This window comes from Balearica regulorum, chromosome 12 (genome assembly GCF_011004875.1).
Source record: "Balearica regulorum gibbericeps isolate bBalReg1 chromosome 12, bBalReg1.pri, whole genome shotgun sequence".
Classification (NCBI taxonomy): Eukaryota; Metazoa; Chordata; class Aves; order Gruiformes; family Gruidae; genus Balearica; species Balearica regulorum.
Window position 1 is genome coordinate 2,470,793 of NC_046195.1, and position 239,089 is coordinate 2,709,881.

The following is a 239,089-nucleotide window of genomic DNA, read 5'->3' on the forward strand; positions in this document are numbered from 1 at the left end:
CAAATAAAGTTCAGCACCGCTCCCAAAATCCATCCCCGACGTCAAAGCATCGCCGTGCCCGCCCCAGCTCCCGGCAAAAGGTTACCAGGAGGGTTCCGCACCCACGAGGACCCACCGCCGCTATTTCTACCCATCTCTGCAGGCAGCGGGCGGTGAGGAAAATAAAAAAATAAATAAATAAACCCTTCCATGGGTTTTTCCAGTGGGAATTCGCCCGGTTTCTTGCTCCTGATGGTACCAACCGGCGGCGGGAGCAGCAAAACCCAGGGTTGCTGCTGGAGAGGAGGAGAAGACACGGAAGAGGGTGGGGGGACCTCTTGGTTGTGGGTGAAGAAGGGCAGGGGAGACCCCAGCCACGGCAGCAGCCTCCCGCGGCTCCTGCTGAGAAACCCAGCACTCGCCTGCTCTTTTCCATTCTTTATTTCAACAATCACATTCTCACTTTGGTTTTTTTTTTTTATTTTGTTGGTTTTTTTTTTTTCTTTTGGTAGCTGTCGTGTTGTTGGTTTTTTCCTCCCTCTAATTTGAGCCCGTTTATCTATAATATTATAAAATTATACAAGTGCAGTAATCACCAGTCGATAATAAATAGGTATTTGTTAGTTCACAAAGTTAAAGTGCTTTGAGAAGGGATTTCAGAAGCTCTATCCTAGACTGAGGGTTGGGGGTTTTTGGAAATGTAGTGCAGTAGGAAGCTCTGGCCGGTTGTCCGTAGTCTGCGGTCGCGAGAGGGACATGGCATCTCTCCCCCTAGCCAAAAAAAGACCCCTCGGGCACTCCTGAGCGTCTCCGAGCAGGCACGAAGCAGGAGCTGTGCCGCTGCGACAGGTTAGCGGAAGCGTGAGATACTGTGCCCCCCCCTCCCGTTACCCGGCCCGAGGCTGGGGCGTTCCGGCGGGCAAGAGGGCTGGGAAAGGCTCCGGCCAAGGCTCGGGATCGCCCCTCGCCCCCAGGCGCGGGGACAGCATCCCCTTTTTCACAGTTTAGTCTTGCTCCGAGACCTCAAAGCCCAAGGGAATCAACCTTGGGCCTCCCTCTGTCCCCTCACCGCAAGGGAGAGGGAGGCTGATCTGCTCCGGGCGGTGGAGACAGGTCACAGCCCCCCTCCGAGCCCGCGGGCATCGCCCTGAGATCGGCAGCCTGCCGCCGCTTGCCCTGAGGAAGCCGGGTCCCTCTCGCCGAGGAGAGGTGCTGGGAGCAGGGGCTGCCCGCTGCCCACAGATAAATGCCCTTAGCTGCCTGCAAAGGATTTGTGCGTTTAAAACTTCTTCCCAGGGCCTCCTCCAGGGTTCGGTTTGGGTTCTGCTTCCACCTTCCCTTCCCCACACCCCAAATCTAGTCACCTTCCGAGGCTTTTCCATGCAAAATGCTAACTTGGTGCCTGCCCTTGCCTTGCAGGTTTCCAGCCCTAGTTTCCCCGATCTCCCTCCCATGTCAAAGCCAGCTGTAAAAAAAAAAACAACAAAACAACCACAACTGCCAAACCAAAACCAGTAAACCAAACCCTAAAATCCTTCCAGAGCCCCATTCTCCAACCTAGAAGGGGACTCATATGTGACCCCGGGAGCGTTCCGGCTGCTTGCCAACCCAGACATTAGCCACTGAAAGCTTGGGAGGCATCGGTCCCTGCGCTCTCTCGGAGCGAAGCACGGATCAACCACTTAGAAAGACAAAGGGCTGGCTCCTCCTCTTCATCACATGCACGTTCCCAAAGAGAGGAGTCATCGTGCCCCGAGGATCAGTGCATGCACATCGGCAGAAGTCCGCACCCGGGGTGGGCTCAGGCCGATAACCGGTACCGGAGCTACCGGCGTGGGCTCGGGGAGAGGCCGACACCGCTCCCCCTCTCTGTGTCCCTGGGTACAGCGAACGTCCCCCGCGCGTTAGGGTACCCCCTTCCCTCCCCGTCCCCAAACCCTGCTCCATCTTGGCCCTGCAGTTGCTCCCTCCTCACCACGACTCTTCCACCAAGGCCGCAGATGGAGGGATTGCTGCCCAGGAGCCCTTTCGGGACAAGTCAAAGATTAAAGTCCAAGGAATGAGAAAGAGAACGGGGATCTCGCCTCAGGAGCCGGGACAGCAAGTGCAGGAAGAGCGGCAGCAGCCAGGATGGTGGGAACACAGTCCTGTCTTGTTCAGTGGAAGAGCTCCACCAAAATCACCATGAGGAGCAGCTGGAGCCCAGAGCCAAACGTCATGGTGGCCTGACCCTTCTGGGGCATGAACGTGAACTGGTTCACCAAGCGTTCCTTCACCAGAGCCTGCTTGAAGCCGTCCTCCTCCGAGACGCAGACGTAGCGGCCGTAGTGAACGTGGCTCACGTTCTGGATGAAGTGGAAGCAGTTCTGCTGGGGGTGGGTGGTGTTGCAGGTCTTGATGAGGCTGCTGTTGTGGTACCAGTTGTAGGTGGCATAGTGGGACTCGATGGGACAGTTGAGGTAGTAGCGGGAGAAAGGGACAACTGCGATGTTCTGATAGTCATCCACTGGAAGAGATTGAGAAGGGGAGGGTGAGACAGGCATCTCCAGGAACCGCAGATCCCCCCCCAAAAAGTCTGGAGGGAAGAAGGGTTGGGTTCGTGGGGATACGTTACACGGGCATATTATGACAATGGCAGGACCTGACCCACGCCCGAGTGAAGTCCCTGGGATTCTTCTCCCTGGACATCAGCAACCGCAGAGTTTGAGCTCCCTCCCCCACTCCAAGCAGAGACTTGCTTGGTGCCTTGGTCTCATTAACAGTCTCGTCACGGTGATTCCCAGTTGCCCGGCGATGAGTTGCAACACCTTCCACAACCCATACCAAGACCTGAGAATCAGCTACCCTGCCCCGAACGTCCCCTGGACGCATGGCCTACAGCTCAAAACCTTCACATACCTTCTTTAACATCCTTCTTTTGGCATTTTCCTTGCCACGGGTCCAGGTTCAGGTTCTGGCGCACCTCCCTAGCAGATGGGAATAAGCATTAACGTGAGGGAAGTGGCGCTTCAGGGCTAGGAAAGGAACTGCGCATAAAAAATGTGGTGGGTCAGATAGGGAAGGAAGTTTAAACACCTGTTATCTGGGTAGGGGAAAAAAAAACAACCCCACACCCCCACGTAGGAGGTTGCTGGAGGACAAACACGAGACTCGGCAACTCATCACAATCAAGTGCTCTACACAGCACCCCAACCAGCAGAGCTACACCATTTCTAACAGCAAAAAAGCAGCTGCGTGCTCCAAACGCATCGAGCGCTCCCTCCCCAGAGCAGGGGTGCTGCGGGAGGGACGGATCCCTGCAGAGGCACCGTTTTTGGGGACAGCACAGACGTGCGTGCCCTTACTGCCGGGACACGACGGGCTCATTTCTCTCCGTGATGGGAAGATGGGATCAAACCCACGCGCGGCCCTGGCCGGGAAGGGGAAATACTGAGGGTCTGGGTATTTCTCCCGTGGAAACAACCGGCTGAAGGTGATGGAGAAACAACAAGCTGTCAGCGCCACGCACCGGTTCAGATAAACGGACTGACAACTCCCATTGAACCACCCGCAGTACGGGTCCCTCGCCAGCAAGCAGCTGTCACAGTTGTTGCGATACAGCCTGCACATGTCCATGGGTATCTCCACGACTTTTTTTGTTGAGCCGACGTAGAGCATCGCCTGCAGGAGGGAAACAGAGGGGCTGATCGTCTTGGCATTGCGTCCTGGTGTCACCCTACGAGTGTCTAGCACTTCTCCTGCAGCTTCACTGTGACACCGAGGGGGAATTTCACCAGTGGGGTTGGTAGGTCTCCAGGCAATGCAGTCCTGTGTCCCTATCGTGGGACAAGCAGCCATCCTTCCCCCGCCAGCCCTGCGTATCAATCGGTTTGCTCCATCGGTGACAGCAGCGTTGTCACCTCCAGGACAGAGCACCAGCACTGTCTGACAGCTCATCTGTTGGACAACGAGAGGGCAAACTGCGGGGGAAGGAGAACACTGCGCTGGGATTTGGCCCAGGGAGCAAGCAGCCTCGGTCTTCCCTCGCCTCCAGACGAGAGGAGGTGTCTGAAAAACTCCGTTGCCCACTGAGCACTGCGAGCTCACCCAGAGGCTACCTTCGGATCCAGGGGCTGTCATTAAAGCATCTGTCCCTGCCTAACCTGCTGCCTGCTTTTAAAGCTACAACCCCACTGTTTTCCTTTCTACGGAGCAGGCAGAGACTCACCCTCTCGTGGTCCAGGATCATGGACTGGATCGGGTCCTTCTTTGGGAAGACCTGGAGCTCCATGATGTTCTGCACCCCGCCCGGCAGCTCCACGATCTTGTGGATGGATCCCTTGTCTAGAAAAAAAGAAAGTAGAGCCCTGATGAAGCCGGCTGAGAGCAGAAAGGCAAGGCAGAGGGGCTGCGGGCAGGGGTGGGGAAGCCAGGCAGAGAACCAGCAGACAATACCTGCTCTGCAGAGCCAGGCTTGACTGGATTCCTAAAACCAGCCACCCAGAGAAGACAGGACCCTTCCTGCTTGCTCTGCTAGGCAATCGCCCCCGGACAGTAGCGTTTCCCACAGCAGTTGTCATCCTCCCAGCCAAAGAGCCATGAGGAACTCATTTCCCATCGCCCTTCGGGACCCGGCTGCGCCTGTGCTTTGATCAGCTGCGCTGTAACGGCCTCCGTAAGAAAACCCAACCGCTCTCCAGCTTCGCTTTGATCCCTGGCCTGTTCTTGCGGGAGCCTCATCTCACTGCTCGCCTCGGGCTGAAACTTGGGGGTTTGCCTTTCTGTTTTTCTAATTAAATTGACTCCCCTCCCTAGTTAAACAACTCCAAACTGATGATTTAAGAAAAAAGGAGTCAGTTCGGTGGAGGGGTGGAAAGACGGGTGCTGAGGGAACAAGGAAACCTCATTGTTTACCCTCTTTTAGTACTTGCATGGTTTCCCCTTCCCAAACGGTCGCTCCCTTCTCCACCATCAAACCAGGGGAAGGTGACAGATGCGACCCCGGGTCAGGAAGGGATTAGGACCCCCCACTCAGGTGCTGGCTTTTGCCTCCATGCCTGCCCCAGCAAGGGTGGGCAGCTGCCCTGCCAAGCCCTGCATCTTGGAGCAAGCTCCCTGGCAGGACTCTGCAAGGCGTTAACTGCATTTAAGCTAAGGGTTTTGGCAAGATACGAACAATCTGAGCACGCGTGGGCCCTAATCCAACCCAGGCCACCTACTGAGAGCTGTCTGCAGCTTTTTTTTTTTTCATCACAGATTAGGAAACAAAAGCCCCAGGCAGTCCCTCCACAAGCACCAGTGAACAAACCCCAGCAGAAAAAAAGGATGGGCACGGCTGCAGGGAGCAAACCCGGGGAGGTAGGCAAGGCAAGAGAGAGAAGCGCCGGGTCAGACACCTTTGTACCTTCCGGAATGCAGGCAGCTGCCTGAGCTCACCAACCTTTGGCTTTCCATCCCCTTTCACCTGCAGCTGAATTGCCTTGGCCCAGCTCTGCAGCATCTCCGGCTGCCCCAGGACCAGCAGCAGCTGTGATCAGCTGGCCGTGTCTCCAGCCGGCATCACTGGCCTCGCAGGAAATCCGCGCTGCTGCGCTAGAGCGAGCAGGGACAGGAGATGACAGAGTGGGTCCCTTGGCAAAGGATTTCTGCTTGACTGTGTAAAGCTGCACCTGGGGAGAGCTGCGCTAGCCTGCACTTGCCCTAAAAACACTTGGCTTGAGACCTACCACAGCCCAACTGGGTAAATCCCATGCAGTGGGATTCTGCTTTCAGCCTGTCTTTGCCTATGCAGCCAAATTGGATGTATTTAGCCATACCGGGACTTGGCAGCTCTTTTCTGCTTGACAAACATATGCCAAGCTGGGAACACAGCCCCCTTCCTTCGCTCTGCACTGCGGGGGGGGGTGGGGTGGGGGGGGTGTGTCTCGTCTGCTTTCCTTGCGTTCCCTGCCCTCGAGGGGAAAGCAAACTCTGGGGAAATCCAAAGGGAATTCTTCCCAATACCTGTTGCCAGATAAAGCACGTTGTAGCGGCGTCCGTCACTCGCAAAGACCTCGTGCACCCCGATCTTCTGGTAGCGGTGCTTGTTGTGGAATAAGGGGCTCTTGGTGGGGGAGAGGGGTTCCACCCGGTCCTCCACCTCCGGGTGGCTGTCGGCTATCTTGAAGGTCTCGCTCGGGGTGTGCTGGCCGGAGGAAACGCACTGCACCGAGAGGGGACAAAAGCCACCATCAGATGCGTCACTAGGGATGAGGCTCGAGGGCAGGAGAACAAGGCAGGGCACAGCACAGATACCTCAGCCCCGAGGAGGATGTTCCTCCCCGCCCCTGCTCTCACCCGGCTGCTCAGCGGTGGGACCGTCCCCTCACCTGCCCCAGGGCAGGGACAAGCTCTCCCGGCCTCGGGAGGCCTCTCCACTGCACGCGAGCATCTTTCATCGCTCACTCACCTGCCCAGGCTTGATGTCTGGGTTGGGTCCGTTATAGCCTTTGAGTCTGGATGTCCGAAACACGTTGTCGATGTCCCCAAAGGAATAGACACAAACAGCAGAGCTTCCCCTGAGGACAACGAGACAAAGAGAGGGTCAGGAAGAGATCGGCCATCACCCCTACGCCAGGGACAGGGCTGCGGGCATCGCGCCTTCGCTGACCACGCCTGCTCTGGCTGTTTTCTACTCGCGTGCCTGCCAGAGAGATTAAAGGGCTGAACGAAAGGATTTGGCCCATGGGACAGGACATCCCCCCTGCTTTGCAAAGACCCTCACCAGGTGTTTGTGAAGAGCCCGTAGACTTTGGAGTGTCGCCAGTTATGTGCACGGACAAAGAAGACATCTTGCAACCAGTTGAAGTTGCCCTTGGTGACCGGGTCGACGCAAATCAAGCTGGCCTTCAGGAAGGTGGTCCATTTGGAAGCAGAGAGCGAACTGGTTCCCCCTTTATCTTCCTGGGGGAGAGGGAAAGCAGGGAGTCAGAGTTTAGCAGAGAGGAACACAAGTTTTCCACCCCCTTGTCCAGTATCTTGGATGGATAATTGGGGGATGATTTGGAGGTATATTTGATGCTGGTCGCTGCAACAATTGTGTACCTCTCTAATATCCCAGCAAGACAGAACAGGGATTTCTCTCCCCTGCAGGCAAGATGGGAGCCAGAGGACGGGAAGGCCAAAGGACGTGGCCTCACCCCACATAAACTCCATGGCAGAGGCAAGAATTGAGCCGGAGGGGCCAAACTGTGTGCCGGTAACACCAGGGGAGCTGGCATGTCCGTTTGCCACCCCTGTGATACTCTTGCCTCCCCGCCAGACACTGTTCTCATGGTACCTTACACAGCTGGGCCACTCGGGAGATGTTTCTAGGGGCCTCGGGACTCTTATCCGGATTGTCTTCACGAAAGAAGTAGTAAATCTTGTCCTGGTGAGGCTCTTCGTGCCTTAATGTGATGGCTTTGACAAACTGAGGGTCTGAAAAGGGAAGCGGGCCATCAGAAAACCTTGGCCTGAACACACACGTTTCATCTGAAATCCAAACCAGCGTGCTCTGCCGCTAACCGTTCACCCTCAGACACGACGAGGAAACGCAAACACCAGCTGTGCTCCAGGCAAAGGACAGGTCCCAGCCCAACCTCTCCACCCGGCTGGTGCATCGCACTAACAACTGCTCTTCACGTGCCGCCTTCCCAGCGGGTTTCCCTTCCTCTCCAACTCCATGCACCCGTTCCCTTGAAGGCCAAATCCCCAGAGCCCGGCGAAGCCTCGGCTGCTTAGCAGCAAAGGAAACCCGTTCTCCCTTCTTGCGCAGCAGAGCTATTACCGCAGAGGAAAGCTCCCTCGGTGGGAGCAAGCGGCGCTGGTGTTTGCGTTTGCTGCGGAAAACCCAGTGATGCTGTTCCTATTAAAACATCACTGCCATAAAAGGCATCCCTGGCAGCGTCCCTCCGGGCATCGTTAGCTGGCATCCCCACGGCAGGGACTTCTGTGTAAGCGCGGGATCAGCCTGGCAGCTCTGGGTCTCTCAGGTTTGTTTGCTGGTTGCCCCCTGCAGAAGTTCTGTTTTGCCCTGGTGTCATTTTGATTTGATTTTTCATTTGGCCAGGGGTTCAACAACCTCCCATTTCCCAGTGTCCCTGGCGAGGCTTGGCAGAAGGCAACGTAATAAGCTCCTGGAAATTGAGGAGGGTCCTGTCTATTCCCCACCCTGTCCCACGTACAGCCCCGCGTGTTCCTGCCTCAAGGTCTCACCCTGGCTGGGGATTTGGAAGGAGTTACTGCCCGGTGTGGAAGTTGTTCTTCTTGTTTCCACCACTGCACAGCAGACACCTTTACACAACCATATCTCCTTCAGCATCTCACGGGGAACTTGCCACCTATTTCTCTCCATTTCCCTATCTCCTCACCCCGAGCAAGAGGAACTCCCTCATCAGTTGTTTTGCCCCAGAAGCAGAGAGGTGAAATTCCCCCAAGCTGGCAGCGAGAGAGCTGGGTCCCTCCTCACCGGCACCGCAGATGAGGACAGCACCAGTCCTCTCCACAGCCCTAGAGGTGACCGAACCCAAACAAGAAGCTCTGGAGCTACACCCCAGCCGGGCAGAGAGGACATATCCCTCCAAGCTGTGCTATGTACCTTCAGTATCTCCTCTGTACTTACTTTGCATCACTGTGTCGCTTGTGTAGAGCTCTCCACCCCCTCTCACTCGACGGAAACGGGGTATCTTGCCGTTCTGTTGGCTCTTCTTGATGGTGGAGTAGATGTCATGACCTGTGGGATAGGAAGACTCATTTGTAGCGGGCTGTTTCCAGAGGGGCCAAAAGGGTTTGTGAGAAGAAAACAAAGAACCGAGAACTCTCTGGGCACGAGGACTGACAGAGATGGTGGATACAGGTCAAGAAACCCAGTCCTCACTGCCTAGCACTGAGCAGGCCTGGCAGGACTCCCCCAGTCCTTTTCCTCAAAGAGTAGCAGGGACAGATTCTTGCTCTCCCTCTGGGAAGGATCCTCATCTGTCCCTCTGCCAGGTCCAGAGCAGCGGAGCTACCGCAGGTCCCTCCTTCCCCCGCCGTTTCCATTGCGCTCTACCCTCCCGCACAGAGACTCAACCCCCATACCCTGGACAGGAATAAACAACCTCGTGCTGTGCTCTGTCCTAGACGGCAAAAGCAAGAAGCACCAAGGCTAGAGCAGAGGGACGAAGCCCTCGGAGCAGCCTCAGGGTGCCCCACTTTGTTACAGAGAGCCCAGCCTTCCCGCACAGCGCTACGACCGAAAATAGGTGAGCAGTCAGACTTACCGTCAACGACGACGAGGGTATTCGAGTCAGGGGTGAAAGGAGCAATACCTCTCCCATCCCACGACGTGCGCTCTTTTTTCTGCGTCTGGGTGAGGACAGAAACAGTCCCTAAGTGTGATCAGTTCAGGGATATGATAAGCAGCCCAAGGGAGCTGGCATTTGGGAATTTCAGAGGACTCTGAGGAAGTGGGGAAAGGGATGGAGATTGCACAAAACAAAACAGCAATTGCTTTGCTCTAGTCCCATCACAGGTAGCCACAACATACCAAGTTCCAGCAGGTAGGAGCGCAGGCGCCGGTCCCACACACTAACATCCCGTCTCCATACTTCTCCACTAATGTGAGGTAATTTTTATTGTCCTCCTGCAAGGAAAAGAAGAGGAGCATGAGCAGTTGCGAATGGCAGAGCAGAGTCCCGCAGCTGTATGAATTCCTAGCTTTTTCATGGGTCTTAAACCCAGAGGAGGAAATCGGTATCATCTCATCCGACCTCCTGCTCCACAGGCGCTGGAGGTCTTCACCCAGAGAGAGCACATGAGGAGCAAACACAGTTCCTACCCCAGCAGTCCTCCAACCCTCACCCAGCCAGCTGTTCCACCACAGGTAGGACCTACCAAACTCCCCGGCATCACGCACTGTCCTTCATTTTTCACTGGGAAGTCTTCCTAGGATAAAAGAGAAAGCAATACGATTTAATTCCTTCCCTCTAAAAGCCAACTGAGGCGGGCTCAGCCCCGCACACTACACGCTAGTCGCTCTCTTCACAAGAGGCAAAGCAAGCGCGTCGGCGAGAAGGTCGTTAAACACCGCAACAGCGTTTGCAAACCCTTGGGGAGGCTGAGCTGGATCTCTCAGGCCCTCAAGGTGATGGGGAGAAGCGGGGATGCAGGGCCAAAGCGGTAGGGATGACTGGCAGCCAGCCCCGGGCCGCTCTCCGAAGGGTTTTGGGAGAGGATCTGTCATTGCGGGGAACGCAATAGCGGGTGGTGGTGTCCGAGGGTTGGGACACAGGAACCACGCTGTTCCTGGGAACAGGAAGGGAACTTTCTGGGTCCAAACTTCAGCAACCACCTTGTTTGAGAAGTAGACAAAGGGGTTATGAGCAAGCCAACCGGGGGGTTTTCCTGCTGTGTTAACTCCATGCCCAGCCAATCCAGAACTTCCTGCTTTTGAGGAAAAACAGCCTGGGCTCCGATAACGGAAAGGGACAGGCCCGTAGCTTTTTCCCAGTGACACGAGTCTGAGCATCCCTTCTCACGCTAAAAAAAAAGGGTCCCACACTGGAAAAATCCCCCCTCTGGGGCAGCAAAGGCCCCAGGAGGATCACAGCCTGGGAAGAACCCACCCACAACTAGCATAGCAGATTTCCCCCTTGCTACAGCCTTTCATCACGCTGACAACGCAGCTTCCCAGATGGATGGGGCAGGAACCAGACTCTTCCAGGCTTGACTTCGCTGCTGGCAGAGATACAGAGCAAGGTATCTAGCTTTTGGGCTGCGAGGCGGACGCTGGACACTTTCTTCTAGGGCTCTGGAGCCACGCTCGTTAGCAAAGCATCCTTACCGTGTAGTTCTCATAGGTTGCAAAGTCGTAGTAATAAAGCTTTCCCTCTCCCCCGATATAGATGGCCGAGCTGTTCTCTTTATGATAGAAGACCGGGTATTTCTCGCTCCTGGGAAACACATATTCTTTCGCACCTAGGAACAGCACAGGGAGACACGCGTCAGGGGAACCGCAGCCGATGTCGGAGAGCACCCGCAGCCAGCTCAGGCTGATCAACTCCCTTTTTCCCCTCTCCTCATGTGCAGAGCGATGAGAAAAACAAGGACGCAGGGCTGGGGGCCCTCTGGGATGGCTGGTCCAGCGCCATGCAGGCGGGGAAAGGCAGCTCCCAGGCTCAGAGCTGAGCTATTGTCCCCTTGGCCCGGGGGGGGGGACACGACGGGACAGGAGAGCTGCGCTCCTGCCTGGCTGGCAATGGAGGAGGAGGAGGAGGAAGGCAAACTTTGCTGCAGGAGCTCTTGTAGGAGAGGATAAGCTCAGAGATCCTCAGGACTGGCTCTGCAGCAGCCAGGTGAGTGCCTCCTGCCTCCCGGCTTTGAGACGCAGGGCTCCCTACCCTCTCCAGCCATCCTCTGACAATCACTCCAGGCAACTGTCTAGTAGATTAGGCTCCTGAACCCTCTTGCATTTGACATGCCTGCAGCTTTTTGCATCCCGCTTTGGGACTCTGCACATGCTTAATTGGAGCTCTGAGTTCTTATCTGGTTGAACAGGAGAGGAGCTGCTGCGCTGCCTTGCAGCTGAGGGTCAACGTCCCCGTGCCCACGGTGCAGATCATCTCCTACAGGCCAGCATCACACCTCTCCAGCCGCACTGTCAGCATCTTCCCCCCGCCCCCGGGGACCAGGAGGGAGGGACAGGGCTTGGAGCTCCCAGGTCAGAGCACACACATGTCAGGGGAAGGGTGCAAAGCTGCAGCTTGGCTCTGCACCCCAGACGTGAACGAGAAGTGAATTGCAAGACCATGTCACAACTGGTTGCTGCAGATGGGAAGTTTTCTGGGCCCAACCAGGAGAAAGAACTGCCTGTCCTCCCCTCTTTCCTTCCTCTTTCACCTTTCTGGCTTTTCCAGCTCCTCTTTCCTAAAAACATCCTCCCTTCCTCTCCGTGTTGCCCAACTCAGGCGTGGCAGGCTGATCCCGCACCACAGCGCTGCTGTGAGCCTCCTCCCCTGGGGATTTTGCTGTCCCTCGTTGGGGTCCGCTGGTCCTGCATCCCCTCCGGGATGGCGCGGGGCTCGGCTCCACGACAGGGTGCGACACACGTGGCACACATCCCCTGCTATAGTTTGCAGCAACGACACGAGAGGGATTGCTCCTCTGACAGAGAAAAGCCTCGGATCAGGGCTGACCTCTGCTTAGCGCGACAGGGCACTCTGTTTTCATCTCTTTCCCGTTCCCAAAGAAGAGGGGGGCCCCTCTCCTGGCAAGTGCTGCTGCTCCCAGCGGCCAGACAAAGGCTGCGTCCGCCTCAGGAGCTGGCTGCCTGCACAGACAGGCAATTAATCAGCGGCACGTGTCCCTTTCTATTTATAGGGGCACTTGGCAGGACAGGCAAAGGACGATCTTTGCACAGCCCAGCGCTCCCCCTCTGCCCAGAGGACACCGTGCAGGGGTCCCACCAAAGCTCCGCAGAGCCAAAAGTAAAAAAAGATTTATTAGAGGTCGCTGGGGCTACCGAACGACCGCTTGATTTGTGGTTTTCTTCCTCTCCACTTCAGCACCAGCATCACCTCCTCGGGGTCTCTAAACTCCGCGGGGTTAAGCGGTACCCAGCCAGCAAGACTTTCCCATCACCGGCCACTGTTTCACAAGTGCGCCTCAGCCACCGGGGTACAGAAACCGTCGCTGCCCTCCAGCCCGCAGCTTCCCGCTAACGCAACACCTCCGGGCTGCCCTTCCCCTGCACCCCAGGACGGAGGCCGTGGGGCTGCACGGCAGCGGCGGGGTTTGGGGGGACCCCGCAGCCACAAAAGCCCAGCTGGATGACGGTCTCTGCCCGCTCTCTGTTCCCCTCCCCAGCCCTACAGTCTCTTCTCAGTCCAAGGACTCAGAGAAACTCCTGAGCACGTGGCTTTGTCTGCTGAAGAAGCTGGCATCGAGTCTTTTCCGAGTGACTGCGCAACATTTGCCTAAGTGGCCCTACAAGCGGGAAGCCAGTCAGGCATGCCAACTAGCCCGGGAAATCTCAGCCACAGACTCAGCCTAAGCGTGCCAGGATGGACTAATCCTACCACACGGGAGCCCCCAAAGCCCTTCTGCCCCGTCCAGCTACCAGCACAACCCATCATTAACGTGCCACAAGCAGGTCTGGCCGGACTTCAGCAAACTTTGCTCTTGTTTTCAAACCTCCAGCCTAAATTTGCTGCTAATCCAGGAACGTATGCACCCGCAGCCATCCCCCACTCCTCTTCCTCCACCTCACCCTTTTGCACACTTCAGCCCCACGCGATCCTATTACCTTTGGTTTCGTTTTGCGGGGTTTTTTTTTCTGCAAACACTACCTCTTTCTTAAGCTCAAGTTCTGAGAGCTGTGCAAATGTGAAAGGACACAACTTCTCTTTGAATTCAGAAACAAACAAGCCTAAAACAATAACTTGGTTGGCGCCAACGTATTATTTATCCTACTGCTCCCCAGGGACTGCAGTGACTCACTAAACTGAGTAAACAGCTCTGCTGGCCAGGGCTCAGAGGTACGTTTGTGGCTTCAGCGTTAACTTGACCTGGAAGGGAGCTTTTTAAAGGTGTTTCCGTGAATGGGGTGCCTCAGCCCTTTGGCTGACCTGCAAAGCTGGCTTTCAGTCCCCGCTCTGCCTTAAACAGTTTGATCCCCTTTGCTTCTCATCCAGCAGCAATCAGCGACGGGGTGGGGGAGCAACCCTGCACCCCCAGGCTGGAGTATAAACAGCTTTATAAGGCAAGGATGAGGAGGCAGAGGGCATCTCATGGCCCTCGCTACATCCCCGAAGAAGGGGACGTGCCTCTCCTAGCAAGTCCAAGGCTACTTTTGACGCTTGCAAAGAAAGGCTGGCCCCCCTGGAAGGGGGAAGGCACTGACCCTGCCACCACCCTCCCTCTGAAATCAAGTCTGGAGCTTCAGAAGACACTGGGCTCATTTCCAGAGCACAGCTAACCCCATCGAGCCCCTTTGCCTGGCATTTACTGCAAACCCCACCGTCAGCACGCATATCAATGGCACAATTGTCAATTGAAATGCTAACCCCGGGTCCCGAGGAATAAATGGGAGAAAGAGAGGCTTTGTGCTTTGCAGGCGAGATGGGGAGTACCGCACCAGATTGAAGAAGAAGAATAATATTAAACGAGGGAGAAGGAGGGAGCCCGGTGCATCTTGGAAGGATGCCTGAGGGGTGAGGTAATGGAGGAGGAGGGAAAGGAAGAGGGAGATGCTCTGGATGGCTCTCTGGCTCCCTTCGGGTCCAGGAGCCCCCCTCAGAAAGGTACCCAGAGCCCGGGCAGAGCCTGGCCCTCCCCAGTACCACGGCAAGGTCCAGTTCCCAGAACATCCCAGAGCTTCGTGCAAGGGGGGGGGAACATGCCCCCCACCTCCAGAACAGCTGTCCAACTAGAGAAGCAGCGTGGGCACGCAGCCTCGTTGCGGGCAAACTCAATAACTCAGCTCTCATCCCGGCTGGAGGGCTGACTCAGCTACGGCGAGTCCCTCTCCCCTCCGCACTCCACCACTCCCCGGTCTGGCAGCTGGCTCCGGCATCCCAGACACTCAGCTTAGTCACCGGCTTGCACAGCTCCCAGCACCGGCAGCGGGGAAGTCTTTGTGGGTCTACAATTCACTGATGGTGGGGGAATGGACGCTTAGCTTTTGCTAAGCCGCCCGCACTCTCGCAAGCTCTCCCGCTGCTGCCGTAGGACGGGGACACGGGGCTGGGCCACCCACCAGAATCGCTAAGTGGCAAAACAGGATTTACGCTGGTACGGTGCCGAAGCTCACCACCGCGGCGAACGCAGCCAAGTCTCCGGCGCCGCCGTGCTCCCTGACGCCCAGGCAATCCACCCAGCAGCCCCGGGGACTCTTCTCGCTGTAACACGGTACAACACTGTCAGTCGTTGCCGTCACACGTCCTACCCTCCCCGGCACGCTGCCGATGACACCGCCACCTGCTCTGCTGCCTGTGGGTCTGACAGTGAGCACGCTTCCTGCCTGAATCACGGCACTGGCCGGATCCGTTCCCGGTACCTTCCTTTTCCAATTTCTCATTTCCCAGGTTTTAATTTCTTCCTTCCTTTTTGAATAGACTGAAAGGATTACGACCTTGCTAACAGCACGTTTCTGCTGCAATCCAACTGGGATTGGTTCTGATGGCAGAAGGAAACGCTGCCTTCTCGATGCTGACACACAGACCGGGAGCCCTCATCCCCCAGCAATGCGGCCCGGCCGTGAGTCAGGGCTGACTCTGTGCTCCGGGCTCCCGCACATCACCCTGCTTTTGGGAACATGAGAGCCGTCTCGATTCGATGACATCGATCCCTCTTCCACTCCCCCACAGCGCGTGCAGGATGCAGGACGAGCAGCCAAGCATGGGCAAATCAACTGATTTCCTTGAAAGGTCGGGAATGTGATTCAGGCACAATGCCTTAGTCACCCGCTTTGGAGTCAGGACCCCCGCTCCCAGTTGACATCACTCCCCAGTACAGTTCCAGTTTCACTATTCCCCCAAGCGAAACAGGGAGAACAATCCCTGGATTTCCTACTTGCTTGGCCAGATACCAGCCCCAAGAGCCCCACCAGATGACAGTCCCCTCTCTAAGGGAAGCATGAGAAGTCAGAGCACCCACCCCAGAGGGATGGGAGACACCCCACGGAGCTGCCATGGGTCCCCTCCGTCCCTGGGAGAAGGTCTGGACTGAACCACACTGCTCCCATCCAAGAGCCACGCGCCGTCTGTCTCCCCCGCTCCGCCATGGATGCCGGCAAGAAGCCAAGCTGCAATTTTTCTTTTTTTTTTTTTTTCAGATGATCTATAAATTCCCAAGTTGAGACATTTCAAACAGAGGAATTATGCCTCGTGGGAGCTGCTGTGCTCATGGAGCAGCCAGGTTTTCCTTCCCCCGTGACTTTGCCCAAAGGGAGCAATGTGACACAAGGAAACCACAGTCAAGTCAGGGTGGTGCAGATCCTGCAGCAACATGGTTTTTTTTGGGTTGTGGTTTTTTTTTTTTTAATAGGAACAATTTGTGTCTAGATGAGACTACCCAAGGAGGGACACTCTGGGGGGTTTGCTCTGACCTGCCACGGAATAACTGAAGGGCTGTGAACTGCAAAGTCTCCAACATAACACCAGCCGACACGTCTCGTGGAAAGTTATATACTTTGCAATAGGGGTTTCTGAGAAAGGGGTGAAGAGGCAGGAAACCACTTCTTTCTATATTGCTCACGATAAAACCTGGCCTGTTGTTCCTTCCTTCCACTGGCTTACGACCCCAGCACGCTGCCAAGGGCATTAGCTGTACCCCTGGGAGCTGGGATCCTCACAGGCACCTCTCGGCACTGGGGAAGCGGAGGCAGAGGCTGAAGGATCACCCCTCGGTGCGCGGGGCAGACCCACGGCATTTTGGTTCAAACTATGCTCCAACATCAGTCATTTCTCAAAGAGAGCAAATGAAAAAAAAGAGCAAAACCAGTACAGTCCCATCCCCTAAAGATTTCTAGCCCAGAGCCTTAAGAGCTCCCTCCAGAGCCCTCCCAGGGCCAAATATCGTCCTTGTCCCCCTCTCACGCCCTCCTATTCAGCTTGGAACGACGTAGCAGACTGGCAACAATAAGAAACCAGAAAGAGTACTAAAAATGTTTCTTGCTGAAGCGGGACCACAGACACATGTGTTTCCTGTTCCTTTAAGCCTTGCGTGCTCTCCCAGTGACCACGCAGCTCCCTGCCACAAGGAAAAACCCTCAGCTCACACCCGTGCCCACCCTGAGAGCCTTACACGGCGTCCACGCTGCTTAAATCTCTCCTCTCCTTGCCTTGAGCAGGAATACCAGTGATGAAACACACATCTACTCATTGCTAATACCAACCCCCAGAGTCTGAGAGCGCTCACCGGCTGCGACCAGCAGCTCTAAAAGGGCAGGGGTGGAAAAGCAGCCCAAACAAGCCCTGTTGCAGGCATCAGTCATCTCCTACGCATTTCATAACAGACACAGCCTCTCCCATCAGGGCAGGAAGGTCAAAGCCTTTGCTTTAGCCAGACACTCCCATAGATGCATCCCAAAAGCATGTGTGTGTCTAGAAAGGATACAGTAAATAAAATCGTTTCCCAGTAAAGGCGAAGGGCTTTCTCATCAGCCCAGGGCAGGTAAAAGTCCTGATCGCAATTTTCCCGTGCCCTCCATCCTGCAGGAAGCATTTGCGGTTCGGTTCCCAAAAGCAGCACAGCTGAGAGCAAAGGCTCAGGCTGTGCGCTGCTCCCCTCTTCGTTTTCCATCCCTGACCGTCGTCCTTCACACAGAGAAGCAGCAAGCCCTGCGTTGGGCAGCGCAGGCAACCCGCAGGAGGTTGGAGAGCATTGAGAGGCGACGTGCAATCCTGACCCTTTTGCTAAGGGGTCCGTGCGCTTGTGGGAAATTCAGAAGACAGAGAGGTGTGAAAACACAGAGCGAAGACACGCAGCTGGGAAAGCCAACGCTACTCAAACCAGACCTGACCACCTTACACATTTCATGCCTGTGTTTTATTTTAAGTTTACTGTAATGGGTTTGTCCTGTTCGGTATTTCTCATCCTGTTTCTCCCGCAAGACAATTTAGAGAAAGGCAGTATTTAATCATCTGCCAAGAAACCTCACGCTATCTTTTTTCACAATCCCCCCTGCTTCCGACTCCCCCTAAGCACCCCTCCAAAGGAAAGGGCAAGGCCAAGGATACACCACTAACACCTACATCCTCTCCGTAGCAGGACTTTTCCACCCTTGGCCAAGCTCCATTCCCGGTTGCCACCATACGCCGCCCGCTTGCCTTTTCTTCAGCTTCTTCCCCAAGCGCTTCTGAAGACCCTGCCATCACGGGGTGCTCGTGCGGCTGCCCTCGAGAGATCCGTCTCTGCCATCAATAGCAAAATGATGCTCTGGAGCAGAGGAAACAATTCAGTCTGCATTATCGGGGATATACCCTACAAAAGCTCTCAGCCTGCGTGCAATCCAAATGCCTGGGAGGGCCGCACTAGCGCAGAGGAAAGAGTACACTCTAATAGACAAATATGCTTTTTTAGAGTTACACTACAGAAGGCAAATATTCTGGTGCATTAATGATTCCCACTCTATTTCTGGTAAGCTCTGGAGCATCTTGGCAGCATTATTCAGTGCAGGGGTGAGCTGGGGCAGGAAAAAAGAGGGGGGGAAAAAAAAATCCTCTCGGTTTGGTAACCCAGCTGCTGGGTATAGGCATGCCTGCTCAAAAGCTCTTCTGAGAGCTATGCAGCTTCTATCCCCTTCGCTCGGGGCCTCCAAGCCAGAGCCAGCAGTGGTCCCAAACGCCCACTTAGCAAACAACAAAAGAGACCCCTAACCTACAGCTGGGAAGGAACAAGCCTTGAATTCAAAGCCTCTGCAATCAGGCAGGGCTTCGCTTACCCTCCGAAGGCTCCAACCAGAGCGGTTCACCCTCCGGGAAAGACAGGTTTCTCCTTTTTAAACACAAAATGACTGTATGACAGGCACGGCAGCGTTTTCTATGCGTGCTAACACATTACTGATATCCCCTGCCCGCTCACCCCCCCAAAATTATGCAGCACTGAAGCCTGTGCCTCTGCAAGATGAGTCCAGAGCCTTTGATTTCACATGCAGCAAGGCTTGTCATCTAGCAGGTACATTTTTCCCTACCGGCCCTGAAGCCAGGCTGCGGGCTGCACCCTACGGATTGCGGGTGCTAAATTTAGAGCCAGGTTTTGTTACTTTCCGAAAAGGCGCTCTCTGTAATGACGGTCCCGAGCTGTGCCGTGTTCCTGCTGGAAGCTGGGGAACTTTGGGCTGTGATTATGGTATTTTATTATACGGTCACTGGAACAGCAGAACAACAAAAGGATGCTTTTAGCAGAAGAGCTGCTATCTGGAGAGCATGGCTACCCCTCCCACTAGAAAGATCAGTTTCCAGAGACTGATTTATCTTAAAAAGCCTTCCAGAATAAAAATTACCCTGAGCACCTCTATGAGAATCCACCAGCAAAACAGCCACTTTACCTTTTAGCTTAATTGGCAGCCATCTCCCACCTCCCTGCAGCTGAGAAACCCTTCTCAGGCTTCTTGCCCTCTTCTCCCAGCCCAGGGGTGACTAGCCAGGAGGTGGGATGCAGGGTAAGGGGACCTGTGCAGTCCCCCATGGAGCCTCCAGCCTCTGCAGAGGTTTAAAGGTGGGAAGAAAGATCTGCAGCTCTGGAATGAGGACAAAGTTTCAGTTCCCTACAGAAAACAGAAGAGATTATGCCCACAGCAAGGGGACTTTCTCACTAGATTGGGAAGGGCCCTGTCATGCTCTTTGCAGCCCTCCTACCTGCTGCTGTAGGTGAACCACCTCTGTAATGAGTATCAGTTAGGTCTCAGCCCTGCAGCCTTCTGGGTTTGTGTCAGGGAAGGCCACGCAGACCTTCCCAGCATCCCCTGTCTGCCCGCTTGACCCCCACCAGGGAGAACACACAATATCCATTCTTCTCACATCCATCTTTGGCTGCAGCACCACATTACTCAGACTTGGAAGGCCAAACCACCGCGTTACATTTGAAAACAAGACACTCAAATCAGACTTTCCAAAACTTGCGTTATCCAAAATACGAGCAAACCCCATGGCCACGGTTGTTGTGAACAGCCAAAGGGCAGGTGTCTGGCTAGGACTGGTCACGCATTCCTCAAGGAAACTCCTACAGCTCCTTAAACTTGGAATGCCCTCTCCCTCCCAGTCCACACACGCCTGATAATGGAGAATGATTTAAGCCAAGTGGGTAATTAGATTGTGGAGTCATCGCTGCAGGAGGATGCCGATGCCGGTTAACAGGGTTCAAACTGAGAACTGAAGAGTTAGAGCACCACAGAACCAGCACTGTCATTGAGGGCAATAGGAGGTTTATTATACGAAGCCTGTTACTCCAGACTTAAGCTGCTCTAAAATTAGTAGAGACAGGAGATGCTTCCGCATCCAGCTCCTGTGGCACTCCTCCAGAATTTCTGTCACACCAGAAACCGGACGCAGTTAGACACAGCCTACTACAGCGGGTGGAGCTGGGATTGAAAAGAAAAGAGTGCCCAACAGGAGGAACAAGTCCTATTCTTGGAGCAACCGTGAATAGCTGCACATCATAGGATGTAACTCAACAGGAGAGAGCTGACTGCAAAACAAGCAATTTCCTCTCTCCAGCTCACCTTGCAGCCTTTTTCTGGATACAAGCTTCTTTAAAAAGCATCTTGTACTCAGTACTCAGATTTAGTTTGTACTCAGGCTAAGATTTAGTTTGTCCTGCTATAAGGCACCGAAACAGACAGCATCAACTACAGAAAACCTTCCCAGGCCACATTTTCTGCAATTTTGATTCTGATTCAGCCCGAGGACCAGCACAGAGCCGGGCAGTGGGTCAGCAATTTGAATCTGACTCCTCTTTCCCAGCCCTGAGCATCTGAGTGAAGCAGCCACAACTTCTATTAGTTCGTCCACGCTTGTTTTTCTGTCATGCTCTTGCAACAGGAGGTGGTTGTGATTCACTCACTTGCTTTGTTTGGTTTGGTTTTTCTTTTTTCCAATCTGCACAGATCAAAAAATATTTTCAACCAACATTTTATGATACCAGCATCACCCACCCTGTGAAAATGAGCCGTCTGCAGAAAATAGCGTTTGCTGGGAAAGTGAGAAGCTTTCTCCTGGGAATGTTGATGCTCCGACAGCTTCATGCAAAACTGTCCTACAAAGATGTTTCACACCCGCGGAGCCGTGGCTCCTAAGAAAAGTACCACCGTCACTGAGGAGTAAAAGCTGGTGCCAGCACCACAAGCTCTCATTTTGCCACGACTGCCAAGCAGTACAGGTTCAGCCTCATCTCTGGTCAGCTCTGCTCCTCCTTTGCTAGCTAACGCAGCACCGGTGGGCATGAAGAGCTCCTAGAAGAGCTCTTACAGCACTTGGAGGTGCTTGCTGGCACGGTTTTCCCACAGCAAGGAGAAGCAGCTGAGCTTGGCAGTGTGCGCAATTTCCAGGAATTGCCATTTTGACTCCCCTCCCCGTGACCTATGGCAGGCTAGAGTCAGTTTATCCAGTCGAGGCAGCCAAGGTCAAGCATATAATCCTTGTCCCCTGTGGGACCTGCTTATCTCCTGAGAGCCACACACCAGCTCAGAACCTGTCCCCTCCAGCTTCCAGCCTCATCTGTTAATGAGAAAGAGGGGAATAATTAAACATTCAGACCCCATCCCTACCCCAAGGTGTGAATGCAGCTGTGAATTTGTCTCAGGTCTACACACATGTGAGCAAACAGGGACAAGACCACCTTAAGCACGGCAGTAGCTAAAAATGATTCCTGTTCTGCACCAAAGGCTACAAGAGCCTGACCCAGCCTTCAGGCTCCTTTTGTTGTCCTCACTGCACTCCCGATGCTCGGTGACTTTCCGGTCATGAGACAGCCAGCCTGGGATGTCACCCTCCCGCTCCGTACAGAGGGGCTGGATCTGCCCGCTCTGTCACCCGGACAGCTCTGCCCAGCCTCGGGACACAGCGGTCTCCGTCTCTACGGATGGATCAAAAGAGTAAACACAATATCCGCGCTGACAAGGAAAAGCTCAGCGTGGGATGTGAACGCACCTTTTTCAAAGCAAAGCCCAGCTGGTCAGTGTTTAGTTAGAAAAATTCATGGAGGCAGGGGGAGGACAGAAATAAAAGGGAAGATAAGCAAGGCTGAAGCACTTGCTTCTGCACAAGCCCTGCTAAAGCTGAACTCACTCCCACTCTGCAAATCTCCACAAATAGGGAACTTGCTATTTAAAGTCTTCCTTCGTTAGGAGACCGGGGAGGGGAACAGCCAGAAAAGACCCTGACCCGTCCATGTGCTGATCAGCTGCAAAGGGGAAGAGGGGGAAAATGCCCTCATCAGTAAAAAGGATCTTAAGCACTTTAAATATGACTAGCAGACTGGAACTGACCTCAGCCCTTTGCTCCGAGTGTGTTTTCCTCAAGAGGAACAAATCCTGCAGAGTCAGATGTGCTTTTAAATAACTGCTTACCCAGTCAGACCCAGAACTGGTGCCACCTGTACCAGCTGCTGGGAGGGACCCCTCACCCCGCCTTCGGTGGCAAACACTCCCAAAAGCACATGTTGAAACACGGCTGGTCTTTAGGAAAAGCGTGCCCCTTCCTTACCCCCTCCTGCACCGTGCTGCGGCATCAGGGAGGGAAAACGAAGGCAGAACAGCGGCCGAGGCCTCAGGGCTGGCTTTATACGCGCTGCATTCACGGAAAGGCAGATCTGCAGAACGCTGTGCTCCAGCCACCCACCGCCCTGGCCTGACACCGCAAGCCCAAGTCCCCAGGACTGCAAAATCACTTAAATCCAAGAGCTGCAAGCACCGAGACAGGCCAATTCTGTTTCTTTGTCTTCAGATCTGACCTTGGGACCAAGCCACCTAAGCCCAGCTATTTTTTTTCCCAGCTCGCAACATCCCCTCGCCTATTTCTCGCTACGAAACCAGACGATGAGGGACTGCAGGGCAAAACAGCAGAGTAGCTCAGGCTGCCTGCAGTGAGGCCAGGGCTCTCTTCCCGGGTCTGGCTGGGTCAGCACTGGCAAGGGGAGCAAGGCTGAGAGATGAAAGGGCAGCTGCAGCTTTGCCCAGCACCTATTTCCTCCTTTCCCCTCCCAGCACCTTAGCCCAGGGAAGGATCCCACACACGTACTCTTCCCTTCTGGAGAGACCCAAGCTCCGGCCAGCACCAGGAATCTCCTCCTTCACCTGCAAGGCTGTAACATATCTAAGTGTCTTTGCTGAGGCAGCCATACCTGGTGGTAGTGATGGGCTGTGGCGTGTAAGAAATTTAATTAGGTGAAGAGCTGCCAGCTCCCGCAGAGCCCAGGGCTGAGGCCAACGCTGCACCACTGCAAGCGCAGCTTGGCCCAGTCCCGGCACAAACACCCAGGCAAACGTCCCGCACCACTGCTCTTCTCCGTCCCGCTCCCAGCCTCCGGGACCGGGGCTCGAGCCGCAAATCGAGCCCTGGAACACGGTAAAGCCCCCAGCGAAGAGACAAGCCTCTATTTGTGGATGCAAATAGCAGCAGTGTGCTGAACTGCAGGTTTTACTAAAGATGCTGCGTTTGCCTTTCACTGTGCCTGAGGCACTGGGGAAGTTAGCAGGCTCCCTGCCACCCACCATGTCCCCTTTGCCCCCGTCTCATTTCTTCACCCTCCTCCAGAGCCTCCTCTCCATCCTCCTCCTCACCCACAGACTCATTTCCTAAAGGGCAGAGGTTATGCCAAGCCAAACGCAATCCATTAAATAGGACACGAGTGACTCTTAACGAGCATGCCGCACAGGTACCTCCAATACCTCCCTCACTGAAATCCCTCGGCCTGTGTCCCAGCTAAGCTCTCAAAAAAAAAAAAGAAACAGGGATAAGTACAAGCTGATCCCCTTGCAGGGAAGTATCCTAACACTAATTGCCTCTGATGTTTGTTGGTGACAGATCCTCACTGTGTACAACGCAGGGAAAGCCTGACAGATCTGACAGATGCAGGGAAAGGCCAAATGACTGTACCGCATGTGCACGCCCAGCACAGCCCAGCGAGACAGGTGGCAATCAGCCGCCCGAGCCTGCTCTGCCCCCTCAGCACAGTTTTACTCCAGGACAGGCATTTCCAAACACTCCAGACCCCAGCAACTCAACTTTTGCCCTTCCTCCTCCCCTAAGTGGTGCAGGGGAAACGTCTAGAGAAATACGTGACCCCATCCTCTGTTCAGTCTCGGGCTTTGTGCTTTCTCCCCCACCTCCATCCTCTTTTCTGAGCAGTTTCATTTCCCAGTGAATAAGAGAATTGACACAATACTATTTCAGAGCAACCTTTCGCTGCCCTCCCTGCCCACGTCTCTCCCCTTTGTGCGACGAGGGACGAGGCAGGCAGAGGCCACCTCCGAGCCACGCATCTATCGCCCTTCCCTCTGCTCCTGGCCCTTCATCCGCAGGCAGCCGTGGGCCTGAGGAGGAAGGAGGAGGGCATAATAAATAACGGCAGAAGTATAACAGATGGTGCAGAATAAACCACGGGAAATTCGTGTCCTCTGAAGTTGTCAGTGAGTAGGAAACACAGAGGAGCTGTTGTACTGCAGAGCAGCATGAGATCCGCAGCTCTGAACCCGCCGGCTTAGCCAAACACCAGAACCGCCGGGGAAAAGACGGGGTCTTTTGTTAAAGCCTCCCTGGAGGGTATCAATCAAAAAGCTTGGAAGACACACGATAAAAGCAGTAAACGTTAGTCTGCTCTTTTTGACACACGAAGCTCGGGCTGTGCTCTAAGCTTGCTCCTTGAAAACATTTCTTTGTTCAGTTTCTGCTAAGAGCAGATCTGATTCTAAGTCCTTGCGTGCCGTTTCAGACGTATATATTTTCTCAGAGAACAGAGATCTTCCGCAAATATTTACTCACAGAACTCATTTGCAGCTAGCAGGGTAAGTACATCAGATGGATAAGAAAATTAACTGTATTGTGCAAACACTTCCCTGTGAGTTAGGGGAAACAGTTACTGTTCCAGGGCTTTTCAACAGCCTTTAATACACCCAGCTTGTAGAAAAATGTTTTTAGGCTATTATAAAGGAAAGGAGTTGGCAAGAAGAGAGATCTAAAAACTCATTTAAAAGCAATCAAGGAAACCAGAAGCCCCTTCCTGAGATCACAGGAGGTTTAGCTCATTTTAACAAGAGCCAAAAAGTCTTCCCAAAGAGACAAAAGAAATAAAAAAAAAAAAAGACCAAAGCTTCTCAAAAGACAAGACCTAGGTAGAAAATACACGGTGCAGGAAGTAGCTGTCAGCTGCAGACACTGCTGCTGCTGCATCTCAAGGTTGCAGCCGACCGGGGACTTACCTTGCGGAGCTGTGATGATCCTGGGGTTCACCTTGCAGCGCCCCGCTGCCCGCACGCCCAGCTGGCTGGCCCACAGGGCCACGAAGAGGGCAAGGAGTGATCTCCTATCCATGTCTACTTATTCAGCAAGCGGCGATCGTGAGCTTGTGAAGCCGACAGCTGCATTGCTTCTATAAAAAAAGGGGTAGGCAGCACTCAGCACAGCCAATACCGGAACAGTGGGTGGGACTACAGGGTGGTTTTTTTTTTTATTTCATCAAAATGGAAAAGCTATCTCAATTTAGCACTTGATCTTCAGGAGTTAGTACCTGCAGGCTTTGCTGGAATTTTTGGTCCTTTTCCACCCACCCCCAAGGGGAAGGTAGGAGTCTGCTGGTTTTCTCACCTTCAGCCCCTTGGAAAGCTGCAGCCGACAAGCCTTGCGATCAACTTATCACAGAGACTTGTAAGAGGAATATTAAGGTCGATACAAATGAAATAAGAATGAAAATGTGTGCGCCAGAACACACATGAAGCAACAACAGACCGAGGGCACAGAGACCGATAACAAAGGACGCCGCTCCCGGCTGCTTCAATAGAGGGACGTGTCGAGGCCAGAAAGCCGCGCTCGGATAACGCGGCAGCAGGAACAGCTCGCTAACAGAAGACATCGGGAGGATGCGGCAAGGCTGCAGCATCTCTCGTGTGCCAGCCCTATTCCTGCTAGTGCTACAATTAGCTATTAGCAAAGGGTTACTCCTAGCAAAATAAAACCTTCCCCAAAAACTCATTCCTCATCACAAGTCAGGAAGACGACGAGACGAATATGCGGAGACATGACGACAACTCAGCTGTGTCCCTCATCCTGTGTCACACACCCCCTCACCAGACCAGTCAAACTCGCATCGTGGAGCTCACAAGCATGTGGGTGCAAGTGTAGGAGGGAGTAACATCTTGGAGCACACGTGGAATATCCACTGGGAACTGGGGTGAAGGAATACTCCCTTCCCTAAGATCCTGCCCTTACTTTTGTGATGCTAATGTTCTCCGCAAGGACGGGATTCTGAGCAACATCCCGCTCACGGGGCTGTGGCACAACCTTTAGGAAGTCACTTTGCTTTGCCAAACAAACCTCTCCATTCTCCCAATTCCCCTCTCGGGAGGCCAGGAAGGACTGACGGTCTTTGTGAAGCGCTGTGAGGTTTGTTAATGAGAAGAACAGGGCGCTACGTGCAAGGAAAGCGAGGTCGGACGTGATCAGAATAGGAGAGCCCCACGGGGAACTCACAAGGATGAGAGACACAGCTGTGCTCTTGAAAGTTAGTATTGAAGCTAGAACCAGGACTGCTCTGCTCCTGAAGGAGATGAACAAGCGGCAGGGCAAGGAGGGGGCATTTTGGAGGAAGCAAAAAATTAATGAGCCAGCTAATGGTGAATTTTAAGGACCCACAGGAATTTCCCACCAACCCTAAGCATGGGGTTTCACCTTTCTCTTTAACCAAATATCTGCTAGGGTAGTTACAGTATGCTAACACATAGATCATTCTGGTCTTTCACTTTTAGACATGACGATTCCCAGTAATGAACCATTTTGCATTCCGGCTCACCTGGAAACAACTGCCCATTCTGCCCCCCTGAGGCAACTGTATTTCTCTACCTGCCCCATTGCTCCCAGACATGCTAAACCCTGTTATCGCTTGTTTTCTAGCGGAGAAGGCTTCCCGAAAAACATCTAATTCATTAAGACTCTTCCACGCAGTCAGGAGTGAAAAAGAACCATCCTTTTTCATCCTGTAAATCAACAGCCAAACGACCCATGCTGGCTCCTTAATAAACACGGGGACTCGGCATTTTGCACGCACCCCAAATTTGGGCTACGCTACCAGTCACACACATTATCTGCCTTGCCTCTTAGGACACGACGCAGCTGGCGGGCTAGGAATCTGGCTTTCAACTCCCACTCTTGATAAAGTTGCCAACTGGAAACACAGAAGGGTTCTGATCAGAGATGAACGAGGAGAGTTTTTGCCTTATTAGGCTAGTAAATCCTTTGCTTTTCCCTTTTCCTTGCCCCTAACACACACAGCTGGGTACTCTGCATGGATAGCTTTTAGGTTTCTTGCCACCTACAGCTAAAAACAATGCTCCTGTGTATAAAATTCAGCTTCAAATCCCCCCCAAGAGTTTGGGAATGATCAGTTCCGGGCACTTTCTACTTCAACACAATACCCACTCCATCTCCTAGACCGTGAGCTAAGCCACCCCATGAACATGACTGTATTGTGGTCCTGGATTCAGAATGATGGTGTAGAACATTTTACTTTTACTAAGCAAGGGACTCAGCTCGGTGTGTATCAATTAAATACAAAGCTGTGCCAGCTCACCAAAGCAGCCTGCAGCAGAAGAGCAAAAAGTGACAGTGGTGGAACAGACAAGAATACACGAGCATCCCACCCAAAATGCTGGTTACAGCTCTTTGAATGAACGGTTTTCATTAAAACCCAAATGCCTTTGCTCCCTCCAGAAGCTACAGCTCCCCTTAGCAGGCACAAACTCCCTGCTCAGCCTTCTCCTGCGGAGGTTCCTGTCTGCTTCAAAACTTCCACGGTGCAAATTATGTGCAGGTTTTTTTTCCAGATCATGCTACTCCGTTCCAACACGGATCAGAAGGCAGCTTCCCCCAAGTATCTTGTAAAAATCATAAAGCACAGATTTTCCTTAAGAGGAACAATTTTATTTTCTCCACTGCAGAGGAGACAGACTGCTTGAACGTTTGCAGCCCAGGCAGTCTAACAGTTAAGAAACCTCCCGGGTTTGTTGGCATCTTTTAATTAGGTAAGAGCAGGTATGTTAGAACATTATTCACAAGAACATGTCAACTAGCTTCTGCTAACCCCAGGTGTCCCGGTTTCAGCAGCAACAGAGTTATTTTCCTTCCTAGCAGCTGGTTAGTGCTGTGTTTGGGACTTTAGATGATAATAATGTTGATAACACACTAATATTTTAGTTGTTGCTAAGCAGTCAAGAACTCTTCGGCTTCTCATACCGGCCTGCCAACAAGAAGCAGGGGGAAAAGGGGGGTAAAATTAGGAAATATATACAGCTGGGACAGTTTGGACATAACCAAAGGGATATTGCATACTTACAATGTCATGCTCCATATATATCTGGGGATGGGCCAAGAGACAGAATGGCTCAGGAATCATTTATATTATTGTTGTCTTCCTTTTCTCCCTATTAAACTGTCTTTATCTCAACCCACGAGTTTTACCTCTTTTTTTCTTTTCAATTCTCTCCCCCATCCCACTGCAGGGGGAGCGAGCAAAGGGCCATGCAGCTGTTTCACCTGCCTGCGGGGTGAAATCACAACACCATGGCAGGAATGTGACCCTGAAAAACAGCCAGTAGGCGTAATGGGTTTGAACACAGACGAGCCTTCCACGGAAAAAAATATCAACACCACAAACGTTCTTGCTCTTGAGAAAGCCAGGCAAGATCTCTCTGCTTGTGTCATCTCTTCCAGAAGCTTGGTGAGTGCATCTCAATCTCCGGCTGTTATCAGCCACAGAAGCGTCACAGCAGTACAAAGAGGGATCTTTTTGAACATGGCACAAGGGGCTGAAGATGTTCACCGGGTCCGTTACGCCACACACGTACAGGTGTTGCCACAGGCCCTCCCAAGGTGAGGCTGGGAGACTGCCTGTTTTGATACAGAGCATGGGAAATCCTGTTTAACCCTGCCTGTGCAGGGACCCTGCTGCAGGACAGACTGATGTCCTGTGAGGCTGGGACACAGGTATACATTACCATTGCAAAGCTCTATAAGACCAAAGTTTAAATTTCTTACCCCTTGCATTTTGCCTTTAGGAGCAAGTAGGCTTATAGGCCTAGATTTTGAGAGGGAAAACAGTGAAATTCCACTCACTGTTTCTTTGGCACTGACCAACAGGTCTTTCGTTCTTCAGATTACAAAGTGAGGTAGGAAGGAAGCAAAGCAGATCATTCTTCCAGCTGCTGCATTCTGCTTTCAACACACAAATCCTCCCCCAACTCTCATTCCTCACAGACAGCTACCAAAACCTCAAGCATCCCCTCCTAAAGTCACAGCCCTGCCACGGCTGTCGACCCTTCAGCCTCCCCAAGCACCCTGCTTTAATGCAAGCTCATCTCCATCGGTCATTTAAGCTGGACTGAGTCTGGGGAGAGTTGATCAGTTGGTTCCCCCCTCTCAGTTCTGCCATGATGCTGAAGGACAGCACAGTAAATTTACTACCCCAAGAAGTGTCACCAAAGGGGTCAGGAGCCCCTGCATACTAAATGCCACTCTGAGGGCTTTAAAAATCAATCAGGGAAGGGGAGAAGGAACCACATTCCCCAGGACATCTTTCTTGAGTAGATCAAGCCCTCTGACTTGCCAAAGGAAGCCTGTGCCAGAGCAGTTTCACACTCAACTCCTCAGAGAGCTGCACAAAACCCTTAGCTGGGACTCCCCTTCTTCAGTGCTTTCCCCTCTGCTGCTGAGGAAACCCCTGGGGTTCACCCTCCAGACCAGTCCAGAGCTTCACGACACGATTCACTGATCCCAGTAGCTTGCAAAGGTCCTGCGTGGGGACTAGCCACAAACTCAGCTCATGTAGATACCCCGAAAATGCAACTCACCCTTTTCATGACAAACCCCATTTGGCTGGCAAATGAGTTTCAGCCGAACGCTCGTCACACTAACGAGCAGCACCATTGACAGCTATTCAATGAGAACTCACTGACAGACCAGAAAAGGAGATAAAACAGATACATACCTATGACAAACTGCCAAGAGCATGCGCACCCCTTAGCCATGCCGAAGGCTTTAGAGTAAATAAAGCCCAATGCAGAGACCTTCCCAATTAAAAGTTAAAACAATAAGGACAGAAACAAGTTGCTCTGTTGAGCTCCATCTGCCACGCTCCCACCACAAGAACCACACGTTGATATATTAATGCCGCACAGCGCATCAGCTCTGTCTTCCTACAAGGGCCCAGCAGGCCAGACTGCATTTTGTTTACCTGAAAGTTTTTTTTTTTAGTTTAACTGCTGTGTTCCTCTGCTCCCTGGCAGGGCCTGCAGCACTGCCACGTGCTGCAGAGCAGCCACCACGCTCTCCTGCAGGAAGGGATAGGTTTCAGCAGTTGGCAAAGCAGCAGTACGGATTTCCATGTCTGCCAGCTGCTCTGAACAGCCTAGGAAGGGTCCGGCACCTACCATCCCATAAACAAGCTTACAGCCCCCCTTTATCAGCTCCATTAAACCCACAAAGTCCTGTTAACACACAAGTTAAGGTTCACTCTCCACAATCTGCTCTCCCATCCCCTGCTGTAATACGGGTTGGAATTCAAGTCCACATTTTTCTCCGGGGAATCAAAGGAAGTCACCTGGTTCCCAAGAAGTCACTTCAAACTGCTGCTGGAAAAACGCCAGAGTCTCTTACAAGCTGACCAGACACATAAGTGGAAGCTGCTCAGGAATGTTAACTTATTGAAAGATATTAAGTTGACCCTGTAGCATTCAAATACTTCCAGTGGTGCTGTCTTGCCAGGAAGGGAGAGACATCTAAGAAGCAGTCTATCTCCTGTTCCTCCTTCCTATTTTGTCCAGCCCTGGGCCAAATGACGCACAAGGTAGAAGTGTCTGCAGTTCGGCACTGTCCTTGACTATAAATTCAAAGCCTGCCTGGTGACACAAAGGCTCGGCACCACAGATGCACTGGTTTCTCTTTCCATCAGATGTGGGAAGCCCGCCATCTCTTCCAGCAGGAGAGTGGGAACAGCTCAGGATCTCACCATGTGCTGGACCCGTTTCACTCATTTTTCTCTGTGACCTGTCAAAACTCTTCAAAGGGACACTAGCCTGGGCAGGGAAGAATTCCTCTTTCTTCCTGCCTCCCATCTGCCCTTGTAGATTCCTGTCACCTGGCTATGTGTCCACATAGCTCCCACATGGCTCATTTGGGAAACCAACTGCAGGAAGCCATAAGCAAATAAGAATAAAAAAATGAGGTGGAGGATAATGGACATGAGCTCATGAGAGCAGACACCAGCTGGCAGGATCCATGGGATGATTAAATTATGCGTAACTAAGGATCAAAGCATTTAATGCTGGGGAGCTACACCTCAGAAAGGAAGCCTCTGGGGACAGGGCGGTCAGAACTCCTTCCCCAGAACAGGGCTGTGTGCAAACAACCCAATTAAGACAAAGGGGTCTGCTCTGCAGGACATCAGGGCAGCACGCTGAGGGATTACAGAGCTCTGCTGTCATTAGCAACCCCTTTCTGCTTCGGAGAGATTCAGCGACAATTTTCTACCTGACTGTCCGACTCTCCCAGCTATCTCCATCACCTGTTGTCACTTCAGTGGCCACAGCAGTCCCAGGCACCCAAAAATTAAACCTCAGAGCTTGACTGGGACCACCGCCACCCGTTTAGCATGCCATCCCAGAAATTACCTGTGCCACCAGTCCCACAGCCGCATCTCATCTCCTCCTTGCAGCTCCTGAACACTCTTGCAAGTCACAGACTTCGAACCTGGGGCTAAACTGCAGGACTCCTCGCTGTGGGGCAGCACAGCGGCTACAAATTTATCTGCATTTAAAGAAAAAAAGTTGTGTGGGGTCTGTTATCTATTAACATTCCATATCTAGCTCTAAAAGTCCCTAAACTTCAGACAACTGGATGCTGGAAAAAAAAAATCTATTAGAGATGGATCTTTCTCTACTTGCCCCGTTCTTAAGTATTTCTGCAGCATCTGTCAGTGGCCACTGCAGGAAGACAGGACACTGGCTCGGATCCTACAGAACCCATTTGATGCTTTTACCACGCCTGGAGTGAAACTCTCCAGCTCTCCAGCTTCTCCCTCAAACTCAACACCTAAACTAACACACCCTGCTGAACAGGTGGACCATGCTCTTACATCAGCAAGGTATTTGTTTCAGTTTTAAAGTAAAAATAAAAGCGTCAAATTGATTTTGGGAACTGTTTGGCTTCCTGGCAGCGTGGAATTCCCAGAAGTCAGTTAGAGAAACTGGGTAGTCAGAAACACTCCCCAAAATCCCTGGTCTCCCCTTAAGAGCATTGGGTGGGGTTTTTTTTTTTTGTTTTCTTTAAAGTCTCCAGGCTCAGTTCAAGAGGGCAAGAGCCAGGAAGCTTCATATTCAAAGCCAGTGGCTCAGCCACAGTCTTGACTTCAAAAAGATCTCAGGATGTTTATCATCTTCCCTCTGAACTTTCCTTTTGCTTACCATGCTCTTAAACTCAAGCATCCTTGTATGGCCAAACTAGAACTACATGCACTACCATAAATAAAAGGGTTATTCATAACCACTGCTATTTATAAATATTAAATACTATAGAGGGGAAATAGTAGGAAACAAAAAGTTTCAGTGTGACATTCAGTATATATTTTCTTCACCAAGTTAAAATAGAGTCAGCTGCCTTAAAATCACACTGTTTCCCAGCTAGCATCACATGGACTCTTAGCTGTGCAAAGCACAGTTCCTTAAAAGGATGCTTTTATGACTTAAGTCAGAGTTTCGTCACTTCTAAGAAAAAATGGTTGTTCCTGCTAGAAGGGGACCAAGTCCCACAGGACACAGGCTGCTGGGAAGCTGCACTGCATCACCTGCCCTGATTTTTGGGCTCTCACCTTATTCTCAAATCAGTTGTCCCAGCATCAGTAAAACTTTGGTCCTTCCTTGAAAGTTTCCCTGAGAAAGAGTAAGACCAAGATTTTATCATCGCCAAGGAAATGCCACCAGGTCCCGCTGCCCCCTCTTTCCTTTGCCCTGGCAACTAGCCTGTCCCCCACAGCGAGACCCTTCAGCTCTCCGAACCAGCACAAAGTTAAAAGAAGAAAAATTCAAAATAATTACTTGTTTCCTGACACTCTGACATTCCCCACAAGGACAAAGCTGAAAGCAGCCAGGAAACCACCGAGTCCTTTACAAAATGAAAGCAAACCAATGGGCAAGGGGACTGCTGCTGTTCACAACATGGATATATCCTGTCAGGCTGCCCAAACTTACTCCTGACTTACTCCGCCGCATCCTGGAGCAGGTCGCCTTTGCCAGTCTCCTCAATTAACATGCCAGAGAAGACCTGGGCAGAAGACAAGGTGTGTAACCCCACGTTGCGCTGGGGGAAGAGAGAACGATGTTCCCCCAGCTCAGGCAGACACCTATGATGAGCAGGGGCATTGCAATGGTTAGTCCTCTGGCTCCCGTTTGTGGATAGAGCTGGGCAAAACAAACACTGGTTTAAGGTGCTCTGCTGCCTTGGCCAGATGGGGAATTGGTTCCTGTACAAACAAGGGACACTCAGAGCCTCTGTTTGGCTGGGGGAACAAGGAAGAAACATTTATTCTGAAATACTAGAGACCTGGAAGAGGATGAGGGGAAATGTCTCCAACACTAGTCATTTGAAGTCAGAAATCAAGGCTGAAGAGCTCGAAACTTTAGCGGTTTACAATCTGATCCAAACACACCCACACCAGAGTGACTGCATCCGCACGAAAGTAATTAATACCTCAAACATCAACCTTTGCTCCTGGGACAGATCTTGCCGGTTGCATTCACTTTCGCACATGGGAAGGCTCCAGCATCATTGCAAAAGCTGAGGAAGACGGAGGTGGGCAATCACACAAGCTGAGGTACTGCAAAAGCCATCAAGGGAAGTGAAGCCTGGGAGATTGGGTCTCCATTTCACCCTTTTGCTGGAAAATTACCCACTCACCCCAACGTCACTTTGCTCTTCATGGAGACAGTCAGCTCAGGACTGGCTTCGGCAGAAAGAGACAAGGCGGAAACGATGAAAAAGCCATCAAAGTGGCCAAAGTAGGAAAGCTGAGTACATACGGCGAGAAGGCTAGATCCCAGCCAAACTGCCAACCCCTGCAGGTGTCCACAGTGACAGTCAAGCACCAGAACAAACAACAAAATTACCGAAAACACTGGAGAACAAACAGCTGCTGCCACTACTACTGAAAACACCCACTGCTACTGCTTCCCTTGTCAGCTCTACTACAGGCAAAAAAAAGGAACTGAATCAAAATTCCTGTCAAAAGCAGAAAGTCCCCACTGAAAGCAGGGGAAACCACAGTCTGACCTCCACCTCTTCCAAAGGGTCAGCCAAGCATCTGCCTGTCAGGTCAGAGAGTGGTAGAGATTGGGCACACAGGCAGGATACGGATAAACCCAGACCCAACGAGAGCGGATGGACCTCTAATGCAAGCGTGGAAGTAGCAAGGAGGAGGGGAAGGTGTCAGGGCAGCAAGGATGGAGCTTTCTCTGCGCACAGATGTGGCTGCCTGCATGGCTTTCGGCTCAAAGCTGGGAGGCAGGAGGCACACGGCCATTAGAGCAGGAAGGCAGCACTCACCTGGCTGCTGCAGAGCCAGTTCTGAGGATCTCTGAGCTTCTGCTCTCCTACAAGAGCTCCTGCATCAAAGTTTCTCCTCCTCCTCCTCCTGCATCGCCAGCCCTGCAGGTGCCAGGCAGAGCCTCTCTTCCCATCCTTGCATCTCTAAATTTGCCTGGTTGCTGAGCACGTCTATTCTAGGCAGCCAAAGGCAGGCGAGATGAGGGAAGCGAAGCGCACGCATCAGTCGCGTCGTGAACGACATCGGTGCCAAGTTCTTCTCCGCTATAGCCAGTTCAGACAGAGAACACGTCTGATGCGGAACTCCAAGCCAAGTAACACAATTTGCAAAAGAATTCAGGGAAAAAGTTATTTCTGTACAAAACCACCAAGTAAATCTCCTATCCAAGGACATAGGGAAAAACAGAAGTACCAGAAAGAACTACCTAATATAAAGCATGGGTCAACGGAGTGATCAAATCAGGAAAGCAAGGCCAGGACAGAAAAGAAATACCATTTTGGGACACTGAGAACCCCAAGCTGGCCTAAGCTGAGAATCGACACAGTACAGCAAAGTAAACTAGTCACCCTGGTCCCAAAGCGAGTCCTGCTAGCCCTGAGCAGGTCCGGGAGAGCCTGCAAAAAGCTTTTCAGCTCTGGGAAGCAGCATCTGTGATACAGCTAATCCTCAGTTAGCCCAGGAGGATTGAGGGCTGACAGCAGGGCTTGTCTCCACAACGGGGAAGGGAGGGAGGACACTGCGCATGTGCTATCCGCTCCCCCAGCGAAGGAAAGAGCAAAGGCACCAGGGATAGGAACAAGTTAATCAGTTTTCGTGCACATAAAATCACAGCCATCATCAGGATTGGGTTGCCAAAGCAGGTAATGAGGGCAGTAACCCTGGAGGGTGTATCAAGTCAGGAAAGCCGGTTATGCTCCTCATATCTTATCTCCTACATATCGAAAAACAGTCCCTCCCCCTGAGAGACTTAATCCTCTAGACAGGATTAAAGGCTATCAGTCAATGGGCTACCCTGGAGAGAACAATCCAGCGTTTGCTGGGTGATAGCCGAGATCCTATCAGCAAGCCATCCTAGTGCTTGGAGAAGAATTAGAGGGGAACACAGGCAGCCTGAAGGTAGGAAAGCATTTTCTGCTTTTAGCTTCCCTGCTAACGCAGGGTGGCATTTCAGGCAAACCAGCTCTCATTTTCATGCCTCGTTAATCTCAATGGTACAATCGGAGAGAAGCCAAGCCCAGCTCTGGTTCTGGCTTCTCTCAGCTCCCAGTTGACTCTAATTACAGGTAAATGCCTTTGATTGTCTTTGCAGTTCAGGTCTTAGGCACCTCGTACGTGGCACCCAGGATCAGAAAACACTTTGGAAAACACTGGCTGCAGCCAGACTAACCTGTGTCAGAGACAAGGCGCTTCTCCCAAGCCATGTGGCAGCACCTCACTCTCTCCAATAACTGCCTCAACCCTTGGGCTTGTCTTTTTTTTTTTTACTGTCACCTTGTGGTGGCCACGAACTCCTGCAGCCGTACCCTTGTTCTTGTCTGCTACCAGCCTGACCCAACATGACAGAACAAATAGGTTTCTACAAAGAAGGAGGCGGCAATGCTTCTGTGCAGCACCTTCTCAGAGAATAGAGCACAAATAGTTCTTTTGTATCGGCCTAACTCGGGGCAGGATGGCTGCGCAGGTCAGCTACAGCCAAAATGCTACTCTCCTAACAGATAACAGCTTTGCTCTGGAAGAGGAGTGCCCTCTGCCGAAATAACAACAGTCCTACAACAGGCAAAGCATATTCTCCGGTTTCCTTCACACAATCGGCAAGTTGCATCGCGGATCTGGAACACAAGCCGGGACAGATCACAACCCAAACGACAGGCAAGTGAATACAGTCCATTTAATACAGTCAAACACAGAGGGACCACAACAGCAAAACAAGACGGACTGAGGCGCGTCAGGCAGGCATGAAACAGGAAAGAGAATCTCTCCAACACACAGAGCCACCTCTTATTCTGTGCTGGACAAAGTTCTGAGGTCTTGTCTGTGGTGGCCAGGAGGAGGAAGCTGGAGAAAAGAGAGGTATCCAGAGCCGGAGGAGCTGCCCTGGGCACGGTCAGTGCTCTCAAACAGGAGCGCGTTGCCCACCCGCGAGGAAAGGAGCGCCCACCCCAATGGCTTTGTGCCCCAGGGAGGAACCCCAGCGCAGAGACGAGTTTCAGGGCTCAGTCCCAGACCGAGGAATGTCACGGTTGCCTCAGTGCGACTCACCAGTCCAGCCTCTCCTGCCCAAAAAAGCTAGGGAGCCCCACCAGCAAAGATGAGCTCCAGGGCAGCCTGAATGTCCCCTCCAGTGGCTTGTAGGGCCCGGAGACTTAGCTCATCGTCGTGTATGCCCATGTCTCGCAGCTGCTGAAGCTGTGGCTGCCACTGGCTCTACGGACAGAAAACAAAAGCAGCTAAGGGTAGGTGCGAGAGTCCAAGCAGGAACAAAACAGCCTTCTCCACAGCCCGCTCTTCCACGCTGCATTCTCCCACCTCTGTCTAGCTCACAAGTGCAACACCAAGCATGCAAACAGACCTCGAAATCTCAAAATCTTGCTGCAAACTCCCCAAATCCACGAGCTCACCCCTTCTGCTTCCACCCAGTACTTTTGCATCAGTCTACCGTGCCTCCCGCAAGCACCGCTTCTCCAGCGATGCCCCTTCCAGCTTAATGTCCTGCCACAGGAGGTGGCTGGAAGAACCACCTCCACCCTGAAACGCTCACTGCAATACAGGGCTTTCCCTGGGCTCCCAAAGGAAGAGGCTGCGACACTGACCTGCAGGCTGGGCTGCCCCGAGGCCTGCAGGGCATGCTGCAAGGCCTGGCTGAAGAGATCGTTGGTGATGGGTGTTCCTGACTGGACACTGGATGACATCGGGGAGGTCCCAGAGGAGTGACCCTGGGAGGAAATAAATTGTATATGCATCAGGAGAACTTATCCCGGGAATTAAAGCCAGCACAGGGCAACACCTGCTGTACCCCCACTATCCTGCCTCCCCAAACCACTGTGGAGGAGAGCCCAGCGATAAAAAAAAATAAACCAGCAAGGGCTCCCAGATCCGAACAGGGCTTATGCTCGGTCAGGTGTTGGTTTTATGGCTCAGGAGTATCTCCCCAGCTGCTGCGCTGCGGTTGTACCTGGGTGCCAGGGGTGGGCGTGTGGGAGCTGCTCTCGGGGGTGCTCGCCAGCGCCAGCGCGGTTGCCAGCTCGCTCTGGGTGATCGGCCGGGGTCCAGCAGCCCCGGCGTAGCCGAGGGAAGCCGGGCGGGAACCAGAAGTGCTGCTGGATGGTGTAGATCTTGTGCTCTGCACAGAGGGAAAAAAAAAACCAAAACCACCACCTCTGAGGTTGGTCTCTGTGTCCCGGTAAAATCCAGCTCATGTGCTCATCCCCAGGGATCCCTTGCCTACAATACTTACAACTCAAGTGCAGAACTTTTAAGAAATAAACATGACAGAAGCAAATGTGCTTTTTTCCACAAACTCAGCTTTTACAAAGCTGTGGAAACTGGTAGTAAGCCTTTCAATATATCATCCACCAGTTTAAAAACAACGCATTATTAGCCTGTAACAAAAGAATTCACTATTGACAAGCACTTTTTTTGCTTAAACACGTAATTTTTCTTTACAAAAGACTCTGGAGAGAGGAAAAACTCCCTACATTGCAGAAGAAGGGCAGGGACCAACACTCCCATGCTTCTCGGCCACACTTATTGCACACAACTCTGGCTCTGCATCAGTTTGACTCTGAAGGTGTTTACTCTGAGGACAAGCGCTGCTGTGAGTTGTGCTTCTGCATTCTTCTGTTGTGGCCCCACCCCAGCACTCAAGAAAATCTTAACACAAATGGCATCCCAGCACACCACAATCCACATGTTTTGTCTCCACAATACCTCTAAGAGCCAGAGCGGCTCTGAAGAGAGAAACTTTTGGGAGTTAACCCTAAACTACAAGTCCAAAACAGCCCTTCCACCCAGTCTGGCCACTTACCTGGTGGAAGTCATCTTCATCATCAGAGAGACCTTCAAACAGAAAGCCACCTGCAACAGAAAGGAGAACCTACAGATGCAGAAAACCAGGTGCTGGCAGGAATTAGGCACCAGATGAGAATCCCATGGAGTCCTCGGCCGCTCAGCCCCAGCTAAGGCACTGGTCAGGACAGAGGCCTCCGCACCACCAAGTTCACGTGCAGCAGGTCAGCGGAAGACAGGTCAGGCCCATCATTTGCACAAAACAGAGGCCGCGGCACTCTGCTCCCAACAGTCATTACACATGCTTGGCTGGGAGAGGCCCTGAGGCCAAAGGGCCCCGGATGAGTATCACATAGTGCAAAAAAAAAAATCTATCAAACTCCAGCACGTGTTTCTAGCTCAGGAACCCAAACCTCTCTTCCTTCCAGCCTGACGAAAACCTTGTCAGTACAGCCTACAAATCCTGCAGCACATCATCTCTGCAGGTTCCCCGCTCATCTGTGTGGCTGAAGGTACCTGGCATGTCCCGGTAGGAGCCAGAGGACATGCCCCGGGAGGACGTCTCCGGGGCTGGGAGCGGGGTGCTGCCAGCCACTGAGTGCAGAACAAGGACGATGGCGTTCACGAGCGCGGGGTGGGCTGGGATTAGCCTGGAGAGAAAAGAGTGGCAGAATAAATGATGTACGCAGGGAAACTAAAAAGCAGCAGCTCGATACCAGCAAAGAATTTAGGTCAGGAATGGCAGGGCTGTACCAGCAGGCAAGAGCAGAACTCTCTCACACCCAGAGAGAAGCAGTCTTGCACAACAAAGGCATTGCTCAGTCGTTGCACCAGCTTGCGTGAACTTACGTGTCCAGCATGTTGGGGTCCGCAAACACTGAAAAGAGATCCTTGTCCTGCAGGACTCCTGGGAGGCACCAGGAAACACGACGAGCAAAAGACAGGATACAAGAAACAGGAGCCAGTCAAACAAAAGCCATGGGAAAAAGCAAAAGAATTAATTGTTTTGCAGGAACTGAGTCACTAGCAGACACCATAAATACTCTATTATTGTTCTCTCCAAAGCCTTTTGCGTCCTTCTGGAGAGACTCTGGATGATCACAGCCACACACTCAAGGGATGGGGCTTTCCCAGCAGATCCCACAGCTGCACCTTAAGGGCAGGATGAAGTGTGGCACCCAGCTCAATCCAGCCATCCCGTAGGCCACCTGTCTCACAGCAACATGCCAAAAAGGCAAGTAACTTCCCGGGCCAGAACAAGCACATTAGATTTAATGAACATTTTTGTAAGGCTTTGCAGCAGGGAGAAAGCATCTACTCCCCGCTGCTGTCCTTTGGGCTCCATCCTTTTGAAGCCAGAGTCCATCCCCAAATATTACCAACGGATCACAAGTCTGACACCTGAGCAGGGACTGAAAAAAGGCGCTTTTTCCAGAGAAGGGGAACTGTCCCTTCCCCGTGTCAGGAATTAAACACAGACTATCTTTACTTGGCTTTCCTCAGATCCTCTGGATCACATCTGGACTCACCCAAAGCAACAGGGTCACTGCTGAGGCCGGGAGTAGCTACAATGATCTGATCCAGTGACTCCTTGTTCCCCAGCATTTTGAAGACCTGCCAGAGAAATCGGAGCAGATCAACAGCGTCGCACGACGAGGCTCCGCTCCGGGACTCTCTTCACAGAGAGGGGACAGACAAAAGACACCCAGACAGCAAAGCGTGAAGCCCTACTCACTGCATCTCTGTAGGCAGGACTGCTGTGCAGGGCAGTGTGAAGGACCCGGAACTCCCGTACTGCCGCCACCTTATCCACAGGCTCTGCGGGAGGGAAAAATAACAGAAACATGGTTCTCCCTCTGTCAGCTTTACACACCACTGCTACTTACACAACAGCAGCGGTGATTCTTCAACATCCCTAGATTCAACTAACCCAGAGAGGAAGGGTACAGGCTGTTGATTGTGATTGTCTCGGTACAGTTACCACAGCACACTCAGCTTCCAGACACACAACCCATATATAGCCGTATCCTCCTACACGTACAAAAGGAGCTGTATTAAAGTAACCCCTCTAAACTAACCCTTCTTATCACACAGTCAGGCAGACTAAGAACACACACAAGCCTGCTCATCCCTCAGGCCGAGTAACCAACCGTTTTGCTCTCCAGTTCTCTGGCAACACCCTAAAATTGGTCACAATCGGTTAAGGAAAGAACATTTGCTCTCCACGTTCCTTAACTCTCCCATCAGCAAGAAAACATAACACCCATTTGCCGCTGTTAGAGGTGGAAAGTTCCCAAAGAAAAGTATCAATCAATTCCTCCTCCAGACCTTGCATCAGGCTCCCAGAAACAAATCACAAGAGAAGTTGTTCCTCAGTCACAAGAGACCCGTGCCAAACACATCCCGAGGAGACTGAAGGGGTAGTACTGCACTCTGTCTCCTCCTCACCTGGTTTCTGATCAGGCTCAGGCCAGGACTTGCGCAGGACATGAACAGTGGAGCCAGACTGGATGCCATAAAAATCAAGCGTCTGGTCATCCCTCAGCTTACGGCCACAGTAGATCAGATCTAGGAGAGAAACGTCTGAAGATAAATATCTACGGCATGCTCAGAAAGGGCCGGGGGGTCTCCTTAAGAACTGCAGACTGCCTGGGGGGTTATCGCTCTGCCAGTGTAGCTGCTTCATCTGGTCAGCAGCACAGGGAAATCACGGAGCCGAGGTTCCCAGACCATTACTTTGCCACCTCCTTTAGAAGCACCGACTTCTCAGTTCTTGTAAGAGATCTCACAAGGACAGGTGTCAAAAGATTTCTTAACAAGGGCATCAACGCTGCAGGAGCTCTGTGATCCCAAGCAAACACAGAACAAACTACCCAAATCACAAGGCACTGAGACCACTGCAGTGCAGCAGAGTCCCCGGAGCCATCTTTGAGCCCCCACGCCACACCCTCTGGTTGTGCCGAGTCTTCCCACAGCCCAACACCACCGACGGTAGGATGTTCGTCCCCTGCCCGCAGCAGAGAGAGGAAGAGAGTGGTCCCAAGTAGTGGGACTTCCACACGATGCACGTAGGCAGGCACCTACCGATGAGCTCGGGGTCTGGGACGGACTCCTGCAGTTTACCGGTGATGAGCTGCTTGAGGTAGGAGATGCTGCACCCACCGAGCGGGCATTCTCCCAGCTCTGTCTCCGGTAAACGTAAGATGGATTTAGGAGCCAGCGGCTGATCCGCCAGCTTCACCGCTATGTGCCACTCCGGCAGGGACATTTCAGCCTTCTCGCTGAACAGAGCCAAGACCCGCAAAGCTCTGGAAAGGGAGGAAAACAAATCCAAGTGAGACTCTCCCCCAACCAGACAGACAACTCATAAATTCACAGGCCTCACCCTTGCGGGAAGCACTCAGGAGGCCTGACCAACGCACAGCCGTGCTTTTTAGCTTCCTACCTCAGCCTTAAGCCATATCTGAAGCTGCAGGGAAGGCAGAAATCCCTCTACCAGCCTCAACGCTCAGCCGAGGAAGAAGAGAAGCCAAGAGCAAGGCCCGGCCCCCCGAAACCCCCGTTTCCCGGCACGGAGACGATGGAGCAGAGGGGTAGGCGTAGCAAGGAGCCCGCGACCGCTCAGCGAGGGGTCTCAGCAGTGCCAACCCCCCCCCCCCCCCCGGGTCCGGCGACCCTAAACCGAGACGCCGGCCCGGCACCCCCCCGCCTCAGCTCCGCTCCACCCGCATCTCCGGGCCTCACCGGAAGCGGAAGTGCTACCGGGATGCGCGGCGCACCCTGGGAAACCGAGTCCGCCAGAGGAGGCGGTGCTTAACGCTAGGTGGGGAAGCCGCCGATTGGCTGGCCTTGTAGCGACGGGGCGGAACGAGCCAATAGGCGGCGGGCTGAGGGTTTAAAGGCGGGAGGGAGCCGCAGGGCAATGGCGCCCGCAGGCAGCAGCTCCCACACCAGCCGCCGCTTCGTCTCCTCACCCTCTCCCAAAAAAGGAGAGGGAAAAAGAAAAAAAAGGAGAAGCCGCTGCTCCTCCGGTCACTGAAACCTGCGCCAAGGCGCCGGCTTTTTCCGACAAGAAGAGCTGTTTGCCTTCTAAAAAAAGCCAAGTTACCATGAAAGTACAGGGAGGCGGCAAGGGCCACATACCAGCCAAGCCAACGGCTCTTAAAATGGTCTGCGCAGCGCCAGGCAGCTGTAAAAAGGCATCCTCACACTATTTCTGGAGTGTTTCACCCCAAATTCTGTACTCTAAGATTTAAACGGGCAGCTACGGGCCAGGTTTGAGTCCAAAACCACATATCAGACAATAATCCCTTGTAGCAAGGGGATCAAGAACCCACCCTGGGGGGGGAAAAAAAGCCAGATAACCTCTTCTAGTTTTTAAGCCTAAGAAGTTTATTCGTTTTCCTACAAAGGAGTCAGTTGTGACAAACCTAAAGGTGACAAGCCTAACTACCAGTGTTACATCAGAGAAGCGAACAAGCCTCCATCTACCACCAAGCCCCAAGGGGCCAGGAGGAAGAGGAGCAGCTAGCCAGCCACAGAACTACAGCCTAAGGGGCCATTAAAACGCACAGGTCACTACTCAGTACCTCAACAAGTTAATTAAAACATAAAATTAGTAACAGTCGAACAATTCTGGTCCAGGAGGAGAAGGAGGACACCCCAGCACGGCCCTCGGGTGACTGCCAGCAGTCCCTCTAGAAGCACTTGCGGTGGACAATGGAGGGGCCGGACTCGTCGTACTCCTGCTTGCTGATCCACATCTGCTGGAAGGTGGAGAGAGACGCCAGGATGGAACCGCCGATCCAGACAGAATATTTACGTTCCGGAGGAGCGATAATCTTAATTTTCATGGTGCTGGGTGCCAGGGCAGTGATTTCTTTCTGCATCCTGTCAGCGATGCCAGGGTACATGGTGGTACCCCCGGAGAGCACGGTGTTGGCATACAGATCCTTCCGGATGTCCACATCACACTTCATGATGGAGTTGAAAGTTGTCTCGTGGATGCCGCAGGACTCCATGCCCAGGAAGGAAGGTTGGAAGATGGCCTCCGGGCATCGGAAACGCTCGTTCCCGATGGTGATCACCTGCCCGTCGGGCAGCTCGTAGCTCTTCTCCAGGGACGAGGAGGAGGCAGCGGTGGCCATCTCCTGCTCAAAGTCCAGAGCAACGTAGCAGAGCTTCTCCTTTATGTCCCTCACAATCTCTCTCTCTGCCGTGGTGGTGAAGCTGTAGCCTCGCTCCGTGAGGATCTTCATGAGGTAGTCGGTCAGGTCACGGCCAGCCAAATCTAGACGCAGGATAGCATGGGGCAGCGCGTAGCCTTCATAGATGGGCACGGTGTGGGTGACGCCGTCCCCCGAGTCCATGACGATGCCGGTGGTGCGGCCGGAGGCATAGAGGGACAGCACGGCCTGGATGGCTACGTACATCGCTGGGGTGTTGAAGGTCTCGAACATGATCTGGGTCATCTTCTCCCGGTTGGCCTTGGGGTTCAGGGGGGCCTCAGTGAGCAGGACAGGGTGCTCCTCTGGGGCAACGCGCAGCTCATTGTAGAAGGTATGGTGCCAGATCTTCTCCATGTCATCCCAGTTGGTGACGATGCCGTGCTCGATGGGGTACTTCAGCGTGAGGATGCCCCTCTTGCTCTGGGCCTCATCCCCCACATAGCTGTCCTTCTGCCCCATGCCCACCATGACGCCCTGATGCCGGGGACGTCCCACAATGGAGGGAAACACGGCACGGGGGGCATCGTCCCCTGCAAAGCCTGCCTTGCACATGCCAGAGCCATTGTCCACCACAAGGGCAGCGATCTCCTCATCTGCCATGCTGACCGGGCCTGAGGTGAGCAGGGACATGGAGGTGTCACAGAGTCCCTCCTCAGAGGGAACAGAGCAGGAACATCAAAGAGCCCTGATATTTGCCCCCATGCACTAGAAACCTAAAAGGATTTAACATGCCAGGGAGCCCCAACAACAGTGCTGAAGGATCTAAGGTGAGAAGAAATATTGAGGAGCCCTGAAGGTGTGTCCTACAGAGCCCTCGGGACCTAAGGGGAGAGGAGACACTAGGGAACCACAGCATCTATTTATTCCCCCCAAAACACGCACATATATCCAGCCCTAAGAAGACAAGCACAGGCCCTCCCCTCTCCCTCCCCAGGGAATCCCCCAACACAAAGCCCCATGCACACCTGAGGGAACAAAGAAGATCCCCGACATAAAGCCCTTCCCCTCGGGGAGCTAAAGGATCAGCAGACACCCCCTAACCCCCCTTAAGAGCCAAGGGAAAGGGAACGAGGAGCCCGGGGAGGAGCCCTCACCTCAGCCCTCACCTGCGCGCGCTCCCTCTCCCCACCGCGGCGCCTCCTCAGCGACTGGCCGGCCCAGCCCCGCGCGGCCCTTTTATCCCCTCCGGAACCGGAAGCCTTCACTCGTCTCGCTATTTAATTGGCTCCCGGCCGCTCGCAGCCCCACCCATTGCCCCCTCCCTTTCCCTTCCTCTCTCTTAAGGCGTTTCCGGGTGTGAGAGCGCTCGCGCTCGCCCTTCCGTTGCCGGGCCCGTACCCGGAAGTAGGGTGGGTGCTTCCGTTAGTGGGCGCCGCCTTCGCCGCCCCGTTTCCGCCTCGGTCGAGGAGGGGCGGTGCGGGGTGGGGAGGGGGGGGGAACAGGGGGGAGAGGAGAAAAAAAAAAAAGGGAGGAAAGAGGTTACGCTGAGGTGGCCGCGTACGGGCCGGCGGCGACCCGCTCCGGGGCCTGTGGGAGGTAACGGCCCCGGTTCTCCCGGGGAGGGGGGCGCGGAGGAGGGGAGGGGGGGTTGAGGAGGGGAGGGGGGCTCCTGGGGGTAAAAGGGCGGGGGGGGGTGTTACCGGTTCCCGGGCCAGGCCCGTACGGACCGCCGGTCCCGAAAGCGGGAGGGGTTGTGCTCGAAGCCCGGCGGGTGTACAGGCGGCTTTTCCCCCCTCGGGAGGTGCTTTAGCGGTGGGTTTGGGGACACGGGAGGTCTCCGGTAGAACCGGGGGGTGGCGGGGGTTGGTGTTTACCGGCCCGGGGGACCTCTCCCCTCTGGCCTGGGCCGCTCTGCCGCCCGCTTTAACTCTTTTCAGGTGGTTTCCACTCAGAAAACGGGCTTCCCGAGTGCTCTTGGCTGGGAGACGGGGCGTTTTCCCTGATTATGCTGTAAATAGAGCTAGTTAAAAATGGAAATCAGGGGGCTTTTTAATTAAAAGGGCTCTCCTAGGGCATTAAAAGCCATACAAAGGCTGGGGAGCGAGGAGCTGGAGGTTAAACTGACTCCTTTCGCTGCCTCGCTGGGCAGAGACACAAAAAAATCAGCGACTGTCTGTGCTGAGGGGGTAAAATGGATGTTAAAACCTGGAACGATTCGATTTTATTAGTCTAGTTGCAGTTGTTTTCTCGAACTCTGTCCTGATACCGTGACTTAATTATTTGCTGCGAGCAGTGCATCTCCTCCTTGGCTTAAAACTCGCCGTAAAGTTGGCTGCCTCTCCGCAATATCGTCGATACTCGCTGTATCCAAAATTCATCTTTTTTTGGAAGCCGGATTCCGATGAAAACCCTCGGCAGCCGCCCGTAAATCCTGCCGTAACCTGTCACGCGCTATTGTACCTGAACTCCGGGAAATACTCGGGCGCCGCATACCAGGGTGTTGCTGCTCCCGAGGCGTGTTTGCTCGGCGCGTTAATCGAGTATCAGGTCATTTATTATCGCCAGCCTACCCGAGGCGTGTATTAACCGCGCGCCCCGCTGAATTACCTCCCGGGGTGACGCCTCTCCGTGCCTCAGGTGTAACGATATACAACAAGGTGTGGGGCTGTAGGTTCTCTAGCCTGGTTTACGGTTGTTGTTACAACACCCGCACCAGTTCATTGTTGCTTTACTGGAGGAGTTTGTGTGTGTGGAGCTAGGCCAGATGGTGTATTGTGCCTTCGGAAGGAGCCTAAGACTCTTTTCAGCTGCCAGGTAATGCATTATTGCTCCTGACATTCAAACCGCTAATCCACTTAATATTGTTTCGTTTGCAAGCTAAAGCTATGCTGCTGCCTGCTAGATAAAAATGCAAATGCACCGGCCGGGCTTTTTCATTTTGCTGATGGGTTGTTATTTAGCGCAGGGAAGAGTTTGGAGAGGAAAAATGAGCTGGGCACCGGAGCTCGCCGGCACTCTGTACGAGAGACGGGGTCTGACCACCTTAGAGGAAGACTTGGAGTTGCGCTAGGGCTACTGGAAGTTGTCTTTCCCTTTTAAAAAGTGGTGTCTGGTAGGTTATTTGTTGTTTCAGAACAGATCTGTGGCTGGTTTGAAAAGGTGCGTTAGCAAAGTAGTCTCTTTTTTTTTTCAAGCGTGCGGCTTGAATAGCACAGGGCTGGTTGTAAACAGGGTGGTGGGAGGTGGCCAGGAGACTCTGCAGCTTGTTTGTAGTTGGCCTTTCCTTTGTTTCTCCAAGCTGACTGTATTTTGATATCAATGAACCTTGAAGGGCAGCAAGTGGGATCCGTTTAAGCATCTTTTTAGGTTAAAAAAAAAAAAACAACCCCGAGGAGGACGATCTTTGTCAGCAGGTCTGGTTTGTGACACAAAGTTCAAAATACACATGCTGATTTTAATGGTTGGGGATTAAAGGCGTAGTCGTCTTTCTAGGATTTGCTCTAGATCAGAGCTGTGTTTCCCACTGCCGTCTGTTCTCCCGGTCCTTGCTCAAGAGGAGGCTAGTGCTGGCTCAGCACGGGCTTGCTGCAGGTCAAAATGGAGAGCTAGGAAAGATTTCGGGTCCTTTGGCTGGGAAAATCGAAGGGAGGCAACGGCCGGGGCTTGAGATGCTTGGGGAACCAGAGGCAGGAGTTGCTCGGCGCTCAGCAGTTTGTTTCAGGCTACAGCAATCTTTGCTTTGCTCTTGTCTCTCTCTCCTTGGGAAAATAATGGCTAAACATTGTTGTTTTTTTTAAAGAAAGATGTTTAAAGTGTAAAGAATTTGCTAATGTAACAAAAGTGTAAAAGAATCGAGAGACAACTGGTGTGCAACAAACTCCTGCCTGTTTTTTTAATAGAAATATGGTCAAGCTTATCATCGTCACTATCTCCTTTTAAGGTAGTGTTTTCAGAAGCACCAAACCCTAGATGTTAAAGCTAACGTTTCAAAAGTAATTATTTAGGAAGCGGGGAAAGCTTCTGACCAAAAAATGAGCTGCTGGGACAGTGGACAAAGGCATTTCAGATGCTGTCTTTGGGGTATACGAAACTGAGGTTATAGCAAATGTGTTCAGCTTGAAAATACAATTAAACAGTCTGAAAATTGAATGCAAGTTTGAGCCTGAGGCTGTTAAACATGAAGCTGATTGTTTCACGGTCTCCTGCACAGGAAAGAGTATTGGCTTTGCACTCTATTTATCCTCTTCCTGGGGAAAAAGATGAAAGCATTTTATATTCATACAGACAAATATTTGTCTATCTTTCAGATTCTGCCAATCTCCCAAGGTCGGGGCTTGAACCCTGCCAGATAAAGTCAAAACCGCCCCCCCTCTTTTTCCCAGCCATGCAAACTGCGGGATGAAGCTGGAAGCTGTGGTCGAGCAGCTGCAGAAGCAGCAGCAGAAGCAACAAACGCCTCTGCAGATGGATTCCAGGGAGAGACAGCAGAGGCAGATGAGAGAAGCCCAGCTGCTCTACACTCAGCAGCTGGCCGTGCAGCAGGCTGTCCTAGCAGCCACATCTGGCAGGGCTTCGGGCGGCTCTGCCGTTGGTCCCTTGGCCAGAGGCCCACCTGCGGCCGGAGCTACGCGGGCTTTCGATCAGAGCAGCATGAATTCGGAGCCAGAAGAGGAGGAGGAGGAAGAGGAGGAGGAAGAAGAGGAGGAGGAGGAAGAAGAGGAAGAAGGGGGTTTGGAAGGTGGCGATCTTGAGGATGGCGCTGATGTGACTGGAAAAGAAACCTGCTCTGCTCTGAAATATTTTCATGCTCCCAAAGTTGCCCATCATAACCAAAGAGTGGCCTCTACCTCTAATCCTCTTCCAGCTCCGGGGCACCAGCGGGGACAGCAGGGCAAAGAAGAACAGGGTAAAGACACTACTAAACAACCGTATTCCGGTTCCCCGTCTGGACGCCAGAACTGGCGGTTGGACGAGCAGCTCAAGCAGGTCAGTGTTAACGTTACTTCCTCCTGAATAAGAATGCCCGCGTTCAGTCGGACCGAGCATTTCTTTAGCCCGATGTCTTGTTACAGCAAGCACCGGCTGTTCGCAAGTGCTTTGGAAGGAGTGCAAGAGCCGGGCACGTGCAGAGCGATGCTTCCCTGCCGTCCTCTTCCTGGTTTATTCTTTCATAGAGAGATTTCACAAGAACTTGATTTGCTTTACAGATTTCCAGCTAATGAGATAGAACCCCTCCCTCAATCTGTAAGAACCTTTGTGGGGAGGTAGAGGTTGGATCTTTGGCTCGTTTCTCTTCTCTCTCACCGCTGCTGCGCCATTCAGAATGGAACAGGCTGGTGTTATATTTATTTTTGGTGCAGACACTTGCCTGCTAATGCCTTGCTCAAGTTATTTCATGTCCGACATCTATAACTCCTTTGTGTAAGTCCTCTGGGAGATGCAGCAGCTTTGCCTGGATTTTTGGTGTGGGCAGGCAGGGAACAGTGCGTGTCCTGCCACTGATCCCGTCAGAGAGCAGAGCAGCTCTATATTTCTATATATGTGTGGGAAGGAAGGAGCCGACTTGCTCCTCCTTGGTTTTGCTTGGTAGGAGGTTAATTCTATGTTTGAATGAAGAATTACAACTCCTTGTAGATAAATCAAGAATTCTTGTCTTTGTTGTATTTCAGTTAATATAGCGCTTGTGGGCTGTATTGTTACAGAGCTAACCTGAACGTTTCAGAGACACAGCATTTATGTGTACTGAAGTTGAGCCAAAGGACTGCACGGTTTAAATAAAGAAAAAAAAAGTTGGACTTAATTGTCCTTTTCTGCCGATGTTAGCCTGCGTGTGACAAGAGTTAGGTTTTCCTTCAGAGAGAGTTCTTTGAGCTAAGAAACCTTGTATGGACTAAACCAGATCTGTTTTTTCCTTCCCACCTGCAAACCCTATGAAGTAAGAAAAGCTGGAGCTGCTTCGGGGTGGCCGGTGAACCGTAGGTGTTGGAAAGTTTGCGGGTGTTTAGGGCAGGCTCTCCCTTTAGCTGTCAGTTGCACGCACAAGATTATTCGGTTTATGCTGCCCCTGTTTGAGGAGGAACCGCTCTAAAGCTCAGCAAGCTTTCTTTCTCTTTCCCATTCCATTTAATCTGGCCTGTAGGCTCCTGCCGAGTTGCTCCTGCAAAACTCTACCAGTTTGATGCTTCCACACCAATGCACGTGGCAGGAACTCCTCTAAGTTGCCAAGTGAATTCACATTTGTGACTATCGGGGCTATAAAGCGTGCTGGTGAAGTAACAGGCGAGTGGTTGCTGCTGTGTTTTTTCCGTGCTTGCTTCTCAAGAGGGCTTGGGGTGAAAAAGGAGTTGCACAAGCTGTTGTAGGGAAATGAGGTGGGTATGTCGGTCAGGGGACGGTCGCTGGAGAAATTGCTTCAGAATTTACTGGAGTGGCTGGTGAAAACTTCCTCTTTCAGGTCTCTGGGTAGAGAATAGTAGGCAGGACTCTAGTTCTAGGGGAATAAAAAACCCAATAAACTTAGCATTAGTCTTTAGCTGTGCTAACAAGTATGTCATTGTGCTTCTTCCCAGTACTTGCTTATCTTGTGAGAGTCCTATGAATCCTACTGAATTAATAGGCTTGATTCCTAGGTTGTTTGTCCTGTTCTGGGAAGACAAATGACCGTAAGTATGCCAGATCTGGTCTTAGCTGATGTGGAATAACAAAAAAAAACCCCACACCCAAAACATTTTACAATTGGCATGCTGTGCACTAATACTGATTCAGTTACTTTGGCCCATTCCAGCTGTAATCAAGTGTTTTGGTAGCAGGTTTCAGCTTAGTCTGATTTCAGGCCAACTTACTCTGAAAGCACAGTTTCACCATGAAGCAAAATGAAAAGAAAAACTCTCTTGTCGCTGTGTTAATCTTTGTCAGTGCTGGGGATGCAGACAATACAAAGCAAGGAATTAGAGAAATTCATGGACATCGAGTTAAGGAATGGATTATAAAGGAATATCAGGGATGCGCTGTGCTACAAGAGTTCTGGATGGTGGGAAAGCGTGGCAGAAAGCGGGCAGGTTCATGTCTTGTCCCGAAATACTGTCTCCTGGTACTGTCAGTGAAGATGGAGTACTGGGCTAGATGCTCTGTCCCAGCGAGGCATGGCTTAGATTCGTAATCGTGCTGGTGAAAGATGTCATTAAGGTGCTGTGGCGTGCTCAAAAGACCAAATTGAAGTGCCTGGTATTAATGATGTTGGTGCAGTATATTCACCTTGAGTAGGGTAAATATTGCAGATCAACTTGTTTGCATTCACCAGCGGAGTCTGCATACCAGGGAGTAAAAATTTAACTGCAGTATAGCAGCTCGGAGCTGGGGAGCGGGGAGCTGCGTGGAGGTAGGAATAAATTGTGGGGGGGGGGTGCAGGCAAGAACTGTTAGCTGGCATGACAGCAAAGGGGGAGAAATGCAGGTGCGACTGTGGACTGAGAGCGTAATTCTGTATGCTAAATGGTAGCCCCAACGTGAGCCTTGCTTGATGTTTTTCGTTTCAAAGGCATAATTTAAAGATCCTGGGCTTTTTTCTTTTGTCTTTGTCTAAAATGGTTCTTTTAGGCAGAAAAACCCCCCAGGATCAAATGCAGAAGTGCCTGTGTTCTCCAGTTTGTTTTCGAAATGATTCCTGAACTTGTCTTTTTTTAGCTTCTGTTGAGATGGAGGCTAATAACCAGTCAGTACGCACTGCTTGCTTGCAGCTAGTATTTGTGGTATGCATAATGGCTGTTGCTTGCGGAAGAGGAGGGGAAAAGTCACTTCTATTTCTACACTCAAATGTGGATTGTTCTTCTGAAAGTGATGCCCTTGGAGAAAAAAGTACCTTGAAAGCGTAAAGCTAAGATTGCCTGGAAAACGTGGCGTGAGGATGGCAGAAAGATGGAAACTACCAGCGAGACGAAGCCCCGTTCTGTTCGGTCCTGGATGACCAAGTAAATAATTGTAGAACAAGCCGGCAGACAAAAGAGCTGGCTCAGCTTATGACACAGGGGCGGTGGGAATCCTGTCAGCACAAAGCAACAAGGGAGTGGAGTTGCTTGTCGGGGAGTTGCAGTCCCGAAAGAAGAGCCTGGGGGGGGGGGGGGGGGGGGGGGGTGCGCTCAACTCGCTCCTCCGACTTGCTCGAATCCCCTGCAAATCCATCACTGCTCCCGCAGCCATCCTGGAAAAGGGCGTTGTGGGTTGCCTGTCTTGGAAAGAAAAATGAGCTTTTAATTCCGCGGGTGGGAAAAAAAAATACAACAAACCACCGTTGCTTTTTAGCAGATGGTTGGGTGCGGGTTCCTGGTTCCCGTGGGTTCTCGCATTGCTGGGCGATGTCTCTGGTTACCAGGGAGAGCCGGGTAGGAAAGGCAGGACCGCGGCCGCCGTCTCGCTCGTGCCGCTTGCTCCTCTTCCACGCGAGGTTAGCGCGCAGCATTAGCGTGAGCGGTTTTTCTCAAGCTGTTGCTACAGCACGCACATTACTACGGGCATTCCTTCGCGGAATGTAAAACTAAAGCCAAGGGTTTCAGGCATCAGCTGATGCTTAATGCCTTCTTAAATGCAGCAAGGTAAGTCTCCGTAAAGCAGCTGCCTGACTTTCAAGAGGGTGGTTTGTGGTCTGGTTTTTTGGGATGTCTCGTGTTAGATTCTCAGCAATCACCCAGTCACTCCTGAAAATCCTGACCTAAACTTTTACAAAGGTCACGGTGTTTCTTAAGATAAGTCAGCTTAAAATAATTACTTTGCTTTTGCTCTAGGGTCTAGGAATGAGTGGCTGAGATTCCATAACCTTAAGTATGTGCCTCAAGTGTTGTGCGTATCGAGGTATTGCTCAGGAGATACTCATTAATCCAGAGGGGGTGAAGGTCCCAGGAATAAAAAAAGTTGCATTTCACATGGTGCATTTTTTTTTGCCTCCGCCTTATTTCAGACCTCCAGGGCCCAATTCAAGGGTTGGATTTCTAATTCCTTATGCAGGTCACTGGGTGTTTTTCTTTTTATGATGTAATGGGAGGAGAATTCTTCATTAACAGCTGATGTCAGATATTTGGGTTCTCTTTTACTGAAAGCTGTTTTCCGTGAGAACAGATTTTAATTCTTAAATTACCAATTGCTGCTTCTCTTGAAATTCATGGTTTAGGTTTGTTTTGATGAAGTCTTCATCCCTGTGCCGCTCTGCCGTAGCACCGAACTTGGTGTTCCTACTGATAATGTAACTTGAAGTGCAGCATCAAGGGCCAGAGCAGGATCTTGGTTAAAAAAAAAAAGTCACCTTTTAGTTTAATAACCAAGCAACTGCTTGCAATAATGACTTATACGTAGCAGCCTACAAACAACTTGTCTCGGGCACCAGAGAATTCCCCCAGATCTTCATCTCAAGGAGCGATGCCATAGATTTCATCAAGGTTACGCTATATAGCAGCGACTGTGCTATATCTGGAGGCAGAGCAAAGGGGCAGAGCGAGGAGCTCATTTATATCCTGGGGAAGATAGGGCTCGTTTTAGGATTTGTTCGGGCGCTAAATTTATCTTTAGGAATAGTTGCAGCTTGTCTCCTTTGGTGCCAATGTATAGAAATTCTAGCTAACACTGGAGACGGTAGGTGGAAAGAGCTTGAATGTGTTGTGTTCTTACGCTGCTGTTTTTCTCACTTCAGGGTAAATCTGAGTGAGAATTTCTCTTCCCACAGCCATATAGCGCTGAAGAAATCTTCTTGTCACTTAATGTTTTAGTGAATTCCTCTGAGTATTTGTGAATAGGAGTCATTCACAGAGTCTCCAACTTTTCCTTAAGGATAAGGAAGCAAGATTCCTGTTTTGCAAAGAATTGTGTTCGTGCTGCAGCCACTAGGTCATGGGAGCACAAAAAAGAAACTTAATTAAAAAAAAAGGGAATTAATCTGTTAACTTTAGTCCATTCTTTTTTCTTTCCTTCCCCATCCTCCCTGCCATTCCTGAAATCACTCAAATGTTTTCAAAACCCGTCTTTGAAGCTTGTAGATATTGAATTGAGCTCTGTTATTAGTAAGACCGGGAAGGATTTATTCCAATTTCAGCAGAGCTTTACCAGGCAGCTTGTGCACGCAGTAATTATAACTTGGTTCTCCATGCTTGAGAACTTGCAGCTCAGGGCAGTAGTCCTGATCTTATCAGCATTTTGTAGTACAACAGTTTTCTTTATAATAGCATCTGTTTCACTTCCTAAGGCTTAACTCTACCCACAAAAGGAATTTCTGCGGATTCTCTGATAATCCTGAAATTGCTGCCCCTGTACCTTTTCATTGACTCAGTGCTTTCAGTTAACCCATGGGGTAGGGGAGGGGCTTTCCTTTTCACCATAACATTTAGTCTTGTCCCTGAGAGGATATTTCAGATTTCTGGCCTAAAACCTCGGTCAAAACTGCAGGTCTGCAGTAAGGAGGTGCAGAATGATTTTGAGTTTCATGCCAGCAGGTTTTTTTTCCTCTTTTCTTGTACGTATTAAAGCTTTAGTGGGTTCTCTCCAGTCCAGAGTTTGCTGTTTGAATACAATTTTGTAGTCCGGTAAAAACTCACTGGGCTTTAGCTTAGCCCCTCTAACAGCTGTAGGAAAGTGGGGTGTGGGAAAAGGGAATGACCTGGAAAAAAAAGTTTCCAATTTCTCATCAATGTCCCTGTTTGCACATTAATTGCAGGCAAAACTGGAGGAGCGGATGAGCCTTAATGATGTTTGCCTTAATACTTTTTTTATCGAGCGCAGAGTTTTGATTATTTCTCCAGGAGGGACAGACATGAGATGGTAATATTTTGAGTGGTAGGTGTCCTGCAGGGAGGGGTTGAGGTTGTCTGTCTGTAAGGTTTTTCTGCTCGAAAGAATGGGCTGGATGGAGCAGGAAAGTGTTTGCCATCTCCTTTTTCTGTCTGCTTGGCAACTCAGGGTTAACTCTGGCTTTTGAATGTGGGATTGGAAACCAAAATTGCTCTGGACATCTGAGCTTCCCTCTAATAAGATATTCCAGGTGGTTAGGGAGTAATCCCAAAATAGCTCCAGATATAATTGCTTCTGAAGCCAGGCCCGCAGCCTCTTGAGGAGGGGATGGTCCGGGGGGAGGCTCCGATGGCCTCGGAGGTGTCTGCAGCGCAAGGAAGGCTCCCCAGCTCTGCTGGCAGCCCGTGAAGGTGGCCAGCCCTTCCCAACACCTCCGCCTTCCCACCCAGGCTTTGCATCAGGGGCTCAAGCACAGCCAGTGCTGCTTCCACCACCTTTTTCTGCAAGAAACCGGATAAATTCTTGCCTGTGGTAAGGCTGTTTGTCAAACATCAGCAAATTCCCTTGATGCAGACGGGTGGAGGGAGAGGCAGGACTCCCTCCAGAGAATGACCTGCTTTCTGAACAGTGTTTTTTCCTTCCTGCTACTATTGCCTGACTTATACAAAGGTCTTTTAATGACTTGTGAGGATATATTGATTTCTCAGGTTCCTGCTGTTCATACGGAGGAGGGCTTCTCAGCATAGGGTAACTTTGTTTTCCTAGGAGGAATGGAAAGGAAGCTTGACACCAAAGCTCCCGCTGAGCGCTCTTGCTGTGCAAAACGTAGTTTATTCTGCATATGGAGCACCTCTTGCTTCGTGGGGCTCTGTACCGATTTAACCTGTTCCGGTTGTGCTCGGGTCGCTGCTCTGACCGCTGTCGATATTTCGTAGCTTTGGCACGGACCCAAAGGTTTTGGTGAGCGGGAATAGTCCCTCAAGATCAAAGCTGAGGCCTGGGAAAGTGCCTGTCGGTGCCTGTACTCTGTTCTCTGAATAAATAAGGCTTTATTCCCTGGCTGCTGAGCTGACATTTCATGCTAACCCGAGACTTTGCCAACTCCGCTACCCAAAACAAACCTGTGCTCTGTCCTCTGGGCTCCGCAGCCCAGTGCGTCGTTTCGGTGCACCCTTGCTGATTTACACTGAGGTGGATGAGAAGCGCTCTCCTTATCTCTTCCGATAGCTTAACGTGGGGGAGCGGTAACTGGTTTTAAACCTTTCCAGCTACGGTGGGAGGAAATGCTAATGCTGTCCTCTGTCTCTCACCTCGGATCACTCCGTGTCACGCCAGGTGATACCCAGCTCTGCCAATTTTCTGGACATATGGCAAAACGCGGATGGCTTCAGCTAGCTTTAAGCTCCTTTTCACTGGTGAGGTGTGGGGGACCGTTACTTCTGTGCTCTTGAGCATCTCGGGAAGTAAGGTGGATACATTCTGGGGTTTTTTCCTCTGTATCGAACTTCAACCTTATTTATTTTACCCTATTACCCTTTTTCTTCAGAGAAAACAAGTAAAATAACTTCAAAATAATATTTAATCCCACGGAAAGTTTTGTTCCGGGAAATTTTATCAAGTTCAAACCCATATGCAGCAGTAAAGCATTGTATCTCCTTTAAGCCCTCTTCTCTTTCCTGTCCTCAAATGTAGTGGAATAAGCTCTCAGCATGACCAAAGTTCCCTGTGAAAGCAAGTGTTTTGCTTCTTGGAGCACCCAAGTTAATGCCACAAACGGTTTTGCGCTCTGGATTTATAACCAAGTCCAAACTTCTTGGGAAGACAAGCAGCTCAGCCCTCTACAGATCGTTTTACCTCGGAGTGTGTAAAGTTGAGGATGGGGAAATAGCTGCTGCCTTCTGAAGAACTGGCTTGTCTCTTATTCACCTAGGTTTGTTGATCTGAGTTAACATTCAGTGAGGTTTTAGGAGCAGCTGGATGTTACTGTAATTAGCAAAAAAAAAAACAAACCCCAAACCAACAACCCTGTGTTTTTAATCTCTGCTAGCAAGGACACCCAGTTGAATCCTCCTGTGAACAAAACTGGTCTTCAGACCTCTTCCTAGAGAGGGCTGGGAATTGATCTGCTGTAATAAACAGCTGACATAACAGAAGTGGCAATAATCCCCCATTAAATATCTTTCAGTTGATGGGACTCACTGGATAATTGACTTTCCAGCAGGAATTACTGGCTCAAACTAAATCAGCAGGCATTAGGGCAGCTCACTGCAGTGTTTTTTAGAGGGGGAAATGTAGCTTTGCCTGGCCTTGACAAGAGCTATTCATCTTTCTAATTTAATGTATGTGTCACAACCAGATGACTCCAAGATTTCAGATATTGGACTACCTCTCTAATTTGCATGCCTTTTTTTTTTTGTGCTGAAACCTCTTACTATCCTCAGTCCTTTTCTATCTGTGTTAGGATGCTGTGTGTTTATCAGGACAGGGTGGTCCAAGCTACCTTGCTGGGTGGATTTGGCTGTTCTCTTTCCTTGAGTGGCTCTGGAGCACTTGCTACGTTGGAGTTTTAAGAAGTTTATGGTGCTTGAACAGTTTTTTTTATCCAGAATCATTCTTCTGGTCTCGGTCCTGCCGTGCAGCCCGAAGCTGCCTCTGCCTGTTGCCAACCTTGGGGATCGTTTCAGGATGATGATCTACCAAGTAGAGTTGGCCTAACTAGAGTAATCCTTTTAATGCCTAAGAAGAATGAACCTTAATCCAGCAAAGCTGAGCTTTCCATTTCTGTGGGGGAAAAACCACAGCCAGGAGCTTCCAGGAGTAAGGGTTCTGGGTTGGCAAGAAGCTTTCCAGTGGGATTATTGCCCTTTTTCTTTGGAATACTCTGGTTTTGTAGGCAAGCAGAGGGGGCACAGAAAGGAAGGAAGGAAGGACACCTGCACCTTTCACCAGGGGCTTTAGGATGTGAGTTTGGTTTAAAATGGACGTGGAGAGCAAAACCAGCACCTCTCTAGATGCTGGACCTCATTACAGCAAAGCACCTGCTACAGGGGATTTAGTGGACTTCTGTTCAGCAGATGAAGGCAGGTAGGGTGGAGGTGTTGAGGACTTCCCCTAGAATGGTTTTCCCTGGCATCAAGATAACTTTTTTTATACGAATTTCTGCGGTGGGGGGGGATGAATCTTAGAGCTGAAAAACTTCCCCTACCTTCACTAGTTGTCTGGAAGGTGAAATGTCGCTTCCCATTTTGGGCTGAGTGTCAGAGGTTCCAGGAAAGCGTGCTGTAACAAATACCAAATGTCCCCCATCTTTCTAGTTGTCTTAGACTAAGCCAGCAGCTGCTTTTGCATGTGTTTGTTCCCCCAAAAAATGCACATTTACAAGCTTTTGGGAATTGTCCGCAAAGCCTTTCCCTGGTGATCCTTTCACCCCTTCATTTTTCTCTCTTCCCTAGAACGGCAACGTGACCTGGAGCGATGAAGGCGATGGATGCCGAGGAAGAGAAATTTCCCGAGACTTTGCCAAGGTCAGTCTGATCACCGGGATTTGGGGGAATTCTTCCTGTTGTCCTGTAGCCCTCTGCCTCCAAACCTGCTATTTTTGTGGTTTATTTAGAGCCCAAAGCTGAGCTGGTTTGTTGCCTTTTGTTGCTGGAATATAATTTGAACTAAGACTTCATAACCAAACTTCTGAAGTTTAAATCTTAGTCAATACTTTCTCCAGCTGGGAGAAGAGTATTTAATTTCTTGAACCTGATTGCTTGATGTCTTGAACCTGTGGTCGTGGAGCTGAATGTGGCAGCTGTATGTCACATCAGCCAGAGGAATTCATTTTAAACGAAGCTGGCCCTTTCTGAAAGAGTGCAGCTAATTGCTCTGCAAACACACTGGTTTTTTTTTTCTCCCAGAGCTCACTGTGTGAGAAAGCACAGAGCCTCACAGGAAATGAGCCCAAAAAAGCCCCTCTTCTTTTGGGCTAGATGAATACCAAGTAGCTAACAGCACCTACAGAGAGGCTGAAATACATTTTTCCCTGCTGAATCTTTGCTTTTCCCTTGAGCTGCTCCACATGAGTAGCTACAACCAGCAAAAAAATTCCCTGGAGTGATGCAGGATTCTTCCTCAGTGGAAACGAGACAAGGAATTGAATTCTACTTTGTGTACAGCGTCGTCTTCTGTCTTGTTCTGTATCCTCTCGTTTCTCAGAGACTGACTTCAGCCCTTCCAACCTGTCACTTTGTGGCCTCACAGGATTCTTGATAGGTGAAAATTGGATTTTTCTGTTTGAGAGGTAGTTGCAAGAGGTGATGCTCTTGTGCCTGCCCCCCCTGTTGAAAAATCGGTGGATAGCGCTACCATACAGTGCTTCACCCTTGGAATAGGCTGTCTGTGGACTTTTGTTTTAAATGCTTGGGGGTTTTAAGCCTTTTGGTAGAATTTCTGCAGCAAATTGATTCCAGGCTGGTTTCTCATATTTTTCAAGGCTTTTTGACTGACTTTAAAGGAGCCTTTCCTGCCAGGCACTAGTAGTTACAGGAAAGCTCTATCCTTTCATCTCCTCCTTCAAGGGACTTGGAGTTTGTCACTTAAGTGACAAACCCTGAAGGAGGGAATGATGAGGCTAGGAGAAGCTGCGGAGAAGTTTACCTCCCTGGTACCTCAAAGCTACTGACGAGTAATCCTCCCTGAACCAGTCGCCTTCCTCTTGGTTGTCTCATCTTTCTTTCCAGCTTGTCCTAACAGTTTCTCTCCCCTTTCTCTCTGGAGCAGTGCTGTTAACTATGCTGAATCCTGTTCCTTTCAGGGATCGCTGGATGAGTGACCGAGAAGCCGTAAAGAGGGTCCTCAGACTATTGCTGCAGCCTTGTCCGCTTGTCTCTTTGCCCGTGGCTGCCTTTCCCTCAGTAAAAAACACCAGAAAACCCACTGGAAGAAGCTAACATTACTACTTTCTCTGTCTCCTTGTGGATTGTGCCTTCATTATTATTTTTTTTCCCCCCAGCTCTATGAACTGGATAGCGACCCTGAACGGAAAGAGTTCCTGGATGACCTCTTCATCTTTATGCAGAAGAGGGGTGAGTGAGCACTTGTTTGAACTTGATAGGGTAAAAAAGGGGTAGAGGGGTGCTGCTGCAGGTGGAATTCTTCCCTTCTGAGTTTGAAAGAACAGATCCAGCCCTTGAACTTGCAGATCTGGTGGAAGAGCAGTGCTAAGATATTTGCCTCTGGAGATAAGGAGCTCAGTAGGAGAGAACTCTTCTGCCCTGTAACTTAATTTCACAGACACTTTCTCTACTCTCACTCCTACCTAATACTCTGGTTGTCTTTGCACTGAAGAGCCTGAGAATTGTTGAAAAAGGACTGAGTACCACTGGGGATTCTCTGCTCTCCCCTTCAGGTGGCATGATCACACATCTTCTCCTGTTTGATTTCAGTGGCATGTGGAAGCTGAGTGTGAATCCCTTCACAGTCTGCATAGAGTAGTGGCGTGCAATCTGGGGACTGGGAAAATAGACACCAAGCCACATTTTTCTGTAGATTCACGCTGTGTCAGCTCTCCGTTTAGTAATTTTGTGTAACTGAGTGCAGGAGCGCGCAGTTTCTCACATTCCTCCCTGTGCTGTCACCAACTTGCATCTCTCCTTGCTATGGGAGCGGTGCTGCATGTGTGAAGTAGCTCAGCTGGGATGTCACAAAAGTCTCTTTCTCTCCCCTAGTTATCAAAGTTTGGTTCCCTCATTACGAGCTATTCATAATAAAAATGTACCTATATGTGGTATTGTATAAAACGCCGAACACTTGTGGGAAATCCTTTGCGGTGCTCTCTTCCTTTACCCCTCCAAGCGTGCCAGGCCAGACAGACTCTTTCAGCAAAGATGCTTCTGACAAAAAGTGTTAAATTGTGCTGCAGACCTTTTCATTGTTTCCAAAAAATCTGCTGAAGGTAGGTGTGAAGAGCAGACAGAAAAAGAACCTTTTTGCTCCCCTGTGGCATAATACTCTGAGTGTGCTGGACCAAACCAACCAGGTTGTGCTTATTTGGAAGGGGGGGCTGTCCCCAGCAACATTGTGCCCTGAGAGTCTAATAAAGCATAAATATGCAACATTTTATTTGAAAATTATCTGTTTGCTGCGTTGGAGCTACAGTTTTATTTCCAGTTGTCTTTTGAACCGTGCGTTTTCAGGTGCATCTCCCTCTGGATGATCACAAGCAGAGGAAAGGCTATCCAAAACACAGCTATTGCAGTTGCTCTTCGTAGCCGGGTCCGTTTTACCTGGCGTGGCTGGAGCTGACAGCTGACCTGTGTGAATTTTCCCTCTCCAGCAGTATGACGTTATGCTTCCAAGTCAGTTAAAAATTAGAGCTGATATTTTTTGCTTTTGTGTGCAGAGGCATAACCGGGCTTAATTAGTTTACTTGCCAATGTTAACCTGAGCTCACATGTCAGTGTAAGGGCTGGGATGACTGACAGACAAGACAATAATCCAAAGGGTGTGATTGGCAGCAATAGAAACCTCCAGATACCTAGAGAGAAATCTGCTTAATACTTCAGTGTCTCCTTCCTATTACCTTTTAATTATTTATAATTGACGTGTTCCCGGTGCAGGGGCTGAGCTGGTCACCAGCTGGTTGCTGTAGGAGTTGAGCTTTTAATCATCTGGGCATTTCCAAGTGTATTTGTTTTCTGGAGACTCCCTTGTTTTCTTGCTTGCTAGGAGGCTGAAAATGAAACAGAAGAGCCCCAGCACCGTTGTGGGGGGGAGATGGAGTGAACTGCCAGAGGGGCTAGAAGGTTTTTTTGCCTTTGCTCTGTGGAACTGGCTAGATTGCAAGGTATGAGGCAGTTGTGGGCTTGTTTTCGGTGTCCCCAAAAGAAATAGGCAGAAGGACTCCGGGGAGCTCAGTTTCTTCAGATTGATAGAACCAAACAGTGTACATTGAGCTACAGGCGGCAGCTCCTCTCCTGTCATTAATCTGAGCTGCTGTGTCCTACTGCGAAGGAAATTTTTGACTTGGCAGGGTTTTTCAGAAGCTGTGCTGTCCATTTTCCCATGCCTGCTCTCCCCACTGCTATCTACAGCAGGGCTTTGGCTTTCTAGTGAGTATGTGGGACTTGCCCGTGGCATCCTAATCGGGGATCTTCAAAAATCTGGGATCTTCTACAGCAAAGTTGTGCTAGGATACCATTCAGGCTTTCATTTCTCCTCCCCTTGCTTTATGTGCCAAACAAGCATCCTAAACCAAACAAAGCTGAACAGCTGCCTTGTTCTGAAAGTTCCTGAAGATGGATACAACTGAGGGCTCATTGCACCTGAGAGCAAAGTGCTGTGTTTCTTAGCTACTATGTGTGAAGAGCTGGTTCGTTTGCACCTCGGGTCTGAAGGGAATGGAAGGAGCTGGAGAAGTGCTGGCCCTTGTTTGGGGCTGGTGGATTTGGGGCACAGATTGCTAACTGATGCTGAATGAAAAAAAAAATAAATAAAGCCTGATGTGAAAGATAAATGACAGATTTCACAGGAGCTACTGAGCGGTTGGAGGGATGAAAAGATTTGGTTGTTGGTGCTGCTGTTAGGAATGTACCTAGAAATGTGAAGCCATGAAACAGGCTTAATGCAGATCAAATGTGGAGGTCTCATCTGCCTCTGAGCACAGCAGGTTGTCACTGAATGACCACAGCTGCAAGTGATAAAATGGCCCTTCAGTGGCAATAATGATGGAAGAGGGAGATGAGAGGAAAGCTGTAACTCTTCCTTTGTTGGATGGTTTATTCCTTCTATGTGTTTAGGTGAATGGGTCCCACCACGGCTGCGATTGAAGGGGCAGATGAGAGGAATTAGTGCGCAGGACTAACTTTGAACCAGGCCTAAACCAGGACGGACCTGCTGCAGCTCGGCAGGGGTGATGCTAAGCTGCTGCTTTCCCCTTTCTCAGCTTTTCTGCAGTCTCAAACCAAAGGTTGTCTGTCCTCGGACTGAGCAGGAATAAGCAGCTTCAGCAGTGGCTTCCCTGCATCTCCAGTGCTCACCTGGTGTCTTGTGACAAGCTGAGCCTTCATCTCTTGAGGTCTGCTTTCTCAGAACCTCCTGCTGCATGAGGAGCTGCTCTGGGGGCAAGTCTGGAGTTTGGGGCGTTTTTTTAAGGGCACGGGCTGAGGCTTCTCGGCTAGTGCACTGTGGAGTGGGCTGCGTGGAGGCAGGGAGGCTGGATTTGTGCTGCCCGCACTGTGGGCAGGAGCAATTTGCATCCATTACAATAACTCAGGGTACTCTTGTGTTCTCCCATCTTTCGTTTTACTGAAATGTCTGTAGCCCACATGGGCAAGTTCATTTACTCAGGTGGGACTCGGTTTTAGAGATGATGACATCTTCCACTTTTCAGGTCTTTCTCACCCTGTGAACATACCCTGAAGCTAAATTTTCTCTCTGTCTTTTTTTTTTTTGTGTGTGATAGAAGGCACAGGTATGAGGAGCAGTAGAAGAATGTAGCTGTAAGCCCTGTAGCGTGGCCAGACTGCTTTTTGTCCCCAGATAGCAAAGGACTGTTAGTAGCATGACTCCTACGGCCGCTGAGGCAGCCACAGATAATCGAGCCGATTGTCATTCCACTAGCGCAGGTCGGGAGAGATTCGGGAGTAGTGGGACCGTTTCATCCCCTGGAAGGATCAGCAGTGTTCGTGCAAGACGTTCCTCTTGGGAGAACGTTTGGTGGGGAAGAGATCTGACTGCGTGCTATGGTGTGTTAGGAAAGGCTCCCTTTCAAGGGAAGCTGTTTTGTTCATTTGAAGTGTACTGCCTTTGTGAAGACCTCATAAAATGTCTCCAATTGTACAGCTCTACTAATTTTGTTCAAGGTTTCTGCCTGACCTTGGTTTTCCCAGATGGCTTGACCATTCTGGGTTTTTTATGTGTATATACATAGAAGGGGCTTTGTAAGTCTGACCGTGTGGTTTTAATGTTTTCCTGCTGTTGTATGCTCTGCCTGTGCATTTTAGATGTGGAAATACAACAAATCCAGGGTATTGACAAAAGCATTTGCTGATGGATTCTTTTATCTGTCGGCCAAGTGGTGTTTATGAAATGTTTGTTCAGGGAATACGCTTCGTTCTTCTACTGATTCAATTTTGCAGGTTTCTTCTTTTGATCCTCCGGAGATATTTTTGAATCTGAATTAAGCAATGTAGCTCTCTAAATGAGACGTCAATAGACATAAATTCTCGGCATCCTTTGCTCGTCCTACCTGCTTAATGCTGAGCCACAGCAAATGCTTCCCTAAATAGCAGATGATGTTCTGCAGTGGAAAATTCTCACTCGAGGCACTGCGGAGGTCCCTTCTGGATGCTCCAAATCAACCAGGCAAGGGCCTCTTCCCAGTTAGACCCTTGGATTTGTACACAGCTCCTTTAAATAACCTCCTCTTTGGTCAACTGTTCTGACGTAGCCCCAGGAAAAATGGTGACTAGTGTCTTGTGTGAATGGTAAGTGGCTAGGATCAGTGAAATATTTTAGTTTTTACTTTTATATTGTTAGAAAGAAGCAAAAGAATGACTTTTCCTTAAGTTGTAGGGGAAACAGGCATTCTGGTTTACGTTTCTTTGTATTCCTTAAGTGGTTTGAGCCTTTCAGAACAGGGAACAGAAGGCACTACCCCACGTACTTAAACACTTCCAAGCAATGCTGGGATAAAACCAGGTGTGAAGCAAAGTGCTTGGGATCTCCGAACAGCTTGAATCCTGCTCCTCAGAGGATGTGTAGTCCCGTACCTGAGGTAGGGTTCTCTGTAGCACCCAGAACACTCTCGCAGGGAAGGTCTTCCTCATCAACTTTAGGTACCTAAAAGTCTCCACCACAGACAAGTTGATATTTTGGGGGGGTTTACCTGGGCCAATTTGTAAAACTTGCAAATAAATAACTTGGAGCAGTTATCGGCAGGTCTTTCCCATAAAAACCAAACTTTCCCTTCCTTCTGTTTTTCATACAGCAAAACATTCATTGCAGACAGAGACATGAGAATTTTTTCTCTGATTTGGAAAAGGCCTGGAAGTTTTCCTTTGCAAAGATCTAAAAAAAAACTTTTCTGGGGAAAATACCCGGTACAATTCAAATAATTACTATCCTTTGGTTTTAAGCAACTGAAAAATGGTAGTTTAGAGTGAATATTGCTTTGGCTCCAAAGACAAATCATATTGGAAGCTGCAATTTTAATGGGAAAATAGTATTAGGAGTTTACTTGGTTCTAGCTTACAGGAGATTTATTTGAAATGTAGCAAGCATGAAGAATGTTGGAGTGGCTTAAATGTTTTGAGCTGGCTTGGCACTGGACAGGGTACAGAAGAAGTTAATTTGAAATTATTTTTTGCTTTGCATGAACCTGTCTGTAGCTTATTTGATACCAGTCTGCTCTGGTGATTATCAGCTGAGGATCTCTGAGTCCCGGTGCTCCTTCCTGGGTATCCGCAATTGAGTGAGGGACTCAAAGGTGTGGTTTTTCCTCGCTTCCCCTGAAGACCGAGATGTTAAATTGCCACATGTTTCTCCAGCATCTCAAAGACTTGGGTGTTTGTGTCTCAAGTCCTGGTTTTCTCGAGCTCTTTCTTAGATTGGTACTTCTTCTTCGCTATGGGTGTTCTTGGCCGCCTCCCTGCTAAATTTAACAGCGTTTTTCAATGATTAATGAACCCCTGTACTCAAGCGGCAGAGGTGGCTCAGCACTGAAGAGATGACCCTGTAGATACCCAGCTGGATGGAAGAAGGTGGAACCATTTGACATGAAGACGCTCCAATTTTCGACTTTGTGCTGCCTGCCTGACCTACCTTCATCCTCCCCAGCTGTTTCTTTCTGTATTTGCACCTCTTTTCGCCTACAGAAGAAGGTTTTGTCCGTTCGGAGGCCATACGTATGGAAACCCACCACCAGTTGCGTGGCTCTCTGACATCTGGTGCAGAAATATATAGGACCCAGCCGCGTCGGTAGTTAAGCCGGGTACAAGAGAGGAAATCTCCGTGGGATCTCGGTTTCGGGGATGGAGGAACAGCCTGTGTGGGGCACTGGATGCCAGTTAGGCTGCCTCCGGTTCAGCAGCCAAAATCTGATAAGGGGCTGCTGTCAGCCTCGCTTATTGAGGAGGGAAGCAGAAAACGATGGCGTTTCGAGGGGTGCAGATAAGCGGGCCTCCTGTCAAATAGAGCATGATTAATTACCCTCTATCCCGGCTCCCGCTTTGATAGGAGTGTCTAATGGTCTGCAGGCTTGCGGATCAGGTGGTGACATTCCGGTTGGGAGGTGAGAATGCCTGCTGTGGAAATGCCATGCGTGGGGAGAGATTACATCAACCGTGGCACAGGCAGAGAGAGGTTGTTTCCCTTCTTGTATACCTTTGCTTTTTATTTTAATATTGAGCACTTGGGACAGACTCAAATACAACTTTGGTGTGAGGCCAGCCAGGGTTTGTCCTGGGAGAGGAATTCAAGCAAACCGGGAACTGAGACGGCACAGGGTTTGAGTTGATTTACTCATATCCTACACTGCTGATTTTCTGTTGAACTGATTTTTTTACCTCTGTTTAGCCTGGGAGGGCGGGGAGATTGTTCATTCTGAGTGATTACTCTGTTTCCCTTCAAAGAAATGTGAAGAGCTTTTCAAGATTTGGTTCAAAATTATTATAAATCACTGCGGGCTTCCCCAGTCTGCTCGGGAAAACTTGTTCCTTTTGGCTGGCTGATACTGTTTCTCTTCTGAACATATTTAGGGTGGAAGGTGGAAAGAGCAGCTCTTTCCTTACCCATACAGGTTGTGGCTTAAAAATACCTTCTCTATGCTTGTTTTTCACTCCAGAAGGTGCTTTATTGCGCTTTAAATGTTGCTCTGCAGAATAAATATTTGGGATTCTCACCTCCTTTGTTCCTTACTAAAAAATGGACACTTCTGCAAGTAAATTGGATAGGGAAAAAAAAAAAGGGAGGTGATTGAAAAAGTACTGCTCCAGGCTGGGTATAATTAACTGCTCTTTGTCTCTTGCATGCGGGACAAGTCATGGCTTAGGCTGTTTGATGGTGGGGAACTCCCTGCAGTGGGCATGGCTCAGCAGGAGGAGAGGAGAGTGGCAGGGGATCCCCATGGTGGAGAACTCCCAAAGCCAAGCAAATCCCTGCAAAATGAGGGGACTTATTTCCTACGATTCACTTAAAGAACGGTCTTAGGGGCGGTTTTCTTTGTTTAACATCAGTCTGCATCTATGGAATTAAGTGGAAATCTGAAGTCTGGTTGAGATAGGACGAAGAGCAGGGGAAAGCCCACCTTGGGCAGCATGTTTGGGTGGGTGAGGAAGACGACGGTCCAAAGCTTAGGTCCCTTGTCAACAAGCAGGAGGGCTGAGCCCCGGCACCGAGCGAGGGGCTGTCGCAGGAGCGGAGCCTGTGTGTGCCGATGGCTCAGCCAGCACCCCCAGATACTGGTTCTGTGTTGATAGATGTTAAAAAAAAAGTCATTCAAAGATTATCTGGGGTTTACAGCTTCCTCAGACCCTTCTTAAAGAGCTCTTGAAGGACAAAAATCAAACAGTTGCTCCTTCTGCCTCCCTGGCACGAGGGACATAGGGGACATTCAAGCCTATCCTTCTAAGCCCTTTAGGCTTCTGTTACGTCTGCCTGGAACAGAAGAGGCTTTTGAACGGGGAGAAACAGCTTGGTGGAGGGGGCTGCTTATTTCCCCTCGAAGGACAGAGATGTTTATAGCTACAGTGAGGCTTCCTCCAGGGGAAACTCTATTTCAGAAATCTGAATTACAGTTAAACTTAGTTTACAGCTGTCTTTTCCTTCAGAAAAGCCGTGGGATGATTCCAACTACACATCGTCCTTTTTCCAGTGGAAACAGATTCTTTGTCCCCCGCCTTTGGTCGATTCCTTGCAGGAATGGTCTGTGCTTGTGTAGCTGGGGTTATACTAAAAGGAAGAAAAGGCGTTTACCAGGAAAACTGAGGAGCAAGTCATCTTCCTCGCCCTCTTCTCGAGTCGGGCAAGGCTTCTGGCTCTTTGCAAGCACGGTATGTACAGCGTTTCTGAGAGCCGGCGGAATAGAGAGGCTTGAAAGTACAGTAAAATGAGTTTGCCATCAAAAGGCAACAAGTCTTATGCTGTGCCCCCGGCTGCTGACCTTTCCCTCTGGAATTCTCCCCTCTGACCTCCGGATCATTAATCCTGATGCTGCCAGATGACAGTAATCCATCATGGCCCCTGACAAGCCTTGCAGCCGCCTGTGAAAGGATCCGCTCGGCTTCAGCATCCAATCGTCCCATGATACTCGTTTTTCAGCCTTTCCTGTTTGAGCGCTGGGGGTTTTCCAATAAAGACTTTTATCGCCTCGCTTTTCCTCGGAGAGGGGCTGGGGGGAGGAGAGGGCTGCGAGAGCAGCCTTTCCCTGCTTCTTGGCTCTTTTGCAGTCAGATCCCATGACAAATGCAGAGCCCGGGCTTGTTTGGTGAGGGTTACAGTTAATTTATCAGGTCCAAAACCCAAATCACTCTTTGCTAGCTGTGGGGGATATTACTTGGGAGTGGTACTAGGAGAAAGCCTGGGAGGAAAATGATTGCAGCTCCACGCTGGAGTGGTGGAAGTAGTTTTGTCCCTGCTGTAAAGTTTCTCAGCCTGAATAAAGAAATTTTAGGGTGAGAAAGCCAAAAAGCTATAGGTTTTAGCTTAGGTTCTAAAGGTACTAATTACATTTCAGGGCGATTTGGTCTGTGTCTCTTGCTTAAAAGCAAACTTTAGGAGGGGAAGGTGTCGAAGGGGTGGTAACATGCGGTGGGGAGGTCGGATCTGATTGCTGTTTCTACTCTAGCTATGAGCCAGCTCTTTGGAAATATATTTAAGGTGTTATTTCCCCCTGCTGTAGATAACGTTTGTCCCTTTCACAGGAGCATTTGGATAAATATCTTTGTGTTCTTTTGCAAATGCTGAGATGGGAGAATCTAGAGCAGAATAAAACTTGTGTTTAGGATAAATGCAGTATATTAAAAAGTCGCTATTTCCTTGTACTTCTGTATTAGCGGCTTGTTTGCCTGAGGAGCCTTATCCCTGACCCTTCCCTTTCACTCTCCATCTGGTCACTGGCCAAGGAGAGCCGGATGAAAGTCCCTTCTGGACAAGTTAATGCTATTCCCTAAATTGGATTGGGGAAAAGCTGGGGGGGGGGGCTTTGAGTGGGGGAGAGGGGTTTCATCCCGCCCCGGCGGAGCAAAGGCTTTGCTGGCAATGCGCTGCCCCTTAGGACGCCCCAACTTCCCTTGCTGCTGGGGCAGAAATGCCGACCTGTTAACGCAGGGGTGTTTTGGGGTGGCAAAACCCACCCCTGGCTCTTCCTAGAGATCTCAGAGAGAAATATTTCCCTGCTTTTCATTTGGGTGTGAGCGGTTACTGTGGTTCAGCTGATGAATGATAACTTAAGGCCGGTAACACGATCGCTCCCAAGCCTCTGTGCGTCTGAAATGACGCTGTTAGTCTGCTCTTAATCTTTGCAATAACACACCGAGACAAAATGGTGGCTGAGGAAAAACCGGAACAAATTGAGGATTGCCTTTACACAAGCTGGCTTTTTTGGGAGGGACTGGCTCCCGGTTTGGGGTGGCCAGCTGGGATGGATGGAGCCACAGTGAGTTTAAACAGTTTGGAACTGTCTCTTGTCTCTCAGCTCCCCGAGGGAACTGGCATCTCTGAAATGCAGGAAGAGGATCTGATGCAGTTTGTGAAATTATTGCTTTGGGGACTTTTGTGTTGTGGCCAGGGAAGGGTTTGTTTAGACAAGGCAAGGAAAAGAGGATATGATGGATATAAAATGATGGAGCCTGAGCAGGTTGCTCATTATGTTTTCTTACAATTTAGGAGTTAGTAACTTCAGGAGCCCTTTTAAAGCTGAAAAACTTTACGTTTTCTATCCAACATCTCATTAACCTGTGGGAATTGGTACCCTGAGTAATGCACAACAGGCTTCAAAAAGAAAAGAGAGAGGGGGGGGGGAAAAAAATTACACTTACATGTATAATGAGGACATCTGCAGAGCTGAGCTGAACTCCTTTTCACTAAACAGAATAAAACCCATTTATAAGGGCCATAAACTGCTCTGCTTCGGGGCATTAACCGAGTCGCTGGCTGATGAGCAGTGGCAGAAGTCTCCCCTGTGGGTCGGGTATTCCATAATTGTCCATTACAGCCCTTCGCAGGCTTTCCTGTAAGGGCTGCTCCTCGCCATTGTGGTAGACAGGATACTGACCTCAGATGGATGGCTCTTTGATCCAGGACAGTATTTCCTATGCAAAATAAAAGGTTTGCTACATCAGCTTTTTTTTTTTCCCCCCTCCCTTCTTCCTTTCCTTGCCTAAATCTCATTAGTTTGACTTTTTCAAACCCTGCACACCTTATCACTTTAAGGTGCTGCTAAAAGGTTAAAAATCCGCTTTTCTTGCCTCTGTTAACCCACAAGATGACAAAACCAAACGGGAAGGCTAGAGCTGGTTCCCTGCCTCTGCCCCGTGCTCCCAGGAATAGAGCAGGACCTCGTGTCGGGCTCCAAAAATCGCTCGTTTTGGGAAAAGCTTGTAAGCAAAATGTTACACACGTGCTGGGGAGGGAGGGAGGGAGGTGCTCTCAAGCATCACAGACCCTTTTCTGTCGCTGTTCCCAAGCAATACACGATGGCACATCCTGGGGAGGGAGGGAGCCGAATCCCAGCGTACGAATAGCTCGAGCTGCCTGGCTGCTCAGCCCCTTCCTGAGCAGAAACGATCCAGATTTTTATCTGCCATTGCCCTGGGAGCTCATAAGAAATGATTCCTCTGCACTGCTCCCTCGCCCCTAGGATTGAATAGTCCCTACTTCCCCTCTTTCTATTTTAGAAGTTGCTCTTAGCTGCAGGTTATTATTTGTCTGATAATTGCTTTTGCCTACAGGAAAGGATTTTTCACGGAAAGGACGTGCCGTGTAGCTACACTTCTCTGGCTCATTTACTCGCCCATCGAGAGGCCTCAAGTCAGGCTACAAATAGAGTTGCCTGAATTTCCTATTAGAAAGAAAATCGATAGCCTCCAACCTGCCGGTTCCCTTGGCCTCATTTTCTCTCTGACTCCGCGTTTCCTTCCCTGCTGTTTCCCTGCAGGAACTCCCATCAATCGGATCCCTATCATGGCAAAGCAGATCCTGGATCTCTATATGCTCTACAAGCTGGTGACCGAAAAAGGAGGGCTGGTGGAAATCATCAACAAGAAGATCTGGCGAGAGATCACCAAAGGCCTTAACCTGCCCACCTCCATCACCAGTGCCGCGTTCACGCTTCGAACCCAGTAAGTCTGGAAGGTCTAAGAGCGTGGGTGTGATCGCAGACTGGGATTTACTGGGGTGGAAAAACTGAAAGACTAAATTCCGCTCTGTGACCAGAGAGGAGCCAATACATTGCTTTACTTATATAGGTTTTTTTTCCTTTCTGTTCCTTCTCCTCTCGTTTTTCTTAGCTCGTTCCCCTTCCACCCTTACGATCCCAGCACCAACGCGCCATCGCCTTGTTTGCTGCACTCTGCGCCTCTCTCCGTCCCCTGCCTTTCTTGCCTCTTCAGAGCTTCAGCTCCTCAGGGCAAGGAGGGTCTTATTCTGTCTCTGAAGAGCTCTTGGCCCAGCCAGGAGGGAGGGAGGCCTGATTAGTAGGCATCGAGTATGAACTCCATCATTACTCCATCATTTCACGTCTGTTATCGCTACTAAATTGTGGAAATTTAGCACCAACTTACTGTGAGGATTGCTTTTCTGACCTGCAGTACCTCACATTGATTAGGTAGGAAGAAAAAGTAGAATAAGCAGAGGAAAAAGAATTGTGAAAGTAAAGCTACTGTAAAATTTAAGCAAGAAGGTGAAGCTATGCTTTAGTGGCTCAAGGGTGGCTCTGGGAATCCACACCCAGCTCTTACGCAGACTCGGTTTTCTTGGACGTTATTAGAGCCCCTAAGAGGGAAGCTCCTTGCCATCTCTACCGCCTTTGGTACAAACGGGCTGTCTCCTGCAAACCCGCGTGCCAGAATTCGGCAAAAGCAGTAAGGTTTGATGCTGCCCGATACAAACAACTCGGACAAGGGTAATTCCTCTTAACTTCCATCCTTGCCTTAAGTGTTGGAGTCCAAGATCTTAATTCTTACAATTTTAGATGGTTTCTCAGTGGTAAAGGAATTCTGGACGATTCTTTTCTGCCCTTGTGGGCGCAGCAGTACGTGACTACATCCTTCCCTACAGACACTGAGTAAAGTCAGAGTTTCTTTGCGAGGGCTGTGCTTCACACCCAAACCGCTCAACGCTTACAAACCGAGCGCAGCACTGGTCGCGATACGCAGACAGAGACTCCAGATTTGCGGAGGACCTTGGTCTGAATGTAACGCTCGTTGCTGCAGCCTGTAATTTCGTGTTCTGTCGAGAAACCTGCCTGAGTTTCCTTGTGCTCGCCTCTCTCCCAGGTATATGAAGTACCTATACGCCTACGAATGCGAGAAGAAATCCCTCAGCTCTCCTGCCGAGCTTCAGGCCGCGATCGATGGCAACAGGCGGGAAGGCAGGCGGCCCAGCTACAGCTCCTCTTTGTTCAGCTACTCGCCCACCACCACGGGGCCTCCTTCCCTCCTGTCTCCCCCAAAGATCCGCTTCCCCATCATCGGCGTCGCGCCAGGCAGCGGGACCAGCAATCCTCGGGTGTCTCCAGCAGCGGCTGTCAGAAAAGGTTAGCTACTTTTACTCGCGGCAGAGAGAACGGCTGGGTTAAGAGGCACCAAAACGCTTCAAAATTTTCCATTTTATCCACCCGGATTGCTTCGGACTTGAGAGCAGCGGGACGTGGGTGGCTCAGGGTTTGCAGAATATTCTGCATTGCGGTTTAAACCTTTGCGCGCTTGCTTCAGGAAGGGACTAAGCAACTTTTTCCTTTTCTAGGTGACGGCGTGCCCTTGACTGTGTCTATGCCAAATCGTATTGCCGTGCCAGTGACCTTGGCCAGCCAGCAAGCAAGCGTGGCAGCGAGAACGGCCACCCTAGAGCAGCTGAGGGAGAGACTGGAGTCAGGAGAGCCTCCGGAGAAGAAGGTCTCGCGGATGACGGAGGAGGAGCAGCGGCTCGTCCAGCAGGCTCTTCAACGCAACCTGTTCAGCATGGCGCGGCAGATCCCCATGAAGATCAAAATCAATGGCAAGGGTAAGCGGCACCTCTAGGTCTTTGCGGACTGCAGCAGGGGGGAGGGAAACTGCTCCCAGTCTGGGATGTTAAACGCCTTTTTACGCACGGGCTTGACTGTCTCTCTGGGTACCAGGCAGAGGTCACTGCCAAGAAGCTGTTAGAACGGAGCGCAATACCTGCAAAGCGAAACCGTAGCAATATTTTGTTAGGTTTTACTGACCGCTGCTGGTTTTAGTCAATTCTTGTTGACGCGTAATCCAGCGTCATCTGAATCCAACCTGGATTCAGAAGCGCCCTAGCTGTGTTCAGAAAGCTCTGCCTCGAAGCTGAATAAAACCCCGTACAAGACGACCCTCGCTCCAAGCTTACGACCTCTGATCGCAGTGAGATCGCTTCAGGACTCAAACCGTTGAGAGAAAACTTGCTCGCAGAACTTGTGCTGCGGGGAATGACCCGTTTCAGTCCTTGCAGCCGTGCTCTGTTGCATGCTGTAAGCGTGTTCCTTTCTTTGTGGGAAGCGCGTGGGGCGGCTGAAATGGCTTTGGGCCGCATATCTGACCCCCTCGTGTTTAATACCTGGTGTACTTCAGATCCGAGAGCGCGGTTCGGCCTCGCCAAAGGCAGTGCTGCCATTCTGCCGTCAGTAAGGTGACTTTCGGAGGGGAAGCCCTGCTCAGCTTTCCTCTGCTCTCATCTGAGCCCTGTGCCAGCGTTGCACCGCAGGGAACGATGATTTTTCTGTCCTTTCCTGGTCAGGAACCCTTTTAATTGATCGTGGAGGTAACAGCTTTTTCCCCAGGGGTAGCAGGAGACGGGGCAGAGATGCGCCCAGTTTTTAGGAATCCTTTGTCAGGTGTGAGGAGCCCACAAAGACCCGTGTATCTGCAGGGGGGGTGTCCCCTACGCATCCCAAGGGCTTTTAGCAAATCAGGTGATGTCTACCAACATCTGCCGCAACCCTACACGCAGCCTCCAGGCAAAGAACTCTTGGCAAGGCTGGGTTAGAAGGTCACGTATAAGCAGCATTCGTGGCCTGGGAAAAGCGCTCCTGAAATGCTTTGTAAAAGGGGAGTCACCCTGGTAAAGGTCACGTTGTCAGAATCGATACCGAATCAAAAGCTGATGAAGTGCCGTGGCTCCCTTACCTGTCCCGGGGGCTGCACTTTACCGGACAGCAAAGCCTCAGAAAATTTTCACTTCCAACAGCTGCTTCCTCCAAACCCTTTTGATCCATTAAAATTAAAGGTCTCGGACCCCCTTTTAATTGTGCATTTGGATGTAGGCGCAAGGCCGGGCACGTTTGGCAGGGCTTAGAAGAAAGGGAAGGAAGAGTTGTTCCTGAGGCATTGCTAGTGATGCTGGTAAAAGCTTTATGTACCTGGCAAAGGGTCAAAGCAGGTTCCCCTTCAAACAGTAGCAGCTTGCGGAGTTAAATGGGATTGGGACTTCACTGGCATCCACCTAAATTTCACATTCACTGTGCAAACCGTAAGCAGGCATTCACAAGCGCAGAGAAGCGATCACACCCAAATTTCGCAGGATTTCGCACACGGCATTCCTGGGTTTGAGGCAAACGCAGCCGCAGTCTGGCTGCTTTAAATACCGCCTTGTCTCATGTGCTGGCAGCCTTTTTCCTTGGAGGGGATGATAATTTGGCCCTGCAGCGTACGAGTCGGGGAGTGATTTGCAAATGCCGGTGGGATCCGAGCCCGTACTCAGCACTGAAACACCTTTGTAGATTTATCTTATTTATAACAGGACTGGAAGCAGACATGGTGTGGGGATTTCCTCGCCAAAGAAGAGCTAAAAGGAGGGCTGTGTACACCTTTGATCATCTCTGGATAGCGCGGGAAACGGGATAGTTACTCTCTAACTCTGCATCTTTTCTTTCTTGAAAGAAGATAAACCGGACTCGGCAGCAGCGGCGGCACTGAATTTGTCACCTAACGGCATTGGGAGTATTAACATGTCGGTGGAGATTAACGGCACAATTTATGCTGGTGAGAAAGAACCGCTCCCGGGGATGGGTGGAGAGCTGGGCTGGCGGCGCAGGGAAGGACGTGGGGAGGGTGGCGTGCTCCCGGGGCTGCTCTCTGCCGAAGCACCGGGCACACAGACCGTCCGGCTTGGGAAGTTCAGTAGGAGATGATTTCTTTTTCTCTCTTTTTCCCTTTGGTCCCAGGCAGACAAGATGAATGCCTCTTCTTTGTCGTGGTTGTTAGCGTTTTTAAAATTGAAGGGAAGGGACTTGTATTGAAGCGTTGGCAGGAAGGAGTATTATCCCTCTCCTGCCGAGAGCGGCTTTACTCAGCTTTTCCTCGCACCCGTTGTCCCCTGTGCTCTGCTCAAGCCGTTTCGCTTCTGCAGGCCGCAAACACGTCCTTGGAGAAACCTCCAAAGGTGTTGGAGCTATTTGGGATCTTTCAGTCCTCTGTAAGCACAACATCCCTGTGACAGAGGCTGCCAGAACAAGTCCCGGGGGACCCCTTCTTGTATCGTGGTGTTCATTGCCCCTCTGATCTGTCTCCAAGCCTGCTTGTCTTACACCGAGCCTTTCTGTTGAGATCTTTGGGCTGGGATAGACTGCTCTTTGCTCTGTACCCCGTCCTCCTCAGCCATGCCTCCCCGTAGCCCCAGTAACCCTTCTCTTTGCCTCCCCGTGCCTTCCAGGAGTGCTTTTTGCCCAGAAGCCAGTCGTCCATCTCATCGCAGGCTCCGGCACTCAAAGTTCCTGCAGCAGCAGCAGCAGCTCCCACTGCTCTCCCAGCCCTACCTCATCCCGGGGGACCCCCAGCGCAGAGCCCTCCACCAGCTGGTCTCTCTGACGGCCGGGCGAGCCTGCTGTCTCTCACACTGGCCCCCGGCAGCTCTTCTTCCTCCCTGCGTTCAGTGGGGAGCGAGCCGGGACGGAGTCGCACAGATTACCTCATCTCAAGGAACCTGCTTTTGTGGTTGGCCAACGGCAAGATGATGATGATGCTGAATCCTTTCCATGCCAGCGAGTTTTTCTTCATCGTCTGTTTGTCCAACCTTTTTCTTTGTTCTCCCCTTTCTTCCTCCCTTCTGCTTTTTGTTTTCTTCCTCCTCCTCCTCCTCCTCCCAGGGTTTGCTGTGTTCCTGTTGGGGGGTGGGACGTGGAGGGGGGGCACGCCTGGCGTTTTTCAATCAGGGATCGTCTCTAGGAGCTGCAGGTTGAGAGATGGCTGAGACGTCACCAAGGCAGGTGGAAAGAGCTGGAGTTGGGGCAGGGCGACTCGGTTCTCCTCGAACCGGTAGCCACAAGGACTCTTCCCACAAAACAACTCCGTGTATCGACAATCCTAAGAGCCGGCGGGGTGCCTTGCCCCTGTCCTCCCTTGGCTTCCTTGCTTTTCTTCTTCGGGCTCTGTCGTGGTCCGGTGTTCCTATGTCCTCCCCTAGAACTTGGCTTGTGAGCCTCCTTCCCTCTCTCCGAGGCCTTGGCAAGAGGGGAAGGGCTTTCTCACCGCTACGTTTGACCCGTAGACACATTCAAAACCTCTCAATCAGCTGCTTCGTTCTCCTGCCTGGTGCTGGGCCCCTTCCCTACTGTTGCCTTCAGGCTTTCAGCCAAGTTTTAAATGCCCTCGACCTTGTCTCTCTCTCCCCTCGAGGAACTCATCCCACTGACATTTACCCTGACAGCCTGAACTTAATTTTGGCTTGGTGTTGTGATCCTCGGCCCCCTCAACACAAAAGGGCTGTCATTGAGGTTGATCCAGGCTTCCTGGAGCGACTTCCTTCTCGTCAGGTGTCTTTCAGTAGCCCCTGGAAGCTCTCCACATCCGTACGCTGAGAAAATAGAAGGCGATATTTGAAATCTTAATTCCGTGGGGCTGTGGATGGGGTGTAGGCGTTGCGGGTAACGTTAGGAGGTCTTTTCCTCGGTCTCTGAACAAGCCTACGGACACCCGGTCCCCTTCAAATTGCACGTGAGCAAAAAGAAAGTGGCGCGCTCTTGGTTGCGAGAGACCTTTTTGCTGTCCTGGGTGGAAGCAGAGAGAAGGAAACCGAGCCCTTCCTTGCCCTTTCCCCGCAAAGCTCCGGTTTAAAGCAAGCGAGGGTTGGCCACGGCTCTCCCGCAGAGCCGACCGAGCTGGCTTAGTGGCTACCTCGGCTCCGGCTCGGGTGGCCTCGCTCTGTCCTCTCGTCCTGCTGGCCTTTCCCACGCGTGCTTTCCCCAGCACCATCCATCCTGCCCTGGTGACGTCCTTCCCATCCTCTGGGCCCAAGTCAGGTTTTTTTGAGCAGATGAAATACCTCAGATATGTTCTTGTTGTTGGGATTGGGGGTTTTTTTTTGTTTGTTTTGGGTTGGTTTTTTTTTTTAACCTCTTCAGGAAGTATTGGCATATCTTATCGCTTGTTTTTTATATGTGGTTTTGCTGACATTGTGTTTTATTTTATTTTTTATTTTTAATGGTATCACCAAAGACAGAAAAGCCGAGCAAGCAGCAGTGGCTTCCCCCCATCCTTCAGGCTAGCAGGAGATGAGCCGAACAGCATTGTCCCAGGACATGTGCATGACACAGGAGGACAGGGGGGAGGTAGGAAAAGAGGGCGAGAGCCGCCGCTGACTTAAAGATCCGTCCTTCGTATTGGACACGAGGGTGTCTCCAAAGTCCCTGTTATTTTTCCAAGCTCCAGGATCTGTGCTTAACATCCCTGTGCTGCCAGAAGCCGTTTACTTTATACTACTGAAAAGAGCATGGCTTTACAAAACACCGGGCCAAACATCACCCCAGCAAAAGCCCCATCAGCAGCTGGAGGATTGGGCTTAAAACGTACATCGACAACTAAATGAATAATCCTTCTAAACTCTCAAACGTCAGGTTCTCCTTTTTAATCCCCCAGCACCGCTCGGCTGGGCTGCTGCTTTCTCCTCCAGAGCTTGTGCAAGCCGCAGGCGCGGGACCTCGTTGCAAGAGGCTCTTTGCTCGCTATACGTTAAGTTTATACACTATGATTTGAGTTATCGCAGCGCGAGGACTTGGTGGGAGGAAGAGTGCTGGTGGCTGTGAGTGCACGTGTCCTGAGAGAGATGCTGCTCGGAGAGGTCGCCTCTCCGGTTGCTTTTAGCTGGAGGAAGGACCACGGGGAAGCCGAGCTGCTCCTCGGCTGCGGGGCGTTTGCTCGGCAGATCCCGCAGGCCTCCACGGCATTTCATCCTCGCAGAGGATTTTCCAAGCTCATTCAGATCATTTTTCTTTTGTTTGGTTTTTTTTTTCTGTTGTTGTTTTTTTTTTATTTTTCTTTTGGTTGGTTTGTTTTTTATTTGGGGGTGGGTTTGGGGGCTGTTTCCTCCAAGTGGGACTGGGGCACTTTTTTTTTTTGCTTTTCCTTACGCTTTCTTCTCTGGTCCTGGGGAGCAGAGGTTAGTAATGGGTGGTTTTGCTTACGTATCACATGCTAACATTGTGTTTTCTTGCACAGAAAGGCACTCGAATCACTGAACTGCTAAACAGCTTTGACACTACTAGAGTATTAATGTTTATAAGCTTTACACAACTAGACTGGAACTAGACAGGGACTAACAGATTGTTTTGTATCCAATTCAGGGAAAGAATCAAGTCGGGATGCGTAACAGATACCTCAGTAAAAAAAATAAGCTGCAACATTAAGCTGGTCCTTTCTCAGTACGTGATGACGAGGACCAGCCATTCAGACTGTGAAGAGAGTAACCCTTTCCCTAAGCCCGGCTTTGATACTGGTAGCTGGCTTAATCTGAGCTCCAGATCTCCTGCTGAGCTGCCAGGTTTTGGGGACAGGGTTATGGAAACCAGCAGCAGAGATGGGACAGAGGAACTGGGGAAGGCTGAGGAAAAGGGGTGGTGGATCCCCCCCCCCCCCGCCCCACTCCAAATCTCTCCCCGGCTCCGTTTCATTTCACTCGACCGTGTTCGATTGTATAGTACTCAGGGGTTTTGATACTGCGGGTAGGACTGTTCCTCGGGTGAAGTGCTCCGCTTTGCAGTGCGGCTAATAAAATACTCTTTCAACTCCAGACCAGCGAAGGTTTCACAGCGAGCAGCCAAGAAAAAAAATAAAATAAAAAAAAAAACAAACTAAATAGCCCCCAGCTTGCTTCCAGGCAGCCTTGAACCTCCTGTTTCAGGGGGAGATTTTGCCAGCTGGGTGAGGGGGGGGGTGGGAAAAACCCCCTCAAAACCCCCACTAGAACCTGTTTGTCCTCTCCCAGTTGATGCTGGGAAGGCACAAAGATGGTGAGCTGGGGAAGGGGGGAGGCTGCGCGCCCGCTCGGCTCCCAACGTTGAGCGTGAACGTGTCACGCCAAGTCCTTTTGGCCGCTGCGTGTGTGTGTGTGCGCTCCAAATGGATTCGGATCAGAAGATGTTTTCACCAAACAGCTGCAGCAGCCTTGCTACTAGTTTTCTTACCTATTTAAAAAAAAAAAAAAATAATAAAAAGAAATAAATAAAAAAAAAAGAAATGTGATAGCCTAGGCGGTGGATAAATACCTCAACGTCTCCTTCCAACAAGTGTCTGTATATGTTGTTGTTGGGTTTTTTCTATCTTACATGTTATCTGAATGTTTATATTCCAATAAACTTCTACCTCTTCACACGGTGACCCCGCAAGCCTGATTTGTGGCCGCGCCATTTTGCTGAAATGGGAGTTTAAAGATTGCCAGGCCCTTTCTTCATCCCAGGAAAATAGTTAAAAAAAAAAAAAAAAAAGACATTTAATGCTTCCCAAGGGTTTTGCTGTTTATGCAGCACCTGACGTTGTTTTTCCAGTCGTTGGACCAGTTGGAGAGGAACTGGTTTCCAGCCCTTTTCGTACCAGCGCACCCCGGTGTCTGCGTTTGCTTTGGCCGGCAGCCCGTCCAAGGGCGCTGGGACGGAGCCCGACGTGCTCCTGCCAACTTCTCCATCCTTCTGCCCAACTCGCCCCATCCCCAGCATCCCTGTGTCTCCCCTCCTGCCCGCACCCTGCCCACGCTGCCTGCGGGCCCTTCTGTCGGCACCTGGCCGCCTCGGAGATCCGCGCACGGCCATAAAACATCCATCCCAAGGCGATGGATGTGCCAGGGCTGCGGCACACGCCGGCACGGCCTCCCCTGGGCTCCCTCGCCATGGTCGGGATGCTGTAAAACAGCGAGTCGCGAGCGCTTTGAGCATCCCTGCTGCCTCTCTGCGGAGGATGGACGAGCCTCTTGCTGCTGGATGAGTGCAGGAACCCCAAAAGCTGACACGGAAACGCAAAGAACCTGCTTTTTCCTCCTCCCTTTGAAAGCCAGGCAAGTCCCTGAGCGCGTGTCATGGGTCCGGCCCGCCGGATGCCTCCGCTGCAGGGCTGCAAATTTCGGCTGCCTGCTGGTGTGTCTGCCGATTTCTGCTGTGCCAGAAGAGCCATGCCTGTGGTTTACAGCCATGCCTGTGGTTTACAGCCCTGCCGCCAGCCCGAGGATCCTGGTTATCGGAGGAGAGCCGGCTGGCGAAGCTGCCTGCCTCGCCTGGGCTCCGGTCCCAACCTATCCGAGCAGTGGGCAGGTGAAGGCAGAGCCTTTCCCCCCGCGTTTCCTCCCCTTCTGCCCACCGACGCATTCGGCTTTTCTCAGCTCCGACTTTTCCCCACATAAGCTCAGCTCAGACGGCTCGAGGACTCGCATTCCCTCGCCACTCGCCTTAAAAACCAGATGTCCGAAGCAGGTAAGGCGGGTTCTGGAAACCCGAGGGGGAAGCAAACACCCTCAGTACGCACTGCCGTGGGGTTTAGCCACCGGCAACCGTAAAAATCAGAGGTGGGAAGGTGCCCGTGCAAGTTCACATCCCAACTCCCCTCTCTCCATCCCCGCTCAGCCGCCAGGGAGCCCAAAACCCCGCGGGCATCCCCGCCGGGAGGGATAAAGCCCAGCTCATCGCCTGCTGGACACCGGTCCTCTGGGCACAGCTTGGGGAGGAGGTTCCCTCACTTTTGGGGCCAGGCTTGGGTATGTAACACCTTGGGGACCGCTGCAGCTCAGACGCCCCCAAATCCCCCGCCCCTTTGCAGGTGTCCCCGCTCCCCTCCAGCGGCACCGGTGCTTCCCCGCACGTTTCGTGCCCCCGCCAAGCAAGCGGCTAATGGTCAGTCGTGCCCAACCTGCGTCAGCCTGGCAGCGGGGCTGATAAAAGCCGATTTTTCCATAATCCTTATCGTCCCCGGGGTGAGGCCGGGTTTGTTTTAGCCTCCCCAGAGCCAGACCGATGGCGGGCTGCCTGCGTCCGCAGATGCCGAGCCTCCTCTCCCACCTTCTGGTTTTTGAGATGCTCCAGTTGAACCCCAGCTTGCGAAGATGAGGGTGGGGAGGTGGGCGCCCAGGTCTTGCTCTCCTCCGTTGCTCCATCGCACCGTGCTGATGGTGCCCATCTCCCTCTCTCTCCTCAGTGCGTTTGCAGGTTTTCCTCGGCACGGGGCTGGCCCTGCTCTGCCTCAGCGTCCTCCTGGGCTGCGCCGTGTGCTGGCGGCACCGCCGGCGCCTGAGCCCCCGCCTCGGCTGGGAGCGGGCGACGGTGGAGCTGGGACCCGCTCTGCCCGCCGTAACAGTGCCGGTGCCGGTCCAGCAACACTACGAGGAGGTGGCAGGAGAGGTGCTGGGTGCCCGGGCGGAGGAGAGTCCCCCAGCATCGCTTGCATCCCACAGGGGTTTCCTCCACGGCAGAGCTTCCTTGCCCAGCCTCCCCTTCTCCCCAAAGCCGGCGGGAGCATGGCAGCGCCGCTGCACCATCTCCAGAGCCAACCTCCTCTGTAACGATGAAGGCTCGACGGTCCACCCCATCCCGGGACCCCCAACGCCGCTGCCCTCCGGCACCGGCCCCAAGCAGCATCCCCGGCTCCACTGCGACTTGTTCTACTCGCCGGCCGAGGCCACGCTCGCTGTGATGGTCCTCGGCATCTCCCACTTGCCCAAGGAGCTGCGGGGCAGCCGGGGTTCCTACATCAAGGTGTACCTGCTGCCGCGGCTCCCGGCATCCCGGCGCGTGGCATTGCAACGCGGCAACCTCCGCCCTGCCCGATGGGAGCCGTGCCGGTTCGGCCAGTACAGCCTGGAGGAGGTGAGGAGCTTCACCCTCCGCTTCGCCGTCTATGCCAAGTTCCGCAGCCTCAAGGACTCCTTCGTGGGAGAGGTCCTCTTCCCCTGCGCCCAGGCCACCTGGGACCCCCGGGTGTCTTCTAGCTACAGCTGGGAGCTGTCGAGCACCAAAACCAAGATCGGAAAGGTCAGGAAGGCAGCAGTCCCCAACTGGGGGGGGTTGTCCTCATGTTTTGACTGAGGTCCGCTTGGTCTCAGAGCCCTAAAACTCCCCGGCGAGAACCGGAGCCTCCTCCAAGAATCACCCGGTGGGAGGCAGAAGGAGGGACTGAAGGTGTTGAGCTTCCCCGTCCCCGTGGTGTCCTCCCTTCTGGTGCAGGTTCATCACCTGCCCATAATTAATATCCATCAACCGTAGCGACTGGCAGCATCTCTGCTTGGGGGGGGGGTCCTCTGAAGATGGGGGTGCTGGGGGTGGCAGTGTTAAAGGCAGAGCTGGCACCATCCTTACGGTGCCAGTAAGCAGCAAATTCACCTTCTTGACTCATTTTTGCCCATTCTTGACCCGGGGCATAGGCGGGAGACAAGCATCCCCGAGCTGGAGGGGCTGGATGAGGTCGGGGAACGTCTCCCGCCGTCTCCCACTCTCTCATCTCATTGCAGCGTCTCGGCGGCCACGACGCGAGCCGCAGCGTCCTCTCCTCCCCACCCGAACCCCTCGGCTGGATCTTCCTTCTCCTCCAGTACCAAGCTCTGGCCAGCCGCATCAAGGTGCTGGTCCGTAAGGCAGAGCACCTGGGCCGGCTCTCGCGCGTGCCGGGCACGCCAGGTAGGGCACGGGGCATGGACCGGGGGGCAAGAGGTAGCCCAGGTGGGCACGGGGAATGGCTTCCTCTCCTTTTGCTTGGCAGATGATACTCTTATTTCCTCTTGGATTTCTCTTTTCTAAGCAAAATTAGTACAGGTAGAACAGCTAGGATCTAGATATCTCCGATATGGCCCCAAAATGCTTAAATTATACATATTTATGGGGAAAAAAAAATAACGTGTGGCTTTCTGTCCTGCTGGTTGTCATCCCCTTTGGCTCCCCCAGCTCATGCAAAGCCTGGGATGCGGGCAGGGATGCGAGCTGAGGACTTTGGAGGTCCTTACTCCCGACCAGGGAGGGGTCGGTGCAATCAAGATGGACGGGACCTGTCCGTCCTCTCCCCACAGCTCCGCAGAGCCCCACGGAGGTCTTGTACACCCCCCGGGGAACCCCAATTTAACTGACCGCAGCGTGCAGGAATCTGGCTGGAGAACCTCCAGCCTCCTTCCCTGGTTCAGGTCCCTCTCACCAAGGCTCTGTCTCCATTTCCAGGCCACTACGTCATCATCCACCTTTACCACAATGGCCGCGTCATCGACACCAAGGAAACCAAGTCCATCAGCGGTTACAACCCCGTCTGGAACGTGCCCTTCCTCTTCAACCTCCCCGCTGGGGACATCCAGCAGCAAGAGCTGTCCTTGGAGTTCACCGTCATGCAGGTGAGCGCGACGGAGGTGACCATGGCCAAGAAGGTGGCTTGGATCAGCCACGCTCAGGAGCCTCTCCTGAACCCGGGGGAGTCTCAGCCCCCCCACTCGTGGGAGCGGGTACAACAAGCCCGGAGGAGCTGTTTCGTGCTGTCCGCAGGAGACTGCCGGGGTGGGATCGCTCTTCTTGGGGCAACGGGGGCTTCTAGCTCTGCTTGAAGGCCACCAACCACGTCCCCGTCCCGTCACAGGCTCGCATCTACACCCGCAGCTCCCCGCTGGGCCGCGTGCAGGTGGGTCCCCGCGCCCCCGGGGCCGGGCTGCTGCACTGGAAGGAGATGTGCAACCGGGGACAGCTGGAGTCGGCGCGGTGGCACCGGATCCAGCCCGACGTCCTCAGACCCTCACCTCGCAAGGCTTGCCCGGGACTCAGGCACCCGCGGGACTGAGTGACGGGGGGGGGTCTCCGAGCCTCGCAGAGGTGAGGTCTCAGCCTGCACGTCGCCGCACGTGGGCACGAGCCCCGGAGGGGAACGAGCCCATCTGAGGTGGCTTTGGCGTCGGGCAGAGGAGAAGAGGAACCTTTCTCTGCCACCGTCCACCGCGAGCGAACCCTGAAACCTTGGCCGTGCTAGGAGATGGGCGGGATGAGCGCCCAACTGGGACAGCAGCCCCGTCACCGCCACGGTGGGGGTATCTCCCGTCCCTTCCGACCCACCGACACCAGCCCACCCTTCCCTCGGCAGCCCAGACCCTTCCCCGTCCCCGGGAGTTGGGATGCTCCCCTCCGTGCGAGAAGAAAAACGCGAGGACTCACCCATATACCCCCCACCCCATCCCGCGCCAGCGCTAAAGGCGTTCGTCAGCGTTTTTAATTAATCGCTGGCCTGGGTTGAGCGGCGGATAATTAAATGAAGGGCTCGAGCGCCATGGCGTGATTGGAGTTCTTCCCCATCCCGGTGCTGGGGGGGCCGGTTTTAGGAGCAAGAACTGCAAGAGGGAGCAAAACCCCACTCGTGGCCGCGCTGCGCGGTGCTAATTAGTAAATAAACGGGATCGACACCCCCCACCCCCCCCCCGGGGATTAACGGGAGCCTGAACCATCCCCACGCCCGCGGGCAGGTCTCCCGTGGGTGGGGGGGACAAGCGTGGGTTCTCAGCCCCGTGGAAGGAGAGGGAGGTGCGGGGGCGGCGGGGATGGTGTGTGTCCCGTCCCGTCCCGTGTCCCCCGCCCCATCCCCGGCCCACGCCCGTTAATACCGGCGGACCCCGCAAGGGTTAACGGCGCGACCTCCGGGCCATAGAGAGGCGGCGGGAGCGGCGCGGGGCGGAGCCGCTCTAGGCGGCCGGGAGGGGCGTGGCGTGGCTGAGCCGTACCGGAAGCGGAAGTGGCGGTGCTGGGCCGGTGGGACCGGGCCGCAGCCGCCGAGCACGGCGCGGAGGACGGGGGCAGCGGGGAGGGGGGGGCGCGGAGGGACGGTGAGCCCGCGGGGTGCGGAACGGGGCCGGGGGTGCTCGGCGGGGGAAGGGGGAAGAGAGGGAGGGATGGCGTGGGGCCCGGGCCCCGGGGTCGTTACATCGCGTCTCGGGCGCGGGCGGCGGTGCCTCGGTGGGAGCGGTTTGGTGAGGGGCAGCGGGGAAATAACCCGCCCGTGGCCGAGGGGAGGCCTCCAGCTTAAAATCGTTGGGGTTGGCGGAGCTCCGGTCCTGACGGCTCGGCCCGCGGCCGTTAGCCGCCCAGCCGGGGGTGGTGTCCGTGGGTCGGGAGCGAAACGCGGGTGGGCTGAGCGGGCGGCTGCGTTGTGTCCGCAGATGCATCACTGTAAGCGGTACCGGTCCCCGGAGCAGGAGAGCTACCTGGATCACCGGTGGAAGAGGAAGAGATCTCGCAGCAGAGACTACGAGGGGAGGCTGCGATACCCGGCCCGGAGGGATCTCTCGAGGAGATCGCGATCGAGAAGGTGGGAGCGGGTTTGGGGAGGGTTAGCTGAGAAACCCACCGCCCCGATTCGGGCGGCGGTTCAGAGCGAGCGCCGAGGCGGTGGCAGCTTTCATTTCCTGACGGCGGATCGGCCTTAAACCTCTAAATCCCGGGGCCGGGAGGAAAGGGTTTAATTGCCTGCGCCTTCCCTAACGGGTTTCGGCCTCTGTAGCTAAGCAAAAGTTCTTCCCAAAGCGGCGTCTTCACCGTTAACGCGGGAGAAGAGTTTCCAGTTAACGCTGGAATCGCGTTTCCCAGTTCTAATGCATTAAAATCTTTCCCGACAGCCCCTTTCCTTCCGAAATCATTACAAATCAGATTTTAAATTAACAGTGCTTTTCCCTCCCCTACGCCGTCGGAAAGGATCTGAGCATCGCTAACTGATCTTTCCCGCCTCGGCTCTGGATTTTACCTTTGATCCTCTCTTTGTTCAGCGTTTCCACGGGGACAATTAGGTGCTGGAAACGAGGTGGACGAGGCCTTCGCTTAATGGGAGCTGCGGCGAGGGTTCCGGAACAGAGGCGGGAGCCGTGTGCTGACACGTCGACCGAAATAAGCTGCCGGTCCTCGCTGGTACCGGAGCTGGGGCTGTTCCGCAGGTTGAACAGGGCAGGTGCAGTCAGAAGGGAGCTGAGTTCAGCTTTAAATTCCTGAAACGTTCCTACAGCTTAATTTCTCTCCCAAGCCTGGCTTTTGTTCGCTTGAAGGAACCGGGTTGTGAAATACAGCTGACGCACACGATGGCCTTTTCCGTTCTTTCACCCGACGTAGGACGGATTGGGATGAAAACGGGCTTTCGCCCGGTGAAAACCACCTCGCCCCGTTAGTCTCAGACCGTCAGCCTCTCGCGGGTTCGCTGGGCTCTGGATTTGAGGAGATTGTTTTGGCAACGATTAGCGCTCTCGCTGACGCGGGGACGCAGAAATAACAGAGAGGCGCAAACAACAAAAGTTCCTGTTTCCGGACTGAAGCAGCTGCGGCGAGGTCTCGGTTGGAGAAGCCGTTGCTCTCGGTGTCGGCTAGGTGACATCATCGACCTGGCCCCGGCGTGTGCCCAGAGCGTTGCTGTTTATGGTTTTTATTCCTGCATCGCGACGTCTTCTACCTAAAACGCGGCTTCTCGCTCAACGACGTGGGGCAGGGAGAGCTGCTCTCGTCGTTAATGTGCGCACGCGGTACCTAACGCTGCCTGTGCGACCCCAGGTGATGAATACTCGCGCAGGGGAGCGTTGTCTGATGTCTTGTGGCCCTTCCCGGGGCAGAAATTGAGCTTGGCCGATTCCCTTGCGTGTGGTTGTCACTAGAGGCGTGGGAGCTTGACTATACCGCGGAGACCAAGTTTTCCTTCTGGCTCTTGTTAACGATCTGAGCTGGCGCGCGCGTGTACAGCGAAGGCTCGGTGTTTAGGGGACTCCAGTCCCCGCTGGGGTGGTGACTGGGGCATCACTGCTGCCTTCAGACCTCGTTTGCTCAAGAACTAATGAGACACCTTCCTGAGGGAGAAGGAACGATGTTAGAAAAACACTTGCGGAGGTGGCCTAGATGAGGCAGGCAGCTCAGATCCAGCTCTGAGCTCTGGTTTGCCCTCCCCGGCTCCTTGAAAGGCGAGGTTGCCACGCCGTTTTCTCTTGTGAACCTTCTCGAGGTTCTTATCCGAGAGACTCGGCTGGGAAAGATCAGTGTTTGAGCCGCAGCGGAGGGGCGGTTTGAAGCTAGGACGCTTACTGTTGTTTCCCTGCCACCAGGCAGCGGGAGCAAGAGCGCTTTGTTTCAGCGGGATTCTGCCTTTCGTGCTGTTCCAGGCTTATAAACGCGTTTTTGTTTGTGCTGCAGCCATGACAGGATGCCTTATCACAGGAGATACAGACGGGACAGCGACGCCTACAGATTTGAAGACCGAAGCCCGTCTTTCGGAGAGGACTATTACTCGACCCGCTCGCGAAACTGGCGGCGATCCAGAGGCAGAGAGCAGCACCGTCCCAAGAAACATCAGCACCACTGCCGGAAACGCAGGACCAGGTCTTGTAGCAGTGCCTCCTCGGTGAGTAGCATCCAGAACGAGTTCAGGATTGTTCAGGGTTTTAATTGTTCTTCCCTCCTTTCAGCTCTGAACACTCTGGGTGAGTACCTCTGATCCCCTATTTTATTTTTTTTGGTGTTTGTTTTCATTACGTGGAACGTATAGTCCAAAAATCTGTGTCTTGTTAAGCGGGAAGCGCTTGTAGCCCTTGGTTCTTACTAGTCCAGCCCCTGCAGCCTTAATACGTGAGGAAATTAAGCTGGATTCTTTACGGCCGGGGAGGGGATCAGGGAAAGCTTCCAATGGCGCACGCGTGATAGGGCGAGCCTTGGCCGCGGGCCAGCCCGGCTGCTGGGGATCCGTCATCGTTCAGGTTTACACACGGCCAGGGCTTCGCTTCCGCGTCCTGCCGCTGGTTTTAGGGTGGTTTTGGTAGGCGGCGGCGGTACGGAGCGCTCCCGTGAAGGCACGATGGGATGGATGGGCCTGGTTCTCCCCGAGTTGTTAGCCCTGTGGCTATTAGCCCCCGTCCCGCCGTACTTAGGGAAGGGCTACGCGCATGTCCTCTTTGCCTGTTTCCACATGAGTGTCTGTCTTTGGATTTCAGTTTCTTTGAAAACTTCCCCGTTTTTCCACCCTGAAACCTAGTATTCCTCTGAAGGATTAACGGGGAATATTTGGCTCTGGGCAGGGAGGCTGGTCCCGGGACCAGGAATACCCTGGAAGTGTTGTGAGGTATCAGGCCACGTGTCTCTGCTTCACTGCCTCTCTCCCGTCAGGAACCTTCCCATCTTTCACAAATTTGTTGCTTTTAAACATTATTACAATTAAATGACCGAGTCCCGACCCCTGCAGTTGAAGTTGGATATCTGCATGGCTGGGAACTTCTGACGGTCTGTTGCTTTCCTCCTTTTATTTCTTTCCAGTTGCCTTTTTTTAATTTTACTTTCCGAAAGAGCCAGGGTTATGCCAAAAACTCTACAGTGCGGTTTGCTTGTGCGTGCGTGCGGTGATGACAGCGTGTGGGTTTGGGCTGGCGCGATCTAAATCCTTTGAATTCTCACGGCTGTCTCAACTGTCCTCTTTACCTTCCCTCCCTTTCAGCTGATCTTTTGGGGTGTGAGTGTAGCTCGCTATTTTGGACTAGCTGGGGAGGGCGAGGGGCAACCGAAGTCCGATAGAAGCTCGGGCGTGGAAATGCAGAGCTTTGTATTAATTTCTTTGGTTGTAGAGGTTGTGACTATTTTTTAAGGCTAAATAGGAAAAAAAGATCAGGAATTAGGGCAGCTTGCTTTGTGGAGCCCGGGTCCTTTTGGGAACGTTCGGCTGGTTTTCCAGTAGAAGCTAGCAGTAGCAGGAGTGAACGCGACCTCATACCGTTAGCGGACACCTGAAGCGGAACGAAACGCTCCCTGGGGGATTAATTTAACTGTCCCGATTCCTAAAGTTCTCTCAGGCTTAAAACCGCGTCCTAAGGCCGATACGCAACACCGGGTCTGTTTTGCAGCCAGGCGAGCGTGTGGATTTAAGATCGGCGTGGTAGTTGGCTCTGTCAAGAGGGGAAGGGCTGGTTCGTAGCCGGGGACGGACACGGCTCTGGCGATCTGTTAACCGAGGTAGAAAAGAGCAGGCTACGCAGAGGGAGAACTGCTACGCTGGCTTCTACTGGACAGCTTGTCCAAACTGACAGCTCGTATTCCCTTCGTCACGTTTGCCAGCGGAGAAAATGACATTGTTCTGGCAAAGCCCTCCTTCTTCTCGCGCCTCTGGCGGCATCCTCCGGTGCCGCGGAGGAAGCCGCTTCTCTTTGGGGAACGGCGGTGCCGTGCCGAGCCGCCTTAACCCTGGAGCTTCCCAGCTGCTGCTTCCCTTCAGAGAAGAGGGGGGAATTTTCCTGCCTAAGAGGCGGCGGCACCAGAAGCCGTAGCCAATGAGTTGTGGTTGGTTTTTTGGTTTTTTTGTTTTTTTTTTTTTCTTTTCTTCACATACCTGTAGCTGTTGATTACTTTTCTGTTTTGAAGTTAGTTTGTGTCTTGACGTGTCCCTTGCAATATCCCTATCGTTATATATGCTGTGTGCCTTATGAAATGCTGGGATCTGGAAAATCCAACCACCGACGCACCGTCATCTTCACCTTTGAATGACAACACAATCCTGCCGCTCGGTCGTATGCCGTTTCGGGGGGCGGTGTGTACAGAGAAGCCAACAGAGCAGTAAGCGCAGCAGGAGCGTGGAAGATGACAAGGAAGGCCACCTGGTGTGCAGGATCGGCGATTGGCTTCAAGAGCGATGTACAGCCACCTTTCGTAAAACTTTACCTCTCTACTTTCTATCCCCGTGTTAGACGAGATCTCTCGTATTGTACTCGAGGGGTCTCTAGTGTTTTATTGCTTATAAATGGACTGACCAGTAAATTGCCTGAGGCAGACAATAGACACTTGAGTTTTAAAGAGCGTAGCAGCGAGAGACACTTTTTTTTTTTTTTTTTTTTTTGCTTTGACGTTTTATTGCTGTGAAATTGCAGGACCTCAGCTCCGGCCAAGCCCCTGAAGTTCACATCCACTCCTGTTTTCTCTCCTAGATGAAATTGTCGGCAGCCTGGGTGAAGGCACTTTTGGCAAAGTGGTGGAATGCGTGGACCACGCCAGGTAAGCGTCTTTCCCTTCTTCCCCATAACTCCTCTGTCCCTTGTCTCACGGGCAGGATTAACGCTGCTGGTTTCACCTGGGGCTCCGCTGGACCAAACTGTTGTCGCCTTCCTTGCTTGTCGCAATGGTAGAAATTATTTCTCAGAGCGAATGGAAAGGGTTCACGCCTCAGTCCCCCGAGTTTGCAGGCCGAGGGAGGCAGGGGAGTTTGTCCAGTGGCTGAGGCTGTTCTACTGTAGTGAACTCTGAGGGAAAGCGACCTCTTAATCTGCCTCTACGTCTCTTTTTTTTCCTCTTTTTTTTTTTTTCATATTTTAAGTTCTCCTGTGATTACACTTGACCCCTGTCTCTTCCTGACCTTTTGTCTGGCTCCGAGCCACAGGGTCAGCTTAGTAGAGGAGCCGCTGAGATCTCCTGCCTCCTCAGAAATCTCTCTGGCACGGTTGGGAGAGGGGAGGTGGCTGCTGGAGGGACAGTGACCTTAGGGACTGCTGAGTCAAGAAAGGGCGCGCTCCCAGAGCTGGCTGCGGCTCTCTTTGGAACATTACCCAGTAAATAGCCTCTTAATGCATGAAAAACTGACTGGAGTAACTGGGACCTGCTCTTGCTGTGGACTGTAAATAAGCTTATTTCTCCGATTCCATCCTTTTCTCTCTTCCCTTACAGAGGCAAATCTCAGGTGGCGCTGAAAATCATAAAAAATGTTGGAAAGTACCGAGAAGCAGCCAGGCTGGAAATTAACGTCCTGAAAAAAATCAAAGAGAAGGACAAGGAGAACAAATTGTAAGTTCCTACAAGACTGCGGGGCAGTCAGTACTCCGTCCTTAGAGACAAGTAGTCTGCTTGGGCGACGGCCAAAGAACTAGAATACCTGCTACTCGCCTCCTGCGTGGGGGGGAACCCGTCTCAGTCCTCTGTGTTTTGGAAGAAGAGAGTCTGTCTCTAGTTCTACTGAACACTTGTTTACTTAAAACTCTTAACAGCTGACGTGCCAGGTCATAGTGGGGAAAAATTAACGAAAAGTTTTCTAACCACCAGAGCTTTTGCTCACTGACCACTTCTGAAGTAGCCAGAGGAGAAGGACTGTTGTGTCGCGTCCCTGGATGACAATTAATCCTCTCATCTTTCTCTCCGCCCAGCTTGTGCGTCCTGATGTCAGACTGGTTCAACTTCCATGGCCACATGTGCATTGCCTTCGAGCTTCTGGGCAAGAACACTTTCGAGTTCCTGAAGGAGAATAACTTCCAGCCATACCCTCTCCCTCAGATCCGGCACATGGCCTACCAGCTCTGCCATGCCTTGAGATGTAAGCCTGGCTGGGCGACAGTGTCTCACTGGAAAGGGGCTGGGAGGAAGCTGAGGAAGGGTTGGCTTGACACTTTGATGGGCAGACTTGGATGGATGCTTCTTTATATATATTTTTATATATATATTTTTTTTTATTTTTTTTTTCCTCTCTCCTCTTCACGACCTGTGCAGTTTTACATGACAACCAGCTGACTCACACTGACCTCAAGCCAGAAAACATCTTGTTTGTCAACTCGGATTTTGACACTCTGTACAACGAGAAGAAGGTGGGTTACGTCCAAAAGAGAGGTAAATAGATGAGGAACAGCCTGCCTTTCTCTCCCTGTTCTGTACACTTGGTGGGAATACACGGGAATTAGGGCCTCTTCTTTCTCCTTTGTCTTCTGAAAGCCTTAAGACTGCTTCGGTGGCTCCAGTCCGTGAAGCAGAGTGTTCAGTGGCTTTCCTTAATGCTCAGCTGAGATGAGAAGGGCTCAGAGCTTCACAGTTATAATCCTTCTGATTAGTCCAGACCTGGCAGTTCTGGGGTCAGAGGGCTCCTCTCAAAGCCCAGCTTAATCCTGAATCAGCCATCAGAAGCACTGAGGTCTTGGTGTTTGCTTGCAGAGCTGCGAGGAGAAATCCATCCGGAACACGAGCATTCGCGTGGCGGACTTCGGAAGCGCCACCTTCGATCACGAGCACCACACCACTATCGTGGCTACCCGGCACTACCGTCCACCAGAAGTGATTTTGGGTGAGTACTGCTGGGATTTCGGGAATCTCGGACGGGTGGAGAACACTTGCCCCAGGGATGCTGTAGGATGATGCCGTCTAGAGGAAAAGCAGGACTTCTGTCAGTGTGCAGCACTGGAAAGTGCATAGATAACTTCTGGGTCTTGTGTAATCCTTGCAGTTTCAACAAGGAACTAGTAGAAATCTGGTGGGACTTGTTGAGACCACAAAGGTAACTTGATTCTCTTTGCAGAGCTGGGCTGGGCACAGCCATGTGATGTCTGGAGTACCGGCTGCATTCTGTTTGAGTATTACCGCGGCTTCACGCTCTTCCAGGTACGATTCTCGCACTGCGCCCTAAGAATCCTAAATAGTTCAAATTTAGGTGAAGGGACACGCAGATCAGGCACTAAAAATCAGAAGCTGTGTTTGAAAATAAGCCCAGGAAAACTCAGGATTTGAGGACTTGTGCCTTGCTGGAAGGTTCAGATCACTTCTGGTTTCTTCACTGTGCCTGTGACGACTAGAAAAACCAAGAGCGGAGGCAGAGGTGGAGAGGAGCCGCAGCGTTCCTGACGGAGCCTCGTCTCTTCCTCCCCTGTACTTGCATGGGGGACAAACCTTTCGTTGTCACATCTCTCAGTAACGCACCGTTGCTCTCTTCCTCTGCAGACCCATGAGAACCGTGAGCATCTCGTCATGATGGAAAAAATCCTCGGGCCAATTCCATCTCACATGATCCACAAAACCCGGTAAGAACCTCTTCCGGATCTCAGACAGTCTGGTCAACTGTTTGCGGCTAATTCTCTGTCCTCACACAGCTTCTCTCCCTGGGAGAGATGTGCTGGAAGTACATCCCACGAGTAGCCTTACGGAACACCACCTTTTCTCTTCAGGAAGCAAAAATATTTCCACAATGGGAACCTGGTATGGGATGAGAACACGTCCGATGGGAGATACGTCCAAGAGAACTGCAAGCCCCTGCGGGTAGGTGCTGCTCTGTGGAGGGCTGGCTGGGTTGTTCCCTTTTCCAGATCAGCAGCACGGGGCTTAGGGATGGGAATTTACCTTAAAAACTGGCTTTTACACAGCCCCAAACTCCCACCCGCAGGACAGGTACTGAGGAATCAGGATGGGAGACAGCCCTTACCTCGCTGTACATCACAAAACGAGGGCCGAGGCTTCAGTCCCCGTCCCTCCCTCTGCCCCCTGCCCTTCTCTTTCAGACATACATGCTGCACGACTCGCTGGAGCACGCACAGCTCTTCGATTTGATGAGGAGGATGTTAGAATTCGACCCTTCCCGGAGGATCACGTTCTCAGAAGCCCTCCTACATCCTTTCTTTGCTGGCCTCTCCGCAGAGGAGAGGATGCTGTGCGGTCGAGGCCGGGACCTGAGCAGATGACGGCCGGGAAGGGTGCGATGCCTGCTGGATTTGTACATACGGGATCGGTCCAGCCTCTGCAGTTCAGCCCCAGGCACTCTCTCAGAGTTCAGAGGGGCTTGGGGCACTGCGACAAGGACACTAGGGAGGGGAAGAAAAGCTCCATTGGAAAGCACAGATTTGTCTATTTATATGTTGTAAAGTTAAAATAAAGTGTTTCTTATTGTTTGATACTTCCCTTGTAGGCAGGTGTAGGGTTCTCTTGCTCCCAGCTTTGCCTTTTCTGCAAAGGAAGACAGAGATGTTGAAAAAAAAAAAAATTTAACTGGAAACTAAACAGCGGGAATCTTTGCTTCACTGGAGGGTAAAAAGACTGAACTCTCCCTGGTCTCTGCCCTTGCTCCTCTGATGGGCACGGAGCGGCAGGAAGACTTGTTCCAGCTGTGGTGTCAGGCTCTAGAACAATAGCAGAGAAATAAATGGCTGCACACAAATAGCACGCATGAATAGTTGCACTTTATTTCAGGACATCCCCCAGTAGCGGCAGGAATTAGTCGTTACAAACATTAGGTCACAAATGGAGTATCAAGCAGTGACATAAGTGCAGTGATCTTCACATGTTAGTGACCAGAGCAGCACTCGTGGGCAGTTCCTATGATGGTGGTTAAGGTTGTGGGTAGAAACTAGCTCAAACACAGACCAAGAAAAATAAAAAAGTGTTCCATTCTTTGAATTAACTCAGGGAAAGGGGAAGAAGGAACCCAGACCTCTTTTCTGGGTCTCAAGTGCTCCAGAAGAGCTCACACCTGCACATAAGATGCATTTTGTGGGGGCAAGGCCAGTACTTCCTCAAGTAAGCCTTTGCATCTGAGGCAAAGTACAGCCAGAGCCCCAAATCTAGTCTCACCTCCAGAAAGCGAGCACGCTGTACAGTTTAACTGTGCCAAACGCAGCCCAAAGCTGCCTGCTGTGCCCTAAACACTGTGCAGGTAGAGTTGGGGAATCCCTTCCTTATGGGAGGGTGCGTACCCTCCTGGTGGGCAACACTGCTCGCTTTATTCTTTTTTTTTTTTTGCTTAAAGACGGGGAACCGTATTGCTCCCCGGGGCCTTAGCGCTTCCTGGAGCTAGGCAGCAGCGAGTAGAGACCTGATCCCAGCTGCCATCCCCGCAAAAACAGCCTGAGCTGGTTCAGCACCCTCTCAGGCATGTAACTCCAGCCAGTGGCACAGGACCCCGCACCGAAGCCTCAAATATTTCTACGCGGTGACTGCTCAGCGCGTACAATCTATAGTTTTAATAGCCAAACCCAGAAGGGGCGAGAAAAGCAGAAATTGAAAGAGCAGGTTCTTTTATCGAGCGTCTTGAGCAAGGAAAAGTGAAAAGAAGGGGGCTAAAGCTAACACTGTGCTACAGCAATGACCAGGGGATGGCCATCCACCTTTTTTTAACCCAGCTGCAGCTCCTCCGCCTGGCTGAAAGAGCCAAAGAAACAAGAAAGGCATTCAGTCGTCCAACCCTCAGCGGGGAAAAGAAGCTCGGGGGAATACCAGGCAGGGGTCTAGACACCGAGAGGGGCAGAGCCCTTCGTCCTGCTGAGGTAGATTCGGCAAGGTGCAGGCGGTTTGGCAGGGGGAGAGCCCTCAGGCGAGCCCAGCGCTCACCAGCACCCTTGTCCTTAGGTGCCACTCCCCACTTCCAGGCAATATTAATTACTTCTTTTTTCAATGGGGGAAGTCTCTTCCCTCCTCCTTTGATACACTCGGCCTTTGTTCTAAGCAGATGAAGAGACAAGCGCCAGGCTGCAAATCCTCACCCCTCGGAGCACAAGTGGATCAATGCATTTGCTAAGCAGAGCACAGCAACAGCTGAAACAGTAGGTGACCGTGTCCCACGCATCCCTGCGCTTCAGCCTCAAGAAGGGATCCAGCTCCCCTGGGGAAAAAAGCTCTGTTTGAAGCTCTGAAGTTCTCCCAGCTGCAAGGTTTAGGTACCAGAGGAGGAGCAGAGCTTCAAGCGCTGCCCGCGCTCCCGGCCCAGGGAGCAAGCAGAGCGCTGAGCGCCTCTTTGCAAGAGCAGAGCCCCGACTGTGCACCTGCCTGGTTCCCCCGACGGAACAGCTCGCCTTTACTGCACCTCCTGCATCGCTCCAGGTTCACGGGAAGCCAGCGCAGCACAAGAGCAGTTAGAGCGACCCAGGGCAGATCCCCAACAGTAATTCACACAAGAACCTCTTGCTGTACCCCTCCAGGAGGGCAGCAGCTCTCACCACACCATCTCCTGCAGGCAAACAGGACCCAAATCCTTCCTCGAGCTGGTTCCCGGCACACAGACACACGCACAGAGCCAGCCATATACACAGCCTTCGAGCCCGAAGGGAACGAACGGGATCCATGACCTACTTCCCAAACCCCACCGAGCGTAGGAGGGATACTGGAAGCGCTGGGAGAACTCACCCAAACATCACCTGCACCATACACCACGCAACAAAACTCAGGGTGACGCTGCCCTGCTTCGCTATCCTTTCCCTGATTCAGCCCCTCACCGTGCCAGAAAGAAAGAAAAAAAATAAACGCAACTATCCTGGAAAAGTTCTTTCCCAAAACACGCCTCGTTCCCATAGACCTGGGCTTCACCCACTAAGTGAACGAACAAAAAAGCCAACAGAGTATATAAGCAAGTAAGGCCTAGCCGGGGACATCGGTGTTCCCAGAGCATGTGCGACCCGAGAGCGTCCGGCTCTTGACACAAGCTTTCCGAAAGAGGGAACGCTCTCCTTGAGGGGCTGGAGGGTCCAGGAGGGACAGCGAGCTTCGACTGCCTTCAGGAACGTAAAAAAAAAAAAAAAAAAAAAAAAAAAACCAAAAACGAGGGAGGGGGAAGTCAAAAAGAACAACGGAACAAAACCAAATCCTCCCTCCTGGTACGACTGCAACAGAAGGTATTTCTACATAATCAAGGGGTGCTGTTCCCACCGGGGTGCCCTTCCTGGGTCGATCTGCCCAGAAGGACCAAGAAACACGTCCCAAATCTCCAAACCGCCCATCCCTCGTACCACCTTCACGCACACCCCGTCATTAAACAGCTTCCCGGCCGGGCCCGGACAGCAGCGGCTGCCTTCGCCAGGGACAGACAGCATCTTCCTGCGTGTTCCTTCATACAATGGCACAAGAGAATGAAAACAGCTTTGCAGGAACATTCGCTTCCTCCTTTTTTTTTGTTTCATTTTACGATTATTTCTTTTTTTTTTTTTTTCTTTTTTTTTTCTTTTTCTAAATACACAATGTTTCTTCTGGAATGAAAACTCTCCAGAACTTCACATCCTTAAGGCGTCACGAGTTTACTAGTCAGGATCCACTGGACAGCTTATTTGACAGACCTCCTCCCTTCTCTCTTCGCTCCCTTCGGAGCCGTCTGGCTGGCTGGGCTCTAAGTAGAGTGCAGGGGGATGACAAATTTGCAGCCGAAGGGCGAGTGGTAATTTATTCCCACTTCTTGAAAGACCTTCTGGGGAATGCCAATGTCACAGAGATACACGCGCCCTGCCCTCTCGCCCAGGGGCAAGGGCAGGCCCAAGGCCAGCGACCACTTGGCGTCGATGCCCTGCTCCATTTCGTTTATCGGAGGGTCTATGCTGAGGACGGGTGCCCGGTTCTGGTTGGCCCAGTCCACAACCGCTTTGTACCAAGGCTGATCTCTCAAAAAGGCATTTTCGTGACAATCCAGGCAGTTGATCACAAGGTCAACGGGGGTATCGGGGAGATCTGAAAGAAACACGAACACCGTTGAGCGCTGAGGATCGGCCTGAAACCAGGAACAGGAGTTCCTTAGCCTTCCCGCCTCGCACTGCCCGGCAGATAATTCTTCTCCCCCCCCGCCCTCCAGCACCCACAGTCTCACTGCAAACAGTCCGGCCTTACCTGTTGTTATTGCCGTCCTTCTGCAAAAAGACACCGACATTTAAAAATCTCTTTTTAGCATTCTGGAGGACATTCACAGACTCTCAGGTACAAAATTTCATCAAGCGGTCAGCACTTGAGCAGCCCGAGATGCCGCCGCTGAGCTGGCTCGCCAGTCCAGGCAGCCCAGGGAAGCAGCGGCGCTCTCTCTTCATTATAAAAGGATTATTTTATATTCCGCAAGCTGAAAAAAAAGGCCTATTTCTTCTGGAAGACGCCGACTACCTCCGCTATGGAAAGGCAACTCGTGTGCTGCACTGAGCTCCGTCGGTCTCACTGCGCTCCCCTGCTCTGTACCACATCTGCCACGTTCCTCTTACCTGACAGACCACAAAGTCCTCGGCACAAGGACTCCTCTTTTATAACGGGCAAGTAGCTCAACCAGCGCAGCCCCCCCCTCCCTGCCACAACGCAAACCATCGTGCAGTGCCCCGATTCCCAGGTTTGTTTCTCCCAAGAAGTTTAGATTAAACAGGTTTGAAAATACCACTGGTGAAACGACAAACAGAAGGCAGCTGTCTCACAGATGAGCATCGGTTTATTCTGAGAGATCTGAATTTTGACAGCTGCTGGGGCTAGTTCAGCAAAGCTGCCTGCTTGGTTTGAAGCAGATGCTCATTTCCTTGCAGTTTCGATACGCTGAACAACGACGGCCCTTATCCTAAGAGCACGGCCGGTCTGACTCAGATCCATACAGCAGCTCTTCCGTATTTGTTCATACAGGAAACATCTGTACCAGCACAACCGCTCCACTGTTGAACCTCTCCAGTCTCTGCCGTCCTGACCAGCCACCTCCCTATGGCAGTGCCACTAGATGGTGCCACCGGACCGGGCTGGCACTGGGGAACCGAGCTGCGCAGGTCTCTGCGAGGCGCGAAGACGGCCGAGAGCAGATCTGCTCTTCGCTCACTCACCTTTGACGCTGGACACTTGCTGGCCTTGCGTCTTGCTGAAAAGGTTCAGCTCGTTGGTGATGGATTCCAACATCTTGACGAAGTTGGGAAGGAAAAGGATGACGTGGACGTCGTGGTTGGAGAGGTGCCGGCCGCAGCTGATCCCCTGGGCCCCCTTCACGTGAGGGCCACACAGCAGGGCTACCGTGGGCCGCTGATGCACGTTCTTCGGGTTCAGCCTAAAACACAGAGAAAAGGAGACTTAATAAACTCAAGAATCTCCTACCTTCTTCCTGTAAGCGGAAAAAAAAAAAATTTAAAAAAAAAAAAAATCAGTAAAATGCAAATTTACAGGTGTTTTGCAAATCTTCCGTTGCCTCCGAGAAGGAACCCACATCCTTTTGTAGCGCTGACACAGAGAGCTGCTCTGCCTGCAGGTTCCCTTCAAGACTTCCTTGCACCCGCAGCAGAAATCACAAGGTCCCGGTCTGTCCTGGCTCATCACGCAGCCACTTGTACTTGCAAAGCAGGGGGCAAGCCTGAATCCAGTGCAATTTCACTTTTAGGAGGCTTTTTTTCTCTACCCCTCTGATTTTAGAAGAAAGCTAACTATAGAACCTTAAAAATATGGGGTGAATTACCCCCCTCAGCAGAGCCACAGTTAAAAAAAAAAAAAAAAAAAAGAAGAAAAATAATTTCAACTCCCTAAGCCTCATCGACTGCAAAATAACGCCTATTTATTTAAATGCAAGCCATCAAGGGTGGCTTACAGTAGGATTTTTCAGCTGATAGGATCAGTGCTGCCTGGTACGTCACCACTTACTGCTCTCAATCGAATGATCGGGTCCTGGTAAATAAACCTCAGAATAAACAGATGGAGACTTAAGGCTTACCTTCCATTTCAAAAGCAAATAATTTGAAGCCTCTAGCGACAACATAAAAATCCACGTGCAACTGTCCGCCCACATCAAGAACTACGGTAAGCGCAGGCATAGGGCGGACCTCGTCAAAAGAGTCAGCACGTATCTTCCTGGGAAGAGCAGTAAGGGCTCTCCAAACCTGCTTGCAAATCGGGCCCTCCAAAAGAGGAGGATATTCTCGGTTTAGGTGTAGATGCCTGAAACCTAATTTAGCATTGTGAAAAGCTACGCAGCACCTTTTTTAATGCCATTAAAGTATAACACGTAAAAACCACAGGGGAAGGTTTGCTTATTTGCAAAAACGAGCAGCTCGACAGAAATTCTGCAATGGTTTCATTTGCCTTGGGTTACACCTTGTGCAAAGCTCGATTCCCTGAAAAAACTCCCAGTAAGTGAAGGGGAAAATTCTCAGCTCTGCCTGTTTTGTCTTTGACTCAAGAGATACTTCTGCAACTGGGACACAGGGAGCCAAAAAGAAGCCCTTAGTACATCATTCATCCAAGACGGTGCGTTCAGCCAGCCCTCTCCTAGAGTGCTAGGGAGGGGGGGGGAAAGCAGTGTGAACACTGAAGCCTACTGTAAAGCTTCCTCCTGCTTCAGGAGCCCAAGCCTCACGCTTTTTTTCCATGATTACTTGGAAACAGGCTGATGCATGAGCTACGACAGAGGTCTGCACGGCATTGGGATGAGGTTTTTTTTTTTTTTGCTTTTAGAGGCAAGGAAGGCAGAGAGGTGACAGCTGCCTCCAGCTGCCGGAGCACTGAGGGACCAGCGCAATTTTTGATTTACCTCAAAAATAACCTCACCTCTCAGCCTCTTTTACCTCAGCCCCACTTCGAACGAGAAAAGCTGAGCTCTGCTTAGAGGGAGCAAACCCACAGCAGAGCAAAAAGGGAAGAGCTTTACCTGTTGGGTCCCCCGAGGAGGCTCAGGGCCATCTGACTCGCACACACTCCCGTCATCTCCAGCCTCCGCTCCAGAGTCAGCCCGTGTTTCTCCGCGACCGAGAGCAGCTTTTTGTGAAGCTCGTAAGACACGCTTGGAACAACCAGCCCGGAGTCTAGGGTTCAAAGACAGGGGAGGGAGGGAGACAGAAACAGGTAAAATTCAGAGACTTTTCCAGAATGCTGCAGACTAGTAAGGTTTTTTACGACAGCACTTAAGAAACGATGACAGGAAAAAGGGTTATTTGTTGTTACCATGGGTCTGCTCAACCCAGTAATCCAGGTTCCTTCCGAGACCATCAGATGAATCCAAACTAGTGCATCAGAGTCACCTTACTCTGAGTGAAGCACTGACAGCTAAACACAACTGCTGGGCTTAAAATAATATATATATTTCTGTGCAAATCCACCAGGCAGCTGGCAGTTTTAGGAACAGAGAAGGCCTTTTTGACTTACACATTGAATATTCTTTCATAGTGGCCTCCAGTGCTTTAACCCACACTTATGCCCAAACATATATAAGTGTTCCTAATCACTGTGAAAAAAAAATAAAAAAAAAATCACAAGAGGCAAAACACGATACGCTGAGGCAGCAGGGGAACGATGCGGCTGAAAGGATAAAGTCTGTAGAAAAATACTTCCCAGACGTTTTTGACAGCCCGATCTGTGAGCCAGGAAATGCTCTAGCATGTGGATCAAGGGAAAACAAACAAGAGAGGTTTTGTTAAGCGCTGAGAACAGCGCCTGCAGTAGGCAGCAATATAATCCTTCCCACTCGCTTCTACAGCAAAGTTGCCTGGAATCAGCAGGTAAGAGAAACACAGACCTGACTGACTATTTGGACTAATTCTTTGTATGTTCCTTCTCAAAGCAGGCCAAGCTGGCACTGACTTCACAGAAATAAACCCTGCAGTAACATCTGTAAACTCTCCTGGAAATAAATACGGAGGATTTCTTGCCACCAAAAGGCAGCTCGCTCTGAAGGGAGCCACAGCAATTTTTTGACGGCGTGTTGAATTGTGGAGGACAAGGAAACAGAGTAATTACTCACGGTAGAATCAGAAACACATGCTATCCTTCCCTTGACACATTCTCCCGCAAGGCCTGGATATCCTTAACTGTCTCCCACCTAAGGGACAGCACAGCTTCATTCCCTCCCCATACAGGATGGCCACACAGCTGGCAGCAAGAAGAGCTCTCGCCTCCTTTTGTTCACATAGCTCACAAGCACCGCTCCGAGCTAAACGGAGCCATCCCAGCAGACTTGGGCTGAATTTACCGGGAAATACGCTGTTAGTTCCCACTCCGTGGGATGGGCAGGTGAGGTCCACAACGGGTCAGAAAGGTTCAGGACTCAAACCAACTCAAACCGACGCCTGCTACAGCTCAGGCACAAAGTCAAATGTCAGTCCAAAGTGTGAACACGGTCTTCTGTTGCGTTCAACAGCCAGCAGCCCCGACTCACCTTCACGCTCCCATCAGCCGCTCAACTTGGGGCGACAGCAACCAGCCGGGTGCTCGTCGCAGCCCAGCGGCACGGCAGGGCTCGGACTGCCTGGGAAAAGAGTCATGGGAACGTGACACGGCCCAGCGAAAGAGCTCTGCGGCGATATGAGCTCAAAGGGGAACAGCCACAGAGTACACATCCGCTCAGAGAGGAAACCTAACAGTTACTCGTGGGCTCGGGCTCTTTTGCGGATTAAAAAAAACCATATAACAAGAACCAGTTATAACAAGCAAGTGCCATATTCAAATGAGGACAGCAGCGTGTATTTTAATTGTGAGGAATTATTTGTACTGCCACATTTCCCCAGGGTGCCCCAGTCACAAACCACTAAGTCAGGTTATGGCGGAAACGGCAGGTTTTGTACACCTTAAGGTTTTCAGAGTCAAAACGGAGGCATTCCTGCAAGGTAACAGTAAAATGTTGTGCAGTAGATCCTGCTGAATCCTTCCAGCCTTCACTTCTGAACTCACTGGCCAGTGCTTTGCAGATCCATAGGGCCCAAAACGTGTTCAAACACTTGACCTTGCATGCTAACTGCCGATTAAGCTACCTCCGCTAACAGTCTTTCATTCCATGCAGCAAGCATGCGCGTTATCAAAGTCATTTCAGACTCCTGATAGCAGCCGCTGAACATTTGGAGTCATAAGCCACTAATAATCCTAAACCCATCGCACTAGTCACGCACCTGCCCTGCGTTCACACACCCTCTTTTCCTCCGGAGTCACGCAAGGCTCGGCTCTGCCTCCTTCCCATTCAGATTTTTCCTACTTCATCAGGTCTCATTTTTCAAGCTTGAAGGAGGACTTAGAATGAGTGACCCGAGGTCAGGATCTCTCCAGTTTGACGGGACACATCCTCTGCTACAATCCCCCAAACAGAAGGGTTCCCAACCTGGCCACAAATTCTCCGCTTAAATTTGGCACAAACTCCCCAAACTAGAGGGGTGAGACAACCAATCCGTACTCTGTATCTACCCAATTTAGTCTGGCTGTTGCCGACGTCTTCTCTGTAACCGTTTACATCTTTCCCTCAACCACTTCCCCCAGACCGCGAGCTTTAGTAAGCCCGCTTTTACCATCAGCTAGATGCAACCCAGTGCCCAGTGGGTTAATGCAAATGGGGTTACTGGGAGGCAGCGGAGGCACGAGATGAACTTGCACTTAGCATGCCAGTGCTACACTTTGTCCTAATTGCTCCCTCTCAAGAGCAGGCTTAAGTGCCAAGAGAACTTCCCTTCTTCGCACTCACGCAAGGTCCAACCAGTCAGACTGGCTTATCAAAACCAGGCCGAGGGAGTTAAATAAACTCTGGCAGAAAGCAATCAAGGAGGCGAGGGGTAAAGCCACAAACAATAACACCGACTGCAACAGAACTGAACTCCTGCCAACTTTAATTATGTTTGGGTTGGACAGTGCATCTTTATTGTTTGGTAATGAAGGTAATAAAATAAATTAGCTCAGGTCTTTTAATATTAAATAAATGTATTTTACAACTGCCTGGCAAAAAAAAAAAAAAAAAAAAAAAAAAAGAGGCAGATATAGACTAAACAGGTTTGTGACAAGCAGAGTATTGCTGAAGCCTGATTAAACACAAAGTATTCGTTTACGAGGCACACTCTGTCCTGGGCACTACCACTGCAAACAATTTAATTCATCAAGCTTCACTATGCAATGTTACACACATACTGGTTGGCTTAAAATGCCCTATGCCAGCAGAAGGCCTGAGCTAACTCTCTACAAGTTCACGAAATAAGAGTTTTTCCCCAAACAAGCCCAGACCAACGTTACTGTCGGAAGTCCAAACGCCTCCCATGCGTTGCAAGGAAAAAGAAAAAAAAAAAAAAGGGTTGCTGCTAGAGTTGCTAAAATACAGGCAAGCTGCAGGAATGGATGAGATGGAACTGGACTTAGGATCTCCTCAAAGCTGTACGTAAAGCCTTTAACTCTGTCCTTCAGCAATAACGAACTCCAGGTGCCAGAGCCGCACAGCTCGTGGTCTAAGATGCAGTTACAGGAAGCGGGTATGAGTCTTGTCCAGTGTAGGCAGATGGGACGTTACTTGCTGTCTTTTGCTGGTTGTAAAGCTGGAGCAACCTGCCTGCAGACTCAGCCACACAAGATTACTTGCGCCACAAATAGGAACGATTTTCTCCACAACCTTAAGGGTTAGATTTTGTTTTGTTTAAATCATCATTATTTTTAATTAAGACAAGATCTGGCTGACGTTCCAATGTTAGCCTCTCCCAGCAAAAAAAAAAAAAAAACCATCTGTCTGAGGGACAAAGAGACTTTGCCCCACGAGCACTTTATTTTCTCCTGCGGTTGGATAAAGTGAACTTAACTTGCACTCGACTCAAAGATCCCAGAAAACACTTCACACATTCAATACACACCATTGCTGTAAGGCAGCCATCCATAGACTGAAGAGCTAAAAGCTAGAGAGTAGATGTCAGTCAAGGATGCACAAAAAAAGCCACACTGTCTGCATCATCCTCACAGAACAGACTCAGCCTTAGTTTTGCAGTCCGACCCTGACACATGAACTCTGCCTGCTGCATTGCTTTACTCTTAAGTGTGTGTTTTCTTTCACTATCTCCTTACTGCGGGGGGAAAAAAAGTTTCTTGAAGGGCAGGTTTGAAGCCTGGTTAGGGAAAGCACAGAGAAATAAGCATCGACGCTTAGTCCGATGATTTGAACGCAGTCCTGCTTTCACTTGACAAGTGGCTATCTCAAGTTTCCGTAGCAGCTGAGTTTGAAAAATCCCACTTAGTTTCCAGAAGAGACACTGGATGGGAACAGCATATTTTCTATACTAACCGCATTAACGAGAAGACAACCTACTTAGGACAAAGCCTTACTTCTAAAACACGTGCTAATATACCTACTCGACAGCCTGGCTCCATAAAATTAGCTTGCAGAAAAGCATCCCGGTGGACCAAAGCGTTTATCAGGCTTCGCTTACATCCTGCACGGATCAACTTATTTTAGTCAGCAATAAAAACACAAACTGGAAGCCCTGCAGATTAGTCTTTTGGAGAATTGGCATCAGCAGTTTGCTGGTTTTACTGCCGCGCAAGCCTGGTTATTTCCTAGCTCCGTGGAAGAAACATGACATAAAAGAGCATGCAAGGATTCACAGACTGCTTCCTCTCTCGCAGCGACAAGAGCTGGATATCAGCTCACTGTCAATCACCAGCATGGCTTTGTTTGTGCTATTATAGCAGACAGAATAATCGTTCCATCAGCCAGAGCTCTTAAGACGATCATCTTCAAGATCAGCCTAGGGAAAAAAATTATAAAGTACTTATTTCTCCTATAACTAGGAAGCCCTTTTTGCAAGTCGAGATCCCCTTAGGAGTCCAGGAACAACTCTGTAGGGGGAATTCAGAAGCAGAAAGAGAATTCCTGCTGCAGACATACCCAAAATCATGGCTTTCAGGGCTATTGGCGCACTCATTTCATTTCAGCAGCTGCTGCTCTTTGAACTACTAAGAGAGACAGGCTGCCTGCAGCTCAGCATCCTCCTTCCAGTTGCTAAACAAAAGAGATCGGGATTTTTTTTTTTTTTTTCCAAATGACAGTCATTACTCCAAGCACACTGAATATCTTTCTGTCCCTCGGAGGACTGACTCACTACAAAACCTGCTAGACTGAATGCCAGAAACAGCAGGCAAGTTACAAGTGTTTACAAGAGCTTTCGCTAGATAGGCATTAGCATTTCCCAAGCAAAAGTAAACTTCCTCAGCGGACACAAAGGAAGTCACCTTCTGTGGGAAAAACATCTAGAGAGACACAGCACTGGGACACTTTTCTCATCATTCACAGGAGTGTGAATGTGCCCTTGCTCGGCACAGGCGACAGGGAACTGTAGTTGTCAACCCCCTGCCTGTTGTGTGACACGACAGCTTTTCTTCCAAACAAATCCAGAATTCCGTACGGGAGACTAATCACCCAACAGTAGCTAATGAGGCTAGCGAGACCCCGCAACTACAGAAGGGGGTAGCCTGCCACCCTCCCTGTGCTGCCTTGCCAAGAATAAAACAAGAAAACAGCAGGCCTTTCACTGGGCTGCTCCCTTCAGCACGCTGCAGCCGGGGAGCCAAGAGTTTCCATAGCAAAGGACGGATGGAGTTTAGCAAAAAACACGACTTCATTTTCATCCCCTGAATTTACTTACTGATGCTTGCTGCTTATTGCATGTCGGAGTTTCCCTCCCAGGAATCGTACCGCTAGAATACCGTGTTAGCCATCCTTCTCAAATTGGCAGCTAACAGTAGGTTAGCTTTTGTTTCGGACGAGACATACATAGAGGCCCTGTCTCCTCTCAAACAAGCCAACTGGAAGATGAATTGACAAGTAGTAGATTTTTTAAAAAAAAAAAAAAAAAGAGAGAGTAAATCACATAAGAAAATGAAGTGCTTATTCACACAGGCAGTCAGTGGAGCTTCTTGCAACAGGACACTGTATAGATACTGAAAACTTAGATTTAAAAAGAAATAGGTTAAAGTAAGCAGCAGAAAAAAAAACACTCAGCAAAAGTTATTAATACTGAACTACCACTTCTGCTTCAGGAAGTGTTAAAGCTGTGAAAGACAAAGCACTCAGGGGAAAGTCTCACTGCCTGTTTATTCTGTTCTTTCACTTTTCCTTAAGTATCCTTGGAAACACAGTACTGAGCTGGACACGTTCTGATATGACCCAGTATGTTTTTATCTCATTCGAGAGCAGAACAGATCAATAGGAAGATGGAAGACACAAATGGAAAACTAAGATATCGTCGTATGGCAGAACTTTTTTTTAAAAAATTGAAAAGCAGCAAATCATTGCAAACAAATCCGTTTCCTTCTGTGAAGTGTTTCACACCCCAGCTGGAGTTGCTGGGCAGAGAAAAGAATGACAGATCAAGGACCCGATCACACTTCTGCTCGGTGGCCAGACCACCAGGATATTAGCTATTTAGTGTCTCTCTACATAAAGATCTGCAGTTTGATTTTATTCTGATGTGGCAAAGAAGTGTTCCTGGAATGCCAAAGTTCCTTCACTTCTATGTTTTGCAAGTGCTACAAAGCCTGCAAACCGAAGGCGGGACACCGCAACTAAAGTTACAGGGAATTTGCACCTAACTGTAGCAGAAAATACATACACACGCTCTGAAGTACAGCATATGTACAGGAACAAAAAGATTCCTTACAGTAAAATCCATTTGCATACGTAACCTGGTGCTTGGCCAAAAAAAAAAATAATAAAATACTACTGAGCACGAAATGAAACCAATCCTACCTTTCCCCAGAGCCATGGATTAGGAGCTGAACAATCATTCTCTGCATTTGGATTTTTGGAGCCCTGCCTCCTCGCAGCCAGGCAGCTCACTGATCCACCCTGCTACCTTCCCCTCCATCTCAAGAGGGTACTTAGCGGCAGCAAGGACCAAAAATCAGACTTGGAGGAGAACATCTAGCACCAGGGAGCTGAACTAGTTTCCCCTGATGATACACTGGACACATACTTCAACTCAGACATTTGCCTAGAAGGTTTTCTTTCCTTTTACAATTAAGAGTAAGGTAAAGCAAAGGAAAGGCACAGCTTGCTCTCAGAACACACGCTTTACATGCACGTCAATGCTGTGTTTATCCAGCTTTCTGGGGCTCGATCTTTCACACAGCAGCACTGGACAGTAAGTGGGAGGGCAGAACGTCACATAAAAAGCCTTTTGTATAATAAATGTTTGGAATTATGGATGGGAAGAGGCAGAACGGTTTCTTTTTATACCAATGACATTTAAAGTTCTGCAAAACAATGCAGAAATATATACCTACCACCCAAGGAGTATCAGAAACACACAAAATCTCCCACCTTTTACCAAGAAAGCACAAATTACGACATGCTACCGTGATCCTGAGACCATCCTTCCCTCTCAAGAGCCAGCAATCAAGTCCACGCAGGTTTGTCATGCTACCGAAATCAAAGCGCGGATTAAAACGGCTCCTATTCAGTTCCCATTCTTGTTATTCAACCATCAGTTTTATTCCCTACTGCAAAAAACTACTTACCTTATTGCCCCACCTGAATATTTTTTTTATCTGGAAAACATTGCAAATAAAGATTGGATCTGTGCCTCGTATCTACGTACAATCTTATATAAACAAATACCCTTGCCCGTACCACATTAAGCTGGTAGACAGCCCTTGGGGAAAACAATGCACCACATGTACCCCAGAAATGTGGCAGAGTTTGCATCCTTATCAGTAAGGGACGTGGCATACCCGTGCAGAATTCTTTGTTAGCGTTCTGGGGTACGACAATCCTTCTGTAGACGATGGGCTCCGATTCCAAGATGTTCTCATCGTGCCGATAGCGAGCTGGTTTCTCGTTTGGGGTGCCCCGGGAACGAGTGCCGCTCCTCCTCTCATAAGTTTCAATCTCTTCAAACACAGCTGCCTTGTCAAAAAGGGCCAGGTTCCCTTCAAAATCAAAATCTGTGTCTGGGATTTCGTCAATGTCATCCCCAAAGCACTCGTCATCTTTGCTCTTCATTTGCCCATTCTTCAGGCCACTTTTCTTTGGAGTTACTTGGTTCGGATGACGGCTACTGGATGACCCTAAACAAAAATAAAAGCAAGTTGAAAGTGTGTCATAAATGGGAAAAACCACGTTTGCTCATACACTTTCTCAGCAAATTTAGTAAGGGGGGGGGAAGTTACGCTTCCAGTCTACCGACTCAAGGGATACTCGCTTCCCAAAAAAGCTGCAGACCTCGTCTTTGGCGTACTCACGCTAACACCAGCTAACAGACAACAGAGCAAGAGTGTCAGGAGAAGGACTTTCAGGGACTTTCCACTGGCAAGGTTAGAAAAACAGGCTCGATCTCAGTAGCAAAGTGTTTCTCTACGATTTATTTAATTCAAGGTAGTGTCACATTAGTGATAAGATAATAAGCTAGCCGTGAGGTAGGACAGTTTTCCTCCTACGCTGAGCTCATGTTTGGGCAGGCATGCGGCCCAAGACCTTCTTTGGAATTTCCCTAAATTTTAGAGACTAATGTGGGTGTTTTCTTTCATAACAGACCGGCCACCTAATTAATGATCTTTAAAGGAGAATTTAAAACCCTGAATATAAAGCATTCCTTTTCCTGCTCACTTACTATCAATAGGTACGCATTTTTGCACCGATATAAAGTCCTTTGCCTTATTCCTATTGCATTATTCTACTTATTCATCGTCTTGCATGTTTAAATATGCTTCTTTCCAATCACAAGTAATTGTGAAAGCCTGGTTTCTCCCGAGTGAGATGGATGAAAGCGTCCTCATTCCCAGTTTGTGGCTGGAGATCACCAGGACCGATACAAAACCACCGTGCAATTACGAGGTCAACATATCCCTCTACTGACTTATTTTTTACATTGTTCTCCAGGTCGCCCATACAAACTCAGGGGTCCAGATAACATTAATCTGTTTGTTATATCCATTGTTAAACTTGCAATTACTAGAAAATATTTCTGGCCAGTTCTAGCAGTTACAGGTACCGCCTACAGCGTCCAACGGATGGAGTAAGAGTTATCACACCAAAACTGCTCGCTCTACTATTTCTCATAGTTTAAGACATCACCTTTGCAAGTACTTTATAGATATTTATCGACAGAATCCATTTGATAACACAGAAACAAATTACCACAATGATGTGTGCTCTTTCTATACCTCCTCCCTAAGTGAAAAAGCAGCTTTTTGTGGTCTTTACACATTATTGCCAATCAGCGAGAGAAGACGGGAAGAATTTCAAGTCATCCAAGGATCTGTAGAAAGCATCCCAAAAAGATTTGCAACAGGCGCAACCTTCACAACCTCCCGTGAAAGTTACTCATCACATTTCTAAGTGCAGACAAGTCTGGTTTGGTCTTGGCAAATCCCTCCTTCCCCCTGCCTGGAAAAGCTTATGTGTAACCTCAGGTCAGAATGGAGCCGCAAGCTGCCTAACAAACTTGAGCTCTAATTTCCCACATTTCCAAAGCGTGAAATCCATTTTTCCCCCCTATATTCTAGGCAGCATGTCACCTTTTTTTTTTTCTCCTAGAGAACTGTTTAAGTGACTAACCCGAAAGGAAGGAAGCTCTGTGAAATGCTCAGCAGCTCCTTCTCTGGTGTCTTAAGTACTTGAGCTAAACAAAACAGACCTGACCACCCTATAGCACTCCCTCTCAAAGCTGCTGCAGCTCCTGTCTCCTATTACACCATAATTCACAAGTCCAGCAACAGCAAAACAGTGTACAGAGTATGTCCAGTATTTCCCACCTTGAAAAGCAGGAGATAAGATCTCAAATCTTCAAGGCTTTGTGGAATCATCAAGCAAAATCCCTCACCATGAGCATTTTCCTAATGTGAGAAATTTGTTGTTCTGGTGGGGTTTTTGTTTTAAACACGAGCTCGAGCGCTCTAGTTATACCAATTTAAAACCAGTTTTGCCCAAGCGTGCCTAGCAAGCACTGAAGAGATTGGAAGGATCAACTTTCAGCTGGTCTAATGAAAGATGTTGGCTTTTCCCTCTCTTCTCCAACACCGTTCTGTCGTTACGGCGACAGCACTGTTAACGTTGAATAAAATATCTTGAAGGGCATCTACAAAGTTAAGACAGCTAACAGCGTAAGTCTCTCGCAGCAACGCAGCTACTCTGCCTACTGGATTTACTCTAACCTGGCTGTGTCGTGAGTGACACAAAGCACAAAGCCATTTACCTCTTCCAAACAGCGGTATTGGTAAAAGAGCCAGCACGCAATATTTATTCTGCACGTAGCGGAGCAACTGAAACTAGCCATACAGCGTTCTGTGGTCAGCATCACCACACTTTGACAATACTCTCTATTTATAGAGTCTCTATTTATATTACTTTAAAATTACTACTAAGAACAGTAGTTCATTTTCAGACACAGTGATTTTCAAGCTGCTGGAGACGTCAAGGAGTTTTTATAAATAACTGGGTGAGAGCACGCTACTGTAGTATACCTTTTGCCAAGAAGCCACTGAAGGACAGATAGCAGAATTCAAGACAAATTTTGTCACCAAAGCTGGTGACAAAACGCCATACAGGAGAGAGAAAGGATAAGCCTTGAGGCAAGGAGAATTCCAGTACATAAGCCGCGACCATTTACATGCATGGTTTTGAGAGAAAGGACAAGCTTTTTAGTAACACACGACTTCCAAAATTTGACATATAAACAGCTCCAAAGCTGTAGATGACCGGCAACTGCCACTACTAACAAGGGAATCGTGCCCAACGCTGCTGCTGTCAGCCACACAAGAAATGAAAACCCAGAGCAACACAACAGGCTGAGAGTTCTCTAGACGTTCACAAACTCCAGGTCGAAGCAATGGTCAAGGGACAATCAGAGTTCAGAGGAATAAGCTGAATACAATGAACACGATGGCAAAACAAGCTTGCTTCTTGTGTCAACGTCAAGTGTTACGGCAACTCAGTCTGTCCCTGTTACCCAACAAGAGTTTTTACACTCATTGCCAGATTCTTTTGCAAACAACTCCACGCTACCCTCAGCTGACCTGAAAAGCAAATTGTGAGAATAGATGCACCGCCGTGCAGCGGATCCAGGGGACAGAAGCCGCTGATGTGAGCAGTGTGTAAATGCTGATGGAATAAAAAGCTGCACTAGAAAAGCTGCGGGAACAATGGGTGGAAAGCTCCGCAGGCTCCCCTGCAGACACAATGAACGGGAGCCAAGACTGTACCTCATCAAAACGAGACGTGCCGGCATTGTCGTGGGCAGCTCTCTAATCCATACCGATGGATGCCAACTCTGACATACTGCTGACCCACAGAACCGGCTGTCTTTTCACGGACTGCGTTGCAACCCCGTAACAGAAGTTGCAGAGAACACCGCAGAGGCCTCCTACGAACTCCGAGCAAAGTTACGTGGCGTTCCTCTTCGAGCGTCTCCATCTAGACAGGCAAGAAGACTGGCAGTTGATGCTGTTCAGGGAAAAGAGGAGAAGAGCCTAAAAAGAGGGCAGGGGGAGGGAAGGGAAAAACTCAGGCAGAAGAATCGGAGATAAGGCTAACAGGAGAAATGTCCACTGCCTTCCAGGGCACTAGTGTGGCACACCAGACGAAGCCATTGCTGAAAGCCACTATTCACAGCTCTGCTTGCTTCCACGGCCTCATCCGGTTCTCTGCCAAGTGGCTACAGAAATCCAGCCTAGCTCCTTTCAGAGCGCAACCTCCAGCGCCTCTGCCCTGTGCATGCGTGAAGCTTAAGGAGAACAGCACATGGCTCCATGTCAAGTTGGCAGCTTGACGCCGCACAGAAAAGCGCCTCCCTCAAAAGATAAACAATACTTCCCAGGCTTTTTTTGTTTCTTAGGAAAAAAAAAAACCCAAAAAAACAACTTTCACGTACAGCACACAAGCAAACATAGTCTCTAGCGAGCTGGCCGCCTTCCTGCGAGATCCCTGTGGGAGCTTTTGCTGCCAGCCCTGGCATGAACGAGCCCGGTGCCAGCACGGCACTGAAGCCATTGTTGTGAAACCTGCGCTGATATTTGTGGTTTATTGATTTCTGTCACACAAGTAGTCCAAAGGGGAAACTTTGTCCCTGACTTGGCACGCTAAAGGGCATCAAGAGGTCAACTTTCAGCTGTACTAAACCCTACGTGACTTAAGTTCTAGATGACATCTCAACCCGTTCTTCCGCAGACGCCTGTTCCCACCACCTCCACAGAGCCAGGACCTCTTCCGCCCCCCTCCCTAGATTCACACATCATTTGCCCTACTCTCCAAACGCACACGTTTCAGAGGGTAAAAAGTTCACTCTTCTACTTCATTTATCCTAAAACGAATCCAAGCTACATCAAGCACCTTGCTCAACTTGTTTCAGACAAAGCCTGTAAAAGAAAATCCAACCTGTTGTTGTGATTATGTAGAACTGACGCAAACTATCTGTGGGTTGAAGTGGTTTGAAGCACTCGCTGCGTACCCCAGACCTACCAGACACTGGCAAAACAGCATTAAGTGAGGTCATGCTCCTACACACTCCATCCAGCCAGAATAAAGCCAAGCAGAAGTTACTTTAGACATTTAGGCAGCTGACGCTGAAGCTCCAAAGTTTTCCTCAAACCAAGCAAAGTAACACGCTCAAACAACTAATTGGAATTTAGGAAGAGTCACAGAATAAAACAAAAAAACCAATAAATCAACCTTAAGGAACCACAGCTCTCTTCCTACAGCAAGTACTACAGTGTTTAGGCCCGAGTAGAAGTAAAACATTCAAAACCAAGCAGGCTTGGAGATGGTTGGGTCACCAAGGAGTGCGTGCCTCCCCCTCCACATCACTCTGGCCTTCCCCCTCCCATCAACCCTGTTTGGCAATTGTTTAAAGAAAAAAAAAAAATGAATATGAAAAGAGTTTCAACCCTTTCAGAAAATAATACAGCTGTTGGTGGAGGAGGAAGACTTCAGAGGTCCAGGAACCTCTCCACATAAATACAGCCTTTAATCTCCCTGTTTAATTGGTCTCACCCACCTTGGTTTTGTTTCTTGTCTAAAAAACAAAAGCAAGGGAAAAAATGAAGTCATGGAAATAATGCTGGATAGATACTGATGTTTCACCAATTAAGTCATAGAAATAGGCTGGATATACAGGGATGCATGACGAAGATCTGGAAAGGAGCATAGCCCAGGGGGCTTTGAGGGAAAAAAAAAGAACATACCCAATTTTGGCACAGCGTGAGAGCTGGCTGAAGATTTTATGAACAGAAAAAAAATAACGAATGCTTGACTTTGAGATGCGCTGATTGTATCTTTACATCATCCTCATTAGAGCCCGTTAATTTGTATTTTTAACAACACAGCAAATAACATTCGTAATTACTTGCAGGGTGATGTTGTAATCGGCTATGGTTATACAAGCTTTCAATAGAAAAATTTTTTAATATTGCAGTTGGTTTCCAGTTCCTTTTAGGGGAAATATGGAGGCTGGCAATTGGGCAATTTTCAAATAGGAAAGACAGCAGGAACGAGGAAATCGCCGTAACCAGCGTTATCCAGCTCTACATTTTCTAACATTTGATGCTGGTGAAGCAGAATAATACACAGGGTGGGACAGAGAATATCTCCCCTTCGCTAATTCAATTTGAATATTCACTTCAACAACAACAAAAAAATTGATAAAGAGCTATTTGCTTTTTACGTCAATAGGCGTCAACCACGCTTCTCTCGGAAACGCAGCAGTCAAGACCGGTATGTTGCTCTTCACGTACTCAAGATTATGGACGAGGCTGCGTCGTCATCTAATTCTAACAGATTTAAAGATAAGTACCAGACATTTGGAAGACCTATACTTCTAATACTTTGATGCACAGCTTGTGAGGTCTTTCTCCTCACTGTTTAACTTCCTCTCCTCCAGACCTTCAGGTGGCAACACAAGCATAAAAGCAAACAAAACAAAAGTTTCCAGCACCGTTTGAAACGTTCTTGCTGAAAAAAGGGAGATGTTGCAGCGGTAACTCAGGCAGGCAAAAAGGATGGTTGCAGGACAACACGTATACTCACAGGAATTGTGCCTACGACGGAAGCCTTTGGATTGAGTCAACGTTTCCACATGTCGATCCATGTAGCTCTTGGAGCACTGTTGCTGTGGAGAGATGATAATATCTTGATTCTTCACGTCCGTTCTCCTTGGGATATTTTGCGGGGCGCTGCTGGAAATGGGCTTCTTTAACACTTTCCCAGTGCCGTTCTGACTGGGACCCACTTGGCATCCAACACCAGGGATGCCCGATTCTGTCTGCTGCAGGTCCCCACATTGTCTGCTGTCCCCTGGCCCTGGGATCTCCAGAATTTTCAGCTCAGTAATGTCACCTGCCCTAAAAACAGGAAAAGACAAACAGACATTCAGGAATTTATCATTTAAGGTACATTTACAAAAAACAAACCCCTAAAGAAAAACACGCACCATTGTACAGCGGGTTTTTTCCATTGTCGTTATCAATAGAAACGAGGGGAGGAAAAAAGGAGTTTAATACTCAAACACACAGGATATTTCCACAGATATGAATACATTAAACTGAAATGGCACGAATCTTCAAAATAACAACTTGAGTATTTCTACACTGCACCTGGACTTTGTCTGAAAGGTTCTGTTCCTAGCTGAAACAGGAATCGGTCAAGCAGGAAATGGAAGCAACTGGCACAGACCTCTGCAAAAATCTGCACTAATTTAACAGTTTCTGGATAATATCATTAATCTCAGCCTCGAAGCTACTATTACTTTTAATCCGTTTCTACAGAAAGCTACCCTTAGATTAGTGCGATTCATGCTCAGCCAAGGATGGCGCTTCCAGTTTCCTCAGAACAAGGATAGAGAAAAGTAATGTAGCACTGGGCACAAGCCAAAATGAAACAGAGAAGTGGTTACAAAGACCTCCCCTTGCACTGATTGCAAGAAATAAATCAGAAGTTAGGGTCTTCTTTTTAAACTTTGTAAGTATTTGTCCAACTGGGATATAAAAGTAGGGAGAGCTTGCTACAGACACATCTCCTGGAAGGATATGGTTGTCATCTCTGCCCGCTCTCTCTTCATAATCCAAGAGAAAAAAAAAAAAAAAAAGAAAATTGACTTCAGGGAATCTTATTTAAAAATCAGTGACTCAGAGTCTTAACTATTGTAATATGCCAGGTAACAGGAAAACGTCCAGTGATGAGTAACTCTTACTTATTCTTTTTAAGCACAGCGTTATCAGGAGCTGGTGGGAAAGAACTCCTGAGGGCTACAGTACCACTGCATCCATTCAGCCACAAAATAATCTCCTGCCCACAAACACGAGAGGCACTTCTTGTCCAAACACGCTCAGTACCAGTAGGGAGATTTTAAGGCAAAGAGCTCACTTCTGGGGAAAAACAAACCACAACAGCCAAACCACCACAGACTTTGCCTGGAAAAGGGCAAGAGGTGGGGGGGGTGGGAAAAAAGATGGACACTAACCTGAAGGTGACTTCTGGCACGAGGCACTTGACCCCATTATGGAAGGGCCGCGTCAGGGAAATGGTCTGGCTGACCTGATCCACAGCAGACACTCGTCCTTGGTAGACTCCCAAGCTTTCTCCACAATTAATTGACACAATGCTCCCGAGCCAGTCCGTAGCCATATTTCCGGCACACAATCGCTGTAAAGAGACACAGGCCTGGCTGTAACAAGATGCAGAAACTGACAACCTGAATCAGCATCAACTGCATCCCCCGGCCCAAAATCCTGGCTCCCACCCAGGCTCCGGCTTTGTCAGCCTCTCTCTTCTTTGTGGGGCGGAAATAAAATCCGTAGAGACACCGAGGATCACAGCGAGCGTGTAAATCCCTGGACGGGGCTTTGCCTATACGATTGTTTGTAACGCAGATCACTGTTTGCATTGTTAAGGAAATAATTTTCTAACTGAAGTCAAGCCTAACAGCTTCCAACAGCAATATTCAGTATTTAGTTCTGTCTGCAGACATTCGCCCACTATTTACCTTCCCTTTTTGAAATTTTGGCGTACGAACACTGGGGCAGAACAGCTTTTGTGAATACTCATCAGTGAGAAGATCGATCTCTGTGCACACAAAAACCAACACCTTGAAGAGGACAGATTCAGAAGCGGGGGGGCAAAAACCCAACACTGGAGCCCAGGACAAAAATCTTCACGCTATCCAGAGCCAGGAGCGTTAGTATTACTGCCACTAATTAGATAAATGGAAAAAAAAAACCCAACACAAAAAAAAACCCAGAAAAAAAGTTGCATTCCTTTCCAGCATTGAGTTCTACCAGAAAACAGGGGGGAAAACGCACTTTGTTTAGTCAGATGTTCAGTCCCACGTAATTCCCTCAGTTTTGATGCTTGACTGAACTTGTATCAGCACACTTTGAAGCAGCTAAGTACATCTTTTGATATGACATTTCTTCCTCCAAAGAACACAGGAAGATGACAGGCTCACTACCATCACGGCAGCGCAAAAGAGCTGACAAGCTCATAAATGAAAATGACTCCCGTACATATTTGCCTTTTACGCAGCAATCAGCAGTAAGAGGGAGAACACTTGAGATTTACTGTAAGGAACACAAAGACAAAAAACACAGGAGATAACCCAGGAAGATTAACATCAATGTATAAACCACGTTTCTGTGAGAGTCATTTTAATTCTCTTCGAGCCTTTCCCGTCCCGAGGTTCTTGGAAAAAGATGCAAGGAAAAAAAAAACCAACCTTGAAATAACTAGGATGCATGCATGCTACCAGAGCGGACTCACTTCCCCCAACTTTCGGGGGACTGAAAACAGGGGATGCTTCAAAGGGAAGCGAACGCTAAATTGGGTCACTAAGCCATAAATTTGTCAGGAACAGGCTCCTCTCTTTCCTGTTTCTGTGTATTTACGTTAACCCATGATAACAATGTCTGGATTCCGAGATGACGGCTGATAAAAAGCACTTTCAAAACACAGATAACACATCCCCGAGTATCTCCAGTAAAAGGAAAATTTAGTTCCTTTTCCTGCTTTTTGTATCTCTTTTTGAAAAGAGGGAAGAGAGTTCAGTACGTATCACCATCTTACAAGGATCCCTTTCAAAAAGTAAGAGCCTCCTTTTACCAACAACAACAACAAAAAAAAAGCACACATAAAATCTCTGTTTGTGCGCAAACATAAACCAAAACAAGGGAAACTCATCTCAAAGGATCTCATCCTACTACTTTATGTTCAAATCCTTTAGAAGAGGGAATGAACTGCACATGCAGTGAATGATTTGCTTCATCACATGTGGCAAACACAAGCACATTTTTTTGTTTACGTACACCTGGAAATTCACACCTCCTGTCTAACAGTCTGTCTCATATTCCAATTTTTTGTCATACAAGTCGTAGATATCTCATACTCCCCCACATGTCTTATTCCAAGTGTATGCTACTGATAGTCCTGCAAGTTTTAAATGAAACTCAAGTCACACAGCTTACCCAAACACGCATGCAGCACTTAATAAACAGTTTGTAAGCGATAACTCTGCACGTGATGAGTCTATAGCTTTGCTGCTTGACCAGGCACTGCTGCTTGACAAGAAAAATCCCACTACATATATTCTCCCTATCTGTAAGATGACTTAGCGCGGAGATGCTCTCACTCATTTACAAGGAAAGCAGCCACCGAGCCCACCCGCTCTGTACCCAAGAAACAAGCTGACGTGGGATATATTCTCCCAGCAGGCCTCGTCTCCCTGGGCGGCATCGGGGTGGGCTGCCTCCAGCCTGATCCGCACAGCCAAGGCCGGGGCCCTCACAGTCCGAGGCCCGGGGCTCCCCACAGTGCGAGGCCCGGGGCCCCTCACAGTCCGAGGCCCGGGGCCCCCCACAGTCCGAGGCCCGGGGCCCCCCACAGTCCGAGGCCCAAAGCTCGGACCCCAGCAACAAGCGGCCTGCTGAGGCCTGGAGCCCAGGGAAGGGAGGCGCTCAGCCCTGCCCCCCCCCGCCTCCTCACGACGGCCCCGGGCAGGCCGGGGGAGGGCCTGACGCCACGGCCGCGCCTCACGGGAGAGGCGGGCGAGGCCCGGCCCAGCCCACCGCCGAAGGCCCCGGCTCGGCCCCGCCGGCCCGCCCGGGGCGAGGAGACGGGGTGGGGGGGTGGGGGGGTGGGGGGGTGTCACCCCCGCCTCACCTGCACCCGCCGCTCGCTCCCCGCCTCACCCGCGACCCCTCCGCCTCAGCGACGCTCGGCGCTTCCGTCACTTCCTGCCTCGCGCCCCGCCCGGCAGCGGCGCTCAAGCCACCGGCGGGCGATCATAGAGAGGAGCGGAGGAATTGCCGCTCGGCGCATGCGCGGGAAAGCAGCCTGGAGCCGCCGGGTGCGCTCTACGCATGCGCGGCGGGCACCGGGCACTCGGTGTGCAGCGCCGAGCACCGCCGGGCGCATGCGCAGTGCTCCCGCCGGTCCCACCCGTGTCACCCAGCCGCCGGGGCTGTCCCGCCCCCGTCACCCCATCGGCCCTCCACCCCTGCTGCCACGTGCCTCCTGTCACGCCTCCGTCACTCCTGTTGCTGCCGCCACGTCTTCTTGGGCACCTCCGGCACCTCCGGCACCCCTCCATCACCCTTCCATCATCACCCTGCCATCACCCCGCCATCACCTCTCCATCACCTCCATCACCTCCATCACCCCTCCTTCACACCTGTATCACCTTCATCACCCCTCCACCTCCATCACCATCACACCTTCATCACCCTCCATCATCCCCCATCATCTCCATCACCCCTCCACCACCTCCATCACCCCTCCATCACACCTTATCACCCCTCCATCACCTCCATTACCTCTCCACCTCCATCATCCCTTCATCACCTCCATCATCTCCATCACCTCCATCACACCTCCATCATCCCTTCATCACCTCGCCATCACCCCTCCATCTTCTCCATCACCCCTCCATCACCTCACCATCTTCTCCATCACCCCTCCATCTTCTCCATCACCCCCTCCATCATCTCCATCACCCCCTCCATCATCTCCATCACCCCCCATCACCCCTCCATCTTCTCCATCATCTCCATCACCCCCTCCATCATCTCGCCATCTTCTCCATCACCCCTCCATCATCTCCGTCACCCCCTCCATCATCTCGCCATCTTCTCCATCACCCCCCCACCCAACCCACGGGCACATTTATCTCCCGCTTTCTCCTCAGCTCCATTAAACCCCGCTTTTCAGCAGCAGAATGAATTTTGCCAAGCTGCCTGAGATCACACCCCCATTGTCCCGCCAATTTAACATTTATTGCCTTTTTTTCAGGGAAGTTACGCCGAGCCTGGGGAATAATCATGCTCTCAAGCCCGGAGCCCAAAGCATCCCTCCGTGGATCGTCTCCCTGAGGGTTATGAAAGGCTGTTTTCAAGATACTGATTTATTTTTCTTTTTTTCCTCAGGGATAGAAGACTTAGTCCTGATTTTTATCGAAAAGAAAACCTAGTCCTGATTTTTATCGAAATCCTGAGCCGGAGCTCAGCGTCACCTCTCCGCAAATCTCAGCTGGGAGAAAGAGATCCAGCACCCAGGAGGATTAAAACCTCCTTCTAACGCCACCTGACACTAAATCTGACACCCAAGTCAGATTTTTAAGGATAATTTAAAAAAAAAAAATAAACAGGTGTGAGAGAGGGGTTCCCCCCCCCCCCCCCAAAAAAATAATAATCTTTTCCCAATGGAATAAAAGAAACTTCAGCAACTTTCATTAAGAATTATTTATTGGGTTAGAAATGCTGCGCAGTTTCTATCCCGGCACACGGGTGCGTTCCGGGCAGGGTACAAACAGGAATCGCTGCTCCATTTGCCGGGAAAATTCACCTTCGCGCTGGCTAAAGCGGACCGTAACGCAAGGCGGTGCATCTCCCGCGGTCCTCAAACCTTTGCTGCTTTGAGTAGGCTGAGTATAGAAATCTACTGCTTGCTAAAATATAAAAATATTAGTTTAAAAAAGAAAAAAAACCCAAACACACAACAAAAACCCAAACAGGAAATACATCGTCCGAAAGCCAGAAGTGTTGTCCGTGCTTCTTACTGTTTCTTATTTTCAGTCCTTTGATATTTTCCAGGCGGCTTCTTGTTAGGGGTTTAGCTAACAATATCCCAATTGGCCAACAGCACTACTTACGGATTTTTTTTATTATTTATATTTTTTATTTTTATTCCCCCCCCCCCAGCAGGCTGTCACTAAGGATTGGTAGAAACCCACGGGATTCAGTTCGCGGCTTTTTTCTCTTCAGGGAATTTAGCTGCGCCCAGAACGGGTCCCCTCTCCGGGATGGCTCCGACATCCGCATCCCCTCGAGACCCCCCCGGTCGCCGGCCCCTTCCCCGGGAGCCGAAGGTTTTTCCCGACAGCTCCAAAAGACTTTCGCCCCGTGGGGGGGGGGAGGGAAAAGACTTTATCCCTTCCCGCTCGCCTTTACGGGAGACGACCTCAACGACGGCGAGCGCGGGGCTGCGTTGGCTTCGAGAGCAAGCGTTGGGGAGCAAGCGGGCTGAGCGCCCGACGCCGAGAGCTGCCTTTCCTTCTGCGAAGCGACGCCTACGGGGAACTCTTCGTGGGGAAACGCTTCTTCATCTGGAAGCGCTCGCATTTCTTGTATTTCATCGTCAGTCCGTACTGAGGAGTGATGTCCACCTCCTCGCCGGGGCGGAGGCTGAACTCCAGTTGCTGCAGCATGGTGGTCAAGAAGAGGAAGACCTCCCACCGGCCGATGGACTCCCCGATGCAGCGCCTCTTCCCCAAGCCGAAAACCATCACTTTCTCGCTCTCCGTCCTGTTTATTTCGGTCCCCGCGGCGTTGAGGAACCGCTCGGGGTTGAAGGTTGAGGGATCCTTCCAAAGCTTCCTGGAGCAGAAAGGAGACACCCCTGAGAAAGACATTTTCACCCACGGGGACAGCGATCCAAAAAAAAAAAAAAAAACCCCACCAAAAAAAACCCCCCCATCTCCTCGCAGAGAGAAGCATTGCGATGCTTTTTCATTCCACCATCCAAAAAAAAAAAAAAAAGCTTTGGCAACCTCTATCCCTGATCTAAAAGGCCAACTACGTGTCAGACCCCATCAGCTCAGTCTATTGAAATCTCCGATTCAAACCCCGACTGCGTTTGCTCGTGCAGACACCGGGGATGGATTTAATTCAGCGTGCAAGAGCTCGAGATCCTGCAGTTTCAGCCGAAAGGAGGGGAAAAAAAATAATTTAAAAAAAAAAACACGGTGCAGAGAAATCAGTCGGGACATCTTAAAAAAAAAAAACACCAAAAAAAACCCAAAACCAGGGGCTGCTTGGCAGGAGGATTTACCGATTCCTGATTATCCGGCAGGCAAAGCTGCCGACCCTCGCACGGACGTGGAAAGTCCGGTGCATCGAGGCCGTCACCACGTCACTGCGCGTCAGTTGGGCAAGCCCTGACGTTGGGGACTTGCTGACCGAGTCAACCTAGAGTTGTTCCACACCCAGGAGACCCGAGGCTGGGCTCAGCATCAAACCCACACGATTTTTGGTCCGATCTGCCTTTTCCTCCCTCCCCGACCCCGTCGGCTTTTGGCACGTTGCTCGAAAGGATCAGGTGAGCACGGGGAGATTTGATCTACTCACTCGTCGTGGTTGACTTGCCACTGGTTGATAAAGACGCAGGTATCCTTGGGGATGTAATAGCCGTTCAACGCCGTCGCTTTTGTCGTACTGAAAGAAATACGGGCGGAGGGGAAGAGAAGTTAAGAGGAGACCCGCAGCTTCGCGGCAAAAACCCAGGGGCGTTTCATTTTCAATGCCCTATATTCTTAGGACCGGCTAGGAAATAACCGGGAATATTTAGTCTCCCGAATACAAATCGGGGTAACGCTCTTCCTCAAGCGGAAAGATTCCAGTTTCGGGAAGCTGGATGAGTTGTGCTGTGGTTTCTCCCCACGCAAGGGGAACTATGAACCCAAGGGTGTTAGCCGTGACCCGCCATCCCTCCACCAGCAAAGAGCGAAACTGCCCTCAAAGCGAAGGTGCCTAAACGGCACCTCCCAGAAAATTGCTCCAAAAAAAAAAAAGAAAAAAAGAAAAAACCCCAAAATATCATGTCGGCTGCTCCAGCCCATACCTGTGCGGGATGGTGAAGGGCAGGAAGGAGGAATGCCTGAACATCTCCAGGATAAAGGCTTCCGTGTAGGGCAGCGTGCCTCGGTCCGACAGCCTCGGTCTCCTCTCCCGGCCGATGGTTCGGTCTGCGGGAGGTCGAGAGGAGGGAGGAGGTTGAGGTCAGCCCTGGCCAGAGAAGTTTTGGCCCCAGAGAAAACAGGTTCATGGACTCACCTAGTTCTTCCTGGATCTTCTTCTGGATGTCGGGGTACAAGGCGACGTACATGAGGCTCCAGGATAAGGCAGTTGCTACAGTGTCAAAGCCTGGATGGACGTGAAAAAGGCATTTAGTTACCGAAAGAGGATGGGCGAGCGGGTATTTGCAGATCCCGTCACTCTAGATGTTTGCCTTGGAGGGGTTCCCCCATCAGCTGTCACTGAAGAGCCATTTGCTCTGGTCACTGCTCAGGAGGGCACTCGAGAGGTCAGAAGCAGCTCCGAACACCCGAGCGTGGCCAGGATCTCACCCCACCAGCTCCAGCTCGCCCACCCAGCCTCCCAGCAGGAAGGCTTTACCCTCAGAAAGGTTCTCACCTGCCCCAAAGAGGTCATAGACGATGCTGATGATCTTGTCGTTGGAGAGCGGGACACGGGCATCCTCCCCTACACTCTTGTCCTGGCAGTGCTCGATCAGCGAGTCCGTGATGTCCCGGATGTGCTCCTGGGGAAGAGTCAGTGGGTCACAGACATCATAGACACTCAGGGCTGGGGAAACATCTCCTCCCCCGGCCAGTGTCGGCTTCTGGGGGGATTAACTGCAGCTTGGAGAGCTCCAAGGAGCTTTCCTGGGCAGAGGTGGGGAGACAAGGGAGGATCCTCTTCCCCCCCATTGCCTTGCAGGCAGCACCTCTGACAACTGTAGGCATCTCTACCCACATCCTAGAGCATCCGAGCTCTTACCTTATCAAAGCTGGTGTAATGCTCCTGGACAATTTTTTGCACAAAGAAGTTGAACCGCCTGTTGATGTCCTTAAAGAGCTGCATGGTGCGGCTGGGAAGGTACTGGAGCACGGGGATGAAGTCAGCGGGGTTGCCAGAAGCAGCCGCATCCCCAAATTCATTGCTGAGGTTCACTATGTTGAGCAGCTCTTGGTCGTTGTGGTCGTAACGCTTGCCAAAGCAGATGGCGCAGATGACGTTGGCCACAGAGACCACCAGGTACTGGTTAAGGTCAAAGCTCTTCCCCTCCTCCATCAGCCGCAGGAACTTGGTGACCAGGTAGCTGGCCTCCTTGGAGACGTGCTCCTCCAGGAGGCAGGTGGAAGAGGAGGTGGGGCTGGGGGCGATGGAGAAGGTCTTCAGGGCGTTCTGGGCCAGCTTTCTGCGGGCTTTCCACACCTCCCCCGAGTCGGGGCTGAAGGCCAGGCTCTGCCCATTTGAAATGTATTGGAAGCTGTAGAGGTCCGGGCGCCCCATGAAGTCCTCTCCCTGCTTCACCAAGGCTTTCCTGATGGTCTCCAGCCCGCTCAGCACCAGCACGGGCCGGGTGCCGATCCTGACCTCCATCACGTCCCCGTACTTCTGGCTCAGCCTGGTGAGGGCCAGGTGCGTGTCCTTCCTCAGCTCCAGCACGTTGCCGAGGATGGGGTAGCCCCTGGGCCCCGGGGGGCTCTTCAGCCCCTTGGGCACGTGCTGCCGGAGGGACTGGACGAGCAGGAGGACCAGGCAGAAGACGGCAGCCGCGAGGAGGACCTCGGTGGCCGAGACAACGCCTTGGCTTCCCACCAGCGACATTGCAGCCTTCATCGCTGCCGGCATGTAGGAACCTTAGTAATAAACCAAAGGGGCATTATGAAGGAGGGAAGGTCCATGGAGCACCTCTAGCTGGAGATACTCTTAGCAGCAACTGCGGGCAGGAAAGCTGGGTTTAACTTCTGATCCAGAGCCGCATCGTTTTCCGCACTTTAGGAAACTGCTTGCACTTAAAAGTAGTTTTTTGCTAGCCTGGAGGGAAAGGAACAATTCCCACGGCTTTTTCTCTGCATGCCAGAGGTAGATAATGCGTTCCCTTAACTACAGGACCTCTCTTTTATACTGCAAAGTCTTTTCCAGAGCGCTTGACCATGGGAGAGCTGAATCCTCCTGATTGGAGTCATCTGGTTGCTCGTGCTGAGCCACCGCTCGCCAGCAAATTAAATACGGCATTGCCACAAATCTTCCTAAAGATGGGTGGCCACGAGAGGTAGCCGTGGCTGTAGCGTGGGCACCCTGCTCCATCAGAAATGCCTGAGCCAGGGGTAGGAAGAGGCTGGCTATGGAATCCCACCTCTCCTCGGGTTTGGCAAGGAGCCTGCACCCTCCTGTGGGACACCCGGGTCCCATGGGGTGAGGAGTCTTGGGGGGGCTGCTGGGATCCCAGCGGGTGCAGCCTGGCTAGGACCCCCTCCAAGCCCAAGGCTGCGGATCGTGGCCACCCCAGGGCAAAAAGGAGCCTTGACACCCCCCCCCCAAAAAAAAAACCCACCTTCCGACAGCTCCGGGAGGGATGCTACGAGACATTTGGGGAGCCCACCCCACAACGGGCCACCCGTTGGCTTTCCATCCCTCCAGGCTCCCCGGGGGGGAGCTGGAAGTACCCGCCACCCCTCTCCAGCCCCCGGGCAGAGGGCCGTACGTCGCGGCGGGCAGCCCCGACGGTACCCACCTGCGGAGCGGGAGCGGCCGGGGGCCCGATCCTGGCGGCAGGTACCCCGCTCGCCCTTCGCTCCTGCTTTATATGCATCGCCGCTCGCCCTGATTGGCCCGCCAACCTGCCGTCACGTGACCGAAGGCTAATCAAAGCTGACGCGCGTCCAAATTCTCAAATAACTAACCCGGACACCCCACCCCACCCCCCCCACGTCCCGGAGGTGGTGGGACAGGGGCCACGCAGCACCCCCCCCCCTCCTTCCCACGCGTGGGCCGTGGGATCCCCGCTCCTTCGCGTGTCCTCCGCGGCGAGGCGGGGGATGAAGAAGTTGGGGGGGGTCCCGATGGGTCGGAGTGGGGGTGTCGGTACCGTCCGTGGGTTTCAGACTCGGGGGGGGGGAGCATCGCGTGAGAAGCGGGCGGGATGTTTGGGCAACCCGCGCCGCCCCGGTCACTCCAGTCACGCTACCGGCAGGATCTTAAAGGCGCCGGTACCGCGCCCCGGTTCTCCCCCCCCACACACACCCACCCACGACCCCCCCCCCCCCCCCCCCCCCCTTTTCCCCAGCCCTCTCTCCCCATCCAGCCCCCCCCCCCCTCCCCGCCGGTACCCCCAGCCCCGGGCTGTCCCCGGTGTCCGCAACCGCGGGGAGAGCGGGAGCGTGGGAAACTACCGCCGGTGTGCGCCGTGCCGGGCAGGAGGGGGGAATCACACACACACACACACACACCCCCACCCCACGGGGATCCGCGAACACGCGGGGATGAGCGTGGATCAACCCTCCCCACCGCGATTGCCCCCTCCGCGTCCCGCTGGCCGGCGTGGGGGTTTGCCGGTCCCTCCGTCTCTCTCCCCCCCCCGCCCCACGCTGCGTGGCCGTTCTGCTGGCCCACAGCCCGGATCGGGTCCCCGTGGGGAAGAGGGTGGCGGGGGGCAGCTCCGGGGGGGGTGTGGGGTCTGTGGGGTGTGTGGGGGGGGGGTCACGGCGCTGGTTGCCCCGGCCCGGTTAAAGATTGTCCAGGTTCGCGTGAGAAGCGGCCGTGGCCTCTGTCACCTCCTGGCCCTGGGGACAGAGCGGCCCCGGGGGGGGGGGGGGGGGGGAGGCGGGGATGGGGGGGGGCACATGGCGGGGGGATGCCCGGGGGGGACCAGGTAGAGTTTGCAGATCCAGCTCCCCCATCCTCGGGGGGGGGTCGGTGTCCCAGGGGTGGCGTTGGGGACATCGCGTGCGAAGGGGCTCCGGACAGACCAGTCACGCTATGGGTGGGGGGGGGGGGGGAAATGGCTTTTAAAGGACCAGGGCGGTGGCCCCACGTCCAGCAGCCTGGCCCGGGGTCAAGACGGCGCCGGAGCGGCTCAGGCTCAGTCCGTGTGTGGGCCCCCCCCCCCCCCCGCCCCGGCTGGCTGGGGTCACGGGGGGTCCCCGGCACCGGGTACGCCGTCGGCTCGGTCCCCTCTGCCAGGAGATGCTGCCGTCACCTGCGAGGGCACGGCAGCCCCCCCCGCCCCCGCCACGCGTGTCCCCCTCGCCGGGAGCCAGGCGTCCCAGCCCTCTCCCCCCACGGGGGAAGGGTACAGAGGGTGGTTTCCCACGGCGCGAAGAGTGTGTGTGTGTGGGGGGGGGGTCTCAGTCGTGCCACCGCGAACGTCCCCTTTAGGGTCCAGGGGACACGGAACGGTGCGGCCGGCTGCTCCCCAGGGGACCGCACTGTGCAAATGTCACCCCCCCCCACGCCGCCTGTCCCCGTGGCTCAGGAGAAGGGCTGCTCGGGACACACGGACCACGCGGGTCCGTAAAGCCCAGGCGGAGATGGCTCCGCGCACGCTCTCACACGCACCGCGGCACCTCGTGAAACACGCGCGGGCGCCCAACACCCGCGCCTCCCGGCGAACCCACGTCCCTCCTGCCGCGCGTGAGGCCGGTGTACGTGCGTTCGCCCCATCTATACGTACGCCTGTACGGGCGCGTCGCTGCACACACGGACTACACGCGTGGGTCGCGCATCCGTGCTCTCCTGCCGCGCACGCGTGCACGTTTTAACACACGCCTGGTCCAATGCACACAAACATTTGATATGTTTCTTATACATGCGTAAATAGCTCGCCTGCCTCCAAATGCACAGCACATTTATGCTCTCGCATGTACATATTTGCACGTGTTCATGGACACGCGTGTTCTGCCCTACGTGTGCGCGCCTGCAGGCGCCCTCGTCCTCTCGCTTGCATCTATCCTTGCACACGCACGCGGCCGGGATCCTCCCCGGAGCCGTGACCCACGGAGGGAAGCAAGGTGCATCCGTGTGCTCTCGCACGCGTGTGTGAGCCCTGCCAAGGGCAGTGGACCATCAGTGGCCCTCCGGCTACCGCCCCGGCCAGCTCTGGGGAGCCGAGGGCTCAGCGAGGGGCGGTGGCCGGGGTGGGAGCTGGGTGAGGATGTGTTTGGGGCGTGAGGCTGCCTGGCACGCAAGGCAGCGGCTCTTAACGCTGTTCTCATCAGGAGGCACCCTGCCCTCGCAGGGCTTGGCACCCGGCACCGAGCAGCCTTGGGGGAGGCAGGAAAGGGGATTTGGGGAGGTGGAAGCGGGGTAGGTGGGTCCTGTGCACCCCCCTGTGGCCCCAGGACCCTCCCCGGCTTCTCCGGCGCTTTGGGAGAGGCTGGTGCGGGTTCCCCATCAGTGCAAGGCTACCCAGGGGCGAAAAGCTGCCCGGGGGGGGTCAATCTGTTCCCCCCGCACACACCTTCGTGCAGTGACTCCGGGTAGATCCACGGGGATGGGAGACGCTGGCCGGATCCAGCCTGCGAGACAAGTCCCGCATCGCCCCTACTCCTGTGAAACCCCAGCCTGCTTCCCGGAAAGCGTTCCCGAGAGTTTTCCTCGCTGGGAGGCATCGCCGGGCGAAGCTGGGGCTGGTAGGTCTGCGAGGTGCCTGGCAATTCGCAGACCGAATATTAGCAGCCGGGGTTTTGTAACTGTTCTTGCCAAGCGTTAATGAACGGCGTCATTGCTATTAATGAGTCCGATTAGACCAGATGTTGAAAGCCTTTATTAAATATTAGCTCAGCTTTTACCTGGGCCAAATTCCCACCGTACTTTTCAAAGATTGAATGGAAACTTAAGAGCCCAGCCCCAAAGCTCTGGCTCATTCCTGCTCCTCCAGCTCATCCCGGCTGCACTTCCCAAAGCCCTGAATTTTGCCCCAGCTCGAGCAGCACCTTTTCTCACTCCCACATCTCCTGCCGGGTGGCACGCTGCGACGTCGGAGGGATGAACTGCCCCAACCTTGCCCCGCTCTGCCCCTTTCACCTCTCCTATCTCTCCGGCTCACCTCCTCCCCTCCGCCCCGCCACTCCTCTCCCTGGCTGCCTGTTTGCCGCGGAGGAGCCGGGGGAAGCGAGCCAGCCGCCTTCTCACGCAAACCTGGGCAATCGTTAACCTGAGCCTGGCTCGGCCGCTGGGCCAGGAGGTCGTGCCACCGCCGGTCCCCGGGGCACGGTGACCTGCCCGGTGATTCCCCGGGGATGGAGAAGCTTTGTGGCTGCGGATTCCTCGCCGCAAACGCATCGTCTCGCCGGAGCCTGCAGCTCCCAGCACGTCCGTGGAGGTGACAGCCCTCTCCGTGTGCTGGGAACAGGCTTGGTCAGCCCAGGAAAGGTCTTTGGGGGGAATGCTGGCACCCACATCCCACCCACGGGGCAGCGATGCCTCCGTGGTGTCCTCCATCCTCCTCGGGCAGGGCTTAGGGACCCTCTTCTGCCTCCCCGTCCCAGGCTGTAGGGCAGGCACGTGCCCCGGGCAGGAGAAGAAGTCACTTTTTGTGCCCCAGAGCCTCTTGGAGCTGTGGAAATATCTTCCCTCCTTTCTTGGGCTGTTTCCAGCCCTGCTCAGCCCCCTTTGTTAATGGGTAGCTATTCCCCAAGGCTTTCGTGCCATGACCCCCCAGAGATAAGCACTCGGTGGTGCGACAACGGGAGTGCATATAAAGACGTGGCCATCCAGGAGGCAGGAGAGGAAGGTCCAGGAGGCAGGAGAGAAAGGTCCAGGAGGCAGGAGAGAAAGGTCCAGGAGGCAGGAGAGGAAGGTCCAGGAGGCAGGAGAGGATCCCCTCTGCTCCCCAGGGCAGGCAGCTCCCAGACACCCTGCGCCTATCTTTGCTGGGATCCACGGGCAGTAAAACCAGCCTCGTCTATCGCAAGGACCCGCAGGTAGGAGACAACGCACGCGTGTGGTTTTGAACATGGATCTAGGACCGGGAAAGGCCATATTCGAGTCTGAAGGAGAAATTCATGCACCAGGCTCTCCCCTCCCTCCCCTGCCCATGCAGCGAGCCCCATGGCTTTCCTGCTCCCTGTACCCCCACGCATCCACGGCCACCCAGCAGATCCAGCCTCCTGGCTATAAATCCTCACAAATGCGGTGGAGGTGGGACCAGCTTCGCTGAGGAGTTGCTGTTCCTCTCCTCCTGCCTCCCTGCGCTTTTTTTGAGCTGCAATTTTCTGTGCCTTGTTGCAAACGGACCGTCTCCCCTGAGCAGGAGCCGTGGCTGAGCCAGCGGGTGCTGGGGTCTTCTGCAGGGGAAGGGGTGCCCTCAGAGGCTTCAGGGGGGCCGAGGTCCCACTTAAGCGATGGGCGTGTTTGGAGTCTTTATAGGTCTCCAACTTTTGTCCCTTGAAAACCCCAAAGCGCTGCACAGGCAGCTCCATCACCCTGAAATGTCTAAGGGCACTTGGTGCCCTTTCTCAGCATCAGGAACATCTGCAGGACTCAACCTCTCGCTAATCCTGGCTCCTCACCACGCTTCTGATTAACTCCGTTAGGGTTCCCACATGCCGGCAGCGATGAAGGCTGCAATGTCGCTGGTGGGAAGCCAAGGCGTTGTCTCGGCCACCGAGGTCCTCCTCGCGGCTGCCGTCTTCTGCCTGGTCCTCCTGCTCGTCCAGTCCCTCCGGCAGCACGTGCCCAAGGGGCTGAAGAGCCCCCCGGGACCCAGGGGCTACCCCATCCTCGGCAACATGCTGGAGCTGAGGAAGGACATGCACCTGGCCCTCACCAGGCTGAGCCAGAAGTACGGGGACGTGATGGAGGTCAGGATCGGCACCCGGCCCGTGCTGGTGCTGAGCGGGCTGGAGACCATCAGGAAAGCCTTGGTGAAGCAGGGAGAGGACTTCATGGGGCGCCCGGACCTCTACAGCTTCCGCCATGTTGCGGATGGGCAGAGCCTGGCCTTCAGCCCCGACTCGGGGGAGGTGTGGAAAGCCCGCAGAAAGCTGGCCCAGAACGCCCTGAAGACCTTCTCCATCGCCCCCAGCCCCACCTCCTCTTCCACCTGCCTCCTGGAGGAGCACGTCTCCAAGGAGGCCAGCTACCTGGTCACCAAGTTCCTGCGGCTGATGGAGGAGGGGAAGAGCTTTGACCCTTACCGGTACCTGGTGGTCTCTGTGGCCAACGTCATCTGCGCCATCTGCTTTGGCAAGCGTTACGACCACAACGACCAAGAGCTGCTCAACATAGTGAACGTACCTGAAGAGTTCAACAACGTGGCTGCTTCTGGCAACCCCGCTGACTTCATCCCCGTGCTCCAGTACCTTCCCAGCCGCAGCATGAGTTTATTTAAAGATTTCAACAAGCGATTCCTCCATTTCCTGCAGAAGATTGTCCAAGAGCACTATGAGACCTATGACAAGGTAAGATCTTGCAGGACCCTCACCTGCACCAGAGGTGTGTTCCTGCTCTCTGCCCCTCTCTGTTAGCGAGTTGTTTTTCTTCTTGCAGCCAAATGTCAATGGACATCTATGTTCTTGCAGGTATTGCTGCATTTAGCGTGTCCAGCTGTAGTCTCGCTCACCTGTAGCCTCTCCATGCGTAGCCCAGTATCGCAGTCCTCCTCCTCCACGGCCCTGTGTGAAAGGGGCGGTTTGTTGGTTGAACATCTGTGCCTCAGGTTCCCCTGAGATCTATCTATCTCCTCCGTTTCATAGGTTGCAAAAGCAGTAGGGACCATGGGGGCTGAAGGATTATGTTCTCCAGAGCTCGTATGACCCTAGGCTCCCCCAGCATCGGGTTGTTGGTCAGTAGCACCCATTCCTCTGATGGTTGACTTGATGCTGTGACTTGTCATCTCTTCCTCTCAGAACAACATCCGAGACATCACCGACTCCCTCATTGAGCAGTGCCTGGAGAAAAAAGCGGAAGCAAGTACTGCCACACAGATCCCTAAGGAGAAAATCGTCAACCTTGTGAATGACCTCTTTGGAGCAGGTATCTTTTCCCACTGGTTCCTCAGCTACTGCGGATTTTCTCGGGCTCCTTGTGTTACTGCTCTGTCTGACCCATCTTTGTCCAGCACCAGACAAACAGTTTGGGTCTAAGCACTCGCTCTCCTGCTCACTGGTCTTTCTGGACCTCCCAGGGACACCTGTAGGGACCAGCGTGGGACAGTAGCTCTGGAAAAAGGCTTCAGGGAAAAGCCAAGGGCACGGCTTGAAGCTCGGTCAAGCTTCATAAGCCTAGGTGGCTTTTCCTGGTTGAGGGAGATGTCTATTGACTGATTCATCTTTGACTTATTCTGTGGAAACTCCCCCGATTCCAGAGAAGTTATACAAACCTGACATAACCCAAGGGTGAATCAGGATGAATGAGAACAGAATTTTTTAGCAAAGTTATCTCCGATGGGATGGAAACCCAAGTCTTACTGTGAGCCCAGGATGTCCTCTGCCTTCTTAGCCACCCAAGACCGCTCCATGTGATGGCTGGTCAGCAAGCCAACGCACGTGCCCAGAGTGTTGTACAGACCTCATCTACATGCTTTCCTCTTTGACCAGGCTTTGACACCGTGACAACTGGCCTGTCCTGGAGCCTCATGTATCTTGTGACGTACCCTGACATGCAGAAGAAGATCCAGGAAGAACTAGGTGAGTCCATGAACCTGTTTTCTCTGGGGCCAAAACTTCTCTGGCCAGGGCTGACCTCAACCTCCTCCCTCCTCTCGACCTCCCGCAGACCGAACCATCGGCCGGGAGAGGAGACCGAGGCTGTCGGACCGAGGCACGCTGCCCTACACGGAAGCCTTTATCCTGGAGATGTTCAGGCATTCCTCCTTCCTGCCCTTCACCATCCCGCACAGGCAAGTGCTGAGGTTGCAAAGGAGGTGGAAGGACAAGGTGGACTTGAGACATCTTGTTACAGCCACGCCGGCAGCCGTGTGGTGAGAGGCAGGGAGATTGTTATCAACTTGTAGAACGATGGCTTCATCATGAACACGGGAGAGCTCACAGCTCTTGTGCAGGGCAGTGTGGGAGCTCCTGAAGAGCAAGCCTTGCCTTCTGCTGACTTTGCTGAAAATACTCCACCCAGCTCAGGCAGGGGTTGCCCAATCCAGCTAATGGACAATGCAACTGCCCCTCATGAAGCCATCTCTTTGGGCCGCATCCTTACTTCAGCAGCATCAGGAGCAAACTGATAGTCCCCTGAGGATGCAGAAGAGCCTTTTTGCTTCCTAAACTCTCACAGTCATTTCTCTCTCCAGCACAACGAGGGACACGGTGCTGAACGGCTACTACATCCCGAAGGACCGCTGCGTGTTTGTCAATCAGTGGCAAGTGAATCATGATGAGTAAGTACCTTCAGAGGCAGAAAGCCTCCTGCAGCGACATGTAGGCCCCTTCCTGCACAGTCATCTTCCCGGGCAGACGTAGGGTCAACCTGCTTCAAGAGAAAAGGGAGCAGGTGAGGTATCTACTAAACTCGTGGTTATTCTTACTGACAGCTCCCCTTGATCCCTCTGAGCTACCACCTTCCAGTGTCCTCCTACGCCCTTGGCCAGGAGACACCGTCTCTGCATCCAATGTTTTCCCTTCCAGGAAACTTTGGAAGGATCCACTGACCTTCAACCCAGAGCGTTTCCTCAACGCTGAAGGAACCGGAGTGGACAAAGTGGAAGGGGAGAAGGTGCTGGTTTTTGGCCTGGGGAAAAGGAAATGCATTGGGGAACCCATTGCCAGGTGGCAGGTCTTCCTTTTCCTGTCCACCTTGCTCCAGCAGCTGGAGTTCAGTGTCTGCGATGGCAAGAAGGTGGACATGACACCGCTCTATGCACTGTCCATGAAGCACAAAAGATGTGAGCATTTCCAGGTCAAGCAGCGCTTCCCCATGAAGAGCATCAACTGAGCAGTGGGCTTATCCATTGCCCAGACATCGCCGAGGGGCAAAGACCTGGGTGTCCTTGTAGCAAAGCTGGGTCTGGGACAGCTTTATGGGATGATATAATAAACTGAAGGCATTGAAACTCTTGTCTGATCTTGTTCACTTTGTAGCATTTCTTGCCTTTTTCATTTTCCAGCATTTCTAGTGTTAGATATTCCATCAAATGTTGGATATTCCATCACATCTATTCTTCGCAGCACAAAGCACATTTATAGGGTGTGTGAACTGTCTTCTGCTAGAGGGAAAGGGAACATACCCAAAACCAGACCGTCTGCATACCATGGGGCTGTACTCTTTTAGAATACTCTTGGATAGCTGAAGGACAGCCAACCCATGCCATATTCCCACCGCCTCCATCGTTGTTTAAGATCTTGGCTGAAGTGATGCCCAAAGCTTTGGTGGAGATGAGGATGATGTTACTGAGGTCCAGCCAGTATCACTATTTCTGGACTAATCAGAGGACAAATTTTCACTGATTGAAATTTACCTTCACTTGTAGATGTGTCTGCAGGGGAAAAAAAACAACCCTTGGAAATCTTGGAAAAACACTAATACTTCTCCAAGTCCTCTAAGGACAGCCTGTTCCCCTGTTTCTACACTATGTTTTTAATTGTCTGTCTGACTTGTCATGTTGCTTGAAGATCCCATTCAGGAGAGGTTTATCTTTGTCCATAAAGGAGCTCAAAGCACTTTAGTGCCTCTTTGAGAATCCATCACCGGGGGGGTTCTCCTGCTGCTCAGAGTACTTTCTTCAGAAAAATGAGAGGGATTCTTCAAATGAACAGGGCTGGAGCAAAGCACCTCTGGAGGGACCAGTGTGTTGGAGAACTTCAGCCACCTTAAGCCTCGTTCTCCATGGTCACTGCTGGCCCTGAAGGAGACAAGGAAGGATACCTTTACCCCTTGCTGTTGGGAAAGCCACGCTGCTGGTATTCTGGGCTGGAGCAAGGGTGTTTTCGCAACGGGGCAGAGAAGGAGAACAGGACTTTCTCCAACTCAAACCCAAGGGTTTACATTGGCTGCCAGTCAACCCGTGCCAGCAGAGCCAGATGCCTCCTTTTCTTCAACTTGCACACAAAGACATCTTAGCCAACCCAGTACCTGGCAAGCAACGATACAGGAACAAGTATAACCATCCGGTGCAACACGCACCGCTCTTGAATCTCTTCCCATGGGTGGTATCTGCTCAGCCGTAGCTTAGACCCTGACCAATGAGAGCTCCTTTCAGGTCCGAACACCAATCACTCATCACGCGTTGCACAAAAACTTCCAAGAAGAGACATAGACGAAAGAGTTTGCTGGGGAAGAAAACGGGGAAGCTGATTGCCCAAGACTTCAGGGAGATTCCGGCAAGAGCAGGGAGGTGTTCAGACCCGCTAAACAGGCCTGAATGAAAAGGAGTAACTCTTTGCGTCTATATGTCCAGGTCCTGCCTGGTCAACAATTTCTGATGAAACATTGAGACGATACAGCCTCAGATGCACCCGAATTCATTGAACCAGCCCGAGCAGCCTCGCTCCATGTCACGCTGGCTTTGTCTTCACCACCTAATGTCATAATCCCAATATTGCAGGAAGAGCAAGGGTGAGGACTGGGAGATCCAAACTGCGGTTTAAGCTGCAGGCTATCGGATGCCTTGGAGGAAAAGTGGAAGGATGTTTTAGGCCAGCCCATGACGTCCGTCAGCCAAATAACATCTCCCCTACCTATGACAAGGGCCATAGGTCAAGGCAATAGAGTCATGAACCACCTTTCCACAAGGGACATCCCAAAGCCGGCATTCATCTACTGCAGAGGAAGGTGGGATCAGCCGGGACACGGACCTGGGTCTCTCGGTTCCTAACTTGGTGATTCAGAAGAGCAGCGGGACCGCCGGGACCTCAGCAGCAGCGTGTCACGCCATCCCCGTGGGGTGGAGAAGCTCTCATGGACTTGGCCCGGTGACTCCAGCTGCAGTGGGAACACGCGATGCCGATGCTGGTGTAGGACAGGAGGCCCCGTTTGCTGGAGCCATTGCGTGACTCTCTTTGCCTGAAGTCTGGCTGTGTCTGCTGATAAGGCCCGCAATAAGCCAGAGCAGATATAAAGAAAGAACAGTGGGGAAAAAAAATTTTTTTCCCATTGGAGATGAGTGTTTTATAGCCCCGGGGCAGATAAGCAGATTAATATTAACGTTACTGAGGTGAAACAGCCCCTTGCTGGTGGAAGGTCTGCCCAAGATGCATTTACCAAGGGCCGATTGCCTCCCCGGGGGACACAGCTGCCGGTCTTCCTCGGGCAGAGCCTGGGCATTGGAGACCAAAGACCTGGGAGAAAAAGTCACCCCAGCCTCAGGATGGAGAAGGGCAGGGGAAGAGGCTCGATGGGAGAGAAATGGGCAGGCGGGTATCCTTCCCCACACAGCCCTTCTCTTCACGGTGTCGGAGGCGAAACGCCCCGCTTCATAAAGCCCTGTCTTCATTTGGCATCTCTCCCTCTCCTTGATGCCAACAGAGACATCCCATGCAGCTGCAGGAGACCTTTCTGGGCAGCTTGCACAGGCGGGAAGACCCCGCTGAGACCCTGGTCTGATGTCCCTGCACGCACACATCTCCTTGGACATCCTGGCCCGTTCAGCCGCCTAGTGACCCCAGGTGAGGTCCCGCTTTTCTTGCCGGGGATGCTGCAATCAAACTGTCCCCTCAATCCCAGCCACCCTGATCCCAAGCCCAGGCACCCTGCCTGCTCCCGGACAACACGGTTGGGACATCAAAGCCGAGCAGGCTCCTTCACCAGATGTTTTCTCTGCCCGGTGTCTTGGCAGCCCCCAGCATGCAAGGAGGAGAACAGCGATCATGGTCTGAGCATCAGTCAAGGTACCCCAGCTCTGCACCGCTCTTTGCTCTGGAGCAGAGCTGCACCCCCAGACTCCCCCCACCCAGGGACGGGGGCACCCTGCTCCCTTTGGGGGTGCAGGATCTCAGCAGCTCTTCACTGCCTCCTCTTCCCCGTTGCCTCCCGATGAACAAATCCATCCATCATTGCCATGAAAGCCCCAATTGCTCACAGTAGGTAAGGGACTCGCCTGCCCTATCCTTGTCTTTCCCCTAACGATCTTCCTCAATTAAACCCTCCCATTACTCCCCAGGTAGCTTGCAAGTGCCCTGATTTTGTTACTGGGACGGTGATAAGCCAGGGGAGCTTTTATCACCCTACGGCCAATTGCTTTTATTGTCGGTTTTAAAATGAGTCACCAGACCAGCCATGGCAGCTGGGCTCCGGCTCCGCTTCCAAAGCGGGGGACGCTCCCAGCTCCCTCATTCCGGCAGGGAAAGGTCCAGGCAGCCGCACACCTTCTCCTTCCAGCCGAGACACCTGCCTGGTGCTGGCGTTCAGGGCGGTGGCATCTCCTCGCCATGAAAGCCCCTAAGCCAGCTAGAGAAACCACTTGTGGCTCTTCCTGCCAGGTGGAAGGAAGAGGGGAGTTGCTCCAACGCTTAACGACCCTCCTCATTAAAAGCGCATCCTGTATTTCTAACTTCTTTCCTTTGGTTGTTTGTTTATTCTCCCGTGAGATCTGTTATCGGGAATCATCTCCCCTTGGGGATTAACCCTTGGGTGTCTCCTTTTGGCTGCCTGACCCCAACGCTGGTGACAGTCCCTTGGCATCAAAAATATCACCCCTTGATGCCCTAGAGCTTAAAATAAAGCTCTGAATGGCACCTTAAACTCTATTTCTGAGCCACGCGTGCTTTCTTTCTGCCAGGGGTTTTGAGGACACTGAGCTGGTGGCATGCAATCCTCTGAGCGGAGGTGATGGCTGGTTTCTGCCTTTTGGGGGAGAAAATCTCGGCTCAGCCTCCAAGACTGAGCACGCTGGAGCTGGTGGGACCTTCCCCAGGTGAAGTTTCCTTCTGCGGTGGGTTGGAGAAGATGCTGGTCCTCTGCTTGACCCAGGCTGGACCTGTGGATGGAGGAGAGCTTGAGCCAACACATTAAACCTGGTACGTGGCTCTGTCCCTGTGTCCTGTGGGCTCCCAAATCAGCGTGAACGCTGCTTCCTCCTCCGACCCCTCACCTCCCTCTTCCCTCTGGAAAGCAGACAGCGTTTGGGCTGATCGATTGCCCTGCGTCGTTACAGCTACAAGGTACCTATTAATCGGAGAACATGAAAGCGGGTAAGGATGGAGTTTGTCCCCGGGTTAAGAAGGAAACAATAGAGATGCAGAGATAACCGCTCCCTGCACGCAAAGCTGGAGGAAAAAAATTGCAGGCTCCTGGGAATTGCCGCAAATCCGGCTGTGCCCCCACCCCGGCATGGGCATGGGCACGATTTTCCATGGGGGTGAAGGAAAAGAGGGGGGCAGGGGACTCCAGGGCTCGTGAGCAGCCCCGGAGACACATCCCTGCGGAGCTGGGGACCACCAGGTCCTGCAAGCACTGGCAGCGTGAGCCAAAAGCCTCCGGGATTTCGGATGCTCCTCAAACCCAACCTCGGCAGCAGGATGCGGGCCGGACAGCCGGGATGCGCCCAGGGCTGGCGGTCACCTGTATGTCCCCAAAGCTGGCGCTGGGTCTGCCGGTGGCGGGGTAGCACCTACCGCAGAGCACGGGTAGATTTGGGGAGGGGGTGTGGGGGGGTCTCATCTCCCCCCCGATCCCACGCCGGAGGTGAAAAGCCACCCGCTGAGAAGCAGCGTCCCCAACCCGCTCCCCTTCTGCTTTAACCCAAACCACCCTGGAAACGAGGAGAGCCTTTGGAAGGGCGCTGCCCTCTTGGGTGCAGCACCCAAAGGGCTTTCGGGGGGCGGGGGGGAGGAGAAGCCCCCTGAGAGCCAGGGCTGGCTGCCAGGGCTGGGGGGGGGGTGTGTATGGGTGTGTGTTGGGGTGCAGGATCCTAATTCACCGAAGTATTTTCGTCCCCTCTCGCTGGGGTTTGGGACATGAACGCCCTCCCGTGGCATCCGTCGCAGCAGCTCCACCAGCGCCTTTCGCTGCTGAGCACGGAGGAGCGAGGGGTTTTACCCCCGCTCGGGGGGGGGGTTTTGGGGGGAGACACATTTGGGGAGGGGAATCTATAGGGGACCACCCCCCCCCCCCCCCCCCCCCCGCAGAGCATCCCACGTCCCCCTGCAGCTCTGGGAGCTGCAGAACCAGCCAAACCCGGTTCCCTTCGGGGGGGTTTTATCAGCTCGGAGGTGAATTCTCCAGGATCGAATGAGCCGGGAGCTTTCATGCCGGCTTTCCTCCCATGTTCCCACCACCTGTGGATTCTCCGCTGTCTAGTACATCCAAGGCAGCAACCTCCCCTTTTCCCTGCCCACCACTTCTCGGCCTGAATCCCTCGGAGGCACCAAACCCGCTGCCCAGCAGGGACTAAACCAGCCAGGGGGTGCAGAGAAGCGGCAGCTCGACAGGGCGGGCGATCGCCCGTGCTTTGCTCCCTCGAGCAAAGGAATATTACCCGGTCAGAATTTTATTCTGTTGCTTTTTTTTTTTTTTCCTTTCTATTATTTTCCCTTTTCCTGCTGATTCCCACCAGCTGAAGGGCCCCCTCTCCTGGTGCAAGAAAAGGAGATGGCTGCTCACGTTTGGTGTAGCCGAATCCTTCCTTCCCTGCCCTCCGGCCAGGGCATCGCTCACCCACAAGCCAAGACCCTTCCCAGGAGAAATCCCAACCGGGACACTGCAGTGAGCTGCCCCTGGAGGAATCTCCTCCGGGTCTCCTGCACGGCCCAGCCGCAGCCACCATCGTCTGTGTGACCCCGGGGATGCTGGTGGGACAAGCTGCTCTTCAGGGACGGACCTTCAGAGGGGAAAAAAAAAAAAAACCCCAACGGCAGCTTTGAGCATTCGTGGCCGTGCGGTCGTCGGGGTATTTCCCTCTTCCTAAGTCTGATGGACCGGGAAAACCTGGGACAGGGCACGATTCCACGCCGGGCTGGGTTCACGCTTGGTCTTTTCATCCGAGAGCTGAGAGCCACCAGCCCCGTGCTGCTCCCCAGCCCCGGAGAGGGGGGGCTCCCGCAAGGCAGGGTCTTTCTGGACTCCCAGTTACTGCCGCACGAAAAAATCCCTTCCAAATTCCCACCTCCTGATGGAAACACCTGGAGGGAAGAACCTGACTCTCACCCTCCTTCTCCTCAGTCTCTGTTCCCCGTGGCCGTGTCACCCGTGGGTGCAGCCCACCCGGGTGATGGGGACAGCCGGCGGGGCTGCTGGCAGGTGAGATCTGGCAGGGAGAGGGGCAGGCAGGAGCAGGCAGCGCTCTGGTCCCGAGCCGCAGGCAGCCCGGTGGGCTGCGTCTTTACTCCGAGAAGAGGATAACGATGCCGGGTTCGGGCGTGCAGCCGGCGTCGGCGTGCGCATGCACGCACCGCTCATGCACGCTTGCACGCCCGTCTGCGCTCGTGAGCGCGCGCGGGTGCGTTGAGGCGCGTGCGAGCCCCGGGGTGGGTGCACTGATGCACGCGTGGGTGGGTTTGGGCTTGCGGGTGCGTTTCGGGTGCAAACAGATGCACGAGCTGGTTTCGTTTCCTCCCAGGACGGCTCTGCTCGGGCGCCGCGCGGGGACGAGCCCGACGCCGAACGGACCTGCCAGGCCGCGGGGGAAGTTCGGGGCCGCGAAGGCCCCGGGGTGCCCCGCTCCAGCAACGGGTCCCAGGCTCTTTGCCACGCGCTGTAAGAGCAAGGATGTGCTCCCTAAAAATAAGCTCCATCACCTCGTCCCGGTCCCCTCATCCCAGGGAGAGCATCGTTCCCTCCGGGACTCGGGCACGTTTTCCGAGCCGTCGAGGTCCCTTATCTCGTAGGACGGGGGTGGAGGTGGGTGGGAAGGGTTCCTGCTGCCCCCCCCCCCCCCCCGCCAACATCCTTGGGGGTATCACGCTCAATGCAGGGAAGTCGGCCGCAATCTCTTCCCACGCAACGGCATTCTTCAGAGCCTCCCTGGGCCAGCCGAGCTGCTGGCGTCGTTCCCCCCTCCCCGGCCCCGACTGGTTTCTGGTCACCGATACCTGGTCGGGGGGATGCCGAAGCACGGGGAGAAGCGAGGGGTAGCCGAAAAGCAGAGGGAGACCCGGTGCCCGGGCTTCCTGCTTCGCCGTACATGGCCGCGGCAGCGCCGGGGCAGGAAGTGACAACCACCTCGGTGTCGGCGAGGCACCATCGTGCTTCGGCGCGACGGCGGCCCTGCGGCAAGTGCGGCCTCTCGGTGGAAAGAAGGGGGGCGGGGGCGTCTCCGGTCCCTGCCGGACCCGCCGCCGGGTCAGCGCCGCACCCGTGAGCCTGCACCCTTCCCGGCGGGACGGATACCCATCCCACGGGATCGGCATGGCGGCGGGTACAGCAACGTGCCAGGACGCCCGAACGCCGTTTCCTCTCTCCCATCCCTCCTTCCCTCCCGTTGGCTTGCCGGAACACACCCTGACACCCAAAAACGCGTGCGCGGGCAGGCCAAGGCGCGGGCAGCTGCCTGCAGCGGGGGGGGGGGGGCTGCCATCCCTCCCACGCCTCCAACCGACGCTGAGATGCTGCAGCCAGGGAGGGAGGGGGCCGGCGGGCAACCCGGGGCTCCCCCCCCCTCCCCGCCTCTCCGTCCACCTCGCTGCACCCGGGACCCCCACCCGGGGGTGAGGGCGATGACGAGCGTCGCCATAGCGTCATCGTCATCATCACTTTTATTATCGATGGGATGGAGTGGTGGAACGGGCCGGGCTGGAAGGGACCTCGAAGATCATCTAGATGTTATATACTACATTCTATTATATTGTATTCTATTATTACTGTTGCTTATTATCTTATTGTTTTATTACAATGTTATTATTTTATTATTCTGTTACTGGTTTAGTATTATTTTAGTATTATTTTAGTATTATTCAGCTATTTTGTTGCACATTATTGGCTTATTATTATTCATTTTTTTATTATTATTGATTTATTAGTGGTTTCATATTATTTTAGCATGATTTAGTGTTATTTTAGTATTACTTTAGTATGATTCAGTGTGATTTAGTACGGTTGGAGTATGATTTAGTATGGTTGGAGTATGATTTAGTACGATTTTAGTGTAATTTTAGTATGATTTACCACGATTTTAGTATGATTTAGTACGATTTTAGTATGATTTAGCACGATTTTAGTATGATTTAGCACGATTTTAGTATGATTTTGGTATGATTGCATACGATTTAGCACGATTTTAGTATGATCCGGTATGATTCAAGTACGATTTTAGTACGATTGTAGTAGTATTTAGCGCCCACGCGAGCAGCCAGCGAGCACCCACCGCTGCCCACGCCGGGGGACCCGGCTGCAGGGGGGGGGTGTTGGGGGGGGGGGGGGCAGCGCGGTTCGGGTCCCGGTGGCGGGGTGCCGGTGCGCCCCGGCAGGTGGCGGCCCCGCGCCGTTCCTTCCGAGCCGTTCCGAGCCGTTCCGAGCCGTTCCGAGCCGAGCCCCGCCGGGCCGAGCCGTGCCGAGCCGAGCCGTGCCGGCGCAGGCGCGTTCCGATTCCGGGCGCCGCTTCCTTCCAGCAGGCCCCGCCGCCTCAGGGGGGGACCCCGCGCCCCTCGCCCGGCCTGAGGTGGGCGGCGGACGCGCCGTTCCCCCCCCTCTCTCCCCTCCCTCACCCCCCCCTTCACCCCGCTTTCCCGCCGCACCGGGTTCGGCCCCGCCGGGCGGCGGCGGCTGCTGCTCCGGCTGCTCCGGCTTCCTCCGCCCCTTCCGCCCCCCCCCCGCCCCGCGGTTCCCCCCCCCCCTCCCCGTCCCCGCCGGCCCAGCCGAGCCCGGAGGCCCCCGGCAGCGCCGCATGGAGCAGCCGGCGGCGGGCTGAGCCCCCTGCCCGGAGGGAGGTGAGTACCGGAGCCCCCCCGCTGCCCGGGGGAAGGGGGGGGGACACACGCGGGGAGACATAGCGGGGGGGGGGGTGCTCGCCCACGCCGCCCTCCCTCCCAGCCCGTATCCACTCGTGTTTGGGGACGCGCCCCCGCCGCGGGGGGGGGAGAGGGGCCGGGAGCCCAGACAATGGGGGGGGACGGGGGGGGGGGCGGGCGCCTCCGTGCCGCTTGACTTGGGGGGGGGGGGGTGACCCCATCACGGGCCGCCTCTGCTCCCGCTCAGCCACTGTCCCCAGGGAGCCCATCACCGGGGGGGGCCGCATCCTGCCCTCGGGGAGCCGTGGAGCCCAGCAGCATCCCCTCGTCCTTTGGGGGGGGAGGGTGTGGGGGGTGCTGTGTGGGGAGGGGGGCTGTGGTATCACCCCTAAACCCGCTACCCAGGAAGGGGGCTGCCGTCTCTTTACACCCCCCCCCCTCCCCGGGCTCCATCTCCATCCCATACAAAGGCCGGGGCCGTTTCGGTGCTGCGAGGCCGAGCCCCGAGCCGCTGGCGGGGATTTTGAGAACGGTTGGGGCGGAAGGACGGAGCTCGGTCCGGGCGTCAAAAGGGGCTGGCAGCAATTTTTTAAAAATTTGCCTCCCCCCCCTCCCCCTCCCCTTTATTTATTTATTTAATTAATTTTTGGTCAATAAGGCGGTGACGTGTTATTTATAGCCGTGGCTGTTGCTCGTACGTTTATCGAGAGCGAAAGGGGCCGTGCCATCGTGCGGGGGGGGGGGGGGAAGTCAAAAAAAAAAAAAAAATTAAAATCAAAAGGTGCAAGGGACGGGGAGGGGGAGGATGGCTGCCTTCCTCCCGGGACAGAGGGGCTCTTGGCCCCCCCCCAGACTCCCATGGGGTTTGTTCCCACCAGCCCCACGCAGGAGCCCATCCCGATGCCGGCAGTGACCGGAGAGGTCCGTGGAGGGATGCAGGAGGTTTCGGGAGCATCCCTGGGAGAAGGGGGGTCCCCATCCCTCGCTGAGCACCGGCGGGACAGTAGCAACGAAGCGAAGCCTCGCCGTGGGGAGCGGCACCGGGATAAGCCCCCGGGGATGCCGTCCCCGTGAAGCCGGGGAGTTTGGAGGGCGTTTTGCCCTCAACCGCTGCCTCCCCGCGCCATCGTTTCGGTTACGGGTGGGTGTTTGCAAAAAAACCTTTCGACCGCATCCCGGCGTGCCCCAAGCAGCTTCACCGGCAGCCGCTCCTCACCGCGCCACGTTACCGTCCCCGGGGATGCCCTGACACCCTCCGGGACCCGGGAACGGGATGCCAGGGCTATTTATGGGGTAATGAGGTCTGTGTGTGTGTGGTGGGGGGGGGAAAAATCACCCTGATGAGGTTTTTTTGTAGGCAAGAGAAGGACCAGGAAAGCCCCTTCGCGATGGGGAGGCCGGGAGCAGCATCTCTCCAGGCCTCCACCTGCCTCTGACTATCCCCCAGACGCCTTTTGTGGTCTGAACAGCAGCATCTTCTCTTTTTTCTTTGTAAAAGAAGAAAAAAAAGCAAAAAACACCACCACCACCCCCCCCCCAAAGGAAAAAAAAAAGGAAGACACTCCCCCCCTCCCCTTTTCCCCCCGACGACGGGGCACGCAGCCGAGCGCTGGGTCGGGGCAGCAGCAGCAAAACCTTCCCCGCGAGCGCAGCCAGCTCGCTGATGAGATAAAGGAGCGTTTTTCTTTCGATTATAGTGATCGTAGGTGTTACTTGTAATAACAGGCGATAAGATCTTTTGGAGAGAGTGAGGATGTTGTCTGGTTGGTTTGTGTTTTTTTTTTTTTTAATTTTGGGTTTTAGGTTTTTTTTTTGGTTTTTTTTTGAAGTTTAAAGAAACTGGGGTTGTTGAGCGTTGGGAGATGTTTTGGCGAGGGTGAGCGGGGTGGATGCGGATGGTGCCCTTGCGCCGATTTCTGACGGGACTGATGCTTTCCTACCGTCTATGACTAAACTTTATTTAAAATAGAGTCGGCCTTAGCTGGTGCTGGGCAGGGTCTGCACCCCGTCTTCCTCCGGCTAATTGGGTTTGAAATGGAAACGCGACGTCTTCCCCCCTCTCCAACCCATCCTGTGCTGCCGGTGCTTTTCGGTCTGGGGGTCCCAAATTCTCTCCGCAGGCGTCAATTCCGGCCTGGCTGCGCGTTTGGCCCGGCACAATTTTGGCAGGAGAAGGAAATGCTGGTGATTAACGAGGGGAAAAAAAAAAAAAAAAGGTTTTCCCCCCTCCCCGTGCCCCGGCTTGTTTCCCTGGTGCCCTTTGGATTATCAGGGTGGCAAAGGGATCTGCCTGCCTTCCCCATCTCTTGGCTGCCGAGCTGGGCTTCCCGGAGGGAAATCCGGGAGCAAGGCTGGAAGGGATGCGGTGGGGACCAGCACGTACCCCAACCGTTCTCGGGGTGCGGCGTCGGGCTGAGGTTCCTCACCAGGCTGCCCGGGCAGAGCGGCTCGAAGGGATGTACTCGGGATGGAGGGGAACAAACGGAGGCGGGTTTTGGCGACGAAAAGGTCGGTGGGTTCCCCTGCGTGCCCCGGCTCCTTCCCCGCGTCCCTCTTTGGGGATGGGGAGTTTCCAGGGAAGGCGAAACCCTCGCCTGGCAGGGCTGGAGAGAGCCAAACCTGGTGCTTGGCCCTGCTGAAGCGATTGGGCTGCTCCCTGGCTATTTTTTTTTATTATTATTTTTTAATTATCATTTATTTTTTTCAAGCTGACTTCTGCTGCTACGCATCCTCCTTGGGGAAACGCCTCTGCTTTAGGAGAGAAGGGGCGATGCCGGTGTTATCCCGTTGGAGAAAGCAGGGGGATGCTGCCTTTAAGGCTCTGAATCCATGCTGGCATCACCGCATCCTTCTCCCAACTCGGCATCCCGTAGGGATAAACCCTGACGGCGGAAGCGAACGCGGGCACGAGGTTGGGGCCAGCCTGGGTGACGACGGGTGACGCGCTCGGCAGGAACCGACGGCTGTCACATGAGGCCACCGCAGGCAGCGGTGCCTTTCGGGGGGCCGGTTGGCAGCGGCCCCACGGCTCAGCGCTTTTCAGGGGGCGTGCGGTTTCCTCCTCTTCGGAAAGCCTCGGCTTTGAGGCAGAAATTAGGTAACGATTAAAAAACTAGTAATAATAATAGTAAATCAAGCTGCTGCTTCAAAGTTGCCCTTGGGAGGAGGAAGGTCTGCGCCGAAATGCAGAAAGGGAGCATCAGGAGCTCTGCAAAGGGCAGTTCCCGGTGCCATTAACCGCCTCCCCCTATCAAACCGATAAGCAAATTTCTTGTGCTATATTTATAACAATGCCACCGTCTGATGTCACGAATGTCCGCGATCCGGGAAGGTAAAAATGCCGGGAACCGGCGGGAGCGTGTTCCTCTTGGCAGGGTGTGCTGGGACAGTTTCCTTTTTAAAAGCGGTGGGGGAAATCTTTATAAAGGCTGAAAAGCCCAGAGGCAGGCTATAAATTTTGTATCCTCTCTGCATTTATAAAATATAAATGCCGGTGACATTCGTGAGCTGAAAGCCTAAACAACCGGCCTTCGGGACTGGAAAGATCCAGCTCTCGCTTCGGGATGGAAAATGGCTTTTCCAACATCGAGGTGGGCTTGCAGTCCCGGGACGGACCCGTGAGCATCCCTTCCAGGTGATGCTCCTCGGCATCCCGACCCGCCTCTGGGATTTTTCCATCTGGGATGAAACCTCCCTCCTGTTGCTTTTTCTCCTTCGGTTATTTTAAAATAGAGGTGCCCGGGCGGTGGGAAGCGCTGACTCGGCGCTTTGGGGATGAGCAGCACCCGGGGTCAGCTCCTGCTTGGCGTCCCCGTGGGGTGCCGGATGGGCAACAGGGCTGAAAACCCCGGTGATGGGAAATTCCCGACGCAGGGACAGCTCTTCTTAAACCAGCTCCTTCCGGACTTTATCCGAATCCCTCTGCGGACGTAGTTTATTCCCTATTTTTCTTGGGCTGCGTTTCAGCCTGGCGCTATCCGGGACCCTTTGCTGTAATTTTTTTTTTGCTCCGCGCCAGGTGTAAATTTCAGAATTTAACCAAAAATCAGCGTGAAAACCGACCCGAGACGCGGGGCCCAGACGCTGCGGTGACGGGCTTCGCTGGAAACCCCAGCTCTCAGCTTCAGATCCCCAATCTCTGTCCTTAAGCATCCGAGCCTCGATTTCTCCCCTCCGATGCCAAAAATAAACCAACTTGCGGCGTGTCCCCGCTTCGGGGGAAGGTGAGGGAGGTGGTGGCAGCGTGACGCCTTTTCCGGAGGGGTCCGGGCACGGCTGCGGTGGAAACGGGGCCGCATTTGCACCCGCTCTCTTCCTCCCCGTGGTTCTGCCCCTTATCTTCTTCCTCCTCCCGTCTCTTCTGGCCTTGCCCGCCCCTCGTTTCGGTTCCTCCTTCCCAAAGTATTTTGAGCTGCTGACAGCAGGGCTGGGGAGCGGTGGCCGCTGATTGCTCCGAATCGATATGATGAATTAATAAATACCCTGGTGGGTTGGGTTTTGGGGTTTGTTGGGGGTTTTTTTTGGGGGGGGGGGGTACTCGCAGGCAGGGATGCCCTGCCTTCATCCCGCTCCGTGCCCCCCGCCACCCCCCAGCCCGGCGCGACCCCGACGTCCTGGCCTAAGAAAGCCGGGTTTGACGCCGGGACCGGTGACTTCATCTCTTCCCTGGGGTCGAAGCAGCGAGAATAAAGCCGGGTTTGTTCCACTCCCACGCAACGGGGCAGGATGCGACCCAGCCCGGGGCCTCGGGGCGCTGCCGAAGGGGAGCACAGCACCCCCGGTTAGCGCATCCCCCTGGGATTTAGGAGCCGACGGGAGCTCCCATGTCCCGGAGTGCCGATGGGTTTTATCCTGCAGGAAATAGATTTCTTTTATTTCTTTCGGATCCCGAGGCTGGGAAGTTCCCAGGGCTGGATGTTTCCACACGTGGGTCACCAGGCACCGTGGGAGAGCGGGGCTCCGGCTGCCGGGGAGGGGACCGGGATGCTGGCTGGATCCCCTCGCCGCCCCGTGCCTCAGTTTCCCCATTGGTGCTGCCTTGGGCCGTGTCCGTGTAAATTCCTCATAATCCGGGCGAGCAGCACCGCGTCGATCCGGTCCCTGACTGCTGGGGGTGGCGGGGGGGGGAGGCTGAGGGGACCCGGAGGTTCCACTTTCACATCAGGTTTGGGGACGTTTTGGAAGCAGCGCCTCGGACAGGCCCTGCTCCCTTGGTGGTGGTAGAAGCGATGTTCGCGTGGCCCGGGGAGCATCCTTTGGGGGGGGGGCTGCTCCTTGTGCACCGTCCTTCCAGAGCTCTCCCTGCCGTGCCCGGCTCTCAGTCGTCCTTTCTCCTTGCAGGTCTCATGGTACCAAGTGACGTGTCCCCCCTGTGAGATTCGAGCCCCCCAACCTCCTGAGAAGATGTCAGGGATGCAGGTAAGCGCTGGGCGGAGAGGAGAGGCAGGGTTGGAGCAGGATCTCCAACCTCTCCGTCTGCTTCCGAGGTGACCCTGGGGCTGAGGAGGGACGTGGGGACACTTGTCCCCATCCCGTGCCCCTGCAGAAGCCCAGCACAGTGGGGACCTGTGGGTTTGTGTAGCCCCCCCCCCAACTCCCAGCTGAAAAACGCCATCAAGAGCTCCCAGGGCTGCCCAGAATCCCCCCAAACTGCTGCTGGTTTAAGTGGGTTTGGCTCAGAGGGATGGGGAGGGGGGGCTGGGGGTACGAGATGTGCCCGGCCGGGCTCTGACGCCGTCCCCCTCTCTCCGACCAGGCCGTTTGGCCGTCCGGTACAGAATGTATCGCCAAATACAACTTCCACGGTACAGCCGAGCAGGACCTGCCCTTCAGCAAAGGAGACGTCCTTACCATTGTCGCTGTCACCAAGGTAAGGCCATCACCCCCGACCCCCGGGGGGCTGCTGCCACCCCCCTCCGTGCCGGGATTTCAGCGGGATATCCGGAGCATCCCCGCATCCCGTGATGCGGCGTTTGCCGTGCTGGTGGGATCCCCTTGTCCCGCTGGAAGTCCCACAGAGCCGGCGGGGCAGGAATCGGGCCACGCGTTGCGTTAATTAATTCACGTCCCCGTTAGTTAAGGTTTCTCCAAAATGGGAGCCTCTCGAATGCCTCCTGGGAGGTGGAGGAGGGATGGGAGAGGCTCGCTCGCAATCGGGGAGCGATGCTCCGCTCCGGGGGAGGAAAAGAGAGGGGCTGTGGGTCGGGGGGCTCCAGGGTGCCCGGCAGCCGCAGGGGGCGGGGGGGGGGGGATCACGGTGACCTCCATGGGGCCACCAGCATCAGGGTTTGCTGGCCCCAGCATTGCCCTTTGCGACTGTCCCTTGCCCACCCCGTCCTGCCTGCAGCCAGGCAGGGGGGGCCGGGGTGCTCGGGGACAGGCAGGCAGCTGGCTGGGAAAGGCAGGGTGCAGCGCTGACACCCCTGTGGGCTTCTTCGGCGGGACGCTGCCGTCCCCGGGGGCTGCGGGCTCATGGCGACATCTCCGTAGGATCCCAACTGGTACAAGGCGAAGAACAAGGTGGGCCGGGAGGGCATCATCCCCGCTAACTACGTGCAGAAGCGGGAAGGAGTAAAAGCTGGGATCAAGCTCAGCCTCATGCCGTGAGTATCTGCGGATAACCGAGGACGGATGATTGCCACGTCCCTGCTGCGGTCCCAGAGCCACCAGTGACTCCCAGTCTGGAGGAGCCAGGGCTGGTGTGGGGAGGAAGCCCCCAAGGAGGGGGCCGAGTCCCAGGTTGGGGACCAGGAGGAGGGGATGGGGACAGCAGGGGCGAGCTGGCCCCTGGCAGGCAGGCATGAAGGCTGCCCCGTGTCCCCGTCACCCCTGAACGCAGCCCCCCCCCGCCCCACGGGCATCCAACCCTCGGGCCGACATGTCCCCCGGTCCTTGACCTGCCCCTGCGCGCCCCGTCCGTCGCAGGTGGTTTCACGGGAAGATCACGCGGGAACAGGCGGAGCGGCTGTTGTACCCACCCGAGACGGGACTTTTTCTGGTGCGAGAGAGCACCAACTACCCCGGGGACTACACCCTGTGCGTCAGCTGCGAGGGCAAGGTGGAGCACTACCGCATCATTTACTCCTCCAGCAAGCTGAGCATCGACGAGGAGGTCTACTTCGAAAACCTCATGCAGCTGGTGGAGGTGAGGTCGGAGCTGCCGCCGCTCCCGTCCGCAGCTTGGGGACCTTGGGTTTGGGGTCGGCGGGGGGGGACGCACACGCTAAGGGGTCAGAGCTTGTGGGGCTGCAGGTCTGGAGCTGAGGAGATGGTGGGATCTTCTCTGCTGACGCCGTAGGTTGGGACAGACCCCGGGGATGGGGGCAGGACAAAGCGGGCGGGGGGGGCTGGATGGGCAAGGCAGGATGCGCCGGAGGGACGGAGGGACCAGGAGGGGGGACAGGGACCCGACCCCTCCCACCCCGAGCCCCCGCTGGTCCCATCCGTGGCCTCGTGCTGCCACCTGGTGGGATGCCGGAGCTCGGCATCGCCTTGGCGGGGACCCCCCCACCCCGGGGTGTCACCCCGTCACCCGTGGCCGTGACACGCCGGCGGCAGGTCTGCCTCTCACCCGGCTCTCCCCCCTCGCCTCACCCCCCCCCCAGCATTACACCACGGACGCGGACGGGCTCTGCACCCGCCTCATCAAACCGAAGGTGATGGAGGGGACGGTGGCAGCGCAGGACGAGTTCTCCCGCAGTGAGTGGCCGTGGCCTTTCCCCGGCTCCTGGGGGGACCCCCCCCAGCACCCCCTCACTCTTCCTTCCCCCCCCCCTCCCTCACAGGCGGCTGGGCCCTCAACATGAAGGACCTGAAGTTGCTACAGATCATTGGCAAAGGGGAATTTGGAGGTGAGCCCCGTGTCCCCGACACCGTGGTGGCCCTAACGGAGGGGGGGGGGCTCCTCTGCAGCCCCCCCCCGGGGGATGGTGGGGCCCCGGGAGGGCAGGACACTTCCCGGTGCCTCCCGTGCCCGTCTCTCCTGGCCCGCAGACGTGATGCTGGGGGATTACCGGGGGAACAAAGTCGCCGTGAAGTGCATTAAAAATGACGCCACAGCGCAAGCCTTTCTGGCCGAAGCGTCCGTCATGACGTGAGTGTTACCTGGGCCGGGGGGGGAAGACACGCAACGCGAGGGAGGGGGCGATTCGCGTCCCTACGAGGGGAGGCGGGTGGTCCCCGATGCCCTGCGGGGACTGGGGGAGCCCCCTTTCTCCCCAAAAATCCCTGCCCTGAGCCCTCCTGTGCCGCGCAGGCAGCTCCGACACAGCAACCTGGTCCAGCTCCTGGGGGTGATCGTGGAGGAGAAGAGCGGCCTTTACATCGTCACCGAGTACATGGCCAAGGTGAGACCCCCACCCCGGGCACCTCCCGCTCTGCCCCCTTTGGTGTCCCCCTCACCCAGGGCTTCACCCCGAGGGACCCAACTGGGTCATCCCGGCTTGGGTGACATCTCCCTGGGACCACCGTGGTGTTTGGGGGGGCGGCAGTGCTGTTCCATCGCCCCATCACTGGTTCCAAAGGAGGGACATCATCTCTGGGTCCTGCCCCACGTGGAAGGGACGTCATCCCAGGGTCCTGCCCCACGTGGGATGGCATGGCGGGTGGGATGCTGACCCTGGTGGCACCATCTCTCTTCATCTCTCCAGGGCAGCCTAGTAGACTACCTGCGGTCGCGCGGGCGGTCGGTCCTCGGTGCAGACTGCCTGCTGAAGTTCTCCTTGTAAGTCTGGCAGCAAGGCACCGAGACTTAGCTGTGCCCACCACCCTGACCTGCACCCACTGGTGTTTTGGGGCCACCTCGCTAACCCCCTTCTCCCCCCACCCCAACCAGAGATGTCTGTGAAGCCATGGAGTACCTGGAAGCCAACAATTTTGTCCACCGGGACCTGGCGGCGAGGAACGTCCTGGTCTCGGAGGACAACATCGCCAAGGTCAGCGATTTTGGGCTGACCAAGGAAGCCTCCTCCACGCAGGACACGGGGAAGCTGCCGGTGAAGTGGACGGCGCCAGAAGCACTTAGAGAAAAGGTGGGTGAGCAGAGGTTGGGGGGGTCCAGGGAGATGGAACCCTGTTTCCCTCTGTCTGACCCCCCAAAAACCAGCTGTCCTGAGGGGGGGGAAGATCTGTTGCCCCCTCCCCGTCCCTACCTGAACCCGCTCATGTGGCTTTTCTCCCCCCCTCCTCCAGAAATTCTCCACCAAGTCGGACGTGTGGAGCTTCGGGATCCTCCTCTGGGAAATCTACTCCTTCGGGCGAGTGCCTTATCCGAGAATCGTAAGTGAAGACCACACACCCCCCTCCCATTCCCTCGGGGCTGGGTTTTGGGGGGCTCTCAGCCCCTATTTGAGGTGGGAGGGGCATGGCAAAAACACCCCCCCCACCAGCACCCCCCAAATCCTGAACCCCATCCCGTGTACCCCCAGCCCCTGAAGGACGTGGTACCCCGCGTGGAGAAGGGCTATAAGATGGATGCTCCCGACGGTTGTCCCGCCGTCGTCTACGAGGTGATGAAGAAGTGCTGGACCCTGGACCCCGGCCACCGGCCGTCCTTCCACCAGCTCCGCGAACAGCTAGTGCATATCAAAGAGAAGGAGCTCTACCTGTGAGACTGGGGGGGGGCTCGCCCGCCCCGCCAGCCGGAGGGGACCCACGCTGAGTTGGGGGACACACACACACACACAGAGAGAGAGCGGGGTGTGGGCACCCCCCCTGCCCGGCCCCGGCAGCGACCGGGGGGGCACCCCAGCGTGTTTCCCCCCACCCCCGGCTAATTCTCCCGGTCGCTTCCAAACTTCCAAATCAGTCTTTTTTTTTTTTTTTTTTTTTTTCCCCTCCAAGTTTTGGGGTGTTTTTTTTTTTGGTCTCCCAAGCTCTTTTTTTTTTTTTTTTTTTTGTAATTTTTGTTGTTGTTGTTTGTTGGGTTTTTTTTTTTTGTTAGATTTTTTTTTGTTGTTTTTTATTATTTCAAGCAGGGCTCAGCTGAGCGCTGGGCGTTTTACTAAAGTACGAATCTTATTTTTTAATGTAATTAAAAGAAGAAAAAAAAAGAAAAAAAAAAGGAGAGAGAAGAAGGTTAATAAAAGAAGAATAATAATAAAATAAATAAGCCAATGAAACGGACACACGAAAAGGAAACCCCAACGACAGAAGTGATGGTTAAAGGGGAGACGCTGGACTCGCCGCCCGGTTGGGAGAGCGCGGCCGCGTCCCCGCGAGACGCTTTTTTTTGGGTTGTTTTGCTTTAAACTCGTCGCAATGTTTGCATGCTGTCTCCAGAGGCCTTTTTTTCCAGTCCTGTCCAGTGCTTTATTCTCATGTAATGCTACCGACTGTGAGATTAAAACTGTAATAAAAAAAAAAAACCAAAACAAAACCCCATACATTCCACACGGACGCGGCACGTCCCGCCTCGCCGTCCCTCTGTCTCCGGCTCTGCTCCCGGGGGATGCAGCTCTTTTTTTTGGGGACACGCACACACAGAGCACCCCGAAGGTCCTGGGGGTGCTCTGGCAGGGTATAAGGTGGGGACAGTCTGTCGTGTGTCCGTCCATCCCCCCCCCCAGTCTCTGCTTGGGGTCCCCACGTATCGGGGATGAGCAGCCTGGGAATCGCTTGGCTCCATCCCCTTTATGAGAACCGAGGAGGTTGTGACACTGATGAAGCTGCCGAGCGATGGCAAAACTCCGCTTTAAGCCGGGCTTGAAGATGCTTAGGCCAGGCTGGGGATGTGTTTTTGGGGCTGAACCCCGGACCTTGTGGACCTTATTCCCTGCCCCGCTTGTCTCAGCCAAGGGGCTAAAGGTGGGACCGCCCCCCCCCCCCCAATATCCTGGACCCCCCCACCCCAAAGGAGGTGTCCCCGCGGTGTCCCTGCTCTCTTGAAGGGCGTCGAGTGGAGGTGATGTCTGGCCTGCGAGGCTCGTTTAAAATAATTTAAAAATTTAAAATAATTGCTTTTGGCCAAGGGAGGATTATTCGGCGTTAGACGACACGCTGGGCATCGGCTTCGCCGGCTGCCTGGTTGGTGAGCCGGGCTCGATGTGTTCTGGGTGACGGGGATGTCATCACCGGATGAAGCAGCTTTACTTTTTGGCTTTACGAAAATTAAAAAGTCGTTTACGGGCAAAGCCTGCAAGAAACGCGGCTTTTGAAATGGTGAGAAATACCCGGCGCCTTGGTGCGATGGGCAGGCGTCAGGGAGGAGGTTTGATCCGCCTCTGGATCCCCCCCCCCCAGCTTTGAGCTTTGGCTTTTCCCGAGCCCCTTCCCCACATCCCAACCCCCCCCCCCCCGCCTGCCTTCCTCCCCCTTTACCCCGAGAGCCCCGGAGAGTCTTCCTCTTCCGAAAGGATCAAAACTCGGGGAAACCAGAGCGCCCGGCCGTTCCCAGCGCGATTCCAGCCGCAGCGATCGCTCGCCTCTTCCCATTTCCCAAACTGCCCGCTGCTTAATTCCCTCGACGCCGCTTGGAGCAAATTACCCTGGCTCTAATTACAACCCGACGGATCCTGGACGTGCGGAATTCCGAACATATCCCCCCTCCCGCGCCCCGGCAGACCTCGCCGGCATCCGTGGGCTGCCCGCGCCTCCTCCCCCTCCGGCGCTGACTCCATCACGAGGATTATTTTTAGCGTGATGTACAAACCCATTCCCATCACCCAGCGGTGTCGTTCACCTCTCCGGCTCCGCTTTCCGTCTTTTCCTTTTGAGAACCCCAGGAAATGAAGGCAAGGTTGGAAAGATTCCCCCCGCACACACACCACCCCCCCCTCGCCCCGTGGGAAAATTGTGCGCGTGTTTTCGGCCGGCGCGTGCCTTCGCTCCGGGCTCGCTCTCCGTCACCGGCAGCGAAGCAGCACGCGGTCCCTCCATGTGCCCCGGTTACGTGCTCTGTGTGTCCGTCCGCGTGTATTCGTGTCACCGCTCGGGTGCAGGCTCTGCCGTGGGAGCCGAACCCCCCCACACCCACACACCCCCCCGCCTCACCCCAACAATTTCTCTCCTCTTCCTCCCCCCCCCCCAGCAGCATCTCTCCTGGCAGCAGACATCACAACCGCCCCCTCGGTGCAGAGCCTGGGTGTCCCCCCCCAACAGCTCTGCCAGGACACACCCCCCCCCCCCCCCCCAAAATCCTGACTCTGGGCAGCCCCGTGATGAGATGAGACGGTTCCGAAGGAATTTAGGGGGGATGACACGCACCTCAGCAGCGTCCCGGCTTCTCTTCGCCGGTACCACCCCGGGGTGTCCCAGGGGATGCTCTGCCAGGGCACCCCGGGGCGAGGAGGGCGACGGCCAGCCGGAGGTGCTGGGTTTGATCGGGGTACCCGGCCGTCACCCCTCCTCCCGCCCCAAAATCCTTCCCGTGGGCTGGCGTTGAACCTCCCCGCGCAACGCGGGGGGCTCTGACGCTCTTCACCCCGTGGGCACCTGACAGAACGATTCCCAGCGCCCGTACGTGTGCGCGCATACACGCGTGTGCGTACACACGCACGTGCGCACCCCTTAGCAGAGATGTGCGGGAGCTCTATCACACGGAGCGGTACAGGGTACTCGTTATCAAACTAAAACGCTCGCGATATAAAGCTGTTTAATCGTTATATACGGGGAGAGAGAGAAGAGCTGCGCTTGACCTTGTGAAGGACCTTGCAGCAGCAGCTCCCCGCCGAGGGATGCTCTGCAGGTGGAGAGACAGCTCGGGGTGCAATTAAACGCGAGGGGGTTTGGTTTGTTGGGGTTTTTTTTAAAAAAAAAATAAAAATAAATTACATGCCGCAACGTGTGACATAGAGCCTGTGTGATAGATCGCTCTCCCGGAGTATAATTAAGGCTTAATACCGCATATCAATAGCAATAACTCCCCCTCGCCGTGGGATTTCTTCGTCCTCAGGCGATGAGGACAGATTTGGGGGAACGTAAAGGCCGGGTTCTGTCGGAGCAGGAAGGTTTTACACCGAAATGGCCTCCCTAGGTCACGAAAAGGCAGCTTTGGTTTCCTTGCCGTACAAAGCTGACCGCCGCGGCGCGTTTTGGCCAAGACAAACTCCAGACTCTTTTAGCTTTATTTAATTACCTGCAAGTAACATGAAAGAAAGTCATTTTATAGGATAATTTACAACACCCTTACCCTAAACTGTCTTTATTCCCTACGTTAACGACACGGTGGCAATTTTTTTTTTTTTTTTTTTTTTTGCCCCTGGTGATTGCTGGGCAGGAGAGACCCCGCTGCCCTTTGAAGGGAATGTCACGCTCAAGACCTCAGGAGATTTTTTGGGGTTTTTTTCTCTTGAATTTTTGGCAGCTGAAGCTCGCGGTGGTCCGTAACAGCACCGGGAGCCTCCGGCCGGGCTGTCTCTTCCGAGGTCCCTTCGTTTTTCCTCCCAAACCTCAGCGCTTCAGCATTTTCTTCATAACTTGGGGGGGGGGGGGGAAGGAAAGAAAAAGCAGAGATTAATTCGTATTGCGGTTTAATCAGCGGTTTCTCTCTTGCTTTTTTCGCCGGTGGGGACTTCAAAGAAAGGGGGGGGCGGATGTCCCCCCGCTGTCCCCAGCAGGCAAGAGCCGCTCCGCGGCTGGCAGCAGCTCCCTGCCCAGGGGACGCTCGGCTCCCGGGTCTGTTCCAGATGTCACCGTCATGGGATGATGTCACCGTGCCTTATCCCCGTGGCCAGAGCAGGCGGCTGCCCGCGGGCGGCGATGGGCACAGCAGGGTACCCCCGTCCCCATCCCGTTGAAGCGTCCCCGTCCGCGGGCGGGATGAGCGGAGGTGACTTTGATGCAGCTCGCCCGGGGTCAGGGCCGAGCGTGGAGGTCCCCGTGTTGGCAGTGCCTGTCCCCATCGCAAGAAGTGACAATCAACCACCAAAAAAAACCCCGCAAGCGTGACTTCTCCCAGCGGAGAGGCTGCCTGCTTGATTTAGAAACGCCTCCTCGTTTCCTCTCCGGCGCGCACACGCGCACGCTCGTGTGTCTTTCCAGGATTTAACTCGCCTAACTCGGGGTCTTCAAAGGTTTAAACCTTTGGGTTCCCCCGGATTTCAGGCGGACAGGGCTCGGGTTCCTGCCCTTCGATGGCCTCGTTGCTAATAGCCTCGCAAGCCGAGGTCACAGAGCCTTCCCTTCCCCTGCACAATCTACGGGATAACTCCAAGAACCGAGCTCTCCGGGAGATCCCGGCCATTTCTGGTCGCCTTCAGGGATCTCTGGAGCATCCCGTGAAACCCTGGTTGAGGGGAGAGCTTCCGCCGGAGCCCGTTCTCCCGTGGCCCGGCGAGAAGAGCTGAACCGATCCCTCTCACCGCGGCGAAGGGACCCGTTCGCATCCTAGTCAAATCAGGCGTCAAGGCAGGGAGAGGATCCTCTTAACTTCCGCCGGCTTGTCTGAGGCTGGCTGCTACTGGGGGCTGGTTCATCTCCCTCCTGTCTAATCCACGGAGATGTGTGATATAGCATAAGCTAATATAATAGGTCATGCAAGGATTTACATCTCATTACTGCAGGTTAGAGGCCCGGGAGGAAGGATGAGTCATTCTCACTCGAATATATTTCAGGGATAAGGAACAGTTCAGCTGCCCAAAGAAAAGCAAACGGGAAATCAACCCCCCCTTGACCACCAGCCCTCCGCCACCCTCTGAGCTCCCTCCCTCTTCCACCTCCAGCCGGGACGCCGGCCTCCCTGGGGAGAGCGCGGCCCGAAGAGCCCAGGCGGCCGGAGGTCCTTTCCTTTGCCTTTCGCTCCATCCCTGTAAAACCACTTCCCTGGGCTGCAGAGACCATCCTCGTGATCCCCCTCCGTGGGGCGCGTCCGGCTCCCGGGGAATGAGCGTCCCCGAGTGCCATCCGGTAACGGCGTGCTGATTTTCACCTAGCCGCTTCGGCCAGGCATTTCTGCTCATCAAGAACTGTTTTCTCTTAGTTTCTCAGACAGGGAGGCTGCGTGGTAGCTGACCCATCTAACCCAGCTGGAAAAAATCGGTCCTGACTTCAAGTCTCTTGCTGTTAGCGAACGCTTAGACGGAAATCCGGACTGAGCAAAGCTCCTAGGACCGGCCACGCCAGACGTCGGCTCTGAACCCACCCGAGGCTCAAACCTGGGGCGAAATAGCTCTGGGATACAAGCAGGGATGTTTTCCCTTCTGCCTGCCCCTCTTTGCATCCGGTTCTCTGACCGACAGCCAAAACTTGAGCACGCCGATGGCGAGGGGAGGTCTGCCGAGTGCCCGGGGCTCCCAGCCCCTTCTACGCCGGGGGTTAAAATCCATCTTCCCCGGGCTGAGCACGGGGAAAATGCTTAGGGGGTCTGCAGATAGGAGCGAGAAGTGAAAATCATCGCTTGGAAGGGTTGGTAGGACTCAGGAGCGTTGACTCAGGGCGGGCGGCAGCCACAGGGACACGCGAGCGGCCCCGGGGGCGGGGGGATGCTGCGGGCCCCTCGGGTGGGCGTCCCTCGGCAGGGGAACCACCGGCATCGTTCGGGATTTAGCCGTAGCCCCGCAGAGCCTTCGCCGGGACAAATCCCAGCAAATCCAAGCAAAATACGTGATTTATTTTTTTAATTTTTTTTTTTTTTTAATTTTCCTTTTAAGACAAATTTTTGCCTGGTGCTACCTTGGGCAAAGGGGGAAGGGAGAATCTCTTCGCCAATCCCTCCTCCCTCTTTCACTTTAGCGTTTCACAGCTGTTCCATCATTTTAATCCACGGAGATTGTCTTTAAATTTCGGAAATGAAATGATTTCCCGCAAGCCGGGATTGGAATTTGGATCCGCGCTCATTTTTTCATGAGCGGAGAAGAAAAAAAAAAAAAAAAGGGGGGGGGAGAAATGTATGTTAAAGCCAGGCTGGCCATCTGGAAGGGAGGTGCGTGTCTGCTGCCATTAATTGCTCGCTCCCCGAGGCCCACGGTGCGGCTGCAGCCACGGGAAAGAGCGGGAGTGGGAGTGGGGGGTCGGATGGGAGCCAGGAGGGGCCGAGGGAATTACACAACGAAATCGATGCCTGCTCCGTCCTCGACCTCCAACCGATAAACGCCCGGCTCCCAGGGCAGGGGACTGATAGCAGCTTTTATTAGAATTAATTAACATCATTAATCCCACTAGGAAAGAGAGGAACGAAGCGTTTGGGGCACGCCGGCCCTTAGATCTTCGCAGCTATGAGCAAACAACAGTTGGAAGCGGCGTAGGGTACTTCTGCAGGCGGCTGAATCCCGGCTTCTCCTCCATCAGAGCCAAAGGATGGGGGGGGGGAAGAAAAAAAGTGGGGGGGGGGGGAATAAAAGCTGTTTCTGTGGGTTTGCTCCAGCGCAGCCCCCGGGTGGGATAATGAAGAGGGCAGCCCCCGCCTTGGCTTCACCCATCGCCGGTACCCCAGGGGGTCCTTCCCGGGGAGGGGGGGGGTATGGGGGGATCGGCGGGGGGGGGCGGCTCCGCCTCTCGGGGGGGAGGTGGGGGGATGCGGGGGGAGGCGGGGGGAGGTGGGGGGGATGCGGGGGGATGCGGGGGGGATGCGGGGGGGAGGCGGGGGGAGGTGGGGGGGATGCGGGGGGATGCGGGGGGGATGCGGGGGGGAGGCGGGGGGAGGTGGGGGGGATGCGGGGGGATGCGGGGGGGAGGTGGGGGGATGCGGGGGGGAGGTGGGGGGATGCGGGGGGAGGCGGGGGGAGGTGGGGGGAGGTGGGGGGGAGGCGGGGGGGAGGTGGGGGGAGGTGGGGGGAGGTGGGAGGGAGGCGGGAGGGAGGCGGAGCAGCCGCGCACACACCGGAGCTGTCTGTGCCCCGGTGCCGCAGCACCGGCAGCCCCGCTCCGCTCCGCTCCGCAGCCCGGCCAGCCCGGCCCCGCCATGGGCCGTGGGGAGATGCGGCCCCGCTGATCCCCGCCGATCCCCGCTGATCCCCGGCCATCCCGGTTCCCGGGGTACGCGGCTCCGCAGCATCCCGGTTCCTCGATAACCCGGAATCCTCGATAACTCGGTACTCCGGTATCCCGGGAACTCACCTCCACGGCATCCCGGGGACTCACCTCCACAGCATCCCGGCATCCCGGGGACTCGTCTCCGCTGATCCCAGCTCCGCGGTGACCCCGTACTCCGGCTCCCCGGGAACTCCCACCCGCAGCCCCCCGTGCCCCCGGCCCCGAGCGTACCCCGGCTCCCCGGCACTCGGTTCCTCGGTTCCCCGGGCTCCCCCGCAGCTCAGCATCCCCACGTCCCCCTCTCCTCCGTCCCCCGGGACCCCATCTCCCCATTAACCTCAGTTCTCCCAGTCCCGGTAACTCCGCACCCCGGTTCCCCGTGCTCCGCCGGCCCTTGGGCCCCACGGCCCCCCGAGACCGTGCCCATGGCGTTCATGGTGAAGAGCATGGTGGGGGGACAGCTGAAGAACCTGACGGGCGGCCTGGGCGGCGAGGAGAAGAGCGAAGGCGAGAAGTCTCCGGCCGAGGCGCAGGGCATGACCCGGGAGGAGTACGAGGAATATCAACGGCAGCTGGTGGAGGAGAAGTGGGTGAGATCGGCACCGGGTACCGGGATGCGCTGGAGCCCCCGGGATGCCAACGGGGGGGCTGGGGACAGTCCCTCTGCAGCCCCCCATCCCGCGCATGGGAGGGTCGGGGGGACGCAGCGCTGGGGGCGGCAGGGAGTTTAATGAACCCCCCCCTAATCCCTTAATCCGCTTCCTCGCCTGGGAGATGGATTGTTTTCTCCTTTCAGAGTCTGGGGACACACACACACACACACACACACCCCCCGTGGGGAAGAGGGGTTTTGCAGAGGAGATGGGGGGTACTGGGGTTTGGGGGTGCGGGGGGGGGTAGGGATGCTCCAACCCAGGGACTGGGGGCACCGGGTGCCGGTAACCGCCCTGTGTGGTTCGCAGGATGGAGAGAGATGCCCAGTTTGCCCAGCGCAAGGCGGAGAGGGCCACGTTCAGGTCCCACTTCCGAGACAAGTACAGGCTCCCCAAGGTACGGCCGGGCATGGCGGGGGGGACACACGCACAGGGAGCCCAGCCCCAGCTCAGCCCCCGCGGGGGGGGCCTGGCGAATGGGGTCACGGCGGGGGGCCAGACGAGCCCCTTGGCTGGGTGGGGTTTTTTTGGGCTACGAAGCCCAAATGCAAATCAGTTCTGCTAAAAAAAACCAAACACCCCACCCCACCATCCTTCCACCCAAATCTCGGCCCCTTCCCGTCACCCCCCGAGCACCGCGAGCCCCCAGCCCCGAGCAGCGGGACCCCCCGACACACACCCTCCGCCTCGCTCGGTCTCCCCCTTCCTCTCTTTTGACCCCTAAATCCAGTCGGAGGAGGGAAAGCCGCCTTCACCCCGGACTCCCAACCCCATCGCCGGGAGCGGAGCCGGAGTTACGCCTTCCCGGCTGGATTAGCCAGCCCCTCTCCCCAGATTATTTGGCAAAGGTTTCCCAGCTAAACTCTTTTTTTTTTTTTTTTTTTGGAACTTCCACCCGACGAGTGAGTCACTCGAAACAATTTAATCAAGGCTAATTCAGCCGTTCTTGGAATTGCCACAAGCTCTTCTCCCCCCAAACCCACCCTTAATTCAGCAAGAATCTCTCGGTGGTGAATACTCTAAATTGGAGCCGGGCTAATTTTAGTTCGGAAAGGTCGGCTAAGCTGAGGGATATTGTTCAGATTGTTTGATATTGTTCAGCCAGCCTGGATGCACACCCCACTGCTTCTCACCCCCCCTTCTATCGCCAGGAAATAAACAGCTGGAGATTTTATTTTTTCCCTGCCAAAAACGAGAAAAGGCAGAAAAAGGAGAGGTGGAGATTTTTTTTTTTTTCTTTTTCTTTCCTTTTTTTTTCCTCCGGCAGGAAAGGGACATTCGTTCAGCTCTGGCCCCCCGATCCTTTTGCCGCTTTCTCGCGCTCGAGATGTCCCTTCTAATCTTTCGACAAGTTTCTTCTGCTCATTACTGATCCCGCTTGGCAGCCGGGCTGCCTCTCGCAAAGTCTCCCCGCGGCTCTCCGGCGCAGAGCCGACCCCGCTCTCCGGTGGGAGCAGTCGTTAACCGTACGCGTAGCTTAATTGGGTGCCTAAACCTCCGATGCGAGCTGAAAGCCAATTTATACTGATGCTGGCACACGCTCTCGCTGGGTCCGTCGGCGGGTGCCGGGGCTCCGCTCGGCCGCGTCCCCTCCGGGTCGGCGTGAGGATGAGCGTGAGCCCCGGGGACCGACCCACGGGCGTCTTAAATTGGGAAAACGGCCCGAAGGTCACGCAGAACCCGCCGTGCCCCCCGCAGCGCGTGCCTTCAGTGCCCCCCGCTCGCCCCCCCCGCCCCGTTCCCCGCCTGCGGCACCCCACGCCTGACTTTCTCCCGGCCCGTTTCAGAACGAAACGGATGACAACCAGATCCAGCTGGTGGGAGGTGACGTGGAGCTGCCCAAAGAGCTGGCCAAGATGATCGAGCAGGACAACGAAGAGGAGGAAGAGAAGAATTCGGTTATCGGCCAGCTCAGCAATATCCAGAACCTGGACCTTGACTCCTTGAAAGACAAAGCTTCGGCCACGCTGGAGGACCTGAAGCAATCGGCTGAGAAATGCGCCGTGATGTGACCCGGCTGACCCCCCCCTTTCCCCGTCGACGTGACGGTGGGAGCGAAGGGAGGGGGACGCAGCGCAGGGTCTGGCGGTGGCCGTTGCCTGCAGCGGGGACCCCACTGGTGTCGTCACCCTTCCCTCGTGTGAGCCGGGTCCTCCCGAGCCGCGCGAAGCCTCCGGTCCCTGACCCAGATGTCCCTGATGTGCGTGGCTTTCCTTTCTTGTTCTCCGGTTTGAGGTTAGAGCAAAGAGCCAGCATGTGTGCGTGCGTGCGTCCGTGTGCGCCCCCCCGACACCGCGCCGTACCCCAACGCCTCCTCCTGTTCCCCGGGCAGCGGGTGTCTGCAGCGAGAGCTGGAAAGGGGCAGGGGGGTGGGTTTCGCGGGGAAGGAAAGCCCCGAGCGACCTCGGAGCGTTATGGAACCACGTCGGCACGGGAAGGAGAAGGCTTTCCAGCGGAACGGTGGCCGTACGCCGTGTCTCTGCCTACGCGTTTCGACCGAGCCGCCTGGAAACGCCAGGGAGGCTCCAACTCGCTTGGCAAGGACGAGGCACGACGAGAAACGTGTGTTCGTGTGTGTGTGTGTCCCATCCCAGACATCCCACGGGAAATAACGGCCTGTCCGTGCACGAAACCCCGACCCCGCTGCCCTCGAGGGTCCCTCGCAGAGGAGTCAGGACCCGCTGTGCGATCCCACCTGGCCCGGCAGGAAGGGGGAGCGTTGAGGACCAGAGGGATAAATCCTGACTTAGCGCCTGAGAGGAACGAAACCCCCTCCTTGGTGCTCAGCCGAACCCACCCCCACCCTTCCTCGCGGCGGCGGTGCACCCTCCATCCCCCGGGGTGGGATCCGCTCGTGTCCTCATTCCTTCCAGGAGAAGAACGAAGCGATAAGGGGGGAAAAAAAAAAAATAAATCTCTTCCTCCTCCTCTTCCTCCTCCTCCTCCTCCTCCATCGTGCCGTAGTTGTGCGCTGTGCTCAGCTGAGTGTCTCCCATGCCGTCCCCGCGCCGCGGTACTGTTATAACCGGTGGAATAAATACCAGGAGATGTCTATGCATTTCTTTCTCTCCTCCAGCGGTATTTTCTGACGAAGGTTTCGGGGTGCAGAGAGATTAAGCGCATCCCCTTTTACAGGGCGGGGCGGGAGGGGACACGGCCGCACCGGCGGGAGCTCAAGGGACAAATCTCTTGCAGCGTCGCCCAGAAGAAAAACCGTCGCGCCTGGTTTGCCATATTTCCTAGCGAAGGGATGCTACGAGCAGCTCTGTGTCAGCAGCCTGGGTGAAAAACAAGCGAAAACTCCAGATTTCACAGATTTTTTTATTTTTTTTTTGGGGGGGAGGTGTTATTTTAGTAAAAACCAAGCCTTCGGATCACAGCCCAGCTCCCCACCGCAGTCTCACGGGCACCGCGGGGTGTCCGCGGCGCCGCTCCGAGCAAGGACACGTCTCCGCGATAAATACAGGTGTGACTTCAAACCTGAGCAGCTCCGGCCCCCGCCAACATCCCGGCGGGCGGTGGGTTCCTGGAAAGACCTGGCACCGGTCGGGAATTCACTGCCCCAAATCCCGACGGAGCCGATTAACCCCGATTCGGTTTTGCAGGGGAGGTGGGGGGGGGGGAAGAGTGGGTCATCCAGGAAAACGTAGGGAAGGGAGCTGAGAATCTGGAATAATAATAATAATTATTATTTTATTTATTATTTTATTTATTATTATTTTATTTATTGTAGTTTTATTTATTATTATTTTATTTATTATTTTGTTTATTATTATTTTTATTATTAGTCTTTTGTTTATGATTATTTTCTTTATTATTATTACTTGCTTTATTATTATTATTATTATTACTGCAGCGAGGATGCTGGATCAGGCCATGCCTCCCCTAAATCCCCAGCCGACGGCAAGGCTCGATCCATAAAACATCCCGCGGGCGAGCGGGATCCCCCCAGCCGGCGCAGACCTGGGGAGGGGGGTGCCGGGGGACGAAGGCCTTTGGTTCATCCCCACCCGTAACCCCAGCGGGACCCTTCCCCCTCACCCGCGGACTCTCCGGCTCCGTGACTTTAAACCTCGGCGTAGAGCGTTTCCCGGCAAAACGTCCCGAGCTTCGAGGATGCTTCGAGGTCGCTGGCCCCGTCCAGGATTTGGGCTGGGGCGCTCGTCGAGAGCCCGCTGCCGGGTTCCCCGAGCATCCCGGCTGCACACGGGCTAAAAACCTTACAGCGAAGAATTAGTACGGATTACAGCAGGGGGAAAAAAAAAAAAAATTCTATTTTTTTTATTTTTTTATTTTTAAATGTTTTTTATTTTTTCCTACGCTATAAACCCCTGTATAATTCCCTAACCTATGGGGCCATATAGGTTTGGAGTGGATTTATCCGAGCAAACCCTTACCGGGCGCTGGCGGATCTCCGCTGAGGTTCCAAATAAACGCCCCAGGCGCGGAGCAGCACCACCCCCCCCCCCGCTCTGCCCCATCGCGCGGCCGCAGGATCAGGCCCCTTTTTTCTGCCGGTGAGCGCGGGCCGATGGAAGCGACGGCCGTTAAACGATAAAACGAACGGCCGCGGAAGGACAGGGGATCTCCGCTGAACCCTTCGTTCTTTTTGCGGGCAATTAAATCTCGCCGCGAGGTGCTGCGGGAAGGGATGGCCTCATCCGCTGCTCCCGCTACGGGGATTAATCCGGATTAAAGAACCCGGAGGAGAGCCCGGGATTGGCCCCGCACGCCGACACGTCCCTCTCGGTCTTTTAAAAACGTTTGAACTCGTATTGCCGGGTCGGGGATTGCTCGCTTCGTGCCTCCTTCCCCTTCCAGCTCGCTTCGCTTCGCGGAGACTCGCGTCCGCCCCGAGCTCCATCACCCCCGGGGGAAGCGGTGGGAACCTTTCCCTGCCCTACAAAAAAAAAACAAAAAAACAAACCAACCAAAAAAAAGATAAAAAACCAACCCACCCAACAAACCCCCCCCAAAAACCCCCTCCGGATTTGGCCGCGTCTTCGGCAGAGCGTAAAGGCAGATGCGATTATCCGCGCCGGCTGCCGCAGCCAGCCGGTTCAGCCGTCCCCGGCGGCTCCGGGCGAGCCACGGGCCATGGGGGGGAGGGCAGGGGGTTTGAAAGCTCTTTAAAGCCTCAGGATATAATCTCTGCTCAGAATAATAATAATAATAATAAAAAAAAATAAATAAAGACATAAAAAGGCCTTGCCACATCTGCCCCGGGGAAGCTCTCCCAGCAACGACACGGAGCAGCCGGCCGAGGGCTGAAGAAATCACGTCGGGGGCAAAAGCAGCCGCAGAAGGAGCTGTGCCAGGGCTCCCCCCCCCCGCCAAAAAAAAGATAAATTAAAAAAAAAAATCAGCCCATTGTTTCCTCCAGCCCCTCTGCCTTTCCCCCCCCCCCCCGCCTCCCCGCCCGCCGTACAAATCCAAAAAAAAAAACCCAAACCCAAAACCTGTGATTTTTACGTAACCTTTCGTGTCGTTCTGGCCGCCGCTTTACACGCGCGCGTGGAATCGGAAAGACGTGAAGCGAAAACAAGGTCAGACCTTGCTCTGGCTGCCCCGGGGCGCACGGAGGAGAGGAGGGGGGGACACCCCCCCCTCCCCCAGCTCCGGTCCTGGGCAGGGGGACAGGGCTGAGCACAAACCCGAGACGGGAGGAGTTGGAGAAATCAAAAGAAACGTTTATTAAAGACAATAAATTACATTCCCTCGAAATACAGTAGATTTGGAGAAAAGTCCCTTGCTTTGCAGGACGGGTGGAACTCACCACCCCAAAAAAGTGACTTCTGCGGGGGGGTTCCTGGGAATATACATCGGACGCCCGGGCTCTGCCTTCGGGGAGGTATCGCTGTGTGCGGCCACGCCACTCCGTCCCCGACGGCCACCGATTTCTGCTCGTCTCGTTTCATTCGACCGCTACACCCGGCCGAGGAGCGCACGCAGAGCACCGGGAACACCTCGTGACACAGATGACGGAGGCGGGCAGCACCTGCCGGACCCCGGTACGAGAGAGGTAGTCGCTGCTGGGTGAGAAAAGGCACAGCGGAGGGCAGGAGCAGGCAGCGCTCCCGACCCCCCTGCCTGCTGCCGTCACCAACAGCCTGGAGCTACCGGTGGGGTTTTGTGGGTCTGGGCCCCCCCCCCCCCAAAAAAAAAAAAAAAAAAAGAATTTAGGAGGCGGAAGAAATATCCGGCCTGAAAAGGCGAGAGCCGTACGTGACTGGCAGCGGGGATGTTCTGCCAGGATAAAAATCCCCGGCCCGTGGCAGGCGGCAAAGGGAATTCGAGCGGAATAACCCGCCTGCCGTGGAAATGGGGGGCTGCGGCGGCAGACGGAGGACACGGCGCTGGGAGGGGGCTCTGCCGGTTGGGGACCCGTGGGACCCGGGAGCCCGAGGGTGAGCCCCCCTGGACGGTTACCCCGACGAAAGCCGCCTCGTCTTTCCTCGGCATCTCTTCGCATGGCGGTGCCAGGGAGGGGAGCAGCAGCCGGCCGGCCGGGCGTCACTGCAAGGTGCAGGCTGTGCCGGGGGGGACACAACACACACACGGGGGGACACTCAGTGGGCTGCAAACACATTGTGTCACCCGGCCCGGGCGGGTTCCCGCGCTGTGGACGGCCCCGTGCCGGGGGAGAGGAGTGCGCGGGGTGGGGGACATTCCCGGAGGGATATTCCCCGCCGCAGGCACGAGGGGGGATGCTTCCCCCGGCCCCTGTCACCGAGCTCCCCCCCCCGGCCAAGGGACGAGAGGGGACGGAGATGGGGACTCACTGCTCCGGACGGGCTCCGCCAGCGCCTCTTTGCCCATGGACTGCGCCTCCCGCATCTGCCGGGCAAGAGGAGCGTTTTTCAGACCGTAAAACCCCCCGAACATCCTTCAGAGCCCCCCCCAAACCACGCTCCGGAGCCCCCCCCCGCAAGCGGCCGTACCTTCACGTGATCTTTCAGGTACTCAGCTCGGGCCATCAGGGTCTGGATCTGGCGGAGAGAGAGAGGGAGGACAAATCCCTCCAAGCCGCACCGACGGGGGACGCGTCGCCGTCCCGCAGCCGGCACCCACCTCGGCGTGGAGCAGCTCCCGTCGCCTCCCCGCGGGCTCCGCTGCAGGGGGAAGAGGGATGCGGCCGTCAAACCGCCGGGGCGCGGGATCCGACCCCCGCCGCGGTACCCGCAACTCACCGGCCAGGAGGAGCAGCAGCTCGCCCAGGCTCTGCTGGTAGAGCTCCAGCGTGTCCCCGTCGTCTTTGCCTTCCTCCTCCTGCAAGAGGAGCCCAGAGGCCGGGCTGCAGGTGGGGCGGGGACGGGACGACGGGACACACGACCCGCCGGCTCCCTCCCCACTCGGGTTTGAGGGGACACCCCCCCCCCCCAAAAAAATCCACGACTCACCTTAGCGATGGCGGCAGAAGCCAATTCCAGCGCAGCGCGGAGCCGAGGTTTGTCCTTGGCCATCTCTGCAAGGGGACGTTGACTTGGGGAGCACCCCGGGGCGGCACCCTTCAGCCCAAAACCCCGCTGGGTGCCCCCCCTTCCTGCTCCGCCAACATCGGGGTGGTGGCAGTGGGGGGGGTGTCCCCCAAACCCGCTACCTTTAAGGATCTCCCTGGCCGGGTTCCCTTGCTGCAGGAGGTTCTTGTTGCTGGAGGTGACCAACGCCTTCAGCTCCTCCGCTCGGGAGATGTACTGTCCCACCTGCCCACAGCGGGGTGGGGGGACCCCCGCCACGGGGGACAGGGAATGGGATGGGGTGGGGACACAGATTTTGCTGAGTTAAGCCAGGGGGGATGCTGTCCCCCACCTCCCCGGGGGTTTTTTGGCTCACCTTGGCCCGGATGGCTTCTTTCCGGCGAGCATCGCTTTCATCTGCGGGAGAGAGAGACCGAAAACTGGGGAGGGGGGTGGGGGGGTGACCCCCCCGCTCCAAACGCCCCCAGCACAGCCCAGGACCCAGGCAGCCCCCCCCGGGGGTGGACTCACAGCGCAGAGCCGGCACAAAATACTCCAGGGCTTTGCAGTAAAGGGAGAGGGCGGCGGAGGCGTCGCCCTCCTGATCCTTCTTCACCGCTTCCACCACCAGGTCGGTCTGGGGGACAGGAGGCGAGGGGGGGTGCTCAGGGCTCGGCGGCCCCGCGGCCCCGGGGACCAGCACCCCAGCACCCCGCTCACCGCCTTGCAGAGGTTCTCGGGGCCGGGGACGTGCTCCATATCCACGAAAGGGTGGGCGAAGAAGCGCTCGAAGGAGATGCGTTTCAAAGGGTCCCTCTCCAAGAGCTGTCCTAGGAGATCCCGGCACTCCGGGGACAGCAGGGGCCGGCTGGGAAGCTGGGGGCGAGGGGGGGGGAAGGAAAAGGGGCTGAGGCCACCGGCCCCGCCGCAGCCCCAGCACGGGGACGGGCTGCGAGATCCCACCCGGTTCCGTCTACGCCCCGCGTTACCTCGACAGCCCGGTCGCTGCGGATCTTCTCCTCCAGCTCGGCGAAGGAGCGGGAGGCGAAGGGCGGCCTCCCAAAAAGCGCTTCTGCGGGGAGGGAAAAGGAGCGGCGGGGGTGGCGGGGGGAGAGGATGGAGAGGGGGGAACCGGCCCCGAGCCAAGCCCCGGGTGGGGGGTCAAAGCAAAAGCCCACCGTAAAGGATGACGCCCACCGACCACAGGTCCACCCGGGCGTCGTACTGCTGGCGGCAAACCATCTCGGGGGCCATGTAGAGAGGGGACCCCCGCAGAACGTGCTTCTCGTCCCACGGCGACATGTGCTGCGCAAACCCAAAGTCTGCGGGGAAGGGGGCGAGGAGAGATGGAGGTGAGGAGAAGGAATTGTCACCCCCGGCCCCTCGCCGGGGACCTGTCCTGACCTGCCAGCTTCAGCTGGGGGTTCTCCGGGGCGCTCAGGAGGATGTTCTGCGGCTTGAGGTCCAGGTGGGAGATGTTGCGGTCGTGGAGGAACTTGAGGGCGCAGGCTGGGCGGGCAGACGGGCGGGGGGATGGATGCCACCATTGTCCTGCTCCCCCCCTGCCCCAAACTCCCCCGGGAAGGGTGCCGGGCAGGGTGACCTTACCGAGCTGCTGCAGGAAGATGCGTGCCACCTTCTCGGGGAGGATCCTGCGCATCCGGATGAAGCGGGAGAGGTCCCCCCCGGCGCAGAACTCCATGATCAGGTAGATGTGGTCGCTGTCCCACTGCGAGGCAAAGGGGGACGACCCCGTCACGCCGCCCCGGCCGGTCCCGCCGCGTATCCAACCCACGCACGGTCCTCCTGAACCGGTTTGGGCGGATCCTGGCACCCAGCCCCAGGGACACAGCCTTGGGGAGCCGGGATGGACCCCAGGGATGCACCCCCCGGTGCCCCCCAGCCCCACCTGGAAGTCCTTGAGCTCCACGATGTGCGGGTGGCGGATGGTCTTCAGGATCTCGATCTCCGTCAGCAGGTTCTCCACCGACGCCCGGTTGAGGCTCTTCTTGCTCACGCACTTGATGGCCACCACCTCACGCGTGTCCCTCTGCCAAGGGGAGCCGACCCTGGAGCGTACCCCCACCCAGCCCCCCCAAAAACCAGCCACCCTGGGGGGCCCGCCCCAGCCTGCCGGAGGGGGCCCCGCCGCGTGGGGAAGGAGCCCCCGGCAAGGGGGTGACAGGAGGGGGGGCAGCAGGTCCCGGACAGGGGCCATAGGGCTGGTGCCCTGGGAAAAAGGGGGGTCCCACGGGGGGGGGGGGGCAGATTTGGGGGTGCCGGAGGGGTTCCCTGCAGCAGGCCCGGCCTTACCTTCCTGTAGGCCTTATAGACGGTGGCGTAAGTGCCGGCGCCGAGGCGTTCGGTGAGGATGAACTCGTCCAGGCGCGGCGGGGCCCAGCCAGCCCCGGCCATGCCCGCCCCGGCCCCGGCCCCGGCCCCGCTTCCGCCTTCCCGGCGTGCCCCGGCCCCGGCCCCGCTTCCGCCTTCCCGGCGTGCCCCGGCCACGCCCCCCCGCTCCCGGCCACGCCCCCCCGCTCCCGGCCACGCCCCCCCGCTCCCGGCCACGCCCCCCCGCTCCCGGCCACGCCCCCCGGCCGCAGGCAGAACGGAGACTTCGTTTGGCGCACATTTCCACTTTTATTATCAATTATTATTTTTTTAACATGAAAAGATCAGACGCCGGGGGGGGGGGGGGGAACTTAATAATAGAGGAAGAAGGGGGTGTAAAGCCACCCGTTTCTGGCAGAGGAGGGTGGGAGGGCGCCTGCCAGCGAGGGATGGGGGGCACGAAATGGCACCCCCCGTTGCTGGGTAGGAGGGGACAGCCAGGGGCAAGGCAGAAATTAGGTCCTCACAAGTCAAAATGCCCTCCAGCATCCATATGCAGGCAGGGGAAACCGTCCTCATCACGCCTGGTCACAACCGGCACCTACAGGACATCCCATCTCCGGAGGCAGCTTTCAAAGGTAAACACACATCAAACTGGTTCTTTCCTGGATGAACGGGGGGGGAAAAAAAACCCCAAACCACCCCAAAAACAGGTGGGAGGAGGAAGGCAGGGAGGGATTTGTCCCTGGAGACGAATTCATTCATGCTGCAGGCTGGCAGGCTCTCAGGGTTAGCTGGAGAAGGACGTCGCAGGCACGGGGCGGTGGGTGAGCCAGCGTCTTCGGCGCCGCTGCTCTGCAACAGTGGGGCTGGCGAGTCGAACAACAACAACAAAAAAAATAAAAATTTCCCCTTTTCCTCCCTCCCCTGCTCTAAGGCCACAGTGAAGACTCTGCCTCCACTGAGTCCTTCTCCCTCCCTGCGTGCCCAGGGCGGTGGGTGCTGGCGGGAGGGCAGAGGAACCCCCCAGGATCCTTGTGGAAGGAGAGGGGCAGTCTGCCACAGGGCTGGGGGGGGACACACACGACAAGGAGAAAGTTTTCCCTCCTCTCTAACCCACCCTCTGCTCCCAGGTTTTCCTTCATGCCACGTTACCCCGACTCGTAGGAAGCCAGGCGGTTAAGAAGTCAAAATGCAGCATCGTGTAAGTGTAATAAACCAAAAGTACAGTTTTCACTCTTAAAATTAATGACATAAACTACATGCAAGTTACAAAACCCTCCCCAAAACAGCAGATAATCAAAATCTTCATAGCAAAGGCCAATAGAAGAGAGAGTAAAATCGAAAAACCTGCTTCCCCTAGCCTTCCTGCTACGGACAGGGCGAGGGGAGGAAGAGAGACAAACACTCGGCATGTCCTGGATAGAGAAATATATTTGCTTCAGAGAATGTCTCCCCTGTCTCCCCGCACCCTAAAACAAGACAGGGAAAACTAATTGTCATAAACGTAGGCCAGCTGAAGCTCAAAAAAAAAAATCCCAAAACAAACCAGATCTCTTCTCATCTGGAGTCGGCATCACAGAGCTAACATGGTACCCCCGAAAAGTGCATCTTTAGAAAAAAAAAAAATAAAAAATGAAGGTTGGGGTGACAATGGCAGAGGAAGCGAGGGGGAGGCAGCCCGGGAAGGGCTAGTTTCCCCGGAAAGCACTCTGCGCAGCTGAGGAGGCCGCCCCAGCGGCTGCGTTCTGGAAGCCCCTGTTGGTGAGGATGCCTTGGGAAAACTCTTCCTGGGCCCTTTGAAAACTGGCTCCCGTACGCCGATACAGGGAATGCACCTGGGAAACGGACGGAGAAAAATAAATCAGCATGCAGTTGTGGGTTTGCTGCTCACGCCTCGCTTTTTTTCTCCCCGCTCCTCCTCAGCCCCGTCGCTAACCAGCTCTCTTGACACCCGGAGAGGATGGGCTGGAGCCATCGGCTCCACGTCATCCGGCACGCGATGCTGCTCGAGGAGAGCCTCGTTTGTTGGGAAACGCGGAGCTCTCAGCAAAACGGTGCCTATCGGACCAAAAACCTCCTCTCCCCGCACTGTGATGGTATGGACGCTTAACCTCTGCATTTACATACGCTCGCGGGACCTGCCGCTACAAGCATCAGGTATTTCCTTCAAGGTACGATTTAGGAGAAAAGGAGGAGGAAGGTATAGAAACAGGACCAGTTCGGCCTGTCCTTGCCTTCCCCAAAGCTGCATTTCTGCCGTTAATAGCGGAAAAACAACCCTCGTGGGGTCGATCAGAAGGAGGAAGGGGGAGCTTGTGTTCGGGAGCCAGCGGGTTTGGGTCCCGCCAGGCTTTGAGAAGTCTCACAACACTGCGGTAGCAGCGATTGTAAAGCCTTGGATACCCGAACGAAGCAATGGCCTCCTCTGCTCAACCTCAAGCTAAAGGAAGGTGCAGGAAGTCTGTTGTCAATGAAATTTGGGACAGTGTCCAAGGAGGTGGCAACCCCAGGATACCCTGGGAGCAGTCCGACCTGCAGATCTGCGATTCGGCCGAGACCTCGCCTCCGAGCGACTCACCTGCTTCAGGAGGAAGAGCGAGAGAACCGCGCACAGCGTGAAGAATCCTGCCACCACCATCATGATAACAGCCACGGCCAGGTTCCCGTGCAGCTCGGACAGTGCCGCGATCCATCCGCTGCGAAGGGAGAGAGGAGAGCGGGGTGAGCACGGCGAGCATTGGAGCCACGGGAGGAGGAGAGGCACCGACAGTCGCGCAAGAGCCTTTGGGAGAAGGTTACGGGGAAGCGCGAAACCACGGCTGGGGAAACAGGGACCCAGAGCTCATCCAGGCGCTCGTTCTGGGGCCAGTTCCCATTACCATTTTGAGAAGCAATCCACCTCTTCACAAAAGAGAATCGTGCTCACCCCACCTGCGTTACAGCCCTGGGCCCCAGCCCACCCCCCCTGAAGCAGCAAAATCAACATCCTCGGCGCCGTCAGAGATCAAGTCACTTCCCCGGGCACCTTCTCAGCCGAGTAATGTAAAGATAGGCTGGGACATCTAAATTGGAAGGGATCCGCTGGCAGACCTGGAGCCTAGACCTACACGTCACCGTGACAGCTCTGCATGGCCAGGGATGTTAAGTGTTGGGAGGGGGAGGAAAAGAAAGGGATGAAGTTAGAATTACAGAAAGGAGAAAACTGGTCCTTGTTGAAGGGAAGGGGTAGGGCGGATGCTGAGAGTTAGCAGGGCTTGATGTGGGCGAAAATACCGAGACGCCTCACTCAAAATACCCTCCTGGGGGGCTGGAGAAAGGAATCTTTCCGACTGCTACACCGGAGAACCCGTGTGTCACCAAGAAAGAGGGAATCGAGTGAGCCAAAGCGTCCCGTTTGATGTGCTGCACAACTTCTTGCTCATTACAAGGAAGCGGAAAAGACACACCATGCACTACAGCCAAAAATAAACGCGCTGTCTGGCTTGAGGAAACGTAGCAGAAAGCTCAACGCACGCTCTCCAAAGCCAGACTAAAAACGGAGTGCCCCCTCCCAGTCCCCCATGACTAAGGCAGCTCGCAGGGGAGGGAGCACGAGGACAGCTTTGCCCAATGGCCGTTCTGCAGGCAGCGGGCAAAAATAGACAGCAGTTTTGCCAAGCTCATCACCTGAAGGCTCCCCCTCAGGAGAAAACCACTAGCTGTTAACCTTTTCACTGTTCACAGTAACTCGGGAATCTGATCTGCGGCCAACGCAGCAAGGCGAAAAGAAAACCGGTGCTTTCACTGCAGGGAGCAACTGCTGAGAAGAGGCCTGTTGGACCCACTCCAGAAGCCCAGAGTCACCCCTCTGTACGATGCCATCAAGAAAGGGCGAGGGTAAAACCCTCTCTGCTTATTTTTTGAAGCACAGCACACCGACACGACGCTCGAGGGAAATTCAGGAAGACTTTGGGGACAGAATCAGGCTGCTAGCAGCGAAGCTGTACCCAGTCAGAGATTTCCCCCACCACAGCCTCCATCAGGAAGGGCTCCGTTGTAACACGAGGCAGATGCGGTCAACACTAGAGGCTCAGCGTCAAGAAGGGATAAGAATTACGTGTTTTAAGTGAGGGGGAAGGCAGCAGGGGAGGCGGAGAAGATTCCACGGGCTCCGTTTGGCACTGGAGGAAAAGGTACGTGCCTTTGCTGGGACTAGGACGGGAAGAGAGGCGCAGCCCAGCTGGGATCTGCCAGAGCTGTGTATCAGGTGAGAGAGGAAAACCACAGGAGAAAGAACAGACAGCTCTCAGAAACGGACCCCAAAGCTTCTGACAGTTACAGCCCTGGTGAGGGAAGGCATCCGTGCAGGGCCGTGACACGCGAAGCCAAGCTTACCTGTCTCCCCAGCCAGGAATGCCGACAGCCTGGATGATGTAGATTGCTATTTGGCAGAAGAAGATGAAAAAGAAGACGAAGAAGCTGAAGGAGCTGTCAGACCTGCAGGAGAGATGGCGGCAGGAGTGAAACCCAGGCGCGTGATCCCTGCAAACTCCCTTCTCTAAGGGGAGGGAAGCAATTTCAGTGAAGCCCTTTCTCCCGGGGAAAGCCGCTAAGGGGAGGTGATTTCAGAGGGAACTCGGGCAGCACTACAACTTGCAGCATGTCCGCTGCGTATCGCAAAACCACCACCCAGCCCAGCGCAGGATGGGGTGAAGGCAGCTTCCTTGAGCTCAACGCATTCGCGTACCAAACGGTTTCTCAGCAATTAATGAGGAGTAGGACCCTAGGATTGGCTAGGCTTGGATTTCAAGATGGAAAAGGTCCACCATAATCAAGTTCTATCAGATAGTTCTAGTATGTTTAGGAACAAGTGGGTTTGATCTATTTAATGTTATGCAAAGAGCTGGAAAAATCCTGCAGGCAATACACGATCGGAACAGATAAAACCAAAGCTCCTCCCGCTAAAAGCTACATCCCAGTTACAGAAGAAAATAGCACTTGCCTGAAAGCCTTGTAAATTGGTCGGTACCAACAGAGGAAGGCACAAGGGGTGAATAAAATAAACCACAGGATCGAGAGACCAAAGTCTACTCCTCTTTCCGTCTGGACTGTGAACCACGCCAGGCAAGCGAGCAGGTTTAGGAGCAGAGTAATCGAGTGCACTGTTTGGGATGGGAGAGAGAGAAAAAAAAAATACATCTATAAATTCTTGGAAGACTCAGACGTCTCTCCAAGCATCCCTAATCTCCCGCTGAACACATGGAGCTCTGCAGAAATTAAGGAGCCTTTGGGCCATCTCATTTCCTTCTCTCCCTTGAAAGGGAAACAGAGCTTAACCTAAGAACCTCATCTGATCCTGCTGCTTACAACCAGATCTTAAATCTTTTTCAGAGCACCAAAACTGACAGATTCTCTTTTGCACCCGATCTCTGAATTGCGCTATTCCCTGTCTTTCGGGGTCTCAGGAGAGTTCTTAAAGTCTCCATTAAAAACAATCAAATTTCTGTTACAAATGGGCTATTCCCAAAGTACTGGAGTCCTTTACATTTGCCTTCATAAAAAAAAAAAAAAAAAAAGGGAAAAGAGACATTATTTTACCCTTGCAGACAACACCTACAGAATTTTACTGCATGTCAAAGCTCAGCATTTCATACAGAATCTTCTTAGAAAGAATTTTTATTGCGGTTCAAGCTATTACTTACACATCCACAAGTAATACAGCATCTTGCATATCCGCTGGTAGTCAGCTGGGATGTCTGCAGAAAAATCCTGATAAAAACACGGCTTGATCGGACACTTCTTGGGGAGAGGCGGCCAGTTGTTTTGCCTCGCTGCAGAAAGGAGAAAGGAGCACTTCTTCGCTTGTTCTTCTCTCATTGAAAGATTCTTTTCGCACGCCACAATTTACAAGCAGCCATTCATTCACACCGACGTTAAAACCTTGGGAGAGGCTAGTTCTTGGCAGGTTTGAGCAGGCAGCGCAGCAGGGAGGCATTAACTCCGCTGGCAGCAGTGAAGTGGACCGGCCCGGTTTGAGGGCTTTCCTCTGTGGAAAAGGAGGGCTTTCCTCTGTGGGAGGCAGAATTCCCCTGCAACGGCCAAAGGGCCATCACGGCCATCGCCGCACAGCACCACAAGTCCCGATTCAGCCATTTAAAGCCAAGATTGGGGGGGCGTGGATCTTGTTTTGCTGTGGTTAAGAGAGCCTTGAGACTGGGAAAAAAAGCTTTATTGCTCTCGGTGAAAAGCCTTAATGCGGAAGCATCACACCACAGCTCGCACACGGATACGAAACCGGTGGCTGAAGCATCTAAGGTGCCCACGTGCAGGTGCTGAGGGTAGAGACCCACCAGAGCTCATCTCCAGCATCTTGTCTCTGAGCTCTTTTCCCACCTTGTAAGCTATGGGATGACTGAGTCCCAAGAGGGCTGCCGCAGCCGCGAAGGACTAGAGGAAAGACACGCGGCTCGTAAAAAGAGTTTGCACACTACTCACGATTAATGCTGGCTGCGTTACTCTGCAATTCCCTTTCCTTCTTCTCCAACTCAGCTGCCTTCCTCTCTAGTTCTGCCTGCTGCTGAAGAAGCCCAGCCTGTGCTGCCGCTGCCACGGCCTAAAGTAAGGGGAGAAAGAGGTAAGTCCTTCCTTAACCGAGGCAGCGGCAATACCATCAGCAAACACACCAGATGCCAAACCGGGAGGGAAGCAAAGGCAAATTCAACAGCAAGAGTCGAGGACAATTTGCAAGCTGAACACCCGCGGCTGATCTGAAAGATCTTGAGGCATTCTGCCTGCCTGCCGGAGGACAAAATCAAGACCGAGATCCCTACCCGGATGTTCCTCTCTCATCCCACGGGAAGACAGGGCTGTCAGGTACTTGCAAGCCAGTTTAAGCAGTGGCTGCAACGTATAGCTAGACTGCATTTACACTCCTGGAACCGAGCGGGACTGAGCAGCCACCAGAATTAAGCTAAAAGCATTGGCAGGAAACACTTCGGTGTTCGCAGAGGGAAGCCAGAGCACACAGGACAAAAGGCAAAACGAGCTCTGCCACCAGAGGGGCAGGGAAAAGGCATAAAAAGAATCGCGTGTATTTATTCCCTACAGTGATCTGCTTCGCAAGGCAGGTCCAAATGCAAGTTTAAAGATCCCCTGCAGCTTCCCACAGCCAACCCCAGAGAATTCCCTTCCCTTCCTATTCCCGCCGGCTTCCAGAGACCCACGGGAGCTCCTTCACGCTCTCCAGCCCATCTCTCGGGAAGGCGGCAGCGAGGGGAAGCTGTACCTGGGGAGTGGGCTCCACGGACGTCTGCAGAACAGCAGGCTGCGAGTGGCCAGAGGGCTGCGTGGCTGGTGTCGTCCGCGCTGCATTTGTCTGCATAGAAATCACAAGAAACAAGGCAAAAAGATATTACGTATTGCTGCTTTTAGCAAAGAATAGTTTAAGTTTTAGCGCTACTAAACCAGAAAGCACCAGCAGGAAGCAGCTCCACATTTTCAAAAGTTTGTTAGTGCCTTAACGCACCTGAGGATTACAGGTATTAGGCAAAGGAGAAACAAAAAGGGATTTTGATCGGTGGTTTGCACCACAACTATTGCTTTACCCTGGTTTCCTGTTCTCCTTTTCCCATCTCACACACGACAGCAGCCAGGAAATAAGAATGAAGTTCTTGCAGCGAACCATCAATGACATCGCCGCTGCAGTTCAGCTCCCAACCCAGAGACCAAACAAATAGTGATGCGTCCTGCCACAAAACATCTTCCCCTTCACACTTCACATAGCTTTACGGCGAGCCAGCAGCGGCTTTGAGAGAAGCTGTTCCATGCGAGCGGAGAGCTCCAGCTGAGAGTTTATTAGCACTCCAGTGCAGGAGCAGTCGCTCGCAGCTCACCACGCACGCAATGAGCTACTGTCGGTGGGGAAATCAGCTGCGAACGCTTCGTGCTTGCTTTTTTTTTTTTTTTTTAAGCTGAGCCTACCAGGGGACCTTCTACACTGCTAAAACCACCGCCGAGTGCAAAGACACGTGACACGTACCAGCTGGGAGCTCTCAGTAAAGGGGTTGAATTCGTCCAAGCCACTTTGGCTAGCGTTTGTGAGCTGTGTCACCGAGGGATCCTGAAAAGAGAGAGAGAGCAAAGACAAATCGGCATCGGACACAGGTCCTCGTTAGCTTAGACGTTGTCCGCGTTGCCTGCCCTCTATCCGCTTGTTAACCAGGAACAGGATGGGGCAAAACGCGCCCCTGGCACGGGTGGATGGTAAGTTCATTGGCTGGCAATGAATTTAAATAACCACGGAGATGACTATCAGCAAGGCAAAATTTGTGGGCAGAAGCGATCTCCTGTTCAGCCAAGGGGTATATTTGAAGAATCACAAACATGTTTTTTGGCACAGGAGCCCTTTCTGCAGATTACTACCCCTATAGTCCTAATTTCCAAGCACTCAAAGCAGGACACTAATTCATTCACCCACACTGAGAACGTTGCTGGACACCCCGCATCGCCTCCCAAATCTCACTTGCACCACAAAAACGAGCGAGGATCCACACAGCGCAGCAGAGCCTCACCAAACCAGTTGCCAGGTACAACTGGTGTTGGCTGATAGGTGTCAGCTGCCACCCCAGGGCATTTGGACCAGGCAAGCTGAGATGCCAACGATTACTCTGAAAAGGTAAAACACCCAGGGAAGTTGAGCTGGAGGTGTGACACCAATTCCTTTTGGAAGTTTTCCACCTGTACTCACAGCATCTCCCACTCGTCTCTATCAAATAGTCCAATCATTTAAAAAAAGGCTCTCTGCACCTCTACTGAAAACGCCTTTCTTCCCTTACCTTAGCTATTTTTATCTTCTCTTTCATACACACTACTTCCCATAAAAAGATCCCTCTTTGATAGCCAGACATGGACCTCTGGAGTGCTTCTCCCTTGACTAATTACAGAAACAAGGTACTTTTTGAACTCGGAAATCCTACTGCGAGAACAGCCTGGCAACCTGATAGCTGGGTGTGGGTAAAAAAAAACAAACCAAAACCAAAACCCAGCATTACAAGGTGGCTTTTAATCCCTCCCTCCCCCAGCAACTCACGTCTTGAGCTCAGTCATTTTAATTTAGTGGTTAATGGGGTTAGAAGCAATTGAAGCTGCGACGAGGTAAGAGTAAGCAATCGAGGCTGACCGAACCAGAAGACGTTTGGGTTGTCTGAAACCTTCTGGAGCCATTCCCCGGGGTTTTAGCGCAGCCTTCTGCTGAGCAAGACGCATATGGAACAGTTAATGAGTAACCTCACACATCTCCTCGATAGCAGGCACTCCCTCCGCCAACAGGTCGCACTAGTTTATGAATCACCGTGAGCTGAGGGATCTCGGGCGAGGATTTGGATGCTGCTTGATGAAGTACAACTCCTCAGCCGGGCACGGCTGTGAAAAAACGGGGAGCACCAGCCAAACCACCACGCTAGAAATAAGGACTGCAAGGATTCAAGGCATGGGTTTTATGTCACTACTTGCTCCTCCGGAGGCTTTAACTTAACCAGTTTCACAGACGCTGTCATCACAAGCTTATAAATCAGTTAACGCGCGATAGCTACTGTGCACTAGCACGATACCCTTTAATCCAGACCAGGCGAGGTCCCAGCCTGACTGAAGTCCAGCAGAAGACAATGGCACAAGGAAGACAAACTCCCTTCATGGTATGGGAAGAAGGAAGTAAAAGCTACATAACCATCTGAAGAGCTTCAGTGGTCAAACTGGGAGGAAAGCGCTCGGAAACAAGGAGAAACACTACAATACCGAGGCAAAACTATTTTTTTTTCTTCCTGTCGCTCACCTCCACTCAAAAAGAAAGCTCCTAAATTTAGTGGAGGCTCATGAAAGGGCGGGCTGCCTGAGCAGGGCAGGAAGAGCAGCACCACCGTTTCACTGCTTCCAGCTGCAGGACAGCTCTGTTTCAAAGGGAGACGACCTCTGATCTTATCGCGTGGCTTTAAAAAAAAGAAATAAATTACTTCATTAGGTAGCGTGACCAAGGCAAGGCAGCTCGGCTTAACTCGCTTGCTATTGTACAAGCGTGGCTACAATAGATATACGAAGAGAACGGAATTTGCAACAAAGCTGAAGTGTGTTTGGACATGTGTCCCTGTGCCCCGGATAGGGCAGGACGGAAAACAGCAGCTGTGAAATAAGGGGGGGGATACAAAGGCACCAGCTTCCGCGAGCCTGGACTACGCGGCACGAAGGATAAGGAAGCAAGAGGAACGTGGAGGAGATGAACGAGAAGTTGCCCACAAACTTCACATTTTACAGTTATTTCCTGCAAGCGACGACGCAACAGTCTTGAAACAAGCACAAGCCTGATCCTTTAGGCTGTGAAATGTGGAAACGGGGACTTAATTCAGCCACTCAAGCACGTGAAGCCACGTTACCCGGCCCTCCCTCTCCTCTGAGGAAGTAACGGCACTCTCCTCTGCTCCCAAGGCCCCACGTGCCTTTCCTTTTGCAGGACTTAGTTCTTCAGACCCCCAGTTAAACTCAAACAATTCTCCTCAACTTCTTTCCTGCTTCAGAGCTAAGGAAAAGCCTGAGCACCTGGAAGGTCTCTTACTTCTCCAGCTGTTCCGCTTGATTTAATAAATACGTCCGGCCACAAATTTCGTGCTCGCAAGTCAATTATCCGATCGATCTGCAGAATGCCAGCGAGCAGATCCCCCACTTGCCGGATGAACTCCTACACCGTTGTCTAAATATCGCAGTAACCGCCCCAAATATCTCCAGCCCCGCGATCAGCCACCGGCACGGGACCTCAGAGGGCTGCCTGGAAGATGCATTGAGAGAAACCTCAAAGATTTTGTTATCGATATCTCTAAAGAGGACAGAAGTTTCCAGCCCCGTCTGAAGCTTGCGTTAAAGTTTTGGAGGGAGCTGCCACTTGTAGCAGGTTACTGAGTAAACGAAGGCAGTTAATCATCTCTTATTAACCAGTTAGAATAAGTCACAGCAGGATGAGCCAGAGGTATTTGTAACGGGACCAAACCACCTTATTTTATACCAAGCTTATTGATCATCACGAACAAAGTCTCCTTTAAAGGCAAAGATCCCCAGTTACGTCAGGATTTGCGGACTAAGAAACGCTACGCTGGGATCCGCAACAAGGAAAGACAGCCCTGGTGCTCTGCCCAAGAGATAATCATCAGCGCGACAAGGCTGGGAGGGCGGAGACGCTTCTAGTCTTTCGGCAAGATCTCCAGAGCACGTGGAAGGGGATGTCGGCACCTGCTGGGCGGGCAGAGCGGCCCCCAGCCCCGCACCAGCACGTGGATCCAAACCCCGGCAGGGAACGGGCTTGTTTTATCAGATTTACTAGACCAGGGCAGCGCTGTCCTACATCGTGAGATGCCGTTTTTAAATCGGACAGACAAGGCTTCGAGGCTCCGGGCAGTAGCAGTCGGAGATTCCTCACGTCCAGCTGCTGATGACCGGGGGGGGGGGAGTTTTTCTTCAAAAAACACAGATAAAGGTGAACACAAAACCTCATCCTCCCAAGAGGAGGATATAAAACCTGCCACAAAGACCGGCTGTATCGGCAAAGAGCCGGGGGGCATCCACGACGTACGTTTGTCCTCATTAAAAAGCAAGCCTGACATCAGAGTTACCTGTTGTAAATCGCGTCCAATCTTTTTTTTTGTTTAAACAGTGAGTAAAGCGCAAGCACGGCCCTGTTCGGTCAGATACCGGGGCAGTATAATAGGCATAAAGCAGCAGAATATTTACTTCCTCAGTGCCAAAGCAATAAATCCCTACAGGAACAGCGACTGTAGGTGCGAGCCACCCCATATTCCCCCCCTGCCACGGAAGGAATATTACAGGAACGCAATCATCCAAACCCTTCCTGAGCCGCACGAGAACACGTTAAAATGACGGTGAGGTAGCGAAAGGATTTTTTTTTTTTTCCCTTCCGATTTCACTTTAATTCCTCAAAACGCTGAGCCCCATCACCAAATAGTTTCACTTTAGCTTGACCACAAAAATCAGAGGTCAGGAAATCAGCCCTTCCTGCAGATTACGACCCAGCCAAACGGCAAAGGTAAAGCAGCGTCCGCAGTTGCTCACTGATGAAAGTCAAAGCCCGGACGCTCGCTTCCACACCGCTGCCGTGCGAGTTGGGTCCGAGAGGCTGTTGCCGGTCAACTCCCTGCGTAAATGACCCCACATTTCTGAACACGGAGGTTAATCCCAGAGTGAAAACCCACTGAAAAGGAGACCAAGTCCTTTAGGACCCTCAAAGGGAACCCCACGCTTTGACCCCCTAAGAGCCAGAACCAAAAGGTGCGTTTTTACTTTTTGGGCTCAGTTTTAAGAGCTGATGCTACAGCACGTTAAAAACAGACCCTAAAGAGACCCAGCGGTCGGTCAGACCACCGCGTAACGCAGCCAAGAGACATCCCTCGCCGGGTTATTTTAAATATCTCCACAATTTTAGCTATCCACAAGTGTTCCGGCATCCCCTGAAACGGGGAGGGGGTACCGCTGGGGCTGAACCCCCCCTCCCCAAAGCCTGAAGAGGCGGGGGGAGACTGGGAGCGGACATGGGGGTGATGTGAGACCCCCTCCTCGAATCGGGGTTGGGGGGGGGGGGGAAGCGGGAAGGGACCCCAGCGCCTGCGGGCAGAGCCGGGGTGGGCCCGGCTGGGGTACACCGCTCCGGGGGGGGGCTGGAGAAGGGGGAGAGGGGACCCCCGAAGCTGGGGGGGAACCCCAGGCCACGGGCAGAGGGGGATAAGCGAGACCGGGGAGGGGGGGGGGACGACGGCCCCGGTGCCGGGAGGGGGGGGGGAGGCCCGGTCCCGGGTGGGGGGTCCAGGCCCCAGCACGCCCCCTCCTAATCCCGCCCCCTCTCCCTGATTGGCCACGGCGGGGAGAAGCGGTGCCACCATTGGCCAGCGACGCTTCAGTCAATGCCACGTCCCGCCGGCGGCGGCCAGGGGAAGGCTTGGTAGGGGGAAGGAAGGGGTCGCCCGGGCGCGGTACCCACCTGGAAGGGGTTGATGTCCACCGGGTCGGCGAACGGGTTAGTGTCGAAGCCCGACATGGGCGCGATCCCCGCAGCTCCGCTCCGAGCTCCCGCCGCCACCACCGCCGCCTCACCAGGCACTTCCGGGCAAGCGGGGCGCCTGCGCCGCCAGCCACGTGACCTCAGGACACACACACCCCCACCGCGCAGGCGCTTTGACCCCGCCGCGATGGGCGGGGCCGAGGGGCGGGGCCTCGTGACGTCAGAACGGCGGCCACCGCCTATAGCGCGGGGGGCGGGACTTAACCCTATAGGCGGGGCCGCGCCCTATAGCGGGGGGGGGCACCTATAGAGCGGCCTCTGCGGGGGGGCTGAGGGGGCCGGGTCCTGCGGGGGGTGCCCCTGTAGGGCCCATGTCCCGCCCCCTATAGAATGTCCCCTATAGAATGTCACCCGTAGAATATCCCCTGTAGAATATCCCCTATAGAATAATACCCCCTGTAGAATATCACGCATAGAATATCCCCTATAGCCCCCGCAGAGGTTCGTGCGGGCGGTGCCGGGGCCGGTGACCGGCGCCTTCACAGCCCCCTCCCGCTCTCCCCTATGGCATCTATAGGGTGCGCATAGGGGTCGCCCCGCCCCGGCCGGGAGAGGCGGTACCGCCGCCGGAGCCGCCGCCGTTGGGACTACGGCTCCCGGCCTGCCCTGCCCTGCCGTGCCATGGCGGACATCCGCGGTGAGCGGGCCCCGGCGGGGGAGCGGGGAGGAGGGGGGCACCCCCGTGGGGATGGGGACCCTCGCGTGGGACACACCGCACCCCCCCCCAAACCCCTATATGATGCTTTACGCTCCCCCTCAATGTACATCCGCAGGGCTTGGGGCTACCTGGCTCATAACCGGGGTGCTGGGGGGGGGGTGTTTTTGGGGAGAGGGTTATTTCTGCACCCCCTCCCCAATGTCCGCCTTCCCTCCCGCAGTGTTCCCCCTGTCCTGCGCCGTGCAGAGCTATTCCTGGGGGAAACTGGGGCTGCAGAGCGAGGTGGCCAAGCTGCTGGTCAGCAGCGACCCCCTGGTCCGCATCCAGCCCGACCAGCCCTACGCGGAGGTGAGTGCTCAGCCGCGCGTCCGTCCCGTCCCGTCCATCCCCGCGTCCGTCCCAACCGGCTCGGGGAGGGATGCGGATCCCCCGCCTGTCCCCTATAGCCCCCCACCGGGGGAGGAGGAGAGGAGAAGCCCGGCGTGACTCAGCCCCCCGTGGCCGCATCGATCGACTCTGGGGCCAAGGAGCCTCCGGAAAAGCCCAAGTCATCCCCGTTGGGTCCGTCCGTCCGTCTGTCTGTCTGTCTCCCGCAGCTCTGGATGGGTGCGCACCCCCGGGGCGACGCCGTCATCCGGGATAACCGCATCCCCCAAAAGACGTTGGGCCGGTGGATCGCCGACAACCCCGCCTGCCTGGGGGCCAAGGTGAAGGACGCCTTCCAGGGTCGCCTGCCCTTCCTCTTCAAGGTGCTGTCGGTCAACACCGCCCTCTCCATCCAGGCGCACCCCAACAAGGTAGGGAAGAACCCCGGGGCGAGGCGGGGACGGATGCCCCGGCCGGATCCCGTGTCCCTGGGGAGGTCACCCAGCTCCCCCGCCTGGCCCCGGCTTCTTCCAGGAGCTGGCGGCGAAGCTGCACGCCCAGTTCCCCGAGCACTACCCCGACGCCAACCACAAGCCCGAAATGGCCGTCGCTCTCACCCCCTTCGAAGGCTTGTGCGGCTTTCGGCCGGTGGAGGAGATCGTCTCCTTCCTCCAGAGTAAGGATGGCGAGGGAGGGCGGTCGCGAGGTCGGACCCCGATGCCACCTTCGGGGCGGGGACGGTGGCTGCGGTACCTCGGGATGGGGGCGCTGGGCTCGCCCGTGGCCGGTGGTCACCGGGGATGACTTGCGCCGGCCACCCCGGCAGCCGTCCCCGAGCTGCGGGCGCTGATCGGGGAGGTGGCGGCGGAACAACTGGAACGCAGCGGGAGCGACGACCCCCGGGGAGTCTCGGCAGCCCTCCGCGTCTGCTTCACCCGCCTGATGAAGAGCGAGAAGAAGTTCTTCGTCGACCAGCTGAACATGCTGGTGAAGAGGATCTCCCAGGAAGGTGGGTCCCCCCTGCCCGCCGGCGGCCCCCCTGGAGCGTTTTTTTTTTGGGGGGGAAGGGGGGGCTGCCTTTAGGGGAGGAGAGGGGACGCCCCCCTCAGCGTTACGCCTGGTCTCTGCCCACGCAGCGGCGGAGGGGAAGGACACGTCGGGGAGCAACGGGGAGCTGCTGCTGCGGCTGCACTCCCAGTACCCGGGGGACATCGGCTGCTTCACCATTTATTTCCTCAACCTGGTGAGGCTGGAGCCGGGGGAAGCCATGTTCCTGGGAGCCAACGAGCCCCACGCCTACCTGCACGGAGGTGAGCATCTCGGTGGGCTTTCCTCGCAGGGACTGTCCCCCGCCAAGGGTGGCCACGCTCTCCTGCACCAAGTTGGACCCCCCCCCCTGCACCCCGGGACGGGCGGATGGGCTGACAGCACCGCCTCGTCCCCGCAGACTGCGTGGAGTGCATGGCGTGTTCGGATAACACGGTGCGCGCCGGGCTCACCCCCAAATTCATCGACGTCCTCACCTTGTGCGAGATGCTCAACTACACGCCGGCGCCCAGCAGCTCCAAGATCTTCCCGGCCGCGCAGAGCCAGCTCGACCCCAGCGTCTACCTCTACGACCCGCCCGTGCCAGACTTCGCCATCATGAGGATAGAGGTGAGCGAGGACGGGGACGGGCTGGGAACGGGGATGACCCCCCCCCCCACCCACCCTCTCCAAAGAGAAGGAAAGCCGGGGGAGACTCGAGCCGCGGCGACCTTTTGCGTTGCAGATCCCCCCCGCCATCAAGCTGTACCTCGTCTCCGCCGTGGACTCTGCCAGCATCTTGCTGGTGATCCAAGGGACGGCCGTGGGCACCTCCACGGCAGCGGCCTCCGAAATGACTCTGCGCCGCGGCTCCGTGCTCTTCATCTCCGCCAACGAGAGCATCTCCCTCCACCTCTCCTCGCCGGACGGGATGCTGCTCTTCCGAGCCTGCTGCCTCCTCTGAGCGGGACCCGGGACGCTTCCCCCCGTCGCTCAACGTTCGAGTAGATAGAAACTGGCCTGAGCAAAGTCATCTCGCTTGGAAGTTTCCCCTCCGTCTATTAAACCCCCGAAAGAGCCCGTACCCGACGCGTAGAGAACAATTCCACGAACCGACTCCCCGGAGGTGGCGCGGAGCGAGAGCATCTCCCCTCGCGGCCACGTCCCCGTAGCGTTATCCCCTCTGGGTGCTGCTAACGCCGTACGGCGACTCCTTTTATTTTTTTTTTATTTTTTCCCCCTCCCTCTCCTCTTCCTTCTCGCCGAGAAGCAGCAGGGAGGCCTGAGGTCTGCACCCCGGGTCTTGAGCATCTCTGCCCGGCTTCTAGGAGCTGCTGGTTTCCCCCCCGCAAATGTGATGCTGAGGCTTTCTGCTGCTCCTGGGTGCCCGGCGGGCTCTTCCCCGAGCCTGGCCCGTGGCAGGTAGTCCTCTGAGCCACGTCGCCCCCTTCCCCGGCTGTAAAAAAAATGGGGGCCGCTTGGCAGGGGGATGGAACCGGAGAGCCTCCGGTGCTGTGAATAAAGTGGTGACTTTGTCCTCGGTGTAGGGCAGCGTGGTAGAGGGAGGAGGAGGATGGGGAAGAAGCCGTGGTGTTTGCAGGGCTTGGGGACCAGAAGCTGGGGGCAGCTCCGGCATCCCCCCGCCTCCCGCCCGCTCCGACCTTGCCCTTATCGCCCTGCGGCAGCATCAGCCCGGGGAAACAGGGAAAAACGTGATGAGGGAAACGGGATTGCTCTGAAAACGCGTCGGGTCGGGGAAGGAGCCGTCCCGAGCGGGGCTGCTGGGGGGGGAGTGGGGCTCAGCCCTCTGCCACAGCACCAATCCACGCTCCCAGTAATGAGATCCAGTTTATTGAGTGCTTCCTTCAACAAGGAAAATACAAAAAAAACCCCAAAACCAAACCCCGAAACAAAACAGTTCAGCTCTCTAGACATCAAATATGTAAATAACGTTTCTTTATAAGAACCTGATTGTCCTCTAGTAGAGCAGGACCGTGATTTAAGGCAGCTTTTAAGGTTCACAGCAGGTAGATGCCCCGGTCGCCCCAAATCCGCAGAGCTGACACGAGGCGGGGGGCCGCGCTGCCCCTCGCCTGCATCAAAGCAGCTTTGAGGAGAACCCGGATCGAGCCATTAGCTCCAAACCCAGAACCGACGGACGTCGGGGGTCCCCGGGGAGGCTGGGAGGTCAGCAGCCCGCCCCAATCTGCTCCGTTGGGGTTCCCCCCCCATCTTATCCATCTTTGGTTCAGGTCAGCCCAGGTTTTGGGAGGAGGAAACCTGGCAGTAATTAATTGCAATTAAATGAAGCAGCTCTCCGCCGGCCAGCGCTGACCCCGACCTCGCTGGCTTGGGCTCAGCCTGCCAGGGAGAAGGGGGGACTAAAGCTAAAATAAATAGAAACGGGGTCTCTGAGGAGTTCGACCCCACCACCAACCACCTCTTAGCGAGGGAGGGCAGCCCGTGTGCGAGGCCGGGTCCTAATCCTCGACGCAGCTGATTAAAGGAGGAAAAGAGGAGGTCGGGCAAACCGAAGAGGATTTGCTGCTGGGTCTCCCAACTCCTCCTTTCCCTTCGTACCTCCATGGAGGTGCCCGGGCTCTGCCGCTCCTTCCTCCCTCCCTGCCTCACCAGGTGACGGGTCCCATCCGGGCCACCCAAACGTCACCCTGCCACCTCTCCCTGATATTGGTAAGTGAAAGGAAAAGTCCTCTGGGGTGGGTGGGTGGGTTGGTTGGTTGCCACCGCGCACCACAAGTGGCATCGCAGCAGCGTTCGGTCCCTGCGTCACCATCCCGGCGCGGGACGCGGACACCGACGGCCATCCCACGGGACAAAGAAAGTGCTGGATTTTGACCTTTTCTTGCACGATCCCAGCCGAGCGGCGTCTACTGGATCACGCAGGAGAGAGAATCTCCAAAACAACAGGGGCAAGAAGAAGAGGTGACGGGTTTCGGGGGGATGAGATCCAGATCTTCGTCATCGGGGACCTCGTCGAGGTGGTACCCATCCTGCAGCAGCTGCCGGCTCAGGTCCTGGTTCACCTGCTGGGGTGGGGAGGAGCTGGTTCAAATTAGGCCCAGTTTAGTTCAAATTTAGGTCCCGGGGCTTGCAAAGGGCAGGGCGTACAGCCGCCGAGCGGAACGGGGACGAGGGAACCCGTGGGGACCGCGCCGTCGAAGCCGAACCCCTGGACTTGCCTCGGCGGAGGAGTAGCCCGAGGAACATCTGGATCCCGGCTCCCCGTCGCTAAGAGAAGAAGGAAAGGGTCAGAGCCAGCTGGGAAGCGGCACCTTTGCTCGGGATGCAGACACGGGAATCTCCGAGGGCAGGGGAAGGGAGCCGGCAGCGTAACCCCAAGGGATTTGTTAAATTTGGGACAACATGAGCGTTTCGCTGCTCTACAAGTGACAAGGTGAATCAATCCCCCCCCCACCACCCCGAAAAATCCTGGGCTATCCCCCCAGTTCCCACCTGTCCGAATCGAGGGAGACCAGGTTCTCATCCGCCGTCTGGCTGAGCGCCGCGTAGCCCTTGTTAAACTTCACCGACCTGCGGGAAAGCAGAAGAACGAGCCCAACCCCAGGAATTTGGGTGGGAAAATGCAACCACAGAGCCCAGGGACCGAGGAGCCGGGGCAAAAATCCTTGTCCCCAACGTCCCTTCCCACCCAGGCATCGTCCAGGGCCACCACCATTTAAAAATAAACTCCATCTCGGCTCCCCGATTAAATCCTTAACACCAAACCATCCTCAAAATAAAGAGAAGCAGCAGCGCGGCCCCTCGTAGAGCAAATCCCAACTTTTGCAGGAAAAATTCTATTTTTTTTATTATATCAGACGCTTGCTGGCCGCAACAGAGCCAGCAGACTAAGGTCCCAAATTCTTAACCTTCCGAGTTTCTCAGTCTCCCCAAGGAACGTGAAAAATACACCTCGGGAAAAAATAAAACCCCCCCCAAAAAACCCCAAAAAAACCCAACCAAAAAAAACCGGGATCGGACCTTTTAGCCGCCGGGTTCGGGTGGTGCGACGTGGGTCCCCCCAGCAGCCCCTGCCTTCGCAGCGCTGCCTTCGCCAGCTCGCGCTGCCTCTCTGCAAGCCAAGCACAGGGGCAGAGCTAAAAATACCCCAGCGCTCCCCAAAGGTCGTCTTTTTTTTGGTTTTTTTGGGGAGGGGGAGGTATTGCAGGTCGGTTCTAAGGAGAGCGTGTGGGTGTTGCAGTGGTTTGGGGTTTTTACGGGGTTTTTTTTAAATGGTTTTATCCCACCAAGGAATAAAAAGGCTTTCGGTTACTCCTGCCCTAGGCGAGGGGCGCAGATGTCTCCCCGAATCCCGGCAGAGTCCCTGGGACGCCACCGAGCATCGCTTACGGAGCTTGGCGTGAACGGAGGAAGGCTTGCTCATGATATACGGTCCCCTTTTCTCCACCGCATCCATCGCCTTGTTCAGCCTCTTGCTCGCAGCCCGAATCAGCTAAAAAAAAAAAACAACAAAAAAACCAAACCCAAAAAACAAACCAAACAAAAAAAACCCCAAACCTCCATAATTTAGTAGGATCTAAAGGGGATGAAGTAAACCGGAGTCATCAGCGGGGGAGAGCTGGGAGGGAACGGCTCCTCCTCTCGTCCTCCCCAGCCCTGCGGCCGGGGAGCAGCAAAGGAATAAGCAGATCTATTAGCAGATGAAAGGCTTATTTGGGAACGGCGACGCTAAATTAAAAACGCAAACAGCAACCGGCAGTTTCTTCGCGTGCCGAACCCCAATAACACTCAGGCGATGACGCGACGGAGGAGATTTAACTAGCAGGTTCACCAAATAAAACATAAGGATGCTTTCTTTTCATTTCTCCGCAGTTTTTGAGCCTTTTCTCCCCGCGCAACGATAAACCCGCGTCGTTAAAACAGAAGCGGTGTCGTATAATCAGGTCTGAGAGGCAGGGCTTTAAGGAAAAGCCTCCCCTGTCTGTAAAGCTTTTATCGTCGAGGAGAGCCGGCGCTGCTGAACGCCAACGGGCAGAAAAAAAGTTCGAAAATGTCATAATTACTGAAGAAAATCGAGGAGAAAAAAAAGCAGGAAACGGGGAGAGAGTCGGTGAGGGAGGGACGGGGAATTAGAGGAACCGGTTAACGAGGAGCCGAGGCAGAGGACCCGGGGTGGCGATGGGAGCGCAACCAGGATTAGCGGCAGCGTCTTAAGCCGGAATTAGCAGGGCAGAGCCTTACACGCGGGAATAACTCCGTGCGCGGGGAGCTGGGGCGGCTCGAGCCTGCGGGGTGAACCGGGCAGGCAGCCAAGTGCTGCCCGCGCCCCCGCATCCCGCTGTAGGTGCTGTACCCCCCATACAGCCCCCGGCGCGTATGGCCCAGCCCTATGCCGGCCCCAGCCCTGTGCCCCCCTACGTACACCCCAGGCTGTCCCCTATGCACATACCCTGCACTGCCCCCCATATGTTAGCCTATACTGCCCCAGCCCACCCCCACGCTGCATATACCCTATACTGCCCCATAGCCCCCAGCCCTATAGCCTCCATACACACACCCCATACCTCCCCCAGCCCTATAGCCTCCACATACATACCCTATACTGCCCCATACACCCCCCAGCCCTATAGCCTCCATACACACACCCCATACCTCCCCCAGCCCTATACCCTCCATGCACATACCCTATACTGCCCTGTATACCCCATGTACATACCCTATACTGCCCCATACACCCCCCAGCCCTATACTCTCCACGTACATACCCTATACTGCCCCATACACCCCCCCAGCCCTATACCCTCCATGCACATACCCTATACCCCCCTATACCCTCCGCGTACATACCCTATACCGCCCCATACACCCCCCCAGCCCTATACCCTCCATGTACGTACCCTATACTGCCCCATACCCTCCATGCACGTACCCTATACCGCCCTATAGCCTCCATGTACATACCCTATACTGCCCCATACACCCCCCTAGCCCTATAGCCTCCATGTACATACCCTATACTGCCCCATACACCCCCCCAGCCCTATACCCTCCATGTACGTACCCTATACCGCCCTATACTCTCCATGCACATACCCTATATGCCCCATACACCCTGCTAGCCCTATACCCTCCATGCACGTACCCTATACTGCCCTATACCCTCCATGTACATACCCTATACCGCCCCATACACCCCCCAGCCCTATACTCTCCATGTACGTACCCTATACTGCCCCATACACCCCCCCTAGCCCTATACCCTCCATGTACATACCCTATACTGCCCCATACACCCCCCTAGCCCTATACCCTCCATGCACGTACCCTATACCGCCCTATACCCTCCATGCACATACCCTATACCCTCCATGTACATACCCTATACCGCCCCATACACACCCCCAGCCCTATACCCTCCATGTACATACCCTATACTGCCCCATACACCCCCCCAGCCCTATACCCTCCATGTACATACCCTATACTGCCCCATACACACCCCCAGCCCTATACCCTCCATGCACATACCCTATACCGCCCTATACTCTCCATGCACATACCCTACACCGCCCCGTACACCCCATGTACGCACCCTGTGGTGCCCCGCACACCCCCCAGCCCTGTACCCTCCCCGCACGTACCCTATAGTGCCCCATACACCCCACGCCCCCCCGGCCCCTCACGTACCCCCGGCCCCCGCCGCCCGCCGGTTCCGCTCGCAGCCGGATCGCCGCCGCCCGTCGCCATGGCCGCCCGACGCCCCGCCTCCGCGCCGCCCACCAATGGCAGGGCGAGGCGGCGGGGTTCAACCAATGGGAGGCGGGGAAAGTGGCGCGCCCCTTCGCCGCGCATGCGCACGGCGGGCTACACAGCCGCGACAGCCGCGACAGCCGCGACAGCCGCGACAGCCGCGACAGCCGCGACAGCCGCGACAGCCGCGACAGCCGCGACAGCCGCGACAGCCGCGACAGCCGCGACAGCCGCGCCCCTGCGCAACGAGGAACCCCTTCTCTGCCTAAATTTTTTTTTTCCTCTGAAAAATTCCCTTTTTCCAGCGGAGGAAAATATAAAATAACCCAAAATAATTCCACTTTTCCTCCCTTTTTTTTTTTGCCACAAGCCCCCCCTGTTCCAGAACAGAGGCGGAAAACCGACTGTCCGGAGCACCACCCATCCCCGAAACGCTTCCCAGCCCTGCCACGAGCAGGCTGCGTTAAGCCCCGTCCTCATCCGGCGTCTGCACGGGCAGGGAGGTTCGTGTCAGCCTTCCTCCTCCTCCTCCTCCTCCCCAAATCCCTCCGTGCCAGGAGGTCGCTGTGCCCCCCCCAGACGCATCCTTACCTTTCCCTTCCCGACGGCGCTCGGGCAAGGCCACGGACACCGGCTTTGCCAAGCAAAATAATTATTTTTAAGCTCTTCCACATACTCGCTTAAGAAGAGCACGTTTCCAGTTTGTTTCTTCCTTTTCCCCATTAAAAAAAAAAACAACAAAACCAAACCCCAAATAATAAATCGCACGAGCCACCACATCAGTCAAACTATTTTTTCCTTTATTAGGTCCAACTTCGCATCGCCTACATTGTGACTCAATAAAGGAAGAAGTTCTGGCAAATAAAAGGTAATATTTTAAACGTTTGTGTCTCCGGGCGACCGCGTACAATCAGGTAGCATCAGCAAAATGCTCGAGTAATGCACCTGGAACAGAAAAAGAACAGAAAAGCCATTAAAGCAGCAGCCCAGTAGCTCCACCAAGCTCCCCTGGGGTCTCAAATGAGTTATTTCCATCGCTCGCTTTTACTCTCAAAGCCCAGTTTAATCACGCTCAGCCCCCAAAACGCAGTTACCGCTTCCCCAGCCCAGCTCAGTACCCCCCCCTTGCACCACGCCATTTTAATCCACCTTCATTTTAGCTGTTTTCCAGCTTCAAAATTACTCAGTTTGGCTCTAAAAAGGCAGTAAGACAAGTGGTTTTCCTAGACTTGATGCCACTGCGATCAGGATCAAATATTTCACACACCGCTCCGGAAATGATCCGTCCAGGCTAATGGATATTCTCGGACTCTCGGAAGCGACGGCATCCCTTACCGATACAGTTTATGCTTTGTCCAGGCCCAGTTCCTCCGGAGTGGAGATTCCCAGTTCACTCAAAGTTGGTCTAAGTTCCTGGATAACGTAAGGATAGATTTCCTTGTGAGGTCCTGCCTTGTCCTAGATGAAAAGGAATGGCGTTATTCGGACAGCAAGCTGTCGTCGAGCTCCGCCGTACACCGGTCGGGTTCGGAGCTTCATCCTACACCAAAACTCGTGTACACCTAGACTGGAAATTCCTCCCGCCAACTAACCGTGGCTGCAAAGCATCCCAGAATAATCCTGAACTCCCCTCCGGGGGATTTGTAGATTATTCTTAAGTGAGGGAATGGTGTCAAGTGTTAACTGATGCGACGCGTGTATCGCATCACACACAACTACGAGGCTCCTCGAACGAGGGATGTTTCGCAAACCAGCCCGAAGACCGCTTACGGCTTGAAGGTGGTATCCGATCGGTAAAAGGGGGGAAAAAATAAGATCAGCTTTTGGGCAAACCCGAGAGAAAAATGTAACTGGCTTCAATATTAAGGGAAAAAACATCACTCCTGAATAATATTTCAGCAGGACTCCAGGAAGACCGTAAATTTGTACGCAAGTGCTGATGAACTGACTTGTCCCCTGCACGGTGGGGAACCAGAAAAAAAAAAAAAAAGAGAAATAAGAAAAACACATAAAGATTCTTCCCTTGGTCTTACATCCCTAAAACCAGTGGAAGAGTTTCAGTTCTACAGAAGAACGCAGAAACAGCGACCCGAGAAGCAGCTGATCGCGGAGTAGAGTTTGAAGCAGGCGTTTTTCACCAGCTAGCAGCAAAAGACCTCCACGCCAGTCCTCCTCAGTTGTGGCAAAAACCAGTTGGAAGAGCACGGCTGCTGGCTTCTGCGACTGAAATGAAGAACTCCTGCCTCCTAGTTTAACTCCCCGTCAGGTGAAGGCTGGACTCAGGTTTCAAGGTGCTGGTTTATGTTGTTTTTTCAAGCCTACGCAGCTGAGTTACTACTCCCAGCCAGCTCAGAAGCCAGTAAGCTGCCTTTGCTTGAGATATTTCTAGTAATTAATTAAAGGAAGAAAAATCCTTAAAGATTTTCCCACCAGAGTCAGCATCAGGAAAGGAAAATATGACTGTTAGGAACGTTACACTCGTGAAGCCGTGCTGTTGAATACTCTTACCTCAAAATAATTATTTCAAGCCACCGAGCACGTGCTCATAAACGAAGCTATTGATTCTGGCAGCAGGAAATAGCTGTTCGCCTTTGCACCACTACCAGCAAGGCAAGAAGAAAACTCTTTGGTCTCTCAGCGACGCGAACACGGCAGTTACGCTGCCATTCCACTCACCTTTACAACTTCTAAGATGCGGACGGCACTGGCAAAATCATTTAACCGTCTGCACGCCCTCAGAGCCGCATCGATGATTTTTGGTTCCGGAACAAGGTCATAACCCACAAGCGTGTTTATGCCTGCGAATATAAGGAAACACCAAGAGGAACCGGGCATCAGCTCATCACGTTATCAAAAGGAACCTGTTGGCGTTATTTTGCTCCACCTCCTGCAAGAATTAAGTATTGCCACACCACCAGTCGCCATTAGAAGCTGAGTACAATCGTCGCTGCTATTTTAGGGACGGACACACCCGGCCAAGGGTTTTCTTTTGCTCTTCTCCCTCTCACTGTTGCAGATTTTAACATTTCATCCGGTTTCATCCACGCTCCCAAAAGGAGTCAGTGTCTGTGCTGCAGCACGTCAGTTACGGAATCGTTAAGAAATCCAAATGACTTCGTTCCTGCAGGTTTAATGAAACTAGAACTCGAGCTGCTGTCTAGTCCTTTCCTTTCCAAGGGAGCCATCCAGGTGATGCTGAAACAATCCTTCTGGCTGTTACGGAAACACGGTTACACACTCTAATTGGGGTATTTTAACAGGAGCTGGCAACTCCACGGCAAACAACAACTGAAGACAGTGAGTTACGGCCAAGCCATTAAGTCAAAGTCCAAAGTAAAACGCGCGTGGTTAACTCACTAAGCAACAGCTGAGCTCAAATCCGCTTTCCCTCTCATCCAGGTGTTAAATTGCATATTCCGAGGCACTAAAACTGACAAAGCCCGGACTCCTGCCTTGCCTCGTACCCCCATTCTCCCTCATTCTGCACGCCGTGGTTCCTTCCGACCCGCTTGCTTGGTTGGTGAGGCGCCAGGGCTGAGGAAGAGCAGCACGCCAACCGCAGGCACGCACGGCGCAGCCAGACGACTCAGAAGAGATAAAGAAAATAAATACCCCCACTGGGTATTTACCGGATCGCTCTCCTACACCAAACTCCCAGTTTTCACTATTTTTGCTCTCTGACAGCAAAGTAAAACCAAGTTGTCATTTCCGGTCACAAAACTCTTACAAAGCAGTTATATTTACTCCACGTTACCCTTCCCTTTTCGTTCAACGTACCTTTCCTGAGCTCCCAGGCGTCAATATCTGGCTTGTTGAAATACGTCACCCAGCGAGCATCAAATTCTTCATCTGATTCTTGTGACCCGTGAGAGTAGCAGCGGGCTTGCAGTACAGCTGAAGGCAGAAAGAAAGGAAGAGGCTTTGAGCAAACAGAAAATAACTGTACTTCAGTCCTGACCGAGAGACCAAAAGCCATAAAAATATATATTTCACTCCCTACAGTTAGTCTGGATCAGTCCTCAGCCTGGATAAGCACTGGATGAACAGAGTTTATTAAACATCGGTCGGCTGTTTTGTGGCAAAGTGTGTATTTTCGGTTCTAAATCACGCTTCCAAAGCGTTCCTTAAGAGCAGCTTTCTGGCATCCCTGTTTCTGTAAGATACAGGGATTTTTTTCCCTCTTCCCAGAGCCAAGCAAGCCAGACCAAGGTCACGTAGCCATTACTTCATCAACAGACACTCCAGAGTAGCGCAGTTGTTCTGTTCCCCACGTTCAACCCTTCTCAAAACCACGGGACGCGTCCGTGCAGCGAGTTTAGCTACACAAATCAGTTTTCCGGTGGCGTTCCTCCCAGAAATAAACCCCTCTATCCTATTTGTTTTACATTACCCACTCAAGATGAATACACCGGTTTATTCCAGAGCAAGCTCCCACTACAGACAACTCCTGAAATTGCTTCAGAACCGATTTTGTAATCCAGGAAAAGCAGATTGCCCCACCAACAGACTGACTGCGACGGATGACTCGACAGCAACGAGCTGCAGGTCTTCGATTCCACCGCAAGCTCAGAGCTGACGAAGGCTCGGGCCAAAGCGGGTTTAGGAATCCGCGGAAAATAACCTCGCCAGTTCGAAGCTCCGCTTCAGAGGAAATCAGATATACCCAGTCGTTTTTTTCCTTTCTTAACCTAGCACGAACCGCTCACGCCGACCGACTACAAAGTTTGAGCGAAAAGGAAACACACTTCCCCCCAGCCCGGTTGTGTTTTTGCATCGTTGCCAGATCTGCTTTTCTACTTTGAAGATCGCAGCGAGCAGCATCCTAATCCTACGTAAAATAACGGAACCAACCACAACAATTTCAAGGAATGTCTGCAGCCTCGTTAAACGACAGCCTAATCAGAACGCAATCCAGATTTTTAACTCAATTTAACGTGGTTCAGCGTTTCAGCTGTAATTCTAGTTTATGCAATGCATCCCAAACCATGAAAATATTTTATCTTCTTAACTAGGTAAGGGGAAGTAAATGAGAGGCCAAGACAGAATCATAATATTCTTTTGTAGGGAGATTCTCCCTTCCCAGCTCCAAAAGAGATCTTTGACCCTGCTTTCTCCAAGAAATCACACGCGTAGCCGAGCTCGGAGCGCGAGCGCTCCTCTCAAAAGGCTAAATCTCTAAATCCCTAAACGTTCCTGTGCCCAGGCAGGGAGGGACACTGCTCAAAAACCCGCAGACGCTGGTCGTTTTGGGGGGAGGATACTATTTTTCCTCTAAACGCAAAGCAAATCCTACAGAGAAAGAACAAATCTCAGTTTGAGAAAAACCGAGAAAAGTTCTCCAATGCCGTATTTAAGTGGAAAAACCCCTATTTTTTTACCGAAAGGCAAAGCCCCGAGGGCGCCGGGAAAGGCGAACGGGGTCAGGAGTGTAACGCGGGGCGGTTGTAATACAAGACCTGGGAGACGAAGAACATGGAGCCCGCTCGTTAGCAAAGGCCCCGAGAAGCGAGGGAAACGAGCGGCCAGGGCTCAGCAGGAGTACGAAGGCGCTGCGAGTAAAGAATTGTAATGGAGCTAAAAAAAATAGATAAGGGTTTTGAGGAGTATCCTGGAAATCCCAGCGTGCAAACCGAACGACCACCATTTATGACTTTATCCACTCCCTACGGCGAGCGTTTCATTCAGGCCTGCTGCAGGAGAGGCACACACGGGTCTCGGAGCTGTTTAGACAGCACAGCTGTCTGTTAATTAGTTATTAATTGAGCTGCACAGGCACCGTCTTCTCCGCTGGCTCGGTATTTTCACTCCGGTTTCCTGGTCAGCGCCTGGCTGCGGCTGCTTTTCTTCCTCCTCCTATTAATTGAGGCGTTAATAAGCGAAACCAGAGGAGGGCAGAGGCAGGGCTGCTCCCCCCCCCGGGGCCGGGGGAAGGCTCGGTGTGTCCGTGTCCCCCGGGCCGAGCTTCCCGGCTGCGGAGGTCACCGCCGACCTCCGTCAATGTCACCTTCGCGGGAGGCCCGGGGAAAGCACCGCCGGCTCCCCCCCCCTCCCGCTACAGCCCCGGCAAAGGGCCCGGCGCCCCGCAAGAGGCCGGTAACGGTGGGCACCGGGAGGGGGAAGGCGGAGGGAGCCGGCGGGCCCGGCGGAGGCGGTGTGCGCTAGGCCGCAGGCGCGGCCTGCCCTCGAGTGACGCCGGCGGGTCATTACAAGGACAAGGAGCCACCGACCCCGCCGCCGAGCGCTTACCGGAGTCAGGTCTCTCGGGACCGAACCGAACCGAACCGAACCGGGGTGGGAACAAACGGAAAAGACAACGGGCCACCGCTCACCTGCGGGTCGGCGGACGACGGCTCGGAAGCCGGAGACGGTGCAACGGCGGAGGATGGCGGCGGCGGCAGGCAGCATGGCGGCGGGGAAGGAAGGAAGGAAGGAAAGAAGGAGGGAAGGAGGGAAGCACCGGGCGGCGGGGGCGCGCGCCGCTCGCTCGCTCGCGACACCGGACGGCGCGCGCTGCGGGCGGTGGCGGGGCGGGGGGAAGAGGCGGCGGCTACGGCGGCGCCGCGGGGACATACGGCGCCGCCGCGTGAGGGCGGGAAGGCTGCAAGGGGCGGGGCTCAGAGCGGCGGCTGCGGGGAGGTGGCGGCCGCCATTTTGTGGCGGGGAAGGGGAGGGAGGGGAGGGCGCTGTCCGGCTCTGCCGCCTCGGGAGAGGCAGTTCGGAGTGGCGTCGGGTTGGCGTCTGGGGTGGCCTGGTGGTCGCTCTGCGGCTTGGCAGCGCCGCTAGCTGTGCTGAAGGAGGTACGGCCCCTCACGGATCTGCGCCGCAGGGAAGCGATGGGGGCCCTTCCTGCTCCCTGCTTGCGATCGCTGCTTGTCCCCAGCTCTGAGAAGGGATAACTTGACTTCTTCCCAGTGAGTTAGGGGAAAATAGGACGCAGCCTGGCTCTGGCCACAGCATCCAGCAGCTCTCCGAGGCTTTCTGTGGCTCTGGCACCTGGCAAGGCAGCCGCCATCACACCCTTGTCCCCAAGCCTCAGAGACCCTGACCGCAGGGCGCTGCCTTCAGCCTCCAAAGGCCACCACGAGGGACACGGCCGGGCTCACAACCCCCAAAATGGTTCTTTGCCACAAGATGGTCGTGATAATATTGCTCACCGTGTCCCCTTAGGGCCCTGTGGAGCCAGATGCCATCGTGCTATTTTAAATGCTTCATATTTTGGGTTACAGGCAGTAATTATTTTTGTTGACCGTTTTTCAAATCCTTGGTCCATAGCCAGCAAAGCGAGGAGTGCAGAATCCCCAGGCTCCTGTTGCCTCCAAGACTGGAAATTGGTTGCGTATAAAATCAATTAAAAATAAGGGCAGTTGGTTCCCAGCTGCGCAACCATGACAGTCTTTAGGCTCCGATCAGAGTGGTTATGGAGGGTTTTATTTATTCACACGATTTTTAGTACGTTTTGGGGTAGGAGCCCGTACAAGGTGTTCCCCTCGTGTGGGACAGAGGGTTGAACCTGAACAGTGTCTGCACCTGAGAGGGGAGCCTGGGAAAAGCCATCGCTGGGCAGGACGGAGCCCAAAGCCCCAAACCCGCAAAAAATACTCATTATATAAAAAAGTAACAATTGGAAATTAACATTCAACTACACAGCAGCAGATCGGTGAAGCGAATCAATCTGCAGCAGGGCAGATAAGCACAAGCCTCCGGCCCAGAGGAGCAGCTGTCTGCCAAGGGAGATAACAAGGTCATCGCCAGACAAAACAGCCCCCTGCTTCCTCCTCCTCCTCCTCAGTCCTTTCATTCCAGCTCCCAGCTGAGGAAAGCCCTGGACAAAAGGGAATGTGGGGCAGGGAAATAACATGGCTGCAGCCAGAGCATCCCTCCTGGCTGGCTTTCAGGAAGGGTACACTCATTAATACAGATTTAATTCACCCTGAGATGCCCAGGGCAGGCTGCTGCCAGGGCATGTAGGAAGAACTGGTCCCCATCCTATCTCCCCTTGGGACAGGATTTGGCTAGGATCTCCTTATCCTGGCTCAGTGGCAGTCCCGCAGTCTGTAGCCAAGATGTCATTGTCCATCCCCCCCACCCCCAGACATGTTTTAACTGTTTTTAAAGAGCTTTTATTTTCCATTCATTTCATTTTAGCCCTGGAAGAAGCAGAGATTTTGCTCTGAAGGGCTTTCCCAGGGACGCAGCCCACGACCCCAAAACCTCCCGCTCGTACGCCAGGCACCATGTCCAGCCACACCGACAACCCACCACCCCCTGGCCCCCGACATGAGGGCTTCACCCCGGCTCCAGACTGTACATACACCTCCGGGAGAGCAACGACCTCAATATCTGATGCGGTGAGACAAAGGGTTGTTTTATTTTCTTCTGCTGTCCCGCAGAAGTGGGGGACTGTTCTGCTTATTTGTATGTTTTATTCGGGATGAATCATGGCACCGAGCCTGGCATTAATAAACCTGACAGCTCCTCACCAGGTACAATCGCAGCAGTTTTGATAATGAAGATATTACTCCAACAAGCTGGAGGCAAAACAGTCTCTCCTGATGGCTGAGACATCGCCATGGGGAGCGATGATGTGCGGCCGCCTTCCCCGGTCCCGGCACCCCTCGGTGATTGGCCACGGGTGCTCCGGCTCTGTGGGAGTCACTGCAGAAATGGTGGCGTTGCCTCTGGGTGGCTGATTGCAGAGTCAGCAGTTCCCCCCAACATGTTCCCCCCTCTGCTTCAGGCCCATAACTAAGGGCTGGCAGGTTTAACCCTTTCACCCTCACCCCAAATGTGGGGACGTGGTACCCCCACCAGCAGCAAGGGGGTCACCTGGAGCAGCGGCAGCACGTCGGGGGGAGCCTGCAGCACACCCATGACCCCAGAGCAAGCGCAGCACTGCCTTTATCCACAGCAAAGCAGCTAAAAAACCCCCCAAACCCTGGAGTTTCTCCAGCATACAATCTCCTGCCTATATAGAGGGCATATACTGCCTATATACCCGGCGTATGGCTGGTCAGGGCAGGAGGTGGTGGGGTCAGTGGTGGCACTCTGGCTGGCAGTCCATGGTCCCCGAGCCCCTCGGGCTGTTGGGTACCTGTACCTGCAACTTCTTGGTCAGCAGCTCCTCACAGGGAGGTGGCAGGGGCCGCTTCAGCCCCTTGGTGGAAGAGCTGGATGCGTCTTCTGCCTCACCGAGCTGCATCCCCAACCCGTGCCGGGGCTCTGGGGGCTGGTAGCCCGTCTGGTTGGGATCTAGGGGATCTCGGGAGAGGAGGATGCAGATGGAGGGGACGTTCTTGTGAACGGTCAGGTTCTGTGCTGGGCCACCGGGCAAGGGGTCCTGGTTCTCCCAGACCTCCAGCACGGTTTTGTAGCGTACCTTGGTGACCTGGTGAAGACCTCCCAGCTTCCGCTTCATGATCTCCACGCAGGTGATGGTCTTGGTGACCGCCCTGCCGCAACCACTGAAGACGATCTGCCGACTGCCCTTCAGTTCCATCTGGGCCATGGCAAAGTTCATCAGGTTCCTGATCTTGCTGCCCTCCTTCACTTTCATCTCTACCACGTCTGGGGGCAGGTCGGGGAAGGGTAACGGGCTCTCCTCCTCTGACGTCCTCACCTTTCGGAAGTTCTCCATCCTGGACTGGGTGATGGGCTTGGCTCTCTCTCCTTCAGCAGCCATCCTTCACCTCTTCCCGACAGATCCGCTTGGGCTCCTAGTCTCCCACGACCATAGCAGGGCTGACTCCCACAGGAGGACTGAGTTTAACCCTCTGTCCCTGGGACCACCAGCCCCTTCCCCTCTCCTCGCCCGGGGCTGGCTGCAGAGGAGCGGGTAGCAGGCTTGGTGGCCGTGCTGGAGGCTGTCCCGCGGTGGGGACGCGCCTGCAGGATCCCCTGCGTGCCCCCGTCACTCCCAGCAGGGACGGCGGCTGCCTCCGGCTCTCGGTGATGCTTGGGCTCCTCCGCTCCCACTGCAGCACTCGCTTCTGCTGCTCTTTGCTTCATTCTGGACTTCAGCAGCCCCCAGAGCTGTTTTGTGTAATTAGCAGATCCTCCCCCTCTCCCTCCCCTTCCTCCCCTCCTCCTCCTCCCCTCCCTCAGCCTCCCATCCCAGCACCCTGCCTTCACCCCTGAGAGCCCGGAAAGGCGAAGGGTAGAGCAGGGAGCCTGAGTCCCCAGCTGGGAGCATGCAGGCAGGAAAGCAGCAGGCAGGGAAGGGGAGAGGGGAAGGTGGAAGGCAGAGAGAGTAGCTCACTCTTGCCTTCATGATGCTCGCGGAGTCCTGCCCCCTTAAAGAGAACCTAGTCCCCTCTCTCGGTGCTTGCTCCGCTCAAGGACGCCAAGTGCTAACTGCGAATGTCAGCAGAGTGTGGGCAGCCGGCCTGCCTGCCTCCTCCCCGGCAGCATCCCCAGGGGGATGAGGAGTCCCAGCCGGGCAGCACCGAGGGACGGCACGGAGATGGAGGAGGTACTTTGGGAAAGCCTGAGTTCAACTCTTATTAGCCATCAGAGAATCTCCTGAAACCCGCAGCCAGGAGAAACCCTGGCAGATGGCATCGCGGCTGTGCCTGGCTGTGGCATGCACTGAGTGTGCTGGGGCTCTGCTCCCCCCCGATACCCCACAGCCTGGCTCTGCCCGCAGGAAAACCTCTCCCCATCCCAAAAGCCCCAAGGAGCAGATGTCACAGCAGAGCAGATTTTCACGGGTGATTTCTCTCCTTCCTCCCTCCCTCCCTCTCCCCGCTGCTCTCCCAGCCCCTGTCCCTCGCTCATCTCCACACCCTCAACACAGAGCTGCCTCCCACAGGGTCACCCCCCTATTTACATCCCAGGAAATACCTATTGCAGGCCAGAAGATCTTTCTGCCCCCACTCCCTTCCCTGGGCAGAGGCCATGTCCCTGCCCCAGGCTGGCCCTCTGCCTGCCCCTGTCACCTGCCTGTCCCCTGCCCGCCCCCAGCACCCCCAGACTCCCGCCCCGCTGGCCAGGGGATCATTGCACAGTGGAAAGACATGCCGAGTATTGACTTGCAGTCAAATCTTATCGCTCTCTGGAGGCCCCTGGATTGTTTTCACTCTGAGCAGGGCTTGAAAAAATACATAAATAAATCAATCGATCTGATGCCTGTGGAGGTGAAGGCAGGATGTGGCCATACCCTCCTGGTCAGGGCAAACCCCTGCATCCCTGTGGTCCCCCAAGCAGCTTTCTGTGGGGATCTGATCACCTGATCAGGGTCCTGGGGGGTCTGTGAGTGATGGCAGGACAGCACCGGTGCCTCACCGGTGTGGGATGCAGGATGCTCAATCTAAGAGCAGTGCTGTGCTGGAAAACCCGAGGGGATGGGAACATCTTTTCCCCATGAGGTGCCTTTGGCACAGAACGGGGAAACTTGAGGCAGGGCACACAACGGTCCCATGCTCACCTCCGACACCTGGCAGTAGATTCAGGCTTTGATCATCCCCCAAGTCCCGCCCGGCGCTCTGCGGTAGCAAGCATGCCTAGTCGCTGTGTTTCCACCATGAATCCCTCGCTCGTAGGAGACAAAACAACATCGTTTTTTCCCCCCTTTTCCACTCGATGACTGTTCGTGGCACCCTTGCAGAAGGTGCTCAGCTCCATCCTTGGGCAGGCAGGGACGGCTTAAGTCTCTCGGGGTAATTGCTGCCTTCGGAAGATGCTAAAACTCTAGGAAAATAATTGAGAAGGATTTTAGCAACCGTTCACAGAGCATACACGATTGAGGGAGCCGAGAAATCCCTCCGAGTCATTGTTCAAGTGTGCCAACAGCAGCACAGGAAGGTGATGTGGCCACCCAGGGCCAGCAGCACTGGGGCTCCAGGCGAGCCAGGGCTACTCGGAGCTGAGCCTGCAGCCAGGTGAATCCCTGGTGCCGGCTGAACCAGCCAGCCCTTCTTTCCTGGCACGGGCCCAGCTCCTACCACCCGTGGCCCATTTTTTGGTGGCATCGGGGTACCTTCCCTGCCCATCGGGTGATAGAAGCAGCAGTAGCTTCTTCTCCCCGGCCTCTAATTGCTGCTTAACAAACTCTGCTCATTGCAGCCTCTGAAATGGAAGCGGATAAGGAGCAATCACAGCCAAGCCTTTCTCCCTCAAAGGGCTCACTCCCCCCACCAAGGCAAAGGCTGCAGCAGGGGGGACAGTAATGACAGGGTCTTGCTTTTCCTTTGCAGTGCTTAAAATGTAAATGAAATTCATTATTAGCAACTCCATTGCTAATTACCATCTGAAGCCATTCATTAGCCTGTCAGCTTATTTGTTGGAGGACAACAGAGTGGATCGGTTATTCCAAGTGAAGGAATAGCTGAAATAAGCTCTGCCGCAGCAAACAGCAGGGTGGGAGAGGGAGGAGAGCAGGGATGGGGGGGACACAAAGGCACAGACAGCCCCAACCGTGGGGGGACCAGGAGAAAACCACTGGAAAAAGAGGATAGGGAGTCATTTAAAATGGAGAAGAGGCAGATAGTAAAGGCAGAAATGGAGAAAAAAATAGGAATAAAGCAATTACACATCTGTCTGTCCTCCCTGAGCATCCATTCTGGTCACAGTGGGACACAGGGACCAGTTTCTTCTTCCCTTTCCCCATTAGTTTCTCTCTGAGCATCCCACCTCCCAGCACCAGGGGCTGCCAGCACCCCACAGGGCTAGGGGTCCCCCATCCCGGCAGGACCCTCTTGTCTGGCCCCAACCCTGCAGGAGGTGTGAGCTTGGAAGGGCCGCGTGGCAGAGGAGCTGAGCGAGGAAGGCTGGAAGTGGAGATGAAGAGAGCTGCAGGGAATGGCACAGAGACGGAGGTGGCAGCAGCCCCAGCCAAAGCTGGAAAAGGGAGAAAACCCCCCTAGAAACATGTTGCTAACAGAGAGCACGGCAGCTGGAAAGGAGCAGTAACCTGAGCCCCTGTCCTCCACCTGCCCTCTCTATATTTTCTTTCATCTGAGGTGGCCCTGCATGGGAGCAGGTCGGAAAATTGAAGCATCCGATACAAGGAAAGTCGCAGTGCCGCCATCCATCTCTGCGTCACATCGGCCCAGCTCAGGTCTCAGGCACTCATCACATTGCACTCAGCAGCAGGCTGATGCCCAAGCTGATTGCAGTCCTGGGTGAGAGGGTGCAGATAGACCCTCGGGGTGCTGCAGCTGTAGGGATCCCCCTGCCCTGATCCTAACTAGGGGCTGGGAGCTGCTGCTTCCCAGGACCGGCCCCTAGAAGATGTGACCCTAGGTGCAGGGGCTCTCTCAGGATGCCAGAGGAACCCTAGGAACACCCTAGGGTAGCACCAGCTCCCCAATAACTGAGCTAGCAGGAGAAACCCCTTGTTCTTACCACAAAAAGAAAATAGTAGAGCTCAAGTCAATCCTCATTTTGAGCTAGCAATAGAAAAAAAAAAAAAAAAACACAAAAAACCCTTTTCTAGAACAAGTACCTTTGCAAAGCTCCAGCACCAGGAGCAGGGAAATCTTGTGAGGGCCCTGAGGGCATTAATAAACCCCAGTGGTCCTGACCAGCCCCACCTGGGACTCCCCACCCACATCCCGCCCATGGCCCAGGAACTCTATTTAAGCTCAGCCCAGGGGCCTTAGTCCTGGTCTGAGCTGTGTTGTGGCTAGTCTCTAGGTTAGCTGTAGCTGTCTTTAGGTGTGGTTTTTGTTAGGCTGAGTTCTAGCTCATAGGTTGACCTTAGACCTGACCTACAGGTTGATTTTTATAGCTTGGCTTTGAACCTGTTCTGCTTGCTGTAGAGTTACTGGTGGGACTGGACTCCTGGCTGAACCTCATCAGGTAGTGTGGGATGGGCAGCAATGTTTTTACCCTGGCCTTGTGTTATTGCTTGGCTCTGCAGACATCCCCCATGAGCAAGGGGAGCACGCATCCATTTCACTTCTGAACTTCTCTTCTTCTAAAACCTGCAGGCAGATGGAAACCTGATGGTGCTGAGGGTGAGGAACAGCTCTGCAGTTGGCCATCTCTGAAGCCTCAATGAGATGAGAAGGTGCTGGGGGACCTGAGGAGGCAAAGAACTAGGTATGGAGCACATCTAGATAAGAGAAAGCTTGAGAGACAAGAAATAAGGGGCACAAAGCAGTTCCTGCGGTCCTGGGCCCAAGGGTGGGATCTCCCAGCTGAGCTGTGGTGAAACTGGGGCTGCGCTGAGGCTGTCAAGAAATCCTTCCTAGGGAGCGGGGCTGGGACTTGCGGCCAGCCCCAAACCCCGGAGGTACGCAGCTGCCTGCAGGCAGGGCCAGCGCGGGCAGGGCCAGCGCGGGCAGGGCCAGCGCGGGCAGGGCCAGCGCGGTACTGCAGTACTCCAAGTTTCAGAGCACCCCCGTGAGGTCTCACGCATGGGTGAGCAGCAGTGCTTGGCCAGAGTGGGGACCCACAGCAGCATCCCCTTCTCCCCTGGCTGTTTGCATTCCTCCCCTTGCCCTCCTCTCGCACATGGGATGGAGCTGGATGTCCTGCCCTCTGCTCAGGGTCCAAGACCCAGAAGGTGCTTAGAGTGGACAGCTGGGCCCTCAGATATGGGGTCATTTGTGGCACACCTATTTTCCTGCTTCCCTCTATTTTACCATCTGTGAAATAGGCGTTTTCCCCATTTCTGCCAGGTTTCTTTCCTAGCATCCCTGCAGAGAGATGCTGTTCATCTGCTGAGGGTCTTTGGCACCTGGGCTGCATTTATTTTGGTGTAAAGAGCCATCTAGCCCTGCACTTTGCACCTTCCTGTGGCAGGACGTGGTCCTCGCTGACCCTCTGTGCCCATGAAGTGTGATAGTGTGCTGGTACTCAAGGTCGGACCCTGGGAAGGACGATTTAGTTATTAAATAAAGCCAGTTCCATGACATTGCACTGAGGCAGGAGGTCGGAGTGGTCCACACAGGGCTCCTTGCTATGACACTGAGGATGAGAGATGCTTCCTACAGAGTCCTCCTCATCTTGCTTGGAGCCCTCAAGCTGATTTGGGGTTTATGTCCCTTTTAGGACCCTTTTGTCCCTGTCCCAGCCCACCTGGGAGTCAGTCTGGTCCCTTCCCTTTGCATCCCAGCCCGGGCATTGCCGGCAATGCCATCAGCAGAGCTTCTGCCTTCTGTGGAACCATGAATGGCTGCGTGGAGCAGCCCTGGGTGTGAGGCAGACCACCGTGGGAACCCAGGCAGGGTGACGGGGGGCAGTGGGAAACTTCCTGCCGGGGGTCCTCTAAATTTGGTCCTGCTGGGGAGGGACATGTGGGTTCCCTCGGCCTCCTGGGGACAGGCAGCCCCGGAGCACCATAGACCCCGGGTAGGGGTTACTGCACCCCTGCCCATATAGAGCCCCCCCAAACCTATAGGATCCCCGCCCCCTTCCGGCGGCCCCGCCCCTCCCCGCCATCGGCACCAGGACCCTGGACAGCGGCTGCGGCTGCTCTCGCGAGATTTCGTAGCTGCCCCTAGCCGGGCCGGCGACAGTGCCGTAATCTCGCGAGACCGCGGCCGCTGCGGCAGGACCGGCGACAGGACCGGCGCCAGGCGGGCGGCCGCCGCCAGCACCCGCCGCGGGACGGGTCGGGTCACGCCACGCAGGTGAGTCCCGGCGCCGTGGGGATGCTGCCACGGGGCGGGGAACGCTCGGATATTCCCCTCCTCGAGGGGGGCGACCGCTCTCCGCACTGACACCACCCCCACCACACACTGCAACCCACCTGGGGGGGGGGGTGCGCGGCGTGGAGGTGCCCACGGCGCCGCCGGCACCCGCGTGGGTGCCTTCCCCTGCCGCCGAGGACCGAGCGTGCGGGAGCGCCGTTCTCCCCTCGCCAGGCTGCTGCTGGGAGGCCCGCGCCGCGATGGAGGCGGGGGGGGGGGAAGGCGTGTGGGGTACGCAGCCCTGCGCCCGTGGAAACCCACGGACAACAATCCCCGACGGCGCCGAGCCCTGCTTGCTCTCCCCGAGCAGCGCACCGCGGGGCTGGCATTGCAGGCACCCGGAGGGGATGTTGGGGTTTCTCCTTGCTGTGCTATTGCACTACAGCTCCCCCCTCAATTTTGTAAAAAAAAAACCCACAAAACCCTAAATTTTACAGAACCCCTTTGTTTTTACAAAGGTCTTGCAGCACTAGGGCAGGTGCCGGGTCAGGACACACACCTGGCCCTGTGTTCCCGCTCCCGATACACGTGCACGGGGGCCGAGGCGCTGCCTGGGGAGATGTCAGCCATGCAGGCGGTATTTATAGCACCGGAGGGATGGAGACGTCCGTGGGCTGCTGTCGGATGTTGGGAGATGGCATGCCGGCGAGCCGCGGGGGTTTGCTTTGTGTGACCGGTGCCTTTGGTGCTGGGCGATGGTTGTAGGGGGGGCTGCCCCAGCAGGGACCACCCCCATATGCTCTGGACCACTGCCCGTGGGACCCCATGTCATGAGAACTGTGTTTGCTGCTGCCGTTCCTCTGCCTGAGATAGCCCTGAGAGGGCAAAACCTGCAGGCACGTGGGGATATGCAGAGTGGCCGTCTTCATGCTTTTAATTTTTGTTTTAATTTTGCATAACTTTTGCTGCTGGGACAGGGCTGAGCATGGCATGGGGGGGACACTGTCCTGGGATGTTGAGCTCCCCCCTCTCCCACCTGCATGATACTGCACAAGGTGCCAAATGACATGAGTAATCGTTAAGCCAGCACTCAAGTGACTCATTAGTGACAATCAGCACTGATTTTTTTTTTCCCAGCTGATATTTTCAGCTGATTTCCCTGCTTCTGGTTTCTGGCTTGAGCTTGCAGAGATGGGAGCTGTGATGCCATTGGGAGGCAGCCAGGTAGTTCCCTGTGCTGGAACTCTTTGCAAAAAGAAAAATTAATTAAAAAATTCATTGCTTTGGGCCAGGTAATGAACTTAAGGCAGCTGTGGGCAGTTTGAAATCCTCTGGTGGGGCTGCATCCCTCCCATCCAGCCTGGCCCCTCTCCCAGGGCTGGATGTAGGTCAGTTGGGAGTGGGAGGTTAAGCCCGTGCCCTGTCCTGCATCACTGGATCTTCTCTTAATCTTCTACCTTAACTGGTGTGTAAGCCTGGTGCTGTAGGGGCTGGGATTTATTCTACTGCCAGCCAGGTGCCGGCAGTACGCCTGGACGTGTGAATACTGTAGAGTGTCTGCATAAATAAAGCAAACTGCCCTGTGACAGTGCTGTCCTTGAGCTATTTTGGAGCTTGGGGGAAGGTGAAAGCTCTTCAGGGAGGTACCTGATTGCTTCACGTCACTTTTTCTCTTGTTTTCCTCCAGCTTTGTTAAAGCTCCTGGGTTTTTTTTCCCCCCTACTTTTCCTGTGGAACGAGGAGGCCGAGCGTGTGCCAGGATGGCAGGTACGGGGGGGGGGGGGGGGGTCTCTGGCGGGGCTGCCCCTCGCCTCTGAAGCCCATCTGGGGCTTTACTGGCTGTAATGTCACCTCATTAGTCCCCGGTGGGGTTGCGGGTGTCCACGCTTGCAGGATCCACGTGGCCAGCGAGGGCTAAATTTATCTTGATGCTTGTGGGTAGGTTGGTGGTTATGAGGGGAAATCCTTAATTCCTGCGTGAAACTTGTGAATCCTCGGGACTGAACAAGACTAGAAAGCCTCTTGATTTACGTTCAGCTCTGTGCAGTGCCCAATGCTGGTGAAACTTTTTATTGCAGAAAAAGTGAACAACTTCCCTCCCCTGCCGAGGTTCATCCCCTTGAAGCCATGTTTCTACCAGGACTTCGATGCGGAGATCCCACCGCAGCACCGTACCATGGCCAAGCGGCTTTACTACCTCTGGATGCGTGAGTTGCAGGGTGGGGAAGGGCTCGGGTGGGTTTGTGTTTGCCTCTCCTGAGGTTCCTTCTCTGGAAAGCACCGGTTGAAAGAGCAGAGCAAGATCAGGGGAAGCCCTTCTGCCCCTCCAGGTCTCGGTGTCTCCTGTTAAAACCTGTTGGGGTTGGGATGAGAGCTGTGGCATCCCATGTGCTTCAGTCCTTCCAGCCTCCAGGATGGAGGTGTGGCCCTGGCTCGGCATCCGAGGGCCACTGGTGACCTTGATGTCCTGCTGGAGCCCCTGAACAGGGGAGCCCAGGGCTTCCCCCAAAGCCGGGTCTTGCCTGTTCCTCTTGCATGCCTCTGTGTGCCGTGCTGTGCTAACAGAGCTGTTGCCATCTTCTAACTCCTAAAACTAGCCCGGATCTCTCTTGCTTACCAACCCTGGGTGGGAAGAAGAGCCGGAAGGACAGATTATGCCCCAACATATGTGGGAACATTACTGAATATGATGCTAATTGTTGTGTGCAGCTCAGGGCAAGCTGGCACCATCATTTATATTTTTATTTAGAAGAGCTTAGTTCCTTAATCAGGTGTTTTCCCTGAACTTTGGAAGCATGTCAGTGCCCGGGGAGTGCCCTGTGCTTGGGAGGCAGGTTACGAGGAGCTGAGCCGGCACGGGAGAGGTCGGGCGTTTCTGCTTTCGGCACGGTGCCAGGCTGGCACCCCTGGGGTGGTGCCTTGCTTTGGCTTTTGGGGACCGTGTCCCATCGGGAAGGTAACCCTAGGGTCAGGAGGGTTAGTGTAACTGTTCTGTGAAGGGGGAGGAAAAAAAAATAAGTTGTGCTTCCCTGGAGAAGCTGTCTTGGGGGTGTTAAATCCCCTCCCTGTCTCAATCTGGCTGTTCTTGCTGTGCTTAATTTAATAGAGCTTGGTTCTTGCTCCAGCCTCTCCCACAGCACAAGCACCAGCTCTGAGCCAATTGCCTGTCTATTAGTTTCTGTCTCCGGAGCTCCTCTCTGGATCATTTTCTCCCCAACTCCCCCACAAACACCCAGCCAGATGCAAGCGTGGAGAGGCTGAAAGGTCCCCTCGGTGTCCTTGGGGACTTTAGGGAGCAGCGAGTGCCCAGTCAGCCTGGCCAACTGAGCTCCCTTTCTTGCCAGCTGCAGCTCTCTTGCAGGCGGTGGTGGGAGGGATTTAATTCTTGTTAGAATAATGAATCATTCTCAAAAATCGGAGGCGTCAGAATGCAGATTAGCCTTCCCTTTGTCCTGTGTCTGCAAAACGGGGCTTCATAGTAATAACCCTTGTATTGCTTAACCCCGAGCAGGGGTGGGAGAAGCCAAACATGCCACCCCGGTGAACTGGCGAGGCAGGGGGCGGGGAGTTCAGGACTCTGAGCTCAGGGAGCTCTCACACAAGTTCCTTGAGCAAAACTGTAGCTGGAGGCAAGTGAAAAAGGTTCACTTGGATCCCTCCGGTTTCCTTCTGTTGGTGGAAACATGCCCCGGCTTGCTGGCAGCGGGAGGATGCAGCTCTTCCCTGTCCTCGACTCCCTGCGAGCCCTGGATCTGCCAAAGACATTACAACTGAGTGATACTTTTTTCCCCTTCCTGCTCCTTTGGCTGAGCCACCTTAATTTAAGTGAAGTTAAGGGAAATCCGGCTAGGGTCCCACACTGCTGCCCAAACCCGCTGGAGGTCAGTCCCGCATGGGCATCCCTGGGGTCAGGGCGGGGGGGGGTCTCTCGTATCGCACCAACATCCTCGCGTGCGTGCTACTCTGCTCCCTCTGTGTGTGTGTGTTTGCAGTGAACAGCATCACCTTGGCGGTGAATCTCGTTGGCTGCCTCGCATGGCTGATTGGAGGCGGTGGAGCTGTTAATTTTGGACTGGCAATTCTCTGGCTCATTCTCTTTACGCCCTGCTCCTATGTCTGCTGGTTTAGACCTATTTACAAAGCTTTCAAGTAAGTGGTCACACTTGAGCCTGGCTTCTCATAGTCTTCTTTTTTTCTTTTCTTTCCCTCCCAAACAGTTAGTGCTTAGCTTGGGGCATTGCCTGAATATTTGGGGGAATTTCTGCTCTTTCTGTCCAGCCCTTTAGCTTTACTTTTGAGCCTTCAAAGCAAAGATGTTTGGGATTTCCTGAGGGCCAAAACCCCAACTGTGCGATACAAAGCCATGCTACATGTGCCTCTGCGCAGCGTCAGGGGGAGCGGTGAGGATGCAGTTGGGGTGCCCACTTTCCCTCCCATCCCACCCATCCTTGAGGCTTCTTTTATATTTTTCCACGAGTCCTCGAGGTGCTTATATCGATTATTCATGCTGCTGAGGTCGATCCCTGGTGCAGTATCCCCAAATCTAGAAAAACTGGGGGTGTATTTCTTCCCTGCGTGGGAAGGTTGAGTCCGATGGTGGGGTGGGGTGAGCGGAGAGCCGTGTCCGAACACGGATGCCCTCCTGCCTGATGCGCAGAGCTGGCTGATCCATGGGGAGGATCTGATGCCCCTTCCCCACCTTCAGCCTCTCGCAGTTTCTCCCCTGCCTGTGGTTTTGCTCCTGCTGTCTACGGGCAGCTTCGCTTCTCACCACCCTCTCACTAAACTACAGCTGCTTCTGTCCTGAAAAGGCCTGACACATGGGAGCATCTCCCTTCCCTCGCACTGCAGTGGAGATGGAGGTGTAGGGATTGACGGAGCCTTCTCTTGCAGGACAGACAGCTCCTTCAGCTTCATGGCCTTCTTCTTCACCTTTATGGCCCAGCTGGTGATCAGCATTATCCAGGCAGTGGGAATCCCTGGCTGGGGCGTCTGGTAAGGAAGATGATGTCGCTGTGGCGTTGGGTGCAAGGACAGTCACCATTGAGCTGGTGCTGTGGCCTCTTGGTGTTTTGACGTCCTTGGTGCTTCAGTAGTGTCTCTCCTCGGGGGAGATGGCTTGAGGAGCTGGGGGGCTGACGGGGAGGGATGCTGGCAGGCTGGGGTGTGCGGAGCCGGCCGGGAAAGCTCCAGGCTGCCGAACAGCCCGACTGTTTTCATCTCCTTGCAGTGGCTGGATTGCAGCGATTTCCTTCTTTGGGACCAATGTGGGGTCAGCTGTGGTGATGTTGATCCCCACCGTCCTGTTCACGGGGATGGCGGTCTTCTCCTTCATCGCCCTCACTATGGTACGGCAGAGATGCCACGTTGCTTCGGGGAGCCCTTGCCGCTTACCCTGGAGGGTCAGCGCGAACCGCAGTCGCTCACCACCTCTGCGTTTTCTTTTTCTAACTTGTTACAGGTGCATAAGTTTTACCGGGGAAGCGGGGGAAGTTTCAGCAAAGCCCAGGAGGAGTGGACCACGGGGGCATGGAAGAACCCCCACGTCCAACAGGCAGCACAGAACGCGGCGATGGGAGCGGCGCAGGGGGCCATGATGCAGCACGAGACGCAGTACTCGGCCACTCCGAACTACACCCACTCCAATGAGATGTGAGCAGCAGGACTCTGTCCTCGGGCGAAAGATCTGGGGGGAAAGGGAGGAGGAGGAAGGCTGAGCCGAGTTTCTGCAGCTGTTTTCAGAAAGTCGGAGTGTACCATAACGGTGGTTCTTTTCCTGTTCTTTGTAACAAGATTGATTTGGATTTTTTCTTTTATTCCCCCCCGTCCCCCCTTATTGTCTTGAGCTCTTTTCTCCTTTATTTTTCACTTTGAAGAGGCCATGAGTTGACCTGCAGGGCTCTTGTTGTGTGTGATAGTAAGTGTACATTCCTGTGTCTTCTTTTTCCCTGTGAAATAGTGTATGGTGGTGGTTTTTTAATTACTGTGGTGATAGGTGTATGTTTAGAACTACATCAGCCAAAAAGCCCCAAAAGGGAAAGATAAAATAGCAACCAGCACCCATCTCCCCTCTTGGAACAAGCCCTAAACCACAGGTTTCTGGTGTGTGTGTGTGTGAGTTGTTTTTTTCTCTTTCAGTTGGTAGTGTCCAGCCACTCGCCACTGTCTCAGCAAGGGCAAGCAATCCCAGGAATTCTCCCTTTTCTTTTGCTTTTTAACTAGCAGGTGGCTGGCTGATTTAGCATTAAAAAAAAAAAAAACAAAAAAAAACCAACAAAAAGGCAAAAAAACCCAAACCCTAAATCCTGCTGTTGATATGCTGGAAGCCAAGAGATTCCTAATCTTCACCCTGGCTCAGGATCTACAACTTCTGTGTGTGGTGTTGTAAATGAGTAGTTCACATTTTGATGTGGAGGACCCCAGTATTTATGCGTGACCGTGGGCCAGAGCCCCGGTGCACCGTGTGTGCGCGTGTGCGTGTGTCAGGGAGCGAGGACAGGTTTTCCCTGTGGGATACAACCATCCTGTTCCAGATTCTGCATCCTGAGTCTGGTTTTTTTTAAGATTTCTATTTTGAAAAGCAGCTATAAAATTGGCAGAGTGTTTCTCAGAGGACCTATTCTTGGGTAAAGCTCTGGGTCAAATCTTACCGCCCTGTGTAAGTATGTACAACCAGTCTTACTGCCTGTGTAAATAGCAAGGATGAGATTTGTCCCTGTTAGCTCTTGAAGCGTGCACTAATTCAAGGCTTTTTAGGAAACCTCCAGGCTGGTGGGAAAAATTCCTGCTTATTTAAGCTTCTAAAAAGCACGGTGAAACACGGTGCTGTGTTTTTTGGTTTTTTTTTTGTTTTTTTTTTTCCCCGGTGCAGAGATCCCTGTTCCTGTCAGCCCCGAATCCCTGCCCGGTTTAGGGGAGGTCAGGCTTTAAATACTGATCTTGCACCTTAGGGGGAGGCAGCTGAGCTCAGACTAACACCTCTTGGGCTGTGGCAGCCGGGGAAGGTGACTGGAAAAAGATCGGTTGGTAAAGGAGCTGGTGGATGCAGGAGTAGGGGAAGTTCCTTCTCAGAGATGCTTTTCAGCCTCTAAATGCACTTTAAATAAGCCAAATTTTTTTTTTTCTCCCAAGTCCTAGAAAAGCAGCCCAAACAGAATCTGATCCTTGGCTCAAATATCTCCTGCCCGCTGCAGGCAACGAGCCCAGTGTGCCCACTAGCCCCCAGCCCTTCCAGTGATGCTTGTCTGCGACTCCTTCCCACGAGAATCACCCCAAAGAGGAACTTGTCTTTTCCAGCAAAGCCCACCAAGAATAGTTTCCTTTTTTAAGTCGTTCCGCAGTAGGCAGTCGTCTCTTGACAACACTAAAATGCAGCTAATGATAAAATGCCTGTCTGTGTGTGTATATATATGTATAAAATGTAAGGAGAAAAGTAATCCTTTGCTGAGCCTATTATGTACCTGATCAGGTTTAAATATTGTGCAATTCCTTTCTAGCTAGCCTCAAACTTACTATGCCAAATCACGTGCTCTGTCATCCATGTCTGAGAAATGATGGATTAAGTGACTTCACCTTTTGCATTCACAGTAATAAGACGCATAAATAATAACCCTAACGAGCTCTAACAGACATTGCTTTGGCATCTAACCCTCCTCTCCGGTGCGTCTCCTAAACCTATGAGCTGACCGCTGAAACGTGCCCCTCCGGCTCTCCTCCCCTGCCAGCGGAAGCCGGGCAGGATACCGTTCCCCCGCTCTCACCACGCTTATTTTTAACCTGCGGGGACTGGTTGCGATCGAAGAGCTGATGCTCGGGTGTTTCTCTGGCCGGGTGAGGTTTTACTGCCGGGCTCCACGGTTTCAGCCAGGTCCTGCTGTTGATTTTTATGTCGCAGAGGTGGGGAGGGAGAGCTCTCTGCCTCTTGCCTGAGCATCTCGGGAAAGATCCGCCCCGGAGGTGCGGTGCGGTGCTGTGCTGACAAGAAACGAGCGGTTTGCCCCCTGCCAGGGGAGCGTTACCCCCACCCACCAGGGAACTTATTCCCCTCCAGGCCCTGCCGCCTCTTGTGGGGATCCACCAGCGGCCACGCACCCGTGGGCCACCCTCCCCTTCTCTACCCTGTCCCCCCCCGCAGTGTTTGTCCCCTCGCAGCGAGTTTTCCGTCGCCCTCTGCGGTACCCAGCCCCTGCCACCACACACACCCCCCAACAGCTTCCTGAGGAGCCGCCCGCCCTTCCAGGCCTGCCTTGGCGTAGCGCCGTGCAGCGGCTGTTACTGGGGTGCCGGGGGGGAGCGAGCACCCCGCTGATGCGAGGCCTGCGAGCCGCTCTCGGGCTGCCTGGCAGCGCTTGAGGTGCCGGTAGCGGAGCCGGCCGCGGAGCCGGCCGAACCCAGCGCGCCTGGCTGGGGAGCCGCCATGCCACCGCCTACAGGGCCGCCCGCCGCAGCGCGCATGCGCGACCAGAGCCAATCAGCGCTGGGCAGAGGGGGGTATTTCCCACAGTGCCCTTCGCCTTCCGGGGCGCGGAGGGGTCACGTCCCCGTTGCTGGGCGACGGCCGGCGGCGAGGCGGGTCGAGGCCTTTGCGGGAGCAGGCCGCGGCCCGGCCCCTGCGGTCACCGAGGCTTGAGCTCAGGGATTATCGTTCTCCTGACCTCCGTCGTGTCTCTACCGGTATAGAAACCTTGCTTTCTTACGTTTTGGAGATCCCCGGGGTTTCTCGGTCCCGTTCTCTGCTTCGGCGGCCTTTTGAAGCTGTTTTCTGCGTAACCGCGGAGTTAGAAAGGCAATAAAATAACTAAGTGGGCTCGTAAACTGCTTGTTTCTAATGGCTGCTTAGCTGATTCCCCAGAGCTGCGTTTGAGTAAGAGGAAAACACGGCCCAGAACAACATCATGCTTTTGTTTTATCACTAATATTCCTTTTTTGAAAGCTGCCTCGTAAAAACGCCTCATGTCTTGTTCCCTGGGTGTTAAGATGCGGATGCTTCAGCGAATTAATTGTCGTTTAGTAATCATTAGGGAAGCTGATGTTTTCCTTGCTGTGGCGGCATTAGCTTAATTTTAATTGGCTGTAGCTAAACACGTAAAGCGTTGCAGCAGCGTTGAGATCGCCTAGCCAATACGCGTGCTGGATTTCCTCGCCTCTAATTACTCTTGCTAATCAGCGCGTAGAAGCTCAAGCTGATCACGTACTCTTATCCCAGCGAGCGGTCGTGACTGTCGTGTCCCTGAGAAGGTGTTGTCGCTCAGTGGCGGTTGTGTTCTGCGTCTTGTTCGTTATTCAGAATTTTTCTCCCGTCTACTAGGGAGTAATTTTGAGCGCTGCTGTAAAGACGTAGCAATACAACAGGAAGGAAGGTGATAATGCTTTACTTCAGGGCCCCCAAATTTTTAATTATTAAAATATTTCCCCGTATTTATTACTCACCAGAGAGCGTGAAGGGAGACCAGCTTAGCTGGGGGTTGCTTGTCTTCCCAGCAGCGTCAAAGATGCGTTTATTGTAATTGCTGGACTGTGTTCAATGTGTGAGAGGATATCTTTGTTTTGGGGGCTGTGGGCTTTACCAGAACACTTTTGTGGCCTCCCTGTGCAGGTTTCAGCTTTCTGTTTACCCTTACCCAAGAGAAAATTGTAATTAAATGGGGGGAGTAGACCACTGTTGTGCTTGTGGATTGCTCGTCCTCAGACTGGATTACTCCGGGTCCTGTATAGTCCAGGCTTAAATCCGCGCTCTCGGGAATACGTTGATGCCGGAGCCCTGCTGTGCTAGCCTGGCTTGGAGGCACCGTTAGTCGAGCAGCTTTATTTTTCTGTGCTTTTAGAGTTTGATCGGAGCATGGAGCCCTTCTCCCCACCAGAACCAGAGTTTCCTGCAGAAAAGAGCTCGTCGGTGCCGCAGAAAACGTTCCGTGTCCTGGTGGGTGTGACTGGCAGCGTGGCTGCCCTGAAGCTGCCTCTCCTCATCGCTGAATTGTTGAAAATCCCTGGGGTGAGTAAATCTATTGGTAGAAGTCTCGTGAAGTTGGTGTTAGCCTGTTTCTCATTACTAGCAGAGATTTGATGGCTTCTGTGGAAAAGTTTCTTCTGGCTTTGAGCCCTTTAGTTTTGAAAATTTGTTGGGGGAGGGATCCTCTTGTTTTTAAAAATTGAGGAATACCTTTTCCTGTCATTTTGTACTTCTTTATACTTAACAGTTAGCTTTAAACTAGGTTTTGAGGGCAATAACTGTTCCTGGATATTTCCATAGGCAGACATTTAGATTCTGGAATAAGAAATTAGCATTGTTCAGTTCAGCTTGCTTTATTTTCAAAAAAGTGATTGAATAGGTCCTTGTCTTGTGATTTTTCTTTTCTGGGTTATGCCCTTGTCGGTCAAATTATCAGATCTGGCTACAGACACAGAAGATGCTGTCCGGAACTTGAAATCTCTAATGAGGACCCTGAGGGTTTTCATAGGTGAGATGTGGAGTTAGCAAAGATGGACACTACTGTCTGACCAACAAAAGGAAACCAGACCTTGTAAAAATAGAAAGTACAAACTGCTATATATGTCTCTGCTTTTTTTTCTTTTTTTAAGCTAGTTTATTGTCTGGAGTAACAGAGGTGTCCAGCAGAGGCCACTAGTGACTACAGTCAGGGAGGGAAACGTGCTAGTAGAATGAAATTAGAGGAAAACATAGAAAACCTTTAGCTTTTAAGAAATGAAGCAAATGTTTTGGAGCAGTGTGCAATCCCTGAGTAACTCTGAACTATCTGGCTGATGTTGATATCCAAGCCGGAAAGGCTACCGAAGATGCGGCGAGCTGTTGGGCATTTGTTCTGCCAGTTAGGCTGCCGTTGTGGGTTGCAAAGAGGGGCCTGGGTTAATTTAGTACTTGACCTGAGGTGATTAGTGAGGCCAAAGGTCCTAACCTGGAGTGAGAGGGCCAGGGACAAACGATGCCAAGGCAGAGGGGGCGACAAGACCTTGTTTTCTTGTCAGCGAGGGATGCGGGATACGCCTCCTCTAATCCTCTGTCTCAGATTGACGTCGCTGTTGTCTCTTTTCCTTTGCTCTCGGTGCTTGGGACACCCTTCTCTGCAGGGTGACAGGAAGAATGCCGATGGCCCGATGTAGGAATCTAGATCAAACGCGTTCTTTCTCTCTGAGCGTTTGATTCGTAGTTAAAAACTGCTGTTTGCCGGACCTGAATGCCCCGTGAAGTCCCAGAGGTGCTGTGACATCTGTTGCAGGCTTTGCACCCACTGGTTTTAGGCTTTTGTTGCATAAAAAGTGAAGTATCCAATCCTGGTACTTAATTTGTTAATTAAAATTATGTATTTACTCGTTCCTGTTGTGATTTCAAGGCCTGATCTAGAGCCCGCTGAGTCAGTGTAACTTTTCCATTGAGTTTATTAAGTCCTGCACAAGCCTGTCGCATCAATTTCTTTATGGAGGGAACAGAACTTTCAAAAGCCGTCGGTGGAAGCAGGGCAGGAGCAGAGGAAGGCTTTGATACCAAAGGAGATGTGATCAGAGGCTTGAAACCACAGTGGTTAGTTTAAATTTATGTTTTTGCCAAGATGGTCTTCGGTGGACAACTTGGCAGTGTGATTTTTGCACTCGTTAAACCTTAACACCTCCTTGAGGGTGATAATGGCTACAACTACATCTTCTTGCCTTTTGTTTAACCTCTTTGAAGAACTAGGAAATTTGGACGGCGTCAGTTTACGCCTTTCAGGTTATTACCCTTGCACCTGGTGTTGTGGGGAGACAGCACTGTAGTGTCTCGTCAGGATGCTGTGGGTAACTCTCGTGGTTGCGCTATGCTCACACGTGTTGTCTCAGGCCGATTCCTAGGATTTTTGAATGGCCCTGCAGGAATACGATAACAAAAATCACATTGGCAGGATATTGGTTAAGTCGTAAAGAAAGGAAACGGCCAACTTTTGTGTTGGTGAAATGTATCGCTCTTGAAGCTACAGGATGTTATCTGGACTTCTAGGTTTACGTCACGTCATTTCATCGCGCTCCTGCTGGGTAGCCTCTATGTCAGCTTGTAGGTGCCATTTAGCAGAGGAACTACTCATTCTCTTCTGCGGCAGTTGTGACGGAAGCTCAGTCTGTTTGTAAAGATTTTGCTGTCAAAGCTGAGAAAGTTAGGGGAAAAAAAAAATCCATACACACCCCCTTACCCCAAGCAGAAACGGCTGTGGCAGGAGAATCCTCTAACAGAGACGAGCGACACTGCGTGAACACGGGAGAGCAGTTTGGCAGTAAAGTCTGTTCTGGAGGATTGGCTTAACTGGTCCAAGTAAAAGCGCTCTAACTAGTCTAAACCGTCTCCTGTAAAGTTTGAGTGTGGCTAGACAGACTTTACTGTTCAAGCAGAGATATAACCACAGGCAAACAGAGGGTCTGCCAGGTAAATAGAAGGAAAAAACGATGTAGGCTAAAGTGATCTTGAGAACACTGATCTCTTTCCAACGTAGCTGGAGGGACTTGAAGGACTTGCTCAGAACAAGGGATCCAGGAGCCCACCCCAGCAGAAAACCTTAATTAGGGAGAATATTTAACTAATAGAGTTTCTTGGGGGAATGGTGGAGTCGCCACCACTCAGAGTCCTTGAACATATCTGTTTGGTGTGCTCTAGTGTGTAGTGGGTTGGATGCAGTACTCGATAGCCAGCTATTCCCTGTTCCTGGGCTTATGCTTTGAAGAAATAAGTATTTTTTAAAGACCGGAGATGGTTATGAAACTATCTTAAAAAAATAAATCTAAAAAATCAGAGTGTCTTTTGGGGATTTTTGTGTATCCTTTAGCCTTAGAGGGGTATTTCTTGTCTAGACTAGAAAATTTTGAATAATGACATGATTGAAGTAGCAAGTGACAAAATATGTCATGAGGTAGAGTTATATCATCTAAAAATCCTTACAGCATTATGGCTAACTGTAAAGTAAGAATACCACTAACAAACATTACTGCTGAAAACTTTTAGCACAGACCTGGCCTACCGGTACCATTGCAGAGAGCAGACGGTCCCCTTTAAACCTCACCTTGCTTATTTTAGAATCACCAAATAAAGAGTATCTTGCAGACTGCGAGGCGAACACCTCACTGAAGGCAGTGGCACAGCAGAAAGCAGCGTTAGCACCTTTGTGGGTGTCGCTGCTTGGCTCCAGACAGCTTCCTGTGAGGCGAGGGTAATATGGAAACAATACGGTTGATTGCTGTGAATACGATCTTCACACTCGAAAGCACTAGAAGCGCGGCTGGGATTCCGAGTTAGGCTCGCTTGAAAAAGAGCAGACATTTAGAAGAGGCAAAAAACCAAACATATAGTACCAAATACCGGTGTTATGTGCAGCTATATTTTCCCGTTACTCTTTCTTTGGAAAACAGGGAAAAATTACTAAAGACCATGATAAGCTAAGGCTGGGATTTTCCACTGCTCCCAGCTGTTATTCTGGTTCACGTAGGGTGCAGATAATCAACGCTGCTCCGTTCCCAGTCAAATAGATAGTGTTAGGGAGATAGGTTAACATGTTTTGTCACTTCGACCGCTGCTGTTGAAGATAGCTTCTTGGAGGTTGGAGGTTTTCAGCAGGAGCGTGCAGACTGAGTGCTTCAGCAGTTTTGTACCTCGGGTCACACTTTTCTAGCAGGAAGGAGCTGTTGGTGAGGCTGGTTTCTCCACATCTCTCTGTTGCACTGTGACAGTGGTTGAAAATGGCCAATAACCAGGAAAAGAGTTATTTTTCACTGTAATCGGTGGCCTGAGGTGCATCTTCCACATTACCAGGCTTTTTGGAGCGCTCCCTCTTTGCGTGGGCCTGTCTACTGCCTGGTTTTAAGGCCCATCCTTGGGAGGAATTGCAGACGGAAGTACGGTTGCGCATCCTGGCTCTGCTTTGCGACTGATCCCGCTGTGTGCAGAGCATCTCTGCTTCGCTGCGTGTGGCAGGCAGCTGTTTGCAACATTTGTCAGAGCCACAGCTCGTGTGACACGTAGAAACCAGGGGCAAACCCCGTTTTCCACTTGTTAAGATTTCTGCAGGAGGAAATGAAAGGCTCTCACGTCGTAGGGCTTCCTAGCACCTCGTAACTGTGCATGTCAAACAAACGTCCAAGAGACACGACAGGATTTTCCCAGTATACATGGTATAACTGAAGGTTCCGCTAGCTTTCAACAAGGCAGGCGGGTTTATCTAAGGTTTTGGAGAGAACGTTTGTATACTTTCACCCAGGCTCTCTTTCCTTGGTGGAAACCACTGGTTTGTTGTACTGGCTGCAGAGAAACTCTGTGCTGTAAACGTAGCTGTGCTCCCTCCCCACCTTTGTCACCAGGAGGTCACCGAGAGAGACAGACAGGGGCAGAAAGAGACAGAGAGAGGTGCACAACATGGTCCATTCGACCAAGAAATCGTACTTTGTCTTCCAAAGCCGCTCTCTTGTGAAGCCTTGTGCAGCAGAGGTGGGCTTGCTTTGCGCTGGTGGTGCTGAGCGCCAGCTAGTCCCTCGGCAGGACTTCTGATCGCTCAGCACTCTTGGCTCCGAGTGTGGGAAGAGTGATCCTGCAAGTGCCGTGCAGGCATGACGCCCCTCAGCACTCCTCTGTGCTGCGATTAAGGGAATCCCCTGAAGCAAGATGCTCCCCTACTCCCTTTGGCAAGCGTCTTTTGAGATTAAAGGGCATCTTTCACGGAGTTTTGGTTTGCTGCTTCTTGTTGTCTCTTCTGTGTCGAACTGCATCTCATTCTGACCTGCTCTGTCCTCTCTGCTGTCCCTACTGTGAACTGGCCACGTGAACGTTTTTGGCATGTGATGACTAATCACCTTCCCGTTTTAGGGTGGCACGAACTGAGTCTTTGGCTCCCGTGGCCTGGTCTTTCAGCTGTGAATAGGTGCAGTTACGCACATGTGCACAGTAGGGAAAAGTCCTCTGAGAATCCACACAGCTGCCAAAATCTTTGTCACTCTAGCCCTCCTCCTCTACCTAGTTTGTCAAGTTTGTCTAACTATTTCTCTTTCTTTTCTGATTAGCTCGAAGTGAAAGTGGTCACTACTGAGCGAGCAAAGCATTTCTACCGTGCCCAGGAGATTCCTGTCACCCTCTACAGCGATGAAGATGAATGGCAGGTGAGTTGTTCTTCCTCTGGAGACTGCAGGGACTTCTGTCCCTACTAGCCACATGTTTTGTAATTCAAGTAGTTCTGTCATGCACTCATGCCTTCTACTTCCAGAGGGCCAATGTGTCATGCTTCAGAGGACAAAAAAAAAAGCAGGCTCCCTGGAAGATTCACTTAGTCGTTCAAGTGCTGAACAGCAAATAGAAGTGTTCCTCTAACTTTCTTTGCACAAGACCACATTCATTTATTTTTTAATCTGGGGCCAAGACTCGCTGCTTTGTTCTAGTAGTGTACGCTTTGGAATGTTGCTTTCAAAGAACGTGGTTGCAACTGTGCTGTAAATGAGGAAGAAAAGAAAGGCTGCCCTGACTGTACCAGAGGATTTTGTACTGCTCTAGCAGATTTGCATCAGGCAATGAAGGTAGAAGTGGTCTGTCACCTCCCTGGGCTCAACTGCTATCCGCAGCTCTGAAAGGAGCGTCAGGAAATGTCAAGTAAAGCCACTGCAGAGTCGCGGTGAGGGTGTTTGGTGCTTGTCATGAGTCATACTTGTCACAAAGGCAACAGCTTAATTCTCCTTAATGCTATGTGTTCGGAATCTACAGCCATCGCTGACATTCACAGCGCTGCCCACGCTGCTTTAAAACTCAGCCTGGTGTCTGACTGGGTCCCCTTGTGCTGGTAGGGCCACCCTGGTGCAGAGCAAGGCCAGTACCTGGAGATGTCGTGCACCAGTGTGATAGGTGGCTGGGAGTTAGAGAGGTTCTCCTGGTGGAAGTGGTGTTTGTCTGCGTCTGCGCTTGCGCGCGTACACAGAACAGTTCCAGTAAGGGATAGCTCGATTGTCAGGGCTGTGAACGTCTCTAGACCCTGTAAAGTGGCTTTTGCTCTTGACTACAGTTTTGCCGACGTGCTTTGAGAGTCCCTGAGTACGAACAAGTTCATTGTATAAACATCAACATTTGTTTTTCTATACATTTTATCTCTACTTTGCAGTACCGATCCGAGTATGAGGTGATCTACTGTTTACCAGGACTCTTGCCAATGCACTCGCACGTGAGCCTCACTGAGCTAATGGCAATGGCCCGGAAGCTTTCTGGCTGGTCTGGGAGATTGGTGGAGATCTACTGGGTCCTGGGGTGTGACAGCTCCAGGCAGTTATTTCTGGGGAACCCTCGGTGGGGCGATAGAAGATGTGCAGGTCAGGCTTTGAGCACACTGGAAAGCAGGCACAGAGCCCTTATAAGACGCTGTTCTGACAGAAGGGTAGGAAATAAATCTGCTCGGCATCTCTTTCTGAGAGATTTTACTCTGAAAATAAAACTACATTGTTCAGTGCTTCTAGAAAAAAAAGAAAAATAGAAGTGAGCGGAGGAGCTGGGAAAGGTGTCAGGGAGCGCCAGCTTTCCGGATGCTGTCTTTTTGTTGTGGTTTCCAGTGACTCAGAGAAGGAACAGTTTGTGGCCCTGATGAACCTCTTCCTGGCCTGTGGTTGCCTGTGTCCTCTGGGGATTAAGCACCTGATGCTGTTTGCTGCTTCTCTTGACACTTTCCCGGTTAAACTGCCCTCTTAAGAAAAGACCAGGACTCCCTTGAGATATGCTACGTGTTGTGGGAGCTCTTGGGAACAGTTCTGAAGCTGAGGGATGATGTGAGTGGGAATTGGACGGAGAAAGCTCTTTCCTGTGAATTGAGGACGTGTGAAGGAGGACGTGAGGAGGCTGTTGGACGTGTGAATTGTTGTCTTTGTGGGGAAAGGATACGCGTTTGTAGAGCACCAAGCACGTTGGTGCCGTCCATTAATTGTGCTTCCTAACGTAGCTGCAACACGGCCTTCGCTGGAAGAGGTGGAAATCAGAAACATGAGCACTGTGGCTCCAGTCTGTGATTCCCCACGCTGTCAGATCTCGCTTGGTGTGAGAGTAATTCTCTCCCCTTAAGTTTACATGGTGGTTACTAATGTGGGATTGATAAAGTGCCAGTTGTTCGCAGCGTTCGTTGCGAGCGTTCGTTAATCTGCGCCTTGTCTCATCCACAGCTGTGGAAAGGTCGTTCGGACCCGGTCCTGCACATCGAGCTCAGGCGGTGGGCTGACCTCATGTTGGTGGCACCTCTTGATGCAAACACGCTGGCAAAGCTCGCGAACGGCATCTGTGACAACCTGCTGGTGAGTGACCAGAGCTCTGCCTGAGAGTTCTCGCGCCTCCCAGCATTAGACTGTCTGACCTTTCTTTCATGGAAACTCTTATGCTTCTGCAGCATCGAGAACAGTGAGATTTGCATGTTCTGCTCCCCCTTCTCATGCTTGTCTCTCTCTCCCCCTCCGGTATGGTTCCCCTATTCCTTCCCAAACAGTTGGTTTTTTCCTTCCCTCACCTACATCCCTTTCCACTCCTCGGCTCTGTCAGTCTTTTCCGTTATTTCCCAGTCCCTGCTTTGGACCTTTCCTGCTTTTTCTCAATGGGCAGTATTTCTCTCTTTCCACCTCCGCCCTCTCTCCGTCATGCATGTGTACACACATGCGCGTGCGCATACACACTTGCACTCGCTTTTGAGTTCCTCTCTGCATTTTTTAGATGCGATCTGGAAAGACACCTGTGAGATCAGATAAAACTGTTTACTTCCTGCTACCTCACCTCCTCCCTCACCTAACTACATAGCACAGAAATTCAAACACGCTCACGCTCACCTTCCAGTTTCAGTTATAGGGGATTTTTGCTTGTTCAGGCTTGTTTTTTCTGGTGTCAAAGGTTCTCTGGCTCAAAGGCTGATCAGAAATTGTATTAGAAGAGAGTGTGCTTCTCTGTTCGGTGACGGGGAACTTCAGCGGGGCCGAATACTTTGTGCCCAGGCGTTAGGAGAAGTCGTAAGCATTAACCACCCAAAAGATCTGCCAGGAAGCTGCGGGTCTGCAATGTTGCTATGGTGCATCACCCTTCAGTAATGCAAGGAGGCTAGAACTAGAAACGGAGGGCAGCGCATCAGCTCTATGTAACCAACTTAGCTGTTCAGGTAAGAGGGAGTGCGTATAAATGAACAAAAACCAGCCCTCATTTGTAGGAGCGGATCGCTGGGGATCGGAGAGGAGCCCAAAGGAGCTGCGGGAGGGACAAACCATGTCTTGTCCTTCTGGGTCTCCTTGGTACTATAGGTGTGATGGTGGTAGCAGAGGGAAGAGCTCAGGAGGGATGTTAGGGACACGTGGCTTTCACAAAGTCTTGCCAGTCTTTTTGGAGAGCCTGCGTGGAGGGCAGAGGTAGCTCCAGCAAAGGAAAACAAATGCTGGAGGTGCTGGTTGGCAAGTTAGAACAGATTCTAGCAGACTTTCCTGTGCTGGGAAGGGTTCAAGTCACAGGGCATAAAAAAGGATGGGCAGAGTTCTCGTAAGTACTCTGTGATCTGAGCAGAGACCCCGCACCAGGGACCTGTTGCTACCCGGCAAGCTCCCTTTGCGTGATTTAAATGCTGCTAGGCCTAGGAAAACTGATGAGCGTCACGTTAAGAGCAACCAGCATTTATCTTTTTAAGGAGAGGTGATACTGGGTTATCTGGAAGCTCTGTGTTACTGAGGAGTCAGATAGGATTCCCCATAGCACGCAGGAGCTGCTAGATGGTTTGTAATCTGCCAGCACCTTCTGCAACAGCCCAAATGTGTTTGTGTTATCCTCTGTTTGTATCCTGGAAGCAGCGGCGCTTCCCTTGCGAGGAGTTACGGATCCAGTTGGCATATCATTTCAAAAGAGACTCGCTTGCCAGCGTGTTGCGTTTAGCTCTACAGCTGGCTTATCTGAAGCGTTGCCTGGGGATTTCTCTTTAGCTGATACGATCTGTGGCCACCCCTCGGCTTCTCTCGGTCTCCCACATGGGCTGGCAGTCTGCATGCACGATGTTCCAGCTTGGTTTGCTCCAGCGATTGGGCTGCTTGCTTGGCCCCAAGCCGGAGTAGGATGGGATCTATCCTCTTGGTAGCATCCCTCATCTTTCTTGCCTGTCAGAGATGAGCTTTGCTGGCATGTAATCTGAATTAATAGCAAGCCTGGTGGATCTGTCTGTGGGTTAGTCCGGCTGCGCTGACAGATTGAGGCTTTTGCCCTCTAATGATACCCAGGCTGGGAAAGCGCTTCTGTGCAGCAAAGTGATGAGAAGGGGTGAGGAAGGACAGCTCATCTTGGAGCTGAACCTCTTGGCTTCTCTTGCAGACTTGTGTCATCCGTGCTTGGGATCTGAGCAAACCCCTGCTCTTCTGCCCAGCGATGAACACGGCCATGTGGGAACATCCCATCACAGCTCAGCAGGTGGAGCGGCTGAAAGGCTTTGGCTACACAGAGATCCCCTGTGTGGTGAAGAAACTAGTGTGTGGGGATGAAGGTCAGTCCTCCTGCGTGTCTTCTGCCTGTTTTCCTGCACGAGTGCTGCCCTTATCCCGAAGGGACGTGCATTCTTTTGCCGTGTGGCCTTCAAGATGTTGGACTGCGGGGAGTAGGTGCTCGCTGCCAGGGTTTATACAAACAAACTGAAGCTTTGCCCTCTGCTAGCTGATATCTATTATTCTTGTTCATTAATTTTTAAATAGTCTTAAGAGACCATCCAAGCTCAGCTTTCAAATGAGCCGTTAGATACGCCTGATATTTAAAAGAAATACCCATTCAAGAAACGAGCAGATCAAAGAGAAGGAAGGCTTTGCGGTGAGCGTTATCAGCCTGGGATTTGGGTGTCCTGACCTTGCCCTCTACAGTGACTGTGGGCTGTTTTCATCATGCCTCAGTTCCTCATCTCTAACATAGGGATAATATCTTACTCCCAAGAGCAGACAGTGAGAATAAGCGCTTTGCAGACGTGGCTGAGGGTGTAGCTGGATGCGCATTTAATATTTGTTGTTGTTTGTTTGTTGCCTGGGTTACTTTTCAACTTCCCAATGGAGTTTTGATTTGGGGTTTTGACTCCAGACTTGTCTGTGAAGCAAAGGCAGGAGGTAGGGAAAGTTGTCATGCTCGGTTTCAAAAGACTTAACGTGCAACGCTAAGAAATACTACTAAAACGGTCTCATTTGTATTTTAGGAGCTGCTTTAAATGGAGGTATTTTGACTTTTGGGAGGTTTTGAGGAGGATTTTTATACAAGCAATTTGCATGAATGCATTCGCTTTTTTATCTACATTTTCTTGGACAAATTGTCCGTAAAATGTCACCTGCTTCTACCCCTAACAGTGAACGTGTAATTCCCTGCACAGTAGCATACTCGTACTTTTGTTTAACAACCCCAACTCTAGCAGGATTTTAACCGCTCTGTCAGAGAGTTCAATAAACAGTCTGTAGCGAAGACAGAATGTTAAAAATATTCTTCATGGTTAAATTTTAGGGCTGGCTTAGTTTCTGAATTCTTAGGTAGATGCAGTGCTTCAGAGAATATTTTTTTTGGAGCCGAAGACTGAGAAATATTTACAGATGGGTAAGTGTAGTCAAGTAACTCAGGCATCGGTTGAATTCTCCTGGACAATCGTGCTTCCGCTGGGAATTTTAGACCTGATTACATCAAATTTCTTACGTACTTGTAATAACGTTAAGCGAAAACACCCAAAAGAGGTCATTCTGCGCAGACGTCTTGGCAGAAGTGGAAAGGCCATCTGGCGTAGCTTCTTTGTCCTTGATTTTTTTCCTCTTCGTCTCTTTTAGTATGTGTATAGGATCTCTGCTCCTGTAGTAAGCAGCTGAGTACCTCCTAATGGGTAATGTGCTTATTCTTGCAGGTTCCTGCGCCTGAGGCAGAGCTGGGTTGTTGTCACCCCTGTTTCACAGTCGGGGATGCAAAAGGGCCACGTGAGTTGACTCACCAGCACAAACGGATTAGAGTTGGATGGCGAACGCAATTCCTACCTTCTGCCGCTCGGCCCTGCCCCTTTCCTGGGGGCTTTGCCACCCTTGCGACAGGGCTGTGCGAGCCACGTCAGAGGCAGCGTGTGAATCGCTGTGGTTTGTAGCTCAGAAAGGCAAAGGAAACCAGCGTTGATCGGGAGTTACCTCATTACACCAGCAGTCGTTTGGGAGCTGCTTCGTATTCAGTCTCTGCTGTGAGAACAAGCTCCTGAAGGAGCTTGTAGGAGAGGGATGGTAGAGGCAGCTGGGGCAGTAGTAGCTACATCTGACTCGGCTCCGCTTGTGTTTGTGAGTCAATTCACAACAAGATTTTCCTGTTGGCAGACGCCAGGATTTTCCTGGCAGTATGTAGGAAAGTGATGGCAAAGTTGTCGTGGTTTAACTCCAGCCGGCAACTAAGCACCGCGCAGCCGGTCGCCCGCTGCCCCGCAGTGGGATGGGGGGGAGAATTGGGAGGGTAAAAGTGAGAAAACTCGTGAGTTGAGATAAAGACAGTTTAATAATTGAAATAAAATAATAGTTATAAAGGGTAATGGAAAGGAAAATAACAGAGGGAGAGAATTAAAACCCAGGAAAGACAAGTGATCCAAATGAAAACAATCGCTCACCACCAACTGAACGATGCCCAGCCAGTCCCTGAGCAGCGTTCTCCCCAACCTCCCCCCTAGTTTTATTACTGAGCATGATGTCATACGGTATGGAATATCCTTTTGGTCAGTTGGGGTCAGCTGTCCCAGCTGTGTCCCCTCCAACTCCTTGTGCACCCCCAGCCTACTCGCTGGTGGGGTGAGGAGCAGCAAAGGCCTTGGCTCTGTGTAAGCGCTGCTCAGCAGGACTGAAAACACCCCTGCGTTATCAACACTGTTTTCAGCACAAGCCCAAAACACAGCCCCGTACTAGCTACTACGGAGAAAATTAACAGTACCCCAGCCAAAACCAGCACAGCAGTAACGGACTCAAGGTCTCTGAAGACCCAAGACAGTCTCCACCACTGACTTTTTTTTGTTTTTTCCTCTCTTCCCCCCTTTTTTCAGGCCTTTCACCCCAAGGCCTCTTCTTCCACACCAATTTCAGTTTTGTGGGTTTCATCCAGCGGGTAGCAAAGCTCACACATCTGGTGCAGAAGAAAAGAGATTCAGTTTGCACCAGTTTTGTCTGTTGAAATTGTGGTTTGTCTTGCTGTAAAAGAGGTTTATCTTCCTCCACTCGTGTGGCTGGTCTCACCTGAAGTGGGCCGGATCCTGACTGCCGTTGTATTTCTGCATTACAAGCTTTACCTGATTAATTTTTCTTCCTTAGTAAATGTGTGTTTTTTAGACATAGAGTACAGCTAAAAGAGAGTTGAAATAACAAATTAAATTGAGTTGACAATTAAAATGTTTCCCTGATTGGATAGTTACATATAAGCTACCGGCTGTTGGCCTTGATGATATCCATGTGCCATGACATAAAGAGAGCTTTGAGAGGCACTGTACCACACGTGGCCCCACAGCAATTTCCCTTTGTGAAAACGTTTCCAAACTGCTAGTATCTTCATCATCCTTGGCTGGATTTCTAGAGCCTGGCACACTGGAAGATTTCTACCTGTAGATATGAGCTGTTCTGTAAGACAGGCTGCTTAGCAAGATTTTGCTCTGCTAAACCTAAAAATCCAGCTGTGAATTGCCAGAGATGTTGAGGAAGTTGGGTGGTGGAGGACAAAGGCAGGCCTTGGAAATGTTCTCGAAGGGTGTAGCGCTGCCAAACCGTGCCGAAGCAGTCGGGGAATTTCTCTTGTTTAGCAGGACCTGTCAGCTGCAGCTCCTCTCCTTGAGGTTAGGTGGTCAGAAGGGCCCAAATCTGCCTGCGGCTTGTCCATAAGATGCTTCGGACTCCTGGGATTTACAGGCCTGAAAAAGGCGTAGTGGAGAACGAGCTTTACTTTGCGGGGAAACCCAGGTTTTTTTGACCTTCCAAAAGTATCGTTCTTCAAGGCAAATCCTCAGTTATATCCAGTTATATACATCCACCCAGACAAGGCTCAAGTGGCTCATCTGTACTGGAAAACTGAGGGTCTGGGCAGATTCAGAGCTGTGCTCTGCCCACGGAGAGCACCTCTCCCTGCTGGTCAGGATGGCCTTTCCCCTTCCCCTCTGTCTCTCGTTGTTGCTGTCCTTTAGAGGCCGCTGGGTTTTTTTCTCTTTAAACTTAGGTTCAGAATTTTAAGGTTAAAGTATTTCAGAGGAAAGCCACAGCACCGTGTAGATCACATGTTCTTCTGGCAACTAACCAGTCCAAAAAGAAAAGCTTTTAAATTTTGTTCTGTCCAGCACTCGGTCTTCTCCAAGAATTACTCCCCAGATTCAAGCTGGTGTGAGTCCAGGGCAACTTTCTCTAACGTGGGTCTATCTGCAGAGTCATGGGCATGGTGTGAATTCGGCAAGTCTTTTTTTTTTTTTTATAGGCAAAGGCCATTTCAAAAAGACACTGAACACCCACAGTGTTTACGCTGGAGAAAGGAGGTGCAATAGGGTATTTTACTACCCACGCGCTTTTTGGGGCACTGTTCCACGCTGGCCCCCAGGGCAGTGTGAGCTGAGATAGTAACTCCCTGTGCAGTCAAGGGTTAGACGTCAGGGTTAGACACCTCTGGAGATGATTCAGTACGTGAGGTGCTTGCTTAGGTCATACGAGTTGCCTTTTGAGGTTTCCTGCCTCTCTCCATTTGACTAAGGAGCTTGTGCTCCTGCGTAGACTTCTGAGTTACGAGCCAAGCTAAGCGAGTGCGAACGCTCTTCTCGCTCTCCTCCCTGACGGCATTCAGCCACGCCACAAAACCCCTGCGGAACCAGGTGGACTGAGCAGCTCCTCCGACCTCCGCAGTTGTTTTCCGTTGGGCGAGTCACGAGGAAAGACGTGGGGATCCTTGGGGAGCTTCGCAGTGCCGTACCACCGTTGTACATCTCATTTTCCATGGAGAAGCGAGGAGGTGGGACAGGGGAAGCACGTGCCTCGTGCCATCTCCGTGGGATCTGGATTTCACCGTGCGGTTTTGGTCTTGTCCCGCAGGTCGAGGTGCCATGGCAGAAGTGTGGACTATTGTGGAGAGCGTGAAAAGGATTCTCGAAGAACGGGACTTGCCAACACAGAGCTGATGGTTTGGCACATAAATTGTGTTTCTTTGCCCCTCCGCCACGATGATTTGAAGATTAAAAAACAACAGGAAGCTGAGTTGAGATGGCGTGCATACCTACAGCATGCCCTTCATCTGAAACGGTTGTCTTCCAGCTGGTGCCAAACTGAAACGTGGCACGTCACTGCAGATTTTCAGAAACCGAAGCCAAGAACACGCCGCTTTAGTGTGGGAAAACTGCGGTATCTCGCAGAGTAACGTTCCACTAAGCCGCTCGCCCCCCTGGTATTTCTCCTGCACTCCTTTCTGAGGAGGCTGCAGAAGGAATGGCCAAAGTATTTCAGGTCCGGAGGTTCCCTGAAGAGCTGCTAGAGAGGAAAGAGCTGTGCAATTCCTGGTGATGGGGATAAAACCGGCCCCTTCCAGCCTGTCGGTGTGGGGACATCCCTACTCTCCAAAACCTGGTCTGTAGCTGTGCCGGCTTCACCTTTGCAGCGGGAGTCACTGTCCAAAAAGCATTTCCCTTCCAAGGAACTTAATAAAAAAAGAGCTTTTCGTTCTGTCCCTGAAGAATTGCCTCTTGTAGCTGTTCTGGAAGGGGGTTGCACCTAACATCATTGCTAAATCATTGCGTCTGCATGCCATTTTTTATCAGAAATGGGGAAAAAATGGACTGAAAGCAGCTTAGCCTTTGCCCTTTTGTATCTGTTGACTGGGTAGGGATGCAGACGTCAACTGTGAACCAAACTGACGCCTGTCCAGCTGGGTGCTCCAGTCAGGAAATCGGCAGGCTGGGCCCTCGCAGAAAGCTGGGTTGGGTGTTTCCCAAGAGAGTGAAGTCAAACTTTGCCTGTGACGGTCCTTTTCGGCTTGAAAATTAACCAACTGGCATGAAAAAATTGGGAAATCCTCTGACCCCGTGGGCCAGACCGACCAGGGCTCCCCCCCTCCCCCAGTCCAGCCTTTCCTTGGATCCCAGTCCCGAGGGGAGCGGGAGCAAACTGGGGCTGTCCAACACGTCGCTGTATCGGAGCGTTGCTGACCCCGAGAGTTTATTTTTAACCAGACCCAGTCAAATTTAAGGCCTTCGGTACAGAACGTGCATCCTGCCTATGGGGGCAACCTTCAGACTGCTGCGCACGAGGGAAAAGGTTATTGGGGTATGTTTGCTTTCCTTATCTATTCCCCACAAATAGAAACCTCTGAACTTTCTCATTCCTGGCTTTTCCATTACTAGAGAGCCAGGAATTCAGAGCTTCAGGGGATGAAGTCAGAAGGAGCCTCGCGTGAGCGTTTTGCCAGCGAAGCCTTTGTGGCGTGAGCTTGTGTTCTTGAAGCTTATTGAAGAGGTGCCTCTTGGTTTCCATGAGTTTTGTAGGGAATGTTGTTTCTCCTTTATATTACAGAGAAATATGTGTTCTGGCAGTTGCAACTTGACCTTGGGGCTGTCCTCTTGGCTCTGCCGTGGATATCTTTTGTGGTTGCAGTTGCTTATCCTTCCTCCGTGACTTGGCAATGCAGAAAATCTGACAATAAGGTTCCTCGTAGCAGGCCGAAACACCGTGTCCTTGATAAGAGTGTTCATCTGTTACAAATCTGGTTTGCAGCCTTAAGCCGCTCCGGAAACGTTGGCAGGTAGCGTCTGGCTTCTCCTGGCACTTGCCGCAAGGCGTAAGCTCTGATAATTCAGCAGAAAAGAGGTAACGCGGCTTTTCTAGAGCCGGAATTTATGCCGGGTCGCCTGATAGTGCCCAGGTCGGCTGGTTGGCATCGTAGCGTCAGTCTCGGTGAGCAGCAAGAAACTGCTGAGACGGCAGATTTGCCTCTCAGCCTTGTCTAGAGGCTTAAATTAAGGCTTGCGAAGAACTTGCAGATCCCTGAATAAAAGGAGTTAATTCTTTGCCCTGCAAATATATAGGGCAGCAATAGAAACGTATGGCGGGAATGAGGGGAGCGCTTCACGGTGGCCGAAAAACCCGTGAAGAAAACTCCTCCGTGGAGGACACCGCTCCCGGTCCGCCTCATCCGTCCTGCAGAAACAGCTACGCTAATCCTGCTGCTAAATAATCTGCATAATTGCTGCGATTTCTAATTGGAAGCGGGTCACGATAGTGTTACAGGTTGGGATAAACCCCGTGCCTGAACCACCTTTCCTTCAGGGCAAATAAAAGAAACAGTTAACGTTCCTTTTTCGGAGGCAGAGGGCTGAAGCAAAAGCAGCTTCCACCCCAAACGCAGGCACGCGTCCCCACCCAGGGCGAGGTAGATGCAGGCAGCCTGCGGGCAGGAACGCTTCCCTGCCTGCTTGCCGTGGAAAAGCGGCAGAAAGAGAACCGGGGGGAAACCCTGTCCGCCCTCGCACGAGTCGTTCGGCTTTAGGAGGGGACTTTGTGTTAAAAAACAGGGGTTTGGGCCGGCTCAGAAAATAGGTGCCGGCAGCCGGACCGGGACGACGAGGCTCCGGCTAACCCCCCGGGTCAGGAAGAGCCGTGGAGCGATGACTTCCTCGAGGCAGACAGACCGACATCTCCGTCCCTCGCAGTTCTGCGTGTGTTTTGGGTTTGCGGAGGAGGCCCGAGATGCTGCCTGCGCTATTTTTCCTTTCCCTTCAGCTCTTCTTTTTAAGCCGCGCGCCGATTTTTCGTTTCGCTTTCCCATGAAACTCTCAGATGACCGAGGCAGCATCCCCGTGAAACCTGCTGCGTTGCAATTTCATTCATGCTTGCTTAAAACTGTTTCTCTCAGCACTGGATGGGAGCGATAAACAAAAGCTCAGCCCTCGTCCTTTCCTGCTCTTAGACCCAGCTTTGCCTCAGCTCGGACGTGACTCTGAGCATCCTTTTCTCCCCACCCCATCCCAAATTCCACGCGATCCCTTTCCCGCTTGGCTTCGTCAGATCCTGCAGGAGGACGGAGATGCCGTGATGCCGCTTTGCATCCGGATGATCTGGCTTTGAGCGCGGAACAGATTGCAGAAAAAAACTCAAATTAAACAAAAAAAAACCCAAAAAAACAAGTGAGAAAACCTCCCCGCTTTTAGACTTTTAAGCAGTCACGTCTCCTTGGTTTTGAGACTCTGCGTGCGGCGGCTTCGCACCCCAGCAGCTCCGGATTTGACACCTGCCTGCAGCGAACCGGGCGGCGGGGTTCTCACCTCTCGGCGTTGCTGCCGGCCGCCCGGCGAGCGGGGACGCTGCCTGCTTCGTATCTTCGAAAGCGCGGGGCGGCAGGAAACGTGATGTGTTTTTTGTTGGGTTTGGTTGTTTGGTTTTTTTTTTCTTTTCCCCAACCGCAGCGGGGCCGGGTCCTGGGAGAGGGCGGTGGCTGCCAAGGGGTGACGAGCTGGTGGTGGCAAAGTGAGAACTTGGGGGTGCTCGTACCGGTGGGTTTTCCCTGCTCTGGCAGAATTAAAAATATCCCCCCCACCCTCGCCGTGGGCATCGGGTATTTCTGCTGCAGGCAGAGCCAGAGGAAGAGATGTGAAGGGATGCGAAGGGATCACAGCAGTCCCAACCTCTTCCCTCGTGGTTTTGCTTTTCATCTGCATCATTTTTTCCTCCTTCTCCAGACCTTCCCGGCGTCAGAAAGCAGCCGAGCCGCCCCGGCTTGCGATAAGGACGGTGCCGAAGGACCCGGCACCGCTCGGCACAGACTCCTTGGCACCAACCACGCCGATAGCTTGGCTTCGGCGGTGACAACCTTGCAATTAAAACTTGCAGGTGCAGCGTTCTTGCCTTGGCCAGCAACCTCGCCGGATAGTTTAAAAATTGTTTTCAGGAGTAATTGAGCTTAATTAGAAGCTTGAATTCCGCTCCCCCCCCCCGGGGGTTGTGCTGCTCAGGGTTTCTGGGCTTGTTGGGAGTCAGGCAGGGGGTGAGGATGCTCGGAGATGCACCGAGGGGGGAGAGGAATAAGCGGATCGGGACGGTTCCCTGCTAGGTCTCACCCTGTTTGGGGTTTTGGTCTTGGGATGTCACGTTGTGCTTCAGATGGAGACTGGGATTTGTTTCTCTGGGAATCCTGGCTTTGGCATTGTACCTCAATTTTCTGACTCTCTGGGGAGAAAACAACAGGATAAAGGGGAGAGAACCAGCAGAAAGCCTTCGCGCTGGCCAGGGAGATGAAGAGTAAAGGTGACTTTTAGGCGTGTAGTCATCGCAGTTAAGATAAAAATCAATCCGCTCCTGACCGCAGGCTGGCTGGAGGGAGTGCAGAGGGATGGGCTCTGCCGTGGGGACTCATAAAATCGGGCTCCATCGACTGCGATTGCAAAGACACCCCAGTCTGGGGGGGTGCTCCTACCCCCCGGTCCGATGGCGAGCAGCCTCCAGCAAGTTACCGGTGACCGGTGCCAGCTCCCGGCTGCCCAGGGACCTGCTCAACCCCCCGGGCACCAGCCCTGCCGACAGAAGTAGCCAAAAAATCCCCCCCCACACACACACATATCCTCCCTGCGGTGCCGCGGGCGAGCGTGCCGGGACAGGCAGCGTGCCGCCCCGCCAGAGAAGGGAAAGCAGAATGCGTGGCCTTGGCGGGGACACAAGCACAGCAATAAAAGCTTTATAAAAGGGATTTATTTTTGCATGGCTCCTGGAAGAGCCTTTCCCCAGGAGAGCCGTACCCCCGAAGCAGCCCGAACCCCTGGCTCTGGTTTTTTTGTCTCACTTGATTTACGCGGGTCGCTTGGGTGGTTTATAGCTTTGGAGAAATATGATTCACGAACCCGAGCGTGATAAGGATGAGGGAAGAAAGAAAAGCCACGTCAACCCAAAGGAATGTGGCCGGTAGAGAGCCCAGCCTGTGGCTGGCAGAAGCCTCGGGAGGGGGATCAGGCGTAAAAAGGGGCAAAAATGGTAACACGTGCCTGAAAAAATAGCTGGAACTCGCCCAGCCGCGCTGCAGGAAAGCCCAGCTCGCTTTGCCCGGCCTCTCGTCCCCCAAATCTGCTGCAGCTCTGCAGTCGCGGGCCGGCCTCAGGCAAAGCCCCCAACCCCCCGGGCACGGGTCAGCCGAGCTTTGTAACGGGAAATAATTTATAACCCAAGCTGTTGCGTTTGCACGGTGCTGACGGTGCTCCGCAGACCCTCCTGGGGTTGCAGCCGCCCTCCGGCCCGCTGCACCGCTTCTCCGAGGATAAGGAGCCGGCGTGGGGTCTGGAAGCGATCTCAGCCCGCAGGGGAGCAGCCCCGGATTGCTGCGAACTCTTGCACGAGCGAGAAAAGCATCGTCCCTTCGTCCCCTCGCTCTGCCACCCGGCGCCGTGTGCCTGCCAGACGCGTGGAGGGGGAAGCTGACGCTGCGACGACGACGATGCGGGTGGTGGGGAAAGCCCTGACCCGACGGCTGACTGCGGGCAGGTTCCCGCTGCCCTCGCGTACATCAAGCCCTGTGCAAACACGTCCCAACCCGGCAAACGCGGCCCCTTTATAAAGGCAGCAAAACGCGGCAGCGAAATCTCACCCTCGGCTACAGGATGGCGGTGCCGAGGTGCGGGCAGAGCTCTGCCCCTTGCTCCGCTCAGGGGTAACCTGGTCCTGCCCGAAGGCAGGGAGCTCCTGCCTGCACCCTGCCCTCGCAGCATCCCCCGGGGAACGTGGTCAGCGGTGAAACCCCTGATCCTGCACATCCCCGGGGCAGGTCTGGCTCTATAGGTGCCCCCGGGGATGGGATGTTATTCCCTGTGATATTTTTGCGTTCATACGAAATTGCTTTTAAATGGAAGGATTTTCACAGAGAGGGCAAAAGCTCCTGCTGTGCGGGCAGGGTGCGGGCAGGGTGCAGGCAGGGTGCAGGCAGGGTGCGGCCGGAGCTGGAGCACCCGTACGCCTCCAGTCAACGAGCCCCGCCGGTTGCTTCAGCAGAAAGTCAATATTGACCCTTCGCCAGCGTTTGCATGCTTCAGCACTAAAATTACCAAAAGCAGAACAAAGCCCCACGCTTCCCTCCAGCGCCAGCTTTGTTCGCTGAGTCTTTGAAAAAAAAAAAAAAAAAAAAAAAGATAAACCAGTTCTATTTATTGGGGGTTTATTGGAAGTCAAAGATCTGGGAAAAAGCCATGGAGAAAGAGAGCTCGACCTTCTGCTCTGCTTCTTATTTCTCAGCCCTTTCTTCCTCCTCTTGCCCAGCATCCATCCTCTCCCGGAGCATCCATCCGAGCCGGACCGCGGCAGGGGGGAAGAGATCCTGGCAGGGCTGCAGCATCATCCCCCATCCCCACCGTGTCCCCAGCTCCTCGGAGGGGACGGCGGCTCAGGAGCCGGGCAGAGACCAACGCGGGACATGAGAACCTGCGGTTTTAGAAACTGGAAATAAAAGCTGAAGCGGTTTGAAGGCTCAGCCTCGAAAGGGGGAAGGTGGCGGGGGAGCGGAGAGGAACCAAAACCCACCAACGGAGGAACAGGCGGAGGGGTGAAGGAGAAGTGAAATCATCTGTGATTACTGAAAGCCCCGATGTGAAAGAGTGGGAGAGCTATCTTTGGGGCTTTCACTTCCCTGTCTGGGCAGGTTTTCTTGGCTTTGGTCTATTTTTCCCCCTACCCCGCTCTCTGTTCATAAATTCCTCCCTGGGGCGGGTGGGGTTGGTGCCGCCGCGGGGGCTCCGAGAGGACGGAAGCCGGGGAGCGCCGAGCATCCCTGCCGCCGTGGGTTTTGGGGGGTACCCGCTCCCTGCCGGAGATCCACCCCCTCTCCGGATCGAGCACCTCAATAAAAGCCATTTTTGTTGAAGATAAAACTCAGTCGCTAAGGGTTGAAAGAGTTTCCCAGTCTGGTGCCGAGGGAGTGTTTTCTTTCTCCAAAACCAAAAAGAGGCGAGGGGTGGCCGAGACCCAACGCGCTGGTGGTGCGGAGAGGCGCTGGCATCGGGCTGACGTGGAAGTGTTCAGCCATGAAGAGCAGCGATGCTGCCGGCTCCTCGCTAGCGGTCCTTGTCGCTGCAGCCTCCACGCTTAGTTTTGGGCAATGAAAGGCTGCAGGTAGGTGGAGTTAAACCCAATTAACAACCCTAATTAAAACAGTGCGTTTTCCCCCCTCCCTAGTTATGGAAAGGGTCAGCGTAACTCGGCCGTGACCTTGGCTGGGCTCTTTTCGTTTCTGCCCGGGGAGAAGCTCGCTGTCCTCCGCGTGGACCCAAACCCGGGCTTAAAGTTAAGCCTGGGATTAAAGCGAATTTCCCACCGCTGTCCTGAATCAGCGGAGCGGCTGCACGGGGAGGACGGAGAGCGGATGAGGGGTTTGGCAGCCCATGGGGAACGCGGCGTTGGATGCTGAAGGGAGGGAGCTGGCTCTGGGCTGCTGCCTCCGGCCCCGGCGTTATAGATGGGGACGTGGCGAGGGGTGAGGATGCTCCGTGGAGCTGTGCTCCCAGCTTGCCCTGCCTAAAGTTGAGTTTTGCAAAACACGCTGGTTTTCCTTGGTGTTTTCCTGGCTCCTCTTTTAGATAACGGCTCCTTGCTCGCTCTGTCCCACTACTGTAATGCGTGAAGGCCAAACCACCCCGAATCTTTCAGGCGAAGATAAACATTCCCCAAACACAGGGCTTGGGAGGGGGGAAAATATCAACATCCCTCCCACACGCACTCATCGTTTTTAGCCTGCTTCAGGATTTCTGACTTTAAAACAAACTCCCAGGGCCCGTCTTGCTGTGGAAGGAGCATCCTCATCCCTGCAAAACCTCGTGCTGAGCTCTCCCCAGGGATATCTGCCTTCCTCTTCTCTTCCCACCCCTCCCTTAACACTGCTGGGTTCATTTCGCCCCTGCGTTTCCTATATACCAGCCTTAAATTCCACAATTAACGGGTCAACATGGTCAGTCCCGTTCCACGGGCAGAGGAACCGTGACGGGGAGGGAGGCAGCGACTTGCCGGGTCCTGCCGTGCACGGGGACGGGGATGCAGAAGGAAAGGGGCTGGGGGCTTTCCCTCCAAATTAAACCAACACAAGAAAGAAAGAAAGACTAATATAATTAGGAGCGGGGGGGGGGGGCAGAACTTAAAGCCACTCACTGAAACTCAACCGCTTTCATCCCGCGGGATCTCGGCAGATAGATCACAGACGTCGCCGGGTCAGATGCTCTGGAGCTTTTCCAGGCCTGGCCGGTGTTTAAATAGAAAGGTTATGTACCTGGGAGATTTATTTCATCTTTTAATTGGTTGTTTGTTGACATGACTGGGGAGCTCTTTGCTAAATGTTTGCTTTACTGGCTCACTCAGCTGCTGAAAATCCCGGCCGGCCGCGTCCCAGCCCGGCACGGGGGAGGCTGCTTTTCGGCCGGTGAACCCCGGTGCTTCCCCATCAGCCCTTCCCAGCCCCGCGGGCATCGCCATATCCCGCCGGAGCCGGCGTCTCTCCCATCGCAGCCTTCCTGATGGAAAACAGGAGCAGGGTCCATCCTGGCTGCGGAGGTGATGGAGACGGACCCTCCTCAGATGGGTTTTGGGGCTCCCCTTCTCCCGAGCATCCTGCCAGGTGCAGCGGAAAACAAGATGCGAAACACCACGGTTATGGATTTGGTTTTTCCCAAGCCTGTGTTAAAATCTGGGTTCTCCGCTGGTCTCGATCTGCACAAAGCTTTGGAGGAAAATCAGATTTTTTTTCAACTGCGGTCCTAAAGAAAAGGGGTTTGG

At 53.6% G+C, this 239,089-nt stretch overlaps 18 protein-coding genes across 41 annotated transcripts; 8 read left to right on the plus strand and 10 right to left on the minus strand.

The window, feature by feature from the left end:
- Positions 1–404: 404 nt before the first annotated feature.
- Positions 405–31,483, minus strand: SEMA7A (semaphorin 7A (JohnMiltonHagen blood group)). Of its 3 annotated transcripts, XM_010303368.2 has the most exons (15): positions 31,331–31,461; positions 24,875–25,044; positions 10,802–10,935; positions 9,853–9,903; positions 9,506–9,601; positions 9,240–9,324; positions 8,600–8,710; positions 7,277–7,416; positions 6,722–6,900; positions 6,407–6,515; positions 5,962–6,160; positions 4,187–4,302; positions 3,488–3,639; positions 2,878–2,945; positions 405–2,485 (listed from the first exon to the last, which is right to left on the minus strand). In XM_010303368.2, exons 2-15 carry the CDS (start codon positions 24,984–24,986, stop codon positions 2,136–2,138), a joined length of 1,902 nt encoding a protein of 633 aa, XP_010301670.1. In that variant the 5' UTR covers positions 24,987–25,044; positions 31,331–31,461; the 3' UTR covers positions 405–2,135. The 3 variants fall into 3 exon arrangements, with proteins under 3 accessions (XP_010301670.1, XP_075620938.1, XP_075620939.1); XM_075764823.1 differs by lacking the exon at positions 24,875–25,044 and having other exon boundaries at positions 31,331–31,483; XM_075764824.1 differs by lacking the exons at positions 24,875–25,044; positions 31,331–31,461 and having other exon boundaries at positions 9,853–9,899.
- Positions 31,484–36,127: 4,644 nt separating this feature from the next.
- On the minus strand, positions 36,128–44,714 carry UBL7 (ubiquitin like 7). 2 transcript variants are annotated; one of them, XM_075764839.1, is made up of 12 exons: positions 41,708–42,019; positions 41,347–41,570; positions 40,711–40,830; positions 39,998–40,080; positions 39,792–39,876; positions 39,112–39,169; positions 38,779–38,912; positions 38,282–38,331; positions 37,430–37,597; positions 37,068–37,190; positions 36,517–36,681; positions 36,128–36,312 (listed from the first exon to the last, which is right to left on the minus strand). In XM_075764839.1, exons 2-11 carry the CDS (start codon positions 41,528–41,530, stop codon positions 36,544–36,546), a joined length of 1,143 nt encoding a protein of 380 aa, XP_075620954.1. In that variant the 5' UTR covers positions 41,531–41,570; positions 41,708–42,019; the 3' UTR covers positions 36,128–36,312; positions 36,517–36,543. The 2 variants fall into 2 exon arrangements, with proteins under 2 accessions (XP_075620954.1, XP_075620955.1); XM_075764840.1 differs by lacking the exon at positions 41,708–42,019 and adding an exon at positions 44,597–44,714 and having other exon boundaries at positions 36,128–36,681.
- On the minus strand, positions 42,631–44,735 carry LOC104632918 (actin, cytoplasmic type 5). 2 transcript variants are annotated; one of them, XM_075764841.1, is made up of 2 exons: positions 44,597–44,735; positions 42,631–44,101 (listed from the first exon to the last, which is right to left on the minus strand). In XM_075764841.1, exon 2 carries the CDS (start codon positions 44,088–44,090, stop codon positions 42,960–42,962), a length of 1,131 nt encoding a protein of 376 aa, XP_075620956.1. In that variant the 5' UTR covers positions 44,091–44,101; positions 44,597–44,735; the 3' UTR covers positions 42,631–42,959. The 2 variants fall into 2 exon arrangements, with proteins under 2 accessions (XP_075620956.1, XP_075620957.1); XM_075764842.1 differs by having other exon boundaries at positions 44,585–44,693.
- A 35-nt stretch (positions 44,736–44,770) lies between these two features.
- On the plus strand, positions 44,771–78,986 carry ARID3B (AT-rich interaction domain 3B). 5 transcript variants are annotated; one of them, XM_075764832.1, is made up of 9 exons: positions 44,771–44,839; positions 47,738–48,416; positions 57,650–57,721; positions 59,197–59,269; positions 70,339–70,522; positions 71,678–71,937; positions 72,147–72,404; positions 74,285–74,386; positions 75,057–78,986. In XM_075764832.1, exons 2-9 carry the CDS (start codon positions 47,829–47,831, stop codon positions 75,209–75,211), a joined length of 1,692 nt encoding a protein of 563 aa, XP_075620947.1. In that variant the 5' UTR covers positions 44,771–44,839; positions 47,738–47,828; the 3' UTR covers positions 75,212–78,986. The 5 variants fall into 5 exon arrangements, with proteins under 5 accessions (XP_075620947.1, XP_075620944.1, XP_075620948.1 ...); XM_075764829.1 differs by lacking the exon at positions 44,771–44,839 and adding an exon at positions 44,932–45,026; XM_075764833.1 differs by lacking the exon at positions 44,771–44,839 and adding an exon at positions 45,299–46,244 and having other exon boundaries at positions 74,288–74,386.
- Positions 78,987–84,336: 5,350 nt separating this feature from the next.
- CLK3 (CDC like kinase 3) lies at positions 84,337–93,244 on the plus strand. 3 transcript variants are annotated; one of them, XM_075764834.1, is made up of 13 exons: positions 84,337–84,434; positions 84,768–84,916; positions 86,770–86,977; positions 89,154–89,247; positions 89,538–89,604; positions 90,271–90,387; positions 90,744–90,910; positions 91,084–91,178; positions 91,519–91,648; positions 91,880–91,962; positions 92,299–92,378; positions 92,523–92,613; positions 92,853–93,244. In XM_075764834.1, the coding sequence occupies exons 2-13, from the start codon at positions 84,768–84,770 to the stop codon at positions 93,030–93,032; spliced, it is 1,461 nt and encodes a 486-aa protein (XP_075620949.1). In that variant the 5' UTR covers positions 84,337–84,434; the 3' UTR covers positions 93,033–93,244. The 3 variants fall into 3 exon arrangements, with proteins under 3 accessions (XP_075620949.1, XP_075620951.1, XP_075620952.1); XM_075764836.1 differs by having other exon boundaries at positions 84,349–84,447; XM_075764837.1 differs by lacking the exons at positions 84,337–84,434; positions 84,768–84,916; positions 89,154–89,247 and having other exon boundaries at positions 86,850–86,977.
- Positions 93,245–94,261: 1,017 nt separating this feature from the next.
- Positions 94,262–118,003, minus strand: EDC3 (enhancer of mRNA decapping 3). 4 transcript variants are annotated; one of them, XM_075764861.1, is made up of 8 exons: positions 116,053–116,321; positions 115,737–115,814; positions 115,215–115,396; positions 113,783–114,096; positions 107,497–107,832; positions 99,689–99,842; positions 97,884–98,101; positions 94,262–96,774 (listed from the first exon to the last, which is right to left on the minus strand). In XM_075764861.1, the coding sequence occupies exons 3-8, from the start codon at positions 115,376–115,378 to the stop codon at positions 96,440–96,442; spliced, it is 1,521 nt and encodes a 506-aa protein (XP_075620976.1). In that variant the 5' UTR covers positions 115,379–115,396; positions 115,737–115,814; positions 116,053–116,321; the 3' UTR covers positions 94,262–96,439. The 4 variants fall into 4 exon arrangements, with proteins under 4 accessions (XP_075620976.1, XP_075620974.1, XP_075620977.1 ...); XM_075764859.1 differs by lacking the exons at positions 115,737–115,814; positions 116,053–116,321 and adding an exon at positions 117,905–118,003; XM_075764862.1 differs by lacking the exons at positions 115,737–115,814; positions 116,053–116,321 and adding an exon at positions 117,934–117,997.
- A 1,463-nt stretch (positions 118,004–119,466) lies between these two features.
- On the minus strand, positions 119,467–207,269 carry LOC104640441 (cytochrome P450 1A4-like). 2 transcript variants are annotated; one of them, XM_075764989.1, is made up of 7 exons: positions 124,541–124,582; positions 122,797–123,662; positions 122,431–122,557; positions 122,071–122,160; positions 121,859–121,982; positions 121,366–121,452; positions 119,467–120,615 (listed from the first exon to the last, which is right to left on the minus strand). In XM_075764989.1, the coding sequence occupies exons 2-7, from the start codon at positions 123,652–123,654 to the stop codon at positions 120,309–120,311; spliced, it is 1,593 nt and encodes a 530-aa protein (XP_075621104.1). In that variant the 5' UTR covers positions 123,655–123,662; positions 124,541–124,582; the 3' UTR covers positions 119,467–120,308. The 2 variants fall into 2 exon arrangements, with proteins under 2 accessions (XP_075621104.1, XP_075621105.1); XM_075764990.1 differs by lacking the exon at positions 124,541–124,582 and adding an exon at positions 207,262–207,269 and having other exon boundaries at positions 120,164–120,615; positions 122,797–123,644.
- On the plus strand, positions 128,602–132,808 carry LOC104640806 (cytochrome P450 1A5-like). Its single transcript, XM_010309290.2, has 7 exons — positions 128,602–128,729; positions 129,342–130,208; positions 130,656–130,782; positions 131,346–131,435; positions 131,524–131,647; positions 132,050–132,136; positions 132,384–132,808. The coding sequence occupies exons 2-7, from the start codon at positions 129,351–129,353 to the stop codon at positions 132,688–132,690; spliced, it is 1,593 nt and encodes a 530-aa protein (XP_010307592.2). The 5' UTR covers positions 128,602–128,729; positions 129,342–129,350; the 3' UTR covers positions 132,691–132,808.
- On the plus strand, positions 141,457–151,635 carry CSK (C-terminal Src kinase). Its single transcript, XM_075764407.1, has 13 exons — positions 141,457–141,554; positions 146,916–146,993; positions 147,331–147,444; positions 148,065–148,177; positions 148,500–148,719; positions 149,180–149,273; positions 149,360–149,425; positions 149,568–149,667; positions 149,830–149,920; positions 150,224–150,297; positions 150,409–150,604; positions 150,765–150,851; positions 151,001–151,635. Exons 2-13 carry the CDS (start codon positions 146,979–146,981, stop codon positions 151,181–151,183), a joined length of 1,353 nt encoding a protein of 450 aa, XP_075620522.1. The 5' UTR covers positions 141,457–141,554; positions 146,916–146,978; the 3' UTR covers positions 151,184–151,635.
- CPLX3 (complexin 3) lies at positions 158,327–162,193 on the plus strand. The gene is made up of 3 exons (XM_075764221.1): positions 158,327–159,066; positions 159,443–159,530; positions 160,921–162,193. The coding sequence occupies exons 1-3, from the start codon at positions 158,906–158,908 to the stop codon at positions 161,143–161,145; spliced, it is 474 nt and encodes a 157-aa protein (XP_075620336.1). The 5' UTR covers positions 158,327–158,905; the 3' UTR covers positions 161,146–162,193.
- ULK3 (unc-51 like kinase 3) lies at positions 164,803–169,060 on the minus strand. 2 transcript variants are annotated; one of them, XM_075764663.1, is made up of 17 exons: positions 168,904–169,060; positions 168,500–168,640; positions 168,199–168,319; positions 167,995–168,099; positions 167,769–167,912; positions 167,580–167,662; positions 167,311–167,466; positions 167,122–167,227; positions 166,967–167,007; positions 166,734–166,836; positions 166,534–166,598; positions 166,324–166,402; positions 166,205–166,245; positions 166,075–166,122; positions 165,916–165,970; positions 165,028–165,663; positions 164,803–164,928 (listed from the first exon to the last, which is right to left on the minus strand). In XM_075764663.1, exons 1-16 carry the CDS (start codon positions 169,003–169,005, stop codon positions 165,647–165,649), a joined length of 1,407 nt encoding a protein of 468 aa, XP_075620778.1. In that variant the 5' UTR covers positions 169,006–169,060; the 3' UTR covers positions 164,803–164,928; positions 165,028–165,646. The 2 variants fall into 2 exon arrangements, with proteins under 2 accessions (XP_075620778.1, XP_075620777.1); XM_075764662.1 differs by having other exon boundaries at positions 164,803–164,942.
- Positions 169,211–182,090, minus strand: SCAMP2 (secretory carrier membrane protein 2). The gene is made up of 9 exons (XM_075764991.1): positions 181,934–182,090; positions 176,942–177,022; positions 176,189–176,278; positions 175,399–175,516; positions 174,606–174,734; positions 173,906–174,065; positions 173,299–173,400; positions 171,503–171,620; positions 169,211–170,759 (listed from the first exon to the last, which is right to left on the minus strand). The coding sequence occupies exons 1-9, from the start codon at positions 181,988–181,990 to the stop codon at positions 170,613–170,615; spliced, it is 1,002 nt and encodes a 333-aa protein (XP_075621106.1). The 5' UTR covers positions 181,991–182,090; the 3' UTR covers positions 169,211–170,612.
- MPI (mannose phosphate isomerase) lies at positions 182,248–185,601 on the plus strand. Of its 2 annotated transcripts, XM_075764690.1 has the most exons (8): positions 182,248–182,651; positions 182,893–183,020; positions 183,269–183,469; positions 183,573–183,714; positions 183,865–184,047; positions 184,175–184,348; positions 184,486–184,694; positions 184,810–185,601. In XM_075764690.1, exons 1-8 carry the CDS (start codon positions 182,636–182,638, stop codon positions 185,026–185,028), a joined length of 1,272 nt encoding a protein of 423 aa, XP_075620805.1. In that variant the 5' UTR covers positions 182,248–182,635; the 3' UTR covers positions 185,029–185,601. The 2 variants fall into 2 exon arrangements, with proteins under 2 accessions (XP_075620805.1, XP_075620804.1); XM_075764689.1 differs by lacking the exon at positions 182,248–182,651 and having other exon boundaries at positions 182,871–183,020; positions 184,810–185,148.
- On the minus strand, positions 185,899–190,812 carry FAM219B (family with sequence similarity 219 member B). 2 transcript variants are annotated; one of them, XM_075764152.1, is made up of 6 exons: positions 190,734–190,812; positions 188,436–188,538; positions 188,067–188,157; positions 187,539–187,616; positions 187,265–187,313; positions 185,899–187,108 (listed from the first exon to the last, which is right to left on the minus strand). In XM_075764152.1, exons 1-6 carry the CDS (start codon positions 190,791–190,793, stop codon positions 186,953–186,955), a joined length of 537 nt encoding a protein of 178 aa, XP_075620267.1. In that variant the 5' UTR covers positions 190,794–190,812; the 3' UTR covers positions 185,899–186,952. The 2 variants fall into 2 exon arrangements, with proteins under 2 accessions (XP_075620267.1, XP_075620266.1); XM_075764151.1 differs by having other exon boundaries at positions 185,899–187,111.
- On the minus strand, positions 191,576–197,413 carry COX5A (cytochrome c oxidase subunit 5A). The gene is made up of 5 exons (XM_075764150.1): positions 197,126–197,413; positions 194,574–194,690; positions 193,473–193,594; positions 192,132–192,254; positions 191,576–191,741 (listed from the first exon to the last, which is right to left on the minus strand). The coding sequence occupies exons 1-4, from the start codon at positions 197,364–197,366 to the stop codon at positions 192,141–192,143; spliced, it is 594 nt and encodes a 197-aa protein (XP_075620265.1). The 5' UTR covers positions 197,367–197,413; the 3' UTR covers positions 191,576–191,741; positions 192,132–192,140.
- RPP25 (ribonuclease P/MRP subunit p25) lies at positions 199,141–200,819 on the minus strand. The gene has a single exon (XM_010301665.2). The coding sequence runs from the start codon at positions 200,473–200,475 to the stop codon at positions 199,828–199,830; it is 648 nt and encodes a 215-aa protein (XP_010299967.1). The 5' UTR covers positions 200,476–200,819; the 3' UTR covers positions 199,141–199,827.
- On the plus strand, positions 206,241–212,661 carry SCAMP5 (secretory carrier membrane protein 5). Its single transcript, XM_075764992.1, has 7 exons — positions 206,241–206,371; positions 208,059–208,138; positions 208,450–208,578; positions 210,364–210,520; positions 211,265–211,366; positions 211,602–211,719; positions 211,833–212,661. The coding sequence occupies exons 2-7, from the start codon at positions 208,132–208,134 to the stop codon at positions 212,025–212,027; spliced, it is 708 nt and encodes a 235-aa protein (XP_075621107.1). The 5' UTR covers positions 206,241–206,371; positions 208,059–208,131; the 3' UTR covers positions 212,028–212,661.
- A 2,249-nt stretch (positions 212,662–214,910) lies between these two features.
- On the plus strand, positions 214,911–237,389 carry PPCDC (phosphopantothenoylcysteine decarboxylase). 7 transcript variants are annotated; one of them, XR_012837402.1, is made up of 8 exons: positions 214,911–215,044; positions 216,196–216,362; positions 221,396–221,491; positions 223,520–223,648; positions 225,681–225,849; positions 227,227–227,296; positions 230,402–231,625; positions 231,703–237,290. XR_012837402.1 is itself a non-coding variant. In XM_075764283.1 (6 exons), the coding sequence occupies exons 2-6, from the start codon at positions 216,210–216,212 to the stop codon at positions 230,485–230,487; spliced, it is 633 nt and encodes a 210-aa protein (XP_075620398.1). In that variant the 5' UTR covers positions 214,911–215,044; positions 216,196–216,209; the 3' UTR covers positions 230,488–231,680. The 7 variants fall into 7 exon arrangements, 1 of the variants encoding a protein (XP_075620398.1); XR_012837401.1 differs by lacking the exon at positions 227,227–227,296 and having other exon boundaries at positions 231,703–231,782; positions 234,034–237,271; XR_012837400.1 differs by lacking the exon at positions 227,227–227,296 and having other exon boundaries at positions 231,703–237,288.
- Positions 237,390–239,089: the final 1,700 nt, after the last annotated feature.

Excerpts from the sequence above, each read along its gene's own strand:
- SEMA7A (XM_010303368.2), bottom strand. The coding sequence starts at position 24,986 with ATGGATAGGAGATCACTCCTTGCCCTCTTCGTGGCCCTGTGGGCCAGC. Across the intron at positions 7,417-8,599 it reads AAGCGACACAGTGATGCAAA|ACCCTCAGTTTGTCAAAGCC; the intron begins GTAAGTACAGAG and ends TTCCCTTTTCAG. Across the intron at positions 6,901-7,276 it reads GAGTGGCCCAGCTGTGTAAG|GAAGATAAAGGGGGAACCAG; the intron begins GTACCATGAGAA and ends CCTCTCCCCCAG.
- UBL7 (XM_075764840.1), bottom strand. The coding sequence starts at position 41,530 with ATGTCCCTGCCGGAGTGGCACATAGCGGTGAAGCTGGCGGATCAGCCG. Across the intron at positions 39,170-39,791 it reads CAGTGACCCTGTTGCTTTGG|GAGTCCTGCAGGACAAGGAT; the intron begins GTGAGTCCAGAT and ends GGTGCCTCCCAG. Across the intron at positions 38,332-38,778 it reads CTCCTACCGGGACATGCCAG|GTGGCTTTCTGTTTGAAGGT; the intron begins GTACCTTCAGCC and ends TTTCTGTTGCAG.
- LOC104632918 (XM_075764841.1), bottom strand. The coding sequence starts at position 44,090 with ATGGCAGATGAGGAGATCGCTGCCCTTGTGGTGGACAATGGCTCTGGC.
- ARID3B (XM_075764832.1), top strand. The coding sequence starts at position 47,829 with ATGAAGCTGGAAGCTGTGGTCGAGCAGCTGCAGAAGCAGCAGCAGAAG. Across the intron at positions 48,417-57,649 it reads TGGACGAGCAGCTCAAGCAG|AACGGCAACGTGACCTGGAG; the intron begins GTCAGTGTTAAC and ends TCTCTTCCCTAG. Across the intron at positions 74,387-75,056 it reads TAACGGCACAATTTATGCTG|GAGTGCTTTTTGCCCAGAAG; the intron begins GTGAGAAAGAAC and ends CGTGCCTTCCAG.
- CLK3 (XM_075764834.1), top strand. The coding sequence starts at position 84,768 with ATGCATCACTGTAAGCGGTACCGGTCCCCGGAGCAGGAGAGCTACCTG. Across the intron at positions 86,978-89,153 it reads CTTGTAGCAGTGCCTCCTCG|AGAAGCCAACAGAGCAGTAA; the intron begins GTGAGTAGCATC and ends CGGTGTGTACAG. Across the intron at positions 91,649-91,879 it reads TCCACCAGAAGTGATTTTGG|AGCTGGGCTGGGCACAGCCA; the intron begins GTGAGTACTGCT and ends TTCTCTTTGCAG.
- EDC3 (XM_075764859.1), bottom strand. The coding sequence starts at position 115,378 with ATGGCTACGGACTGGCTCGGGAGCATTGTGTCAATTAATTGTGGAGAA. Across the intron at positions 98,102-99,688 it reads CTCCTCGGGGGACCCAACAG|GCTGAACCCGAAGAACGTGC; the intron begins GTAAAGCTCTTC and ends TCTGTGTTTTAG. Across the intron at positions 96,775-97,883 it reads GCAAGTGTCCAGCGTCAAAG|ATCTCCCCGATACCCCCGTT; the intron begins GTGAGTGAGCGA and ends TGTTTCTTTCAG.
- LOC104640441 (XM_075764989.1), bottom strand. The coding sequence starts at position 123,654 with ATGCCGGCAGCGATGAAGGCTGCAATGTCGCTGGTGGGAAGCCAAGGC. Across the intron at positions 122,558-122,796 it reads ATTACACCAGCTTTGATAAG|GAGCACATCCGGGACATCAC; the intron begins GTAAGAGCTCGG and ends ACTCTTCCCCAG. Across the intron at positions 120,616-121,365 it reads TGGCAAGTCAACCACGACGA|GAAGCTTTGGAAGGATCCCT; the intron begins GTGAGTAGATCA and ends TTTCTGCTCCAG.
- LOC104640806 (XM_010309290.2), top strand. The coding sequence starts at position 129,351 with ATGCCGGCAGCGATGAAGGCTGCAATGTCGCTGGTGGGAAGCCAAGGC. Across the intron at positions 130,209-130,655 it reads ACTATGAGACCTATGACAAG|AACAACATCCGAGACATCAC; the intron begins GTAAGATCTTGC and ends TCTTCCTCTCAG. Across the intron at positions 132,137-132,383 it reads TGGCAAGTGAATCATGATGA|GAAACTTTGGAAGGATCCAC; the intron begins GTAAGTACCTTC and ends TTTCCCTTCCAG.
- CSK (XM_075764407.1), top strand. Across the intron at positions 147,445-148,064 it reads CCATTGTCGCTGTCACCAAG|GATCCCAACTGGTACAAGGC; the intron begins GTAAGGCCATCA and ends ACATCTCCGTAG. Across the intron at positions 150,605-150,764 it reads CAGAAGCACTTAGAGAAAAG|AAATTCTCCACCAAGTCGGA; the intron begins GTGGGTGAGCAG and ends CCCCTCCTCCAG.
- CPLX3 (XM_075764221.1), top strand. The coding sequence starts at position 158,906 with ATGGCGTTCATGGTGAAGAGCATGGTGGGGGGACAGCTGAAGAACCTG. Across the intron at positions 159,067-159,442 it reads CGGCAGCTGGTGGAGGAGAA|GATGGAGAGAGATGCCCAGT; the intron begins GTGGGTGAGATC and ends TGTGGTTCGCAG. Across the intron at positions 159,531-160,920 it reads ACAAGTACAGGCTCCCCAAG|AACGAAACGGATGACAACCA; the intron begins GTACGGCCGGGC and ends GGCCCGTTTCAG.
- ULK3 (XM_075764663.1), bottom strand. The coding sequence starts at position 169,005 with ATGGCCGGGGCTGGCTGGGCCCCGCCGCGCCTGGACGAGTTCATCCTC. Across the intron at positions 168,320-168,499 it reads TGGAGCTCAAGGACTTCCAG|TGGGACAGCGACCACATCTA; the intron begins GTGGGGCTGGGG and ends TTTGCCTCGCAG. Across the intron at positions 165,971-166,074 it reads ACCTGAAAGATCACGTGAAG|ATGCGGGAGGCGCAGTCCAT; the intron begins GTACGGCCGCTT and ends CTTGCCCGGCAG.
- SCAMP2 (XM_075764991.1), bottom strand. The coding sequence starts at position 181,990 with ATGTCGGGCTTCGACACTAACCCGTTCGCCGACCCGGTGGACATCAAC. Across the intron at positions 174,066-174,605 it reads GCTGTATTACTTGTGGATGT|TGCACTCGATTACTCTGCTC; the intron begins GTAAGTAATAGC and ends CATCCCAAACAG. Across the intron at positions 171,621-173,298 it reads ATTCCTGGCTGGGGAGACAG|CGGATGGATCGCGGCACTGT; the intron begins GTAAGCTTGGCT and ends CTCCCTTCGCAG.
- MPI (XM_075764689.1), top strand. The coding sequence starts at position 182,871 with ATGTCCGCCTTCCCTCCCGCAGTGTTCCCCCTGTCCTGCGCCGTGCAG. Across the intron at positions 183,715-183,864 it reads GATCGTCTCCTTCCTCCAGA|CCGTCCCCGAGCTGCGGGCG; the intron begins GTAAGGATGGCG and ends CCACCCCGGCAG. Across the intron at positions 184,349-184,485 it reads CCACGCCTACCTGCACGGAG|ACTGCGTGGAGTGCATGGCG; the intron begins GTGAGCATCTCG and ends TCGTCCCCGCAG.
- FAM219B (XM_075764151.1), bottom strand. The coding sequence starts at position 190,793 with ATGGCGACGGGCGGCGGCGATCCGGCTGCGAGCGGAACCGGCGGGCGG. Across the intron at positions 187,617-188,066 it reads CCGAACCCGGCGGCTAAAAG|GTCGGTGAAGTTTAACAAGG; the intron begins GTCCGATCCCGG and ends GCTTTCCCGCAG. Across the intron at positions 187,314-187,538 it reads GTCTCCCTCGATTCGGACAG|CGACGGGGAGCCGGGATCCA; the intron begins GTGGGAACTGGG and ends TTCTTCTCTTAG.
- COX5A (XM_075764150.1), bottom strand. The coding sequence starts at position 197,366 with ATGTCCCCGCGGCGCCGCCGTAGCCGCCGCCTCTTCCCCCCGCCCCGC. Across the intron at positions 194,691-197,125 it reads CGTCGTCCGCCGACCCGCAG|CTGTACTGCAAGCCCGCTGC; the intron begins GTGAGCGGTGGC and ends TTCTGCCTTCAG. Across the intron at positions 192,255-193,472 it reads GCATCTTAGAAGTTGTAAAG|GACAAGGCAGGACCTCACAA; the intron begins GTGAGTGGAATG and ends CTTTTCATCTAG.
- RPP25 (XM_010301665.2), bottom strand. The coding sequence starts at position 200,475 with ATGGCTGCTGAAGGAGAGAGAGCCAAGCCCATCACCCAGTCCAGGATG.
- SCAMP5 (XM_075764992.1), top strand. Across the intron at positions 208,579-210,363 it reads GCTTTACTACCTCTGGATGC|TGAACAGCATCACCTTGGCG; the intron begins GTGAGTTGCAGG and ends GTGTGTTTGCAG. Across the intron at positions 211,367-211,601 it reads ATCCCTGGCTGGGGCGTCTG|TGGCTGGATTGCAGCGATTT; the intron begins GTAAGGAAGATG and ends ATCTCCTTGCAG.
- PPCDC (XM_075764283.1), top strand. The coding sequence starts at position 216,210 with ATGGAGCCCTTCTCCCCACCAGAACCAGAGTTTCCTGCAGAAAAGAGC. Across the intron at positions 216,363-221,395 it reads AATTGTTGAAAATCCCTGGG|CTCGAAGTGAAAGTGGTCAC; the intron begins GTGAGTAAATCT and ends TTTTCTGATTAG. Across the intron at positions 221,492-223,519 it reads GCGATGAAGATGAATGGCAG|CTGTGGAAAGGTCGTTCGGA; the intron begins GTGAGTTGTTCT and ends TCTCATCCACAG.